This window comes from Aptenodytes patagonicus, chromosome Z, assembly GCF_965638725.1.
Source record: "Aptenodytes patagonicus chromosome Z, bAptPat1.pri.cur, whole genome shotgun sequence".
NCBI classification, from domain to species: domain Eukaryota; kingdom Metazoa; phylum Chordata; class Aves; order Sphenisciformes; family Spheniscidae; genus Aptenodytes; species Aptenodytes patagonicus.
The window spans coordinates 51,364,220-51,627,270 of NC_134982.1; the positions used below are offsets into that span (position 1 = coordinate 51,364,220).

The following is a 263,051-nucleotide window of genomic DNA, read 5'->3' on the forward strand; positions in this document are numbered from 1 at the left end:
TTTATGAGGCTTGAAGAAGGGAATCAGGAGTTTCCCAAACTGCACTCAAAGCACCCAAAGTTGTAATGCTCTTCGACTGTCAGAAATGGGCTGAACTTCAGACAGTGCTGTACAGAAGCTTCCATTGACTGCCACTCGTTCATTTATTATATCTCTTCTCTCACTGATGCATCTGTGGTGTAACTGGACCACTTACTTACTCTCCATTTTGCAGGCAGTAAGTTAGCAAAGGAAGCCAATATAGTTGATTAATGAAGTTCATTAATCTGAGAACATGAAACCTAGAAGCAACAAAGAACTTAAAGTAAATAAACTTCACATTTTTTTATTTATTTATCCTTTATTTAGTAATAGCACCCAAAGCTGCATTATATTAACACAAGTAATAAAGCTTTCATATTTTATTCCTACCAGTGCATTTCCAAATCCAGGTGAAATGCTGGAAATAAGTAATGCTGCCATACCATGAACACAGGGCACAGATCACAATGATACACGACTTACAAGTGAACCCCAATGTAATGAAATAAAAAGTTGTAGTTTAGGTATGAAACCTGTAACCTAAGGAACTGTGGCCATTTCTATTTCCACAAAGTACCATAACAAAACAGCGGCTGTAGGAACTATAAAGATAACATACTTAATCATACTTTTTGCATCACTTTATTGAATACTCCATGTTGGATGTACCACTTATAGCTATAGTGTGTGTTGGCTACAATGCTACAATGCGAATGCGTATTGCTTGTAATACAGAAAGGGTCATGAAATGTATGGACCTGTCTGCATGTTTAGCAAAATGAAACAGCAATACAATAAAACTGCACCACATGTGAATATTGTAAAAGGTTAAGTTATAAAGTCATTCATTCAAAAATCCAAATATTTCAATGAAAAAAGTATATAAAATGTAGTAAAACATAAATTACATTTAAAGGTCTGTACATGATTCATCCTGCAAATAGAAGCACAAAACCAGCACTTTGTACAGTATTGCTTATTTTGGTCTTCTAAAGTTCAAAGATTCATTTTCACTAAAGAGGCAGGAAAAAACATGGTTTCACATGCAATCCAGCAGTAATTGCGGTAAATCAAGTAAGTCTATAACCCCTCACAAAACCCAACACTTTTACAATGTAGGAACATAGATGTGGAGCCCTTTTCTATACTTGATAACCAATATGCAATTAAAGTTGGATTGTTAAGTTAGTGCACACCTACAATATCCCCTACAATATCCCCATTTTTGGTTAACAGTGTATTAAGGCTGCTTGCTGCTGAAAATACACAGCAGAGAAGGAATACTTTCATCCACAAATGCAGTCAGACGATCTCATTTGGAAGCTTCTGTCACAGTCATTCATTGGGAATGATGAAAGAAAGCCATCCTCTCTCCTCTCATGCTATTCCACAGGATGTTGTGGATGCTATAAGTTTATGTGGGTTCAAAATCATTTGGATAAATTCATGGTAGAAAATTCCATCGAGGGCTATTAAACAGAAAAAATTCCACTTCTGGCTTGGGAAGTCCCTAAGCCACAAATTGCTGGAGGCTGGGGAAATACCCTGGGGAAATTCTACAAGGGAAATTGACCTTGCAGTCTTCCCTGGGCAGACATTATCGATGGCCTTTCGAGACATGCTACTGGGCTGGACAGACACATGGTCTGACTCAGCACAGCCAATTTTATGTTGTTTCCCTACTTTTCTGGTTATCATAATACAAACACGGATCAGTATTCTCAACTTGTTATTTTTTCAGACTCAAAAAGCAAACAACAATCTCGTGTCCATTGTATCAAAGAGATAAATACTATAAACTAAGCTGTCCATCACATCCAGGGCACTTCTTTATGCTCAGAGCAATTCTGCAACCATAGTTGGATTCCTTTTTGTGTTATTGGTTTAAGCATAATTCACTAACATTACACTCACATATCATGATATACATGATGTGCAATGCTACTCTGCAATACGTTGCACAGCAACAGTACATAACTGAAAAGCAGCTTCCCTCAAGAACTGTAGGACAGTAAAAAAGATTAAACCCGGCAATTCTACACCATCATATTTGCAAAATCTGATGGTGGCAATGGTCAATAAACCCGGTATATCATTACTGCTGCGCTTTACATGGGTGTAGGTTTTTTGTTTCTTTTAGTCAGATCAAAACCACTGCTATTAAGCCTAAGGATCTACAGTCTCCATGCATGGAAGTGATGTGAAATTCTTAGAAATGAGGCCAAATTCCTTAGGCTTCTGATTGAATTTCTGCTTCGTCCATCTGAAGTGTGTCATTATCGCCCAGCAATTCTGTTTCAGGCACAGAGCCCTCCTCTTCCTCCTCCTCCTGGACGGGATTCTGGGTGATGTCTTCTGTTCCATTGTGCGTGTCATCCGTGCCCTCCGAGAGCAGAGCAGCCCTGTCGGCCACTGATGCGTTGGAAGGCGCCGTTGTTACGTAGCCTGTGCTGGTGGATCCGCTCCCACTGTGGTGGGAGCCCGGTTTGGGAATGATCTGGGGAGGCATTTGCTGAGGAGCCATTTGCATTGGAATTTGGACGGGGTAAAAATTTGGCAAGTAAGCACCATAGGCAGGCATTGGCTGGTAACCATTGACTGGAATGTAGAGCTGAGGAGGTGGGACCATGGGTCTCATCTGCCCTTTCATTTGTATGAACTGCGGTTGAGGGAAAGCTGGAGTTTTCTGCTTTGGTCCAATGTACCTAGCATTGCTGACGTTGCTAACAGGGCTTGTGCTGAGAGAACTTGTTTGCGTGGTGTTGCTTGCCCCAGAGGTTTGCGCTGAGCTGTTGTAATTAGAAAGGTTTCCCCATGTTCTTAGTCTGTTGTGTATATCTTTAAATCTTGGTCTTCTGTTGGGAAATTCATTCCAACACTCCAACATCAAAGTGTATATCCATGTGGGGCAGTCATCAGGACATGGCAAAACCTGTCGGTTCCTGATCATCTCGATGACATCCTGGTTAGAGTAACCACAGTAAGGCTGCAGGCCATAGCTGAAAACTTCCCACAACACAACTCCGTATGACCATATATCCGAATCAATAGAAAACTTGCCATACATAATAGCCTCAGGGGACATCCACCGGATAGGAAGAAGGGAATTTCCCATCAGTTTGTAGTAATCAGCAGCGTAAACTTCCCTGAAAAGGCCTAAATCAGATATTTTCACATTCAGTTTATCAAACACCAGTATATTTCTAGTGGCCAAGTCCTTGTGGACAACATGGTGGCTTGAAAGATACTCCATTCCTGCAGCTATCTGAGTCACGATGTGGAAAAAATCTGCTGGTTCCAGAGTAGATTTTACTGTCTTGTCATCATCAGTGCTGCCAACATCCGAATGGGGAGATCTCATCACCAAGAACTCATGGAGGTCACTGTGGGAACAGTAACTAAAAATCATGCTTATGGGTTGTTCCTTGGTCACTATACCCAGCAAACAAACAATGTTTGGGTGCTGTAATCGTGATCTCATCATTGCCTCATGTTTGAATTCTTCCCGAAGAGCCAGTTCTGCTTTGTCTTTAAGTGTCTTGATAGCAACAGCTTGTGTCTGTTCACCTGGTGCTGTACCAAAGAGATGCCCCTTGTAGACTTTGCCAAATCTCTCCTCTCCTAGTTCCTCCATAAACCGCACAGTGGACAGATTGATTTCTTTAAGTTTAGCCTGAAATGAAGTAAAGAAAGTAAGTCAGTAAAAAAATCACAATGTTTTCTAAATAACAGAATCTCTTATTAAAGAAAAGTTCCCAGTGGTTAGATGCTCCAAATGGAAGATAAGTTGGGCCAAAATCACTTTTCAGCTTTTTGCATATTCACATCAGTATATTGATTTTACAGTTAACCTTGAAAGGAGTTATACTATTATCAGAAGTGTAAATTGAATTATGCTGCAAGATGATGAGTATAATTATTTTTACAAAGGAGCGACCATATTTCCTGCAAGCTAAATGAATAAATGGTTCAGAGTAAATCTGGCAAACGACGACGTCTATTAACTGCAGCTGCACTTGCCCTACAGATCCGCCCAGAGGTGCCCACTGGAGATCTGTCAGAAAAGCTGTGGGCACTGGCTGAGGAGGTGGCAGCCTCGGGGTGAACTGAAACATCCCTTCCAGCAGAAGGAGGAACAAAACCTCTCTCTTTCGGTTCTGCAGTAGCAGATATGCCCTTTCTCCTCCGTTGCACTATAGGAACGGCCCCTGACTGTGGGTAGCAGTACACAGTACCCCTGCTGAGAAACCTCATGCTAGCTCTGATGAAGAGGGGAGTGGAAGAGGAGCGGAAGGAAGAAAGACATTCTCTCTGGTACATCAAGGAAAAGGTGGCAAAGCCAAGAGTGAGAAATCTCCAGAGCCTCCCTCCTGCAGCTGGTAGGGAAAGCAATGGAGTTTGTGATGGTGATCTAATGGGTCCATTCTGACCAGCATGGGCTGGAGGAGCCCCCAGCCGAGCCAGATGTGGCTGGCACAGCTTCACACACAGGGCACTGCTGCAGGAGGGAGCCAGGGCAGGCTGGAAAGAGGCTTTAACAGGTGATTTGGGAACAAGCTCTGATTTTAGTGGCCAACAGACTGTGGACTGGACCAGACAGTTTCCAGCAAAGCCCAGACTCAGCCATAAAACCTCTCCCTTATCACACAAAATCAATGCAATTTGTTACAATTGGTAATATCCCACAAATATTCTACCGTTTCCTGAACAGATGTTGCCAATTGTTCCAAATTGAGCATTGTCTTTTAGAGCTTGCATCTTGTAAATGCTGTGATTAAAAATTCAACATTAGCTCTGAACAGGATTTTAGCACAGAGATCAGTTAGTTGACCCAGAAAATCATATGCAGGAGCTGAGATCTGTAGACAGAAGTTCAAAGCCATTTTTGTTTCACCATCCTTTGTGATACACAGCCTTAGAAACATGTTGCACCCTGGCTCAGCTCACTGCTCGGTGGTGGTTTAGAATACCAGCAGACTGAGCTGACAGATTAGACAAGAAACCCCACCGTGCATCCTGCTTTAAACAAGCAAACCGGCCGCGTCATTACCAGGAGCGAAAATGAGCTGCAGGCTGAAGACTGGATCAGAAATAACAGCATTTCCAGTCACTGAGACAACAGGCAGAATGGGGATTGACAGGTAAGGGCAAATGTCATAAAATACGTTGTCCTGAAAGCTGTTGTCCGAGGCCAGGATTTCTAGATACAGCTAGCAAGCGCAAGACCTGGTTTTCACTGAAGCAGATGGCCAGTACAGTATGAAAATTAGGTCCCTTACAATATGGCTCAATTTGAACACCGACAACCTGAGACACTGAAAATCACGACACTTTGGAAATATGTGGCCTAAGCAAATTCTGGAAAAAATACCTGTTTGTGTTGATTAATGAGTGGCATTTCCATGTCCTGGCTAGGAGATGCCATCAGCTGGCGGCGCTGTGGTGTGGCAGCAGATGCCTTCTGCTTGTTTCTGCACATACAGACCAGGAAGAAAAGGCAGGCGATAACCAGAGGAATGGCTATGCTGGGAACTAGGATGTAGAGGATTCCCATTTTACTGTTGTCACGTGGACCTGTCAGGCACAGAAATGTTCATTGTTTACAGTAAGTGTTTTTAATGCATTAAAAATGCAGTAAAGAAAAAAAAAACCCTACGGTATGATTATTATTACTATATTTTAAACAAAAAGTAAACTCCTATAGCTTGAAAACAGAAGTCATATTACCCTCTCCCCCTTCTTCATAATTTTCCATTAAATATTTCAAAGAAGTTTGAATGGACATAGCAACTAGCAGTATGACAACAAACTAGGAGCCCCACATTTAATGTTTTGACTGTAACAGTATGTGGTTTATTTCACTTTATTTTTGAGGCTTCTGGTTGTGGAAACTGCAGAACATAGACCAGAGTTTCATTGCATTATCTTGTTCAGGGGATAAAAAAACAAGTGACTAGTCTTCGTCACAGTACATAAAGCAGTGAACTCAATGTGATAAACCACAGTACACCATTGCAGTCTGGCCTTCTCGCCCAACTTCAGCCATTTCATCAGCACTTTGCCGACTTTTTACCTCCACTAGTACTACTTCTGTCCAGAAGAAAATAAATCTCACTTCTCACTGACAGAGATATTATTTGTTCTTTACTTAATAGAATTAAAGTGCTTTTATGTTACAGCAAGACAGACATGAAAAAGCCATCAACACACTTAATAAGACTGTTTTGGAACCTTCCTAAAATGCTTTTTTCTTGATACTTAGAGACTCTAGGAAAGCATAGTGATGTCCAAAACACTCATTGGAACTGCCTGGGATTTTTTCTGCAATCCTTGGTTTTGCTATTTGTGGCTACTGCTTTCACCACAGCTACATCCCAGTGTTATCTTTACACCATGTTACATGCAACGTAGAAATTTATTATAAATGTCAAATCATGTTACTGTAAAAAAGTGAGGTAACTAAGAAATTTCGTATCAATTTTGAGTGCTCTTAAATATCCAGGCAATCTGTAACAAAACCATTTTTATGGCTTCCATGATACATCTGTTGCTGCAGGAAACATGCTTTTCTTCCTAATGAAGTACAGTGTTAAGTTGCTTTGTCGTGTCCAAAGACTGTTACCACTGTAACAGCTCTAGAGTGAAGGCTGTACCAATACAGGGAAGTGAGTGGGACAGTATTAAGCTGTGAGAGCTGTGCTTTTTATTTTTGCTATCAGTTGTGCAGTACAGAGCCACTAGCAGATAGTGTAGGACTTTTCTGGTAAGATCATCTGTTTTATGACATCTCTGCTTCTGCACTTCACACTGTTTCCTTCCAACCAAGCATGGTGCTCTATCTCCCTCTACAGGGTCTGAAAATTCTTGCTGCCTGCAAGATGCCATACAGAACAAAAGCAATATACCATTGAGTAGTGTGAGCAAACCAAACACATACAGGTGATAAGTATGTCAAGTCTGGCATTTGACAAGTTAGAATACAAACTGCAGCAGTATTGTTAATTATTATCTCAGCTTAAGTACCTAATACGTAATTAAAAAGTGTCACAATATCTCAGTTACAAGCTCTGATCTCCAGAAAATATTAAACGCCTACAACACAAAACAAGGGTGCTGCATTACAGCAAGTGAAACATTTGAAAGCATAACCCTCTTAAGTGAATTGTACCTGTAAAAATAAGGAACATTCAAAATTACACAGGATTCAGGACAGTAGTAGGGGAAAAAAGAAAGAGAATACATACTACAAGAAGGTATGTCACACAGTTCCATGCGTACGTTTTTATTCTTTGTAAAACACCAGGGCCCATCCATCTGACCTCCAGGATTTCGGCAATACGCATGTCCTCCACCTAGCTCTGGAAACTGTGTGCTTGTCAGATCATGGCTGTGAGGACTCTGGGAGTCCCAGAGTTGGCAAGTGTGGCCAGACTTGGTAATGCTGACCGTCCCTCTATAGTCTGCTCCAGAACCGTTGTAGCACTGATGATCTGCAACAAAGGGTTTGGCAAAACATTGCAAATAACAAAACAATCAAGGGCCAGCAAGACCAAAAGGGTTGAAGTGCATAGACCATGTATGCAAAAAGTACTTGAATTTAGGTACTTCAGCATTTAAATGAAAGCTTTGGGTTTTGAAATTTCAGTTCTGCAAGTATCTGTACTCTTACACCCAGTTATTTCTGGATTCTGTCCTGGGGCGTCTCAGCTCTATGGCTATACACACCAACATTTGGTAACCCTGAATGCAAGTTGATACTAAGGAGCATGTATGGACCTTTAGATACAGGACAAGATAAGCTAAACTAAATTAGAGATATGAGTTTCACTTCAGGAAAAGTCTTCAGATGCCAACAGTGTAAATTTCCCGCCACTTTTATTTCTCATAATCTTCCTGTCTTCCTCACACTGCTCACTTCCTAGAGAAATTAGTGCTGCACTTTCTAATGCCTCTTGCCAATTTTTCCTCCTTTTCTTCTTTAGAAAGAAGGGATTCAGGCTTTTCTTCTCTTTAGATACATCACCTCATATCTGCTGAACTCCTATATTTATTCTCTCTCTGTTTTGCTGCTATCCTCTCGTCATACTTTTTGAGTGTTTGTCTTCCATATCTATCACCTGAACTGAATCATGCATTTTTCTATATGTTTGCAACATTACCTTCCCCATTTTTCCAAGTCCCCCTCCCCAGCCCTCAGGAATCCAGCTCTCTCAAAGCCCTTCCTCCAAAACCCCCAGGGTACTCATGCCGCAGCTGTTCCACCAGAGGAGCACCGCTAGCTCTGAAGATCACGGATGACTTTTGCCAGACTTTTTGTTGTTTTTATTCTCATTCCTTTTCCTTGATACCTCTTCGCTGGCTGATTTCTCTCTGTCATCATTTTCTCAGTTATTTTTGCTTCTCAGCTACACTAGATTATTGCCTTACTAGCACACAGCCAGTCTTCCATGCCCACCATTATGCCATGACCCCTGCTCCTAACTGTGAGCTCAGACAATGGATATTCAGAATAATCTTATCACACTTTGAACTTTAAACATCTTTAGTCTCTTGGAGCTTCCTTGTTGAACATTGTAGGGGGTGGTGATTAATTGCTAGGAAACGGAGTAGGCAGAAAAATTGTCAGCACATAATTACTGACAATGGAACAGCCCTTCTACTCCTGGATGCAAATATAAATTCACAGAAGCAAGATCAATGTTTTCACCCGTACTGTGTGGGTGAAGAAAGACAATTACACTCCATGCTCGATTTACAGGATTAATATTCTTGTGGATTTCCACATAGAAAGAATGAACATTAAATGTTTAATTTTTTAACAGTTTTTTCCAGTGAAGCTTCCACAGCCTATTTCAGGTTTATTGATAGGTAAACAGAACTCACAAATAGCTGTGTGGGGGGACTCGTCCAGAAAGGCAAGGACTGAGCCAGAGGTGGGGCAGGCATGTGGGAAGGGAAGCCTGCAACGCACCGCTGCCCCTCACAAATCTGAGTCAAATCAGTTGTGTGAACGCAGAGTTTTATAGCCCATGGTGGCTGATATAACCCTTTTGAGCACTAAGCAGCATCCTTTAAACTTCCTCACCATCCTAACTATACCTTACAACAGTGCAAGATTATGGTCAGTATTAACATGATAAAAAGTAGTAGCATCCAGTATAGCAGTACTTTCTTTACAAAAAGAGTGACTTATAAAATATTGTCTCTCAGACCCAACCTGAGGAAGCAACAAACCCTGCTTTTACCCAGTGATGAAACACACAGACTTACATCGGCTGAGTCTCTCCACGGGGATCCCGATCCTTATGCAGTTGGCAGCTTCCAAGGTGTCAGGTCGTGGGAGATCCTCACACTTAGGCAACTGTAGCTGCATCAAGATGAGGGGGTTTGACCTAGCGATGTTGTACTCCTGCCTACAGAGATCATTCTCCAGAACTTCACATTCATCTCGGCATAGCTCCCGTGGCTTAGGGGTCCGAGAGCGCTCGTCACATAGGGGAAACACAAAGTGGCAGAAGGATGGTATAGCGAACTGTGAGCACTGATCAGACAAATGCGTGGAAGTGCCAATCATGGTAAATGCAGCTGGAAAGGAACAAAAATACTCTTTAAGTATTAATTCACGAAAAGCATGAGAAACAACATAATTTTCATGTCATTTGCCTTTTACAGCTTTCATCTTTTCTTGAGGGTCTGAAAGCCTCAGCAGGGGGGGAGCAGCTGAGGCTGCGGGGAAATGAGGTCATTTCTGCTGTAAAGGAGAGTTGACAAATGCAGAAAGCAAACCCAGCATCCCAGTGTCCCTCTGACGTCTGCACAGAGCTTGTAGAACCTCAGTTCTTAGGAAGGTACCCAAGTGACTAGCATTGAGCAAACTGTTGGCGCCTGACTAATTTTAACTTGAAAGGATAAAGAGCAAAGGCAAGATACACCTGCCAGGATGCTGACATGTATTTTCAAAGTTCTTAATTAGGTAAAATCTGAATGAGGATCACCTAGCTCCTGTAGACATTTTGATAAACAAACAAGACAAGTGTTTTTCAAGTCTTGACAGGCAAAAGGAAGTGTGCCATTGGTATTTGGGGAGATATTGCTATTAATAGACATGAGAAGCCTAACATGCAGCAGTTTTGGGAAAAATAAATGTAATCAATCTCAGCATACTGATCCCATTAACATGAATGTCATAATGAATTAGGAACTTAATCCTCCCCTTCAGCTCTCAGCATCTACACACTAACATTTATCTGAGAGTTTTCTTGTACATTGCAAAGAAAAGACAAATGTGCATGTGCAACATGTATCTGGGGATGAATCAAGCTCTAAATGTAGGAACATTCATTCCCACACTGGAAAGCATCATTTGTGAGTGAGGCTTGCTAGATTGCACGTTCCACCAACGCACACTGTAAAAAGAGAGGAAATGAGCAGTTCAAGTCATTCAGCAGTCTATTTACAACCTACAAATCAATTCTTTCCCTCTTGTCCAGCTCTCTCCTTTCAACCATCTACTTCCTGCTGCCACCTGCTACGAGTCTCCTGTCTCTTCCTGAACACCACACATGCAGCAAGCAGCCAACTCCAGCCTTTTGTACTGTTTATGCCTTTGCTTATTTTAATACGGGGATATTAACACAAGAATATAACCATTTATCAATCACGAAGGGAACACTGCATGCAAGCACGGTATCAGGCCTCAAACAACGGCTGTGACGTGCTAGTCCCGAAGACTAACAGGGAAAAAATAAACCTGGAGGAGTAAAGCGGTCACCATTGGCTATTTGAAACACCACACTAATTTTTGTGAAGGTGTTACAGAATTTACATCAGCATGAGCAAAGAGTGCACAATTCACAAGCATGTCCTTATTTTGATGGGAGGCGCAAAAGCCAGCAGGACTGTGTGGTGGCATCTAAGCGGTTTATTTTTTTAGTTATTAAACACATATTAAACAGCACAGCAAAGACATTGTTAGCCACATATATCCACAGGTCAGGGGTCAGGTCCATGAACTCTTTATTGTTGGCCTTCCAGTCTTTCAAGTCATGTCTCAAGTTTTTCTCCGGAAACATCCTTTTTTTAATAGAAGGCTGCAATTCTCATCTAACAGCATGGTTGGGACTGAACAGCACCAGGGGCCGTAGAGACAAAGGGAATGTATTTCACACATCAGCACAGCAGGGAAATGAAAAACCAGAATGAAAATTCCCCATAGATGTCGCCTGTAACCTTGTTAAATGTTCTCGGTGTCGGGCGGTAGGTGTCACCGTTTCCCATGCACAGCCTCCCCTGAACGCCCTACGGCTCGGAGTACAAAGACCTTCCACCAGAAACTGCACTCAGGAAGTATGGGCAAAAGTATAAGCAAAATCTCAGCAGCAGTTATACAGCAGATTTTTTTTTAATCTAACAAGTTACTGCAATTTCAAAAATACCGTCATTTGGACAGAGAACACCCAGTCTTGCAATACTTGTTTTACATATAAGAAGGCTCATTAAGAACCAAGTATGCTGTGAAATCCTCAGGGTTATTTTGCATAAGGCATTTGGTATGTCCTTCAGATGTATATAGTTTGAAAGTGCCATGTTATTAATGGATTATCATTACTGCCTAGCTAGGCACTGAGCAGCTCTACATGGTGGTTCACAGAGGTTTCCTAAAAAAGAACAGTTCCATCACAAATTCTCCTCAACTCCAGGACAGAGAATTCCAGTCCCCAGCCTCCAAAATCCAACCGATAATCAGTGGTATTAGTGATCCAGCAGCCAGGTCATGAATGTCCATGTTGTACTTTCCAGAAACAAGTATAACTTGATCAATAAACATTTTCTGGAAGATATCACAGTTTTTTGGTTGGGTTTTTTTTTAAAAGCACATTATGAACCTAATTCACGGAGTTACAAATTTAATCATTTCAGATAGCTGAACATTTCCATATTGCTGAAAAACATAAATGGGATAGAGATTATGTCGTAGAAAAAAATGGTATCAATAGTATGAATTAATGACATAATGGTAAAAGAGGCTGGAATTACAACAGAGTACAGGAGAAAGGAGGGAGGGGAATGAGTCAAGGAAAGGTCAGCACCTGGATTTTGCCCGTCCCAGAATCTGATCACCATCTCAAGAATAGAAAAAAACCTGACCTGGATTTCTGGTTTAACAGTGAGCCTTTAAGGTAATATCTTTAAGGAGATAGAGCTGACAAGTGAAGTCAAACTCTTTTTGGCAACTAGTTATGTTAAAATTGCAGATTCAATTAGTTAGCTATCTAGCCGGATGCAAATAAACTCCTGCTGGACTGAGCTAATGGGCCGTATATTATGATAAACAGTTTGCTCTATTCCACGGATTCATTTGCTTGCTCTACTTGTGTACATCAGAGTCACAGCTGCTAATGTCAGCTAACTGAGGTCCAGTGAAGAAAACCCATGTTGATGTACAGCCCATTAAAAGTCATTAAAGTTTTGGATGCATGTTTGTGACTCTGTACCAAAACGATGATCAGAGAAAGAATCCGCAGGGGCAGAGCACAGGAAGGTCAACTCTTGTTTTACATAAATCAATGTGAAATCCAGACTCCGCCGGGATTATGCAATAGGGGAAGAAAGCCAAGGGAAAAGCCACCATACATTTTTCAAGAAAATAAAAAACCAGTATTTTTTTATTACATCACAAATTGATTTTTTGAAAAGTCTTATATTTGAATCCATCATGCAAAAAGCTCCAGTATAAACTGCAAGCTGTTAAAAAGTCAATGCTCTGACATTGTACTTAAGGACATGGAAAAAGCTTCTGCACATGACAGCAGATATTCATCTTCCTAGATCCAAATTTTGCTAACTGCACAAGCGAGAAACCGGCTCACCTCCTCTAAACCTTGTTATAAGGATGTCTTAGTCATTGACCGATGAAACTGAAAAGGATGATAGCACTGTTTATACCTGAATTGGATACTTTCATGAATGTTTTTTGCCCTGCTACAGAGATGTATAAACTTACCAGTAATTCGGTTTTCAATTTCCCCTTGCATTTGGAGGGAGTCCACATAAATGGTCCTGTTTCCAATGATTCGTGCACACGCAATTCCCCTGTATGGCTGACAGAACCCATCTTCATGGTAATCTTCTCTGCAAAAGACAGGTTAGGATTTTTATAAGCAGAAGTCTAGCTGTCCCCAATGAATTTTTACAAAATACATTCTTATAAAAGGAGAAAAACCCAAAATACTGTAAATCTGAAAATGTTCCATTCCCCAGGTGCAGCTTTCTCCTCCAATTCTCTCTACACTACCTGTAAATAGCTCATTAGAGAAAGAAGTAAACCAAAACCCAAGATCAATTTAAAAATCATATGCTAATAGTAATGGGATTTGACAGATGAATCTATTAAAAAGCTGTTAGACTGAGACAGCAATATAGATCATGTTACAAGTCCCCATGCATTTTTGGCATCTAGCTGTACCCAGTACAATTAGGCAAACAGTTGGTTCTCTTCTCCCATCTCTCTCTTCCTTTCTTCATTTCCTGTAGTGAACAACAGAAGAGACCTTGCCAAGCTTTAACTAAAACACGGAATAATTTTGAACTCTGAATAAGGTAAACAGAATAAAAAGGAATCAAGGCTTTAACCTCTTTTCCTCTTCTCTCTAGTCAGAGTCAATGCCAAATTCCTCTTCTAACATGTATTTTACTACATTTTTCAATTCAATGAGGTTTGGGGCCAAATTTTACTCCTTTACATCAACATAAATATTTTGGCATAAAAGCACTAGCCTAAAGGCTCAGTGGTTCAACACATCATCCCCAAAGCCCCAGTAAATAATACTGAGCTGATCTGTAGATCATAACTGTCTGAGTGCTGAAAAGGGGCTTCAGAGTGAGGGCGCCCTCAGAGTTAATATCCAGTACGCCGTGTGTTTCCTCTGGCACAGCACAGCCTCTGTGCTAGGATTCACTAGCCTGATGGAGTCACATCACGTCATTCACTGCATGATGGACCAAAAAAGGCATAAAACGTAATCTAGAAAACCATGACTCTAGAGTAATCCTAGGACACCCAAAAGCTTAATCAGCTTTTGTAACAGTCAGTTCAAAGGTCTGAGGTACCTCTCCCATACCGGCGATTTTTGAAGTATTAATTCAATATTCTTCTGCATTTTTGTACTTTATTATCTTTGGTTATCAATACCTGTTTTGTCACCCATCTTTCCACTTCTCTTACAAATACCTTCACCCTTCCTTAGCGTGCCACATGAGCAGGACAAAACTGACAGTGAATACGTGTAAAAGCACGTAACTTCAGCTGGGCCAAATCAGCACGAAAACCTGCTGCCTGACAACAGCTAGCCATGATGAGCACATCACCCAACACCTACGCAGTGATGAGTGCAGCCCGTTATTCCCGATATCTTATTCTGTCTTAGGAACCTCTTTTCATTTTTCCTTAGCTGTGTCTCCCTGATAAAGCTCATCTCTTCAGGGAAATGTTACCACTATTTCTTGAAGTATAAACTCTTTGGCAGGGGAAGGTTGGGCAGGCCTGTCCATACAGTGTAGCCAAAAGCTGGAACCATTGATTGCCACAGAAAGACAATGACTTAACAGGACCCAATCCATCACACAGCTGCTAGATAAACCATGGTGATATGAAGTGTCTCATGCAGTTGTTGTCCAGATCTGGCCTTTATTTCCTACCACAGTAAGATTGTTAAATATTCATAAAGCAACATTTTGTCTACAAACTCTGAAACAAGTTCTGCTTCCACAAACATATGTAAGTTTTTGGTTATGGTGGATGAAGTAAAGGAGAAGTCTTTCAGGATCGATTAATTCCTGCAGTGAAATTCCTTCAATCTCGTAACAAAACCTCTAATTTTGCAACAATTTCATCATGCCTGAAGGGACAAAAATATCAAAGCATTTTGTCTGTGCCTGTTTTATGATCCTTGACCACCTCAGTAGGAAGTCAGCAATTCCCATAAGGAGATGAATGAATATGAAACCCCTATTTGACCTCCTTCTCAAGAGCAAATTCATACCCCTATCCTGCAGAACAGTCTGCAATGTATCTAACTGAAACTGTACCTCACACTTCAACGCTCGGGGCAGGGCAGGGCTCTCTTCCCAGCACAAAAAAAAAAAAAAAAAAAATCTATAAAAAATAGCACTCCAAACAGCATGGGTTTGGTGACAAAAGCAGTGTGATCTCTTACTTAGCTCAGTTTATTTATTTCTGTCAAGAACTTCTAAATACAGCTTAGATGCTATATATACACACATATGCTCCCCTCTCCCATGTTATAGTCAACTGCTGATTAAACTAAACTGGATATGACCATTACCATGGATGCAAGCAAAAGTAAACAGTAACCTGATGTCAGATACTATGACAGAAGCTGGGCTGTTATTCTACATGCATCTTTGTCAGGTCAGGCAACTCAGTGAATACAATTTGACTAGTCCTAGTGATCATGGGGACTTGACTAGTACTGGTGATCGAGGGGACAAAATTACATTAGTCTTCTTAGGAAAATAGTTGATTTCAACACAGCTGCAGAAGTAGCAGCACTTAAGAGTCTCCTTACAGATAACTCTTTCCCTTGGCTACATGAACACTCAGCACATGCCAAAATATCCGCCGCAAAAAGCAAGCTGGGGGGAATCTGATAGAACAGCGCAGGAGTGGCGTCATGCTCAGTTCAAACAGGAGTCTTTGGAACCACGTGTGGCTTTGATTCGTGCTCGGAACCATATGCCAGCAATTCAGTTGCTGATGAGAGCAAGAGTTAAAAGCTGCTGAAAGAGGCAGAAATACTGACTCTTCAATTTCCTGCTGCTTGAGCTGTAAAGTCTGCTCTGATCAAGAACCCTGGTAAAAGCAGAAATCTGACTCCACAAGAGGAATCCAGAAGAGTTCAATTTGTTCCACTTGCAGAAGTCGTACAAGCTAACCGCCATAGGTACTTTTCTACCTTTGTTCTTTATTGTTTCTTTCTGAATGTTTCAAGATGGCCTTACCTTTTCTCACTAGTGATTTTCTTCCATTTTTATGTAACTATTTTTTTTACAAAACAGAGTCAGGAACATCCTAAGTGTTGACCTTTTTTCACCTTTGCTGGAGGGCACCTGGAACATCAATTTTCTCAGCACTCAATTAGACTGGAGGTAAGGTGTATTCTCCTACTGAGAGAATGCTCCTCTCAACTACTTGTCAGATGTTTGACCAGAGTTTGGATTTAAAAATAAAATTGTAAAGAATCTGACTAAACAGACTGTCTATTCCTAAAACCCCAACTTCCATTTCTTAGGATGAATGCCATTAGTTTTCCAGGCCCATAAGGTGATCTTCTGCCAGAACAATAAAGTTAAGAACTAGCCTTTCTAATATAAAGCTAATGCAGGAGAACCTTTTATTTCGGGCACGCAAATAAAAACAAAACACTGATACTACTTTTATGTACAACATGGGGTGTCTCTAAGATTGACCACGCTTACCAGGTCTGGAAACAGCTTGAAGAACCAAGCACTGATAAGACATTTACAAATTCCTTATCACACACACACTGCACTGCCTGATTAAACACAGTCTGCCTTCAGGTTTCTGGGCAGAAGTCGTCTGTGTGAAATGGAGAATTAACCAAACAAACAATGTGGAAGAAAGATGCAGGTTCAGTGGTACAGTGCCAGTTGAATCTCCTCCCACTGACAGAAACCATAACTTCCAGGGACATCTGGGTCTATAAAGGAAGCACTGGAAGAACCAGGTGCCTCTGAATAGCAATAACATCCAGCATGCACGAATAGGAATCTCTCTAGATGGAGGTCATGGAAGACTTCCATAAGATAGGTATCTCCTCTAGAAGTATATGGAGAGATTTCTAGGCATACTGCATGTTCTGCAAAAACATACTGAACATCGCCACCCCCACCCTCGCATTAAGCATTACTTTAATTTTACACGTGACACAGAAAGAACACCAAACAAAAGACTACAAATGAAAATACCCAGGAAACAAAGAGGCTTTTCTTAACGGAAAATCTGAAATGCTGAAAGAATACATCTGGGCACAAGACACTATATGATATCTATGTAACACAATCTATTGTATGCAACTGTCACAGCTGAATGGCCCAGAGGGCATATGAAACAAAAAAGTTCCATTAAATAAAAGGCAACCATGGAAACTCTGTTCAATACTAAAATCACCTTGTGAAGCACATAAGTGTGATGAGAGCTTTCAGTATGTATTTGGGGCCCCTGAAAGCCCAGTGAGTGCAGACCTAGTGGTTTTGCTGAAAAATAGAGAAAACACATGAAGGCATAACAATCTTTAGCAAGGGTTCATGAAGGGAACTGTGAAAGCAGAGTTGAGAGGTACTAGATATTAATTTGCCAGTAAGATACCTTTTTTCTGATTGTATCCCACAAACTTAACTTACAAAGACAACAGAAACTTGTAAGTTAAATCTATTTTCCTGAAAATAGAAGAGACACAACACTGTGCATCAGCCATAAAAAGAAACTCAAAAATCCTCCAGGAAACTCAGAAAGAAAAATTTTTGGTTGAATACATTAAAAAACCCAACTAATTTAATAATACCCTACCAACCTACTCTTGTAATAAAATGAACAAAAATGTTATTTAAAATTATAATTTGAGCACATTTTACTATATTCAAATAATAAATTTAGAAGTTATTTGGAGGGATACATCCTCAGCTTACACTTTACCAAAGTAAACAATACTAAGCCAATTCATAGCATATAACAGGATATTCCAGAGGTTAGTTTTTCAAAAGATAGTAGAATCTTTGTTACACCAGTTCCCCACAAGCAAACTGAGTGCAATTAAAATTTCCTATAGATCTTCCCACAACAAATAATAAACTTGAAGTTTTGACCCTGTTTCATATTGTCCAGGGATTAAACAGCTTTCAATTAAAAACTGTTAAATACTAAGAGAGGATATTAGGACTCCCCCTCATATTCCATTACAAGTGGACTGGCAAAGCAAGGAAAAATGCACAGAAAACCACAGTTAGACAGTGACAGGTGAAGGAAAGGACAAATTATTTATGTCATCCTATTTGCTATGGGTAGAGAAATGCAACATTTGGTATATGGTCACTTGTCTTGTAAGAAAGTCTCAGAGTTTTTGATAGCTACAGCTTGAAAACTGATGGCAGAAGCCATGTAAAGAGGACAATTTTAATCAACAGTAAGATCAGAGGGAAAAGGTATCATATTTCAGATTATGAGTTTACTTAGCCCGGTGTGTGGCTACTTCATAAACATAAAGCACACAAGTTAAATGACCTGCAATACAAAGAACTAAAGGAATAAAGAGCTTATGTTTAATCAAAGAGAGGCAAATCACTCTGATTTGTGGGAAAGGCATTATACAGGGATGCAGGGAAAAAAATAAGGAATTTGTTTTTAATATACATATGTATTCATGGTTTGTTTATACTGCATCTCAAAGTCAGGACCTCTTATAATCTGGCACTACAGCCCTTGTAATTTGTTACCCTTACTCTTGACATGTATCATATCATAGTGCTGGGGAGCGAACTCAACTCACAAGGGGATCACTTTTCAATGGCTAAAATGAGTTCATGTCTCCAAATATTCACTCCCTCCCACTGAAACAGGTCACAGAGAAGATCTGAGAGAAGAGAAACATACTACCCTTGTCATATGCCATATCACATCTATAAAATTTGCCTCCTGTCAAAAACATAGTGAATTTATATTAATGTTACTATAGAAAAATACTTTGTACTTTCCGGTCAGGTTTCTGTATTTACCTTTCAGGGAAAATACCAAATAAAACACTCAATTTCTTGTTTCACCATGAATTAAAATTTGTCAAAGAGTGTTGTCTTTTAAAGTAATAGTTACAATAGACTATAAAATTCCTCCTTCTCATAGGCCTCCTGTGTGCACAGATCAATGGAAGTTTTACTACTGATATTCAAGGCAACAGGACTGGGGTATAAATATTTGATGGAGGAAAAGAATGGCATTTTTCAAAACCAGTATTGCCTGAACTATTAATATTCATCCATTGAGAAGGGCTGGGCTAATGCCAGGTGCTCCTGACATTGCCTGTAACTTCTGCCCATACAGGGCAGAATTTCAATAACACGCACAAATGGGTTGGAGGTTTTAGTGAAGTTTCCAAAACCCAGGTGTACAGGAAAACCTCAAAAAAACCCCCCAAAACCCAAACAACCAAACCACACACCACCACCCCCCAAACCATAAAACACCAAAAACCCCACACCTGCACATCTGTGTCCTGCCTGCTGAAGCCAAGAAGCGAAAGAATGGCAGGGACACCTTCACTGCTACATCGGGCCCCTGCCTGGATGGAGGCACCCTGCGCCCACGTCACAGGAAAGGGAGTAGGGCGTCCTGCCCTACCTGTTTCCATGCTCTGAACAAACAGTTTCATTCTCTGACCAAAGGTTTATTTGCAAATAACCCACCTTTCTGGCACATAAAATCATTTGTTTGCATATCTTCACCCACGTCTAAAGACCAGCGCTCCTGGGATATCAGAAAATACTCGTCAAAGTAGTTAACACCTCCAAGAGAGACTTCACTAGAATACAAGAGGGATGTAAAAACTTTTCCCATACACTAAATGTAATAAATAGTATCAGAAAAGAAGGGGAGTCTAGTGTTAAAAAGTCAAAAACTAACAGGCAGGGGAATTTGTATAAATAGTCATAGCTCAGTTGAAGTCAATGGACCTATGACAATTTACACTCACCAGGGATATGGCCCGTGAATTTTGCTACCAGATGCTCATTGAGTGTAACAACAGACCCCCAAAGCAAGATCCCCTTACATCTAGCATACAACTTAGATAAATATTACCAAATAGCATTTATTTTTGTGCTTTTTATCTGAAAAGTAGCACATAACAGAATCCCTAAAAAAATGTACTTGGTCACATTTACTGAATAGAACAATTGTGCTCCATTTGATTTGAATGTTTATCTGCTAGTTCCTAAAAAAGTACATTGTGAACTGAAACTCCAGATTCAATGTCTAAGATCAGTAAAAAATAACAGTTGATCTTTATTCTACTGATTCTACTAAATGATGAATTTTTTAATGTTAATCATAGGATTTGAGACACCATTTTAAGCTAGGTAATAGATAAAGCAATTTGTTGAAATGTCACTAGTAAACACACAGCTGCAAATGGACTTAGTGTTTGTGACAAACTAGAGACAAACAAGTTGTTTGTCAAACAGCAACTCGTAAACAACAACCTTATTTTTAGCCTATTGCAATTATTTCCACAATGGATTATAAAATCAGTATTTTTAAACACAAAATTCAGGTTCCAAAGTCTGTCGCTATAACACAGTCCAAATAATGTTTTAAACGTATATTCTGATGTTACCATAAAAGGAGGACGCTTTTAATGCAAGGTATTATAAAGCATTTGAACACAAGAAAGAAGGAGGACATCAATAGGGTTTAAGCATATGCCTTCATTGAATCATGAACCAAATTGTTCTCACTAGGCATTGCCTTAAGTGGGTGTCAGCACTCCTAGCTGAGCTGTATCCTTGCTAAAAGATACCATGTTCAATTATTTAAGTGGATAAAATCAACAGAAAATGGTATTGCCTTCCTTTCTTTCACAGAATCATCCTCCATCACGCCTATAACAAGAAAAACACACAGCCCTCACTAGCAAAGATGTAGAAAAGAACCGAACATGTAAAACTGTGGCAGGATGCTCATTAGTTAACACTACATGCTGCTGTGGTTTGACAGTATCACAGGCATTCACATATTTATTATTGCTTTACATATTTAGAAAAGGTTTCAGTGTACCAGAAACTGTTGCTGTTCCCAAGTACAGTAATCACATACATAAGTATAAACATGGGTGGCAGGATGGCTCTTACTACAGTAACCTGGGTAAAACAGTCAAAGAAGCAAAGCTTCAGGATTTATGTCCTGAATTTCTGCAAGGAACAGAGGATTGTCGCTGGAGGTATAACTAGCCATAATCCTCTGATTACCACATGTAAGTTCAAACAGATGATCTAATATTACTTCTACCTACAAACTCTCAATGTACTCAAATGACATTTTTGTAAATTCTCCCTCTGCTTTCATAGGCGTCAGCACGTTGGGATGAAATCTTGAAATCAGATGAGTCAGCTGGCAATCCAAGGAAGGCTGCAGTCTGTTTTGCTGAGTGTCAGATATTTTTAACAGAAACAACTCTGTTGCAACCAGGGTTACTGAAGAATTGGAAAAAAAAAACTTCAGAAAACCAATTTCAACATATGGGAACACAGACCTGGCCATGAAGCATTCCAACTTCTCACTCACCAAAGAAATCATTATGAGTCTCCCTCCTCACCCCTTATTTTTTAAGGCAAGTTATCCCTCTCAGTGTGTTACAACTGTCTAATAAATTGTCTCCCTCCGACATCCCCAAGGAAAAACAGCAGGGCCAACGAGCCCTCTGAAGAGCCTCTGACAAGCAGCTCCCTCTTCCCCGCACTGCCAGAGGAAAGCAAAATTCTTCTTAGCTTTTATCCTTCCTCCTCCTGCCATGCCACCCTGAGTAAGTACACACAGGTTAGCTCCAAAAAGGTCTTGGAAGAGTCCACCAGCTGAAAATGTCATTATAATTTCTGCCATATCCAGGTAGCAATAAAACTGGTAGGCTCCACCTGGGCTGCTGTGCTATGCCAAAGGAGGGATGCAACTGAGAGGGCAGAGCTAAGAGGCCATGTCAGCTGCCCAGGGGTATGGGAAAGCCATGGAAGGGAGGAAGAAGGAGCAAAGGGCAGCTTTCATGGCTGTGATGCCATAGGAGGGAGGGAGGGAGGGAGGTATATCGGGCCTCACCAAGTGGGCTGGTCTGAGGATAGGGGTCCCTTCTCACGCCTGGGAGCAGGTGAGAGAAGGGCGGCCCACCTCCCGCCAGGCTGCTCCGACCTTGCCTAGCGCAACCCTCACCCCACTCCATAAAAGCCACCAGGGATAAGCATGATATAAAAAATTCTTTTAAAAAAAAATCCTTAAAGTTTTCAGATAGATATTCATGCATTGTGATTTACCTACAAAATACAAGTTTTCTGCAAAGTGCTTCCTAGCTTTTTAGTAGAGGTTAAAAAGTTAAGACATTTTTGTAAAAAAATGGTTAAAAACTATTATTAATTAAAAATTGTTTCAGAATTAAATATGTTTTAACTGACCATGCCATTAAAAATGTGATCACTTATGAAAGTATCTAAGCAAAGGAAAAAAGGAAAATAACTGTACTGGTATAATTTTTTTCTTCTTTCTTCTTCCTCTTTTTTTTTTTTAACGTTACAAAGGTGGCTTTTCTATTTCAGCTAACACAGAGATTATACATCTGATAGCAGAAAGCCTTGTAAAACAGCCAGAAATTATCATAGCATCAGCTATAAACTGGTTACATAATTATATGTACATGCAAGTGTTCATATTGAAAGTCTTTCACAGAACATTTTTATTAAAACTACAGAAACATCAACTATGTATAACCATATCATACTGAACTGTCAGTAAGTAATTAGTTTCACAGTATTTTTTCCAGTCTTCAGGAAAAATTAGCATATTCCATTTATCAGAAAACCCCAGCATCAACTAAATTATTTTTTTAAAAACATTTAAGCAACAATATGAAATACTTGTTACCTTCTCTGTTAGTTTTTATGGATACAACATGAACTACTTATTCTAGGCAATGTTGCAGAAAGTTAAGAGTTTGTGAATATTACCCAATGTTAGAGGCTGTTTTCATAGCTGCTCTTAAGTTTGTAGAACTTACTTGAGCTGAAATTTTCCATAGTCCAAAGCTAATTTTTTTTTTTTTTTTACTTCAGAAGAAATGGTTCAGGTGTTTCAAAAAATGAGGCCAGAGAAAATTACTGTTCTTCTCTTTAGAAAAAAAAAAATTAGAACCCAAAACAAAACCAATACCAGGAAAAGGAGCAGCCATTTGGTTGTGATGCTACTGTGTTCCCTTGCTATTGAGAAGACACCTGAGACTTGCTGGAACATACCTTGAAACACTACCCAAATTTGTCCAGCCTTTACGTCATTTCCATCTTCATGCGCTCAGCCCAGCCTACGAGAATATAACTGATACATTCGCCAAATACCACATCTACAGCAAGCTTTGCAGACATGTGTGAGAAAATAAAACTGCTTGGCACCCTTGTCAGGGCTAGCGCCTAAGGTTAATTGAGGCAATGGTATAAGGAGTTTGCTGAGGGCCCAGGAGGACAGGGGCTATGGAAGTGGGAAGAAGAGGCAGGTCAGGGATCCATAAAGATGCTACCACCAGGAGAGCACAAGGTCCTCCAAAATCTGGAGCAAAACCTATTATTTTTTGTGTCTCACCATTTCCTTCTGTCAATGAGAGTATGTGTCCTGATGAGTATGTATGTGTCTCCTCTCCTGGGCTGGTCTGTACTGAAGACAGCAACCTACTATTAGCACTATCCACTTGTCAGCTGGCTCCAGCGACCAAGGTCTGGGTGGTATGCTTAAGGAATCCAGAACTCATGAAATAATTCTGGCGTGTCATCATAATTCCACATAATAGGACTGTTGATTTTTTCCAAATTAGGAAAATTAGCTTTTTCTGCACAAGAAATTCTATGTCAGATTCAATCAAAGCCTCTGGAGTTCTCAAGAATTAAAAATAAACAGACACTCTTCTACTTTAGCCACTGGAAGATGGTAGAAATGAACAGCCTCCTACACTTTGTTGGGGCTGGGGGCACAGCACCCTGAATCACCCAAAACTGCTGGGAGGCCTGGGTATCCATCCAGCCCTCATGTAATCCCAAATGATAATTTCCCCTTTTCTTCCTTTGGACTTAAAACCACTTACTGAATGTTTATCAGATCCCATTTCCAAAGACTCCTCTCTTCTTTTTTTCCTCCTATGTATAACCAATTAATGGCTGAATGTCACATTTTTTCATTTAAATCTTCCCACAATGTAATAGTGGATACTACATTGCATCTCAAGCAAAACAAAATAGCTCACATTCCAAAGTCAGAGTTATAATTTATTTTCAGATGCCACACACATGATGCTATGCAAACATTATTAGCTTGATAGGCTGTGAGTAGCAATTGTACCAGCACCACAGCTCCATAAATTAATCTAATCGGGCTTAACATTAATAAACTCTTCATGAATCAAAACGTGTAGAAAACTCTATTAGGGAAACAAATGCTTCTCCAAGTTTAACATTTCAGTATTTAGTTCTTAATGCTTGAAAACTAAAATCCTGTATATACTGATGTATTTGTCAGTCTGAATGACAGAATTTAAAAGTACAGTGATCATCCATTGCACATTCTTGCTGGAGTGCCCGAGTCTTGGAACTATTGATTTTGTAATACATTTTTGCTTTTCTCTCTTCTCCTCAATCTAATGCTGAAATAAAAAAATATACAGCTAAACTTCATTACCCACTGAGGTTGTCTTTTCCACATTAATTACTGAACACAGTATGAACACACTACCTTGCAGCTACCAACAGTAAATGGGGAATATCACCACAACAGCTCAGAGTCAAAAAGCAGCTACAGTTTTAGCTTTGTTTACACAGCACACTCACAAGCATGCCTTTGTTCTATGTTTCAGATTCCTGTGTAATTTAGCAGATCTTACAGTTAAGAATATCTTATGATGTAACATGTAACACTTTATGGTTGGACTCAATGATCTTAAGGGTCTTTTCCTACCTAAATGATTCTATGATTTTATGTAATAAACTGTAATCTGTTACAGAAGTAAGTAAAAAGACAGTCTGCACTCCTCCTGTTGAAAGCATATAAGATTTGTTCCTGTGTGAAACAATATTTTCTTATACTCCTTGCTGCTGAGGCACACTCTTCTTACTTTGCAGGAAAGACAGACTCTTTCCATTTTGGGGATTGCAGTAACATTGCATGTGTTCCTTGGGGAAGTATACTGTGCGCTGGGTGAAGAGCTGGCTGAACAGCAGGTTTCAAGGGGTTGTAGTGAATGGGGCTACATCTGGTTGGCAGCCAGTCACCAGCGGTGTTCCACAGGACTCAATTCCAGGGCCAGTTCTGTTCAATATTTTTATCAAAGATCTGGAGGCAGGATTTGAATGCACAGTTGGTAAGTTTGCTGATGATACTAAACGGGGAGGTGCTGTTGACTCTCTTGAAGGACAAAAGGCCTTGAAGAGGGATCTAGATAGATTAGAGCATTGGGCAACCATCAGTGGCATGAACTTCAACAAAAACAAATCACAGATTCTGCACCTGGGACAGAGGAACACCAGACACAAGTATAAATTGGGAGAGGAGTGGCTGGAGAGCAGCCCTGCAGAAAGAGATCTGGGGGTGCTGGTTGACGCTAAGCTCAGTATGAGTCAGCAGTGTGCCCTGGAAGCCATTAGGGCAAACGGCATTCTGGGGTGCATCAAACACAGTATAACCAGCCAGTCAAAAGAGGTGATTATCCCGCGGTATTCAGCGTTGGGGTGGCCTCACCTTGAGTACTGTGTGCAGTTCTGGGCCCCGCAGTTTAAAGAGGATGTTAAGGTACTTGAATACCTCCAGAGGAGGGCAACGAAGCTGGTGAAAGGGCTGGAAGGCATGTCCTGTGAGGAGAGTCTGAGGACACTGGGTTTGTCTAGTTTGGAGAAAAGGAGGCTGAGGGGCGACCTCATTGCTCTCTACAGCTTCCTGAGGAGGGGAAGGGGAGACGGAGGTGCTGATCTCTTCTCCCTGGGACCCAGCGACAGGACGCATGGAAAAGATTCAAAGCTGCATCAGGGGAGGTTCAGACGACATTAAGAAGCCTTTCTTTACCGAGAGGGTGGTCAAACACCAGAACAGGCGTCCTAGAGAGGTGGTCCATGCCCCCATGCCTGTCAGTGCCTTAAAAAGAGGCATTTGGGCAATGCCCTTCATAATGGGCTTTCACTTTTGGTCAGCTGTGGAGTGATCAGGCAGTTGGACTAGATGATCGTTCTAGGTACCTGCCAGCTAGAACTACCCTATCCTATGCTATGCTATGCTATGCTATGCTATGCTATGCTATGCTATCCTAAATAAATGTTTGTGAAAGGTGCTGAACCAACTGAAACCAGAAAGTCGAAACCTTCTGGAAGCTGTTGCAGCTTTGGAAACCCTTGCCGTGTTTCCCACTGGCAAAGCTTTCTCCTCCAGGACTTCAGCAAGCATCCCTTCCTGGGCGTGTGACAGTTGTGCTCTGGGTTGTGGCCACTCAGGTCTTGAAGACCTCCAGCCTCAGGGGTCCCACAACCTCTCTGGGCAACCCACTCCAGTGCTTCATGATCCTCGCAGGGATTTTGGTTTCTCTTCCTTATCTCCAGCCTGAACCTCTCTAGTGTCAGGAGGTGCCACCGTCTCTCACCCTCCCACCAGGCAGTGCTGGGAAGAGCCTGTCCCCACCCCCTTGATGCCTTCCCCATAGGCACCGGGGTGTGCTGTGAGGTGCCCCGACACCTCCTCTGCTCCGTGCTGAACCAGCCACAGCCCCACAGACCCTCCTTGCCTCCCCTGAGCCCCTCTGCTTTGTCGACCTGTCTCCGGGACCCCAAAGAGGACGTAGTGCCCAGATGAGGCCTGATGGGTGCTGAGCAGAGGGGATCACCCTTGTGCCCTCTGGCTAGGGGAGAAAGACGGGAGAAAACCCGCCAGAGCGAGCCAAGTGCTGCCTGTGACCCCCCGTGGGAGGAAGCCGGGGAGCCCAGAGGGCTGGCCGGCAGTGCTGGGGTGTGGGGAGAGCCTGTGGGACTTTGTCCTGCAGCCTCCCAGGGAGGCACGAGGTGTTACCGAGTGAACCCTTTTGCCATACGTGCCTGGAGACATCTGCCACGGCCGGAGCGACCTGACGGGGCCCTGGGAAGGCACGGCCGAGGCCTCGGGGACTGCCGTGAAACACCGATGCCGAGCACCAGACCAGAGATGGGGCATGCAGGGGCAGTGGCGCTGCGGTAACCCGCTAACACACGGTAACGTGTGCTGAGGCCACAGCGCTGCCAGGGCGAGCACCACGGGCGAGGATGGTCGTTGTGATGTCCCTGAGCAATGGATTGTGATGTCACCAAGCGATGGGTTCTGTTGTCACCGAGGGATGGACTGAGACGTCTCCAAGCGATGGACTGTGATGTCACCTAGCGATGGATTGTGACGTCCCCGAGCGATGGATTGTGACCAGGCATCCCTCGCTGCCTATATGCGGGCGCCGAGTCTCACCCAGCCGGCTCGTGCCAGAACTCCAGCTGAGCGAGTTTGCGAGGTTTGGAGTGTTGAGCGAGGCCTTGGTGCTGGTGTCGCGCTCGGGGAGTTGTTCCTTGCAGCTCTCTGTGCCTGACCCCAGAGCCGTCGAAGGATTTTCCCCGGCCCTGCCACGTTCAGGCAGCCGGGGCACCCAGGAGGCGCGCTCGCAGCAGCAGAGGTGAGCTGTGCGGGGAAACCTCACCCTGGGGAGCTGGGAGGGTTTCCTTCTTGAGGCACCTGGGCATTCCTTCCACCCTTCCCCGGGCCAGCCCATGACCGTGGCCCCTCTTCCTTTTCTAGCGTGACACCCGCTGCTGCAGCGCCGGTGAGAGGGAGCGGCTCGTCATCCCCAGCTCCCCCCAGCCCACCGCAGCGAGTGGAGAGCATGGCCACGGAGCTGGACAACCGCTGTCCAATATGCCTGGACAGCTGGGAGGAGGCCAGCTTTGCGATGCCATGCCTCCACCAGTTCTGCTACCCATGCATCCTGCGGTGGGCTGAAAGCAAGCCCGAGTGCCCCCTGTGCAAGAGGAGAATCCTCTCCATCTTGCACTCCGTGCGGGCAGACGATGACTATGTGGAGCATGTCATCACACCATCCCTGACACCATCAGTAAACGTCCGCCAGGCGGCAGGAGCTCCCAGACACCCAGCCGCCCAGGACCTCCGTCGCCCTGCAGCACCCCAACGGCGGGCTGCAGAAGGGGTGCCCAGGCGTCCTGTGGGCGGCTTCCAGCCCCCAAACTGGATGAACCTTTTCCGGAACCACGCAACGCTCCTCCCGATCCTGCAGTCTTGGGTCCACCAGGAGCTGGAGGACATCTTTGGCAACAGGGTGCTGGAGGCAGCCATGGTGGAGGACACCGCCATGGGCATCCTGCCCAACCACCGGATGGATGCAGAGCTGCCGGGCCGGATGCTGGGGGCCTCCCTCCAAAACCACACGACGACATTAGTGCAACAGCGTGCACGTGTCACTGTGCAACGGCACAGCAGAGACGCCCACCATCTGCTGGGCCGGCAGGACGCCCGTGCTGCCGGGGGGCGGGAGGGCAGCCCCGCGGGTGCCCCCGGCCCCTCTGCCTCCCGAGGAGGGTCTCTCACCCCTGGCTCAGCCCCTTCCGGCAGCCCTGCGAGAGCCAGCACGCATGAGCTCCCCGGCACCTCATCCGCTGCCACTGGTGGGGGTCCCCGCAGCCACCCCTCTGCTCCTGTTGCCATCCCTGCGGAGCACCAAGAGCCCCACGAGGAGCCAGGGGAGGCTGTGCCCGGGCCCTCCACTTCCAGCCGGGGCTGCGAGCGCTCCCCTGGGGGGCCACAGCGACCCCCAAAGAGGAGGACCGGCAGCCCCGAGGCCTCTCCAGCCAACAAGAGGCCAGCACCGCGTCGCTGACCCTGGAGGGTGCCTCGGGGGATGGCCAAACCAGGACCGGGCCATCAGCTGGGGCACACGCCAGCCCTCTAGGGCTCCCAGCCCCCCAAATCCAATTATCCAAATAAAACAAATGCATGAAAACTGCAGAAGAAGTCTCAGTGTTACTAACAGTGCAGGTGGCGTTGCCACCCTCGCCTGTTTTGCTTTTTTGCCGGGAGGGGTGGGATGTTAATGCTGACAGGTCCTTCGACACGTGCCAGCTACTATTTCGTTGTCCCCCGCGAAGGCAAGCGCTGCCCAGCTCCAGGCCTGCACCTCTGCCGCTGGTCCCGGGGCAGATGTTTCCAGCCGGGGGCTCTCCAGGGCCAGCCCGTGCCCCAGTCGCTCGTCACCCCAGGCCTGGCCTCCTCCTCACCGCACCCTCTGCCCCCACGTCCCGGGGCTCTGCTCTCCTACCAGCCTGCACTGCCCGGTGCAGCCTCGCTACGACGGCGCCCAAGTCCCTCCTCCTGTGCGGAGCCGTGACTTGGTGCTGCTCTCTGCATCACCCTCGGGTCGTACCCTGCCGAGGCAGGAGCCCCAAGAAGTTCAACAAGGGGAAGCGCCAAGTCCTGCACCTGGGGAGGGACAACCCCAGGCACCAGCACACGCGGCGGGCTGCCCGGCTGGAAAGCAGCCAGGGAAAGGGGACCCCATGCTGCTGCCCTCGAGCACAGGCTTTCTTCCCGCTCTTCCAGATCCTGCCTTGGCGCTGGCTTTTTTTCTCCTCTGCTTGGAAAGCACCCATCTCTGGCACATGCTCGGCAGATGGATGCCAAGCGGCTGAGGACTCTGGGTTTGTCTAGTTTGGAGAAAAGGAGGCTGAGGGGTGACCTCATTGCTCTCTACAGCTTCCTGAGGAGGGGAAGGGGAGAGGGAGGTGCTGATCTCTTCTCCCTGGGACCCAGCGACAGGACACATGGGAATGGTTCAAAGCTGCATCAGGGGAGGTTCAGACTTGACATTAAGAAGCCTTTCTTTACCAAGAGGGTGGTCAAACACCGGAACAGGCGTCCTAGAGAGGTGGTCCATGCCCCCATGCCTGTCAGTGCCTTAAAAAGAGGCATTTGGGCAATGCCCTTCATAATGGGCTTTCACTTTTGGTCAGCTGTGGAGTGATCGGGCAGTTGGACTAGATGATCGTTCTAGGTACCTGCCAACTGGAACTATCCTATCCTATCCTATCCTATCCTATCCTATCCTAATCTATTCTATTCATTTACCCTTCTACTCATTGTTTTGCAATCTGGAACTACTTTATTGGCATTAGGCAGGTGAAAAAATGTGGTTTTTTCAAGGGAATTTTGCAAAACTGAATCAGATGAAAGTATCAGGATTTCTACATGCAGGTCAGCCTGCTTAGAGTGTCCCACTGAACTGAAGAGACTGATTTTCCAACTTGAACGAAAGCATGGTAAGGCAGGGGTAAACATGATTTCTGGCCTGCAAACTGAACTGTTAGAAAAACTTGGGGGGGGAAGTATATGTATGTGTGTGCACACATATGTATAAAAACAAAGTTTCTGTGATATATCAAATATTGTTTGCATCCCACCTAAAGTAATCCTTTGCCTCTTCTGTGTTATTGTCAGATTGAAGAAAATGAGAAATGGGACGCTTATGATTGACCTTTTTGAGGAGCATGACAGAGACTGCTGATCAGATGTGCTTCTTGCAACTTTATTTTTAGACTAGTATTACTTCAAATGCTTCAAATTTTAGACGTAGCAGAGCACTACCAATTTAAATGAGCAGATTTCCTTAGTCTTTTTTTAAAACAATGCCTTCTATCACTTATTTAGTTTTGAATGGAAATGTTCAAATTTTATCAGTTTGTACCATCTGTTTCACCTTTTCCCAAGTATGTTAAATTAGTTTGTTTGGCTCTTTCAAACTGGAACAGAGAACAAAATAATGTAGAGAAAAATTAACTATAAAGCCATAAAAATGGAAAGGATGATTTACGGTGTGGTGTTACAACATTATCTCGTTCTGTTAAATTACCTACTTTTCATTAGAATAGTGTTCCTTTATCTTTGTGCCTAACTACAACATTCACTTTTTCCTTGTATGCACTTAGAGGCTATTCAGCACCCTAAGGAACTCTAATTAAACTCAACGTGGCATCAAATGCTGACAGGAAGTCTCAGGGACATATAACTGTCCTTTTGTAGGACATACAATAAATACTTTGAAAGCCATTTAAGCTACTGAACGAAGGAAAGAAGGGGAGGGAGAGAAGGAGGAAGTAAAATCAAAACAAACTAAAGATTGCTGGTTATATCAGGGATGTCCAACAGCTGCAGTAGCTACTTGCCAAAAGCCCAAGGGCCATTACTACTTTGAATATCAATTTACATATATCCTCAAACAGATTAACAAATGTCTTATTTCGCTTGCAACTTCTTTGGTAGTTTAATACAAATTGTTTCTCTGAGCTGCCCAAACCTAAGCACCTGCTGCTGATCTGGAATTTGCTGGAAGAGGGCATGTTGGGGTCACATATTTACAAAGTCAGAGCTGTATTTGGCTCTTCGCTGAACATTGCACATCTCAAGAGTTGCACCTTACAGCTTGCCTGATATGATAGCCTGCTGGCTATTAAAAACCTAACCACTGCTCTGCAGAGTAGGAAGCAGGCTCTCCCAGGACACAGGCTGTGGGTAAATTCTCCACTACAGAAGCCAGCAACTTCCTTTAATATCCACCAACAACCTAAATTTCTAAATTTTGGAAAGCAGAACTCTTAGGAAAGAAAGTGTTTGTGTGCTTTGGCATACTGCATTCTGTAGTCCCATACAGAAATGCAAAGTGGTAAGCATTACATTCATTACGCTGCTTAATCCAACCCATTTAAAAGTATCTTGACAGTACTGCTAATCAGAAGTACAAAGGTGCTTCCTCACATTGAACGTTAAGTTAGCTTAACTGTAAGAGTAGACAGATGGGTAACTAATCGCTTCTTCTTCCTAAGGTATTTGGAAACCTTGCTCAACAGCAGGCAAGTGCTATAGGGCTGCTTTCTTGTCTTTGCAACCAGGCTCTCTCATTAAAGCAGTGCAAGGTAGCTGCATTAGACTGTAAGTCTCAGGGGCATTTGATTTATACCGTAGCACAAAGAAAGTAAAGCTTTCCTGGAGGTCTATTTTTAATCACCTTTGCATATGCTTGGCTCCCCTTTGGTTTTGGGGGGTTTCTGAACAATGTAGATTAGTGAGCATAACAGATTGAAACAAACTAGTATCCTTTTTTCTACATTCCCTGTCAGCTTTTTTCCTTTGTTCTTCTCTTCCTTTGAAGGAAAGGAAAAAACTACTACTTGCAATAGTTTCCCCAGATAACAAGTTGCAGGAATACAGACACTTGTGTCTACTCCAAGATGCTATGCATATTTGTTTAAATACACATCTGGCTTTTAAAATTAGTCAATTTTGTAAGCATATATTGAATTTCTACTTCTATCACTAAATAGTATAAAATGCATTAGATCCTTCATCATTTATTTACTAGTGATTAGAAAAGATTTAAGTGGAAGATTAAAGTTGAAGAATTAACATAGCGTGGGAAGAAGCTGGGATCTGGTGTGGTGCAAAGCAACCCAAACCAGTACTTCCACCGCTCTTTAACTCTGCCTTGAATTACACATATTCTGAGTTTTTCCAGGAGAAAGAATGTATTTTTGAAACATGAAAGTAAGGTTAGGATAACAATTTCACTGTTTCCATTATAAGACATAGGGTCAGCTTCTTCTGAGTGTACTCTACAGCTCTGGACAGACCAGAGTGTAATTTTTAGTTACATATTATTTGTGACACAGTATACTTATGAGCCCTACTAGGCTCTATCCTACATAGCTAGAGTAAAAACAATCACTGTATGAAAAACTACACTCTAAAATAGATGAGAGAAAACTGTGTGTAAAATGGTTTAGTGCAGCCTTGGTTTCAGCTCCTTCCTTCCTCTACAAATTTCCTGTCTCAGCCTGAGCGACTGTCAAAGGACATTTAAACCGATGAACCCAGCAGCAGATCTGAGATTGTGGATCAAAATTCCCTGAAAGGAGCCCCAACCCCACACCAGGGTGAAATACAGCCTCCCCCCCAACCTTGAAAGAAAAAGGGAACCCGACACAGAGGGGCTAGGAGGGAATTGCAGCATGTTTCAGCCAGATCCCCAAATTGGATTGTCAGGGAGCCAGGAAATCTGCCAAGGCAAACACATGTTGTTTAATGTAGACCAGCCCAAGATAATCTGTGCCTCAGTTCCTCATTCGTAAAATAGGAATAACATTCCATGCTTTATGGGGAGAGAATGTACCCTAAACACTGTGAAGCTATCTGATCCCATAATAGAAGGCAAAAGATTCCCAAGATCGACCATCTCCATTTGATGTACGAAACACGGAGAGACAAAGGTTAAACAACTTGCTGCAATCACACATGGAGACAGGAGCACAGCCTGAAATTGAATCCAGACCTCTAAAATTACAGTCCAGTGTTTTAATCACAAAATCCTTCTTCTTTCTTGATTAAAACAGGAAACCAGCACACAAAGTATGCACTTATTCTGTAACTTCAACATGTTACCACAAATACCTTAGAAAAATATATATACTTCAAATATGGTCATCTCAGCTAAGTGTATATTTTGATGAAACAAAAGGCGGGCATATGTCATTCTGGAGGAGGCCCATCGTTGAACACCTGGTCCTCATGGGCCTGAATAAACACTGTAACGTCTGAGTTGCGACAACCTTATATTGGTTATAAAAACATCTGTTTATGTGAATTTTAAGGTAATCTTGTATAATTTGCAAGATTAAAAATGTTATCAGTGGCTGAACTGCACTGAGACTAAAGAGTATTTGCCACGCCACCCGAGGAAAGGAGGAAGATACCCGAGTGGTGCTGCTGTGTGACGGTAAGGAAAGTATTCTTCCTTTTTAACATGATATTGGGTACCTTTGGTTTGCCAGACAGATCCAGTTTACAAAACTATTTGTCCCAGCTACTGTCGTTTACCTGGAAGATGCCAGCCATGGGCAAGGAGGTGGCCTCAGGGTGAAATGCTCTGATGACCCACTCCTTTCCACCCTCTTTCCCAAGGCCCCATATTCCCTTTTCCACCTTATAATTATGTGGAGACTTATCACATGATGAAAATATACTTGCCCCCATCATAAAGCTGTATGAGTGCCCGTCACATCATGCAGAAGGTCCCCTTTGGGGTCACAGAGGAGATATGCTTTGGCTATATGAGAAAAGGCATGGGATATGCAGAGCCATATAGAATAAATTGCCAACCTCAGCCTCAGGGTTCCTCACCAGAGTTTTAACTCAGATGTGTTACTAGTTTTTAAAGACATTCTGTTTTCCATTGTTTGAAAGAACAGTTTTTTTCTCAACTACAATTGCTTCATTACTTTTCTTCAATGGACTGAATCTTAAAATTTTTACTGTTGTCCCAAACTACCTGAAGAAAATAAGGCATGAGAGCATGCAAATTTATTCTGAATGATTAATACTTCAAAAATTCCTCCCCAAAGTAATGATAATTTCTACTTGATGGCAGTGTTCCTTCCCACCTATTTCTCCTTCTAAGCGTCCAGCATACAGACATCAGTGATTGCAAACTCAGAACTGATCTTAGTCAGAGTTCGATAAAACAGGGACTTCTCAAAGTTTCTTAGAAAGCCTGGTTCCCCTGCACAGGGCTCTGGAAGGAGACGTTCACCTCCTGGCATTCTCAGCAGACTGCAGAAAGGTCATATGGGGAAAAGTGCAGCACTGGCAACAGAGCCAGTTCTGTTCACCTACACTTGGCAAGGGCTGAGTTTATAGATACTTCTTTCTGCCTGTACTCTGTTGTGCCTTCCTCACTTCTGCTCATCAGATTTTCCAGAAGCCCTCAGAGCCAACAAACTGCCACGTATCTTCCATCCCAGGTTCCCTTCAAGGTGGCACCACTACAGTCACAGCCTTAATGAGAAATCTAAAGAGCTTCAAAACAGGAATTTGCCCAATAGGTAAAATTCAATCTAACTGTTCAATTCAAGAGAAAAATACATTAGACTAGAGAACATGTAGTCTTTCAGAATAATGTTATCTTGTAAGAGCAACACCTCTAGAAGGGAAGGCAACTGTTTCTGCCCTCCTACTCTTAGACTCCAAGAGATTAACAACTGTTGCTTAGTTTTAAATCATGCTAAATAAACGTTCTCTGGTATTTGCTACCCATTTATTTTATTTCCACACACTGGTACCTTTCTGAACGGACAGGATGTCTCTCTTTAAAAGGGCAAAAGCTAATAATGTTAATGATACAAAAGGTAGTAGCATTATGCAGTGAGAGAAAGGATTCAACCTGTTGGCTTGTCCTCTAGTAGAACAGTCCTCTAGCAGCACAGCCCTTTGGACAGCAAAGGCTGGTCAGAGACTAATTTTCTGACTGTGTTTTGATTTTATTTCCTTTGTAAATTGATTTGTACTAGCTATTAATATTTTCAATAATTTTAATATTTTTGATAAATAAAGTAATTCGGATTGTATTTTTCCATTTCTACAGAAAATTCCCTATAAATTTTTACAGATACGGACCTTCACAGAAAATAAAGACCTCTCCACCCTTTCAGAAAAATCTACACCAGTTTAAGACTATGTATTTGGTTGAAAATTTTTACTTTTAGAATTTTATGGAAATGTCTCAACTTCACTACCTGAAGGTCAGGGCCCTTTTGTGCACTGGCAAATCTGACTGCATAATGCACATTTGATCTCTGGCAATCTTTAATTGCAGATAATTTCCAGAAATCCACAGCAGAACACATGGACTGCATAAAAATACCTTGCTAGATGGTATCTACATAGGTAATGTTTTTTATCCCTTAATAATTCAGTAGGTATAGTTTTAAGCCAAGTTACAATGGTTTTAGGTTTCAGTGCTTCCACTGAAGCGTGTCTTTTTGGAAGCATTAATGCCAGGAGAAACAGCTCTTGGGTGGCTCAACACGAGACTGTGCTGTGCAGCCAGCAAACAGAAAGAGCCTTTTGTTCCATGTGGGCTCCTTCCAAGCAGTTAGGTATTTGTTTCACCTTTTACCCCTTTCCTCTCTTCTGGCTTACAAATTGACCTGCACGATTTTATACAAAACATTCAGTAAAAAAAATCATAATCAGTTTCTGAAAAGAAAAAAAAAAACCTGCCAAATTATGGCATTTTATTTGAAGGACTAGGTAGGAGGCATAGAGCAGAGGAACATGGGAACAATTGTGAGGCATAAGAAGAGAAAAAAAAAGAAAGGCAGTATCAGAAGGAAGGATAGGAACTTTGGAAAGATGAGCAAAACCTGGTTAAGTAGGAAAGAGAAAAAAAACTGAAACAGGAGCAGGCATGCAATGAGGCAAAGATCCGTAATCCCTGAAAGCTCCTGGACCTCATATGATAAGTCCCTCACGACTTCTCACTAGACCTTTGACCTGAACATGTTTTTCATCAAGCTTTTCTCAGCTTTCTCTTCAATCTAGTGGATATTAAAAAAAAAAAAAATCAACCAGCGGCACACTCTTCACTTCACCTTTTAATAGCAGGTCCAAAACAATGATGGCACATTACTGTTTCCAGGTCCACCACCAATACTATTGGTACAAGACCAATTTAGAGGTGTCATAATCCAAATGACAGGATTTTTTTCTGTTTGTTATTCCTTTCTTTATTTTAACTTAGAGTACAAAACCAGCAAAGGTGGAATAGTCAAGCATTCAAAACCTAGGCAAAACCAGAATGAAAGATGGCTCAGGAACCTTAATTCTCTTCCACTTGCTGGGGGGCAGGGGCATGTAATTAAGAAATATGTGTCATATAGTAAATTTTTTTCACTTCATCAGTTGGAATTTTTTTATTTATGTTGATATTTGTAAAATATTAATAAGTTAATGCTCAGGAGAAGGAGAAGAGTTTGGGAAATACTAGGGAAACCAAAAGATATAAGATTAATTATTTGCTCAATAACAAAAAGTGAATCAATGTCAAACTTGGTTCCCAGCTTTTCACCTTGTGCTCAGAGCTTGCTATTCTTCAGTTGCATTTGAGAACTGTTCTTTGAACTTCAGTTCAGTGCTTCACTATGCATATTTCAGTGCTGTCTCTTGTACCAGTCTCTGTCTTCTGATCTCATAAAAGATCAGAGAGCTTCCTGGTATCTCACTATTTTTCTACTTTGTAGAACAGGTGCATAACAGTTTTCTGAAGTGCTGTAAGATCTGAAGTAGGATTTCAGTGGTTACAAAAATGATTACATTTTTTTGTACTCGTGTCATGAACAGCTGTTTTTAATCTTCAATAGTTAGCAATCAATTTTAAGAAAAATACGAAAACTTGTTAAATCCCCATAATGGTGAAATCCTGTAAATTCATTTACATTTCCTGTGCATATAAAATACAAGAATCTGTACCATGTGGTATTATTTTTATATATGTAAGATGACGGAGTGAGGTACCTGCAAGATGGATGGATTAGTGGTCAGCCCACTGCAGTTATTTAAAGTGTTTCCACTCAAGCCATTGGGAGTTCAGAGACCGCAAACACTGATCAATAATGTACTTCCAAAAAGCATCCACATCTTTACTTTTTCCTCTTTTTTTTAATTAGTCCATCACCAACACTAATTTTATGCCATTAACACATAAAAAGGCCTCAGACTGCATTCCACACTCCGTTAATTGATCAAGAGCAGAATCTATTTCAAGAAATTATACAATATGCAGTATTTAAACTAAAACTAATACATAAAGCAACAATGATGAAACAGAACTGATCTATTTTCATCCTTATGACTGGATCAGCAAGTGAGCCCAGTCAGCTAAAAAAAATCACCAAATCACCACCAAAGTCAAAATGACACTAACAAACAGAGGTTTTACCTAGCTACTCAAAGACTTTTCAAGGTATAATAATATAACATGGGTAAATTTACAACTGCAGCAACCTAAGCATTTTACCCATTCATTTTTAACCACTCTTCCAGCCCATACTTGCCCTGTAAAAAATTACTGTTCAAACATCATGACTTTGTGGTATTTTGCTTGTCCAAAATATGAAATAAGCAAGCAGAAGTTGCTCAAGAAAATTGTATCAAACCAAAACCCACTGTAACACAATGCTATCCCTGTCTGAAAAAGCTTCACCCATTCTGTGAGTTTTCGATCAAATTACGTATTTTTAGCAAGCACACTGTGGTTGCAGGCAGTGTTTACTGAGTTTATGAACTAAATTCTTACAGAACAAAATTGGTCAGAGTGCATTAAGTAATCTTCCAAAAAGTACTTACTGAAGATTGTGATTTGGGCTGTTTGTTGGACCTGTAAAGATAAAACAAACAAACATTGCTGGCAAGTTTGGCTTAAGGACAACAGCATAAAAAAAAGTCAATAGCAATCTAAAGAAAACTGTCTCTTTAAGGAAGGTTTGTCTCAAGATTCAAACAAAACCCTCTGCGTTCCTGCATATAATTATATATTGCTATTTTCAAAGCCACAAATAAAAATCACATTATTTTTCTGTCTGCTCAGGCAGCAACTTGAGTGGACTGAATTTTTGTTAGAAAATATATCCTGCCATAAAAACACAGGCTGTTAAAAAGACAATGTGTTATCTTGACACACCACTTACCTCTTAATAAGCCCCACCTGAGCCTTATTATCAGAGTTTATGGTATGACAAGGGTATGCTCTTAACCTTTGTCACAGCGGGAACAAGGTCCAATACCCAGGACTTAATGAATCACTACAAACTAAACTGTGGAGTTAACTATCTTCATTACAAAATTAGAAGAAGTTTTAGGAAAATATCCCTAGAATTTTTTTCCCCATTGCTTCAGAAGCAAACTAAATAAAAGCCTGCCTTCCAGGCTGTATGATTAAGTCTCCAAAATGCAATGTAAGTACTTCTTGAAAGGTATGGTGTACCTTCAGCTCTCAAAGGGCAGAATTTGAGGCCAGGCTTCACATAGCAGCACAGACGTGATATTTCACAAGGATGGGCCCAGCACTATGAACATCACGTAGAAAGCTGCTTCTCATTCTTCTCTTCAGTTTTTTTTACAGACTGAGTTCAGCACTAGAGTGAAAACTCCAGGCAATGAAATGTTACCTTTTTGAACTTTATACTGGCACTTTAAAATTTTTTCTTCACTACGTATTTACAGACCTTTCCATCTGTATTTACTTTCTTTTATTACCAGTAAACGGGTATCAAGTTCAACTGAGAAGTTCTGCGCTGGGGGAGAGGCCCCAGGCAACGGCTTTATTTATTTCCTTTCGTGTTGAGAATTCTTCTTAAAACATCAAATTCATTTCTCATTATGCTATTGTGAAAACTAATACCTAGTCTATAAAGCAGTCTGAGTAATTACAAAAGCCAGGAACTCACCGAGCCTTACAAACAACACTCCTGTTGCAGTTATTGTCTTCATCCCATTGGAAGCCACGCACTGGTAGTATCCTGTGTCCGTTGTATCCAGGTCCTGGATTCTCAGACGTGAACCATAATCTGTTTTTCTGATGATGATCCGTCTTGGCTCCTGAACTACTGGAGCATCATTTTTTAGCCACCTGACATTTGGAGATGGATTTCCTGCTACCTTGCAGTGGAGGATTGCTGTTTGCCCCTGGACTACAGTGATATTGTTTACTGGTTCCAAAAAGGTCAGGAAGTAACCTAAGAGTAAAAGGTCAGAAAAGATCAAACTTCACTTGGGTTGCAATAAAAGACTGCCCAAAGGCACATTTTTAAGAGAGGATCTTGGAAGCGTCTTCAGTTTTCTGTCAAGCATATACTCCAAAAAAAAGCCATTCACTGTCCTAGGGACACCATAGCATCACACTCCAATTTGTCTTTCATGATTGACTTCATGTTTATCTGCAGGTAGGTATGCAGATTAGAAGGTCAAGCTTGAATTAATGCCGTTACAACCCTAACTCTCTTTGTGGACACCTATACTGAAGCAATAATTACTTTTTCTGATTAGTTTTTACATCTCTTGGGAAACAGTGCTATAACAGAAAAATATACCCTTATTCCATAAAAGAGTAATCCCAGTTGCAACCATATTAGAATATCATTATCATTTTACCACTTAATCTTCTTACATGGTCATATATTTGTCTTAAAAATAACTAAAACTGGAAAAGTTACTTTTAGATATTAATTTGACTTACCAGATACGCAACTGACAAGAAAATCTTAATATGAGCCTGATTTGGATAGGTTTATCTTACAATTGAATTTTAAAGATGGTAAGTCTCACGTTCAATTTAAAGAAAGGATGTCTCAATTGCAGACTTAACCTGTGATACAGAGGGCACTTTTAAATTGGTTATAGACTGCCATTTTTTACAGCAAGTCCTAAAATAGTGCTAAATTGGACAAAGAAAGGTCTGCATGGATATTGAGTAATCAGGTTTCATGGGTTTAGTTTTATAAATGGAAACTAAAAGCACTAATTTGTGGTTTGTTGAAAGGAAAGGGCTTGTCAAGAAGCATGTATGCTGTATTGGTGATCTCAAGTGATAAAAAAAAAGAAATAATTGAGGGAAGAACACTATAAAAACTTGACAATCAAAACTTCTGTAGGTTTTTATTTTTAAATTTAATTTGGTGTTAGGAGTCCTGCAACTGACACACATCACACGTTGAAAGCTTGAAAGCATGTAATTCCACTGAAATAACAATGTGATTGTCAAAACAAGTAAGAAAAGTATCTAGCTGTCATGCTCATATGTTTGTTTTGGTGAATTTATACCATCTAGACATAGAGCATCAGGAACACTTCATATTACATTACATTTTCATGTCAGCTGGATCCAAATATCAAATAACATTGATGGATGTCCACATGTGCTATTTCCTATCAGTTAAAGTATTTTGCAGTTGTTTAATTAGGAAATAGCATATTACTGTGCAGGAATCTAACGCCAGTAATGCAATGGTCAACATTCACAGTCTAATTGCTGAAATACCTTAAGAAAATTGATGCTCTACTTTGATTTACGTTTGACATGACCATGAAAATCAGTTCCTCTATAATGGCTAGGTATAGCACTGGAGAGGGGAGCAGTAGAAACATCAGAATGTAATGAATTTGCAAAGCCAGATTTTGCTGGAAAACTGGGTTTTCCCAAGTATCACATTGTTCTCTGCCATTGGCCTTTCAAAAAAATTCCTGCTTTGATGAATAATATGAAACTACAATGTGGGCAAGTGTGAATTTAGTATGTCACGAAATAGAAAGTGAAGTAAATGCAAACATATATAATCTCCACATGACATTGCAAACTTACAGGAAAATTATTTTGTCATCCTCTTTCCTCATAAAATAATAAATTATTCTGTATGTAATTTTACATTAGTTTTCCTTATTGTTAGCCTACAAGTCTTTAGTGACCTTAAAACATTTTGACAAAACACAAAAAATATTTCTTTTCGAACGCCTGATAAAAAAGGGAGAAAAAGTACATGAATGCTTTCTGCAATGTCATGCCACAACAGTATCATTTGTTGTGGTTTCCAGTTACATTTCATAGCTGCAGAATTAGAATTACTGGGATGACACTCTGGCAGGGAACAGAAAAACAGCAAATTACCTTGTTGATATAGGGAATAGAAGCAATTGATTAAAACTATTACTTAAGCCAACATTTTACATATATAAGCATTTCTAGCAGCAAGAAAGAAAGCATGATCAATCCTACCACAAGTTAGAAAAGGAATTTCCATGGCTATTTCACTCTCAGCTCACTATTTCAGGAGTACCACTTTTTCATAATCTGTATGTAGTTTTTGCCACTTTTTCGTAACCTGTAGTTTATTCTCATCAGCACTGTTGAGGCAGAGTATACAGTCAGGAAGAGAAGAAGTAAGTTTGCATTTATTTGAAATATGTTCAAAAAAGAGTTGTCTTACTCAGTAATACTGCTCAAGTCAGAAGAATCCATTTATGAAAAGAAGTGGAAAAGTGGAAAGGCTGAAAAATTCTTCTAATTCTAGCAAAACAACTGGGGCCTTGAGGAAGTACAAGAACATCCGGTCACGGTAATGGTGTTGAGCTGTTGGGTGGAAGAGGAGTGGAGCCACAATGTGGAGCCATGAAAGCACCAACTCATGGAACAGTTCTGGCAAGACACAGATTGGATGTGTGGTCTGCAAGACGGGTAGGAAATTGGCTCACAGGCCACACTCAGAGGGTGGTGATCAATGGTTTTTACTCAGGCTGGCAGCCTGTTGCAAGTGGGGTCCTCCAGGGATCGATACTGGACCCCATACTGTTCAACATTTTCACAAAGGTATTGGAAGATGAGATTGAAAGCACCCTCACCAAGTTTGCTGATGAGACTAAACTGGGTGGTGATGTGGGCAAAAGGGAGAGCCATCTTAGAGAGAGACCTGGACAGGCTGAAAGAAGGGGCAAGCAAGAACTGTATGGAGTTTAACACAGACATGTCCAAAGTCCTGCACCTGGGTGAGAATAACCAAAGAGCCCAGTACAGGCTAGGATCCGTGTGGCTGAGGAGCAGCCTTGCTGAAAGGGAGCTGGGGGTCCTGGTGGACAACAAGCTGAACATGAGTCAGCAGAGTGCTGCTGTGGCAACAAAGGCAATTGGATCCTGGGCTGCATCCACAGGGGCATTACTAGCAGAGAGAGAGATGTGATCATCCCAGTCTACTCAGTGCTTGTCAGGCCACACCTGGTGTATTGTGTCCAGTTCTGGTCCCCAAAATTCAAAAATGACACAGAAAGACTGAAGAGTGTCCAAAGGAGGGCCACGAAGATGACCGAAAGGCTGGAGAGAGGCTCCCTAGAGAAGAGAAGGCTCAGGGGGGGCCTCATCACAGTTTTCCAGTACTTAAAAGGCATGTACAAAGAGGACAGAGACTCTCTCTTCACAAGGAGCCACATGGAGAAGACATGGAGCAATGGGTGCAAGTTGCACCAGGAGAGGTTTCATCTCAACAGAACAAAGCTTTTGCAATGAGAACAATCATTCACTGGAAAACGACCTCCCCAGAGTTGTGGTGGAGTCCCCATCACTGGAGGTTTTCAAGGTGCAATTGGGTAGGGTGCTAGATGATCTTGTCTAGGCTCCCTTTCCCAAAAAATGTTGGACCAGATGATCTTTTGAGGTGCCTCCCAACCTGGGCTGTTCTGTGGTTCTATGGATATATGATTCAGCGGTCATTGGGGTGGCCTGAATGTGCTCACACAAGGGAGGCAAAGGAGATGGTTTAAGGTCTTTTTTGAGCAGAAGTTGGGCCACTTCCAGCACGGAGCCAGCACAGAGGTACAATCATCTGGCTCAGAGATGCTCCTGATTCCTAAGAATTGAAAGAGGCGGAGAAGATGCTTTCTATAAATGTGTGGCCAATTCAAGCACTGTAAGTTGACAGCCAGGGAGTGTGGTTCTTCTACCTCTTCGATACACTTTTTGTTCTTAACACAGAAGTATATGAGAGGTGTGCATTGTTCTTGTGCCATTGGTCAGCTTTTGTGCCCTTGGCCAGCTTATAGGTTGCTCAAACATTTACCACTCTTTCACTTTTCCTGATTTAAAATGAGCTGGGTTGAGTCTTCGCTTCGAGTTAGTCATGGATATTACATTCAGATAAATTTGGATGAAAACAGGTACTAAATTTACTTATCAGGACCATCAAATGTTATTAACTCAAGATTAAATCCATGTTAGACCTTTCTGTTTTACCAATTAAACCAGAGTTACTGGTACCTACCAATTACTAGTAGGAAGTAATTTGGTCCATAGCTTTTAAGCAATCCAAAATATTTCATATGAATTTATGAATCAGATCCTATTAATAACTAGAACAAAACTATTACCACCGAAGGCAATGGTAATAAGACTTATGGATTAATTCAGACCCAGTATGATTAGATACACTTCCCCTGAAGTCAGTGTAACGGAATCCATTTCCTGCAGGTCAGAATTTGGCCTTATTTCATTATTTTTCCTGCCAATTTTACAGGCATTTTCTGCACTGTTTTATATTACCCTATTATTACAAATCAAGTAATAAATATTTTAACCTACTGAACTTTGAAGTACTTGTGTTTTCTTCAAAGTTCTGCAAAGCAGCTTAGGAGCAGTAGGGCAACTCACTGCCTATCCGCTGTCTCTGTCCGTACCCTGAAGTGCACACTCTCTATTTGCTAGTTTCATTTCCTCTTTGAGAAATGATGCTGAAGTCTGGTGTTTATATACTTACTGAATCTGAAGTAATTGTATGACAGAGTGGGCAGCCATTTGCTGTGCTGCTCTGTTATTTGGTGTCCACTTTAGATAACCTATAATTGCAAATCTTTCAAACAAAGTGGAAAATTTAACCAACCATGTTCTTAAGAATGTTTTCCTTATTTAATTTCTGTGGTGATAATCAGCAGTTACTTTTTGTGATGTACACCACACCACAAACACTGTGTGGATGCCAGTTCGATGCAATGGTTTGGGGAAAAAACAAACTGTTTCCCAGGATAAACTGGGACCTCAACAATGTGCAAAGCAAACTTTTTCCAATGTAGTTCTCTTTCTCTCTTAATAAATATTCATTCGGACAGGTATGGAGGAAAATGAAATATGAAGGCACTAGAACTTGTATTTAACTTGTGTCCTATATTTTGTGTTACGCATCAGTCAACTAGAATTTTTTAAAATTTGAACAGATTTGTTAATCTGTTTTAATACTGACATACCTTTGAAACAAATAATAAATACTCTCTATAAAATATTTTGGGCTTGATATGTATAAACAGCATTACTAGACTTGTAAATGTCATATTATAAACGATTATATTTAATTTGGGATATGGATATCAAATAGACTTTTTTTAAAATCTAAGTATAATGGCCGGCAAGTTTCTCTGTTACACAAATACTATTGTTATATATGATTTTCTATACTCTGGCTTGGTTCCAAGGGTCATTGAAATGAAGGAAAACGCTTCCTTTGCTTTCAGTGGTCTTTGGCTTGGCTTAAAGTACTTCAAAGGGAAAAGCTATCTGGTGGATATTTCTGCATTTGCTGTAGGCAAAGATGCTCTAAATTAAATTTCTCTTTCATTATGGTTTCTAACATAGTGTGCAACCAATGCTAATATTTGTTTTGCTTGAACAGAGTAAAAAATGTTCTGTCACGAAGCTATGAGAGGATAATGCAACTTAATCTATATATTGTGTTATACTATCATACTCTATGTATCCTATGAATAAAGTAGCTTAGGGAAATGACTGACATGAATTCTGGCGAAACTTTCATATTTTGAAATGCCTTTGTTAGGTTGCCAGTACTTCATATTTTTAAATAGAATAAATTCAATATAAATATATCAAACAGAATCTCACAGCAAATCAAAATTAAGATGACAGGTCTGTTTTGCGTGTTTTGGCAAGAATATAAAAATAAACTTTTCCTGCATGTGTCAAATCATTGTCAAGATATGCACAAGAATAGATACTAAGCTAAAAACATAAAGGGTGCAACTATCACTGAGGCCTCACATGCGTATTATTTTTCTTAGTTTTATTTATATTATTTTGGCACTTAGATGTCCACGTTATTGGCTCAACCTGTATATGCTATGCTTGGCATAAACACAATACAAAATGATTGCTCTGCTTCTGTTATTTTAAGATCTTAGCTGTGATTTTGAAGTTCATTCTAAAAAAAATATTTTAAACCTCTTCAGCTACTTTAGATCAAGTTAATTACGGCTTAGCTGTATTCAGTTCGAGTTTTGACTTCTACTCATTTTTGTTGTTGTTGCTCCTTTTTCCCTATATGATTTTAAAAATAATTATGGATTCATAATTTTCAAACCAGCTTCGTGATGGTCTCCATGAACAGCAATTATTAAAAATTTGCAACTCTTTTTATCTCAGAACTTCTAAATCATTTATGAATATTGAAGTCTCATGAGATGGAAAGATATCATCAAACTTATTTTCCAAATGCAGAAACTAAAGCAAGAGGAGTTTAAGTGACTTCCCAAATTCACACATGGACTAAGTGGTAATATGTATGATAGTATACTGAGTTTCACATCTTTCTGTGTTCCTGAGATAATGAGGATATGAGATAATGAGATAATCATCCATTTCTGTGGAACAGTTGATTCCCTTTTCTTTCTGCATTGCACAAGGGAAAGAAACACTGTATGTCCAATTTCTGAGAAGAAGAAAGGAAAATTTGAGTCATAAATTGCTAGATACCTGAAGATACAACAACTTTTTCAGAACAAGTAGTAATAATTACATATGTTTTATCACTTTTTAGAATACATATTTCTCGATAAGACATATATATTTATTTAAATAACTTTAGATCCAACAGTCAAAAAAGCCCATAAACCCATCTGTTCAGTATTACAGAACACATCACAACTTACAGCAGTGTTGGCTTTAGATACTCAAAATTTAAAATAATCTATTTTAAAAAAAAGCAAATACTTTTTGTCTTCATGACTGCATACAATTTAGAGCATTTTCAGATTCATGGCATAAAACTTTCCAATGTTCAAAAGCACTAAAAATATATATATTATGACTTGTTTAAAAAGCAATGTGGGAATTTTTTTCCCTCAGCCCCTTGCTTTTTCTTTTTTTCCCCCTCCACACCCTTTTTCATTCTTGTCTTCAAATAACTCTTTGTTCATTTTGTTAGATATAAATAAAAGAACATGGTCTCTCTCACCACAACTCTTTCAAATGACAACCTTCTGCGATGGTGTTTTAAGACTAATATAATCTTAAATCCAATACAAAAGATTTTTTGGGAAAACATTTTGAGTTTAGAAATTAGAAAACATTAGAAATATCTAATGATATTTCCATTAGAAGCAAATTCATAATTTCCTATAATAAGACATAATTTTCCACCTAGGAAGCATACTTTAGTTTATGGAATGACTGATTATTAACTAGGAATGACTTGAGGAAGACAACACTGTTCCCAAATTTACTGTGTTATGAATACAGTAATAAGTATAAAGTGTTCACAGAATTGACAGGTAATCTGTAAAGAATATCAAAGAGTTGCAGAGTGTTCTGGGCTTATAAAAGAACTGAACACTATCGTAAGAGAAAACAAACGTGAAAGTTGCTGAAATTCAAAGCATTTCTTTCTAAAGGTGTGTATAGCAACACTGCTGTAAGTACAAGAGTTTAGGGGACGTAGATCACACCATCACACCTTAGCAGGTAGTGGGAGTCCAGTAAAGTGTCTCCTTCCACAAGTAAATCAGGACTGGAAATAGACTGAGAAACACCATCCTAATAAGGAAGGGAGACAGAAGTCTAAGACTCATGATTTCTTGCACAGATCATTTTCCTGAATACAAAGCAGTCTTCCCAGTTCTTCACCCTTCTGTTTTATTTAACCACACTATGAAGATGAGCAATCTACAGCATATTGGAGCCAGGTTAGGAAATAGAAGGGATGTTGGCAGCTCTCCCAAAATACACATGAGCAGTTGAGGAAACTACACTGTTATATACTGCCACATAAAGTTTCCAGATGAATTGATACCTTTATAGCCTAATTTAATCCCATTATTTGCACCCCATCTTCCATACTATTTGTGATCTCAATGTACAAAAATGCAGCCAGAAGCATGTAAAATAAAGTGATTTGGATCACATGCACTTCAAATGTACTGTGGAACAAATTATAGCCAAATCAGGAATGAAGTGGAATTAGCACTGAAATACTGCCACAGTGTGCACATTGTCCCCCACACCAAAATCAGTGGGCTTAAGCTCTCTTATTAGCAGAAAGAAACCTATTTTTGAGCCGTATTTTTTCATACGTGAAGGACTGAAGATCTTACCTAGGCCAGGAATCCAATTCTAAGGGGTGGAATGGTTTTGTTTTCTTGTTTTCTGCTCTCCCAGATGAGACTGTGAAGAGGCAGATACCAGCTGTCCTAGGCTACTGCCCATTTAGGAGCACATCTTTGGGGGGCACAACAGTGCAGTTAGGATGTGGACTGTTCTTTGAGTCACCACTCGCGTAGATAAAAAGCCACCACTTTTAGAACACATACGAATGATTTCTGACAGGTTACCTATGTCAAGTCAAAGCAACCAGGATAGTCTGGTCATAACTTGGATTTATTATACAGGTACCTCTTGAACCAGAATAAATTCCCAGACAGACTTGTGCAGAAACCACAGTTAAGGTCAGAGGCTTGAGGCATCATGTCTTCTGGAGCAACCCAACTCACTCAGTATCTCAGCTACTGCAGGTTGCCCTTACTCATGCATTTCTTTAACTATTAAAGTGTATTGCTCTAAAATTCCCACCACCAGACATTATTTATGATGTAAGGTTTTACTGGCAGCTCATCTATGCATGAAGAGTTCATATTTTACCCTTTAATACCTTCCCCAGGCTTGTTTTAAGAGTACGAGACTGCGAGCAGTGAGCCCCTCCGTGATGATGCACCAACAGTGCTCATCACCGAAGAAAAACTTGTTTTCGGCTTGTGCCACAACTCTTGCATTTATTTGTGATTAACAGATATGTTCTTTTTCTCTTCTGGGCTTCAGAAAGGAAAGCTCCCTGTTGGTCTTGTCCTGGCTGACCCTCTGCTGCAGTGAGAGAGAGACGGAACTTCGCACCTTCCCCAGCATCACCTCCTTCCTCAGCATCACTGGCAGGAAAAGCTGGCCCAGTGTGAGAAAGTGGGCAGAGAGCAGTGCAAGACCCAGCAGGCAGTGAGCCTGGGTGTTTCCAGAGAGAAGCATGGAGCTGACACGGTTCTGCCTCTTGAGCAGGGGAAACAGACTTTTTAGGAACCAGGGACAGTTTGTTAAAGTGTTTGTTGCAAAACAGAAAGCCACGTGGAGACGCCCGATTGAAATCAAGATTGGGGAAAGGAACATCTTTGCAAAGACTCACTGGACTGGGAGGAGATTTATGTTCAAATCCTTTTATTTTTATTCCAAAGCAGACCTACGTTCTTCTACAGCAAATGCTCACTGTTCTGCTGTGGTTTTCAGGGAAACATTGCTCAGAGGCAGTGTTTTTCTGGTGGTTCAGGTGCTCACTTAAAGGAAATGGGAAGATAAATTATCCTCAAAGCCCTAGCCGAGTCATGGTCCTATCCCATCAACTCTCAGAAGGCTAGCTTCATTTGTAGGAAGCGACTTACAACTTTTTTAAAGTGCATATTATTAATAATACCTTGCTGAATCTGGTTACTTCTTGGAAACGGAACCATTTTCAGGACTTCTGGAGGATTTAGAGGAGACAGTGACCTATACGTTTAGTACTTCTAAAGTGGCTTTAACTTTGGGCATTATTAAAGCCAATTTACTATTATTTTCATGCCTGTTTTGGGTCTATTCTACAATCAGAAAAAAACAGAGGTCATCATAAACAGATCAGAATAACCAAACATTTCTCAAGGAAGGAAAGAAGGTCGATGTGATGGAAAAAGCTGAAGGACTCTGTCTAATGGTCTCAATGGTATGCACAAACTCTGAAGTAGAACTGTCCAATGATTTTTTTGAAACAAAAATTGCTACCTCACTACGATACAGAAACACATGGGTTAACATTCCAACCAAAGAAACAAAAAATTTCAACCAAGGGATTTTTGCTTATTTGGAGAATTCTGTAGCCTCAAAAATAAAGGGGAGCAAAATGAGGCCATTTCCAGACCAGGCATGCTGGAAACTAACAACTGATCCTATACCAATGAGTCATATAAGAACAAGGGTCTCTTTTTTTTCTGAAGGAAATACAAAATCCTTGTGATGTAGAAATGTTTGAGATGTGATTAATTACTTCCTTAGACAGGTATTGCCTGTGGCCCTGCAAAAAAAGGAAATAACTGCAACTCCTTTCTCAGCAAGAATTTAACCAAATAATGTCACATGAAAAAACAATTTCTTTTATGTCTGTACCCTTAAAAGCTCAGACATAACAAAAGAGTAAAGTGGGACCAACTTGCCAAGTAAACAAGACTGTCAGATGCAGTTAAAGATTAAACATAGAACTTTTCCCATCAAAAGTAGTGGGTATGCGAGTGCGGAGTGGATAAAACAACTGCAGCATACAGTGCTGCTGACAGGAATGACTGTTACTGAAACTTATTCCCATAATGGAGGACAAAGTTTAATCCTCTAAAAAAATCTGGGAGCTTCAGAAAATGGAAAAGGATTGAGGAGTACACCAAGTCTTCCTCCCAAATGGGAAGGACACAGTCCCACACTGATGATCAGTAGGAACATGGTTAGAAATACACAAACATAAACACGTCTTCTTTTATCCAATTAAGGATAGACATTAATAGAAGATTCTGAAAAAAAGCTTCTAATAAGCATAGTCAAGGTAAGAAATCTAACTAGCTTTCAGGTGAAGCACAGTAAGGATTACATGACATTGGATATCTATGAGAACAGAGACTATTTTCCAAGGTACCCTCAAAATTTATGTTCCTCTGAAAGAGAAGCTCCAAGAACATCTGACCAGCACCTCCGAGCTTCGTAGGCTTCAACATGTGCTCTTCTTGCTGAGCATGCTAATGATAAGGCAGAAAGCAGGCTGAGCTCTTCACGCTAACAAGATTATCTGACATTTTTTCTAAGCATAAGGGTTGACTTTACTACAGCAGTGCATCCATACAAAGAAAAAGTCTGTACTACAAATGAGAAAATGTTCAGGTAGAACACCAAAAATGTCCTGCTTTAGGAAGTTGCAAAAAATTGTAATTGGAATCACAATCTGCAGTAAATATGTGCATTTTCAGATCCAAGAACAGCATTTGAATCTATAGTTTAAGTGATAAAGTATCATAAAAATTTATGCTAACTAACAAGTTACTAGAAATTCTGCCATTACAGTCTGTTTAAAAAAAAAAAAAATCACTAATGCTCAGAGTACTTAAAAAGTAAGTATTCTTGTGCTGTCATGGGCCAGATTTAATTATCTCAAACCAAAGATATTTAGAGATACCAATACTTAAGATTTACCTATAGATGCCAAGTGTGGCACTGTACAAAATTAAATCATTTTCATGGCACCAGCGTGACAGAAAGTATGCTAGGAAGGTAATAATAGCCCTCTGTGTTTGGGTCAAACATCTAATCCCTCAGTGTGTAGGGACTGAATATGCTTAAAAATTAATTTTTATAGACTCCTGTAACCTTGCTATCCCTGCTTAGAATCAGAAGTATTAAGTCACACAAGGCTGCCTTTCTTACACACTTGTATTCACAGTTAAATCAAGTGAACATACAATAACGGGATTTTGCTGGTCCTTTCTAAAGTATGCTTATATTTGGGCAGGGAGAAGAAAAAGTAACTATAATTAATTTTACCTTTCGGTGTTGGAATTGGTCTCTCAAGTCCATCTGCATGACCTAAAGGGTCATTTGAATCTGGAATTTCCATTTCACCTAGGAAAAAAAAAAGATTTTGTTGAATTGAGGTTCTGAGTTAATCTTTCTCTTAAACAGCATTACAACAGTGGGTTCAGCAAACTCATTCAGTCCAGATCCTGGTTCCAGAGTAGCACACAGGAAACACCTACTAACAATCCATCTCAGATTAGAAAACTTCACAATAATTTACCTTGGGGACTTACCCTGTGCTTGGCAAACATGGGCAGCATTAAAAATCACTTTCCAGTTCTTACCAGAATAAAATTCACAGTTTTACACAGAACGCAAACATTTCCTGAAAGCAGTGCTGGTCCAGCAAATTAAGCAGCACCTGAGCTTTATTGACAATCTCAGTTACAAAATGGCATAAATCTGCTCTTGAAGTTACACTACAGTAATTCAGATTCTATTTCCGGAGGTCAGACTCATCACCTCTGCTAACTTTCTCATCCTATTCTCAGCCACACCCCTGAAAGTTATCTCCCAGAAATGAAAATATAATAACCATCAGCCAAGTATTTCAAAGGGTGATGAAATGGACGGACACCTTTCTGTGTGCCCTCCTTGTTTCTGTCTAACATGTATCAGAACAAGCTAGAAACAATGTCTAGCCAACAGCTGCTGCAGACAGCAGACAGTACTTCCATGTTCCTTTGCTTTTGCAGGTCTTACAAAACCCTGACCATTATAAAATGGGGGTTCACATGTCTGCTCTCCCTTTTGAAATTATGATGCTGTGAGGAACAGAGCTGAACTTATAAATCAGATAAAGCTACAGGGGTGGTTTTACTAAAACAACTTCTCAAATGACATCCCCTGTATTTTTGTATTTCCTAATTTACATTCAGTCATCCAAATTCCTTATCACCTAGGCATATCACCGGAAGAGCATGCAAATCTAAGGTCATCAGGATCCAAAGTGAAAGCTCTGGTTTTTGTTGTAGATTTGTTAGGGATGTACGTGGTAATGTTTTGGGTAAAATGAAACTAGGGAAAAGGCTCTCCCTCTTCCTTTTGTCCCCATTCCCTTTCCTTCAGACTAAACCCTACAACACCACTCTGACTGCAAGTCACAGTGATGAAACACAAGTAACCCCATCCCTATCTTCCACCACATTATGAAAGAAAAAAAGAATCAAGACTGTCATTATTTTTTATTTTTCCTTTATGCTTTTACACATTATTTGAGAGCAGAAGATTTAGCTAACTTGCCTTTAAGTTTACCAGGTGAAACACAGAAATCAGAGACATCCTCTACCTCTGGCTCGGTATGAAAGTATTTATTTTGTCACAGTTCTGCCACCTTGTTACTACATCTCTCCCTTCCTCTCCCACTGCTTGAGGTTCCTAGCCTGGCAGTACTACTGATTCCACTTGAGTTGTGTGCTCATTCCCAGACACCCCAATTAGAGTGATGGTGAAGTCAGCGCTGTACCCCTGGTAAGACACCCTCTTTCAAATTGGAACAGCTAAGGCTTGGGCGGACGTCATCTTCTGCCACTCCCAGCACTGGCCAAGGGAAATGATAGATAATCTTAATCTGCAGACTGGAGGGAGAAATGGAAATTGGTGGCCAAGGTGGTGGCATCTTAAATTGCCATTGTAAATCCTGCCCCAGTGTGTCTTCACACCCCTGAGGGCATGGTGCAGACTCAGTGCCTGACTTTTTACTGTACAGAAGTTTTGTTGATTTGTTTGACTCAGTTTGAACTGATGAATGCATGATAGAGATTTTCTGTCAAATTTCAGCAGAGATACGTCACGTCTCATTTTTACCAAGGGGCAGCAAGGCTAGTTCACCTCTATTCCCTTGCTTCTGTTCGACCTCCTCTGTGTCACACAAGTTTAGAACAGGACAGCAACATTTACTGGCTGCAAGGGAGGTAAATCCAAGATGAGACATTGGAGTAAAAAGAAGAGTAGGAAAAGCAACTGTTCTTTTAGTCCACAAGCACCTGCACTTGGCTTGTTCTGGTAATCATAATCCACCAGTATTCACAGGACGAAACATTATTTGTAAAAGCCCATTCTTGGGGACACTTGGTTGCTTAACGCTCAGACCTCCAGACTCCAAACTGCCCAAGATCTGATTTGGTTTAATACCACATGTTCAACTTTAAAATAGTTGTTTCCATTTCTTCAGTCATTTAGTGGGATTCACAAGAGGAAAAAACATTGGAAGCTCAGATAAATGAGCACAGAAATGTATGTCTTCCTCTCTCTTCCCTCCTTCCAAGACTCATATCTCTTTAAGTTTATAAAGCTTTTCAAAATAAAGACGGAAAGAAAGAAAGCATTTGCTGATTTGAAAATGTTTCAGTAATAGTTTTGTGTGATTCACTCTTGTGCTTGCTATGTTTGTGTCTGGAAAAAACATTAATCTCCAGATGTGCTTTACCAGAGAACAATTACAAACCATAGACACCACCTACCAGCAAAGTCTCCATAACTAAGCAAAGTTACAATTGAAAATCCTTTGTGTACTTTGTAAAATATAAATACAAAACAGATCTGGCACTTAAACTTGCTTTTATGAAAAAACGTATATTTTCTGTAATCTGCAAAATTCTACTTCAACCACATTTATTATGAATTCCAAGCTTTAACCCTAAATTTTCTATACCACAACTTAAAACACCAAAAAGTTATTATCAATATGAAATATTAAGGTTTTTACACCATAAATGCTTCCAGATCAGATGAGCAACAAGTCACTACAACCAAATAAAACCTTTTTCTCTTGAGTTAAACAGAATTAAAAAATCCTGCAGTCAAGAATTTCAAGGAAAAAGGTGTGTATTCCTGTTGAATATTATTCTCAGTGCTTTCCAGTTTTGCATTAGTAACTTAGTACATTTTTCCTGCTAGGAGTAAATCCATGGTGTTTTCCTCAACAGATAATAATCCTTGTTGTCATTTTTTCTTTAATTCCCCTCACTGTAGTACAGATGCAACCCTGATCAAGTGCCATGACCAACTCTTTGCAGTCTTATTCTTGTTTGAAGATTCCTACACAACTGTGCTCCTGTGCACATCCGATTTTTAACTTATGTCTCTTTTCCCACTTTGTTTATTCAATATTTCAGTAAGGGTATCCCATTTTACTTTTCTTCCTACTTTCTGTGTCTTTTCCTGGCAGCATGTGTTGTTCCACTGCCTGATGGGGAGAAAAATCTACAAAGTAATTTTAGGTGTCCAATTTTCACTGTCAGTCTCGACCAGTAAGCAGCTACTGCTAGAAAAGATATAATTGTTCATTAAACTGATTTTAGATGCAACAAAGATACTAGTCACATCTTTTTTCATAGCTGTTACAAATACAGCATTGTCATACAATGCTAAGAAAAAAGGTAGACTTGCAAAACACAAAACTGGCAGAACAGCAGCAACCCACAAAACAGTTGTTATTAAAAACTGGTAAGAAGATAAACACTCAATATTTGAACCTTACGTGTGATATTATCAACTCACACTGGCAAGAAGTATGCTAACTAGCATGCTACTACATAAATATGTAGCTAACATATTGATTTGAAGACTAATCAATCACCATGGTGTCTGGAAAGTGTCTCAATGAACATATCCACATTGGCGTATGAGGAACTCCTACAGCAGGCTGGACAACTGTGCAGGTATGTACAGAAAACAGCTGCACAGGCTTGTACAGTACAAGCCTGAAAGAGTTCCTGGCAGAGGGCTTTGGGTGGCCCAGATGCTCCTGGAATGGAGAAGACAAAAAAGAAATGGCTAAAGGGTACACAGGCTATCAAACTCTCTTATTCAAGGCTACTAAGAAAGCGAAGCAGACAGGGAATGGGAGTAAAGACAGACCTGACAGAGAATAATGGAGACAAATGGAACGAGGTGAATGTAGGGAAAGCTTATTATTAATACGAGACTTGTTCAGAACTGACTGTGACTACTGAGGACCAAGATCTTGGGCTCAGAATACTTAGTTCCATCAAAATTGAGCTCAGTTCTCAGAAGCAGTAAGAAAAGCAAATCCAGACAGTACTGGGTATTTCTAGGAAAGGAATAAAGAATAAAAATGAAAGCATCATTACGCTGCTGTGTAAATCTATGGCTTGCTCTCATACATTGAACATTGCGTGCTCTTGAGGTCCCCTCATCTCAAAAAGGGTACAGAAGAGTTGGAAGAGTTTCAGAGAAAAGCAGTGAGGATAATTAAAGTTATAAACCAGGTTTTGTATAGCTGCTAGGATTTGTCGCTGTGGGAAGGAGATGGCTGAGGTCAATGACAGTAAATGTCTATGGAGTCATGAGAGTCTCAGAGAAGATAGACCCATCTCTCCATAAAAGAAATGGCAGTATGAGGGAAAAACAGCAAAAAGCAATTTCAAAACAAAGCTAAAACAAGGTAAAGTTTTCTCTAACAAGATGTAGTTAGGCTGTAGGCAGAGTTCAGATGGGCTACAGGTGAGACTGGGCAAGTTCATGGAGAAAAATCCATTCATAGAAATCCTACTCAGGATTGAGCTCAGGAAGCCCCTGAGCTCAAAATGGCTGGAGGCTAGGTAAACACCCAGCATAAATTAGTACTATGTACACCAGACCTCTTCTTACATTTTTACTTCAGCATCTCCTTTTTGCCACCATCAGAGCCAAGACACAGGATTGCATAGATCTCTCACCTGCTCCAGTATGGTTACTCTCACATTTTTCACTTGCATATGTTCTCTGCTCAGACATAAAATGTATCATGGCTTATTTCTGAACACCCACTTCTTCAATTTACATTTGCAGTTATAGTGTCAGGTAGAAAAGACCACCAGTGTCTGTCCTCCTTGCACATTGCATGACGAGACAAGATCAACATAACCAGAACTCAGCCTGAATGCCAATTGCCAGTATGGGACAATATATGTGCCAGATGTGCCACGTGTCAGATCCCCAGGAATACCACTCTTTTCAGGGACCACACAGTCAAGTAAAATGCAGATGCTGTAAATAGTACCTCTTTTAAACTGCTCACCCACACAAAAAGGATTTCTTAACTTTTCAGGGCAATAAAGGAAGCTATTTTCATTTAAGGAAAATCCCAACTCCAAAAGAGAAACCATATTTGAAGTCAGTGTTCCATATTTCTGATGTACAAAATACATTCTGTTCCTTTGACTTACTACAGCAAACTGCACAGCAAGAAAACAAGCAGTTTAGAAAATCCTTTTCCAAACTGAATATAAATAATTATTGCTTCTTCTGCCAGTTCTCTTCTCCTGAAAATATGAGGAAGATTTGCTCACTGACAAGGTCCAGCGCAGGTAGCCCCACTGCTCCATTTTAGGCGCCAATGACCAGCAAAATACACAAGCAAACATCCTATATTATTGAGACAGGAATGCCCTTTCACACATTTGAAAACTAAATTGCCTAACAGATCACAATGCCAACTCACAGAGCATACACCATTCATTATAAAAGAGCTAAATTTTTCCCTCTGAAATGGTTATGAGTTCACAGATCATTCATTACTTGCGAGGTAAGTGCAATAAACAGATTTCAAAATGCTCATGGCCATAATCAGACATCAAAACAATACATTAATCTTCATCAAAAAGCCAGTCACAAGGAGGCAGTTATCATAATTGATACCAGGGACAAAACAAGGCCTCAGCCTCACACAGGAAGAGAATAACGAAGTCAGGTATTTTCAACCAGAGTGGGCCTGATTAACTTAGAGCAGTTAAGGGCTGGCTGATGCAATGCCATGCAATGTTAATAACTGTCTTTCAGTTCTTGCAGAGCACAGATGAGGTCTTAAAATAGGGGAAATTGCACAAATAGTTCCTATTATTTATTAAAAAGGGTAAAAAGGAGTGCCAGAGAATTAGAGACCCATGAGCTTAACTTCAATTCCTGGAAAAATAATGGAACAAAGAGGTTATTTTTAAGCATTTACAATAAAGCAGAGAGATGAGTAATAACCAACATAGAAGCCAACACTGAATTGGCTTACATGGATTAGAACTGAACGTAAGTCAACAATCTCAAGCTATTGCAAACAAGGCAAACATCATACTGGGACACATAAACAGCAGTAATCCTTCCAGTCTACTCAACGCTCGTAAGGCCCTGGAGTGCTTCCTCCAGTTTTTTGTATTTCATTTCAAGATGGATGTAGGTCAAACTGAAATACTACAACTAGAGCCAAGAGGATGGTCTACAAAACATGACCAACAAAAAGAAAAAATGAATGACTACTACACTTGCTTAGTCTGAAGGAGATTAGGCATGGACTGAGAGCTAGCATTCTTCAAACACACAGATCTCAGTGAATGAAATTTTCCAGGGTGGCAGATTAGGCAAGCATCTATTGCACACGATACTGCACAGATACAGCTAATGCTTCTTCTCCCAGGGTGAAACAGGACCCCTTAAGATCTCTTCCAGTCTCATGATTTTATGAGGAAAACAACCATCCTTCTACCACTGTATGTTAAATCCCAAAGCTTACAAATAAATCCTTCAACACTAGCAATTGCACATAGCTACAATTAGGGAAACTGCAGATTTTTGTTCAGCCATTCCTTCCACTCATCAATAATCCTGTTTCTGGAGCTGAAACTATTTTCAGATTTAAACAGCAATATGCAACCTTTGCTTCCTGCGGCTGTAACCTTTGACTCAAGTTCTAACTTTCTTCCAATAACATAAAACTCCCGAACTCCCTCTCTTCAGCCTAATACCCTCTAATATTCTGTTCTTTTCTTCATAAAACTTTGTTGACCTTCTGTCAATTACTAACCTCTGGAGCTCCCAAACAAAGGGCCCACTGTACCCTTTGATTCAGCTGCCAATCTGATTACTTTGGCTGGGGGAGGCAGGCCGCTTGGGCTGCTGAATCAGGGCCTTTCATTGAAATTTCTCTTTTCCAACATCTGCAGCCCCTGGCAACCAATTGCAGAGTGGGCTTGGCAGACCTGTAAAGGGTGGTGAATAGTCTACAAAAGATGCAGTTTGTAGCATAAAATCAGTGTGCTCCTTTCATAGTGATGGCAGAGTAGAACCTCCACAGCACACGTTGCTTAACTGCTGCAGCTTCACATAAAAATAGCTGAAGGTGGGGGAAATAACCTGCACTTCTTGTTGCAGTTGCTCTACTTGGGTAACTGTGAAGTCTGAAAAACAGGCACTTCTTAGCTTGCTATCAGCTCGCAAAGCATACTATTCACAGGATAGTATGTTAACTAGTTAATTTAAATTTATTCCTTAGCCATCCAAAATTCTTTAAAATTACTTTCAGCTAAATTCACAGTAATAAAAAGCTCTCACTGTGAGACCATTAGAAAGGGAGTAAACTTTTCTAAGCCTGCTCTGTTATAACATCAAAATAACATTAAATAAGTATATTTAAAGTAAAACCAACACCAGCCTGCAAGTCACAGAATCTTCAGAAAGCTGGTAGAAAACACAGACAAGAAACCTTTTACAAGAGCCAGGGTTGAGTTATACAGAATAAATTCCCACAATTTATAAGCATTCCTTATTGAAGCAAATCTCTTGTTTCATTAGTGTGAATTTTCCCCTCTTTAGATTTTTTTCTATTTTACCTAATAGCTATATTGAAATGGTTTCATTTCAGTAAGTATCAGGAAAAACACTCTGTTGCAAAATGTGGGACAGATCTGAGGTTTATGATCTGTAGCAATGAAAAGGGCTTCATTATTTGTTTGGACAGAAAATTTATCATTGATTTAAAATAAAATTCTAAACAAACACAAATGTTAAACCACCTTCATTCTGCACAGTGAGACCTCATTTCTCAAATACATCTTAACAGAGATTCAAAATCCTATACTTTGACATCCTTTTGTCAGTTAAATGCATGAAGAGGGAATCTGCATATTGCATTAATCTCTGTTACTGTGAATGTTTGTGTTCACAGACTGATCCAAGATAGACTAGTTGTCTGTTTTGGAAAACTAGTAGTCAAGTGCATGATGAAAAAGCTGCTTTACAAATTTCACAAGGTTCCTGCAAGAACTTCCTCATTTAATAAAACAATCCGTATTAACCTACCATCAAACCACTCTAAAACACAATAAAAGAAATCAGCTGGCCATCAGCACAAAACTGCAGAGAAGGAATGATTCTTGATTTCCACACAGAGCTGCAATGAACCTCCAAAACAGAAAACAGTATACTGAAGATGCAGTTTATCTAGTCATCAGCCAGGCACCTCACCAAGTACTATGAAGTCAGCGTGAAAAGAACAAAATCAGGTAAGTCATTTAAAATATTATTACCAGGGATTCAAACACAGACTTTGATTTATTTTAATGCCTGATACTGTTAATGAATATTTTACATTAACCACACAGCTGCATTTTCAATTGCACTGTCAATCTTTACCCTTTCATTATACAACCCTCATCACTGAGCTTAGCTATTAAATAACTTAGATTCTTCCTCCTGCAACTCATATTTGCCACATAAAATGAGAGTTCGGAAATTTTAGTGAGACAAACCAAAGATAAAGATTTATTCAGATTTCATTCACAGAGGAACCTTCATTAACAGCTGTCGCAACATTACAGTAAAACAAACAGCACCCATGGAAAAGAAGATACTCATTTTAAGTCACCATTTTCAGCGCACAACCAAGTTCTGAAGATGATAAGCTTTGGGTTACAAATTATTCTATTAATTCACAGCCAAAACACTCTTTTGATAAAGTTACAATAAAGTCCAGCTCCTCTTATTTTACAACACAGAGTGGAGATCATTAAACAGGAACCCAGCCTGCACAAAGGAATATCCAAATCCTAACTTCAATTCTTAGGGCTTCCTGCGAAGTCCTGGCTAAGTCACCTTAGGCCAGACTGCTAAAAGCATTTGATGCCAAAAGATGCAGACAGATGTCTACCAGGATTTCCAAAAGCATGTGGGCACCCAAATCTCATGTCTGCAGTAAATATCCCTTAATCTTTTGTACCTCAGTTGCCCAGGGGCTGAGAGGGGGAAAGGTTAGCTCCCTGATGTGGTTCCCAGTGCAGCTGCATGAGTGTTTGAGTCAGCACAAAGAAGGGAGCAGCATGGAAGCAAGAAGCTGGGACGGAGAAAAGGCATGAGGGAGTTTTTTGATGACTGTAGTGATTTATGCCACTTTCAACTGATCATGCAACTCCAGACTTAAACCTTATTCCTGCACACTGCTGCAGAGAAACCTTACAGTCACTGCACAGTGCTAGATTTGCTCCTAGTAAAGAAAGGCAAAAATTAAAGCACTATTAGGAAACAAACTGAGATGTAATTATGCCAATAAAACTTGTACTGAATGTGTAATAAATAAGAATGAACTCCACGGTATTTACAGCATAAAATACTCGAGGCTTTTTAAACCACAAATGCATTTCAATGTCATCTCTAATTTAGCAACAATGGAACTAAGTCTACTAGCTATCACAAACATTGCTATCCAATTATTATTGCAATCCAAGTTAATATACCGAGGAGCATATAAAAGCCTTGAACCATGGAAAAAACGCAAGTCATTCTGGATTTCATAACAAGTGGTCTTTGTTGGTAATGCATCACACTAAAAAGAAAAGTAAAAAAAAAAGTAAAGCAATTGTGGGTACATTCCAAAGCTCTTCACCACCTCAGCTGTAAAATCACAGTTTAAACACAACCAATAGAGGCTCTGAACACACCTGCAGTAGCTCAAAGAACACCAAGCAACATGATAATTATCCAAGGCATTATTACATGATTGATTATTTTACTGCTTCTGGCTGTGAAAACAAAAGTCTCAACCAAAAGATTGAAAATAATCATGATTTATGAGTATAACACTCCATCAACTGGGATAAACAACTATTTTCACAGTGCTCTTTTTTTCTGAAAAATTATTTAGAATCCAAAAATGCCAGTCCTGTTTGCAGCCTTAGGCTGAAATCTTTAAGACTCCAAGTCAGAAAAACACTCATAGTCAGACAGACACTTGAAAACGGGCTTATTTCTAAGCACACTTTTAAATGCTTTCCTATATTTGAAACAAAAAACAACATTAATCTCCCTCAGTCCAGGTGGTAATATAAAAACAGCACAGATCACAACTGAGTGTAACAGAATACAGTAGAAGCTGCTATTACCTATCCTAATGGTTATTCTGATTGGGTTGACAACTACAGGCAGTGGAACTTCTGTAAGTGTAAAAACCCTTCCTACAGTTTGTTTAGTTTTCACTCTCTAACTGTATTTCAAAAACAGGGATTGCAGCACCAGTCTTGGAAGGTAGGGTGGTTACAGCCAGCCACTCTGCTCTCTGGAAAACAGTGAAAGTAAATAGCACGTTCATATTAATCAGAGCATTTTTTGAATGATAAAAGTACTTAGGGGTAAGTATTATAATGGCCTTCCTGACAGAAAGGATACAGTGGAGACCAATGAATAGTTAATTCTCAAACCCCAGTTTGCCTGATACTAAATGCTAATTTGAGAAACCTGGGCACCCAGGCAGGAGGCCTGGGTTATCAATATTCTAAGAAACCAAGGCTGGCAAATGAGCCAATGATAGGGCAATAGTCATCCTTGAATAAAATCATTAAATTGATGCTCATGTTCTTTCCCATCACCAAGCATCACAGTTTTTATAAAGACCCAAGTAGATAGAAAAGTATGCTTCTGCCTATCTGGAGCTCTACCTACCCACTTGGGATTTGTCTCCACTAAGTCATATTAGAACATGATTTTACAAAGTTATGCTGCTGATATCTAACACCAAAGACTGTGTTCAAAGAGAAGCAGCTGCTCATTAGTCAAAATTATTTCTTACTACAGGTTTTGCTCATGACCAGTTGGCATAAAATTAAATACACCAGACTCAATTCTTAGACAGGGCAAATTTCTTTTTAATGCAAAGTATCTTGGTTTCTAGATCAAGTGCTTAAAATCCTTAATTTTCTACTGAAAGTCCTCTTTATAATGAGTAATTAGTTATGGTCTATATACACAAAAAAAAGAGTAATTCCTCTCCCTCACTAGCAGTTCAGCTTGTACTGATGGCCATGGAGCAAGTATGGAGGGAGCAAGTCAGTGTGCAGGTGGTGTGGCCAAGCAAGTCACAAGTGAGCACTCCCAGCACTTGTGACCAGATCAAATACTGTCGGTGGCTAAACATCATTGTATGAGTATGTGTGTGCGCATGCGCACACGCACATTTGCCTGTGTGTGTAGAAAATGGAGGACGAAGATAAGAAAGGATGCCAGGATGCAAAGGAAACTAACACCTGATCTATATTTTAGTCATTGAAAAATGCAAACCAGTTATTCTAACTGAAAGTTTAAAAGATATGTTATTGATTTTAGTAGGTTTTCCTACATTTTCACCGTTATTTATATGGAGTTATTTATTTAAATAACATTAATAATAAAGTTAAAATAATATTTAGATTTCTTCATTTGAGAGTAAATATCTAAACCATGCAATATTTCTGCAATAGCTGCTTGTCCAGTCTAGATAGGAAAAATCTTTTTCTTCCTACTGTAGAATCTGTTTGACTTCTTGGGTTACAACTGAATGCATACAGAGAAGTCATAATGGTTGTCTGCTCTGAAAGAAACTCCCATTTCTGTTTCTCCTGCTGTTTAAACTACCTTCACTGCTACGGGGGGGGGGGGGGGGGGGGGGGGGAATAGCGCAGATGCATAAGTGGACTTTGATACAGTTGCTCTTTGTTATCTGCCTTTAATTAACAGAGCCAAGCAACACTTTTCTGCATGAAAAGAGATGGGCTATTATTTGCTTGTACTCTTCTCAAAACCAATAATAATAAAAGAGTAGAACCCCGAGGTGGAAAACAGAGTAAGCAGAGTGCTTCCAGATGTGGATACATGCTGTTTTCAGTGGGTGGACAGTGGAAGAACTAAATGAAAACTTGCTCACAGTCCCACTGACACTTGGCCATTTCCAAATGATATAACGATGCATAGGAGACCCTTTCTGCCGTATCTGCCTGCATGCAAAGCAAGGAGTGGCTTCCCTAACCCAGCGGTGCAGAGGACAGCCAGGCATGCACTCACTAGCAGGCGGGCTCAAAGCACTTCACAGTTTCCACCCAACTGCTACATATTTCCCCAAGTCAGGCAGGGATTTCCTCAGCTCCCACTATCATTCCTCATTATCCAGTTTAATGATTGTAACTGATGCTAATCACAACATCAGCCTTAACCATTTTATTACAATTTGGTTTCAGCAGCAACATTCGAGGCTGACACACTGCCATTTTAATGATTCCTGAAAGCAACACTTGTGTAAAGTACAGTGCACTTTCAAAGGTGCATCTTCCCACCAAAGAGCTCTGAATCTTGCATGTATAAACTCCTACTTTGCAAACTACAAACTTTCCCACCTTTTTGTTACTGTGACTGCCATAGTTTTTTTGTTCATCACATGAGTCAGTTTTGCTTCTACATCATCAAAAATACTGTGGCTGTAGAACGCCTGTTTTCATGACATGTAAGTGAGAAACAACACACACAATCTAATTTTAGATTGCAAGGTTAACTCATGGCACTGAGCCATGACCTCAAATTATTACTTATACTTTGAACAAATCTTGTCTGAAAGTCGCACACAACCACAGCTGAGATTTCATAGACGTGTTTTCAGAAAAGCACTCAATTGAAGCGATAGCCTCTTATTTGTAACAAATGCAAGAAAAAGCTCCCATCTGTGAGTAAACTATCGCAGTCATAATCACAGATGGGAGTGGAACAAGCTGTGTGGAACCAGCAGCATTTACTGCTGAAAGATTGGTTGGTTCCACCCCTGAAGTGCAAAGCGCACAAAAGCCGACAGCTACTCCAAGCTACTGCCAAACATGCTGGTCTTCATTCCTAATACTTCTGAGCCATAATGCAGATCCCTCGGCTTTGGGTTTGAAAAAGATTGTGATTTAAGGAAGAAGAATGTTCTTCACACTGAGAATTAACATTGGGACATACTTGTATTCTGTTTTCATGCATTTTATTATGTTTCAAAATACACATAGCAGGTATTCTGCTCAAATCCAAATGTTACTTTTATATTTGATACATTCCCTTGCAACCACTGTTTACTTAATCAAAGTGGACAGCTGTGGTTTTCATTATCCTTAAGCAAATATTTTAACAGGTATTACTTACTTGTGTTATACATTACCATAAAATGTTGCAAGCAAAAGCCTACCATGCCAATCTAAATGTCATCCCATACGAATTTTGTAAGGAGTGTGAGCAATTGTCAAATAAATTGTTTCTAGTGTATAAGCAGTTGCCTTCCTTCATGTTAGTTATGGACAGCTTTAAAACTGCATTAGCTCCGAAGTATACAAAAAGACTAACTCTAATAAGCAGAAGAGGATGCTAGAACCAGAATGCATCTGTATACATAGCAACCAAAACAGCCATTATAGCAGAGAATAACATCAAGAAATTACCTGATTTTAGGTACTTGTAGGAATCTAAGACTTTTGTTGATAATGAAGCTTCAGTGGAAGTGTCCCATGTTGTGTGATGTACATGGAAGCAACATATGCATAGTTGGCACTTACTGCGCAATGGAAAGACAGAAAACTGCTGAGCTTAATGGGGAACTTTTTAACTGCAAATGCTCCTGTTTATTCTCAATACTGGGTATATTCTAAAATACTAAGTGTGTTTCCTCTGGTATTAAAATAGAAGTAGAATCAAATCTTTCCATCCTTGCTTGCACATGTAGTCAAACCACTTTCCCTGCACTATGTGAATTTCCCAGGTCTGGGTGATACAGAGCCCGTCAGATAATTACCAACTTGTTCTGCGCTGCTGCGCAGGCTGTGATCTGCGGTATTTGGCACAGCAGCTGATTCAGAGAGGGAACTGCCAGAAATGAGAAGACGGCAGTTTGAGCTCAGCATGCACAGATCAGGGGCTCAGTCAAGATCGTAAGGAGCCAAGCTGTAGGAGTGACAGTGGCATGCCCAGTCAAGCAGGGTGGAAGAGGGAAACTCACAACAGTACAAGACAGTTGGCTGGCAAGATGACTTCAAAGCAGAGTGCACTTCTCACTCGTCTGACCATTTTGCTGCACACACTAGTCAACATTAAAACGAGGCCAACAGTTTGTTTCCCATCAAAAGCATGGATTTCCTGTTATGCAATAAGCCCAGTTGCTTGAGTTTAACCTGACAAAGCTCCACAGCAATAGAAATAGTTATCTCATGGTTGCCTGCGAGCTCAGCTTCATTTGTAGTAAATAACATTTATGTGACAAAAGACTACCATAAAAATTAGCAACCACTAGCTATCTTTGCTAGCAGTCACAGAGATGCCATCATTAAAGCGGTCAGAGGTGATCTATCATGGTACTGAAGACTAGGAAAGTTTATTACATCTGCAACCAGTTTCATGAAAACAGAGCTTTTTCCTCTCTACTACTATCAGGCATTAATTTCTCAGCACTTAGCTTTTTAAAATGTTTGCTATTTACAACATTTTTTTTTTGGTGAGCGTCCAGCTGTTTCCTCCTCACTCTTTGGGGTTATGTGAGAATCTACATCTTCCTATAACAAAATTCAACTACAGCCAAATTTTTAAATCTTGGAAGAGTACCTGCATTAGGTAGCAGTTACTGTGTTATTAAACGTATGGGAGGTTATTTTTCCTGGTATGTATGCATGTTCCCATGCTTTGGGAAAATACTTAGGGAATTCTGTTCAAAGCATCAAGTGAGATGCTAACCACAACCTAACCATTAGCTGTCTGCTGTGGCACTGAAGAAATGCATCTTTGAAAAGACTGGAGTGGTTATTTGCATGCGCTGCACTTTCTATCACTAGACATGAAATTAAGAAAAAGCTTCTCTGGATCTTCCACTACGTCTACTACTTACTGCCTCTTAGGTTTTCTACAAAGCAGCCAACATGAAAGAGACTTGGTGATTTACAGTCCAGCTCTATGAATGTAGATAAGATCTGGTCAAAGATCTAAAACAAAACAAAGAACTCTGTTTTACTCTTGGAATGGCTTCTCAAATATTTAAAACTACTATGACCCAGAAAGCCAACCAATTGATATATTGCCCTCGACCTTGTCATTCTTGGCTAGTTTGTTTTTCTCTGCTCTGTCTCTGTATTCTGTCTTGTATATATTAATCTGAAATACCTAACTTCACTCATTTGATAAAGTAAGCACTGTGCAGATAACAGGTTATTAAGTGCTCTGCTCAGTTACTTGGCTGTCCATGAGTTTTTGCTAGTATGACTTTTCAGAAGAAAAAAATCATTAGAAAAGCCTATTAAGATGCCTCCTAGGATAATGGAAGTCATACCTGAAACATATTCTAAGAATATTTATTTTCATTTTATTTATTAAATTAAATTATATATTATTTGCATATTCTCCTACTTGGAAAAAAATGAACAGTAAATTATTTTATTCCTCAAAAAAGAAAATTCTCTGTATATTTGTAAACATATCTATCTCCAATAAAACTAAAAGCCAGTCAAACTGCTAATGCAAGAAATCTTAGTTATAACACAAGGTAAATGAACACCATTTTCTCCTTATACTTGCCTAACTAACACAACATATACCAGTCTTTGTAACAGAAAGAAGCAGTGGTAAACTTGAACATGCAAACATGACATGTCAATCTAAATATAATAAATGAACAGAAAAAAATTTATTGTGCATATAGAGGAAACGAAACAGGCTGAACTACATATACATATTTCTCCCTCCTATTTTTCTCCTCTTCTGCACAAAAATAAATACACAAAAAATCCAAGCCCTCCCTCCAAAACCTGTAAAAGAATCTGAATTTCACAGCTTATGCAGAAGTTGAAAGATAAGTCAGAACTGAGTATCTAGCACTGCAATTCTTGCATGCTTGCAACTGCTAATAGGAGTTTGAGAAAAGAACAATACAGACGAAGTCCTTAATTGGCATAAACCCCTTTCCAGGAAAAGTTCTACAAAATGGCAAAAGTAAAATTAAATGATAATGACAAAGAAGGAGATTCGTAGACTGCAAAAATCAGCTTTGAGCTGACACGGCACAGCAACTCAACTTCTAGTAGTCACAGAAGGACTGAATTCCCTTACCATAATCCACCCTTCTACCCATCACTTTCCATGAGACAAAGGCTACCGCAAACTTTCAGTCACTTGGTTTGGCAGGACTTTGTTAAACTACTTCATAAACAAAAAAGGCAACATATACACTGTATTATGTTACTGTAACAAGGCTTTTAAGCCGATTTGAAGTGACCTTATTGGCCTGAGTCATAAAATGGTAATTCTTAGTGGACTTACAATTTATGGTAAAATGTGACTTGAGCAACAGCCCCTTGCTGCTTTAGTTAGTACAAAAGGCTGTATCACAGTCTGATTTATTGCATTCTGATTGCTATAATTCTAATTTATTTTTTAAAAGAGATGTATAACAATGCTATTAATAGAACACCAGTACAATGACAACAAGTAAGTCAATAACCAAACACTTTTATATGCATTTCAAATAAATAAACAATCTAACACTCAACACCAACCTCGAAGTGCTAGCGTATCAACTACAACTATTGTATCAGCGAGGTTAGTATAAGATCCAGCTATGTCAGTTCAGTGCAAAAGTGTGCCTAATGAGATATATTGAGCAAAATCATTTATTCCAGGATACAAGTATGGTTGAATTTCTGCAGTTTCCCCACATTCCAGTGACTAAGCATTCAAAAGAAGCTGCTTAGGTGCAGTAATGCTTAACACAGAATAACAAAGTAAGGTGAAGCCTTTATGTTAAGTTGACATTTTCCTCTACAGACTTTGTAGCTGACGTTTGCAAGAGAAAGAGCTCAGGGAGACTGAGCACAGATTGGCAAACAGCAGCGGGAACAAAGGCTGTAATTACTACTCATCCCACTTCAGTCAACTAGAGTATAAAAAAGGCTGATAAAAATTTAGACATGCTTGGAGGATGCCTGGAGACTAAATTATAGTTCAATACCAATAAGAAAGAAATTATTCAATTCAGCATTACCTCTGCCTTTTTCATAGTATTAGACACTGCAATTTTCTGAGAGTTTCTAGTATTTTAGTTGCGGGAAATCTTTTCAAGAGTAAAAGTTATGCATAACTGATGTGAAGATGATTACAGGATTCAAGGATAGAAACAAATAGGCTTGTGTCAAAAATTCACTTTGCTACCCCCTTTGTAATGGGCCTATAGAAGCATGTGTTTAGGACGGGAGAATAAAGTGTTGTGTTAGTTGTACCAGTGAGAAGCCCTTTGAAATTCAAAGTAGTTTAAAAAATTCACATCCACCTAGAAGAAGATGTAATAGGAAAAAAAAGGCTCTTTCAGATTTCAAAGTTTTCAAAAATAAGACAATTTAAGAAAAGCATTTGTATATATATTGACTCTCAAATACTGTAGACCAAAAGTGATTAAGACATAAATGTTTACAAATCCCAAGCATTTCAAAATGTGGTTTTTATTAGATTAGCAGAAAGCAGTTGCTACACCTAAGAGAGTGTTCAGGTCTTTGTTAGTAAATGCTTTTTTCTTTTCTTCATGGGGAGAATAGGGGCATTAATCAGAGTCCATCCATTCACCTCAAGATGCAGCTTGCCAGGAAACCTGGTGTAGTAATTCTTGTCTCTGCCATTCTTTCACCTTTAAGTCTTGATTTCAATTCAGACAAGCAGGGACAAAAATGCTTTACTTCCTGTTTGTACCTGTGATCGCCTAGCTATGGTTGAGGTCATGAGACATTATTTTTATTATGCACAGAAATAATTAAGAAATTCTGGTAGTGAAAATAATTCCCAAGATCAGCTCCTTAGAAGGTGCCATACAAACACACACATTGGGTAACATTTTTGAGTAAGCTGGGGGAGTGTATGAGCCACAATGTACAATGCAAAAAACCACAGTCTTTGCAACCCAAGTTGTAAGTGCAGCCTGAATCCCAAAGGCAGTAAAAAAAGACTGAAGTGACAGAGCTGCTGCCTTTCCCTGCATGAACTGCAGCAGGGCAGCAACACCGCAGACATAGTTCTTGGCACCTTCCACCCCTGCTGCCTGGAGCTGCAATTCCCCCAGGTAACCTGCAGAAAGCTTCCCAGTGGCAGATGTAAGGGAGAGAAACTGTATCAGTCTCTTCTGTGTATACCATAAGGCTTGCTGCTGTTGGAAATGAAGAATCAAAGGGGGTATCACCATCACATTGACCTCTGCTTACGCAAAGGACCTCTGAAGTTGCTACTTACTGTTCAGAAGCACTTTCAAAATCCCTTATACTACTAGACTTAACAGTGCCATTTTCTTCCCACTTGCATTTCCCCACTTAGCTGTTCTTTTCCTAAAAGGGTGAATGCCTACATGGCAATCCTTACCCTGACAAACATGGGTGGACAGTCTATTCAGAAACAGCAGAGTTTCTTGCTGTGAGACATGTCACTGTTGTATTGCAATAAACAAAGTGAAGGTTCAGCAGTCTAATCAAAGTAGGTAGTTAAAAAAAAAAACAACTTGTGAACTAACAGAGATTCTCACTGTGAGTGTTTCAAAACAGGCAGCTAAGAGCAGTGCCCTGCTTTAATTCTGTACCTTCACTCAGTAACATAGCACAGCACCTGGGTAGTTTATGATTGCTTGTGTAGTCATACTCTCAGACTAACTGACAGTACAGTGTTTCTGCAAATATTCTGGACAAGAGCCATAAAATATGAACCATTCTCTGTTTATTTAAAAAATTCCCTGGACCAAGGATACATTTCACCTTGGTGTGCTCATGGTCAGTCTGCCCTCTCTCTCTTTCCATCCATCTTTCCCTCTTTTCCTGCCTCGCTCTCTCTACCCTTCTCTCCCACCCCAAGGAAAGCTCTTAACTTCCCTCATGTTTTCACTTTACTGATTTAAGCCAAAGGATTTGCACCAACCCTAGTGAAAATATTTAAATTTGCTGGCTTAAAGTTAGGTCTTAAAAAGTTACATTCTCACCAAAATTGTCCAAATTTCTGAGGTGTTGGTTAAGCCATTTTCCACTGTGGTTCACTGAAGTTACAGGTGTGTGGTTACTTTAAGGTAGAGGGGAGAACTGAGCTGCTTCCATTTACGTCCTTAGACATGGGGACTTAAAGGCTCAGATCCAAAGATCTTACATCTCTTCAACTAGCTAAGCATAAGCAAGAACAAACTTTTTAGATTATAATCTAATTAGAAGCACGCTTCTTATTCAACTAGCTTTTAGTATTAAATTAACGTTAAATCTTAACGTGAAGAAATAAACTTCCATTAGTATCTTTTGCTCTCTTCTTCTTCTTTCTTAGTTTTATCCAGGGAAGAGATGTTTATGACCAGACTTCTCTAAAATGTTGACTCATCACTCATCATGCAGTAAAGCACTGTGCTCCGTTTACAGCACTGCAAAGCTTAATGCATTTTGTGGAATTTTTTCTGCCAGATGTTGCCCTATTCAAAATTTGTACACAGCAGAAGAAACATAACAGTGAAGTCCTGCCTTTTGGCAAAATGACAAAATAGACATACATTAAATGTCGGCTTTCCAGAGTTTACATCACTCACACCCCTCAGTCTACAAGGACCTACAAATTACAGCTGTCGAAGTTTTTGCATAACCTAAACTTTCAGCTCTAGAGAACCCTTACTTGTCTACATTTATTTATATTCTTGGTAATGGAGTGGTTCATTATTTATACTAGCTGTTTAAACAGTAACTGGGTTGTTTTAGGAATTGTGCATTTGTGCAGAGATGGGCTATGCATTTTATGTATCTGAAGAAAATCAAGATTCATCGACCAAAGTAAGTTGACTTAAATTTGTACAATCATAAGAGTAAAATACTTTTCCGCAAAATCTTTTGCAATAGTTTTTGCAAGCAAACAATGTAAATTAAGTTACTTCTCACATCTACTAGTCATGTTGCTTGACTGTTAGGATTTAATGTTGTTAAATCTATAAACAGACATTGCTACATTTTCAACTCTCATTTTTAAAAATGTGTAACTTTGCTTATGTGTAAACAACAGCTCTGGAGATGTGTTATGGAAGAGTTATTACATACATACTAAACAATCTCCTAACTGAACTTAAAACCAAGACTGGCGCTCTGCAGACCTTCAAAAATAGAAATGGGTGAACCTTTTCAAATAGGGAGCCTTTTGATCTTGGAGACTCACAGTGTCCACAGAAGTAGCAGGAACACTTGTATCTCTTATCTCCAGCATTTTGAATGCATGTTTCTTTTCAAAATTGACTGCATCAACAGAATTGATCATTATTTGCAGGCCATTGGAAACCTGGACTGTGTATGAATGACAGCTAGTCTGTATTATACTGCAAGGAGAAGGTTAACATAGGTAGGAGTATGCTGTATGTGCATAAATATGCACACAGTAAATATTAATTTGGATTTTTTTCTCTCGCCAGTCCCATTCCTCTAGTATCTTTTAAGTATGTACCTTTTAAGAGATATTCAACAATGTATAAATTCAAGTAATTTTTTGAAAACTAGTTTAAAAAATTTAATAAAACAGCATTCTGGATCCCACATTTCAGAACTTTAAAGCCAGTTAAGAAGGAAGTTAAGGGTTTCATGCTAAAACACTGGTAGTGACCACGTATCCAGCACAAAGGTGAGTGTTTATGACTTTGGTGAGATGGGATTTCCATTTCCTTTAATGAGCCAAGACATCAGACCTGCACTCTTAACTAACGCTTACACAGAAGCTGCCCCTGGGACAATACGTCTGTTTCTGCGGAAGCAAAGCAAAGTAGGTGTGGAGAAGGGGTGGGGGGAGATGGGGACGGGGACTTGGAGAGAGACCTGTGTAACTAGACCAAGACAATGATGGTAACTGTGGTGTGGCTGATCTTTGGGCCAGAAAGGAGAGGAAGAAAGCACAACTGTGAAGTTTTGCATTGGGAGTCACTGGTGACTCCCGTATTCCCCAGCTCTGGGTAGGACTGTGTGCATTTTTGTTCCGAAGACTGAGCCCGCCAACAGCGCTGGTCACCGCAAAATACTGATTTCCAATTTGCTGTCTCTGGAACAATGGCTCTTGTCCACAGAACACAGTGTTTTTTTCAGAGCTCTTTGGATTTTGAGTTTGATGGGATTGTAGAAACGTGTTATTCCGGCTTCCCTATCATAACATTTAATACTGACAAAGACAGTAAAACCAAGGTGCCAACTATACCAGGAATGATACGCAGTATTTAAAGGCATCTTGTTTATTCCTATCATTCACTGTTTCTTCGTTAAGTAAACAGACATATCTCAGACCTACAACATGTGTGGGCCACAAAGTTAAAACTCTGCCTACCACAATGGAGAGGCAGGCTGTGGTGTTTAGCCCAAGGCTCTCAAAGCGTGAAAGTCTCCTGATTGGAGAGTGGAGATGGGCTGGTGAGTGAGGAAGCCAGCTGTAAGGTCCACATCTGGCTGATCAGCCACGCCCCTTGCCAAGCAGCATGTGCTGCAACTTCGCTCTGGCAAACCAAACAACAGAGGGGAGAACTTCCATATAGAGATGAATAAAAAGAAAGGCAGGAAGGCAAAGGGGAGGCAGGGGACCTGGGGAAGTCTGGAGAAGTCTTCAGAAGGGAATGAGGAGCTTGGATATGGAGGGACTGCAGGACTCCAGGGGAAAAGCTTAGACGTAGTGGTATATGTGTAGAGGAAAAAGAGGTCCCAGTGGGGAAAAACAGGAAGCCAGCTGGTAAATGAAGTTCTCGGCACAACACCTACCCACCTGTCTAGTATAAGCATAACCTCTTTTAACCATATCACCTAAGCATCCAGTTTTGGCCTGCGTAGCCTCAACTACTCTAACCTCACTCTCACAGATCAGAGAAGTGAAGGTTAAAAGTAAGCCAAGTCTTGGAAAGGTCTTTAGAAGATCTATGAAAAAAGAGTTAAAGAGGAAAATAATCCGTGGCATTTGAAATATGATTTCATGGTCCCAATTAGAAAGCCCTTGATGGGCAAGATATACAACATCAAGTGCACAACTACTTTGCTCAAGGATATTCATAATTTGAAGTGGTACATTGTTTTATTTTTAATCCCAGGCTGAAAAGATTGAGCCTGCACGAGCACTAGCATTGAGTTTATTTTTAGAAGAATACACTAATAGCTTAATTTACAGGCAAGAATGAGAGATGTTTGGGTAAAATACGTTTTAAATACAAGAATAATTAAATGTTGGATGGCTAATCCTCTTCCTGGAGCTTTTCAATTTCTTAGTATCTGGGAAAAGCTATTAGCTGCAGCTCATTTGTTGCAGCTGTAAAGTGCTGTAAAGTGCCAGACTGAGTCATTTCATTAACTACTGTTTTTGAAAGAACAGCTTGCTATCTAATTCTATAAAGCCATTCGACCTCCTGGTAGCACATATGAGGAAACATAAGCCAACCCAAAGCTTTCCCAGTCACTTTTTTTGAGAGCAGACCAACAGCAACAGAACCAAAGGCAGAGAAGGGGAAAAGTGCACATGGTTTATATCTGATCTCTTCGCCTTTGTCATTAGGAAGTGTAATCTGCATATACAACAAATTATGTTCTAGTCAAAATGCTTGTGTAGGTATCTGCCTCAGCTTCAAGCAGGGTTTTAGCTGTAATCTAAAAGTTCATAAGACCTACACAACCCGGTTGTTCCACAGTCAGAATAATGGAGCTTCTGCTATTATGGAAAATGAAAACATAACTTTGGATAAAACAGCCATACAGGTGGCCATGATTGTTTATCGTCTGTCTTATACCACGCGACCAAAGTGCCAGCAGAGAGCAAGGAGAGCCAAAAGGATTTTAAGGAAGCAGAAATTTTAAATATCTTTGATTCTTAGCAGCCTATACTTACCACTTAACATGCTGAGGTATCAAGTAGATGCAAGAGTTGTGACTGATGTAAGAAACAGAATATTAAATACAGGCATTTACTCTTCTTAAATCAACCAGTCCAGATCTCTAATGCTACACATACTAGTTTATGTGTGAAAAAGTACTACAGACCCTCATCATTCATTATAATAACCATACAGTCTAAACAGTTATTTTCTTTTGAAAAACAGCTTTATAATAAGTAAGCAGTACATTTTAACCTCATAGCAACATGCCTCAAAGCATCTTCTTTCATTAATATGGTTTGTCATTTTACAAAAATATATACTAAGGCTATTTGTATTCTACACAACGCTAGAATGTAGGACTTGAAACAGAACACTCAACATTTAAGGTAAAATATGTACATTTCAATTCCGAATGAGGCACTAAATCAGCCAAAACTTGCTTCTGACAGACTAGTGATGAATTATAGGATTTTCAGTAATCCTCCAATAAACAAAGTGAACACTGTTCTTCATGCAGAAACCGCTGGTTAAATCACACACGACATAGATCTGGTATTCTTGCTGGAAAATATGACATTACCTTGATTGTCAGGCAGCCTTCTAGAAACACTCAATTTTCCAGCTTGCCTCTATGTAAGCACACAGTTTAAAAGAAAAATTATGTGATAGAAGTCATAAACATACAAAAATCCTACCTAGCAATGTAGATCTTGAAAGAGTTTTCTATGCTCCGGATCAAGGGAGAAAAATACTTTCAAAAATACACTGTGAAGGAAGGAAGAAGGATTACATGAAGCTGGAATTATTTTGCAAAAGAAAATGAAGCCTGTCATCCCTCTCCAACAGGCTGTCAAGATGCCTAACATTAAAGTCGGTTTGTCACCTGTAAGAGGTAGAGTTCTGCATGGTATTTGGAACAAGACCTGCCTTGCGATGGTAAGCTCCCTATATGTTTGGCAGGGAAACAGTACCACCTGCACTATATGGCAAAACTTCTTTATTTGTCTACAAGGCCAAGATCACATACTCCTTGATGAAACATGTCTGTTTCAAACAAGCTTGTGGGGCAAAAATGTGGTGTATGTACTGCTCTGTGCTTTAAAGTGAAAGTTTGCCATGGCAGAAATTGTTCACAGAGCAATTTCAACTAAAAAGTTTTTTCTAACTCTTGGACAAAACAATTAACTTGGATAAATGGCAGATTAACAGTATGAAATTACATCACCCCCCATATGTCTGCTTTTGAAGTGACGAGCAAAATTATGTTTAGTGAAGCGGGAAAACCTATCAACCCTTTCTATCACATTTCCTTTCTTCAGAGAGCCAGCTTCTCAGATCTCCATAGGGATCTAGGCAGGGTGGATAGATATAAAGAATTTTTTAAATAGCTGGCTTTCAGATCTTGCGTTATTTAAAGACATTTTTCTGTTCAAATTCCCCATTTATATTTAAATATGAAATTATTATATCCTGTGCAAAGTAGTAATCTAGTAAACAATTAATTTAAGCTAAAAGAATATTCAATAGTATTTAAAGTGTTTAAGAAAAATCAAATCTCTGAAAAAGTTGAAGCCAAAGACAAAGCAACTGGAGCTAGAAAAAGCTGAAATGTTAAACCAGCTTTTGACAGAAACAGACTATTCCGCAGGTGCATAGTGAATATTTGCTTCATTCCAAATTTCAACTACTTCATTCAAAGCTGAAAAACCAACTGGGATTTTAAAAGCCAGGAAACCTTATTTTCCTCTTACAATCCATGAATAAAAATTAGGTGAGAGGCTCAGATCCAGTTTTAAAACCTTGAAGCCCACGGTAACAAGAAACAATCAGTTCAATTCACTACTACAGATAAAATTGTATTTACTATGTCAATATGTTTCAAATTAAAAACATATTTTTGGAAAGTTATTTTCTCTTCCATACGCATGTTAAAGAGATTTTATTTTACTATTTTTTTCCAAGGCTTGTTTTATGCACAAACAGCACAACCATGGGTAATAAATGCTTACACTAACATTGTTTAAATTTTGTGAAAATGAGAAAACAGAATAAATGTATATTAAACTACACTACTGCTAAAGTGCATTGCCCCGTTAGGAAGAAGAGATGCCAGTAACATACTTATGAACCTTTAAACTGTATTAATTATCAAAGACAACCAACCTTTCCCTAAAAAAAAAAAAAAAGATTGAAAGCCACAGTTTTCCCATTTTCCAATTTAAATTCTAGTCAGAAGCACTTCAGTTACTTTAAATTTTTCTACCCTGCTCTTCTTTGCCTAGAACCTGAAAGAAAATGGAGATCAGTTACAGTCCTTGGAAACAACTTAGCCCCTCTGCTAAACACATTCCAGGTTTCTTTCATAGCAGCAGGAAAGAGTTCTTATGCAGAGCTGAGGTTAATTCTGTCGAGCACAAAATTTCGTTTTCTTCTTTTGATAAAATCAAAGTGCTGAAAATATAAACTCTAAAAATACGGTGTTATGGAGCTGACAGTGGGATTTGCTGATTGGCACCACCTTTCCCCATTATCTGAACTTTAAAAAAATTAGAAAGAGCCCATTTCTGTTTTAAGACAAACTTCCTCCCTTTCTCATGGCACAGGATCAGTATTTTCCCTTTGCCTTTAAACAGCAAGGCATGACCTCTGTGGGGGACGATAGAGGGAACTCCCCCAAAATTAAAATATATCAGTAAAAAGGACAAGGGAGGCACTAGCCTACCCCATCTGAGGCCACAAAATGCCATTGCTTTAAAGTCTCAGGGTGGGAGCATAATAACCGCTTTGATATATAACAACACCTCCATAATTACTGAGATTGTACAGTGAAAAGACTTCATCAAGTTGCTTTCAATTAAGTCATTTAATGCTATAAATTTATCTTCAGTTTCCTGTCAGAGAGAAATGAGCAGGGAGTTGAAAGGGCCCGTCTAGGCTACAAGGAGGTATTTTCTGCAGTAGTCAAGTTGCACAGATGAAGTCAGACCACTTCAAATCCCTAGTATGGGCTAGGTGCCTAGTACAGCTGGCACTCGGATTTAAAGAGATTGATATTAAACAATGTTAATAAACACATTGACGACAATTTTGTGCAAAATAAAGACATAAACCAATGTTATCTTTTTTTTTCCCTGCCATTTGAACACCTAGCAAACTGCTACAGTTGCATTTACCAACAGAAGCAGAACTAGCTTAGCCAGCTTCATAATTACCTAAAAACTCGTACCACTGGCTCAGTCAATTTGATGCATCCCTGATCCAGCCTGAAGGTCTGTATTTTAAACACGCAGTTCCATCACTTACGCAAAACAGAAATTGTTTAAGAATGGAAACGGAGGTTGTGATACAACTTAGGTGTCCTAGAGCAAAACCATAGTACTGAGGTACTACTTTTTTCCCCATTGCTTTGCCAATTTAGTCAAGCTTGCTTTCCCCAAGACCAATTTCCTTGCTAATATTGCTTGGAATTAAATTCAAATGTATTTTTCTGTTGTACTGTTTATTGGCATATATTTAATAAGAGGTTTTCCTCACACTTTTGATCTTAGTGCTGCAAATAGCGTGTGATATTATATAGTTTATTTAAAGTCTCACCAGTTCCACTGAACACCTTCAATATCTTTTTAAGATAAAGTTATTGCTATTCAAATGAAGAAAATCCATTCAGACAGCTACCTGGTAATGCAGAAGAACAAACACTAAGTTTTTTATTGCAGATGTACCATACAGATATATTGTTGAGCGATACCTATAGATATATATCATATATAATTGCTTATGACAATCATCTATGCCTAAATTTTAACAACTCTTCTATTTATCAGAGAAAAGCAAACCATTTATCTTATAAAACTTAATTTGCTTGCAAACCAGAATGAGTTACCTGAAAGGTATGAAGCTGATCCAGTTTAGCTGTGCTGATATAACTCTTGAGTTGCCTGAGCTCTGATACCAGTTTAGGCAGTAAAAATGCTACAAAATGGATAAAACTGTACTGTTATAAAGATGTTTGTATCCCTGACCTCCTCAGGTACGGGTGGCCCAATAGGCATTCTGGTTGTCAGTGGGCAGTCACCCCTGTCCTCCAGCTGCTTGCCCATAGGATCAGCAAAAGAGGAAACTGAGGACATAGGAGCCTGTATTGAAGACAAATGCAGGATGACAGCCGTAAAAATTCATTCTTTTGAGCAGCATTTCAGCTTTCCAAGCTATTTCCTCCCAGCACCACCACGAGGCCCAAGCACACACTCAAAGCAGCTCTGACTGCTCCCAGCATCAGGCGTTTTGCAGACACTGCACAACATCACGCATTAACCTCCACTATGGCAGGAGATGGGTCAGTGATAGAACTTGCACTTGCAGCATAGGGTGGAGGAATGGAAGAACACAGGAAAGACCTGAGTGGTGCTCTCTGTGGACTCTGCCTGCTCACCTGTCCCCCTGAGCTTGCTTTCCACTCAGAACCATCTTTCCCTTCACCTTCCTCTACAGGGCCCTGATGGTCTATGCATTGGCCCTCCACAGGCTCAAGGCTGAGCGGATGGAACATATAAGTCAGAAAACTCTGGCTTACTAGAGTTCATACAGCAAGAACTTTAGGCAATGTGAGAGCCTCACTCTCCCATTCACCTTCAGTACCTTGCAAGGTGGCTACCTGCACCATGGGGTTTCAGAGGTTGGCAGGAATGTGTTAAGAGTGAGTTGGAAACCTAGTCAGCTTGCTGAAGAAGTAGGTTGTCCAGTCTTTCCTGGGAACACCTCAATGATCATAGCACTGAAGAGTCAGTGGTAGGTGGAATTACATCTGACCTGAAACTGTATGACCGAACATGGCTACAACTGGTTGGAGTACTGGCAGGTGCAAGTGAACAAACAACAGAATTTTTCCTTCCTGGTACCCAGAAAGAGATTAGTTTTCTCCAGTATCCAGCAGAGAACAACAGAAATGGTTTTCAGTTAGACCATAAAAATGAGACAAGGAGCAGAAGCACCTGGGAACATGGATCCTGCAACATCTGAAAGCAGATGGGAAGGACAAAGTCATCTCCAGCTGGGTACAAATGAAATGAGCCCTACACAGTCAGTTCAGAAATACAGCTAAATGTTTGTTAAACACAAACCAGAAGTAATAGCAATATTGGCTTTATCCCAGAACCTATACAGCTCAGATATAGCAGCTAAAGCCAGCTTATGGTTGTTACATTTGAGGCAATAAGCATTCTTCCACTGTCCCCAGATAAAACAGATCAGGCCACTCCTGAGCTGAAATAAAAATGTCTGTGATACATTCTACCAATTAATGTGTTTAATCATATATTTTTTAAAATGTGTTACTTTCTTGCACAGTCATTACTACACATCACTTAAACTGACAGTTGTGGACAGTGTCCACACCTGATGTCACGCTGGTCTAACAGCCAGTGAACCATCACAATGCATTTTTCAATGTTTTCCCAAGCATGTAAGTACTAAGCATATATACCCTGCAGCATTGTAATTATGCAGTAGCAACAATATAATTACAATTGTATTGACCAAACAGGGACAGTTCTGGGGAAGAAAAGGAATGGCAAAGAAACATCAGTAAGTAACAAAATAGTAAATACAGGATTCAGCAACTTAAGTGCACACACAGTATCTATCTTCTTCTGTCATTCAAGCAGAACATGCAATAGCAATCCAGAAGACCTCACTAGAACTGATTTTAAATACCCTCAGTTCAACATATTTAGTATGTATTTCAGAGTATCTGGTTAAGCAGAAATATCTTCTCTTAGTCTATATAAAAAAGAATAATCTTAAGAGACGAAAAAGAAAACCTGACCCTTGGTAAATACTGCAAAAGCTAAAGACTGGATTTTCAAAAGAAGCCAACACCCCTAAACTCTCTTTCACAGAACATTCTTTTCACAGCTGCTGAGCATTGGGTATATGGGAATCTTACCACAAGGCCTTTATTTCCAATTGTAAAATTGTGTGTGTGTGTGCGTGTAATGCAACAATTATAAAAGCAAAGCAAAAACTTTAGGGAAGTAGTTCAATCAAACTCTTATAAGATACTATTTCTAAGGGTACAATTTAAGTTCATATTGCCTACATGTAATATAGCTACTGTGAAATAATTAATTTTCTAAAACAAATATGAATTTTATACTGCCTATGTCTGAGATCCACTGGAGAGACAGAGGTTAGATAGTCCAGGTTAAAAACTCATGCACTGCTTCTGCTTCTGCATTCATAGATGAGGGCTGGAGGATCTAATGATGCTGCATAATACGGATTTATTGGCTCAGACTGATGCTAGACCAAGTTTCTTAGAGGTTTTATAGTCAGCAGTGCCACTGGTCTCTCTCTCATCTATACTTTCAATTTATGTTTCTATAATTTGAACAAAACTTTGTCCAAATTATTGAACCCTCTCTTTAGCATAGGTATCTGGTAGTTACAACCTTTGTAACCTCAAGCACTTACCACCTCAAGAAATCTCCACCAACAGAGAAAAGAGTCTTGGTGGTTAAAATGTGTTTTCACTGATATTCAACAATTTTAGAAGATTTATTAGACATCTTTTGAAAAGATCTCATAGTTTAATAGATAAATATATTCTAAAAAGTATCAATCTAGCTAAACAAGAACATCATTATTGTTTATTCTGTTATTTTATATTTTTAATGAGTTTTCAGCACATTTTTGCTCATCTGTTTTCTAAAGACCTACCAAAACATTATGAATCTTGCGCTACACTACCTCTGTGAGCTGAAGGCAAACAAATCAGCTAACTCTCATGCTCCTAAGCAAACATTTCCAGAGAACCCCTCTCAAACATACATTAGAAACGTTCTTCAGAAGCCAAAGGCAGGTCCCTAGAGTCACATGAGGAAAGACAGACTTGTCATGTCATTAATCCAGCTCTTTCTCCTTACCTCATTAGTTATGTCTCAGAAACAGTAATTTAATTAAATTTGCACTGCCCATCAACAATAGTTATGGACTTGGTTGGAAAAGGGACCTTGAGTTAAAGAAAAATTAATGGAAAGCATGTATCTTCATATGGAGGACTTTTGGTTCTCTTCCACGACTCCATTAGCAGAATTACCTGAAACAAACAAAACCTAGGGCACTATGCAGCGAGTAGGTGAGGACTTTAACTGAGCCAAGTGAATAAAGAGACAGTGCTTTAAGAAAAGCCTTCTGGGAGAGAGGAGTTTTTAGCTCAGCTGGTGACCCAGGCACCCCAGAGGCACCAGGTTCCCCTGCATTCAGATGGGGGATATTTGATAAGAGGAGCTCAGTTCCTGCAGTGGAGAGAAGAGCAGCATTCAGTTGCTAGCATTTGTAGGGACTAAAAAAGAAATCTTCTGGATGAACCAGGTGAGGCCATGGCCAGCTCAGGCATACCTCCTTCTTAGCAGCAGCAGGAGACATAGTATGGACTCCTGGCAAAAGGTAGCAGGTCCCAGGCATCAGAAATAAGAGATACTGGAGCCAGTTCTTGGACAAAGAACTGTGGTTAAAGACCATGGTGTAACTGGAAATATTTGTGCAAGGGATGGGAAGACACTGGGCTTAGGAAAACAGAGGCAGAGACTGCAGATCCAGAAGATCACCCCTCTTATTTGTGAATCCCCAGCTGGCAGGTGGCAGAGATGCCTCATGCTTATCCACTGCATGTGCTCTGCTCTTAAAAATATGTCTATATACAAAGTTGCAGCCTCATTTTTCAGTCCCCTGTCAAGTGTCTCTGCCCTTACGTAATTACTGAAATCTGGAACATGTTTGTAATGCAGGCACGAGGCACCTCTTCACAAAATGTCACTTGGAGATGCAGAAAAGTTCTTTTAGACCTTTACACCCAAAATGAAGACAGTAAGGGAGAGGTTAGCTATCTAATGCATCTATTTCTCACTAGCTTATGGTCTGTTCTGTTTTCCCTCAAGCAGTGAAAAACTGCAAATGTATGCTTTTCTCCTCCATTTCTCTTGTTCCTATATTAAATAAAAATAAAAAATAAATAAAGGTGGTGAGAGAAAGGCAGAAAAAGGTAAAAGTAGTAAAAGGTAGCTAAAACACAGCAGTCCCCCAAGAAAACAACCATCTCAATAAACCTGGACATCTACCAGCTGAAGGGTTAACAAATTTGTTTCTAGCCTTACTTTTCTTAAACAGATGTTCCACACAACATTAAATAGGGGCTAGAAAGAGGGGGGAGGCAGAGAATGAACTTTGGTGCAATATGGAATTTTTAAAGGCATTTCCTTCTCCCTAAGAGCCAAAAGCTGTGACCACTTAAGTCTTTGCTTTTTTAAATACATATTCATTTTGTAGCTTTTGCCAAACTAAACAAATCCAGTCTTTGAAAACCTTTTTAAAAAAAAATCATAATTTTCCCAGTCATACTTGACGTCTGACTTTTTTCCATCAGCGTCAACAAAAATGTATATGAATTTCTCCCTTTACAATGAGTTCTTCTTAACTGTTCAGATGTGTGCGACAACAGTAAGTTAGTGTTACAGTGTTGCAGATCTTAAACTTTCAGATCTAAATAAATTCATTTTATTCAATAATTAGGAAAACAAGCACTCATTTCTTCTGGAATGATGTTTCTGTTTTCTTTATTCTGTAGGGATTTTTTGTTGTTTGTTTTTTTTTAATTTGCCAAAGATAATATCAAGTAATGATAATACAGCTGTTGACCCTGAAATTCAAATACTGCTTAGCAGTATAGAATAATATTATCAAATTTTATAAAACACTTTCTAAAACTGCACTTGGGAATGTTTTTCTTAATGAATAACTTAGAGTTGATCATGTTTCCAAAGAATGTTCCAATTTTCTGACTACACAGATGTTTGATATACCTTACTCTTCCTTTATGTGAAGTCCTGAATGGAAGCATAAATGATTCAGGAACATGGCCGTTCAAATAAAATATTTCTTTCACTCCTAAAGAGCTATAAAATATTTTAAAAAATCAGAATGTGTTAAAAATGTTTTAAAAAAACCAAATATGTTAAAAATGTTAAAAAATCAGAATGTTGTTACTTCCCAAATGACAGCATATCTCAGAAGGCCTTGCTATAAAGAAAGGGAGAAATTTCTCATCCATTGCAATAGAGTTATACATCTGCTGAACTAGATGAACTAAAAAAGTTAGAAGGAAAAAGGAAAATTAATTTCACAAAAATTGTGAAAGCTGTTTTTGTTTCTAAAGGTCCAAACTAATCTATTTCTGATTTTTCTATACTCTACATATGTATATTACACATTGATAGCACTTTTCCTGCTCTGCTTTCTCGTCTCCAACTTCATGCCTCTTACCTTTAAGAAAAACAATCTTGAAAAACATGAGCCAGTTTTAACAGCCATAAAGGAAGGCAGGTGGGAAAAGAGAGCAACAGAAGAATACTGATAAATTATGGATGATGTGATAAAAAATTCTTGCCGGGTAGGGCCCCACGTTTATGTGTGTGTTGACAGTGTTCACTGTAGAAACGACCTTTAGTAAACCATCAATAGTAGTCAACTGGACTGCAATGTGGAAAAAAACAGCTAAATCAGTTAAATACGCTGAAGAAAAAGACAACCTTAGATGTTCAAAACAAGCAAAATTAAAGTAGCGTTAGATGATTCCCATTCAGTATTGCTGAGAATCCTCACGTAGGTGAGGATTCCCAGTGCAGGCACCACTTATAAGAAGAGGAGGAAACCAGCGCATCACTTTGTGGTTCTAACACAGGAAAGGTATCCACCCTGGAGGACAAATGGGAATTTCTCTTTTGCAATGTTGTAATGCAATGCCCAATCTTTTTCAGTTAGTTTTTTTCATTCACTTCAATTCCAAAACATTAATGGAATGAAAATTATTGTTTATTATTTTCTCTTACTCGTTTGTCTAGAAATTATGCTTCCATCTGCTTTAACCAATGTTTGCTGCGCGTTGAGAAATTCAGTTATGTTCCAAGCTTCTGTTCCAACAAATGCAGTCTCTTTTACAAGCTCAAACAGTAAAGATCATTTATTTCTCTTTCTCTGCTATACACCTGATTTGTATGTCCAATAGAAAAAGTCAAAATAAACCAAGAAGAAAATCTATCAGATTCTCAGTAAATTGAGAGTAAATCTGTCTTTTTGAAGGTTACATAGTCCAGCATACCAGTAAAAGCTCTGAAGGTCTGTTATGCTACAACAACTTCCAGCATTCTTTTAATGCAAACTTTTATCAGAAACAAAGGCATTGAAGTCAGTGAGGAACTTCCTGGTAATAAATAGTAAATAATTATAATAACAAATAATATCGATAATTAACAACAACAATAATAAAATAAAATAACCACTACTGACTTGGCAATATATGGGACACTAGAGTTCCTGCTACTATAATGCTACTTCAAACACTACAAGAAAAATAAGTACAACACACAGATTAGACATAGTGAATAAATTAAGTTCTCAATCTCAGATATTTACATGCATTAAAAAGATGTGTTTTCCAGAGCTTTTGAAACGTAAGCCATAATTCAGAGCATACTCTGCAAACAGATGCCATTTGACTATAGTAGAAGTACCAAGCCTGAACTCATGACAGAACTTAACCCATACACACAACAGGGAAACTTTAACGTCCAGCTTTTCCGAGCTGGCAGTACAAAGCCAGAACTTCTGGGAGCTATTGTAAGAGCTACAGAGACAGTTGTGTTCTCTTCTTTTCAAGCTCTTGCATGACATTTTTCTTTCAGTACCTCAGACCTGCAGGAAATGTGGCCTCCGCTGCATCATGTGCATCACACAAGTCATGAAAAATAACAGCAAGAAGAGAAAGAAGCAGCAAAACACAAGCTGATTCATAGACCACTCATATTTCTGACTGAAAGCATACACTCACATCTTCAGCAAAACAGGAGACATACTACTTCCCTTTTAACTGTAAGGAAATTCAGTAATAGCCCAAATAGTCAGGATTTTTCAGCAGGGATAAAATAAAATGGCCCTCACTAAAACAACAGCTTGAATCTCTCTCTCAAAAACTTTCTTTCTGTTAAGCATGTGAAAATAACTTTGTACTTTCTGGTGATGACAGAGGTAGCTGAACAAATGCCAAATGCCATTAAGAGTCGTTTCAAAACCCCCAATCCTCCTGAGATTTCAGAAGTAGCTCTGTAGACACCAAAAGACTTTATGAAGCTGGAGTGTTGCTCATGACAGCACCCTAAATTCTGGGCACTTGGTTAAAAAAACCTCATTGGTAATAATCTGTGATATTTGCCCCAAAATGAATGAGAATAGTCCTCAGAACGTATTGAGCATCACTAAAAATGGAAGTCGCATTCACTTTTCAACAGTGATGTTGCAAAGGAATTGTAATTATACATCTTTATTATACTCACCACTTTACATTAAAAAAAAAAAAACAACCCCAGCCCTTGCACAGTGAATAAACTACTATTTACATGAAAATAACTAGAAACTTGACAGTCTTTTTTTATTCCTCTTCTTTCCATGTTCTGTTTATACTAAACATGACCCTTCTGGAGGAGATCGGTTCACAGGGGAAGAGAAAATGATCTGTGTGTTCATGCTTTAAGGCTATGATGTCAGGGCCTTGCTGTGCAGAGGCCAACATTTGTATTACAACCACTACTTATTCTTGCTAAGCATCAAGTAACACTGGAAAGATAACAGAAATACAGAAGATTTTCAAATTCTCCTCAAGTTTCCAAATGCAGACAGTGCACTGATAGATGATAGAGACGAAAAGTAAACTGTCCTTTTTAATTCTTAGCAAGGTAAGTGCTTTTTCAAAAGCTGTTCCCCTTGGCATAAGCTATTTTCATTGAAATATTTTGGGGTGCTCACTGACCGCAGAGCAGCTGTACTTTGTCACAGTTTGATGAAGCAGACCTGCTTTGACAGGGAACAGGGTTACTAAGGGCTGTCATTCATATATGCTGAACCAGAGCAGGAGATCAGTCACTTTCTAAGCCCATGCCCTGCTCTTTATAAATATTCCCATGTGTTTGCAATTAGTTAGTGGGCTAACTATTCTGGCAGCAAAGGTTATTGAAGGCTGTTTTCCAGACATGGTTTGTTTTTTTTTTTTTTCCTCTACACAGCTAAGACTCAATCTTAGCATGTTTAATAACAACACAGCCAAACAGTAGGCTCCCGTACACATATATCAAAAAACACCTTAAATGAAAGAGTTTCTGCCTTCCTTTGCAAAAATTGGATGTGCTTTAAATCTAGAGGGCTGCAGAATGCAATTGTGTAGCTTTTAGCAATCTATGACAAGCAACAGAAGCCTTGCAAAACACAGAAGATTTCTGAAATCTGTAGTGTTTAGAGTGCACTGAACATGGGGAAGGATTCAACCCCTGCTGATCTGAAATTTCATTGCACTAATTGTTTAATTAAGAAATCAAGTTAGTTAAGTATTCCCCTCCAAGATCTGTAAGTATTTGCCCAGTTAATGCACTATCAATTGTATCTCAAGAAATACATTCATTTGTGCATGACAGAGGTGCAACCTACATCTTACTGGAGTAAATCATCACGGCCTTCAGGAGCATGTGGTGTGACATACCACATGCACATCAAAATACCACATTTCTGTTTGTTCTTTTACATCAGATGGTAACTTACATATCAACGTAACTGCCTATATCTCATAATTACAAGTAGCTGGTTTTATGAACAATAGTGGAATAATCATACATAGCAAATATCCTCAACCAGATACAGCATTAAGGACTATTCATAATATACCGCTACAACACTAAGGAATATGCTGGATTCAGGACTAGCACTGGATAAAGAAATATAACATGATTAAGTAACTTTGTAAACAATGCTTGCATTTCAGTAGGCTGTCTCTATTGCTTAGTGAAACTAAAATTATAGTGCTTACTTTAAAATCCTTGGATACAAAAGGTAAAAATAAACAAGGTGCAGAGTAAAGTGCTAGAGTGTGAGAGTAAGGTCTTATGTGATTACTAATTTACCAACCAAACCACCCTTTATGGTTTATGTGGCTCATGAACTTAAAGTAAAGTAAGCATTGAAGTTGTAGCGTAAAACATGTCTTCTGCAATCTAATCTGACCAGGTGACTCTGATATCCTCATAGTACTGTCCTGCGATGGCCAAGAGCATCTGAAGAGAACAAGACTAAACCTAACTTCTACTGCTAACATAAGCCACTGTTTCTTGTTCAAGTCGTCCTATTGTTACGGTCTGCCTGTTCACTGCATTACAGAGAAAGGCAACTCAGTCAATACTAAGCATCAGGTGCACAGTCAATAGTTGCAGCAGTTAACTCATGCGATTTTGTTACAAGAACAATTTAAATACACAATAAAACCTGCCATTTTAGTTTGTTACAGAAATTGGAGGGAATTTAAAATATATCAAACTAGGAAAACCTGTGCTTGTGGAGCTACCAAAGTCAGGACAAGTCATTTCACCTTTCATCCTTCTACACACAAGCTAGACCAGCAACATGTAATCATAAAGAGAATCAAATGGATTGTTCTTGTACAGCACCACTGTACATGCACATATGCATTTTAAAGAAGAAGATCAGGAGAGAATACAGGCAAAAGAGTTGACTCTGCAAAGGGCTTTCACATTGAGTTACAATCAGTAGGATTATTCACGTGACTAAATGCAACTCGTTATGAATTAGGCTTTAAATTAAGAAAATGTCAGGATTAGCTAACACACAAGAAGGATGAGAAAAAGGCTGGATGAAAGTGAGGAATCTAAAATTATGCAGCCTTCAAGGAAGGCAGCATACCATGTTGGTACTTTAAAAAGTCTGTTTAAAGGGAAAATTATTAGATGATTCTCAAATTCCATAGCTACACATAAACCATAACCAATTACATTCAAACCATATCTCCATATTATGTATTTAATACAGATGGGTTCAAAAGCAAGCCTAACATCTAGTCCTCTTCAGTGCCTGGAAGGAAGAGTTTGATCCAAAAACCAAATGCAATGTAATTTTTCCAGTACTGAGTCAAATACAGACATAACCTTACAAGATAATTTGATTTCATGATACTTTTACTATTTGGGAATGAAACAGTCTGATAGCAGCTTCCAGGAATTCAGCATAATTAAAGCCAGGCACAATCAGAACCAGGAACCGGGCATGAGCTCAAATTATAGGTGAAATTTCATTCAGATTTGCCCTTCAAGTTCATCTCCAATATTTGTACTATTAAATACATGAGAGGAACAGACCTGAATAGAAACATAAGGACATTAAATGAAATTGTACTTTTTAACAGTATTTACTGTTGCAAATTAAAAACAAAATAAATGCTTTGATTACATAATGAAGGAAAACAAAAGAGAACCAAAATGAGATCCTCATGCACACTGCTTGAAAAGATCAGTCAAAGTCTACCTGTTATTTACAGTCCTAGAGTACCATGACTGATAAATATCTATACTCTACAGAGGGGTGAAAATCTATATTGCTGGTTCAGTACAGGATTATAATTTCCTGTGTCCACTCTATTACAACAACAGCAAGGCTACAAATCATTTCACCATTGTCCAGGAAACTAGCTGAAAATTCCTGTTTCAAAATTTTCCGATCACCAGCATCTCTGTTTACACAAGGAGGTTCCCTTTATAAGCAGATAGTGTAGCTTAACTTTGTTATAACACACTGACCTCCGATGTCAGTTGCTTTCCAGAGTTTACAAGCCTCAAGCCTCACTGGAATCCAGCACAGTATCTCATTCACAGTTGACTGCAGTGAAGAAATGCTTGCAGTATGAAGGAACAAGCAAGCAGATAAAAAGTAGTAGGCATGGCCAATCAGATGATCGCACAGCATACTCTGCATTTATTTTGAATTTCCCATCCAAAATTCAGCTGTGGTCTTCAACAGCATTTGTCACCTACAATTCACAGTTGCTAAGAGATGTAAGTATATAACAAATCAGTCATTCATCTCTCTGCCAATGGAGAATTACTGCATGTATACAGTATGTTTTCTAGTATTTATCCAGCTCAGTTTTATGATTTCCAAGAAATGGAAACTCCCTTGAGAAACTATTCCTGACAGTGACAGGCTGGTACAATGTATTACATTGACAGTAAAAAAAAAAAAAATAAGCTTGCCTAAGTTTACTGTTGTTCTTCAGTATTTTACCATACCCCTTACTATTAGTGGTACTTACACCATGTAAGTATTTCTGTGCTTGTGCCTTCCTATGCCATCATCACTTCCTCAAAAAGCTCACATCTAGGCAATCCTTGTCATGCATCTGTACAGAGATACACAAGGTCTGGTTATTTTTGTTGCTTTTCTCCAAGCTCCTTTCAATTCATTAATGTCTACTAATGGCAAATTCACATCCACAGCAAGCTAGCAAAGTATTTTCCTACCTCACAGGAAAGATCATGTTTCACACAAAACTGTTTCTATGCAGCCTGCTTGCCAGCCCAGCCCTTCCCAAGCACATTCAGAGACCTTTTCTTCAGAAGCCGCACTGTCTTAAACAGTCTTTATGTTCCCTGTCCTGACCCCTTTTTCTCAGTATGTCTATGGTAGCAGTGTATCTGTTTATCCAGCCATGCCGTGATTTGGATCAAGCAACTAACCAGGCTAAAAATAACCCAGCAAAAGAGAAAAAGAAAAGGTTATTTTTAACGCAAATCAGTTTTCCAATCCAGTTCACTACACAGCTGTACACCCTGTTGTACCAGTAGATTGACAGGATCTCTGGAGGTTGGAATAAGCAGCAGAAAGCAATGGCTGCAGTGCAGAATAGCACTGCCAGAAAAGGGTATGGCCATGAAAACACACGGTCTTCCCGTGAAGAACATCTTGCCAGAGAATGCCTGGAACCGCACTTCATCGCCTGCCCAGAGAGCCCTGCGCTGTGATGAAGTGCAAAGAAACACTCATTGGTGTGAGATAGAGGAGAAATCAAGTGAGAGGGTCTATTTTTATTCTGTATTCCAAATAAAGCAATGTATATCTTTAAAAGTAGAACAAGGCAGTATATTTTCACCACCGGTGAAGTTAGCGTAAGGATTTCTACCCATCCTCTCCACAGAGCATTTTTCTATCACTTCAGCTATGCTCATGCAAGCAGGATCACTGATACGATGGCTTAGAAAAGAGGTTCTTCATTTAAAATCTCATCTTTTAATAGCTATGATCTTCAAAATAAAACAAAAACCTTGAGAGAAAAGAAAGAAAATATTTCCCATGGATTCATTAAAATAGTTATACATTTACGTTAATTGGGATCCAGTTGTCTATGGATTGTGTTGGATACAGCAAACCTCTGACAGAGATTATCTTTTCCAGTGACAAGACACCACTGCTTTTATTAAATTTTTGTTAATAAAAATTACTATTTTTTTGGGCTGAGAAAGGCCTGAGAACCTACAGCTCTTCACTTTTCTCTCATCACTGTAAGGTTAAAAATGTAACCTGAAGAAACACAAAATGCAAATTTACTGTCAGAAGGAAACATCACTTACATATGTTCTCCTTTGGGACATGACCGGTTGCCATCACCCTACCTACCTCATGCCCTTGTCCGATGGGAAGACAGCGACCCCATTCACACTGCCTGCCCCAGCTTCTCGTTCTGTATGCTGGACTTCTCTCTTCCCTTTCACAGCTCTCTAGCCACTATATTCTCCCTTTATGTCGCCCTTTTTTGGTCTCTTTCTGCTTTGCTGTCACTCTTTGCAATACATTGTTCTGGATTCTCATAGACTCTCAGCTACAGTGCCTTAATGCAAATTCCTTCTCACCATCTGTGGCCCTTTCTCCACAGCCTTCCAAATGAAGGTCAATGCTCAAAGGCTACTTAACCACCCTAATTCACATGGTAATTGAACACAGACTGTCCTTCACACTTCTCCCCAGAAAACAGAACCAAAATATTAAGTATCATCTTGATGTAGAAAGCTGAATATTTTTTACTCCATAATATGCAAGTTAGCAATTTTATTGGTAAGAGAATTTTCTTGGTGAGCATTCTTTCACTTAGACAGTGACAACTTCCTCTCTCCACTTCAGATCCTCAAAAGGTAGTGACTGATTTTTGGTTTTGTTGCCATAAGTATTTATATTAATTCCATTGCTGTGACACCTCATTTCACTTTCTGCAGATGAGAACGGTACCAAACTTCCACTGTAATTCAGGGAACTTTATTACATACTCTCATGAGAAGACCTAACTTCCTTAACAGGATCTGTGAAAATATATACTCAGGAAAAGAATTTCAAGCAATTCCAAAGTAGGCAATTAAAAGTAAATTTAAACAAATACTGATTTTAAATCTTGTAGTGGGATCAAAAGCCTTGCTTTGGTCAGACATCCAATCCAGTGATATCCAAAGCAGAGATACAATAAACGTTCAGAGATAAATGCTGCTACATGAACTGGCAGCCTGTAGAAAAAATAGATTATTAACTTGATGAAATACATACGAAAGATTGATGAAAAGTCCATGAACTAAAGAACTGCATTTTGCACAACTGAAACAATCTTCAGTTTTGATCCAAGCACAGCACATAGCAATAGCTTATCCTCCAGGTAATAAAGGCATGAAATACATCCTCACCCACCCAAAGATGAAAGAACATTATGGAAAGAGCTTTGTGATTATTCAGTACAAAGTAGATTATGTCATAAAAATATGCCTGTGCTTGTTGCAAAACCTTTTCTGTATTATATGGAAGGCAAACACTATGAACCTAATGCTGTGCAGGTGAATCATCCAGTAAGAGCTAGTATATCATACTGCTGACAATTTTGGATAAAAAAGGCTGCAAAAGCTTCATTGCTGGTCCTGCAGAGGTAGCTTCACCATTTTCTTTTGTGCTCCTTGTTCCTTGTTTTGACAATGCTCTCAAGAAAACCTTAAAGATCTCATTGTGTGTGGCTCCTTACCTGTGCATCACACTTCTGCCTCCTCTAGGATAACATTTGCTTTAACACAGTAAGTGAAAATTCACTTTGCAGTATTGGCAGGGTTACCTACACTCCAGGCAACTTCCTTCCTTTCTCTAAAGGACAGGGGGATAGGAAAACAGCAGTTCAAGAAACAGCAGATTGAGTCATCAAAGCGCTATCTCAAAAGACAAAACAAAGGCAGTGCCATAGAGCAACAAAACCCTTACTATGATCAAATTTATTTTGGCAATCATTACTGCTCTCCTTCCTTTTCTGAACGGGAGGAATGACAGAGAGGCCTTGCAATTACCCTTGCTATATAGACTTGAATAGTATAGGAAGGGAGGTTGCATTTTTTCTATGATTTGGATTTACCTTTGTGTTTACAGGAAGCCAGCCATGAAAAGCTAAGTGCAATGGAAAGATAAGCAGAACAAGAGGCACAGCTCCACTTTAAAGTCTGGGGAAACAGTCTTCACTGAATAAGGCTGGCATGACTGACGAGCAGTCTTACACTGAGCAATGGGGAAAAGGTTGAGATACATCTGTAATTTCTATACCTAATACACAAGAGAAGGTAAATCAGGCAGATAAGAGTACAGCAACAAGTAAATAACAATCAGTGAGCAAAGGATGGAAAGCTAGTATGAATGAGAAAAGCAATCAGGTGTGCAAAAGAAGTAATTGATAGGACTGTGCCTTATACAGCTAGGATTTAGCGTGTAAACAATCAGAAGCAACAAAAATGTGATCCAGGCATTTCCAGGCTAGGATTTCATTAATGGGCAAGACTTCAGAACAGATTTTTAAGGAAAGACTAATGAATATGCAGATAAATTGCAAACAAAACAAATTATAACATAGGATCTATAATAATTCTACCAGTTTTACCCAATATCCTTCTCTAATAACAGCACTGATTTCATAGACAATGTCTTCTAGCTTACCTTAAGTAAAGCATTTGATATATGGAAATTTATACACAGTGTCAGATGAATGATGAGGTACTACAAGAGCAAGCCGAAAAAGAGACGGTAGTAAGTGACAAAATGAGTTTGACTGGCAGGAGATCATTAGGGAGGTCCCACACAGACTGGTGCTTGGACCAATCTTGCTTAATATTTTTACTGATAATGCTGGAACAAATACCAGAAGTTTGATGCTGAAATCACTTAATCACAATGCACAGTGATGGCACTGTAAAATGTCTAAGAAGAATGACCATGTGGTCTGGATCAGAAAAATGGAATGAATCAATATCAATATAATGAGATCATGGAGTTAGGAACTAACATAAAATTCCATAGTATACTGGGAGCTCATCATTTAATTGAGGTGAAGATGGGTCTGAATGCACTAGCAGAACACAGATGTGAAACAGGAAAGTAAAATCCTTAAACATATCAGGTGAGACATTGCAACACTGCAGAACAACTAGCGCTGTTGTATGTCTTATATAGAACCTTGAATTAATATCACATACATTAAAGAATGAAACAAAAAATAGAATTGATGCAGAAAAAGGAACTGAGAGACAGTACTTATAGAATACACGGAAACAAGATTTGCTTGTTTCCCATAGCAAAATGGAATCAAAGAAAATTCATGTCTGCTCTCCATGGAAAGTTCAAGGAAAGTAAGCCCAAGATGAAAAATAACTGTTTGCACAAAAATAAATAGATATAAACGAGCAGTGAATAAACTTATGCTCAAAACTGAGGATTCCTACCTGTTAAAGCAATCAAGTCCTGGAACAGCCTTTCCAATGGGAGTAGCAGAGGCAAGAAAACATTAGCTGTTTTTCATACAGACTTTGATAAGTTTAAGAAAGGGGCTATATGGCACAGTGCCTTCAACAGCAGAAAACTGCTCAGTGATGCAGGAGGTTCCTTATAGTCCTAGGAAACCTGCTTTTTTCCCCTTGGGTTCAACAGCTCATAAAGAATTTGGACTTCCACTCTTTCCCTTCCAGCTGATCCCTGTTACAACTTACTGGCTGTGAAAAAGGAGTCCCTGAGACAGTACAGAGTATGACCGCCAAGAGCCACAGTGATTAACGCCAGAATGAGGAGGAAATAAGAAGCCAGCAATGTGCTTCGCACTTCATCCTGCAGATGTGGACTGACCCAAGCAGGATATACCCCAGATGGGTCTTGCCTGACCAAGAAGGTGACAGGCATGTCACCCCAGCCACAGGGTTCTGGTTTGACTAAGTTTCACATGAGACTCTGGAAAAAAAGCTGGTCCAAAAACAGCACCAGAGGAAAACAGCTGAGGACAGAAGGGGAATGTGATTGCCCCTTTTAGCAGCAGGAACGTTACATCAGTTTAACTGCAACATCAAATCTAAACATGTCCTGAATGTGAGCTAATTCAGTGCAAGACCAGCTTGGGTGGCTCTGCTCGGTGCTTATAGCACTGGAGCTCTGGGGAGTGTTTTCTGGAGACATCCAAACACTGCTCTGAAACATCACAGCTCAGTCCAGCTGAGTTTATCAGCTGATCCCAGCACTCCTGGTGCAGATCTAGCTGCAGTGAAGACACACCCAAAGACGAAAATCCTTGGCTGGGTGTGACGACTTTTGGGCATGGGGGTGAAGAGGCAAAAGATGAAGAGCTAGACCCTGTGAATCTCAAACACCACTTTTTTTCTCAGCTAGGCCACAGCAACATAAAACCACTGCTCTAGAGCACACAGGTCATAGCTTTCAATGTTGTAATAAAAGCTGTATACAGCCCCTTTTTCTTTCTAGAAGTGTGCAGCTTACCTTTCAGATACACGCATCACGTAATTCTTAAGCCCCTCTACCAAAGCAGCAGTGGACTTCTGAAATGGAATTACTCTTCTTTTTTTCTACTTTTTTAACACATTGTTTTGACAAGAGGCAATTTCTGAATTGAAAAGAAAGTGATTTCAAAATTAAATAAAACATTTCTCCCCAGTCCCATACTTCATAAAGGCACAAACCTTTAGATGCAGCACAAGGGTTTACCTAAAATTTCCATTTCTCTTTACTCCCACAAGGCCCAAGATAAACAGTACCCTAATAAAAGTTGATAGCATGGGCTCTGTTCAAGTGAAACCACTTTATAACTTGACCAAGTGTGTTCTCTGCCAGGAAATGATTGCTTTTCCAGTTCAACCCAAGAATGTTGCTCTGCCTTATGTCTGCTGGCAACAACTTCTCTGTTTATGGTTGGGCTAAAAAAGGAGGATTCAAAGGCTAAGTTTAGGCCTCAGATAATGGTGCTAGGATTAAGATTTGGTCCTAGATTTTACCATACCTATCATACTGGTTTGTGAGGATGAGCAGACAAACAAGGAAGGTACTGTAACATATTACATAGTTTACTAAGCTTCTGGTTTTCTTCCCCTTATACTTATTCACTACATCTCCCTTCAAATCAAAATCAGGTCTACAATAACGAAACCACAAGCAGGTATGATTTATTTAACTTCCTATAGTGTGTTAACACTATCAAATACTCTCCTGTCAAAGTCACTGTATCCTGAGAGATTTCTTGTAAGAAAAATCTTTGTACCTTACTGAAGATCCTTCCTGATCAATGCAATGCAGAAGCAGCACTGTAACTGGTAAATGTCTTGCAGTGTACAACAGCACTACCCTTTAATGAAGAGAAGGAAATTGGTTCCTCCCAAAAGAGAGAGACATTCAAACTACTTAAGAGGTATTGCTGCAGGACACCACGCAGCACTCTCGCCAGGGAGACTTGTGGTGGAACATGCTGCCAGTAATCCCTGTATCTCTAACACAGAGAGTGAAAACTAAAATTAAACTATCCCCTTATCCTGCACCCAAAAGCAAAGCGCCTCAATATTAAGCTACATACTGTAAATGCTTTCATGGGACCTTCCCAGGCTTGAGGAATTATGAAAAAAATCTACTATAGGTCAGAGTGTTAAAGATAAACAATTACACTTCACTGCCTGAAACTTTCCATAATCATCAAACAGCCTAGAATATAAAGTGAATTGTGCTAGACAGTCACACTCCATTTATTGTTCTATCTGTACATTGACTTCTTCACTTGGAGAAAAAAATGTATTTTTTTTCAGAATAAAATCCTGTTGCAGGCAAAACTGTCTGGAGTTGGGGACTTTTACTTCAGTTAATTTATTGCCATGAAACACAAACCTCTGATAACTGATTTGAGCATTGAGAAAAAGAACATAAACTATTAAGCAAATATCCTCTTCCTCCCCCAGTCTCAATTTACCTAATTTTTGCCACAGATTAAACTCAAACCTGGTGAAGTGACAGGCAATATAGGAGGTTGAAGGGATACACTTAACGGATTTTCCTTGCTACCCTGTGCTTAGGATTTCTGCTGCCATACGCTTAATAGTTTGTTGCAGTTTCATATGGTGGTTTCTATCCTTCTGTTCCTTGGTGTCTCTGCCCCAGCATGGGCCACCTGTGGGCTGCAGTCCCTCAGGGGTGTTCCTGGCTTGGTCTAGGTTGCCCGTGGGCTGGGGACTTTTGGGGGTATCCCGCTCCAGTGTGGTCCACCCACGGGCCCCCCAGGAGTGGTCCTGCACCACTGCTGCCCCCTCCTACTTACAGCCTATATCATATGTGTGTTCAGCCTACTACCCCCACCCCTGCAAAGCACATCTTTAACACGAGGTTACAGGAGTTAACACCATAACAGTCTGGATGTATTTTCATTAGAGACCTTTCAGAGCAGAATCATTTCAGGAGGAAATGACAGAACAGTTGCAAGAACAGAGATGAATGAAAGAAATAGCCATCAGCAATGCAGCTATAGAAAATTTAGATGGATATGTCTAAGCAAGAAGGACAGAGGAGGGGAAAACAACTTAAATTAACTTCTACAAAGAAAAGCAAGATGTGAACATCTAAATTGAAATGTGCCTATTACTAGGCTATCAGAAAAAAAAAAAATTATCACTGAGCCTTTTATATACGAGGCTCAGTTGTTAGAATAATTCCGTGGTAGCAAGGCTTACCTTCACAGCCTCAGCAAAAAAGCCAAGCATAATTACAGACCTTTCAACAGTTTCCAATAGCTTCAGTGGGGAAAGCAGAACAGAGTGAGTTTCCATCCCCACAGCTCTTCAGGTCACACTTTTGACTACTCACAGATGAAGCAGTTGTGCAAGTCTATCCCTGGAAAGAAACTCTTCCTACAATTTAATACAGCTGCAGAAAGACATGTGAAACCATGCCTCATTAACAATTTATCCGGAACTGAGAACACTATTAGAAGTAGTCCAGAGTTGTATTAAACCAAAAAGGACCAGAATACCATTATGCCAAATCTGTATCAAGTTATAGAATTGACCTGGTTTATAACAACTGTGTTTACAACAACATAGTACCAGGAAAAAAAATAGATTCTTGGAGTATTAACATGAAGAACATAACAGACATTTGGGAGATGAATGTCTAACACGCAACTCAAACGAACACCAGCCTTCTTAAATTGATACTTGGAGACCTTCATTTAGCTTAAACAGTTTACTTCCATGTCCTTCTGCATTACTCAACTTGGTAATGCAGACTACCCCTGGGAAGCCACCCTCATATAGGCTTAGGAGAAGGACTTTTTAAAATCAAGCTCTTCTTGGACACACTTCTGCCAGTATCTTGTCTCAGTTGTCACTAGAATTTTTTAATTGTTTGCAACATAAAGCTTTTTATTGCAAATGAAGAACAGGGAAAAATTAACTTTGGGTAAAAAGACTACTTGTAGAATGAAGAAATATTACAGTCTTAACCTAAAGGAGCTCAGGATTTAATACCAGACAATAGACAGACTACACAAATATCTTCAGAGAAAGGAAGATTTAGAGACCTAAAGGAAGCACAACTGTCAGAGGAGTTAATACATCAGCTGTATTTTTCTAGAGGGCTTTACATACAGAATAAGTGGGCAAAATGAAATGAGACTCTCTCAAGCACAGGGACAAAAATACAGCAAAAAGCATACTTGTGGGGGAAAGAAAAACAGCAGAATAGTAATATAATACTGACATTTTAGAGACATGAAGATAAAGGCAGAAGAAATAATATCTCTGGTGTATGAAGGGCTTTTAAGGTAAACAGAATATTCAATCTAGTTTTTTTTAAAAAGCCACGTAATGGACTCAGGAAAAGGTGGAAACTATATAATCTTAAAATTCAACATCTTATAAAGAGAGAATGTAGCAATATCTCTGGAATGTGATGCAGAGGAGGACCAGGAAAGATTTAAAGTCAAAACTAAAGAGGGGGGGGAAGAGAATGGGGAAGACAAAGAGGGCTGTGAAGAGAAATTACAAGGATTTAAGAAGGAAAAATGAAGCCTTATTTTAGAGAGTTGAAAAGGGCAGCAGGTTAGCTCTAAGAGATGTCAGAAACTCTGTTCTGGAAACAGAAGTGATCTGATCTGATGCCCATACTAACAATACTAGCAAATAGAAATATTTAGAAAACATGCACATTTCTTAACCAGAAAAATAAGTGAAAGTTTCAAGAGTATTTAAACAGAGCCTTGGGAGACATGAGGATTTTTAGTTTAATTTTTTTTAAAAGCTATTAACATTAATGTGACTAGGTTAGTTGTTGAAAAAGTGGACATCATTGCTCCAGATCTACTGACACTTGAGTCACAGGCAACTCCAGTAAAGTCAGAGTCAGTACAAAAACCTGTGGTTACAGACATCCTACATTTTTAATCTCAGCTTCTTACTGATACATCGTTAGAGCCTGCTGGTTGTTGCAGTCAAGCACCGCACGTCCATCTACACAGGCCTGATTTCTGCAGCTAGCAACCATATAAGGATTTTCCTGCCTATACAGCTAAAAGACTTCTCAAAAGTGGATGGAACAATAATTTCTGTAAGAAAATGAACTCCTGTAACAGCATATATATACTGTATTAATGCCTATATAGCACATGGGAGTCATCGCATTCACATATTCCTCCCAGTTGAAGGATGCTCAGCCTTCTCAGGTGTATCATTCTATGAAAGCGGATTATTACTTCTCTGGTTAACGGGTATAGAAATATTCCCAAAGTAAGAATTTGTGCTCAGTGCGAGCAATATCCTGATGATGCTCAGGTCTGTATTTCAGCCATCAACACAGTATCTGCTATAAACAAACAGTCTATGTTACAGAGGCCATAAACATTGCCTAAGAGCAGCTACTTAAAGCCCAGGAAGGAAAGCAGAAAAAACTGCTTGGAAGAAGAAAACATCCAATACATTTGCTAAGGTATTGCTTGTGCATTTTAGAGGTGCTGGAACATGTCCAAAGAAGAGCAACAAAGCTGGTGAAAGGTCTAGAGAACAAGTCACGTGAGGAGCGGCTGAGGGAACTGGGGTTGTTTAGCCTGGAGAAAAGGAGGCTCAGGGGAGACCTTATCACTCTCTACAACTACCTGAAAGGAGGTTGTAGTAAGGTGGGTGTCGGTCTCTTCTCCCAAGTAACAAGCGATAGGACGAGAGGAAATGGCCTCAAGTTGCGCCAGGGGAGGTTTAGATTGGCAACCCCGAAAGGGTTGTCAAGCATTGGAACAGGCTGCCCAGGGAAGTGGTTGAGTCACCATCCCTGGAGGTATTGAAAAGATGTGTAGATGTGGCGCTTAGGGACATGGTTTAGTGGCAGACTTGGTAGTGTTAGGTTTATGGTGGGACTCGATCTTAAAGGTCTTTTCCAACCTAAATGATTCTATGACTAAGCTCTTGTTAAGTCTTGCTATACAACACACACACACTTCACAAAGGACAAAGGTACATTTTCTATTCCTTTTCTGCTAGAAAATAAAAAATATCCTTTCTTCTGAAATGAAGAAACTGTCCCTGAAATCAATGTATTTTTCATTTCTAGAATGGATTATTTAATTCTGCTTATCTGAGGATAAATGCCAGTTCCACCAGGGATCTGAAACTCATGAGCCACATTCACAAACCAGCAAAGACGGTTATGAACACCAATGTTCCTTGAGCTTCATTTGCTGCTTATTCATTTCAGGATGAATTTAAAGTTCTAACTTACACTGCTCTCAATAGTTGAGTGCGAGTTTAACGCAAAGAAAAATCATAAGCCCATTTATCAAATATTAAATACTAGTTCTAAAACTCCACGTCACAGGAGATCATGCAGTTATAACGTATTCAGATCTAAATACAAGAGCCATCTCTTTGATAAACCCTTCCCTTATAATGGCATCTTACCATAAGCAAGAAAAGTCAAGTGAAAACAGTGAGGAAGAAGGAGACAGCAAAGAAATATGAAGGAAGGACCATACACACCGTTTGACATGATTCACAGTAACTCCACCTGTGGGACTATGGTTAGATACAAAGACGCTGGGTCCCTTTTGGGCATATAATACATTGACGATGCCAGTTGACTCTTTTGTAGGGTGAAGTGCATTTCCATCAGTGAACTTATTTGGGAAGCATAAGAAACAGAGATGCATTCATGTTTTCCAGTTATTGTATATTGATGCGTGCCTATTGACTTCAGCAAGGCTTTATGCCAAACTCACACAACCTGAAGATCTCTTCAGGATACAGATCTTCCCCAATAATCTCTCCAGTTGTAGAGAGTCACTGTTAAGCTGTGACACTGGGAGATGTCCAAGACAAGTTCATAGCAGACAGAATCACAAATGAAGCTTCTGAAGACACACCATAAAGCAGCACTGAAGGAAAAGATGACCTTTGCTTTTCTTACAGAACCAGATTTCTTAACTCCTGGGTAACATAACAGATGAGCAACATCTTCATGTAAGAGAGCACAGAACAAAAACAGACAAGGATTCACATCCCACCAAGCCCTCTGCACTTTATCTTCCTACACAAGAGTACTGTTTGTACCACAGTAGCTGAATTCTTTCTGCAGAGTTTTGCGGTAATGCTAACTCTTTGCATGCTGATGCCTAGAAAAGGAAACATAAAACTCTCCATGGGACTGATGTTTGTATTGGATATCATTTCAGAAATTTAAAATGAGAACCAGTGCAAGACTAGTTCATAACAATGTTAAATCATTTAACAACAGTGAATTTATATGTCTTTAAACAGAATTTTAACTATTTCAAGATACACGATCTCACAGGAAGAATATAAGACAGAAATACTTTTTTTTTTTTTCCTTCATTTAAATTACTTAACTTTCCCCCAGTGTCTGTTCTTCTGTATTTCCTGGTCCCTGAGACAGATATTCCATATATAATCATGTCTCCAAAAAACAAACCCAAAAATTTAGCAAGAAGTCCCTGTAAATCTGTATTCTTAGCTTCAAACAAACTAGAATGGAAAGAATACAACTTCTTTTTCCTAATCTCACTTATTATTTTTTTGTTTCTTTCCAAAAACATCAAAAACGTCATAATCTGGGACCAAGAAAATTATTTTTTGAAAGAAAAGCACGGGACTCAGATAAAAATTTCAGTCACACTATAGTTTCAGAAAAAAACCATATTCATAAGACTTTTTATTGTGGTGACATGACAGGAACTGAGGTGAGAACAATTTTTAAAACTTGACTTACTATAAATAGCTTATTATAACTTCCAGTGCATCCTCCATAATGAGGCCTTTCTCCTGCAATATCTGTTCACAATGCAAAGCTAATAAAAGCAATTGTTTGCAGGATTGGGACCTAAATTCTTCCAATAATTTTTTCTACTGTTAGTTACATTCATGTTTACATCCTTGTATCATAAAGGTGTTCAGAACCTAGTAGTAAGAGAAAAGCAACAGCAAAAGAGAAAGAACGCACACAAAATGGTCGTTTATGCATACCATAACAATAGCTGCTAAATTTAACTGTATATTGATAACTTCCATCTGTACCAGTGAAAATTAAAACCACAAGCAATCCAGAACAAAGTAGTTGTGTCTCTGGCAAAAGTGTTCAAGCCACCCATAACAGAGCAGAAAGTATTCAAGAAGGGTTGCGTTTTGAATTAAATCTATTTTTTAAAAAAAACCAGCTTTTTGCTTGAAGAAAAATGTAGAATTCTTAATAGAAAATCCCCTTCATCCTCCTCCCATGGATGCTCATTACGTGAGCACACCTTGGATATTTTTAAAGCGCCTCTTCATTCCACCTCTTCTCTCTAACTAAAGTAGGCAAACACAATACCTAAAACTAAGATGGAAGCTGCTACCTCATTTCTGTCGTCTTCTTGTTATAAGTCTGTGACTCCCAGGTTTTGCACAGGTTCAGCAATGGTGCAGAGCTGTACAGTATGAACAGCAGACTCACCACATATTGTGGCACGCTTGATGCACAGCCTACAGTGAGCTATGGGCTTCTCTCCTTTGAGAGGCAATTATCATCTGTAAATCACCACAAAGAACTGGAGAAACATTCTAATTCTCTTTCTCATCTGAAATAGATTGCTGCACTACACAGAACTGGGGGAACGAAGCAACAGCATTCAGGATCTTCAGGATACAGGGACTTACTCTTCTGCTTAGCTTGCAAAGAAAGCAAGAAAAGGTAAGGCTCACTGCTCTCCACTCTTCATTTGCACCTGTGAAGGAGCAGGAAACATTTTTGGACTTGCATTCAAGATATAAACATTTAACTTTTGAATTGCACAGTCCTCTTGAAAGGTAAAATATATTTTTCTGTAACACAAGAAAAATGAAGTTATTTAATTGTAACTGTTAAAATTTTACAGTGGAATCCCTTGGCTGACACAGCTAATTTCACCGTACTCTCTTCTTTTTGTTTTTCAGTATAAATTGTAAAACTGTTTTCTGAATCTTTCTATATGGTGATGAACACTCTTGATTACAGTCTGCCATCAGCAAGGATTTAAGTATGGCTCTATTCTAAACTTTAACAGAAAAGTGCTTGTGATTTTCCCCACAGCTCAGGGGACATTTTAATTGAATGGTTTAGTTCTTAGGGTGATCAAAGACACGCCTATGAAACAACACAGCACAGTGACCAGTATAAAAGTCACACAGGCCAGCACGGCATCGCTGACACTGGTGGTGGGGGAAAGCAGCTGGAAGACTTCCACTGCCCACGGCCATCAGGGCTGCCTGGGGTGTTTCTGTATGGCACCACGTGAGGTTGTGCTTGTCCCCTCACACTGGTGAAGAACATAAAAACTCTTGTTCTGAGCTCAAGCCATCCCTGAAAGCCAAGCCGGAAGATGGATTTTGTTCCTTAATGCCCACCAAATATTTATTGACTACCTGGTAATAAGTAAAAGCTGGATCAAACATTAAAGGCAGTGGGGTTATACAGATGTAGTTGTAGTGTAATACACCATTCTCAATTGCACATGAAATGTAAAGCCTATGCTTCAATCTAAATCCAGGCCTAACTTACAGACCTGGTAGATGTCTCTGTGCGTGTGTGTGTGTGTGTGTGTGTACATGCATGTATGGTGGAGTGTGCACATGTTTTTTGGGGGGGCGTTTCTGAGTGGATGTAGGTGTGCACGTAGGGTGGGTTTGTGTGTAGGAGTGTATGTGCCCAGGGGTATAGATGAGTGGGTCTTTGCAGACATGTGTGCAAGTATGTGTGGGTATAGGGGCACATGGGTACAGGGGTGTACATGTCTAACTGTGTGCAGGTGCATGTGTGTGTGGAGGGATGTATAGGTGCATGTGTGTGTAGCTGCATATGTGTGAAAGTGTATGTGGGTTTGTACGAGAGCGTGATGGGGTTTGTGTACAGTTGTGCACGTGTGCATAGGAGTATGTGTAGGTGCATGTGTGTGGTGTGTGTAGGGGGGGTGGGCAGAGGTCTGTGTTTCTGTGTCTGACTAGGGGTGTGTAGTGCAGTATGTAGGAAGTATGTGTGTGTGTATAGGTGTGGGGTGTCATAGGGAGGTGTAAAGATGTGTGTGCAGGTGGGGAAGTATAGGGTGTTTACGGAGGGCTTTGTGCCGATTGGTGTCTGTAGGTAAGAGTGCAGGGGGCGGGGGGGTGTGCAGGCGCACATAACATAATCCAAGCATATGTAACATAGTATTTAATAGAATACAGATTTTCAATACAGAAGTCCACTTTCAAATCAGCACTTTTGACAGAACTTAATACTGACTTATACTTAAAGCTAATTTAGAGTTTCGTGTAATTTCTGTGACATTTACTTTACCACAATCTGAAGAATTAAATATGCATTTGGAGAAGCAATAAGTATACAGGCTGAGTATTCACAGATTATCCATTGACATTGATTTATTTAATTTCACAAGGCAACTGTGAGCAGCCAATTTCTTTGAAGGACTTCATAGCCCTGGTGTCTCTAGTTTAGTGTCCTGCATTAGCCTTGGATTTATCCAGAAAGGGGATCTTCTACATTTTCCAGCACCGATGTAATTTTACAATTCAGCATTTTATAATATATTACCAAGTCCAAGGGAGAACTGTCTTCTGAGCAGCTATTATGTTGTGTCTTCTAGTTCAATTTATTAGACTGCCATCTGTCATGTAACTGAGACCTTACTATAAAATACGTTAAACTAAGCCAAAGCTTTCGTAAGTATTTTCTTTAATATACAGTAAAAGAAATATCTAGATTTCAATTCACTTGATGTTACAATTAAACCTCATATCTAGGCTTTAAACATATCATATTTAAAAAAAAAAAAATCACCCATCCAAAGCCTTCTCTGTTCAGGAAGAAGCTGCAATATTTCAGTACAAAAGGGAAACAAGGGTATGGAAGCAGGACTTTTAGCAAAAAAGGTTATCTGTGTACTCAAGAAAAAGAGACAGTCAACATTGAAGGCAGCACTGCTCCCAAGGCCAGTATTTTTCAAGGGGAAGAAAATCAGAGCATCTGAAACTGGAGATGCGTTTCTAAAAATACGGCTGTAAGACCCTCAGCGTGGTACGAGAGGTGAGTATATGAACTATGCTGTAACTCTCAGCAGCTAGTTCTACTTGCATTGCTTTGGGAGCTATCAAAACATATATATATATCTTAACCAAATAGTGCAAGGAATTATTGACCTGAGTGACAAGGCAGAAAATTTACCCTATCTTGCTTTCTCCCCTAAATGTTTTCAGTTGTCAGGCAGTTCCTGTTAAGTAATAAGGACAAGGACAGGATGTTTACCACAGAGCACCTGTAGCCACTTCAGCTAGGGTTACTTCATAGCATTACCTCAAGGAGCTCCAGGTGCAAAAAGATCTACCCTGCCAGAAGTACGATGCTGTGAAACTTCCACGCTATACAAGCTCCAACAGCTCTCTAATAAAGACAGAGGAATGGGACACTCTTTTATATGTGTCCCATCTAGACCCAAGAGATACTAACTAGCCAGTCTTATCTTCCCACGTTGCTGATTTTCTCACTACTGAGCCGTGGCAAGTATTGCAAAGTAAATACTGCTCACATATTGTATTTTGCCTTATATTGAGGATCATGGATCTGGTATCCTGACTTTGAGCAAAAGCTTACTCAAGATTATTTTTCTTAATTGGCACCCAACATTCATAAGGGTTTGTTTGATGATGAACAAGGAAACGAAGCAACGAAATAGCCATAATGCCATTTTGGTGAAGAAAAAAAAAGAGAGATGGATAAGAAGCTAAGAACATTCCAGACCTTCTTAATCCATAATAAAGAAGGAAAGGGCAGATAAGCATCACTTCTCCCTTTCACAAATGTGTGTTTCCATAGACAAGCATTGTTTGTGAGGTGGGTCCCCAAGTTTGAGGGGAAAGAAGTGGTAACTTCAACAGGAATACAGAGAACCGCTCTTTCTTCTTGCCAGAATGCTCTTTTCCCTCAGCCCATGAATGAACAGTTATGATCGGTGTTAATAGATGAATTATTTACAGTGAAGAGTAACACATTTACCATGACAAAAAGAGTATCACTAGATAACGCTGCAGCTTCTTTCACAGGGAAGGCAGGTAGTAATTGCATACCCACAGAATGTTTTTCATCAGAAAGTGAAATTAAGGGTCAAGTTAGACATGTAAGACATAAATTTTTAAATTACAACATAAAATGCTACCTTTCTGAAAGATAAATTATTATTCCATCAAATTTTACATCCATTGTTGAGAATGTCTTTTTTTTTCCTCATCACTCTGGTACACACCATGCAGCTCCTGACACGCTCTATCTTTTTTGTGGAAGAACCTAAAACATGTTAAACGCTTTTCAGTCAAAGGCAAACTACAAATTCTTGTGCTGAGGACTGTAACTAAGACTTGTTGCTGAACCCACCTGAAACCCATGCAATTATCACCACTGAGGCACTGGTCAGGTACACTCTAATAGGAAAAGCTCGGCTGTGTCAAACCAAGGATCCACCTCCTCCAGTACCCAGTCTCCCATAGTGGTCTATGGCAGTCATCTTGAAAAGAGTATTGAAAAATAAAGAGGAGTTTATAATGGTGTCTCCAGTATATTCTTACACCGTTTAGCTGGCTGCAGCTGAAGGGCTTCCTGAGCTAAAGGTGGTTTCTTGGTGTTTAATAGCTTCTGGAAATTCTAATGACCCCTTAATGTGCAGACCTGGAACAAGATGTACAACTTATTCCACTTAACATCTTTTGAGAGAAAATTGATAACAAAGACATGAAAACGTACAGCTGGCCACACTGCATCAGATAAAAGGCCCAGTGCCCTGTCTCTAAGAATAGCCAAAACCAGACTCATATATGACACTTCCCCTTAATAGTCTTCTAGCTTCAAACTGTTTTCAGGCTCAGGAAGTTCCCGAGGTGGATGTATGCCCAGTAACCCTCAACAGATTTCTCTTCCATGACCTTGACCAAAGCCTCCCTTGAAACTACATTTTGGCAACCAACATCCCCAAACATCCGTTGCAACTGGTTCCACACCTCTATTGACAGATGCATGAAGACTCATCTCCTGCTTGGTAGGAGGTCATTCCTAACAGCTTTTTATCTGATGCCTCTTAGATATTCTGAGCCTGGAATGAACTACACTACTTCATATGTTTCTTTAAAAAGTGAAATGTAGACACGAAGAATATCTTTCAGGCAGAAAAATGAAAATTAACGAAGTGGATATGTGGTCAATGCTATTTTGATACTGTAATTACAGAAACCATACCTGTAAGTTGTTTTTGCAAATGAAATATTCACAAATAATATGTTCTCAAACAAAAGAGGTATGTAAAAGAACAAGACCATGCCACTTTTGCTATATGCTTTACAACAGCACTTCACTAAAACTAGAGAGAAGGTGAGGTATCTTTGTGTGCTCTGAAGTGAAAACTAGATTAACTTCTGTTTCAGCAGAGAGGAAAACCTAATAACTAAATCCTGGGCAGAGAGTCAAAAAATACATTAAAATACAGATACAGAAAACACACACTGTACAGGATCCTGAGGGTATCCATACTTCTCAAGAGCAAGGCATACCTCAAAGCCCATAATGATTCAAATATGGAACAATAGCACTTAAAACTTTAATGTAATAAAATATCAAGTAGTTTTTAGGAAAAAAAAAAAGAAACAAAACTCCCCCCCACATTGGACTGATTCCTGGCGCCACTGGTTGAGCAAGGAACCACAAGCATAGCATATTTACAGCAAGCTTTCCAGATTGCACTGCAAGAGCCAAGAACCTTTTCTGTAAACCGAGGCCTCAATCCACCCCATACACTTCACATTGCAGCTATGTGCATTTAATAAAGCTTCACATTCACTTTTTTATTTTTCTCGTTACATTATGTTACTCTGCATTAATTTCCTCTTTGTAAAATCCCCTAAACTGCTCATAAAACTGCCTTAAAAAGAAGTAAAATGATCCAGCTTGGAGATTAAGGAAGAGAAATGGGGCCATTTTTCACTAGAGATGTAAAGAACAGAAAAGAAAAATAATGTATCACTGATTGCTGTACAAGGCCTGCCAGCAGATACAATTCTGGACTCTTGCATCCCAGGATTTGTCCCAAAACTGCACAGGATGGTGTTTGAGAGAAGGTACCTATAGTCATATTTTAAAAGCTATTTCCAAGCATAGAAATACAGGTATGCATGATCCTCCTGAAAAGTTAGCAGGAACAGGGAAACCATATATAACCAACTATCAATAAACCTCATAGGTTTGAAAATCAAGTCAGACATTCTGAGTTGCCTTGGTAGCTATGACGATGTATCCCTATGCAACCTGACACGAAGACAGAATCACTCACATGAAAAAGGAGGTAAGGTGTAAATAAGTAACATGTTGAAAAATAACTGCCACACTCCAAAAATGGAGAGAAAATATCTTAAAACTTAGATTTATCATAAAGGAATATACAGGCAACAGAGATGACTGTGTTCAAACAGCTATTCCATATAGAGATTTATCCTTAAATCCCTGTTTTCATAAACCTTCTCTAGTTTAAAAAAAAAAAAAAAGAAAAAAAGAAAAAAATCTTAGGCTGATGACAAGCCCACTTGGCATAAGCTACTATAAATATTGCAAAGTTTCCATTTCTTTCTCTTTAAAAAAAGGCACAAATATAGTCCTTTTATGTTCCCATTTAAGTAATCACTTCCACGTTCCATACAGACCCATCCCCATGAGTAAGACTTAAAGTCTGGTATTACAAGCAGAAAGAATAAAACTGCCCTTTGGCAGAAGTATTTTTGTGTAGTTAGACTTTTGGATTTCTACCACTTCCCTTGTTGGCTTCCATTCTTCCACCCATCCCTACTTGCATACATACCAGACCTTTAACTTGCGCTACCAAACAACCTCCCTCCAAAGAGTACATCAGGGGAGACAAAAAAGAGTGGTAAAAAAACAAAAAATCAATTTTGCTTTCCAGTGTTGTGTAACAAACAAGCCACAAAAGGACTTAGAGTCAGCAGAAGACAGTAGGTTAGTTACTGTTTATCCCCTAGAAACATTCTATCTTCTGCCCCGAAGGGAAGCTAGGACACCCACTGGAGTTCTACCTATGCTGCTCTGGCTTTGCTGATTCTTGTTGGTTGGCAAGTCACCATATGCATTTGATGGGAACATTTAAAATCATACCCCAGAAAGCTGTTAATCAGAATATGGTTACTGAAAACTTGTCATAGAACACAAATCTGAACCACGGCAGATATTCAAAAGCTAATAATCACAGGAAACTAAGATAACATTAAAAAAAAATTGACAGAAGTTCACTCTAGATTTGTAGCTGGCAATTTCAAAACTAGTGATGTTGCACACCTCCACTTTTGAATAATCAACGGGACACATTCTAAGGAGGCCCGAGTTTTGGCAGAGAGCACTCAGCAACTTCATGAAACTGGGTTCCTTTGAAGTGCCCCTAGCTGAGTATCGAAAATAACTAGATTTTTCAGTCAAAAAATTTTCTGAGGGTTGTAGGAGAGACAACAGGGAGAATAACAGGGCAACATGCCAAACATCTGAGATGTCTATACAGAAATGTCAGAAGTAAGGAGAATAAACAGGAAGAACTTTCAAGTCTTTAGAATCAACCAAAATTACCACTGAATCCACATCACAAAGGCTGGGGATAAATCACAGGGCTGGAATCGGGGTGGAGAGGTGCAAAGACCTTGCTGATGAAATAGAGCAGAGTGAAAAAAAGACAGACGGTCTTACTTTGTAAATCAAGAACACATACATTTGCTCCGAAGTTCAGGAAGAGTTGAGGGGCAGACTTTTAAATACCTCTGAGCAAATATAAAATGTAAAAAGAGCAAAGACAATCACATCTTATTGCAGACCTGCTATAGATCACTAGATCAGAGGGAGAAATGCATGATGCTTTTCCCTTAAGTAACTAGTAGAAGCATCCAAAATAAAAGAGTTGACAGTAATGCGGACTTCACTGAGAAATCCACGGGGGAGGAGGAGAAAAGACAAAAAGGAATATACAGACAGTCCAACAAGATTTTTGAGAAGATTTCTTAGGTGAGGTTGATTTATATTTAACTCTAAGTAAAGGAGAGATGAGTCAAGAAACAGAAGCCAAATTAGTGGTCACAAAATGACAAATTCTTTATTCTGTGGAAAAAAAGAAACAAGATTGACAGATCAGAAAAAACCCTGATACAATAAGGAATGTTTTATTCAGAAAGAGATGCAGTAACATGCTAAGGATACTGGTAAGCAGAGTGCCTGGGTGTGACAATCTTGAGTAAAAAGAATTGAAGAGAGAATTTGTCCCAACACAGAAGAAACAAGAAGCACAGCAAGGGACAAACGAAGCTGTGTAAGGGCCTTTTTATAATCAGAAAATATAAAAGGAATTTTTAAAAAAATCTAGAAATAAGGACCTGTGATGAATGATTAGTCATAGTATAGAGGAATTACAGAAACACGTATGGGTAAAATCAGAAAGGCCAAAGCATGCAATGAGTTATAGTCAGCACGGATACAAAAGACAGTAAAAATGTGTTCTTCTCTATAAACCGTATGTTTAAAGAAAATATCAAAAGTAAGGTCTGTATTTAACTGGGAAAGAAAACAAACAAAAGAAGAAAGAGGCAGAAGTTATCTTCTCAAACTTGCTTTTAAAAACTGATCAATTGTGATGCGTTTTTAACAAAGGAATATGATCATAAGCTTGAACAGAGGTAAAACAAACAAACGCTATATAAATTGGAGTTGTTATTCAGGTCATCGTCAGGGTCTGATCTGTCATCCTCTGTCCCACCAAATTCCTCCCAACAGACACTTTCTCAAGGACTCATCAGATGTGGGCAGCGTCCCTAAGTTCCCACCTCATACGACGGATATATCATCTCAAGGCAGGACCATGTGTGTACCTGCAAGGTTAGATGACCAGCAGTTGTGTGTCTGCAGGGTTATGTGACTGTCAGAATTGGGGAGGCATGTCTCGATGGCAGTCATGCAATACATCTTGACTAGCTACAGCTTCTGACCTTCTCTTCAAAATAGGGAACTGGAACATAGGCAAAAAGATCAGCTAGGTGGACTAACTGAAAAACTGTCTGGCTGCAGAGTAATTCTCCATTGTCAAACCAGAAGAGGAGCTCCAGTAGGATTTCACAGGTCTACTGTCTTGGATTTTATTCTATAAAATATTTTAATTAGTAACCTGAATGGTAGACTAGAGTCTTGAGTATCAAACCTGTGAGTAACTCCCATGTAGGAGGTATCATAAGCATCCTGAGGAATGGGCTCAGAGTCCAAAATGACACTCACAAACAGGAGGAAGGGTCTAACATCAAAAAAGATTAACTTTAAAAAGGTCTGACATATGCAAAATTTAGTAATGTTTAAAAACTACACAGTACAAAATGAGAAAAAACTACTCAGGTTGCAATACTGCAGAAAAACTTCTGGCTGCTGCAGACAACAAAAAAGTAGACTGTGGATGCTTAAGACTTAAAACCCAAGGAAATCTTACTGGAGCTATCATACTGAGATACCAGAGAGGATTATTTTGCTCTACTAGATGTTGATGAGGACTGGAAATAATTATTCTGCTGATTAAGTGCAAAGGTCCTTGTCCAACCTTAGGCACCACTGAAAAAACTATGAACAACAGACAGCTCCAAAAGCAACAGGAAACATGAGTCATAAAGAGAAATTGCACAACCAGGTTTAAGCATAAAAAGACATAGGTGAGCATTTGTCCAATGTATAAAAGGTTGTTATAAAGAGGACAGAGAGCATCTGTTTTAATTTCTACTATGTAAAGAAGAAGGATAAATCAGCTTCACTTGCAGCCCAGAGGATTTGGGTTAGAAACCGGGAGAGCATATCTTATTTTGAGGATAGGTAAGCAAAGGAACACACAATATATTCACTGGAGATTTTAAGGAGCAGGATAAACATCTGTCAGGGCTGGTTTGAAGTACACATAGACTGCTTTAGAGCATGAGCTTGAACAGCATCACCTCTTGTTTGTTTTAAACTTAAATTTTTCCCTAAACCTTTAATTACTTTATTGTGGTTTTTATCCTACAACTGAAATATCTGCAAGGAACTGACACCTTTTTTCATTTTAAAAGAAGGTGCTTAAGCTCCTATTTTAAAAGTTTCTTCCTAGAAAATTCCTAGGTAATTATTATACCAACCTCCTCTTCCCAGGTACAAGCTTAATAGAAATGAAACAGCTACCACATTTGCCTTGAAACTGGTGGAAGAGGAAGGAGAAAAGACATAGGTAAAACTTGCTGGACACAAAGTCGCCATCTCATGGGCAAAGGAAAAGGCAAAATGAAGATAACAGACAGAGCAGGGGTGAGCTATGGCTAATCCGAGGGACCCATGGTACTGGTAGGTCTGAGGTACCATTCCCCAGGTCGCAGAGGAAAGCACTCACACAGATTAAGCTTTCATTCAAAGGACACAAGCAAAGCAAAGAGTAAAAGCTTTTTTGTGCAGCCTAAGCAGACAATGAAGCACTTTAAAACAACAGAACAAGTAAGAAGAACCTGGAATTCATCCTTTTCATGTTTGAAGCCAATAACCTTCTTCTAAAGCCCTTCCTGATTTAACATGCTTGAATTTGGCTTTAATAGCTGTTAAAGAGGCGCTGTCAAGAGGTGTCTTTTCCAATAAGCAATACTCTGTTGTCTCTTCCACTCGCTCTCCCTACCTAAAAGAGCAAAACTAATATGCAATTGTCTCCTCCAGACACCCACTGAACCTAGATTAGGCCTGAAGTCATACTGGCAGGAGATGAAAGTAAATTCTGATCACAGTCCAGAGGCTGATTTAATCTGGGAGAAGGAAGAGGAGATAAGTGGGCGTGTTAATTCCTGAACTTAAGTTTTTTCCATTCATCCTTGCACTGGAAAAAAGGTGAAGCTGGAAATCTTTTAAAGATGGGTGAATATACTAAAAAACAGGCTTAAGCACGTTAGCCAACTTTCAGGGAAAGCACTCAGTCTTAAACTGCATGCTTTCATACATTGGAGAAAAGTGAAAATACCACTAAGTCTCTTCTTATCAGAAAACGTAGAAGTGGAAGACTAGTGTCTCTAATATTTTGCACAAAAATTTTTCCACTAACAAACACAAATGATTGACTAAGATAATGCAACTAACAGTAGTAAACCAGAAATATAATAAGCATGTTTTCCTTCTATATAAGTGGTTATAAATTTGCAACATTAAATGAGTTATATAATTAAATAGCCAAATATTAACATCTAAAGATACTTAACCTGCACTTACATTAATTAGTGTTTTGGTTCCCTCCCCCAAAAATGTTAAATAACTTGAATACATTAACTTTTACTATAGCAAAAATTCCATGGTCATTACACAGGCATTATCCTCAAAAAAAGTTAGACCCGAGTCTGTTTCAATTCTGTCCTATCATCCTGTTAACAGAAGTGTTCTTTCGCCAGTACTATTCTATCAAAACTATCTGTTTTGTAGATCAGATTCCTCCACAATCTAGTTTAATACTTCGATATTTTCCATACTAAACACAAAATACATCACCAATTGCCAAAAAAAAGCCCCAGAAGGTAAATCAATTCATTTCAGTGTTTCTGCACTGAAACTAGCTTTAGGTGATTTTCAGCTAAAATTAATCCCATCTAAACCTCCACTAAAAATTTGCTATGCTGCTACTTAACCTTAGGAAGCTTCTTCTAAGTGATCCAAACATAAAGAAATCCATACACTCTCTGTGCTCCCACAGCACGCTTTCTGCACATCTAATTGATTGTTGGGTGGTCCAGCTACACGATAGCATATTCCACAACTGTCCGGAAGGTGGACAGCCAGAACAGGGAGGATGTGACCTGACCCCTACCATTCACTATTTTTTATACAATTTATTTCTCTTGGTTGCTGACATACCTTTTGTAATGTTTTCCAATAGTTTTCTTTGGAAACAATTGAGATTTCTAAAGAGGGCATAGATCTCAATCTGAAAACACTTCATGGAAGCATATCGATTTCTAAGAAATGCAGATTGAAACACAGACCTTGCATGAATCTGAGGATAAGAAACTTTGCCCCCCTCCCAAAAACTTTTTATTATTCTCATAGGATGAGCTACCCACCCTTCATCCACTTTAAATTTAATGCCAGTAGGAGAATTTCGGTACAGATCTCATATATCATGAAGAAAAAGTTCAGTAGGAAAATGATACTATTTACTGGGGGGAGGGGTGTGTGTGTGAGTTAGTTAGTTAGTTAGTTACATGGAAATAATCATTATGTTTTGCTTTGTTTCAAGTTACTGGCTTTTAGCCCAAATTTTCTCCCCACCTCATTTGTCAAAGTGGGTAACCATCTCACTGCCATGAACACTTAAAACATTAGAATAGTTACTTTCTGCAGTGTGGGTAACCCTGAAATGATGACACACTCTTTTCCCTCTCCCAAGATGAATCCATTACTTATCTGATCATTTTGTCTGCTTACAGCTGATAGCGTCATGTAGTTCCAGTTCCAAACCACAGAGTCCCTGCTAGACAGTGTGTAAGCGTAATCCCCTTCTTAATAAAGAAATTAACTCTGCAAACTGGCTATGCATTGCAAAAAAGCAGAACAAGTTGGGTTTTTTTAAAGTTGTCTCTACATGTACTACCCATACATTTTTAGCTTTCTCGTATTCTAATGTTATGAAGGTGAAAGGGTTACTAAGCATTTCCACTACAGTAGTTATGCTATAAAAGAATGATGCCAATCTAAGAACATAAAGAAGCAATCCGATCTTAAAAACCCACATTCTTCAGACAAACTCTATCTAATCCTAAAACCGTGTACAGTCACGTTACCGCTGTTGTTAGGCGGCAGTGCTGCTGCGCACTGTCATCAGTGCTAAAGTTGTGCCTCACCTCTACCACTCAGGCTTGTCTTGCCTTATATTCTGTAGCCCCTCCAAGATGGGTAGGGGCTGAAGCCACCTATGTCTCAGCAGAAGTGATCCCTCTCTCTGCAGCAGAGCCAGAGAAGTGAAGAAGACGTAGGACAGGTTTTCCACTCGTGGTGGTAAACAGCTGAAACATGGGTTTATGCTGAACTGTGGAATCCCACAGCCCATGGGAGAGAAAGCACATCCCAAAGACCCTAGCAGAACATCTGGGGGAAGAAGACAACTCTTTCCCCTTCGTTCACAAGGGAATCAGTCTACTCGAGAATGGGAGCCAGTGAACAAGGGAGACGGGAGGAGGAAAAGAGGGAGTAAGACTTATTTTCCTATCCACCTCCTTCCAGAAACTCATTCAGCTCTGGGCAAAGGGTTTAATAGGATAGCAATTTTTTTCATTCATACTATGAAAAGTCAAAACGGTATTTCCAATTACTAATTTTGACCTCATTTCCATGTCAAGTAATCCTGAACTGTAGGGGAAAGAAGGAGGTATCTTCCTACCCACCCCAGAACAGAACCAAGCTCCCTATTTTTCTTTTTTTCTTTTTTTTAAGAGATTTCTGTGTTTACACAGATAGATGAGCCAAAGATAAGCCAGAAGAGGTTTTTTCTCCCTGAATTGACTTATTTTATTGTATCAGATCACGACAGTGACTCAGAAAACACATTCAAAAAGAAACCCCGAACCCTTAATTCGAACATGTAAAGATAAACATCACCAGCAGGATATTATCTTTCATTGCTGAAGAACTACTACCAGTTATATCCCAATATGACCAGAGTAGCCCTCTACGGGTCAGAGTTCCTTTGATGTTGACGGAAACCTGTTTTTCAATTAATTCATAAGAAGGGAAGCATATGTATTTCCATTGCAACTCCCAAGCTCAAATCTCACGATAGTACATAAACTCTCTGCTAAATGCAGAACAGATGAGCTTTAAAAGAAAGTTATTTGTATCATGGAATCTTTCAGTCGAATTGGGAACTAATGCTGACCTATGACCTGTCACCCTCCATTAATGATACTTGAGTATAGATATTAAAATTGTGCATATGCTGGGAAGAAAAAAAACAAACAGCAAAAAGAAAGTATTCTTTAATGACAGAACTCTTACAAAAATCTAGTGACACTTCTGATCTGTAAATTTTGAAAGAGCAAGTTGACAAGAACAACAACAAATCAATGGACCAACTTTAAGAAAAAAAAGTTGGAACTTAAGAACAGGTTTGCTTAAGTCTTCCCATTTTTATACTAATATGGTTCCACTCTGAGCAGCTTTGTAAGAGGCATCACTGCATTCCAGGGTTATTGCCTCAATGATTTCCAAAGCAATGTGCTTAGTTTACATTCCAGCTCTGCAAATTTGACCTGGAACCCAATCATCAAGCTAAGATACTTCCTCCTTATATAAAAATCAAGAATAAAGATGAGTGAAATTCTGCCACGTGACACTTCAGAAAATCTATCATCTCCATCAGCATAGCAAAGATTGCACTGCTGCCTTGTCAGTAAACCAGCTGAAAGATGAACCCTAAGGAAGGAAGATAAACTCAGCTCAGATGGATGACAGAATTACAAGTTTAGCATGTTATCGCTGTAATTGTGTATGTTTTAGTGTGGTAGAAGCCTTCTATCTTTAGCCGAAACATTACCATCTCCATCCAGCTCTTCACTGAAGCTCACCGGTGTAAGTCTCGTATTTCATAGCTCAACGGGAGCCACTGACACGATTACAGATTGCTTGTAGGACACTGTGCAAAGCCAGACAGGTTTGCTCAAACTGATTTCACTAGCAATATATGCTAAACTGGCTGAGTTCAGACAAAACAGGTAGGCAATGTTGACATGTTCATTTCCCTGAATTTCCCTGGCAGAAGGCAGCTGCAGATACAGTATATGGTGCAGATAACATAAATTCTTTCTTCATGTGAAATATATAGCAAACACTGTGCTTAGTAAAGAAAATTTCCACCTCCCTTGCTGCCATATACAATTAAAAAAAAAAAAAAGTCTCAACACCTGTGAAATTTCTGTATTTTATACTATTCCAGGTTGATGGCTTGGAAATTGATGTGCAACATCTGCTTGGCAATCAGCACAAATACCAAATAAACTGGGCCAACTGGAAAAAAAAACTGCTGCTTTCCAGTTGCCATTTTCCTGCCCTGATAACATGTCTATATTAGTGAGAACAAGAAGAAATACTAAATAAAATATAGCACTTTTTTTTATTATTAGCCAGCAGATTTTTCCCAATCTAAAACCAGTGTGCTAGCACTGGTCAATACTGCGCTTTGTTTCTCTAGCTACCTAGCTGACCAGGTGGCTAAACAGAGAGTTCTCTGCCTAAGCGGAAACACAGTTAAAGAGCTTTCCTAACACATGAAAGACAGGAAGATAAGACTGTCCCCTTCCATGGTCAGAAGAGATGGTTGTCTCTCCCTCGAGCATCTCTGATGTTAGATTTCTGGGAGATGAGATGGCAGCTGAGCAACAGCAGTTAAATCCTTGCATGTACAACCAGATCAGTCTAGCTTACCTCCAAATAAGACTCAGTCATATAACTTCTCAGGAACAATCTGAATTTAAAATAGTAATAATTTGCTACTGTTGTTACATGAAGAAAAGACCAGATGTATCAAGAGTCTTTCCTCTGAAGCTCAAGATGCAGCTTCAGAAATATTATGTAATGTGTCTCACCCACGCTTTTCAGACAAACTTTTCTGATCTGGTCATGAATTATGAACCAGAATGTCCCTCTGTTACAGGTGTACCAAACACCTATGACAGAGCACAAGGGGAAACAACCAAGAGAAAAGTATCAACAGTGGTCCTCACAATTGGACTTGTACTACTTGCACTTCAAACGCTTAAAAATGAAAGCCCACATCACAATCCAGACTGGCACATGCATGAGTAGAAAAATAGCTTATTATTTCTTAAAGTAATTTTAAGGTAATGTTTACATTATGCTCTCGGACTCAATCTGTAATTTCTGACGATAAATTAGCTCATATTATGTTGAGAAACATTGTATAATTCTCATCACAGCATTAGGAATTGATAAAGCCCTGATACAGACTAACAATCCTCTATGGCCTGGGACAGAATGCTTCTCTCTCTAACACTAGATGTAAATATATATAAAGAGAGAAAATGTGTATCAGATGTATTTATCTGTATTTATATTTCCGTGTACTATAAGTACAAAGAATGTAGCCAAAGCTGCATACAAGAAGACTTTAGAATCTGTAATTTATTCAAATAGTCTCTGATTTGATACTTGGAAACAGTTTTTCTTGGGTAGAACTAGAAAGTTATTTCAAACTTTAAAGAACAGCAGGACACAAAATTTTTTTAAGTTACCATAAGAAATTATGATCAACCACAAAGTTCTATTATAGTTTGTCAGATTAAAAGTGAATATACTGTTTTGCCAGAAAGACTGAATAATCCAACAGTGACTGGCTTACATTTTCTTTTCACTTTTTAATGTTCTTTTATAAATTTCTATCCGGTGTGTTACTGCCTGAAAGTAACTTCAAATAGGTGAAAGCTGACAGCAACAGTGGAGTTTTCTCTGCCAGAAGTATACATAAAAAAAAAAAAAATTTTGCAAGCACGTTATGCTATTTAAAATGAGACTCTAAGGCACCACAAGAAGAAACCCTTTATAAATCAAGGGCATACTGTATACAGTAATTCCCTTACAGTACTGAAGAGAGATGCTGTTAAAATCTACTAATCCATTTTTGGCACAAACTGCAAACAGGCAAGATAGTTTACAAATACAGGTTATAAGCACTGCTGCTAGAGCTGCCATTCCTGTGATCTCAGGCAAACTCTGAAGCATGTTGCTTCCTTTCTGAAAAGCTTAAATATGTGGCCTCCCCCCACACACCCTTAGCTCTGGACAGTTGAATCATTCTCACAGCAGATAAATCTTTCTGACTGCTGATTATTCTGACAGGGGGAAAAAAGGCACTGTGTGTGACAGGGTCCCTTTTGTTTCATTACAGGCACAACAATCTGTTTTCCATTGAACAGAGTTTTTAGTTCTCCCTCCACAACATTTTTCTTTAATTATGATAAAAGACAGTAACCTAATCAGGCATAAATCCTGTTCAAGCGAACATAAGAAAATAAAGGGGTTAACTTTGGAGGCAAAAAGTTAGACATGCGACCTCTCAATTACAACTCTAGATAATATACCACTAAATTACTGACAAGTGAAAAATTGTTCATTCCTCGGATTTGCACTAGTAGCACTAGAAAAATTAATTAAACCAACCCACAATCATGTTTATTTTAACATGCTTTGCCTAGAATGTGACTATTCAGTTATAAAATGGTCTTGACTTCTACTCCAATAGCATAGCCATACGCACAGCTGCTCCCAGAGAAAAACATTTTCTTTGTAATATGCTATTTCTTTCAGAAACTCTGGAGACCAGCACCTCAATTTGCCAAATAAGCTCGGAAAAAATTAAGAGGTTGGGACTGATACCAGGAGGGAAAGATACTGCCTTCATAGTTAGACTAGCTGACACATGTAATACTGGCAAGACATATATGAAGACTAGGATCAGCATCCTCAGAGTACAATCAGTATTCTCACCCATTGCCAAGTCCGAGAACTGGCACAGCAAATTGCAGTTTTAACTCGGTTTAGCTGTTGGAACCAAAACTTACCTTGACCAGCTAAACAGCAGCAGAACTGGTCACTATTAACACAGAAACAGCCATCAGTTACTTTTTAAGCTGCCTGTATTTTAACAATGAAGTACGTTCAAGCAGGACACCACCTCCACCCATCTTCTCAAGGAGCTGAATATGCCACTATCCCAAATGACTCACCTCTTAGAAAACTGGAAATGGTGGGAGAAGAGGGAGAACGTGGTCTCAGCAGAGCAAAGTGAGACCAGCAGACTTGCAGGCAAGGGAGTCTAGAAGTGGGGACAGGTGAGCAGGAGTTATGAGAAAGACATGGAGAGATCCCAGTATGACAGACCAGGGAGTTAAGATATCTTTGGGATGGAGGCATGAGGTGTTGTTAGACATGGGGAGGAGACAGCAAGGGAAAGAAATTTGAGGGCTGAAATTTGGGAGTCACTGGAAACATGGATGGGGCATGCAGAATGTATTCTAACTGAACAGGCATTGAATCTTACAGAACACAAAAGGCCAGGGGCAGTTCATTGGCCCTGAGGACAAGTGAAACAGCATGGGTCATGCCCACGTACCTGTAATCTCTCCTCTCATCCCCAAAGAGGCTGGCCATATCAAAGCTAACTCTGGGAACCCACCTTGCCACATGCTCCCCCTCCCCCCCCCCCATTATACTCCTGCACTGCTGGAGTTAGACCTACAGGCTAAAACTATGGCAAAAAGCATGCTCCTCAATAAACCACAGCCAACTGCAGGCTGACGTCTAAGCTTCAACCTAGATCCTGTTTTGTTTAGGGTAAGGACGTAGCCCAAGCTGCTGGAATGAAAAGATGATGGACACTGGGGAAAGACAACAGGGACAAAAATTCACCATTAAAGACAACCTAGGGGAGTCACAGGGAGTCCCCTAAATATGGAGGAATGGGAGGGTCACACACAAAGACCTTGGCAGGCAGAATAGGTGGATTGCACAGGTTTATGCAACAAGGACAGTGTGCAGACCCTGTAAAGTACACAAGTGCTCCATTCCTCCCGTAAGTAGAAGTAGCTGCCACTATCAATGACAAGGTCCATCAATCATCACACTGAGGTTCCCCACTGAGTCTCTCCAGTCGTGTCTGGTTTGCAGTTAATACCTTCTTTGCATAACTAGCATGAAGATAGTAGTTTTTAAGACTATGATGTCACTATATGAAAAAGATAGGTTTGGTTAATTGGTTAAAGACATTTCTTTGGTTGCTTAGTTAAAGACATTTCTTAAAGCTGAATAAAAAGTTGAATGTTCAAACTACAGATGTCAAAAGGAAGAAAAATCCCTTGGGGTTTTGGGGTTTTTTTGGCCAGTCTGGAGTGCATTATTTCAGGCAGCATGGAACTGCCTCTGGCTATAGTTAGAGAGTAGATTTTAAATGAAAACTGGTGCTGGTCTGCATAATATTTTGTGCACCTGGGGAAAATATTTATCCAAGCAACAAGCAGATCTGTGGCCACCAAACATGTTGAGGACTCACTTGCATTATGTTCAACGGAATCTTCGAAAGTACCAGCAGACACTTATTGTATTTAAGGTAGCTTCCTCTCTTTAAATTTATGAACAAAACTTAGTAAAAAAGATATATTGCATTAGCAACTAGGATATTCACACAATGTGGTCAAATTTGCTACACAGTTATTCTCATAGTATGTATTTTCAGTATGATTTTTACAATGACAATTTAGGTTTATACACATCACACTTGGAATTAGTTTTTCCCCATTAGGCATTTAGTAACTTTAAAATGTAAACATATACTTAGGGTTTTAATACCTTTAATATAAATCTACCCTTTTAAAAAGTCATACACAGACTTACTCATGCACACCAGTGTTTTTTCCAAAACAAGCATTCATGATATGCCATACCAGCTTTGCAGTAATTCAACATCCAAGTGCTGGACTTTTAGGGTGTGTGATGCTGTACAGAATCAAGAGTGGAACCAGCAATGCTTCCTTATCAGGAAAGCAGACATTTTAAAGTACCAACATTCTTTGTTTATATGGAAAACTTATTATATAAACAAACATACATTCCTATGCTGCCACGCAGTTCCAACATCTCCCTGTTCATATTAGTGTGCTCCTGCATCTAACTACTAGATTATTTGAGACACTGGGGAAGTTTTAGTTAATGCAAACTAAACCTGAGCCATTTAAAGTACAGATCACTGTCTATTTTTCTTTCCTGGAATAAAATAAAATATGACAGCCACTTCAAATACATCCAGAGCTAAATTACAGTTTACGCTGTCCCTTCCCCCACATGTTGTCGTGGTTTAATCTCAGTCGGCAACTAAGCACCACGCAGCCGCTCGCTCACTCCCCCCGACCCGGTGGGATGGGGGAGAGAATTGGAAGAGCACAAGTGAGGAAAAACTCGTGGGTTGAGATAAAAAAGTTTAATAATTGAAATAAAATAATAATAATAATGATAATAATATATGATAATACTACACAAAGCAAGTGATGCACAGTACAGTTGCTCACCACCCGCCGACCGATGCCCAGCCAGTCCCCGAGCAGCAGCCCCCCCAGCCAGCTTTCCCCAGTTTATGTACTGAGCATGACGTCACATGGTATGGAATGTCCCTTTGGCCAGTTTGGCTGTGCCCCCTCCCAGCTTCTTGTGCACCCCCAGCCTTCTCAGTCGATAGAGCATGGAAAACTAAAAAGTCCTTGGCTAGTGTAAGCATTACCTAGCAACAACTAAAACATCGGTGCGTTATCAACTTTGTTCTCATCCTAAATCCAAAACACTGTACCAGCTACTAGAAAAGAAATTAACTCTATCCCTACTGAAACCAGGACACATGTTAAAAGAGTTTTCTTTGCAAAAGAAGTCTACTAAAGAACGTCTTGTTACAGAAGTGCACTTAGGTTCTTTCCTAATCCTGAGATAATTAAAATCTGCTACGGTAGTAAGGTACTACGTCTGTAAAGTTTACTGAAGTTTACTGAAGAAATGTTCTCTGCACAAATGGCATCTACAAAGTTTCCACTGACATACACAGGCATTTCTCCTAACCAAGTAAAAGTATTCCTTCTCAACAAGAGTAAATGCGGAATTGTTGATGGAACCGCAATTTACGCACTTGAGCACAGCTGCCTCAAGCCATGTCAAAAAGCATCCTCAGCACATCATCAGCGCTGCCCTGCTCTTTAGCCACATGCTCCTTGGAGTAATTGCTTTTTGAAAGAGCTCAGACTATAAATTACCTGTGACAAATTGACTTTTATTTTGTCTTCTAATGTAAGAAGACCAGAGATGCCACTTAAAGTTACATTAAAGAGATTATTTCCTGTCCTCTAGTGACCACATTGCCTGGACTATGCCAAATTCAGTATACAAGCCATCCTTTACCACTTCTGACCTGCAATTTATTTTACATCCATAGGTAACCCAAGCTGAGGCAGAGGAAAATTACAATGGCCACCTGGAAAGGTGGGCTAACAATGACTCTGCTGCAAAAATCATCACAAAAGCCCACGAAAAACATGCTAAAGTTGCACAGGACAAATTTGAAAATAAAAATCTTAATTATTTCTGAGGAAACGTGATGCAGAAGCAGGCCTATTCTTACATCATCTTAATGGGAATATAATTTTCCAGAACATGTAATGTTAGGAATGAAAAAACTTTTTAACTTTACTACCTAAAATCTTTTTACGGCCTTATACACTGTTAACTGAAACACATCTTTAGTCCCAGAAATTACACTGTGTAATGAGAATATAAAATTCTAAGCATTTCTTGCAAATTTCAGTTCTAATTTACAAAAATTTGTAAGCACTATTAAATTTATAAAAATCCTTTCAGACCAATGCATCTCGAAGTATTTTATCCAATTTATATATAACCACAGCTGGTTTTAGAAACCCAAACTAAGCCAAGTGAGAAACACGAAATCTTGGTTTATTTTTTTAAGGTGACTTTGTTTGACAATGCTTCACCAATTAGTATTTTTCAAGATGAGCAAGGTGCAGGGCTAGACATCACAGTGGAAATAAAACTGGTTTTTACACCTCCATTCAGTGAATTTGCATTACTGGAGCACAAGCATAGCAGATTAAGTAAAATCTGATAGACAAAAGAAGTATTAGTGGTTGTCCCCACACCTGATTTTCCAAATAACGGGATGAAGATCACATAATTACTTTTACTGCTGAACAGGTTTCCTTGGGTCGCCTTCTTCGTTTATTATGTGATAGAACACACTGTATTCAGGACATGCTCTGTCCAAAATACAAAGCACCAACTTTTAGAGATAACTCCTGCTTTTTAATCTCGCTTTAATTTCAGAGCCTGTCAGTAGAAAAAAAAAAAATTAGTATGTTGGCTACATACATAAAAGTGATATTACACAGTCCCAAAGTGCAAAGTTAAAAGAAGTGAGAAGGAGATGACAGTGAACAATCTTTTATAACTCACTAGGCTAAAAAAGTATCAGCAGACTAACACAGCAGAGACATGGAAAACTCAGACTCCACCCCCTCTTACTGCCACCCATGGAGCAGAAGCTATTGCATCCATATGATATGATTATGCCTTTTATGGGAATGCTGTGGAAAACATTTAGCAGAAACACCGCAGAAAGAACAAGAACTGCAAAGTAAGAGTAACCAGGATCTTCACTTCTTCACCAGTTTACCTTACCTCTCAATTTTGCTTAAAGGCTAAGATAGGCAGCTAAGTCGGTGGCATAAGAGCCAACAAGTTTATTCAGCCACTTTCTGAGACTTATCAGCAATCAGATATATCAGGTATTGGGTGTTTGTACCTGAAATATCACTACACCAGAGCCAGATGCATAAAAAGTATTGTTTATGACAGACAGATTAAATACTGGATTTAAAGCAAAAAGGAGCAATGGTTAAAACTGGCAAGTCTGAACCAATAGTTGCTGAGGATTCATTCTCAAGAATAGTCAGGAAGGAAATGCTCTTGGACATCCCTAATGTTTTTAATTATCCCAACCTACTTCCTACATATTACTGTAACTGTTTCTGAAAGATCAGCTAAGAACCGTCCAATATTAACAGACTGTTTAGTTACTTCTTAATATAAATTCCTGTCTGCCGCCTTTTCAATTCCTTGCTTAATTGGGGAAGCAATAATGAAGATTACAATAACATTTAAATCTGGTTCTACCCTTGCTTGTTGAGAAATTATTGGATTAGAAGCAAGCAAAGCTTTTTTTTTTTTTACAGCCTTAACAACCCATTTGGCAGAAGAAAGACGCCTTGATTGTTGGCAGTCAGGAATACGCTCAGAAATCTGTGGTTGGACAAAAAAAGTCACTTCTAGTGCAATAATGGAAAACATAAACCCATCATTCAAAAAAGCAGTGAAAAAAGAAAAACAGGCCCTGCCTTCTTAAAACAGTGAATCACATATATCTCCTGCCCTGGAAGTTCTTTACATCAATTAAAAACTGAAGACTTACCAATATCCCATCCAAGCCTGGAAAATGTGGTGGGTTTGATTTTTTTTTTTCCCCTTAAAGTTATATGTCTTAATTTTAAAGTGCATTGCCTGTTCCTTCTCCCTCCATCTTCTGCTTGCAAAATGACACCCTTACAGTTGCAAAGATAATATTCCAAAAAACAAATGCAATGTTTTCATCCCAAATTCATTACTGGGATAATACAGTATTAGGACTCTAAGTTTACAGCTGCTGTCTGCAACCCCACAGGCAGTAAAACTACCATGAACCAAGTCAGTTTCCCATAGAAACTTATAGAAGTTGCAAAGAAATGTGAAATTAGGAGCTCAAGCTATTATCTAAGGAGAAACACCCAAAAGATACAGGCTGGGAGTAGTTTTTGTCTGTGCTATCTCATCAGTATCCTCCATGAGCCAGCTACATGCGGGGAGACGTACAACTTCCTGCTCACCCAGATGGATACACAGTTTCTCCCCCAAAACCTGCAGCCAGAAGTAGTGTTTACAATTCTGCGAGGAAACCAACATCCAACAGAGGTGCCCACACTCACGGAATAGAAAGTGACGAGGCTGATGGGAGAGAGAAGGAGGACGGCACCACCCCTCACAACCAGCCTCCAAAAATGTTTTCTACACCTTCAGACACATAGGGGTAATTCCTGATCAAACTCAACCCATTCAGCTTTTCACAACTGCAATTCAAGGTTTCTCTTGAACTGCATATAAAGAAAATGGGTTTGAAGTATATGCTGTATGTTCCAGCTCTTTGGAGCCCTTAGCACTTCAAGACTGAGCTGCTCTTCGGGGAGGGGGAGGGCGGGGGCGCAAAAACAAGCATTTGGTATTTATAGTTCATAGTCCACAGATGTTCAGAAAGAAAGGTTCATATAAAAAAGAAGGGGGGAGTGGAAGGGTGGGGAATGAAAGAAATAGACACCCCAGTGTAAGAACTGGAAGCCAACTAATCTGACCTAGTGTTGTTTTTGAAAAGTCACTAATTCATATTGGGGTGTCAATTTATTAATTCTTCAATAAGAAAAGCATCACATACACATCTTCACACATGAATATACTCCCAGTTTCATCCTCTGTTATGAAAGCACACCCCATGTACCATAAATTCAGCAGGCTTAAACAGAATGTACATCAGGTGAACAAAATAAAAAACTGAAAAGACTCATAGAATCATAGAACAGTTTGGGTTGGAAGGGACTTCTAAAGGTCATCTAGTCCAACCTCCCTGCCGTGGGCAGGGACATCTTCAACTAGGTCAGGTTGCTCAGAGCCCTGTCCAACCTGACCTTGAATGTTTCTAGGGGTGGGGCATCCACCACCTCTCTGGGCAACCTCTTCCAGTGTTTCACCACCCTCAGCATAAAAAACTTCTTCCTTATATCTAGTCTAAATCTACCCCCCTTTAGTTTAAAGCCATTCCCCCTTGTCCTGTCCCAACAGGCCCTGCTAAAAAGTTTGCCGCCATCTTTTTGATAAGCCCCCTTTTAGTACTGATAGGCTGCAATAAGGTCTCCCCAAAGCCTTCTCTTCTCCAGGCTGAACAACCCCCACTCTCTCAGCCTTTCTTCATAGGGGAGGTGTTGCATCCCTGTGATCATTTTTGTGACCCTCTTCTGGACCCGCTCCAACAGGTCTGTGTCTTTGCTGTGCTGAGGGCTCCAGAGCTGGACGCAGTACTCCAGGTGGGGTCTCACCAGAGCAGAGTAGAGGAGCTTTATAAGAAAGGTTCATTATAAAGCATTCTTTCAAACACATGTTCACGGTGTTATTTAAAAGCAACAGAATCACAAGGGCCTCATTGTTCCTTCCACTGACTTCATGCAACCATTTCTAAAACATTGTTGTGTTGATTTCTTTTGTGCTGCTTCTGCTTGGCTTCCCAACTTCAGACGTCAGACTGACTTAGGAAGGCAGTATGAGTATATGTATATTCAGAGTTAAGGCTAGTGTTAGAATCTTTATTAACGTTTTGAGTTTCTCTGTGGGTAGGTGTGTCACTAAGTGAGTTTAACTTTTCTTTTTTTTTGAATGGCATTGTATTTTTCTACTATACCCATGTGATGACTTTTTTTTTTTCCACTTCTCTGTGTATTTTCTTTTCCCTGAAAGTTTTGTAATATCTGTCTTTACCATGTGATGTTTTGGTCTTGTAATCTTTTAAAATCTTTTTTTCAATCTTCCAATCAATTTTTTTATGGTCAGTTCAATATGATTAGAAGTATTTTATTATATACTGCACTATATTTGTATCATGTTGGCATGTCTTCCTAAATACGAACACTGTGGAGGTGAAAATGTGCTTATGATCTTCCATGTGTACATGGAAAAATGTGGTAGGTACACACATGGTTAGAAGAAAAGTTTGATATTTTGAAAACTAGAATCTGCAAAATGAAAGAAAAAAAAAAATATTCCAGAACTGCAAATACCCTTTCTGTGCAAAACCTTGTTGAAGCTTTTACAATGACAGAATTTCTACTTTAAAAAAAAAAGTTAGAACTTCATGAAAATAAGCAATTTTTGTCAAGTACTTAAAACCAACACATCTAACTAGTCTCACACCACCAAAAATAAAATTTTTGTGCAAGCAAAGACTGTATGAAAAAAACCAACACACATTGCTTTCCTAAAACATGTTCAAAATCAGGTTGGTAGTTTCATTTTAGAAAAGATCTTAATATATCATGATTTTTATATCATGACTTCTGTGAGTTCATAGGATCTCAGTTTAAAGAAATGTTTTCAAAACCTTTTAAAAATATTGTACACATGGAAGATCGTAAGTACATTTTTACCTCCACCTCAGACAGCATTTAAAATGAAGACACAACATTACAAACACTTGTATACTATCAAGTCTCCAGATCAGACTTCAACTCCTATATCCCAAGAATACTGAGTTGTTCACTTTTCAGTTGATACTGTTAATTGCATGCAAGCTGGAGGTTTACAAATCCATTTTCCCAGGCGCAGTTAACTTTCTGAAATAGCCTGCGAACTGTAAGAGTTTTCCAGGAATGCACCTTCTAACCCCATTTCCTGTTGTATTTAAAATCCTGCCAAAGGAACATTTCAAAGCAGAATGCAGGATGTAAGCATGATGGAAAGTTCATTGAAGGCTTCCAAAATCACAAAAGTAGACATGCTAATTTAAAAATGAGATGTGAAATTGTTTATTGAAGAAATATGGATTATGACATTCAAGTGGGTCTAAGAAATAATGCTAACAGTGTTGCAGCCCCTGCAGACTTGCTTTTAATTTTACAGAAAAGGCTGTTATTGAAATAAAGCACAACTGCTCCTGGAATTGTTTGCTTTCCCATCACTTTGCTCCCTCTAATATTTGGAGTAAAGCAGGTTTTGAAGAAAACTCCTTTAAATACTGCTTGTTGCAGGCTTCAGACGGAGGGAGATTTTGAGCCCTCCCCACAAAGAGGGACCTGACCCAGTCCTCAGTGGAGCCAACAGGGAGCTCTGCCATTGACCTGAGCACGAGCAGAGTCCTGAGCTGGCCTCCTCCAGGTCCAGCACCCAGCATACAGCGACCTCACAAGCTGTATTTTTTGGCTGGCCCTGTAACTTGCTTCCCACGGTGAACTGCGGCAACAGCACCGCAGTGCGTCAGTCTGCCTTGTTCGTTTGGTCCGTTAAATAAGCGACTCAGAGAACAACTAAAAACTCTGTATTTCAGTGGCATTGCTTGACAAATAATCTGAAGAAGGTATCTGAGGAGCCTACAAAGTATTTGCAGGGAGAATGTGCTAGCAGTTCTTCTCCAACAGCAGTTGCCATTCTTGGAAATGCCGTAATCGCTACACATGAAAAGAGAACAAAAGCTTTTGGCCACACAGCACCAGTGAGCACTGTGCCTGATGCACAGATGTCAGCCACAGCTTCTGAAACTGACAGCATCTTCTCTCAACGTGGCAATGTAGGTGCAGAGCTCAAAATGATTGACACTGTAACCCTGCGAAGCGCCAGAGACTCCCTCCCTTATAAAATGAATAAACGTGCATTTATACAGCTAGGAAAGTAAAATCCTGTCTTATCCCTTGCTTTACCAATACCATTTCCTTCTGAAACCTGCAAACTTGCAGGGAGAAGCAACATAAAAGGGTTGTATTTGGAAAACTTTGTTTTCCACGTGATTGTGAGCAGAAAGTTGCACTGGGATCTTGGATTCACTGAGCAACTTCTGGAAGGAAAAACCAGTATGCAGCAAACGAGCGAATGCAAGAAGCTGTTCTGCTACAGAGGCACAGACACAGAGCAAACAGTCTTCAAAGTACACAAAAATAGAAGGAAAAATGACATGGGCTGACATGAACATATGACTAACTTCTGCAAGCACCAAACTTGAACAGAACTGAGTACATTGGCTATCTTAGCCACCAAGATAACGTTCAAAATGCATTTAAGAGGTACTGATCTTTTTTTTTCTGTTTTGCTGTTTTCCACAGTATTTTTATTTACTCAAATACATGCTTTTCCTAGGACTTTTAACTATGCTTCCCTATTTGGCAAAAAAGACCTGTAGAGACTTAAAGATCTGATTCTGGACTTAGGGTAGAGTTTTGCTGCAACCCTTCTGAATGACTGCCACCAAATGTGGCCTTTTTTTATAGTGAATAAAAAAGCCTTAATTTTTGTGGGTTTTTTGTGTTGGGTTTTTTTGGGTTTTGGTTTTTTGAAGTTATCTGTTACCTGTATTTAAGGAACAAATTTTAAGAGACAGACAAATTTCCCGGAAAAAAATCTCCAGGATGATTAAGGAATTGAATGCAGATGTCAAATCAGAGGTAACACCTCTATTGTAATCACAGGTCAGTGCTAGTTCTCCTAATTTTCCTAGGAAAAGTATGTTTTGAATAATACTACTCATGACTCCTTTTAAAGAGAGATTTATTTCTGACAGCTGCTTTCATTTTACGTATAGAAATAGTAAAGTCTGTGATTATTACTGAGAACGTATAATTACAAAAAATGTAACACTTACTTTCAGATGGTCCCCAGATTTCCCCCACCCATCGCCATCATCTCCACTACCATGTTATTTTCATGTAAGAGGCAAAGAAATACTACACCGTATTATTTTAAGATAGTTTGAGTTTATATTATACTAGCTTGAAAGCATATCTTTTTTTTAAAAAATGTTATTTTAATCCCTCTGCAATTCTATTTTTCTTTAGACTTAAAATTTATTAAAACAAAACAATGCTCTGTCCAAACCTGCATTCTTTTCACGATTTTCCCATCCTTCCATTATCAACCTAAAATACTGTACTGTTACAATATGGAATTCTTTAATCAGTCCTGACATGCATCTACTTTTTACTTGGCCCAGCCCCAGCAAACACAGTCGTGCTCTACTACACATCATTTCTCTCCATAACCTCTCTTTTCCTTTGGGTAACATACTTCATTTCAAAACATACCTTCCGCTACAAAGCAGAACTCCAGGCTTTAAGGGTTAAATTAGAGGTTGAATAATTGATGCACAAGCAGAATTCTGGTTTAGTTCACAAATACTGCTCTCATTCAATCTGAATTTTGGCCAAACCAGCTGCAAAACTAAGCTTCAGTCTACTTAATCAATTGCCATAGCCTGTTACTGAAATCTTTGTTGTTTTTTAAAAGACCTAAACTTGAGAGTATGTTCCAGGATCAATGATTCTTCAGGTTCATCAACTCTTACGTGGTATTTAACAAAAATGATTACAATAAACAGGTAAAACATCGTCTAAATATTACTTCTGCTACGACCACCACCATTTGGGAACTCAGCCCAACGCTACCAGCATGATAGTAAAGAACAGAGAGATAATTTTCCAGTACCACACCACTGGCAAAGTAAAAGATACACATATATTTTTCTAATAATGCTAATAACAATGTGCAGAGGCACATCCTTTCAGAGAGCAAGCCTTCTGCCACCAAAAAAAAATCCCCTCCATTTCAGAGAATAGGAATACTTAAAACTATATATAGCTTTCCTAGGCCAATGGGTTTGATCCAAAATCCATTAAAGAGTTACTCTGCCTCTTACTTTAGATGAAGTGCCAGTAGCCTTAGCAACATATTAAATTATGTGCAATTTTGGGGCTCTGTTTTTCATCCACCATGCTGAAACCCTAAAGATGAAACTTTAACTTCATGTTACAGTTCTCTTTTCTTGAGGATAATATTGACTATACATCTGTTTTGTATACAGAGTTCTCATAAGTAACAGAAATGTCTCCTTCAGCCATCTCCCCCTCTCTTTCCAGAAAGCTGTTCCACTGCAGGAGACACAACATCCACTAATTCTAATTTAATCATACTGTGCTGTTTCATACTCAGTTTAGACACAGTCATGTTGGTAAACATACATCACGGTAGCTAGAAAAATCAGAAGAAGACTTGAAGGAAGAGATTTTGAAAATATCTGATCAAAGTCAGAACAGCCTGAGACAACTGCTTTGGTGGCAGGACCACCAGGGAAAAAAAAAAAAAAGAACAAAACCAACCACAAAGGAATTACGCTTATGACTTCTTTATGAACTTGTATAAGAACAGAATACGATGTGATCCTGGGTGTTATTCCACAAAAGCACTCCAGTTTGGAGCACATAAACAACTCATTCCTTCAGCAGGTCACATGCTGGCAGCTCAAGAAGAAAAGAACGGGTTGCAGGGTTGCTTGGGACTGAAGAGTTTACAGAGCATTGTAAAATGCAATGGACAGTCCCAGACATGAATACAAAATGTGTTATTGATCCTTTCTTTCTCTACACCAGAATGTCTTTATGGTTATACTGGGTACCAAATTTACACAGGAGTTCTGATTTTTACAAACAATGCATCCATAACTCTATTTCTGCATAACAATAATTTATATATATATATTTTTGAAATACTCATAAGGTCTTAATCCACCTGGGAAGCGATGCTCATGAAGTAGTTTTGTGTTTACAAAAAAAAGTGGCATCATAGAGTCTACTCATGCTAACACTTATACAACACTTTCCTCCTGTGATGAAGAGCTGGGGGAAGAAATTCAATAATTCCCTTAATAAATTAGATGTCTCTTATACAACTGTATTTTGAGTTGTGTTTTTTAAAAAAAAAAAAAAAGTGAATCACGAGAGAAAACTAAATCCTTTTTAGGATTTAGTCGCCTCCAGAGTCTCGAGTCCTTAAACCATGTGGCTAATATGCTTAAGGCTGTATGTTGTTACTGCAGCAAAAGATAATGTGTATTAGCCACAGGAACGAGCATGCACATTTTATGAATAATGCAACAAAGAAAGATAAAACTGACACCACAAGCTGTTGACAGGCGAGGCAGAAACCCCCTCCAGGCAACAGGGACTGAAACGAGGAACTCCTGTTTTTGAGCCGCACAGTATCCTTTCCACAGTGTCCTTTCCGTAGGACTTCATTCTCCTGGAGACAGGCTGGCAGCCATACACGCCTTGTAAAGCTGGTACTTCCTTTGCACATTAGACACAGTAGCTAGCTGAACAAACAAAGCAATGTTGAGTCAGCATGTCAGACAGCCTGGTCAGACTACGACACTTTCATTACCTCGGGCCTGTTTTTTTAACCAAGTAAGATTTGCACAAGAATAGAAGACAGGGCTGGCCATTCTTCGCAAGGGCAGCATTACTTGTAATGTTTTCCAAGATAAAGTAACTTCGATATTTGTCAAGCCAAACTTTAGTCTGCTGCCTAATGGAAATCTCTTTTGATCACAGCCTTTGCACCAGTAACTGACACATTATGGGTTTTGTTAAGAAAATTAAAAGAATGATAAGTGCTTTTTGCCTTGAGAAGTCAATAAAAACAATCTTATCATCAATATTGTTAAACAACTGTAAATACTTAGGAACTTAAGAAAAAAGGGATTCATTTTTTTTCATTCAATTATATAAACAGATCAAGGCACACTTCAGTTCTTTTGTTTAGGAAAATCTTTAATACTTTGTTTGCTTTGTTGTCAGAGATAACATTTTTTCACTCAGGTTAAAGATAAAACTTATGGCTCTTGTTCAGATAAATTATCAAAATTCCAAGCCTGATGTTTGACCTTAATCAACAGGACCAGCCAAAGGACTTAGACGTATAATTTTCTTGTGCCAGTTTATGTTAACTTTTGCTACAGGATTCATATGAAAGCAAATGTCAATAAAGGCAAGAATAAAAGCTCCATTATATTTGCTCTGAACTACATGAAACTCGCTAAAAATTCTGATTAAAACACTCTCAAAGCAGAACAAGAAAACTTTTAATGCATCAAAATGTAAAATATAAAAGAAACCTGAGTTTACAATATTGTAGATTGTTATCATGGATAAAAACACAGAAAAGCTACCTACATTAAGTAAAAAAAAGTTTTGCTGTTCTGTTAAACACCTTTCGTACAACAGTAATGCAATAAGCAGGTTACGCACCTAAGCAGGTCTTCCCTGTAACATATTTAAATCCCAGGAGGAGAGCCTGGCCTCTGGCAGCCAGTGTGAATCATCACCGACTCCAAACATCTCTCTTGAAGATAGAACTTCCATATTTTGGCAGCAAGCTTTTTCCTTGTTTTGTAGCCACCACAACTGAAATAAAAAGAGGACTGAAACAAGCTCATACTGTGCTTAAATGAGTATGCACCTGATAAATTAATGACAACACTAGTTATTCTAGATGGAATGGTGCAATGACTGTCACAAAGATTTTGCACAGTTCAAGACTTCCTTTCCTCTTAAGAGGGAAAATACATTAATATTGCAGTATTATTTTCAAACTCTGCCAAGTAACACTGTGAGGACTGGGTTTTTTTAAAAAAACATTCTGGAATACGAAGTGTCAAATCTATCATTAAAATGTCAGCAAAATGTATTGGGCTGTGTTTGAAAATGGAAATGGCTAGCAAGCTCGCAAACTGTCAGTAGTCCATCACACAAATACACACACGTTGTCAGAAGAGACATATCAACTTTTCTATGTTTTGACCCTAAGCCCATTTATACTTCTATCGCAGAATGGCGAAGGCTGAATATACCTTTCAAACAGCTCCCATGGGCCACGTGTTATCATCGACTTCAGCGTTATCTGGTAACACAGGAAATCCTCACGTGGCTGTTGCCACACACACCCTTTGGGCAAGAGATTTCCCTCCTAGTTGGGCACAGACACTGCGGTCAGACACTCAGACACTGTGGTACATAATGCGGTACACAACTGCATCACAGTACACAACTGCAGGGGCAATCCATGAGGCGCTCAGCTTCAAGTGTGAACGTTTTGAAAGCAAGGTGATGCTCATCATCTGAAGGTTTAGGTAGACCTTCAGAAGATCCCAGACGAGTCCCATGACACATCCATGCATTAAGTTTACTTGACAAATGGCCATCTACATGCTTTTTTTCCATTTCCTAGTGATCCTCAGGAAAAAAACAGGCTTCATTTAGACCTGATCTTAGAGAAACACTAACCCATTTCATTCCTTCATGACCATATCAGCACGTGTGCTGCCTCATTAACCTCATCAACAACATTCTAACCAAGAGATGATGGGGGAATCTGATGCTTCAAAAGCATTTAGCTCAGTGTATGCACTACTCAAACCAAAACAATACTCACGGAAACAGTAAAAGAAAAGTCTGATAAACTTCTGGCAGCTGAGCTCCCAGAAGGCAAGCAGTGCTAAATGTTTTCCTCTGAGGCTTTCTTTAGAAGATAAGATACTGAGCTGTCACATCTACACCTAAACACTCCCATGTTCCCAAAACAAAACTAGTAACTGATCAGTAACAACTAAAAAAAAAAAAAAATCAGTCTCCAGATCACAGGTGATCTCTCAGCAGAGCAAGCAATACAACTAGTTCAATCCAAGTAAAAGTTAGCCTGAAAAACCAATCAGATGGTGTCACAGTAATTCGAGAACCCCAGGAAATGCCAGAGTTGTCAGGCCACCACCACCTTCTCAATAACGTTTCCCCCAAATTAGAAACTGGATACACTAGGTCACTAGTTGGCAAAACTCCCAGCCTCAAATGATGGCCTGTCAAACAGGAGAGAAGGGCACTCTTCCATCTCCTGCACTACTAACAGGAGGGCCTGACAGTCTCTGGAGAGCAGAATCAGTGCTTCACCACTGAAAAATGTCAGGGACATACTTTTATTTTCTGAGAGTACTGCATTCCCCAGCAAACCAATTTCTTCAGAATTCACAGAATGAGTCTTCTCTTCAAAATGCTCCACTTTAAGATGGTGGGTAACTTGATCTATTGCTATGTAATGTACTTCACTGAAATTATAAATTGCAACTGGGAGTTCATTAAGAGTGGAGCAATCTGATTATCAAAGTGATAAAAACCTCACAGTAATTCTGTTGCTAAAAGTGTTGATCCCTTCACAATAATTGGGATGGGGGAAGGTGATGGAAGATGGAGCATTAATAAATGGTCAGTAAAGCTTTTTCCAATAGACTTTCATGGAACAAGAAAAACAGCTGTTTCTAATCAGGTCAAGAATTCCTTTGCTCACTTACTTCCCTTTCCTTCCCAACCTTTAAGATGGCCCACTGCTACAAGAGCTCCATCCACACATATGATAAACATAGTGCCACAGTCAAACATGGACATCCTATATGCCCTTATTTTAACCAGTCCTTTATTTTAGCCAGATCCTAATATGTTTATGTGGCTCCCAGTGGCAATGTAAATGCCCCAACCCCTGTAAGGAAGCTGATTCACAGGAGGGAGATGTGATCTCCCCTCTGCTCATGGGGAACAAATGCTCTGCAGAACACCTTGTTGCTGTGAGCACCCCGAGTCTCCAGAGCACAGAACTTGATGTCCATCTTCATTTCTTCCCTGCCCAAGAGCCTAAGTATCTTTCCAAAAGGAAACAAAGCATGCAGGACCAGTGCATACCCAGTCTCACCCCAACACGGAAGCAAAACACCCTGGGATGCACATCGGGAAACCAGAATGAGCAGGCACCTCCTGAAATGCATTTGTCTGCAATGTACCAGGTCATCATCAAAGACATCAATACAAAAGAAAAAGGCATCAAAGTAATCGACACTGCTGAAAATTCAGATAACCTTTACTAGGCTATGGTCCATTTTTACTTATGGAAACTGGGATGTCAAATTTAACTTGAGGTGAGGCTATAAAGCCTTTTGCAACAGAGATTCTCCTGAAATGCAATTTTACAGAGCCACACTGTGCCAGTATACTTCAAGTCAAACGTTTACTAGACACTTGGGAGAAACAAAACACTAATATAACTAGGAGAAAAGAATCTCTTAGAATCTCTACAAAGGTCACATTTATGGAATAAAAGTCAATCAAACCACTGTTCTGAAAAGCAGAAGTATAAAAATCACCAGAAGAAAAAAAGAGAGAAAAGAGCAAGATCCTAACTCACTTCTCAAAATGGAAAAAACCCCAAACCAAAACAAAACAAAAAAACCCCCCACTCCCATTCTTAAAGAAGGACTGGTTGTTGAAATCTGTCAGGATGAATCAAGTTGAAAATCTCGTTTTGGAAAGATCTACTAGGAATTTTTTCCCAACCAAGCTGAAATTATCACCCTCAGTACAGCAGAAAATGGTAGGAAATAAAGTGTAGCACAAATAGCATTTTAAAAATTCCATTAGCTATGTAGCAGTTTTCTTGCTTTTGGATAAAAGCATGGCAGCTACTAGAGACTGCACATAAAACAGAATTCAGAAAATTACAGGACAGATTTATGTGAAAGCACGCATGGTTAATTTTTTTTAATATTACTAACATGCCAAAAACTCATGACATATAAAAAGTAAAGTAAAATACTTACTTATTCAAATGGCAAAATATTATTGTACTAAGTCCCAGTGAAATTTACAGGAATGGAACACGCTCAGGTGTAGTTTTTGGCATCTATAGATCTGTGTTTTGGGAGAAACTAACTTCACTGAAGCAGAACTGGAAGTCAAACCTTTATCTTACACAAGCTGATTGAGGAGACAGGAACACTAGTCTGGCAAACTTAAAAGTTGGCTTTTGGTGAGGGAAACCAGGCTGCTGGGGGGGGGGGGGGGGGGGAGTCAATGGGACTACATAAAAATGTCACCAGACTGACCAATTCTGCTAGGCAAAGTGGAGACTGTACATATACAGTGACTTTCTGCCTTAAGACCACCTATCTGTCATCACAGTGACAGCAGTGGGGCAAGGAAATACATCTTCCTATCTAAATCTGAAACATGTACAGCACCAAGAATTGTTATCAGGGAAGAAAATATTAAGCCACGCTTGAGAATTTAGGTCATGAATATCAGCATATCCGACAAGGGGGTGGGGGGCGTCTTACTGCAAAACAGCCAGCTCCTCCTCCGAGAGGAGAGGATGAAGGATTGCAAGTACAAAATAAGAGTTTGTGTCACAGTGTTGAAACATGGACCTGAAGATGAGGTAAGGGGGTGCCCAGAAGGCATCTGCTAGGACGACCAGGCCAACAGGTTGGTGAAATCCTTGAGGCAGCAGGAGCCAGTGCCTCACATGCCACCTGGACCCACCACGGCTCACTTACCCCACCAGGGGAACTAGCCGCTCGTACAGGCACGGACCAAGCAGGCACAGTCAGCCGCGGGACTGTGCACACCACCCACACCCCGCACCACATGGGAGCCAGACACGGCCATCACCTTTTCAAGGAAGGATACAATTTGGAGTGAAGGTGTCAAGGAATTGCTGTAAGGATAGCAGGCCAAACACAGCAAAACCGGGATGGACACCTTCAGCTCTCCCTTCTCTCTTCACATGGCAGCTTGCTAGTGTCGATGCAGGGCCACCTACTACCACAGTAGGTGCAATTCACCTGCTGCTTCCCCAGCAGCTACTCCTGGGCAACACCCACAGCATGGGACAGAACAAAATCATCTCACAACCTACCTCTTCAACCTTTCCAGTTTACATAACACAGGCATCAGTCCAGCAAAACCCAGGCATGAATCAGAAATAACCTGAACACCAGCTAAAGCAAAGTATTTAAAACACACAGAAAGACTAAAGGACAAGTATCCAGGTTATGCAGGCAAACAATCCTCCAAAATTTAAAAACAACATTGTCAAGAACTTGCAGCTTCACACAACATGACAAACTTTTCACCCGGTATTTTCCAAACATCGTGACAAGCAAAGCTAAACTCAAGCAGCATCACTCTAGGTTATCATCACTAAATCAAGTATAAATAAGGCCAGTTAATAGACCACAAGCTTCATCTCAGCACTTAACTTCCATCTCAGCAAAGGCTGAGCAAATTTGGATTTCTAAAACATCTCTTGCCACTCTCCAATAATTGAATGTGTTGTGGAGGCCAGCAGAGAAACACAGAGAGCAATCCAGGAGACCTCAGAGTCATGAAGTAATTTTACTTTTGAAATGTGCTTAAATAATATTTCAGTGTGAAGAAACAGACATCTTTACTGTGCACTACATTCCTGCCATTCCAACCTGTCCACAGGTTCCTGTTCATGTTCTTTTTCCTCTGTATACAGAAAGCCTTCTTTCTCGAAAGACACATTGCACAGGGGAAATTTCAGAGCAAGCTACATTTTCAGATGACATGCTTGAAAGTTTGAATTATTGAAAAAATACTATCCTTTAAGAAAGCAAAAAAAGAGCAGGAGAGAGATGTAGTCCAGATGGTATGGGAGGCAAATTAAAACCACACAAGGGTTATTAAATTGCATCCACTTGGAACTCTTAACTGGCCAAGAATCAGCAAGACAGGTTTCCAAGTGAGTCTGAATATTCAGGGCTAAAATCCTGGGCCCAAAACTAGCTGCAAAAATCAGTATCAAAAGAGTGACACTGTAAATATACCGGGGGGGGGGGAAATTTAGTGTTTAATTTATATGCTTGCCACAGTTACAACAGTATATCGGAACGGAACCATCTTTCTGATCTTTCTGATGGGAGAATATGAATGCTGACTTCTATGCAGAGTAGACTCCTCTACCAAAAATATTCTTCTTGTACATGATGTGTCACGATGAGATAAAAAGTCAGAAAGAATACTTACAGATTTCAAAAGCATATGCTTTTTCCAATGAAAGCTGCAGACACTCTGTAATTCTGAAAATGGAGTCACTTAAATTTAACAAGCAACTTTAAACATCCAAGTTAGAAAATTCTGGCCAAACTGCACACCATACAGGTGTAAACTTCTGTTCAAAATTTTCAATGTTTTCAAAATTTTTCAAAAAAATTCAGTTTCCTAAATTTGCAAACTGCAACATGAGTTACAAAGGCTCGTATTTACTGAACGCAAAGAACTAGTTTTTCCCTTTTGTTCTTACACTCTGAACTGCATGACTTTAAACACTGTCTGCTGATAACAGAAAAGGGAGAGAAAAAACCTCTTCTGAAAGGTTGAGGACTAGAGTAATACACCTGAAACCATTATCAAATTTGTCAGCTTTTCGAAGGAAACAGATGGGCTAGGAGGACATTTGCCTAAATTGTATTAGGCAAATATAATGGCAGCTCAGATCCTGTAGGTCTAAGGCAATTAGGAAGAAGAGTGGTTTAAACAGAACAAGAGTTGTTGAGGCTAGACAACACTTTTAACAACTCTTTCTGAAATGTAGTTAAAATATACAATGCAAATAAAGTAAATCACAAAAGGATACGTTGCCTGTTAAAGGGAAAGGGCTTAGGTCAGTTATTATCAGTAATTACAGCTATATAGCCTCATCTTCAAAGCATTAAACAACTAGGATGCTCAACTCCCCACTAACTCAGAGTATTGTTCCTATTATGCATAGAGAGAAATTAAAGTGTTGATGGCAACCTATGACTGTCAAATCAGTCCACATGAAATCAAGCATTACAGACAGACGTTTGACCCATACTTTTTTGAATTCAAAATTATGATTCTTGAAAGGTCAGAAAAAAGTAAAGATTAAAGACACTGTAAAGCAGAACTGCCGAAAGAAACGAACAATGCTTTAGTGAAATCTATTTTTTCTTCGGGTGTTTAACTTAAAAGGCAGAGTAGTCATAGCGGAAGATCTCCAAGGCTGAGAGGAAAGCTGTAATATCCCAGGGCCCTAAAAACAAAACACGGGTGAGAAACAATGTAAATTTTCAGTATTTCAGTTATTTTCTTCAAACAATCCAAGAAGCTGCAGGAAAAGGCAAGGTTAAGAGACTGTCTTAGAATTCAGGCTTTCTTTGAGCCTCCAGAAATCAGAAGCTATTTCTGCTGTCAGTCATAACTGTTGATGAGTACTTGGTAAGAAAGGGTATCTCTGAAATAAAGCTCAAAAAGAATATTTAACATTTAATAGTCAGCCCTGCTCTAAGCGGGGCATGGACCCCATGACGAACTGAGGTCCCTTCCAACCCTCACTATCCCAGATTGCGCATATTTCCACTTCATTCGTCTGTTCACTGTCTAGCCTAACTAATGCTCTATCGTTTCAACTTTTTGTCATTCCTTTCACTATTAGATTTTGTCATCAGTTCATCTTGCAACTGAACATCTGCCTCTTCAGGTTGACCACAGCTGTAAATCCAGCCCATCAAGAACCATCCCACATGTGGCCGTTTGCCGGGCTCCACATTCGAGTGCTCCAGAGCTCTCAGAAAGACTTCCCGCAGTAAAAATGCGGAGATAAACCTGAACATAAGCAAACTGCTGTAAGTTAAAGCATACTCAAGACAGAAATTTACTCTGATACTCACTTCAGTAAGATAGAAAGCAAAACCAAGATCTAGCTTTAAATTCTGTCTGCACAAGCCTCATACTGATTAGTGAACCTGAGAGCAACAGGTATAGGACAATAAATACACTACTAAACTAAGCCAGAAAAATAGCCATTTAAGCAAATGAAAACTATCAAACTTCAGAGCAGCCTGCAATTCATTCTACGCATGTGAAGATCTACACATTCATCAGCATATCTACCAAGACAGCACGAATTAGAGGCACAAAGCCAAATTTTAAAATTATCTTTCATTTTAACTGATTTGCCTTTAGTGTCAAAATGAATCTCTATCCTGTTAGCAATCTAAAATACCCCACCTTTCTGATTTACACTTAGGAAAATAATAAAGCAAATAATGAATGGTTATAAACTGTAATCAAGTAGTCTAAACAATAGCATTCAGGCATCTAACTAAATTTTAATAGAAAGACAAAACCAGGTATTTTGAAATCCAATAGTAATTGCAAAGACATACTGTACTGGTTTCGGCTGGGATAGTTAATTTTCTTCATAGTAGCTAGTATGGGGCTATGTTTTGGATTTGTGCTGGAAACACTGCTGATAATACAGGGATGTTTTGGTTACTGCTGAGCAGTGCTGACACAGAGTCAAGTCCTTTTCTGCTTCTCACACCACCCCACCAGCGAAAAGGCTGGGAGTGCACAAAAAGCTGGGAGGGGACACAGCCGGGACAGCTGACCCCAACTGGCCAAAGGGATATTCTGTACCGTATGACGTCATGTTCAGCATATAAAGCTGGGGGAAGAAGGAGGAAGGGGGGGGACGTTCGGAGTGATGCCATTTGTCTTCCCAAGTAACCATTACGCGTGATGGAGCCCTGCTGTCCTGGAGATGGCTGAACACCTGCCTGCTGATGGGAAGTAGGGAATGAATTCTTTGTTCTGCTTTGCTTGCATGCACGGCTTTTGCTTTCCCTATTAAACTGTCTTTATCTCAACCCACGAGTTTTCTCATTTTTACTCTTCTGATTCTCTCCCCCATCCCACTGGGGGAGAGTGAGCGAGCGGCTGTGTGGTGCTTAGTTGCTGGCTGGAGTTAAACCACGACACATACAAAAGTCCAAGATTAAATCAGTTCCTGTATCTTGATCCCTGGCCAGAGGAATGTTGTTATTTACAACATCTATATTGCTTCAAGGGGAGGCCAGTTGGCTTGAACACAGACTTTCTAATCTAAAACATCTTCAGGAACTAGAAAGATCATCTGTCAAGTCTAAGAGACCCTAAATTTAATCTTTGTTTGAATGTTTATTAACATCCTCAGTGTGACTTCATTGACTATAACAGAATCATGCCAACTTACAACAGCTGAAGACAGGCATTACACTTTTTGTAGTACTAGCCTGTAGCCAGCATCAGCCTCTACAGTCTGCAATCATATAAACAGAATAAAGGATGAGAGGAAAAAAAGAATTGCAGACAAGATGCCCTGGTAGTGTATGGCACTCTTTCCGTAGTCAGCAGTATGCAAAATCCCACTTGGAGAAAAGGAACTGTCCTGCCACATCCTTTAAAGATGTGCATGTATCTTGGTATGCACTTCCTCCTGTAAATTAAAAAAAAATTACATGCACTTATTGTGAGCAAGCTCTTTTTTCAAGGCAAGCCAATGTCTTCACGGCCACCCTACACATCTATGAAAGCTACTTCTCTGAACTCCTGGTGCAGGTGCTGCTTCCTTTCGACAGCAGCAGGATGAGTGCCTGGCTGACATTTTAGCTTTCTGGTCCCAACAAAGCTCTCCACCACTCAGTCTCTTCTTTCAGACCAAATCCCTGCTCCTATGCCCATAAAAATTTCAACTTCTTCCCAAGCCTGAAAGTCTGTCCTCCACAGAAGGACTTTAAAAGCTTGCTATTTACTGAGTGAATGATGGCATACAGAAATAATGACCAATGGGAACCAATTAGGTCAAGTACTTTTAACTTCATCTTTGTGAGGATGGAAGCTGGAATTGCTTTTAAAACAAAACAAAACAAAACAAAACAAAAAAAGTCTTGCCAAATTTGCTTTTTCCTGTTCCCCAAATTATTTCAAGCAACTATCTCAGGAACTTTCTAATCACTAGAAATATTGATTTGAAAAATACTTATTTTCTCCAAACATACTACAACTGTAAGTTATAATGGTTCCATGATTCAATTTTTCTCCAACTGTACATGTACATTTTCTTATTTTCTAATAAATCCATTTTAACAAGAGAAGATCTTAGACTTGGCCATTTTAGAACAATTGTTAAGTTTCCTTCCAGTTATGACATGCCTATTTTTCTCCTACGCTCTCTGTTTTAACCTGCAAACAGACTTTTACATGTCTCTCTACAATTCTGGTTGGTATTAACTTGTTCATGACACTGTTCTAGAAATGCTGTAAGTTTTTGCCATTTATGCTGCACCCTTTTTTAACCAGTAATCATTAGTAATGAACCATGGCAGTAGGCCAAAGCTGCTTAAATGCAGTAGGGTATATATGTCAAGATATTTAAATGCAGTAAGAAGAGCTTAAATTTCATATTTCCTTGAATAAAAATGTAAGCAAGCTAGTTGCTTTACTTCTAGTTGAATCCAAATCAACAATAGGAATTTCTGATACAGGGTTTTTATTTTAGCATTTTGATCTGTTATTTTTTCTTCTCAGAATTTTACCAAGTTCTCCATTAAACAGCATGTTATGTATATGCACAATCATGCCTGGTGACACATGTTCATGGACACACCATACAGAAATGCTTGCTCACACAAAAACCTCTCTGCTCTCAGCACACTTCACATATCTTCTTTCTGCCTCATTTTCGTCATTTGTAAGATAAACAAGACCATCTCACTTTCTCGTGCAATTTGAAAATTAATTAGCATTTATAAAGTTCTTTCACTTTGCAACAGGAGTTTCAGGAGGTGTTACTGACTCCACAAAACAAGATATCACTAACACCTACAACTGTGTCAGTGAATTACAACTCCCTGCTCTGTTTTAGATGTTGAACACTAACGGTTGCAGAAGTAACACAGAAATTCATATCTGGCAGGTGAAATGCCTTTCAGTTCCAATTTTACAAAGTTATACTACAATCATGTAGGTCTGACTTTTTTTTTTATGCATCTTCTATTCAGGTAAAAAAAAATATTGTATGTTCACTGAGAGAATCTGGTTTCTTACAAAGTTAAAAACACATTATTACCTTCGAAGAGGTATAAATCCTAACTTAATTAATAAACTTTCACTGTCTATCTTACGCAAGAGTTAAAAACTGCCTCCAGAACAGCACTGCTCCTCATGCGATTCAGAGTGACATTACATGGGAGACAGATGAATGTCTGTCCCCACCTCTTCCAGTCTTACACAGCATTGTTTTTTTAATTGCTAGACTCCTATACAGAGGCCTCTAATTTCTCATATAATCTGCATGTGTGCATGAACTTTGCAAGCCACCGGCAAAACTGTTCTATTTGTGGCACTAATTATGAGAGATACATTTAGAGGAGTTTTAACCGTGTAAGGTAACTGCTTTACAAGCAAAATAAAATGCAAAATGTGTTTATGAAACCAAGTCTTTTGAAGTTCATGTCAGCAGATGGTTGCTGGGGGGGGAAATGGCAGAACAGCCTACAGATTTTTACAAAAATAGTTTTGTAGGGTCTTAGTTCTGAACAACTCATGGTTCACATACCTCCTTCACTGTCCAGTCTCATGGAGACACAGGCAAGCCTGGCTTTAGATGGTTAGGGTTCACTCATACTGTTTGCCAGATCAATAAAACAGTACAGTGAACTAGAAACCATCTTAATGCAAAAACACACATTACAGTCAGGAAAACAAATCTTCCTGAAGACTTCTTTTCAGTCAGAGCTATAATCATACGAGTGAAAATATAAAATAAGAATGGAGACCAAAGCAACTATTCTACACTACAAAAAGGTCTGCCTGCCTAGACCAAGACAGAAATGGATGTTCAGGTAACTGAAGTTCAAGTAAAATGAAGCCTCTGAGAATCCAGTAAAAATTATTTCTGCAAAGCTGAGCTGGCACTCTAGAGTTAATTAAACATGGCCAATGAATTAGTGACGTAGTTCAGTAATTACTTGCTTATCATGTAAGTGCTAGTCTATTATTTGTCGCAAAATTCAATACATCACAAACCATGCCTGATAAAGTCTGCTGATACACAACTGGGGAGAGAAAGGGCTCACATACAATCTTTTTTAGTACATGTGAGAGACACAGAGACAAACCACTACTGGTTCATAGATGCAACTGAAATCCCAAACAATGCCATTTCCAGAATTTTTGACGGTGAAGCAGTGGCTCATACAGAATTCCTTTAAAAATAACTCTAGTAGCATTGCATGTCTGGGGAACACCTAGAACATGAAGGCTGCTACTGCTTGGGTCTTAACTGCTATGGCTGTAATCATGTTAAACACCAATAAAAACTATGCAAAAATGAGGGAAACGTCTGCTGATAACACTATTGTTACGTAACAGACATCACACTCCCAAACTAATATCACAAATGCCAGCTTCAAATACTTACAAGGATTTAGCACAGTATTTGGTAAGTCAGTCAACTGGGTCTTGAGTACTGAAAAAATGAACTCAGGAATAGGTTCTTAGCTTTCAGCTATATTTTACAGTTTGCATGTAGAATAAAAGTATGAATTTAACTTGGCTTCTAAATCCAAAATTTTCCTCCCTTGGACAGCTACTTGCAATATTAATCTATCTGAAATGCTTTTCCTATAACAGAGGTCAAATTACATAAGTTTTGAGCAGTTCCAGATACTCTGCTTATTTAGGGAGTTACTAAAAGATTAAAATTATTGCATTTAACTTCGACATATAATTTGAAGCTGCACTACTTTATTTGCTAGTTAAATAGCGTTTTGCCCCACTCTAGAGACTAAATTCACCACAGAGCAGAGAATTCTTACCACTTCATAAATATCCTGTTAACAGCTAAACTATGACCTAGGTAAGACACCAAATCACAAAACAGAACATTAAATCAACTAAACTCGTTTTTGTTAAAGCAGCAAAACAAACTGTGGCCTTTTCAGAAGGGAGGGGAACCCTGATGGTGGAGAGAATGACGACTAATAGTCTAAATGAAAGTATTGGCTTTTTTCTCTTGGGACTCAGGAAGGATCCTTTCCAAATCATGGTTTTAAAATAAAGACATTTGGAGGTCTCAAGTCTTGGTCCCTTTTGGACACTCATCAAAATCCCTAAACCACCACATATTTTAGAAAAACTTGGCAGTCTCTGCACAGAAAAGCCCAGGACTGACCTAACTGACTCAGAATTACCAAAGAGAGTGGTTTCATCAGTTCAAAGGAGGAGAAAAAAAAGAAAAAAAGGAAAAAGAAGAAAAAAAACCAAACACACTAGGAAAAACAGCACAAAGAAAAAAAAACCACAAAGGGCTTCCATACATCAGACATGCGCAAAGATAAAGGAGGTCATAATTTTCAGTATTTTATAACTATAGTTTTGAGCTGAAGAAAAAAAAGCACGCGTATTTTCCTAAATAAGCAGAGTCCACTATTGTTTCTACACTATTATGGCTCTCAAAGTAACAGGACCTGTAGATGGTAAAATCGGCAATGACTTCCTTCATGTCTCTATCCACCTTTCAAACTGGGCAAGGTATTTGAAATATCCAACCACCGTAGCAGACAAAACTTCACCTCCCTTCTTTTTCTTAAATAAAACTTGCTGTACAACCCATGGTGAAAGACACGGCCATTGCTTGCATTATATGTCCTGAAGAAGAAAAAAGTAGCCACAGTATAAGGCAGGACTTTCCCAAGCACAGCAGGGTGCTATGTTCAATACCCATACTGCCAGCCACATTGGCAGGGCAGCAGCAGAAGTTTCTAATTCTCTGCCAGTCCGCGCTCATGAGCACGTTAGCCTCCCCTATACTTGCTATCACACATTCTCACAACCCTCGCCCCACTTCCACACTCCACAGACATTTAGTTTCTTCATAAACTGGATCACAGTCCAGCTCCTCTGCTCAGACAAGCCCATCCACCCCAGCCTGCTCCCACCTCGTTGGAGCTGTGCTCCCCATCTCACCCTTTCCTGGCCTTACTCTTCCATCCCATGCAAAAAAAGTACAGATGCTGATAGCAGCAGTTTCTCAGACAATATCGGTTATGAAAGAGCACGCTAATGGCTCAGTTAGTCACAGAAAACCATCTGTTTGGAAGTATTTTTCCTACCTGCTGTTCAGGCATTTTTTTTCCAGACAGCTAGAAAGAGCCACTGTAGATCACTGTGAAGTACTTCTTACCATTGGTAGGCAACCACAGCATATTTGTGCATTCCTAAGGTCTAAAGTGCTAGGTAATGGGCAAAGAATTAGTCAGAAAGAAAAAAAAAAAAAAAGAAAGAAAAAAACCCCAAGTGTCAGAACAAAATACGCTGTAGGGAAAAAAATAAAATCATAAGAACAGAAAAGTAAAATGAAGGAAGAAGACAGGATGATGGGAGTTACAGGAACTGAGGACAACCCTGTAGAGACAATGACAAGTGCACATATTTATTCTTACATTACTTCTACAATTCTAAACCCTATTATTTCAGATAAATATTAATGCTTAAAATTGAAATTATATCATATGCTCCCAAATGTATAGTAGTTTTAGTTAATTGCCTTGGTCTTGCAACATGCAACTACTTACACAATATGGGATTTTAAAGAGCAAAAGAAGCAGGAAAACATTAACCAGTATGAGATTAAAGAATGCAATTTTAATCCATTAAATTGACACAGACATGGTATTAAGACAGAAAGAGAAACTATCATTTGCAAAAAGTTTTCTGTGAACTTTGTCTGAACTCAGAAAAAAACCAAAACAACTGAATCTTTGAAAATACTCAGATCTGAATTCTGCCTTTCAAATTTATGAATCTCATTCTCTGGTACAGTATGACAACATACCTTACCAGAGTTACAGAAAGTTAAGTTACAGAAAGGCAAGTTCTTTAAGAAGAAACCACAGAAGCAGAGATTTAGACATGTCACAAGAGTTTCTGCTGAGAAAGTTTAGCTCCCAAGGACCATAATATGACAGCTCCTATCCTGCACTGAATGATAGCAAGAAGGTGAGGCACAAACAGGAAAGGAAGGTGATGATTAGTTTTGGGGGGAACTGTCCCACATGACATTCTCATAGGTGAAATACGAAAAAATTATACAGAGGCAAATGCCAACTCATTAGAAAACCATAATGAGAGTTAACTCTCAGTAATTAACTGATATGATGGAGTTTCACAAGTTTCAGTGCTATGGATACCTACCTTACTGAACTCCACAGACAACACCAAGGTGTTAGGTGTTGCCAATATTCTGATCTTGGCAAATGAAATAAAATGTCAGCAAAAAATGGTATGGAGAGGGTGGCAATAAAGATGCATAACCGAGTGAAGACAGGCAAAAGGTTTTGCGCTTAAACCATTGCACTGGTACCAAACGGGGACTTGGCAACAATTCTGCGTGAGAGATCTGGAGTAGATCAGAATTTGAGCAATGCCATCCTGCCACAGAACAGTCAGACATCACTCTGGGAAATAAAAACAACGTCATCTGGTAAATATAGGAAATAATCATCTTCCTTTAGCCAGTGCTGGTGCAGCCCGAGCTGGAATATGCCAGTTTTGGTTAGCACACTTCAAGAAAGATGTTTTGGAGCAAGTCCAGTGGGGAGGAATGAGCATGACCATGAGATTCAGAAAACATGATGTAAGAGGAAAGGCTGAGAAAACAGGAGGGGGAAGGGGGTGTCCCAAGGAGAGATGTCTACAAGGAAACAAGATAATTTTTGAAAAGTGTTTGTTTCAAAGTTTGAGGAACTATTTCAGAAGTCACCAAAAAAAAAAAAAAAAAAGTACAGCTACAAGGGGTAGAGGAATAAACTGTAAGAGGAAGTAATGCACTTAAACTACAACCAAGTGTACGTAAGCACTAAACCTGCATGCTTGCCTGTGGAAGTCACTGAACTTCCGTTCCTGTCACCTCTTGAGAATAGGTTATGCCAGCTACAGGTGATTCTACCTTGAAGAACAGATAATCTGACCTCTCAAGGTCTTTTCCGACCATTTTTTCCCCAGTCATACTGTGGTTACAGAAGATCTTCAGCTTCCTAGAAAATGTAACAGATGTAAAGACACTTGAAGAATTTCTACAGAGCCTAACACCACAGTACTGAGGTTTGGTATTTCTCTGTTTATTTCTAGAAACAATAAATCACATGCCAATGGCCAGCACAAACAAAGATGACGTTTCAGGTATTTCACCGATCACTAAAGACTTGTCTGCAGGAAAAAGTTACTACATCTAGTTTACTCTGTGGTTTCACACTGAACTAGTACTTTCTAATAACCACCTCCGCGGGCACAGTAAGTGTTCAGTACATGTGAGGTAACACTTTCCACTTTTTGTAATTCTGAAAATGCACTGTAAATTGACACCTTTGCTTTTTGCAGTCCTTTCCTGTGTAAACACATCCTCCCCAGGTTCCAGAATCAAAACTGCTCCTAGCTTTAAATTTGGCCTTTGGATTACAAACCAGGATAACTTCAGGAATCTGCCTTTCCTAACTCTACATGCTCGTCTTTGACTGGCATGATCCTCTTCAAAGCATTTTCTACACTTGATATGTTCTTAAATAACACATTGACAAAAATATGCGTATTTTTCTCAAGAGCAACATTATCCAAAAGCTCTCTAGACATAAAATCTGAAAGAAATGCGGGGGTTTTTTTCTTGTTGCTTTGAAAACCACAGTATCATGAACTTTGTCACAGATTCTCAGTTACCACTGTTAGGGAACAGATTTCTGAATCCTATTTCTACATTGACACAGAGAGAACAAGATAAATGTGAGATCAGCTTTAGAAAAACAGGTTGAATTACTATCTACAATTTCAGATATTAATATCCAAATTCACTGAGTTTGCAAAACCAAGCATAAAGAACAGACTCACCCCCTCAAGATATTTATTAACTACTGCTTCTGGTCTGGCTGGAAATACTTTAAAAAAAAAAAATCAATTTGTTGCATTAAATTGCTTCCAGGCAGAGCTAGGAAGCACAGTTATTTTTAAAATTAAAACAACAGCAGATATATTTTCCTCATGTAGGTTTGGTTCAGATCCTGTTCAAGCTTGTAATTTTATCTACATAATACCACTTTCCCGTTTGTAAGGGATTCTGGTCTATCATGAAAGAAGCCATCATTAACCACCACTATAACTACAATTTTTAAAATAGTTTTTTATGTTTAAGCTCACCCTTCAGCTATTGAGTTCCTAAGGTACCACAAATGATTTTTATTTCCCATTCCCCAGTAAAGGAATTTCTTACATTAACATAATTCACTGGTTTCTCTGTCATAGACTCCTCCCCTTTTTTTCTTTTCAACTTTATGAGAAAAATGTTTCACGTCTGTTCTAAAGAAGCATGATTTGTGTTTCTCAACAGAAAGTTGTAAGATTTAAAAGAGTAATTACGGCTAGATGCTACAAGACCCTTGTTATTTTCAACTTAGAATATTCAAATATTCAAATAGCACACTGAAAGCTTTGATAGATCTTTAGAACCTTCGCAAAATTCTCCTTTTGTCCATTTCATTGTTTGTTGTACCAAAAAGTCTCCCTTGTTTTATTAACACATTTCATTTCAAAAGATCATTCATTCTTACATAGTACAATGCAACACAAAATTCACTGTAATCCTAAAATTCAGCTTAAACAACTGCTGGAGATTCAACTGCTCAAACACAAAGAGAAATGACAAAGAGTATTTGTGGTGAGAATAACTACCTCACAACTAATTAAACACTTGTTTGCAGACTAGACTTTCGAGGCAGGTGAGATTTTTCTTACTTAAACTGCACAGGTTCGGCTCAGCCCTGCAGAATCCAAATCTCAGACAGCCATCAGTTATAACGATACTGTGAAAGTGTCTCTAAAATTTCTAGCCCACACAATTATGTTAATATTTCTGCATATCACATTTTCTATCTCCGAGAGTATAGTCCCACGGCAATTTAAGCTACTCTGTGCTAGGGCGGCCATGTGCTCCCCTTCCCAGCCCTCCAGCCACCCAGTCTGGCCCCTTCCCCGCGCCAGCACTGGTGCTCCTGGGGACAGGAGTTAAGCCTAGCCAGCACCGAGTTGGATTTTGCAGGGTTAGTTTTTGTCCAGTCAGCTCTCGGATATACAGTCCGGGTAGTTTTGCATTACTTGGTAATTACACCTCAGGGTAGGCACACCACAACTTTTTATAAAGAAATATGCTTCTCTCATATATCAGCAAAATGTGAAAACAAACACACATTTAGAATCAGAACAGAATTGTTACTGCCTGAAATAAAAGAGTATACAATATTATATTTGGGTTATCTATCTAAAATCTGTTGGCATAGCCTTCATTTGCCTTTTTATGCTTTTGGTTTTTCAAGAGAGAGAAAGTTTACTATATACAGAAACATCACTGCCACATTATTAGCTCTAGTATTGTTGAGTTTTTTCTGTAACATAATTCTGCCATGTCACTTTTCTAAACTAGAAACGACCACAGTAAAACCATTTGTTAACTTATCTCCCAGAATATGCACTCTCTCATTTTAAACACTGCAAAATCTCGGCATTCTCTTTACGTTGTGTAACTTCTTGCTAAAACTTTACTATTATCAAGTATGCAGAAGATTTTATACATTGTAGGGGCCTCTTAAGATTTCAAAAAGTTTTGTTTATTATTGGTTTATACAAGAGATTCACAGAATTTGTTTTAAAGTAACTCAGCTGTTATAGTCCTGGGCTGTCAAGTAATACAATTCCCCCCCCCTCATTTTCTGATCTTTCTCTGTTCAGCAAAACGTTTGATACACTCCTAAGAGTAATTTCTCATGCAAATCCAGACAAATCTGACTAATGTTTCTAGAACTGTCCTTCTTGGCTTTTTCCTTTCAGAGATGTCTTATTCTTCTAGTGTCAGACCTTTGTTCGTTCTACATCCAAAGGAACAAACCAGTGAGGTCCCACAACAGCTTCATCTGATCTAAGGTGGCACTGCTGTAACTCAGACCTCCTGTCCGTCGGTGTGCAGCCCTTTCTGCCAGCACTGGTGATCCCACAGACAACTAATTTTATCATAGTACTCTCACATGGACTTACTGTACCAGTAACAGATTATTATTTATTTATCTACCTGTACCTTACTGGAAATCCAGGCATTGACCAGGATTTAGTCAATGATGTATTAAACTGTATTAAACAGCTTGCAACATGAGACAAATTTAAGACAGAGTATAGAGAGACACAGACAATAGTGACCAGCATGATAGCACACAATTAGCCTAACCTTTAAACGAGGGATTTCTAGAGACAGGTTTTTTCAGATTTGCAGTTATTTATGGGAAGCTCCTACGAAGCATGAAGGAAGAAACTAGAAAAGTGTGTAACACAGACTGACACTGTGAGCAAAATGGAGATTCATTAATTCTGCTCTTGGAAGATGCTACTACTGCTACCAGTCCCATCCTCCTCCCACCTGCTCAGCAAAACTCTCTTGCCAAAGGCTACCAGCTGTAAGTGAGCTAGTGAAAGAGGTGACTTCCCTGCTAAATCCCAGCTTGGTAACAGTACTGCAGAAGTTACAGCCTCCCCTGGCCTATTGGCAGAGCTGCTCATGTGAGGGACCTCTGATCCACCAAACTCAGTATCAAGTGGGTTAGCTTAGACCAAGTGAACTGCAGGATTTTGCTGATGTGGCCTGAAACAGGTTGCTGACTGTCCACCCACTGCTCTGACAGGAAAGTTGGAAGGTGGTAACATCCCGTAGGAAGGAAATGATGAAGAGCTGGGGAGGGGGAAGGAGGTAACTTCTAACAGTACTTTTAGATATGGATGATGCCTGGCCATGTGCAAGAAAAAAGTACAACAGTTAGAGCTTGTTAAGGGCCTCAGAAATGAAAGATTAATGTCTCAAAAATAGAAATGTACATACAGAGTAATTTTAAGATCTTGCAGTGAAACACAGCTCAAATGCCTGAGCTGTGCTCTGACTTAATCTGCTCCTAAGATTTTTCTGTGCTGGTTATCTCTGCCCCAAACTTTGGTCTTCAAAAAAATCTTTTTTGTCTCCTTTACATCCAAGTTAGAGGCATGAGATCTAGCTATTCGGTTGTAGACAGGGAGGAAAGAAAGCTCCTCCGCTTGTGCAGGAGCCTACCAGTCTCATTAGTTTGCTTTGGGTAGAGTTCTGCGATTCCTCTTTTAGACTTACATACGATGAACTTATTTTTTGTTTACAGTTCATATGATATAGAAGAAGAGTGTTTCTGCCTAGTAGAAATCAGTTTTATTACTTACAACCATAGTTTTTATACTTTTTTCTTCCCTAAAGAAACAGGGATAAAATTCTTCCTGCCCTTTTGCTGTATGTTATCTGTGCCCTATCTACTCTATAATTGAATATGTGACTGCATTATTACTTTGGTAAGGAATTAGTCCTTTGATAGTTTGATTTATGATTCTACTAGACAGTTGTGTATGTTGTTTTGAAAAGTAAGACTTCACAATTTTAGGAGAACTCTAACAGAATTTACCCTCTCTTTATACAACCAGTCAAGTCATTCTACTTACATACACAATACCATGGAAAAAATAATGTTAAGGCATCAAACTACCAACAGCAAGGAAAATCATTTATAGAAGCCACTTCATCTTGAAATAATACTTACCAGATGAACTGTTAAATGAACAGTCTAGAGCAGTGTTGATGAGGACAAGGGGCAATAACCTGGAGTTACAGAATGTTTATGCTGCTCATATAAAAGGAAGTGTCCAACAGAGCAATTAGAAGACAGAAATCTAAGTTCAGTAGAGGTTTCATAGATACGACAATATACACATGGGGATTTTTCTTTCAAGAAAGAATATCAAACGTATGTTTGTTGTTTCTCTTTAAAGTTCACGTCACCTGAAGTGGAAGTATCAAATCTAAAAGGTACTTAGATGCATGTCTCCCATGTGAAATCAATGGAAAGTGCAGTGGGGACCCAATCTAATTTCGTGATTGGACTTACTCACACTTTAAAACTAGACACTAGCCAAAGTGGGGTCCCAAACAGTTCCCCACTGATTTCACTTTGCTGTTCCTGCAAGAAGTACCCTCACAAAACACCTTCCTGTTGCTCCAGAAAAATCAATATAGTGGAAAAAGGAAAGGTCTTATCTCTTTTCATCGTGCTAATTCTCTGTTCACCTCTGCCCACGTAGTCTTTCACTCCTGCAGAATCCTTTTTCCCTGTGATTACTTTCCAGCAGTCAGCTTGCTGATTTAGCTAAATAAACAAAGAGCTTCAGGTGCCCATGAAACTGCACCCTCGCAACCACACAACCTTTAGAGGATGTCAGTTGTCTCTGCTCTGGACTCAGAGGAAACAAGTACATAGGACCACACTCATTCTTCAAATGCCTTCTACTGAATCAGTAATTTGTGATATCCTTCTTCTTCCATCAGCTGTTGTATACCACACTTCTTCACCATCACAGACAGGCATGCATTGGGACAGCATATATAGCAAAACCAGAAAGCATCAATATAAATGAAGACTAACTCAATCAGCAGACAGCAGTACAGCCCCTTTGTTTCATGAAGCAGTGCGCACTATCGATACATGTGCACAACAGCTCATGCAGATACACACAAGCTAATTTTAAACCAGCTCACAAGCATGGAACTGTCTGTAGGATACCCACACTGCTTCTTCAACAGGCTTTGCAAACTGCTCAAGACCAGTGCTACCACCCTGTGAGCTAGCTAAGCCTAAGGTAGGTGGAATACACCTACTTACCACCACCACAGTAACAGTGTACCATTAGTGAAATGCATTTCTACGGTGATTTCTTGTTTTCACTGAAATTACAATGCAGATTTGTTTGTGTTCTTAAACGAAAGCTTTTGTCCACTGCCAGTTAAAAGACAAAGTCATACTCTATAGCTAAGGGATCACCCTGACTTTTTGAAAAGCGTCCTTTGCCGCCATCAGAAAAGTCACATACAGCCATTTTTAGTTTCAAAAAAGATCACCGGCCGGCATCACTTGGAAAAGAAAGTGGAAATCCTTTCCCAGACTAGCTGAGGAGGACAAAGACATGTAAAAAGAAAAAGGTTGGTTGTGAGTCAAGTCTGTGGAGAACATCAGAAAAACTATCTAGCAGGCTGTTTGCAAATGAATATTGGTGCATGGCAAAGGCTTGGAAAAAGTAAATGCAAAAAGCTGGTAAGGGACATTTCACTTCAAACTACTTACACTACTTGGTTTAGACAAAACCAAGAGGAAAGACAAATCATTTAAGTTAAATTGTTGTTTGTCCCGAATGTTTACTAGCAATGCTGCAGCAGTCTGCAGTATGAGTAACAATTAAGAGCAGGATTAACAAACAATGCATCTTCTTTCAGTGCAGCAAAACCCTGCCGTTCTTTTTCTTTGAAGCTTTAACTACTTTGCAGTCACTGGATTAGAAGACTTGAGGACTTGCATACTTTCCAGACATGCTGAGCCTAATGACAACTTCCTTTACAAAGCAACAGCCTCACAATGAATAAACAAACTTAAATAGCAAGCCGTCCTTTGCACAGAGAACATAGCGGCAGATGCTATAAATTAGCTGGAATACTGTAAGTAGCATTTCTTCCCTCCGAGCAACTGCACAACGCAACACAGAACATCTATAGAAAGATTTATCTATAAAAACCAAAGGAAGTTTGCAGGCAAAAGAAAAAATATTAAGCAATGTTCAAAATGATACAAAGAGGCTCTTTCAAATAAATTCTATCAAAAGTATGATTAAAACCTTCAGATTCTGACAGCTTCTAGCTGACATTTTTATTGAATATAAAATGTGAATTTAAGACTCTGAAGATAAGCCATGAAGAGGACTCTACAAGTCTTCTATATAGAAGATTCTCGTAGTTATCAAACAAAACTCAGTATTTATTACTGTTCTTTCCTTTTACATTTCATTCTCATTGGCTAGTGGGCTAAGACTGTCAGTTTTCTAATTAGTGGTCAAATATATTTCCATGTCAATGACAGTTCTGAAAGCTATTCACACCTTACACAAAGTGCAGTGAGTTTAGAAAAAAGATCAGCTTTCCTGCAAACAACTGGAAGCTCACTAAACAGGATTAATTTGCCTCGTCTGTCAACTGGTCCTTTTCTTCCTGCATCTTGCATTTCTATGCTGTTTACAGCAGAAAAGAGATTAAGGAGAAAACTGCAACTCCATTACAAATGCTTAACATAATCAAGACACTCAAGGGGAAAAAAACATTTAGTGGCAACCCTTGACCCAAGGATAAACTTTGCCACTAAACCACGTAACGATTTAATTAACGCTAGAAAAGATTTGATTAAGGTTTGACCTAAAAATAGTTAATGTAGTCAATGTCATTTATTAGAAGCTGTGTGAAGACTTCTTGTATTCAAAGCTGTTATCGACTTTTACCAGGTGACCTATGTACAATTTCCAGAGCTGAACCTCATTTGTTAAAGTCCGGAGGGAGCTATAGCTAAATGTCATGCAACTTTAAAGATTCAAGCATTTTACAACTTTTTGTAGTTAGGCATTTGAAGGCATTCAGAAGTAATCTGTACTTGTATTCATTTCTCCACTAACATTGTGCTCTAAGAAATTAGGGGTTTTTCTTTATAAAACTAGGCAGAAGTTTACAAACTTGAGGGCTTGCAAAATCATAGCACAGAGTTACCATTATGTTTTCATTCCCAGACATTCTGTTGACAGAATTTTTATTTTTTTTTAAACAAAATGTTCTGCATACTTCACAAGTCATGTGAGTATTAACTTCAGGTTGATTAAGCGTCCTTTCCTATTTAATGGGAAGGGGGCAAAAGTCTGTAAGCCGAGTACATTGTGCATCACCAGTTTCAACAAACGACCATCCTAGTTTCTATTGCCTCTCACTTGGTTATATTGTAAAGGGAACACCGAAAAGGCTGAAATAGCATTTTCAAAAATAACCGTTTAAATGAAACGTAGATTAACAAAGACTCTGTTTGCCATCAAGCAAATCTAATTAAACAGATGAATACCGCTTAACAATAGAAGTACACAAGTATTTATTGCTGTGATTACGGGCTCTCGAGCACTGTGCTGCACATTCAGTGAAGAAAATGGAGTCTCAAACTTCATGCCTATCGAAGTATACCGAATCCGCACTTCCCACAGGTGGTTCAGACGATTATCACAAGCCCGTTTACGGGGTAGCAATAAAAAAAAAAATAAAATAAAAATCCCCAAATCCGCTTTTAATGGTTGTTTGTGATTTTATACTGCCTCCGAGAAGGCTGAAATGCTCTCACCAAATTTGAAATGTCTCCTGATGACATATGCAGGCAGAGAGCGCAGCAGTACCATCGCCCACAAAAGACGACGGAGATGCGCTGCCATGCTCGCAACCCGAGCCGCCCGAGCGCTTTTTTGGCCCATTTTGCCCCGTTCCCGCCGCGCTGCCCCCGCGGGAGCTCCGCGCTTGGCCAGGCGCTGCCCGGGAGCCCGCATCCCCCCCCGGGAAGCCGCGGGGGGAGCTCTGGGAGGGCAGAAAGAGGCTGGCAGTCGCAGTGGCAGATGCGGGAAGGGAAGGGAAGGGAAGGGAAGGGAAGGGAAGGGAAGGGAAGGGAAGGGAAGGGAAGGGAAGGGAAGGGAAGGGAAGGGAAGGGAAGGGAAGGGAAGGGAAGGCTAGGCTCCAGACACCCTGCACGCCTCCCTCCCGCTGCATCCAAAAAATCAGATTCAGCTGCTCGGGGAAGAAAGTGGGGACGGGGACAGAAAGCCCGGCATCTCCTTTTACATCCCGGAGGGGACGACGGTCACCCTCCCCCCGGCCCCGGGAGGAGGCGCTGCCTTCGACCACAGCCCCCCCAGCCTCCCCCCGCTCGGCCAGCAGATCCCCGGAGCCCGGGACCCCGCAGGAGGGGCAGGGCGGCGGGGCAGGCCGCGCAATTTGTTAGCGGGCCCCCCTTCAAAGGGAGCAATAAAGGCACTAGGAAAAATAAACGCGGCGGGAACCGACCCCAAATCCGCGAGCTGTGACATGCTCGCCTCCCGCTCTCCCCCCGGAAAACCCCCAGACCTCTAGCTTTCTGCTGACCCTCTCCCTTCATGGTAATGCAACAAATGGCAAGATCCAGCACCCCGGAGCTGAATAACAGGAAATATAGGCATCTGTCACCTCCCGGGGAGAGGTAAATGGATTAGCGAAAGCAACAAAGGGAAGAAAAGCCCTTTCAAACGTGCAATTGATTAACAAGTCCCCTCTAATCTGCAGCATCACTGTTTTTCCTTAAAGACATCATCGGTCTCCTCCTGCACTTCGGTGCAATTAAGTTAAAGCCAGGCAAGGCGGGGGGGGGGAAGGCGCTGCTTGCCCGCCGAGCTCCCGCACTGCCCGGTGGGGACAGCACGGGAAAGGTTACAAACCCGGCATGGCAATGGTACCGCCTGTCATCTCCGCCCGCAGTCCCTGGGCAAAGCGCCCCGGGAAGGAGTTTGTGAGCAAGGTTTATCTGCTGCGGAAGGGGAGAGGGCAATTTTCCAGAGAATGGTTTCACGAAAGATCAAAGAGCTGAATCCGGCAGCTCCTACCTCCCCGGTGCTTTTCACATCCCAGGGAAAACGAAAACGTTAAGCCTCCACTTTTCTGCTCTGAAAGCACCACACATCTTAGGCGTACGTAGAGGGGGGAAAAAGGGGAGGGGGAACTTTATGCGGCTTCTTTTACAGGAACTGTAACTCTTACACCATCGCGGCTCTCCAACCCCACACTAAGGTGCCTATAAATCACGGCGCTCGGCTCGGAGATGCCGGACAAGCTAGCAACTGTTCAGCAGCCGCACTGCCGCTGCCACGGCGCAAGGTCAGATGTTAATAAGGGCAGTTTATTCAGCCCTAAAAACAGTCGCGGAGCTCGCTGAACCGCGTCCTAGTGTTTCCCGAGTCCAAAGGCTGACCTCCTCAGTCCCCGAGGGTCGGCCAGGTACACAGAGGAAATGGGACCCTCTAAAGCTCAAAAACACACGGAAAGAGACCCCGCCGAGACTCCATCAGCTGCAAGCGCAGCGGCTGCCCCCTCGTCCACTCAACTTTAATCCCCCCCCCCCCCCCCTTGCTCCTGGTTCCCGCTGAGATTCTGGCAACACTCAACGGCCCAAATAATAACACATTATTATAACCACTCCGAGGGGAGGGCTGGAGGGCGGGCGGAGTGAAGGAGGAGGCTCCACTCATTGCTATCCACTCTCGGCAACAACAAAACCCCGAACTTTTCCTTTGTTTTCTCCTTCTTTCCCCCTCCCCCCAGTCGCCACCAGCCAGCCTCGGTGCGCTGAACCGGCCGAGGAGAGGCACGAAGCGCCCGCCGCCCGAGCCGGGCAGGGGCGCCGGGGTGCGCTCGGGGAAAATGTTTTAGCGAGCCCCCTTTAGCGCAGCCACCGCTGCCCTCGTCTCCTGCCAACCCCCGCCCCCTCGTAAAAAAACGCAACATCAGGTTTCCATTTTGCCAAGAACAAAAAAAAAAAAAGAGAGAATGCAAGGAGGGAAGAAAGAAATAAAAAGTAACCAACATCAGCCACCAGTGGGGATGCTGGCGGCTCCGCCGATCCCAAACGGATGCGCGCAACTCCCCCAGAACCCCGTGCAGCTCCCCCTGCCTCCCCTCTCCCCGCACACCCCTTCCCGAAAAGCAGCAGCCATCCTCCGGGCGTCCCGCTCCTTACCTGCCGCGCGGAGGCGGAGGAGCGAAGCGGCCGCCAGCAGGGCCAGGAGGCGGCCCGCCGCCCCCCGCCGCCCCGCCGCCGCCGCGGGGACCATGCTGCCCGGCCGGCCGCCGCGGCAGAGAGCCCGCGGGGTAGCAGCGCCTGCGGGCGGAGCGGGGTGCCGCTGCCGCGGGGCTGGGTGCTGCCGCAAACTTCTCCTCGGCGCCGCCGCTCCGGCCCTGCGCTCCCGCTAACGGACTGTCCCCGACTGGGGGCGGAGGAAGCCGCGCTCCTTTCCCCTCCCCCCCACCCCCCCCCTCCTCCTCCTCCTCCTCCTCCTCCTCCTCCAGCATCCCAACGTCACCCGGGACAAACCCGGCACAGGGGAGGGGAGAGGCGCGGAGGGGCGGACGGGACAAGGACAGTCCCTGCGCTCCGGCACCCTCTGCCGGGGGCGGCCCCCGCCTCCGGCCCCGGCGCGGGGTAGCCCGCGCCGGCCTTTCCCTCCGCACAGGGGCGGGGGGGGGGCCTGTGGACCCCCAGGAGCCAGCAGGGCGTAGGCCCCCTCTGAAGGGCGAGTCCTGCCCCCAGAAGCCTCGGGAGCCGTCAAGCTTCCTCGGAAAAATCCCCGATAAAAATAAGCGGGCGGGGGGGCACATCGGCCAAAAACACTGCTGCTTCTCTCCTTTGCCTCCTTACTCCTCGCTGCACAATTGACGCCTTTTTGCACCCAGACAGCATTAAGTTACTGAAAACAGTTACTCCTGCCCCCAAAACGTCCAGGGGCGTCTGCCCCGCAGCACGTACTCCAAGAGGCAAGGACCACCACGACTGGCATCTTCCTCTACGCGCTCTACCGGTTCTCTCTTGTTAGGGTGTCAAAAGTAAATTTTACTTTCTATCTTTAACGGGCAGAAAATTATCCTGCTCCCAATAAAGCTTCAAAGCATTTAAAAGTTATTTACTACCAGAAATAAGGGCATTCTGAGCAGAATTTAAAGACGCTCTTCAAAATCCTTTTTAGTTTCTGGTTTTTGCAGTTCAAAGAAATCAGTACGATAATGCCGAACTGTGAGCAGGCATCTGTTAACTGTGTCATATAAACTCCAAGAACACAGTAACACCTGAATATTTGCCATATTTTTGAAGTTATAATTTAACAGCAAATTTAATCAGATGTCTTCTCTATAAATACAACATTCCTATTGTTTTAGACCTAATTTCTAAGGATTTGATGCTGAGTAGTGCTGAATACATACAAATGCCTTTAAGTTATTCCCCAAATCAAGCTCAAAATTCACAATTGTTTCAGTGACATTCATTTTGCATTAAATTTACTTCTTATTGCAAACAAAGGCAAACGCTACAACATATTCTTTCCTCTCAGGTCTCCAGTTCCATCTTGAAAATTCTTCTGGCACCTAAGGATGACAAAGGGAGGTCCTGATCCCTACTTTGGAAGGAATGTAGGACTGACTGAATTCAGTCCCTTGCCATCACAACAACACATTTTATAATCCCTTTCATAGACATATGAAACCTGATGTAAAAGTAGTGAGGATCTTTTTTATAAGCTCCACTCTTTAGATTAAAGGCTGCCCCAGACCCTGCCTCTTTGATGGTTAGAAACCTCCTGCTAATTTCCAGCCTATAGGTACTCATGACCAGTTTATACTCCTTATCTCGTGCCACTATTATCCTTTCAGATAAATAGCTTCCCACTTCCCCTATGGTATAAAATGACCAGAATCACACCTCAACCTTTATTTTGTTACACTAAAAAAGCCTAAATTTTTAAATTTCCTCTGAAATGATCAGTTCTGCGTTCCCTGATCACCCTAATCCTTTTTTCTGCCACTCTGCCTACCCCCCCATCCTCCTGTATTTTTGGCAGTCTGATTTAATCTTTCTGAAGAGGGGTGGCTCGAGCTCGGCATAGTATTAGAGGTGCTTTCTCTACCAGAGCACTTCTAATTTCCTTTCTGTGCTGAAAAGACTGATACATCTTGATGATTGCAGCACCTTTCCAGTTACAGATATTCTATGATGTGTTAGAAAATCTACATCCTTTCTTTATAATTTCCAGTGCATACCTAACAGCAGAGAACTGCATCAAAATTCTACGTGTCTGGCCTCGCAAATCCCCCCCTTTTTTTGTATCTCAGGTCATCAAGACCAGTTCTTTCTGTAAGATATCCTGCTCCATCTTTTATCAAGAATATCTCTCGGCTCTGCATCAGCAAAAAATTTTGGCTGCACATTGATAATGTATCCTAAGGCTTTTATGAATACATTAAATATATATTAAATATCAGAGATCAATAGTGAAGAGCATCCCTCCACCTAATAGTTTGCAGTTCAAAATTTCTCATTTTCCTCTCTTCTGCCAGCTCATGATCCACCTTACAGTCTATCGAGGAATCCCCATAAGCTCCATCTTAACCCATAACTTCCCGTATGGAGGTGTATCAAATGTTCAACTCAAGTCCAGATGAATGATATCTAGTATGTCCTTTTTTTGAAAATCACTGCAAGGAAGCTATTAAGGTCACCTGACTCGATATCTCTTTAGTAAATAAGTTTTATTCTATTAACTTCCATGATGTTATTTTTTCTTCCAAACTCTGTTCTAGAGCTTTGTAAATTCCCAAGGCCAAACTAATAGATTTGTAGGTATCTGGATGACTTTTTCTCACTCTTCATAAATATCACCTACAGAGCTGAACAAAGCCTTGATCTCTGGGGAAATGGGCAAGATCACATAGCCACATAACGTGATACAGGAAGCATATGAAGCACGAGCTGAGGATAACAAAAAGACTATATACTCTTCTGCTCTTCTCCAGAATAAAGCTGTTACTTGCCACTGGCTGTAAGTAGCCAGTGTGTTTGTTACTTCCCAGTTACACGATACTGCACCTCCTTCAGTAGATTACATGAGAGGGGTGGAGAAGGGAAAGAAAAATACATGTGACTAGGCCTGCAGTTGAATGTATTCCCTCTCCTTTCCCCCATTTTTATCCATTTTCATTTTATTCTACAATTCTGGCAATATCTACTGTTTGGTTTTGATAAGCATGCTTCTTACTAGGTGATGGGACTCATTTTCTAATGCAGGGCAATAGATGAACTCAGTGCCAAGAAGTGTGGCCAAGAAACTAAAGCAGAGACAGTGCTGTGACTTTTACAACAAAGTTTAATTAGTTAAAACCTATAGCAGTTACCTGCCTAAAACCTTACAAGCTCTGACCCTATGTTCCTCTGAAGCTTATGATTGTTCAGCTGAGTTTCTTACCTTCCAAACATAATGGGGGATAAAACTGCTTGCATAAATTAGTCTACATTTTGCATAATCTTCCCAAGAAATAATATTTTGCTTTTTTCCTCTGATGCACTCAAAAAAGCCCACTAAATAACTAGGATATGGATCCGAATAATTTTTGCATTTGGGAATAAATTAGCATTTGATAGAAACTTCAGTTGTGAATTATTTTTCTGACTTAGCAGGGGAAACCGGTTAAGTTATGAAAGCTAAATGACTAGACCAAGTTAGCTATTGAGAATTTAAGTCTCCATAGCCACAAATTATTTTGTCACTGACCACAAAAACTGCCATTTCATATTTCATATTTGCAGAGAGAATCACTTGGCAGGACCAAGGTGAAGTCACTACAGTGAAGAAACCACAGTACAAATTCTTGCTCTGTGTTGTAGAAAAATATGCACAGCAGGCAAAGAAGCATGGACAACTGCACATTTCTTCTGAGCTGGTTCACCCTACTTGTGTAAGCCATTAGAGTGCTCACTTGTGTTCTGCAGCATATGGTCCCAAACTGTTTTGTCACTATTTGACAAAGAAAAAGCTGTGCGTGTATTTGTTTGCATGACCATATGGTATGTGCCTGACAGGAGTAGTTGAGAGCAACGGGCAAAGCTGGAAGTCAGCCTGAACTTGCTTGGAAAACCCTGACAGAATTTGGATGGATTCCCTTTGCCATGTGTGTCTGCTTTCATAACAAAAGTAACTTTAAAGAAAATGTAAGATCAGATGTGGTTCAAATTTCAAGGTCTTAGTGTTCCTATGATCATTCTGCAAGCTTAGATAAGTTTTAATTGGTGCACTACCTTTATTAAAAAAATTCATGCTACACCTGATCTTTCTATTCCTATGATGAAAGCAGCGCAGCAAACATTACTGCAAACATTACCTACATGCTTCACATTTGCAGGATCAGCTCTTGGGCTTTCTTGCACAATGGTGAAGCATGTCCCACAGAATTCTGCTATGGGCCAAAACTGGGGGAAAAAAAAAAAAAGGATGTAGGCATCTAAAATAGGATTCAGACAGGCTTCAGACACCCAAGTCCAAAGTTGTAATCCAAAAACATGCCTGTTTAATGTTGAACATCTCATTAGCTGTCTCCTATTTGGTGTAATCATTCCTTGCATACCTGGACATTTATATATCACCAGAACTGCCCCAGCTATAGCAACCAAATGCCCAGTTCCGCTGAAGTCCAGAAACTTTCCTGGCACAACGCTTGAGGCTCTTGACAACCCGTGCCTGATTCTGACCACCCAAACATTTTTACTTGCTGTCTTCTGAAAAATACAGCTTGGAAGGAGACTGTGGTGATGGCACTCAGTGTTAGCATGGGTCCAGCAAATACCAGCTTAATGTATGAAGAGCTGGGCTCTTGACCCTTCTCAACATCTAGGCCCTCAGGGAGTGACTTGGCCACAAGACGCTATGCAGAAGAGCAGGACACACTCTATCTCTCTTACTGAAGCTGTGCCATTGTATGTAAACAAATGTGAGAGTCTTGGGATGGAAGTGAGAAGGCCCAAGGTAAAGCCCAGCTGTGTGTCTCGGGCACTGAGCAAGGTGTAGGAAATCTATGAGACTGGTCACCCTGATAAATGTTATAGTTAGCGAATCACTGAATAAAACCAAAAATAGTTTTGGAACAGCCACACTGCATGTTCACAGTCTATCTGCACACTTCTGATTTTTTTTTAATGAAACTTGTAACTATCAAAATAAAAAACAAGTTAAAAACACTCATCAGAAAACCTTTTTCCTCTGGAAGCAAAATAATATCAGGTTTTGATGCACACTTTTAGACCGTTATTTATTATGCTTTAAGTATACATGACATTGAGATACATATATATATATATATATATTAAAATAGCCACAATAAATATTTTGAAGGAAATAGTTTACCTCCGGAAGGTAAAGCCCATTTCTAAATGGGCTCATGAGTCATCTCCCTTCTTGCTTTTGTTTCCAGCTCTACCCATACAAACATATCTTAAAGGTCTTTTCCAACCTAAATGATTCTATGATTCTATATCAAACAGTATTGCCACAGAAGCCATCCCACCACAGAATAAAGAGATCTGACAAGTATTCACATCATCAACATTTTTTAAAAAAGATCACAGGGTATTTCTCATGCCTAGAACCACAGGAAAAAATAAACACAGCTTTTCATTTATCTCTCAAGTCAGGATGTAGACAACACTCACAAAAGTAGAGCTGATTCCCCTAACCTGTGAAATCATACTCGCCTGATGGTCTGAACAACATGCAGTGTCTTCAGACCGATGCTTTCTCAATCCTCTCAGCCATAAAAACTGGAAGGGGAAGAAAGCTGCATCTCTCTTCTCTATCCATTATTCCTACAGGTAAAACAATTAGAGAATGACTTATTGAAGATTAGAATCTGAATAGAGAATGGGATTTAGACTTCCATTATACAAACAAACAAGAACATGAATGTCTGAATTATTTTAATTTAGAGCTCAACTAATCCTTGAAATTGTTATGATTACACTAAAGAGTGATCTTGGCATTTAGTCTCTCATACTCCAAAAAATAAAACTGAGGTTCTTCTTTCATGCAATTTTCATTATCGTTTGTTGTTAGTTGCACTGAAATACTTGTGTATTTATTTTAGTTGTTTATGTCAGCCATTGCCATGGCACTAGAATGCTACAGTTTTGTAAATAACATGTGAACAATTAAAATGGCAACTATTTAAGTTATGTAAACTCCAAAACAAGTTCTAGCTGTCAAGCTGGAGCACCAACATTCAGACATTTGACGGATTTCAAAGTTAAAAAAAGGGTGTCTGTGTGCCCCTAACACCCTAAGTTACTTGCTGAGTTCATACAGAACTATAAATCCATTACCCAGGCTCTCAGTACTAGGATACTATGTTAAGTACTGCAGTTTACAAGGCAACACCAAAAAGACAACATTCTCTCAGTGAGGCAGACACAATGTCAGTGGATCTAGACACCAGAGAATGGTACACTACGCAGGATAAAAATACAGTTCAGTTTCAAAATGCATCAGATCTTTGCAAGTCACCACAAAACTATATATTGTTTTATTTTGAAAGGTCATCATCTGGACATGAAGGTGTCAGACAAACGCTGGGCTGAACCAAGAGTTTAAAAGTCAGCACCCAAGGGGTATTGACTAGAGAGAATGCTCTTTTGAGAGCCTTGATGTGCATGTCAGCATCTAAAGGACAGTTGTGGGGGAAGTTGAGAGGGAGGAAAGAAGAGAAGGTGAGGATTTTTTTGTTTTGGTTTGGTGTGGTTTGGGTTTTTTGGTTTTGTTTTGGACTGGGTTTTTGGTGGGTTTTGTTGTTGTTTTGTTTTTTAAAGCTAGCCTTAGCTAGAGAACAGGCAGTCTTCAACATTGACACGCAGCGGTTCAGGGCCACAAACAGGAAGCAGAAATTGTGTGCTCTGTTCCCAAGAGCGCTTAGGAGAACTCCAGATGTGAGACATCTCATTACAAGCTTGTCAAAAGTGCACCAAAGAATGGCTTGGATTTGAAAAAAAAAAAAGAAAAAAAAATAGATGGATATACTTGAGAAAGAGGTAAAATCTGAGAGAAAACTAGAAGCAGTCAGCACAAGCTATTATTTCTTATGCCACAGACGTGAAGTTTCTTGCAACTCCTCTGCCTTTGCAGGTACAAAGCAGCCCCCAAATGGACAACAAACTCAGTCTAGCAGAGGCAGGCTGAACACATTGCAAACCTGCGCTACGGATCAGTCACGTGGTACAATGACATTCCTCTCCTTCCCTCCTCTCCCCCCAAACTCAGTGGTACATATGGCATACACACATAAGGGAGCAAGAGCAACCATGGGAAGAACTTCAAAGACAGCACACAAACAGTAATGGGAACATGAATACAACTGAAATCCATTGGGTGCTGCTGTGTTCTGTGGCATGGAGCAGATGAGTGCTGTTGGCTCTCAGTATACGTTCCCCAGTGTTTTCCCTTTGGTCAACAACACTGAGGAAGACAGTCTGCCACATTTTTCCCTTCTCTCACCCACAGTCTGAACTTTAAGACTTATGAAAAGAAAATTCAGCTTATTGATTAATATTAAAATATTCGGGATACCATAAGCTAATAATGCGTTCTACAGCATTCACAGACCATTGTGCTTAAAGAATGGGAACCTGAGAGAGAGACATGGATTCGGATAGATGTACAAGCATGAATGAAACTGTTTCACACACACACAAACCTAGTCAACAGTATGGATAACAGAGACTCGACACTGAAGTACACTAAAAAAGATGCGATTACATTGGATTCTACTTTTGAAACATTTTAAAGACTGCACAAAACCCTTCCTCCCCAGAGAGATCTGTGAAGCCAATCAGCTGGAAAGAAAACAACAACTGGGTCCCCAACTCCCACATGGATCGTTGAGGTTCTCATCTATTAAAAGCAGCATAGTGCTAACAAGTAAAATTATTTTAAAATAGATTTTTTTTGTTATATACAATTACAAGGTTGCACTGTGTCTGAATTGGCTATCAAATGGTTTTGATCTTGCAGTGCTATCTACCTGTTATATAGTGTTTTTTCCGTCTTCGTTTCATGTTCTCTTTGCCTGTGCACCAGTCCCATACTTAACAAAAAATAGAAAAGTGAGATACTTCTGTTCACTTAAAAGATGCTCTCTACCTCTTCTCATTCCCTTTACTGGAATTGGAACAATCTGAACAGTTATTCACTACCCAACTACGAAAAGGAGTCTGCGCCTTTTTTGTCCCTCTTTTAGAACGTCTTTGTTTTTATTAAAGTGGATTTTTAAATATCTAATTATCACATCTCTTCTATGCAGTTACATTCATTAAATTCTACAAGTAGAAAAACCTTATCTAAACGTATTTTTCCCTTCAAGATCTTATTATCATCCCTTTTACATTCTAGGTCTTTCATTCACGAAAGAGACACAACAAGATTGGAGACTAGCAATAATTAGAAAAATGATTCATGTTTTGTCTTAGATATAAATTGCAAGCTCAGTCTGATCTGCCAAGGGAGATAGGTAATTGCCTCAACCTAGGGGCAGATTAGATAACTCTCCTGAATGAAAAGGTCTTATCTCCATACACAACACAGGGAGAAGAAAAGGGACAGAAGGTAAGTTGTTTCACCTTTTACTAGGGAATCAACATTTTTGTACCTGGTCAGCTACTTTGGTGGCACCATGGCCTGTTTCACTTCAGGAATTGTAATAATATACTTCCTGGTTTGAGTCCGATTTATGCAATTGAATTTCTGTCTAATCTGAGGCTCTGCTTACAGGGATCAGTATCCCTCATCTGGCATCAGCCAGCATTCCCCACTTTGAGCAAACAGGCAAGGATGGATTGCCAGATCAGTCACTGCTCTTGTCCCCTAACAGCTGTAATTTGACCAAGATCAAACAGGAGAGAAAACTTACTTTGGTTCCTATGTTGTTTATAAATTGCTGAACCACAGGTTTTGATGGAGGTTTATCTCACTTGCATAACATCAGCTGCTGCGCTACACAAGTGTCTACCTGCCTTTACGTGAAAGGCTTTTAAATGAACACTTCTTGGTATCTTTCTTTCCCATCCAACCATAGCAGCAGCAGTCAACTTCTTACAACAAATCTGTAATTAAATTAAATAGCGCAGTTAAATTAGACTCAGATGCTCTGAGCTTTTGCATAGACTTGATGATATCTCTGAGACACCAGTGTCATTTTTGTGGAGAAGAGTTCATCTAAAAGGCCCCAGCATGTGCCAGTTGCTGCCTTGTGCAACAGCTAACGTTACGCAACGCTGGCCCGGCGAAACTCGGACCCTGAGCACAACTGCCCTCTGCCAGGTTCTCAGCAACTACCGAGCAGCATGGGAATCAACTCAGCTAAGAAAAATAGGAAGTGGAGAAATGGGACAGCTCGTTTCTGACTCCAAGCTGAAGCCCTCTGGGAACGTCAAGGATAAATGGGGAAAGTCTGAACAGCACTTCTTCTCTTGCCTGTAAGTTGTGGATAATAGGGAAAGCAAAGACAACGGAAGATAATATTATTTCTCTGTGTGGTTGGTTCTGAAGTACTCAATATTTAACAGCAGTTAAGTCAGACAAGAAGGCATAGACTGCTTTGGCAGAAAAGCTGCTGTTTAGTCTGTAACATAAAACATACGAAGGGGGTCTATTTAAACATTGCATTTCTACACTTGCATAGCTTTTAATTCAACAGGAAGGGGGAAAAGACAGCATAGATAATTGTACTTTTGAAAGGGTGGGAAAGGAATCAGGAGACTTTTGTTATATAGTGACTTACAGTGTACAGGGCTGCTCACACTGAAATGAACCTGAATGGAGCAGACTGAGCCACACATGGCACTAGAAATAAAAACAACTAAATAAATACATCTGGGTGGAAGGAACCATGAGAAATCATTTTTTCCACTGTAAAAGGGGGGGAAAAAAATGGAATATTTTTTAGCAGAACTGTTGCCAGTGGGGCTGAATGTGAAACCTACAGCTTGCCATGGATGCTAACCTCATTGAGGAAGTTTCTTTGTGAACAAGAGTTTAGGTTCCTAGAACACGGAGATTGTAAATGCATATTTTATTAATTATGTACCACAGACGTGGTTTTATACTGATGTGTGTATACTATTGAAATAAAGAACCTTACAAGATCTTCTAATGCAACCAATCACCAGTATCCCAAACCCACATTTTTGTTTTCTTTTTGTTTAAATTCTTTGGAAACATTGTAATGTCATTAAACTAAAATGAAGAAGACAGAATTAACAGTGCAATAAGGAGAAGATAACTTAAAACAGAGTTCTGCATATATTCGTTCTACTTCCAGTTTCTGTTTACATTTGCCATTTCATAAAATTATGTGTTATTGTATTCTCAGGCAATAAAATTCCAACAAAAATTTAGCCAAAACACAAATATATTCCTCATATACAACATGACTGAGTTAATGCTAACGCTACTCTTGGAAATTTAACTTTTGCCGTCTACTTTTAGTTTACACCTTCAACATTTTAAATAGCAGAAAAGAAGCAACTGCTGCTAAGGATTCGAGGCGAAAGCCTAATCAAAAAAATCTTGTCTTTAGCATTGATAACACCACCAAAGGACTGTGATGTTTAAGACCTTAAAGTTAGCCTTCCTATTACCTACCATAAACTCCATGGGGTTCATTTTGTTTATTTAGTGGTATATAAGGTCGAGGTGACTTCTAGGACTATTTGAAGCCATAGCTTTTTCAACTTTCATTAGAAATCACATATATGCGTCAGTGGCAGGATAAACTCTAAAAGAATCCATTTTTAAATCAAAAAGCAGATTTAAAGACAGATTTCTATCAGTGCATTTTACATGACTATCCAAGGATTTTGATTTGATCCACCCTCAGCAGGGGTGCCTGTTATTTAAACCATGTGGTATCCACTTGGTATGCAGGGTATAATACTGCTGCTGTCAGCATTTGCTTTAAAATCTGATGCAATATATTACAAAGAAGATTTGAACAATCATAACTAAAATTTGTTGGGAAGACTTGAAACAAAGGATTGAATGAAGTTGAAAACTTATGGAAACAATAAAATCTGAAATGTTATAAAAAGAAACTTAGTATCCACATGGGAACTACTCTACAACCTTCTTGGCAAATTTTAATCAGACATGCTTAACAAAAGTAATATAACTAACTTCTATATAAACAAAAACATGCATACCTTCCAACAAAGGGATTAAACATTACAGTTAACATTTTTTAGGACTACCATATATAGGAATACTTGGTGCAATCTCATGGCACTAAACTTAGAGAAAAATGCATAGCCAATTAGCAAAATAATTTCCAGTACATATCTGTTTATCAGGTCATCTTTTGCTATTTTCCACTGTGAAGACTATATTTACATTAACATTTATACAATGTAATTCTACCAGTTTTATTCCATCTAGCTTTATTTGGTCTTACTAAACCTCAGGAGAGACTTTTCTGTCCAACACACATACACTGATAACCATAACCTTCACAACCTGCCATATTTAAACTTATTTAAAGCTTTACTATCAATGTTGCTATAATTTGATATTTAGACAGGTCTGTCAGAAGTTATGAAGGACTTCAGATGAAACAGTTGTTTCCCAAAGAGATCTAAAGCTTTACTGTAAATTACACACAGAGAGGCGGAAGACACAAGACTTGAAAATAGAGATTTACCTCATAATAAATACTTTGTACAATACAACTTACTGATTGAGAGGTTTTCAAAATCTTATGGAAACATGAATATATGCAACCTGAAGTTAAAGAAGCTGTGTTAACAACTTTTTAGAGGTGAAGAATCTAAAACCATGGCGAGATGGACCAAAATTTTATAGCAATTGGAGAAATAAAACCTGCATCTTAGATCAGGATATGAAAACTCGTATCACTTTGACTTTCAGTCTGTGCTTCAGAAGACTGGCCTTCATCTACATGAAAAAATCCTTCCTTCTCTACTAAGCAGCAAAGTCTTCTCTGCCAAACTTTACTTGCATTACTTCTAACATCTTGAGAGCTAAAAAGCGATGTCGAAGCGTAAGAGCACCCCTTAATATACAACATACAATGTTTGCAAACATGGAAAGAACTACAAGAAGGATATTTCGGATAGTAAAATGTACTTTGCATTATTTATAGTGACATTAAGTAAAGGAAATGAGACCAGCACTACAGGATTTGACTATTAAAGTTGTCTGGTGTTGAGTCCTTTTGCACGTTTAAGATCATCAAGATCTTAAGAAACAGAAAGGATACTCTTAACGGAGGTAAAGCCGTCTTTCTTACAGGTGTTCTCTAGTCTGCTGTAGACAGCAATCTGATAACAAGGTCCTGGGCAGACAGACCTTGATTCAGTATGGTTAGTCTTTTATTAAGTGTGTTCAGTGGAAGTTTTCTAGTACCAGCAAGACTAGACTCTACCACCAACTATTGATACGTACTCGATTCTGCTTCAGAACAGATTACAGGGCCTTTTGAGATCCTTCCCAAAATATTTTTTTTAAAAACAGCAAGACAGGTATTATTGTTAATACATAAGGTATTAAAAAAAAAAAAACCTGTGACCACAATGAAATGTTAAATTCTACCACGACAGAGAAGTGTTTTTCACTGACATGAACAAACACTGAAGTATCCAAATTTGTTTATGAAGATGAATACAACAAAGTTGAGACTGAACTGAGGACTTAAAAAAAGTGATTTTCACGATTAGTGATAGAATCTATACTCTGAAAAATAATACTGACTATAACTTATAACAGCAAAAAATTATGTCTGTATTTTCTAAGGGACATGTTAGTATTAACCAAGGATAAAGGTTCTGGTGACAGTATGCTCAACTGTTCTGCTGGCAGAAGAAAAATGTATCTGAATTGTGCTGTTGTCACTTTATCTATCCTACTGATTAGCATGCACTTACTTATTTATTCTTCTTTTTGGCTTCAACATAAGACACTTGTACTTGCCAAATCTGTGGTATAACCCTATGGAGATGTACACAAAAGGAATACATTGAAACAGAAAACTCAATTCCTCAGTTTAACCAATGACAAAGATTCTACAGAAAATTTTCAATTTCAGTTTTCAACTCTTTCCCTTCCATTTGTATGGATTATTTATTATTTTTAAGAAAGAAAAAGATGGCTTATTAAAAAGTAATGATGGAGCAACAATAAGAAAACAACAATGTATTAACAGTAAACTCAACTGTGCTTTATTCAATGCTTCGTTCTCAGCTTAGGAAGCCAGCTTCCAAAGCACAAAAGCACCAGCAAGACATGAGGATTTTGGAATTTCTCTTAATAAATATTTCCCCCACCTACGGTATATCTAGACCACTTATGTAATATAGCAGACATTCATTTTTGTGTTAGACAGATAAATGGCAGTATTAGAGCACAAGGTTTCTCAAAAAGCAATGTTGTAGGGACTTTATTGATCATGAAGCACAGAACCAACCATCAGACATGGTACCAGAATGCACAGGTCACACGTGTTTCTGGCAGTAACTTTGCTGACTACTGATCAACATACCATACGGTAAGAAAGGTATCCAAATTGTTCTTGCTGTAAGACAGTATGTGCAAAAGCAGTCACTGAATTTAATTATATAGCCTCCATAAGCAGCCATTACTATCTAGAACTACAATCCAGTCAAACACTACAGACAAAGAAAATTTTTATTATATGAACAGAATATTCCTAGAAACTGTAAAACTTACCTCATCTCAGTTATCCATTCGGCACCAGTAACACACTTTCTCTCACTTCCTTGCTTTGACAGACCTATGCCATCAGTTTTATCCCTAATACATGACACCTCATATTTCAGTACATCATTCCTTACATCCCATCCCTCAGTATTCCATTGTAATTTCTGATGACCACAATAAATCGCCTAGGGATAACTATTGTACTCATAGGAGGACAAAATTTGAGATCCAATTTCAAAGTCTATTAAGTATTTCAGAATACCAGTTTGATGAGCACGAGCAAGGAGTTCAGACAGAAGACACCTATATCCAGTGGGATTCTGAGGGTATGTGCAGTGGACTTGTTGAATGTCCAGCGTAACAATACTCCACACTCAGATAGGTACTGTACATTTCCAAACACTACCACCAAACACAAATCCCTAAACAAGTGTAAAAGTTAGTATTAGGCACACATTGTCTACTAATGTGTTCTGTGTATACCTCAATGCAGCCATAATTTCATTTTTACCGTTACAGATCTTCTTTCAATTCAGGGCCCTCAGAAGCTGGGGTGGTGGTGGTAGAAGTTGTTCTTTAGGTTTTTTTTAATCACAAGCACTGGGAAAAAACTACAATTGAAGCCATAGTTTGGGTATAAATAATGACTCAGACAACTGTTTTTTATTTTCATTTTTGTTTTCACTGACTGAGAATGTAAATTGAACTTTAGTGCTATTGTGCTTTGTTCTCCCTCTCTGTGAAAATGTGTTCTGCATTAAATTGCATGGATAAACTAGAACAGCTCCAAATATCACCCTTCACCTTTTGTATAACACAAGAGCCAAGAAAAGATAGAGAATGTGGTTTTATGACCAACAGATGGTGTAATTGGTATCATAGATGTTTTTATGTCAGGGGGTCGTAGGTTCAGCCTCCATCTGGAGCCTTCTCAGATCTGCTGTGCAGCTAAATGATTAAAGAAGCTATATTGGGTCAAAAACACAACCACCTGCCTGAGGGTAAAAGTACTGCTTCCTTGATCTAGCTGTTATACTACAGTTGCCTCCCATATTACAGTTCTCAAGCCAACCAATGCAGCAGTTAATACCAACAGGATTCAACAAAATATTCAACACCAATTTGCTTATATCCTTCAAGATTCTCAGTAACTTTTGACGAATCTCATAAAAGTAAGTCTAGTTTTGCTTACTTGAGTGAAAAGCTATTCTAACTCAGGCTGACAAATAATTGCAACAGGCCAAAACCCAAGGAAAAGGAAACAAGTATGCTGGGTAGACCTTTAGAGATTCAGCATTGGTCAGTTGGCCAAGATGGCTCACATCTCCCAATCAGAATTAGACACATTTGTATTCTGATGGTAAAAAGCAACATTAATACTCAACACAATTGGTCTTAGTTGCAGTTTCTGGATTAGGGTCAGAACATCAACAAAAATGCCCTAATCCTACAGTAATAGGGTTATATATGGTTTACCTGGCTAAAAGGGTATACAGACAGATCAAAACCAGCAATTTATGCACGAGGTCATCAGTTTACTTCCCTTATGGGGCGAGTATTAGCAGTAATAAATGCACAAAGTCAGTGAAACCATGACTTCAGTGGAAATCAATACTCTTCACTTCCATGAGGTAGGGATTCTGCATACTTTTAGTATTATCGTTATGTGGTGCACCAAACTTGCCTGGGATACCTCATGATTTAAGTGTTCTTTATAGTACTGATGCCAGAGAGCTTACCTGGCTAACACTGGAAATAAGTAAAATGTTTCTGTCTAATAAAAAACCCCATGCAAATTACCATAGTTTTATGCAGTTCTGCCACAAAGCATCCTATTACTCTTCGCAAACTCTGGATAGCAGTACTCCTATGCCAGACAAAAACAACGGTCCAGGATCTGAATTTTAAAGATAACGACACAGGTATGAGTCAAATGCTTTCTATTATTGCATTTTGTGTGCCCGTACGTAAAAGAATAGTAAAGTGAAACTCTCTTTCAAAATCTCAAAATGCTCCCTTATATTGTATTTTAAGGATTCTCCCATACTAATGAAAAACTTGGTATTTATTAGTACTTTAAAATAAGCTTTAACACAAATTAAAACCTAATGTTAAATATACTGGTTTATTTTCAAAACTTAAACACAAACCCTATAATTTTAAGTGAACAGAAATACGAAGAAAACAACATGTGATCTCATTACTAGCTTTAAAAGTTTCTCTTTCCCTATACAACTGAACTGACAGCCTACTAGATCTCTGCAGTCACTTGCTGAAGATTTCTCTGGCAAACCTACATACCTGAGGCCGAGCTTCAAAATCAGAAATTTCAGCTGTTGATAACATGCAAGATTATGTGCTTCTTTTTGCAGATCCCTAAACAAAATATATATGTACATATGTCTTCAGAAAGCAGTTGCTTATGAATTGCAGGTGAAGTTTTAACTGCACTTTCTTTAACGCTAAACATGTTTTTACATAGGGCATCATTCACATTGTGTGTGTTTACTGGTATAGGAAAAACTTGAGATACAGATGAGGGGAAAAAAAAGGCGTATTTTCTCTCTCATATACACAAAAAAAATGCGTTTCTATTTATTTTTACTTACCAGAAGCAGTGAAATATCTTCCTTTAACAAAGGAAACATATTCTCTCTGCTGAAGAGCACTTTTCCTGATCGCCTGTACTATGGGAAGGATAACAAACACCACATCAATGTAATAACATATATTTCCATTCCAGTCATCTCTGAATAGTTGACACATTTCAAGTGGACACAGGATTTATGAAAATGACTAATTTTAGCCGACCACACAAAAATATTTACACTAGCTGCCCAGCATATTGCCTAGACATTTCAGTGCCTCTAAGTGGGAAACATCATTGACATAATTATTCAGCAGCCAAGAAAACAAGTCTGTGAAGTTAAGTACTTCTATGTGAATTCACGTAGCCTGTCTTCGTGGGTATATTATGTCCCTTGATTACTGCTCAGGAACATCCCACAGTTCCATGTAGTTCTTGGGAGAAAACCATAATGAAAACACTTTACAAAAATAAATAGGCAGAGAACTGCAAGTAATAAGGAGGTCACACATCCTGAGACTGTTGTGAAACACAGCACGATGCTCCTATGCTATCTGAGAAACCTACCTTGCTCTTGCGTGAATTTCAGGAATTATTTCATAATGTCAAGGCAGCGGATAATTTCACAGGAGAAGTGATAATGAGAAGACAGGACCCACACCTGGGTCTTCCCAGAAAACCTGAAAATAACCCCCTTTCACCTCTAGGTTCTTTGGTAAACACATGAGCATTTAAAGTTATCCATTGGTCTAGAAGTTGCTGTTCCAGTGTCATCTGTAACACAGACGTTTCAAACTTCTCTTTGCCATTAATGCCTGGCAAAAGCAATACTGTGATGTCTGTGAAGAGTAAGAGAGCAGGATTAATCAACGGCCTTTTGGGCTCTGTTCTATTGAATAGAGACACAGCAGCTAGAACAGAGTCTGCTTCCACAGCGAGATGCTCTTCCTCCATTTGTCTCCTCAAATCCATCAATACTATCTTAAGGGACGATAAACACACAAAGGTGCGTACTAGCAGCCTAAGACTCTTCTGAGGCTACTCCTGTTTTCTGGAAGTAAAAGGCTGTGTCAGTCCCTTCAGTCACCAAATAAGATACTCAAATGCTAAACAGATTGGGCATTGTGCAAGTTTCACGATGCCCATCAACAGTTCCACAGTAAACTACCCCAAAGGCAAATGTTGCTGCCATTTCTCCATCTGGACAAGAACCCCTTCACCCATGAGTCAGCTTACTACACCTTTCTTCTGCCCTGCTGGCTGCACAAAGAATCTCTGTGGCCAACGCAGTACACATATGCTGAATTTTTTTTTTTTTAAATTTAAGGGTTGAAGTAGCCAAAACTTGTTCAAACCTTGCCATTTGATACCATCTCTTAGCTCTGCTTAAAACTGTTAAGGTTATTTTTTTTTTTAACCTAGCTGGTTTCAACTCTTTCCTTAGCCCAGCATAACGAATGTATTTATAGAAAGATGTGTGGATACGTAATAAATTCCCTTTGTTATCACACATCGAAGTCTTCTTCCAGGTTGCAAAGGGTATATATAACTTAATTCATTTGCTAGTTTCTACATGATCTCGCAGCTGCATCTAATTTTGCTGTAAGGTGAGTCACTATCACTGTTTTTTCTTGCAAACACAGTTTCTGATGTGCAACAATTTCCAGTACTTTGAACCTAGCTCACCATTCTCCAATGAGCATTGTTACTCCCTAGACTTGGGTGGACCAACAATGGGTGAGCAACAATTCTGGTGACAATGAACTTCTGTAACCTAGCCTCATTACTACTGATAGCTAGGATCCTGCTGTTCATTTTCTCCACTGCAGCTCCACTGCAGCACTTTGCATTCTTCTCTCTTATTACTCTTAACCAGCACTTAATGAGCACTTTATGTTTCATGCTCAAACTGAGGGCCCCTCAAATACCACCAAATTCCACCTTTGTAAAACACATCACTATCTTACTGTCTTCACCTCACAGCATTCAAAAAAATGTTTCAATTTTTGACCTGTAACTGCAGTATGTCTGATACTGCAGCTGTGATATCTTACCCACACTTCATTCTATGGTTTCAAATAGTAAAAAGTTACTAAAACGGCAAAACCGGCCTTCTGTACTTAGAGGTGATCATTGACACTTGAGTCATTATGCGTTTCTACAGATTTCAACTTATGCTTCAAACCTCAAATATGCAGATATTGTAAATTGCATAGCATTCACCAGCACTATGCACCAAGGAACAGATGAGCACTGGAACTAGATTGAAACTGAGTCATTACATTTTCACTGGAATCATCACCTAATAAATCCAATTCGTTTGTACCATCATATTAAACCCCCAATTTAATGCAACTTTCTGCACATCCCACCAGTCAGACAACAGCAACATGTTTCTGCATTTAAGAAATGTGGACATAATCACTAAAACAAGGTCTACTGTATACTAAACACTTTCACTGCTTAAGTAATTTTTAAGCAACTAACAATGCATTTATTTTTGGCTGCTATACTGGAAAATGAAGGAAAAAAAGCAGGAAGATGACTGGAAAAAAAAGGCGCAGGAAATAGCAAAAGCTTCAAGAAATGAGAGCGCAACTTATTTAAAAGTTCTGATCTTTTAAAGTCCTTAAACATTTTAAAATTCTTATTCTCAAGACAGCAACTTAGGTATAAGCAATTATTTAAAATTTGCTTATTAACAAAGTTTGAAAATCAGCACATTTCAGTAAAACAATCTGCATATGATCATGCCTATGGCTTAACTTCTTCCATGTAATTCTTTTATTCATTAAAAAGTCAGGAAATTTATTATTGCAAATGCTGATTACTGTTTGCTAGCAATTCTTTGTGTGTAGCTTGACCATGGAAATCTAAGGATGGATCAAAATAGATCTATAGTCTTTCACCAAAAAAAAAATTCTATCTGAACAGTCATAAATAGGAATTTTGTTACCATCAAGTATTCCATAATATCAGCTACTTTAAAGGCTGCTTAAATACTCCCAGATTTTAAACCTAACGGCTGCATACAAAGGTAAGGGGTATCATATTCTGTTTGGATTCTGTAACTGAAGTTCACATTCACCATTGACACCAAGGCAAAACTTTACTCAGTACAAACATGATAAACACAACTGAAGCTAGCTTATAAAAAAAATATTATCCTGGACAAAGTTAAAACAAAAAAGTTAATATTTGATCTTTCAGCAATTAACTGTATAGAACAGCCATTTCATTATCTTGTTATGTGAAAGAACAGAAAAAGTCCAAACCACTGAAAAATGATGATAGGAAGTCAAAACCACCTTTCAGATTATCACGAAGTGCTGGTGTTACATCACATTTTTTATCCTCTCTCTTTAGCATCAGTCTAACATTTACTTACTGTAACGCACTGCGTTTAAATTCTCTCTCTTGCATTCCCCCCAACACCTACTGTGACATTCTTTGGTAATCAGCAAAGGGCTTACTCCAAAAGAAACCCAATTTTGAATAGTGCAAGTGTCAAAAATTATTGCCACTTCCTGAGTTATAATCACAGAACTACAGAATCACAGAACAGCCCAGGTTGGAACGGACCTCGAAAGATCGCCTGGTCCAACCTTTCATGGGAAAGGGAGCCTAGATGCGATTACCCACCAATCTCTCCAGTCGTGTCTTAAAAACTCCAGCGATGGGGACTCTACCACATCCCCGGGGAGGTTGTTTTCCAGTGACTGACTGTTCTTCTCACTGTAAAAAATTTCTTTATGTCAAGATGTAACCTTTCCTGGTGCAACTTGCACTTATTGCCCCTTCTCTTCTCCATGTGGCTTCTTGTGAAGAGAGAGCCTCTGCCCTCTTTGTAGATGCCCTTTAAGTACTGGAAAACTGTGATGAGGTTCCCCCGAGCCTTCTCTTCTCTAGGGAGAAGAGACTTGAATCCTTCAGTCTTTCCTCACAGGGCAGTGTGTCCATTTCCACTAAAATCTGAAAAATCCATCAACAGCAAGACAAAACCCCAAACTAGTCTATGATTCTATGAAAGTAAGTCCATTATCTTACTAGCAAAAAAACTGCCACAGAACATAAAACCACAAGAAATGTTATCCAGACACTTCCTTTTATTAGGACACTGAAACAATTTAATGTACAAATGCTTTGTGTTAGTTGTAAATATTTCCTCTGTTTAAGCAGCATTTACAGCTCGTGTACATTTCTCGAGTCATCTTAAGATGCAAGACACTTTTGCGGTAGCAACTTCATAGATCAGTGAATGCTAACACTCCACAACCCTGTTTAAAATAATAAAGTCCAGATGGAGTGACAGAAAGGAGACAGTACACCATTCTGTGCAGTGACTGGGATCATATTTCAAAAGTGGGGGAAAAAAAAAAAATCAAAGTTATTCAGCCATACTTCTCTTTCTTAATACTCTCCTTATGCATTTCACCTCCTATCCAAAAATGATTACTATAATAAACAGAAAAGGCATCTGTAGGTTCTCCTATAAAAACAATGAACCTACACAAATAACAATCAATTATTTTTAAATATTCAAGGAAAACAGATCTGTTTAAAAAAAGAATATATGTATAATGTAGACATGTTTCTTCAAGCCAAAATACCTTCGAAGTATAAATTCTTTCCAGTCCATCCCAGTCCCCACATATTGCAAACAATTGCCTTCATCAGGACAATTTCAATAAATGGCCACCGTATTACAGTTAAAATGCATTTCTTCTCAACTACCAGATACTGATCTTCAGTAAGAAAAAAATTTACAACATCTATTTTTGATCACTATTTATTATCCTGGTGCTTCCACTTAGCTGAAACTTTGTTCCAAATACTTGGCAGGGCAAAATACATAAATTAGTTGAATTAAAATTAAGAATCCAGTTATTTATTTTCAATAGAAACTTTGAAGTTTGAGATAAGGCCCTTATGTGTTTGATTCACCTCACAGTATCCTCCTGAATAGCCTTCCATTTATTTACTAAGACCCCAGCCTCACTCCCACACCTGAAGAAATTGATGAAAAAATCCAGCTTCATCCAAACATAACCACAAAGCAACTAAAACAGGCTTGTTCATAAATTTATCAGCCTAGAGTACTTAGAGCTTAAGCACCTTAACAGGCTTCCGATTTTTTAATGTCAAAAGTTTAACCAGAATCACCTGCTGCCTCCCTAACCCCAACCAACTTTTTTCCCCAGAGCCGTCCTTCCCTTCATCTGCTTGCCATGTCAGAGACATTTATCAAAAAAGTCAAAATGAAGAGGGCTAGACACACTTAAACTGACCAGGGATCTCTCTCTCCACCAGCTACATCTCATAAGCGCCTTCATTTCTCACAGAGACCACGTATATATCCTGACAGTAAAACACCCATTGTACTTCAAGTGCTATCAACCATAAGGTATTCACTTTAGTGTGATCTAAATGCTTCTTTTCTATACATTGGTAAACAACAAAAATGGACAAAGGCAGTTTTACCAATGTTTTAATGCTGGGTATGTGTTTGCCAAATGAATCAGATGATAGTATCTCTTAGCAACATACTTGAACTTTTGTTTCATCAGAACCACTTAGTCACAGCTTTGAAATTGCCAGAAATTCCACTCTACTTCCTGCCAATTTAGGTGTTATCACTTCATTTTAAAGCAAGAACAAAAATAAAAACCAAACCCATGTATCTAAAGATTGTTGCTAGTTCTCAAAAGTGCAACCAAAAAAAATCCCCCACTTGCAGACAACCTAAAACAAAAAGCAAGAAGTGAATATAGATTCTGCAACCTAGTATTTCAATGCTAATTGGTGATTTGCTTACCTTTACAAGTTTATCTTGAACTCCAAAATCATTTATTATGCTACACTGGAACCCAAGTACCTCATTTGTTCCCAGCTTATACATCAAAGGCTTAATCAAACCAAAAATGACTCACAAGCTCCACGTATAGTAATGAGTTTTAATTTCCATTTCTCGCAATCTCTGAGGGTCTTGAGAAAGTTGATTGTTCCGCACTTCGGTTCCAGTCTGTAAAATGGCAATCAGCTTCCTTCCGCACATTTTTTCTCTTTTAAATTGTTGGCTTCTCACAGGCTTTTACTCACAGTTAATAGAGAAAAACATAAATGTCAGTGAAAAGGGAATACTCCTTCACATTGGGATGAAGGTTTCTCCACATTGCACAGATAATTATTTCACCATTTCAAATAGTCAAGCAACAATCACAAAAGTGCCCCAACACAGCTTTAGCTGGTTTATCTGAATGTATGCAGGTGAGAAGTTTTGAAAGCCAGCACAGAGACAGTCCCTACGAACTGAAGGAGGCAATAGACTATGCTCATCTGATGCAGAATATTCAACAAAATATGGTTGATCATGCTACAAAATCTAATTATATGATAAGTAAAAATCTGAATCAAACATGATTAAGTTTTTATTTAAACAATGACATTTCTCAAAAATAGTCCTGTAGTCCTTGTAGCAGCAACCAAAAAGGCACGTAAGTACAAAACAACCCAGAATACAGATCAGGCAGAATATAAAATTTTTAAATGGGCATTCTTAAAACAAAATCCTGAAATACATAGCTATAGTTTTTATTTTATAAAAAGGTACAGCTTACTGTCATCCTTCCTTACCAAGTTCCTCTGATTGGTGTAATGTGTCCATCCATCTGTGTAATGTTCATCTGTGCTTACTGAAAATCCTGACAGCATAACCTCCAGATATTACTATCCAATTATGTGGGGATTTTATGTGCACATATTGAGTCGTATTTCAGTAGTATTTGTACCACCTAAACTCTTATTAGCTATCTGTGAGTCCTCCCTTCTAAGGTATAGCTGTTTAGAGATAAAACTTAGCACACACCATTTTAGTGCTTCAAAGTAGTTTGACTAAGCTAGTATTTAGTTGCTGTTTCAAAACCTTGGTTCATTCTTCATGTTGCTTAAGACTCCCCTTCAAGACTGGTGCAAAGGCCCCCTGACTGAACATACTATAATGGAATTACACCAGTTTCACAATTCAGAGGTTTCAGCTTAGAGGTTTTAAAGTTAATAATATGAAAAACCTCACCCATAATATCAAATATGCATATAATTACATATGAAATGCAGGAAGCAAATAGTATGAATAGTATGAATTTACTATTTAGGTAATTATATTCTCTGGCCAGGCATTCTTAAAAACTGGCTTCCAAAAATGGTTACAGAAAGATAGAAACAAAAAAGAACTGAAGTTCCTCCTATAGTTCAATAATAAATGACATAATATAGCACAAAATTATCTCTTAACATGTTATTTTCTCCCTTTTGGCAGTATTAGGAACAGCCTATCTTCATTCTGGGGGGAGAATAATTCCTTGAAATTTATTTAAGTTCCTACATTCTGAGAATATGCAGAGAAAACAATACATTTTAGATGTTTTTGGAGAAAACTGAATGTTCATATACATTTTTGAAAACATTTAAGTGTTTGAAGAAATAAATTTAAAACTTTTTAAAATGCAACTTATGAAAGAGTCCTGTATGCAACAGTGATATCCCATTTTAAGGAACGCTAGTAAATGGTAGAGTTTGAATTGCAGGTATACTGTGTCATTCACCAGTTCCAAAATTCAGCATTCTTCCCCTCACTGCATTTGTACCATTCTGGAACAATCTTGTTACTCAGTCAGGTTTCAATGCCATCAGTGGAAGAACTTGAATATCTGAAGTGAAGTCACTATACAGTGTAAAACACTTATCCTGATAATTTGGGGAAAGAGGAATCCAAAACAGCAGTTTAATTCAATACAGACTGTGCAGCTTCCTTAAGAAGTGATGCAGCTTTGTCCAGTTCTTGTTCTGTTTGTTCCACTGTTATCACTACTCGAATACTAGAAAAAGAAAACCAGAACGTGCACAGTAAACTCTACTCCTTGCCTTCAGCTTTAGACTTTTCTTGTACTAATTTTAACACATTAAGATCACTATCTCTAGGGAAATTATTATGAATTCAAATTCAACCAGAAACAAGACATATGACTAAACAGAAATGGTCAAACTACTTTTTTTCCCCCCATACACACCACAGAAATTTGATTATCATTTTTACCTGCAGATGTGCAGCTCATGGAAATGTGCCTGGTAACAGGCAACATGCTGATCACTGAGATTCAGGTAGTTTTGATACAGTTATTTCAGGGTATTAACTTCCTGTAACAGTCACTGAAAATATACCTCAAAATGGAGCCTTTCCCATTTTTTACAGGACCAACTATTCAATCCAGTCTACTGAACAAAACCCCATCATTGTATGAAAAGAGACAGAGAGGCATATCGAATAAAATGAAATAATGTATTGACTTTCTACTAACCTGGGTGGAGGAAGACATTTTTCTTCTTTCTCCAGATAGCGGGCCTGAGTTAATGCAATACCACTATTCATGCACTACAAATAAAGAAAATACAGCAGTCGTCAATCTGGGAACTTCTGGTATATCACCAAATACGTATAACTAACTTTTATGAGTTTGGGGTCAGGATAACTTTAAGTTCTTTCCCAAATGGAGGTTTTGAAGGTTGTGCAAAATGATCTCTGATTTTAATACAGCATAAACACATAAAACAGGTTAGGGTCTAGCTTCTTCAGCTGTCACCTCTAAGTAATCAGACAAAAATGCTGTATTAAGTAGGCTACTAAATCATATTTTCAAGGAAATCAACTTCAGAGTTTCTTTTTGTTGTGTAATCTTGTTTACCTGCCACCTGAAATATAAAACTTCCCTATCAACCTTCATCTCCTTCATGTGGGAGAAAGAGAACCACTACATATTGAAGATGGAAAAAATACTACATACAAAACATGAGATTCTTCACACAAAAAAGCAAGTTCATGGACTCAAACAAGCAAAATTACAGAAAGCTAGACCTCAAATGGTTAAAATACACCACCAGAAGTCTGTTCAAATGATACCCTTTATTCTTATGAACATCATAAAAGTTTTCTAAGCAACAGTTTTATATGCAAATTTAACTTGAATTTTGAAGTACATAACAGGAAATAATTTTCTGAAGTAAAAGGTCTAATATACATTTTTATCCAGTGCTACAGACCTAAACATCTGCAGCAAGAAATAGCTAGAAGGTGGTCTTTAATATAGCCCTATAGTCAGCAAAGAAACTGAGTTTCTTGCAGCATTCCTGCAAGACATTCCAACAAGTTACCCAACAAGCCTCCCTACCCATATGCACTTCATTCATTATTCACATTCAAAGGCAATTATGTATTTTAATTGCTATGGGGCCACTTACATAATCAACAACTCTTTTGAGTAACTTCACATCATTTTCTCGAGATCCACAGCTCTCTTCCAACTGTAGGTGCAATGCTGGAGAAAAACATTCTCCCACTACTTTTAAGCCAGATATTCTAAAACAAATAAAAAGCCTTTAATACACATCCTACTTGAACACTAGATAGTAAGTGTTTCCCCTTTCTAGGTGGTGAGAGAGAAGAGAGAGATATTTCACTTTACTAATACTAATGCAGACAAAACATATGTGCATTTCAGCTTGCAATAGGTAAAGATAACAAAACTTATCAAGTGAATGTCTTTTCCTAAGGAGTTTACTAAATGTAGTTTCAGCAAGTTTCTGTAACAATAGTGATTCCTCCTTTTGCAAAAAGGATTAATGATTCCGAAAGTTTGAAAGGATCCTTATGAAGTTGTAGGAGAAATGTTAGTGTTAGGCCTGTATGCTGCTGATAAAAACACAGCTCGCTAAGTCAAGTCTTTGGAGTCTACATTAAAGAAAATAAATAATAATAAATCATTTTACCCACTTACGTGAGAAGAAGAAACAAGGTTTATTTTTTTGGAAAGACTTCTGATTTTAAATTATTTCCTGTGGAAAATCTTTACAACATCATCTGTCACTTAGTCAGAAGCTCCTCTAAAACTAGTTGTATTACTAGAATTGCTCCCACATCTGTACGTAGGGACAGTTGTTAATCGAGTTCCTAGAATCTGATTGAACGATTGACATTTGATTGTCAAAAAATGATTGACATTTGGTTGTCATTGTCCTGACACATCATATAATCATATTCAGGACTGAGTTATTCCCCTCCAAAAAACTGTATCCAATACCCAAGCAAGACCTCTGGTGTCCAAAATTAACAGGTCCCATAAACACATGTCTACCATCAGCCGTAATTTTGACTTCCTGACTTTGATGAGCTTGCCTCACACACATTGTAAGCTTATACCCTCATTTGCAAATAAGTTTTCTATTTTTACAAAGTTCAAGACCCAGTCAGAGCAGAAGAGATGTTAAATCCATAAACACCAGAACTGGAGCCTGTAAGAGAGAGAATTGACACTACAAACACACTGAATCAATTATAACCTTGAAAAAATAAAATTATACTCTAGCATGGAAAGTATCTTGCATTATTTCTACAATGCTATTTCAATTCACAGTCCATTCCAGAAAGGCAAATCAAACTGATATTCTTCTTCAGCCACAAAACTGCAAACATTCTGGTGCCATTCACCCACACTTGCAAAGTAACCAAACACAAGCGATTTCTTCAATACACAAGCACACACACTGCATTTGTCTCACTAATGCACACATACCTAGGAATCGGGGATAAGACATTTGGTAACATAAAGGACAAGGAAAAGCAGTCCAAGGTCCAGCTACAAGGTAGAAAGACAATACACAGTATAGCTGTATAACATATCCATTCTTAGTTACACTCCCTAGGACCGACCTGACCTCTAAGTAGCGTTCTACAAGTAGGGAGATGAGAGGAGAAGTCAGACAAAGTTTCACCGTAACTTAAATCTATTTGCTGGAGAACAGAGTTTAAGACAAGCTACTAAAACAATTAGGTTTTGTTTAGAGAGATACAGTATTAGCTTCTAGTTATAAAATAGACATTCTTTAATTGAAATAGATAAACTGCCCCCCTCCAAAGAGTAAATGAGAAAAGATGAGTAGGAAGCAAGCTTTGTATCACTTCCACTCAAACTGAGTCTTTGCCTGAAAAACATGCTTTGTATTTGCTATACACTTACTCATAGAGGTTGCTTATAAGTTTCAAACTTAATTTTAAAACTTTTTCTGTCAGTCACAGCTGTAGTAAACTGAACTACATAATTCATCATACCCAACTATTTGAAGAAACCCAGGAGTTTAACATGAGGTCTTCCGATGGCAATACTTCAACTTTCATGTAAAGTATTAACCATGTTTTTCTGAGCCTCTGCCAAATTAAGATTCAACAAGTATTTGAGAATCCAGTGCATGCACACTGTAATTTTCCTGAAATCAGAATTCACTTTCCTAAGAAATGCTGGGAAAGTCTCATTTTCAAACAAAAATGTACAACTCCCACACAAAAAAGAGAGAAGTCTGAAAGATCTGATTTTGAAGTAACAAAGGAACAAAACTAGCCTCCTGAACTCCAACGCTCCTTTTAAGGCCAGTTCTATATTAGTAAATTAAATATGCCTTGGACTGTTTTCTGGCCCTGTGGTGAATGGGTATGGAATGACTCACATCCATACTTCTAAAATCTGAGTCTCCACGGCAGGGTGGCCACATCCAAACTGACTACTGGGAACAGCTCCTGGCTCACGCCAACTCTTGGACTATATCCAGGAGTCCTTCCAAAGAACACTGCTTGGCCTGGGCCAAACCCATGCCACAGGTCACTCCAACAATTTGACAGAGTAGACAATCGAGATCCAGTGCCCAGGAATGCTTCCTGACATTAACGTACCAGTATGGATGTAGCCTCAGGGAGCTCCCTCCTCACAACCCTCCGCACCCCAGCTACAAGGCTGGGCTGCAGAACTGAGTGGCAGGACCAGGCTCTCGGCGGTAGGGAACCCTGTGTAGCCAGGCTGCCCTGAACACCATAAACATTTCCATCAGTTTTGCTAACAGAAAACTAGAATGAGGTCTCATTGAAAAAATGTCAAGTTTCTCTGGAATCTTTAAAAATAAATCTGCTTTTCCCAATGAAAACTTGCTTTATTGGAAAATTCTCAGCCAGGTGTATGATATGCAATAAGTAATGAACTATTTAAGGGATACTACCTACTACTGTCGTGCTTTTTAAAAGAACACAAAATTCTGTCCTGTCCATCCTGTCTCCCTGCAACAGAGCTTCTTCTTTTCCATTTACTAAGATACTAGATATTTTTAAATACAAGACAGAAATCTACTTTATCTAAGACTGTTAAGAACGTTAAGAATATTCCTGATTTGTGTTAATCGTCCCATCTCTTACTGCATTTTCTTATGCTCTATAAGCTGCCATAGACAATAAGAAAGTAGTTCTATGCAGGTTTCAGAAGAATTCTTCCATTTCTTCCACAAACCAGCACTTGGCTTGTACCCAGAACAGGAATAAACACCAGTCATTCCTCTAGCTTACAACACTATGGTTTCTTCCCCTACCATAGTCTGTATAAGGACCAACATTTTTTTGGAACGCTAATCATGCACTGGTTCTTATATATCAAGTCCTAAATTTCATGGGTTAGTTACACTTTGGCTAAAAGAAAGATTTCCTTTACTTTTAATATGTCCCTCTCACTGTATTTATTCTGAGAAAGGAGAAAAGCTGTGTATTCTTTCCCATTTTCTTTTTGTACAGTTCTACCACCATTTTACGCTCTCTTTTTAAACCAATAGTTAGTTCCACTCTATCCTAGTGAGAGCACCATAAAGAATTGGAGTCAAGCAGCAGCCATGGTTAGGCAGGGAAGATGAGTGCATCTAATATCACAACATTAAAAAAAAGCTTTTTCTGAAAACTTTGCCTCCTCTTCAAACCATCACACACTTTTTCTAGTGTGGTTATTAATTAAAAAGAAAGAAAAACACACTGGACCCTGCAAATGTTGGTTCAAATCTTCTCTCCGATATTGCTTTATGCAATTGTTAGAATAGTGTTCCTGCTACAGGGCTGCCCAATTCCCTGGTGGTGTTAAATCTTTCAAGTTCTTTTCCAGTACAACCTAGAAGAATTATTTCCTTTGCAATTTTTTTGGACTTCTATATTACCACACTGTTTTCCATAAGGCAAAAATACAAAAGTCCTATTAGAGACACTCAGGCATTTTGTCTCCTTGTTGATTTGTGACTATACTAATCACTGGATTTAAGTGAAAAAGTAGGATCAGTCACAGGACAGAAAAGTATCAGCCATGGCTTATTCGCTTCTGTTTTGCAGTGAGTATTAACAAGTAAAAGATTGATAATTTTTCCTTACATTTTTTTCCCTGTATTTTAAACATATTTATAATTACCACCTAAAAATCACAGGTAGAGAAGAATATTACAATTATTCTCCTTTTCACTCAATCATAACATTCTATTACTAGCAAAGAAAAGACACTAACACTTTTCAAGTTACTCTAAAATTATAATTTCAAGCATAGAAGCATCTGGGTATCTTTGACCTGAAAGCCTATGCATTTTAAACCTGTGTTGAAACAGAACACAGACAAAGGAGACAAGGATTATTTGATGGTAGGATTATTCCAAAGAAGTTGAATGTACCTAAAGTTCTAACATAAAACATTCCCTGAGCAGGAAACTGCTTATTTGAAATAACAAGCAACTCACACTGAAAATCTAAGTGACTACTACTACAGAAAAATCAGCTAGTATAATCAATCATGCATTACTGATTTTGTGTGTGTTTAAATGTTATCCATTTCTGTAATACGTAACAGAAAACTGTTGAAGAAAATGAATTGTAAAATACCAGCTAACATATCTGTTCTGCACATTAAACACTCATTAAATAGTCACAGTAATTTCTGTATTTTTTAGTAGCAAAACCTGTCAGGAAAAAAAGCAATTACTCAGTATAGCCATCTTTTAAAACAGTATAGTGTTAGGAAATTTTAAACAGAATTCTTATTTTTCAGATAAATTCTAGCAATTTTCTACATGTCCAGAATAATGAATACTTCTATTACTATTTAACATTCAAGTCTCATATGTAAGAATAATATTGTACTAAAGGTGATTGCAAGGTGCACTGAGTTGTCTGAAAGCGTATCTGCTAAGCTACACCCCAAACGCTTTTACTTAGACATTTTGTTCAAAATGCTTACCAAAACTTCGTACCATTGAAAGCTATCACACTCTCCTAAAGACTTAAATGTGTAAGGGCTTGCAAACATCCTCACTAGCATTAAGGTATAATCTCCCTTCAATACCTGTAAAGGGATTTTAAAAACTTGGAACTCTTTTTAGTAGCATAACGGAGACAGTTGGAAAAGGATGACTTTCTTCCTTTAATACATACATAATTTAGCGTACATATCCCAGTCTAAGCATCTGTAAAACCAGAAATAGATTTGGGCAAGGAGAGTTCTTTAAAGTTGGCATGATAAAGGCATGGTCAAATCAACAACAGCCAAAAAACCCCCCAAAAACACACTTACCCCTGTAAAGCTTTGTGAATACGTTCGCATTTAGCCCGGAGAGTCTGAAAAATGTCTACACACAAAAAAAAAAAAAAAAAAAGGAAAAAAAAGAAAAAGGAAAAGGTTTAGATGTCCTGTTTCTACATTACATTTCTGTAAGTCTAAGATTTCAAAAAAAGCATTTGAAAGGAAAACTAAGATATACATATCTGTTGAAGTACTAAGTCTGTTCACTACTCTCCATAATGTTCCTGATTCCCATTTGTTCCAGGAAATGACAGGCTTTTAAGATCTGACAAATGCATTACTTCCCTTTATCTCGTTACTCCAGCTGCGTTAGTTCATGATCATATGGAAAGGATGATACAAACACTTGCTAACTGGATTGAAATGGCAGGTCCAACTTATTTATATCTAAAATATCTACAGCCATGCAGACTCTGCTCCTTGATCCTTTCAACAACTCACTGCAGATTCTTAAACAGGAAACTTTGACTCCTGGACCTGCAAACCTTGGTTCTTTTCCTCAGTAAAGGTTGACCCTCCACTACAGCTAACAGTCCCACAACTTACTCTTAATTTTTTCTTGCTTTTATTTAACTTCTGAGGACTAGCCATGGGCTACCCAGTAGTTTTTAATCATTTGTGACAAAAATAAACACTGCACCTCTCTGCAGATGTCCTCCAATCTGTTGATGCTAATGAAATACACACAGATTTGGCCTATTTTGTCCTTCTCATATGCCTCTCGCCCCCTCCACCCCCCCACAAAAAAAAAAAAAAAAAAAAATCTTTCTTAGGTTCTAGCAACAAGGGCAATTCTCTGTCTCCTAGAGCAGAAACTCCTGCCTGCCAACTTTATCCAGATGTCCTGTACTTGGTCCTGTCAAAATTGCAGGTGTTTGTTTGCATCATGATCATTCCTGAGACTCTTGCCTGGATGCTTACTTTGAGAAGAAAAAGAAAATTAGGTAGTGCAAGTAGAAAGGAAAGGGTTGTTCAGTCCTGAGGAAATATATTCCCATTTGTTTCTCTACAACCTTCCCTTACTCCATTTGTCTTGAAGGAATTTGTTTTCAAGGAAGCAGCATATCACTAGTCTATAAAGCAGAATAATAATTTCTAATTTGCTTAGTGATAACCATCTCCATCCCTCCTAGCCTCAACTAACTCGCTCATTTTCAGCTGGAAATGAAGGAAAGGGGAGGAAACACTGAAAAAGAAAAGCAGGATGGGAAATTACATGAAGAAAAAATCATGCATGTAAAATTAATTAGCTGAAAAAGAGAGACGACTTAGAAGAGTAAAAGGGTGAGGAATCAAAGCAGGGAGAAGTCCTGGTTTCGGCAGGGACAGAGTTAATTTCCTTCCTAGTAGCTGGTACAGTGCTGTGTTTTGGATTTAGGAGGAGAACAATGTTGGTAACACACCGATGTTTTAGTTGTTGCTAGGTACTGCTTACACTAGTCAAGGACTTTTCAGCTTCCCGTGCTCTACCGACTGAGAAGGCTGGGGGTGCACAAGAAGCTGGGAGGGGGCACAGCCAGGACAGCTGACCCAAACTGGCCAGAGGGACATTCCATACCATGTGACGTCATGCTCAGTACATAAACTGGGGAAAGCTGGCCAGGGGGGCCGCTGCTCAGGCTCTGGCTGGGCATTGGTCAGCGAGTGGTGAGCAACTGCATTGTGCATCACTTGCTTTGTGTATTCTTTTATTAGTATTAGTATTAGTATTATTCTATTTTATTTCAATTATTAAAAACTGTTCTTATCTCAACCCACGCATTTTCTCACTTTTACTCCTCCAATTCTCTCCCCCATCCCACCAGGAGGGGAGAGTGAGCGAACGGCTGTGTGGTGCTCAGTTGCCGACTGAGGTTAAACCACGACACCTTCCCTTACTCCATTTGTCTTGAAGGAATTTGTTTTCAAGGAAGCAGCATATCACTAGTCTATAAAGCAGAATAATAATTTCTAATTTGCTTAGTGATAACCATCTCCATCCCTCCTAGCCTCAACTAACTCGCTCATTTTCAGCTGGAAATGAAGGAAAGGGGAGGAAACACTGAAAAAGAAAAGCAGAATGGGAAATTATATGAAGAAAAAATCATGCATGTAAAATTAATTAGCTGAAAAAGAGAGATGACTTAGAAGAGTAAAAGGGTGAGGAATCAAAGTAGGGAGAAGTATGCGTTATTAGTTTTGGGTGAAGAAAGACTGAAGAATAAGATTTTCCTGAATTAAGTACCTGGATTATCTTCCATAATATTCAGAGCCTCAATAGCAGCAGCAGCTAACAAAGGAGGCAGGGATGCAGAAAAGCAGTAGCCTTGGCCAGACAATCGCTGGGGGGGGCGCAGGGGGAGGGAAGAAAAAAAAATAACTTTTTTGTTTATAGCAGTACAGACGATGTTTTAAAAGTTAATTCACATACATTTAAACAACTTCTGCTGTACACTTATAGGTTCATGGAAGGATTTAAAAGTAGGTTTCCAATTCATCTACAATATTTCATAGAACCAGACAGTTTCTGTATGGAATCAAATGTTGCATAATAATTTATATCTTAACACTCCTGGCAAATTGGTATTAGTAACTAACTCTAAGTAACTATTCCTGCCACACCATATGAAAATGAGACCTGGCTTACCTGATGGTCAATAATAAAAGATCTTCCACAGCAAAATCCTCCAATAGAAGCCAGTGAATTTTCCATGTTTGCACTAATAAGATCAATATCATCAATCTGCCAGTTAAATTAAAAAGTTATTAAGAGATGCTTTGGATTACATCAAGACTATTTATAAGATAAATCTACTGAAGATGTATCTTGTTTCATATAATCATGAATACTAGAGAAGATCCACCAAACCATCACATATTAAAATGAAGCTACAATTGAAATAACAATTTCAAGCAATATAAAAGGACTTTAGAAATTGAGATTTATGGATCTGTAGATAATATACATAAGATCATTCTTTTCCAAGCATTGCAACGTGAAGAACACAAACAGAAAAAAACAAATTATATAGATACTGGTGACAATTCCTCAAAGCACTCAGTGTGACAGTGTCCTTTAAGAATGTAAGTAGTCCCACTGCAGGCAGTAGGAGTCAGAACGTGATTAAAATTGAGCATAAGCCTAGTTAAATCAGAGTTTGAACCTTAGAGACACAATTGTCTTATTTCATTTGTTAGTTGCAGACATATTTTTTGCCAGATTCTGTAATGCACACTAATGACCACTGCTACAAATTCCCATTCTGAGCAGACAAAATGGAAAAATTATGTTTGTAAATGAATTTAACATAGAAGCCACTTAATTAGATGGTACTGGGCAAACATCAAAGTAGCACTGTTTGTTTCCTTTCCTAAAGCTGTTTAACATTCATTTTCTCTTTTCCACATTTGGTATTAAGACACTTAAAGAGAAAACAATAGGAAATAGGGGAAGACAGAATAAATTCTCAGAATTTGGTATTTCACTTCCAAGCTGAACACAGACACTGTCAGAATGTAGTGAGAGATGCTCCACACTAAGACACGGGCAACCAAAAGAGCACTTCTTCCTTTCCCAGCTCAAGTGACTGTGGTAGCAAACAACCTCAAGGATACCGTTTTGGATTTCCAAAGTACTCCTCAGCTGAAAAAACACCACAAAAGGTAGGCTCTTGGAAAAATAATTTGGCTTAATCTGCCAGTAAAGTAGTAAGACAACATCTTTGAAAGGACTATCAAAAGCTTTATCCTATTTTTCCCTACTGGAATAAAAGGCAATAGAGCAAAGTAGGCTGGCTATACGCTGAGAAGATTTTTCTGACTTAACCCTAGCCCCCAAATATTTCTGTGTAAGCATGACACTTTTACGTGTATGCAGCTGGAAAATACTGCAATCATCATCTCACTCAGTGACCAAAAAAATGATAAAATTATGCATTGTAAAAATTCTTTTATCCTCCACACTAAAGATAAGTAAAATTATTTCAAGTAAGCACATGAAAGAAAAGTGCCAAGACCTGAATGCTTTAAGACTGATAAAGAAAAGTATGTTTAAATTTCTATCGTACACTACTAAACATTGTTAATGCCATAGGTATAAGAAATCAATTGCACAATTTTCTTCTGTACAAGTCTCTTGTTCACAACAAAACTAACAAAAAAGGCACTTACATTTATTCCAAAGTGTTCAGTAATTCCTCTTCCATGTTCTCCAAGGACTCCAAAGGAAAGGCTCTCCTCCAAAAATATTCTAACTTTGTATTTATACTTCAATTTTATCTAAAACAGAGCAAATGATATAAAATACAAGTCAAGCCCACCAGAATTCGGTGATAAAATGGGTGGGGGAGATAAGGTAAAGACAAAGTACAGTACCCTGAATACTGCAAAAATGTCAGTTCTAGAGTTGAGTTCTGTCATTAAGACATTTTAAAAGCCTTCAAAATTCTTCTACCATATAAGAGTAGAGTAAATTTCATAAATGTTCATGTACCAAATTTTTTTTTTTTTTTTAAATAGGCTATCAAGTACTTTCAAGATGATGCATTTTCACAGCATTTCTTCCATTATCTGCTAGAATATAGCCTGCACAAAAAGCCAATTTATGCTGAATAGCAAATGTTTTCCTTGGAGTCAGTGTTTATGACAGCTGTGTGAGGGTTTCTTTGAACCTTTGTCTTTTTTGTTTAGATATAACTGAGTTTAACAATTTAGTATCATACAGCATAGCTGAAAAGACAGTATATTTTACAGGTTAAAACCTAAGACCATAACCAGATACTCATTTGCAAGTCTCATTACATATAGCTTCACAATCCTAATCCTGATCAGAAGTTTCAAAACAATGTAAGATTTGGGATCACCATTTCATGAACATTTGAGAAAGCAAGAAGGTAAACAAAAAAACTGCATGCAGAGCTTTTCTAGGTAGGTTTAACGTTATGATACTACTATTTCATGAGCCACATGTTTTCATATGCAGAGTTTAAAAGGCAAACTGAAACGACTTACCAATTCTGGAAGAGGGCAAACGTCTCCTGTGTTCATATACAATCCTTCCACTACAATAAACCTTCGAGTTACACGGGCCTTGCGAGGATTCTTCAGAGAAAGATATGGTTTCAGTTCATATCAATTGTTACTAACAAGTGAAGCTCTGAAGATTTTTTGATAGGGAAGGACAGCAATGGGAAGGGAAGGAAGACAATGTCTCTTTTTCAAGTAAGCTTTTATTTTAGTTTAAACTTAGTATTTCTCATTTGTGACAAAAGTTGAAATGCCTCATTGGACTAGTTTTTCTTTATTTTGTAATAATTTTAAAGCTTTTAACTTTTACACAAGACTTAAGATGCCTTGTTTTGCAACAAATCATAATTAATCCATTTGAACTTTATGAATAAAATACAAACAATACAACTACAGAACAAATACTACAAATCTTGGTCTCTATTATATTCATCATTAGTCTGAGCATTTAGAAAGCTTTTCAACAAGTGGTTTGTGCACCAGGATTCTCAATGCAGCACAAACCTCTCACAAATAGTGTCTTCATAAAACACAATCCAAAAGTATTCATAACATTCACATTACAATCTCCTTGTCTGATCTCTGGGCAATACAGGCCATAAGAATATCCTGCACTGGTTTCTGTTTAAACTTCAATGGTATGATTTGAATTTTGTTGTTTTAAAATGCCATCCCCCTGGTATTTACTTTAAACCTTACTGCTATCTTCTGATCAAGGATATTAAGTCATGCTTCTTACCTTTTTCAGTTCTTGTAAAAAGATTCAGAGAACATCTATTTGACTTTTCTGAGTGGTAGGCACCAAAACTAGGCACAGTTCACTCCACAAATTGGATCAACTCTAGTGGTAAGATCTACCCCATCCTAGTCAGTACATCTTAGTTATACACACATGGTCTATTTTAAGCTCTTGGCCACCAACTTTATGTTCACATTCAGCTAATTACATTAAGAAACTTTAACCGTGTAGCTAAACCAAAGCACTCTGCTCTAACAAACCAAATGTGTTACACAAATTGCATCACTAGTCTGTCAACCACATCTAAAAACTCATGTAAAGATAACCTGACAAAATGTATTTTCCATGCAGGTATGTTAACTAGTATGCTGTCTATAAATTTGCTATTAATCAGATCCATTACTAATTTAGACTAATGTTAAGCTGACTTGCTTCTAATTATGCAGTTTATCTACTTTACTTCTTCTATGTGTTAGCACAAAATCAGCTTTCTTCCAACTGTCTCTAACTTTCCAGCATTCTGTGAACGAGGCACATAATGATGATAGCTCTTCAGCTAATTCTTTTAAAATTCATTTAACCAAGTCATCTGTACTTGCTGATCCTGATTCAGTAGCTGCTTTTGGATCACCCTTTTGTATTACTGTCAGAATGAGAAGCAAGCCATCAAACTGACCCAAATTTTTCAAGAGAGAGAATATCTTAAGAGTTGAGTGCAAGATAGGGGAAGAGTCTAAGGGGGGGAAAAAAAACCATGTTGATTCTATAAATTAAAGGGTTAGGACTAGCTGCTTTTCTGTTGATTTTACAGTGTGACATTCAAACTGATAATTAACTTGCATGATTTATTAGGTAAATGCAGTTATACAAATTTCTAAAAGACTAAAAAAAGCTCTGTAATAGTATTTTTAAAAAATAAAATAATCTCACACTTCAGTCATCTGCCCATAAAGATATTCCCCCACTACCAATGCCTGTGAGCTCGCTTCCAGTGGTTATACAGACAAATGCAAATAAATAATTTTAAAAAAAAAAAATCTATCTTAATTACATAAGCAACATTAACTGCTCAATAGAGATTTATGAAAACCAAGTAACTGCCTATAAGCACTGCATCCATTCAATTACACAACCCAAAAATAAAAAATGTGTGGGAGGTGGCACAAAAGAGTACAAATATTTCTTCAAAGGAATGGTACCTTTTGATCTTCAGTCTCTTGTTCTTTCAACAGTCGTTCAAGGTCAGCCATATCATTATGCTTAAATAACTTGATGTTACTACGAGATGCTTGTAATCCCTTCTGAATAGCAAAGCAGGCAGCTTCATCTCTGTAAATACAGCAAGCCCTTCTAAGTTTGCACTCGGTTTAACAATTATTCAAAGAAAGCTGGCTATTAGGACTGTCCTGCTTTTGAGCAGATATCTGTGCTTAGGTGTAGTTAAAACCAGATTCATTAAAGCATCATGTATTTTATTTACATTTTGAAAATTCATTTCCAAAGCTTCTCAACTTTTCTATACAATATAGCCACTAAAAGCAAGCCAACAGGTTTTTTCTTGAAGTGTACACTTGTCCTTTTGTTTGTATGTGACAGCAGTTTATTTGAGCACACCATTCCATGGCCCGGGTACAATACCATAGTAATCATCCCAGAAACCTCCCACTCCATTTGCTTTGGGTCTTAGAAAAAAGGCGCAAAGATGTGCCTGTAACATTTACAGTGGTTCTCCAAGTATTCAAAACCTGCTTTTTAATATTCTTTGGGAATTACTCTCTCAGTGTTCAAAGAACTATCTGCCATTTTTAAGTGTTCGAAAAGCAAATCTCTGAGCATGATGGGGTATGCAATTTCACAGCTGCTTAGGTCGAGTAATTTTTAAAAGTGGCAACTAAATCAAACCTTCTGCAAGTGCTAAATACAGTAATTTCAACCAAGTTGCTTTTAAATATGGTGAGATCTTTCATCAGTGAGAAGCTGAAACAGTACAAGACAGCTAAATCCAGGACACACTGGCATCTTGAATAGTGTGCACTATCCTGGTCATTCGCCTCAAAAAAGCTGATCCAGAAAATGTTTAAAGATGACCAAAAAACATGATCAAAGTTATGAAGGAACTTCTGTAAAAGAAGTCAAATAGGCTGCAAGCCTTACACTTAGAAAAGAGAGCACTGAAGAAAGATTTTGGCAGACAAATGCAAAAGTATCAGTGTGTTGCGGCTTAAGCCCAGCAGGCAGCTAAGCCCCACACAGCCACTCGCTCACTCCCCCCATGGAGAAGATGCATCAGTTCACTGTCTAAAAATCAAATGCATCAACTGAAATTAGTAGGTGTTATATATAAAACAACTATTCCTTCATATTGTTTCATAAAATGTTCAAGTTAAACTGTGAAATTACATGTCGTAGAAGCATTGTGGATATTAAAGATTTACAAAGGCACTAAAAGAATAGGAAGGCTTAAGAAAAATCCATCAACTACTACTAAACCCAAACCCTCCTCTTTGGCTCAGAAAGTTTTGACTATTACTACATTGTTTCTCCTGGTTTTTTACTCTTCCCTAGACAAATTATGACTGGCTACTCTCAGGGACCAGATACTGGGCTTGCTGAATCCTTAGTTTGACCCTGCATAGCTGTTCTTGTGTTACTTTAATATGTACCAATATTTATCCAACTAATCCTTTGCAAATATGCATGAGGGAAACAACTGTCCTGCAAGAAAGGTGAAAAGCCAGCAGTAAACAGGAGAAAAGCAAATATGACTGTACAGTTTCTTAAGAAGAAAACTAGGTATTAAACTTCTGTCAGTTCTTGCTCACATAGTTTGATTTTTTCTTTTCCATCTCTTCCATGATAAAAGCAGTAACTGATTTGATTTGGAGTATTCGGTAAAGAAAAGATACCTGAGCTTTGTACAACAAAATACTCGATCAAAACCAGCATTATTTTCTAACTGGTTAACCTAATATGATTAACAATAATGAAAAATTGAAAGGAAAACTCATTAATCTGGAATTTCCCAAGTAGAAAATGATACTTACACAAACACAATGTCCCCTCTTTTCGAATATGCAGGAATAGCACTGGCAATTGTTGCAAATCCATATGAGTATATAATAGCTTCCTCTGTCCTCATGAATTTTGCTAGTCGTTCTTCTAATTCTAAGTGCACATCTATTGGAGAGAAAATTTGAAAAGATCTTAGATAGTTTACTTGTTTTCATATCAGAAAGACTATCATTGCTTTTAGCATCATCTAATTGAAGCAAACAGAATGCTTATTTGTAGGAAGATTGTTACAACAAGTAACTTCCCAAAAAACAGCTGCAACCAATCCAGCCTTACTTAAACTGCTAAGTAACCCAATGTTAATCAGAAGCTTTGATAGATCTGGAAATATTTATGTAATGTGGTTCTCTCATGTTCTTATGCAATGGTAATTAAAATCTACTTGTGATTAGATGCAGCGTTCCTGGACTGTGACTAGGGAGCACAGCCACTACAGTCAGGCAACAAACAGCTATGTAATTTATAGCAATTAATGAGGTCCTGTTGGCAGACTGTCAGTTCTTCCAAGCTGATGCTTCCACTGCATACAGGACAGCTATCATTATAACAGAAAACTGCTCTTGTCAGGCTGCAATCACATACCATCTCCTGAATGCACTTCAGGCAATTGAAAAGGTCACCATCTCCATGCCAGAGATTACTCACCCTTAAGATAAACTGACACTATTACATGCACAAGCATTTCCCAAACCAACTTGGTCAAAGTGACCCATGTTAGAAACAAAACACCAATAAATCAAAAGATTAAGAAGGTTAATACCACATGGTGAGTGGATTGTTGCTGCAGAAAGGTGATCACAGCGTTAAGTATTCTGCCTAAGCAAAATAACCTGTATCAGACAAGCTATTATTTTGTGTAAGTCTCTTGCCATGACCTGCTTCTGCCAGCAAATGTTAGTCAGAGAATTATGCCTTTTATCAACTGGAAATAAATAAGATTAAAGGGCAAATAGAGGTCCTTAGTGTGTGATTTAAAAGATCACCATTGGCCAAATGTTACCTTTTTGCAACTATTGAAAGTTCATTGAAACTAAATTCAAATAAGGTAACACCAGTTAAAAATACAAATTCTTCAATAGCCTATGAGGCACTGTTATGTCAGTGTTGCTATTTCTAGCCAGGTACCAACAGCAAGGGTGTAGGAAGAAAAAAAACTGGCTGGACGGCCGGGCCCAGAGAGTTGTGGTGAATGGAGTTAAATCCAGTTGGCGGACGGTCACGAGCGGTGTTCCCAGGGCTCAGTTTTGGGGCCGGTCTTGTTCAATATCTTTATCGATGATCTGGATGAGGGGATTGAGTGCTCCCTCAGTAAGTCTGCAGACGACACCAAGTTGGGCGGGAGTGTTGATCTGCTCGAGGGTAGGAAGGCTCTGCAGAGGGACCTGGACAGGCTGGATCAATGGGCCCAGGCCAACTGTATGAGGTTCAACAAGGCCAAGTGCCGGGTCCTGCACTTCGGCCACAACAACCCCATGCAGCGCTACAGGCTTGGGGAAGAGTGGCTGGAAAGCTGCCTGGTGGAAAAGGACCTGGGGGTGTTGGTTGACAGCCAGCTAAATATGAGCCGGCAGTGTGCCCAGGCGGCCAAGAAGGCCAATGGCATCCTGGCCTGTATCAGAAATAGCGTGGCCAGCAGGAGTAGGGAAGTGATCGTGCCCCTGGACTCGGCACTGGTGAGGCCGCACCTCGAATACTGTGTTCAGTTTTGGGCCCCTCACTACAAGAAGGACGTTGAGGTGCTGGAGCGTGTCCAGAGAAGGGCAACGAGGCTGGTGAGGGGTCTGGAGAACAAGTCTTATGAGGAGCGGCTGAGGGAACTGGGACTGTTTAGCCTGGAGAAAAGGAGGCTGAGGGGAGACCTCATCGCTCTCTACAACTACCTGAAAGGAGGTTGTAGCGAGGTGGGTGTTGGTCTCTTCTCCCAAGTAACTAGCGATAGGACGAGAGGAAATGGCCTCAAGTTGCACCAGGGGAGGTTTAGATTGGACCTGAGGAAAAATTTCTTTACTGAAAGAATGGTGAAACATTGGAAGAGGCTGCCCAGGGAAGTGGTTGAGTCCCCATCTCTGGAGGTATTTAAAAGACGAGTAGATGAGGCACTTAGGGACATGGTTTAGTGGGCATGGTAGTGTTGGGTCGACAGTTGGACTCGATGATCTTAGAGGTCTTTTCCAACCTCAATGATTCTATGATTCTAAGAAAGGGCTTTGTAAAAATCTTTACTTTGCTATACTAAACAAATATCTAGCATAACCTTTCCCCAAAAGGGCACATCCACCTGATTCCTATATTTATACAATAAAAGCAAAAGGTACGTCTTCAAACAGCAGCCTCCCAATCGCAGTCAAGAGCAATTTTATCCATTGACTGCAAACTATGAATCTTCAACAATCCTTTCCTAATGTTTACCTGAGCATCAAAAAATTGAATGGAAAGGAATTATTTTATTTGGTTTTCCACTGGTTTTAAATGGAAACAAAAAGTTTAATCACTTATTATTTGAAAGTTTTCTTTTGCTGGATCACTTTGATCCAGCTGTATTAGATATACCAAACATTCAGAGAAACCTAGAACAGCCTTTCTTCTCCAAAGTCTTTGGAAGGAAGGATACTGATTGGAGTTATCTAATCTACTTTCTGATAGCGATTTTAAGTAGTCCTTTTTCAGAATCTTTGTATCTTTTTCTTTATTGTTACACGGACTTCAGGACCAATGAAACAATCTCCAGTCAGGCTTCAATACAGGATGGATGAACTTTGATTCGATTATTGAACAAAAAGCCCAAGAAAGATCTTTTTCTGGCAGCAAGCATCAAAAAAGAGGCTGGCCACATGGCTTTTAAAACATGCAATATAAACAGCATTCAGCCAAAAATGTTCCTTCTTGAAGTCCTGCCAGTAGAGAATAACAAATTAAGGGAAACAAGGACTGAACTACTACTTTGAGTGCCCAGCTATTGATACCCTAATGGGGAAAAATGTTTCGTTTGCGTGTAAAAGACCAGCTACATCCTTTAACTAAAAAACTGGAAAAGACAATGAGACCATCACAGTTAAAAATGAAAACTTGCATGCTTCTCACTGAGCTTTACGCAGCAACAACCACCACTACACTGAGCAAGGGCTAGGTGAAAACAGTGGGCGAAAGAAATACTGTCAGCAATAATGAGCTAACTAATATGATCAGATTTATTTTAAGGAAAAAAATTTTACAAGCCTAGTAAATTTTGCCAAAGGCAAGAACACTGAAGTTGAGAATAACATACAGCATACACAAATTTGATACATCATTACATAAGGGAATGAATGCTTTGTATAACTGTGAGGTTGAAAAGCTTAAGACAGTATTAATTAAGGCTTCACCACCATTCCACTGTGATAAAAAGAGAATACTATCTGACTTTCCTATTCTTTATTGCAATGATTTGCTTTAGCCTGGTTACATCACTTGGATTAGCCTAGTTTAAGTGAAATCTACAAACACTACCTAGAGTACATTTGCACAGAGGAAAATACAATTGGAACAACTTTCTACATAATTATGAAACCTTAATAAAGCTATTATTGTCAACAGCTGCTATGAAGTGCCAGTTTATTGCCTAGCACGTGCTTGCATGCAAGTCAAAAGCAGAAGAAGCAGAAACCAAATCCCACATCATCTTTTATGTATTTTATCGGGTAGCCAGTCCTGATCTTCACAGTAGTACTGAAATTGTGCCTTCTAGGCAATCAACAATAGCCTTAAAAAAAAACCACCACCAAAAAAGTGATTCACCCCTCAGCTGTCATTATGGTGAAAATAAACATAAAGATTCAGTTATGTGTGAATATACTAGTATTTCAAGATTCACATAGGATAAAGGCATGGATGCAGTTTTCAGGGATACAGCACAAAACAAAAATGTCTTAATAGGGACTCACTAAATCTACGAAATCCCTTCAAACAGGCAGAGATATGGAGAATCAAGCCTTCATTCAAAACAAATTATAACGATATCTATGTTTCCAAATAAAGTGATCTCTAATACTGATATGAAATATCAGCCCCTAAGAGGGGATAATTCTGAGTGACAACAATTGGCAATCATCAATTAAATCCTACATAGTTAAGAGGAAACTACGCAGTTCTGGACACAACATGACTCATTTACCAAAGTCACAGCACATGAAAAATTGTGTGAAAAGTTTGAGTTATACAACATCACTGATGTAAGAAGCGTTTCTTATCAGAGATTCATAATCCTGCAATACTCAAATGTTTAACATCAAGGGAAAATGGGAACACAGTTTGGGATCCAACAAGAACAGCAGGTGTTTTTCTCAAATTTTAAACCAATTCTCTGTTACTTTATCTGTAAAAGATATCTCAAATAGGTGAGTGTAACCATTTCTTCACTAGTGCTGTCATGTAGCAATACCACCGATATATCCCCTGCTTTGTGAAATGGAGCATTTACCCCAAAAATTCAAAGCCAATGAACAGCAACCAAACTAAACGCAAAAGCTATACAGTTTGGATCTTAGGATAAGACCTCCAAAGAGGGCAGGAAACAACTCAAAGAATCTCTCACTTACCAGAGAAAATCAACTTTTAACCAGTCTGTTTCGAGTAATTAGTAGAAAGAAGCAAAGTGAAAGATTTCACGAAACTTAAAATCAGCCTGGACTCAAAAGGCAAGAGGCATTAGTCCACAAGTTTCCTTGAGCTTTTCAGTGTTCTTGGAAAAAAAAAAAGCCTGTATGAATTCCAACACATCACTGCTGAACTGTGATCAGTGAGGGAATCTAGCTTCCTAAAAGCTCTCTACTAATCAATGGGCTACCATCACCTTCTTTAGAAATGAATTATGGTTCTAGGCTAATGAACTATTTATAAGATTGATATCAAAGACTCAATTTCGTTCTGATATATAGCCTTCTAACAAATCAAGATAGGTACAGCACTTGGTTGATCACTTAAAGGACTAGCTTGATTAACTGAGAAAAGTTCAAGTTAGTCTTGAATTCAAGTCAAGGCTATAGGAAGCTAACTCTATGAAATCATTTGAGTAACAAACATGCTGTGAATTCCATCACCTCTGAGAAGAGACTGGGAAGTTCACAAGACGATGAGATGATGGTTTTAGCGTGCAACTGTGCAGCTATTCACGTATTGCTCTTTGGTTTCCATGCAGTATTTCAAAATAACAATGCCTGTAAAGAACTATTTCCAGAGGCTGATATTTAACAACTGACTACTTCTGAAAAAGAATGAAAAAACCCTTAGTAACACCTGCTTGCGTCATAAAATCTCTTAATTACAACATTAAAGTCATCAGTAAAGGAAAACTTCATTTTGACTACAGCATTAGATAAACTTAACTAATAATCTTTATCATAGAAATCAGACTGCCCTCTTGTGGTCTACTTTGAAGCTTATTATTAATTTACACTTAAATTCACCATGCATGATTAAATTCTAATATGTTTATTTCCTCTTTCTATTATGGTGACCAGAACTAAAACAGATTATATTTAGCTTCACAACTCTCCTCCCAGACCAGCATTAGAAAGAGTAAGAAAACACATAAAATGAGTAAGAAACAAAGCTACGAACAATAAATGCTACCAATCCTTAACAATTACAGTAAAAAGCGTGTTAGAGGGTAACTGTTCTTCACAGCAATAGAAATAATTTGCTGCTTATACATAGGACTATTTTGGCTGACTTACCAAACCAGTCTGAACACCTGTAAAGGCAGATCAAAGAAAGTTACTCACCAAAAGTACCATAGAATCCTCTAGGTCCACAAGTGCCAACACCATATTTCTTCAGAGATGCCTGGGCTGCACTCTTTAACAGAAAAGAATTACATGAAATATTTATTCCTACACTAGATCTCTAACTCTTCTATATACTTCACATAGACAATTTGTCCTGGTTTCGGCAGGGATAGAGTTAATTTTCTTCCTAGTAGCTGGTACAGTGCTGTGTTTTGGATTTAGGAGGAGAAAAATGTTGGTAATGCACCGATGATTTAGTTGTTGCTAGGTAGTGCTTACACTAGCCAAGGACTTTTCAGCTTCCCATGCTCTACCGACTGAGAAGGCTGGGGGTGCACAAGAAGCTGGGAGGGGGCACAGCCAGGACAGCTGACCCAAACTGGCCAGAGGGACATTCCATACCATGTGACGTCATGCTCAGTACATAAACTGGGGAAAGCTGGCCAGGGGAGCCGCTGCTCGGGGACTGGCTGGGCATCGGTCAGCGGGTGGTGAGCAACTGCACTATGCATCACTTGCTTTGTGTAGTATTATTATTATTTCAATTATTAAACTGTTTTTTCTCTCAACCCACGAGTTTTCTTTTACTTTCCCAATTCTCTCCCCCATCCCACTGGGGGGGGGGGGGGGGGGGGGGGGGGCAGGGGGGGGCAATGAGCGAGCAGCTGTTTGGTACTCAGTTGCCGACTGAGGTTAAACCACAACACAATTTTATACCAATGTACACAGGCCAGTTCTTGCATCACGTAACATGACCTGCTTTACAATAAGTATAATAATGTACTGAATTCTATAAATTAATTTCACATCAAAACTATTTTAGACAAGTGTTTAAGCATCGTTCATTGTATTCTAATGATTAAGGACATTAGATACTAATCTAAATTGATAATCAGCTAGTATGCAGTAAGTACACCAGATTAAACTTTAGTAAAAAGACAAACTTAAACAGCACAAAATTACAAGGTTTATAAATCTTCCTTGCTGTTTTAGAACTATACTTCCTTGACAAAGTTTGTGCTTTCTGAAGTCATTCTTAATTTCAATATAACATACAAAGTAAAAGAGGAATAATCACACAAATACAGGAACTGGAAAAACTCACCTTAACCTTTTCATTATCCAAAAGTCCAAGAAAGTTAAACGATGCAAAGTTTATACATTCCCTGCCATTAACAGTGATTATATGGGTGGGAGGACTGAAAAAAAATTACAGACCTATTGTTATGAATGAACAGTTGCCATTTTCATAAACGGTCAAACAGTACAGGAGTTTTGTTTTTCAACAGTAAAAAATACACTTCAATACTACAAAATCAAAAGTTTTAATTAATCACTTAAGAGGGTTCAGAAGTCTCAAAGCTAAGCCAAATACAAAACCTTATGTCCACCCATTTTTGTATGCGTTGTCAAGTATTACAGTTGAGATCCTATACTATTCCTCAAACACAATAGTTTTCAACAGGCTTTTCCCATGTGGAAACTAGCACTGAGCAATTTTCACAATCAAAATTAAACACGGCTGCTCAAATGTCAAATGCCTGTGCACAGCTGCTCCAAATCTGGTTGCTGACAATATTTCAATGGCTACATTTGGCATGCAAAGCAAATAAACTTTAAGCCCAAGCTATTCACTACAAGTTAAGAAAAACACTGAACTGCCTGAATTTCACTTAAAAAAACTCCAGGATTTTGTTTTATGTCTCTTCACTTTAAAAATTAAGCACGTGTTGCTTCAACCAAGCAATTACAAAACTTACAAAACAGCTCTGAAAAGCTTTCAGCTAACACAGTGGATGTGCCCTGCATCTTCATCACTGTCATTCCATGACATTAAAGTGACACAAGCTGAACCTGACCCCACGAAGGAGCAGTCCTGCATTCCTGCAGTGCATCTTCTGCACAGTAGTAGCATTATACAAATGCACAGCAAACTGTTTTGGGGAACTGACTGCCATTAAAAATACACCTGGATCTGCTCCTCTGTCTTGCTCATAAACGAGTTGTACCAAATGTTGGAATTCCTATTAAGTGAAACAACTACTTAGGTTCGCAGATATTCACAAGAGCAGACCTATACCTATGCATTTTGGCACTAACACAAGGTTCAGTATATTCCCACCATACTATTAGACCTGGTAAATTTACAATTTGCCCCCACAGCTCCACCTCTCAAACCTAGAAAATACACTAATATTCACTAACTACTTGCCCTGACAAAGCTGCAGCCCTCATGAAAAGATGGCCACACTTTGCTATCAGAATTTTACCCCACCTTCTAAATGAACACACATGGTTAGGCAGAAAACACTCATAGAAAAGCTTATTCCAGTGAATAATTATATACAAACAACGGATGCTAACAGTATCATAGAATCATAGAATGGTTTGGGTTGGAAAGGACCTTAAAGGTCATCTAGTTCCAACCCCCCTGCCATGGTCAGGGACACCTTCCACTAGACCAGGTTGCTCAAAGCCCCATCCAAGCTGGCCTTGAACTCTTCCAGGGAGGGGGCATCCACAACTTCTCTGGGCAATCTGTTCCAGTGCCTCAGCACCCTCATAGTGAAGAATTTCTTCTTTATATCTAATCTAAATCTACCCTCTTTCAGTTTAAAGCCATTACCCCTTGTCCTATCACTACATGCCCTTGTAAAAAGTCCCTCTCCAGCTTTCCTGTAGGCCCCCTTCAGGTACTGGAAGGCTGCTATAAGGTGTCCCTGCAGCCTTCTCTTCTCCAGGCTGAACAACCACAACTCTCTCAGCCTGTCTTCACAGGAGAGGTGCTCCAGCCCTCTGATCATCTTCGTAGCCCTACTCTGGACTCACTCCAACAGGTCCATGTCTTTCTTATGTTGGGGGCCCCAGAGCTGAACACAGTACTCCAGGTGGGGTCTCATGGGAGCAGAGTAGAGGGAGAGAACCACCTCCCTCGACCTGCTGGCCACGCTTCTTTTTATGCAGCCCGGGATACAGTTGGCTTTCTGGGCTGCAAGCACACATTGCCAGGTCATGTTGAGCTTCTCATCAACCAACACCCCAAGTCCTTCTCCTCAGGGTTGCTCTCAATTCATTCATCCCCCAGCCTGTATTGATACTGAGGATTGCCCTGACCCAGGTGCAGGACCTTGCACTTGGCCTTGTTGAACTTCATGAGGTTCACACAGGCCAACCTCTCTAGCCTGTCATGGTCCCTCTGAATGGCATCCCTTCCCTGCAGCATGTCGACCGCACCACACAGCTTGGTGTCATTGGCAAACTTGCTGAGGGTGACTCAATCCCACTGTCCATGTCGCTGACAAAGATGTTAAACAGCACTGGTCCCAATACTGACCCCTGAGGAATGCCACTCGTCCCTGGTCTCCATTTGGACATTGAGCCGTTGACTGCAGCTCTTTGAGTGCAACCATCCAGCCAATTCCTTATCCACCAAGTGGTCCATCCATCAAATCCGTGTCTCTCCAATTTAGAGACAAGGATGTTGTGCGGGACAGTATCAAATGCTTTGCACAAGTCCAGGTAGATTATGTCAGTTGCTCCTCCCTTATTCACCAACGCTGTAACCCCATTGTAGAAGGCCACCAAATTTGTCAGGCACAATTTGCCCTTAGTGAAGCCATGTTGGCTGTCACCAATCACCTCCTTATTTTCCATGTGCCTTAGTATAGTCTCCAGGAGGATCTGCTCCATGATCTTGCTGGGCACAGAGGTGAGACGGACTGGCCTGTAGTTCCCCAGGTCTTCCTTTTTTCCCTTTTTAAAAATAGAGGTTGTGTTTCCCCTTTTCCAGTCACTGGAAACTTCACCAGACAGCCACAACTTCTCAGATATGATGGATAGTGCTTAGCAACTTCATGTGCCAGTTCCCTCAGCAACTCAAGGGAAGGTAGTTAGCTGGCATTTTAAATCTTACAAGACAAATGCCAAGTTTTCCCCATAGCCACTATTAAGTTTAACAGCCACTACACATTAACATTCTGTCACAATACCTTCCCTAGCTGTAAGCACTGCAAAGGTCTAAATAATTCAAACAATTTATGAATCAATCTGAAAGATATATTTGTTCAGATTTTTTTTAAACATCCAACACTTCCTTTAACTCCACAGTACTGCTTGTTTCAAAATTCTGAACAATAACATTAGGATTATTCACATCACAGTTGATTAAAATAAGCATCCCTTTTCTAAGGCAGACTTTTCTGTGGTGGCAGAACAATCAAAAATGCATCTCCCTGTGACAGTAAATAATTGTGTTCTGTCACTACATTATTTTAAATTATTAGTGTCACTAGAAGGATATTAAGAATGCTTATATTGTAAAAGTTACTGACATAAACAAATCTGAAGTTTGTGAAAGAAATTTCAAAGCAATTTCTGAAATACTGTGATTCTTGCTTAAGTCAGCACACATTTTAAAAGCCTCGTAACATTACAAGAAAGTAATGCTGAGCCATAATTTCCTCACAAAACAACTTCACCATCAAGCATCTCCACTTCTGATTGTCCAAAGAGGAACAACTTTTCATAAAGTGCCAAGTGGCTAGCCACAAAATCAGTTTCTTCTGAAGTGATTTGTCATGACATGGTTTCCCCCAACCCCTACACAGAAGGTGGTAACCACTTTTGGAGGTCTAAGTCTACATATTCAGAAAAATGAAACAAATTACTATCAAACAATACAGACCCACAATGAAGGCAAAGATAAAGTGTCCCTCCCCCTACCCCCAATATTTAAAAAAAAATAATAATAATTACAACATTTAAATTAATAAAGATTTTCTTAATAAGATATTCTTGATAATGTTGAAAAACCAAGACCATCTCTTCAGTGGCAAATTCAGTTCTGCTATCTAAAAATGCAATTCATTTATAAAAGGTTTTAAGGATGTGGAAATGCTTAGTTGGACATCAAGTATTTGAGTTGAAATAAAAACCAGAATTTGTCTTGTTTACATTTACCCTGAAACAATGTTGTAGTTAAGAGCTGGGTGATCTTTTGGTACAGGAGGTACAAGAGGCTCTGGCTGCCATTCTTCAATCAACTCTTCTTTTTCCTGAACAGGAGAAAAGAAATACTGCTCAAAAAGGATTTCCATTAGAAAAGATATTATGCACTAATAAACAGCTGGTAATAGTTGTACGAGAAATGATGTATGCTAATATGTGTCAGCTTTCTGAGACACTTAGAATTGATATTACCTCATTATGTTCAACTGAGGGGTTCTGAATTCTTCAAAGGGAAGGAGATGTTAAGAAAGACAGCCCAGTTGTGCCTGTGCATTAAAGATGTCATGATATGATAATCAAGAGAAGAGATACTAACTTGGTGTCCCTGACAAATTTTAATCAATATTGTTTCATTCAATCTATTAATTATGAAAATCCTCCTCTACAGTTTGTGTAATTGAATACAAATTACATAATAATTGAATATTAATTGCCTCACTTTACATTCTCAAGTCTTCAACAGTGCTGTTCAAACAACTGTGGCATTAAAATACTTACAAAAAACACGTAAGTGAGCAGGACACAATGGAGAAAAACTGCCAAATGCTCAAGAAATGGTAACAGCAACTACTAAACCTTGTATCCCCCACCTAACCATAGAGGAATACTGAACGCACATTCATTTTCAAAGTGGTTTGGAAAACGTTAGTTAGCTGATTTTCCAAAGGACATGCAGTGGACCAGCATAACAGGTGCATTAGACTAGTTCCACATAAATTAGCAACCACTCAGGCAAATATTCCAAAAATCATCCAAAATCATCAACCAAAATCATCCTTCATACCATGAAGGCAGAACTTTCCTGGAGGATTATTTACTAGTACAGCAAGACACACCTGATAACATATTTGTTAACACACTAACTTCGAATGGTATGACTACAATCGGTTTCTATTTCTCTATTATTTCAAAAAGCAGTAGAATATTTAAGGCTACTTATTTCAATACCAAAATATAAATTCTGCAATCGATTTTTGAAAACACCACAGCAATATCTTTTTCCATTTTTATTTTTTCCAAATACACCTTTCAAAGCCTTCGAAGTACAAAAACAAATTAAGATATGAAAAAATCAAAAGGAAACTACATGCAACAATACAATTAGTCTCCTATACTTTCATCACTTTCCTTTTACTAAGCTAATGAATAACTTTGTTTCTAGGTATTTCCAGAGTATTAATTAATATCCCAGGAGCTCCACAAAGGTCTATTTCAAAACATAAATGGAAATTTCAATAGGCCTGTATTTCAGAAAAGATCCTTTTTATGTGAGTATACTCACTTGTGTTTCTAATATTTTGCAGATGTACTTTAAATACCTTTTTATTTAACTTTTTTGTGTTAGATTTCTTAGTGAAATTTAACCCATGGGGCATATATTTTAAAGGAAATAAAATGCCATTAATATGTGCAACAGAATCGAATATATTCAATATTTTGAAGTGGCTACACTTATGTCAGAAAAAGTGCTTAGTTTCTTTAGCCACCATAGGACAGACCCCAGCTGGAGCCTTGCACGCAGTTGTGTATGCGTTGAAATGCTGTTCCACATATTAAGGAAAGCATTAAAATAGGGGGTTTTATTAATTTACCCTGTACTAGTGCCATTCATAGCATGTCAAATAGCAGATTTTAATGCTTCAATTAAAAAAATCCAAACAGATAACTGAGCACCAGAGAACAGAACAATAATAAATTAAGCTGTGTGTAAATACTATTGACTACTATTCATTACTGCATTCTATTATCAAACCTCATGTTTGACATGACTCAGCAAATACCTCAAGAACCGTATGGGAGAAGATTACCATATACTACACTCTTTAAAGATTAACAGGCAACACAGTAACAAAACGGTGGAAAAGTAGTACCCAAACTCAGGTTAACCTCAGATTGGAACCACAACCATAACCTTGTATGCTAAACTCCATTGATCCAAGACAGAGAGTGGCAATTCCATCCTCGTCTCAGAACAGGTACTAGTGCACATCCCTATATTGCTATTTGGGGGGGGGGGGGGGGAATCGAAGATGGAATTTAACACTAAGTGTGCTGACCCACAGCACTGCAAGCCAGCCGCTGCTACAGCACAGCCCTCTCCCAGCCACAAATCCATTCCTGTTCCTTGTGTTGGCATAGGCAGTTCCAAAACCAGACAATAACCTTGTTCAGAAAAATGATCCAGATGAAAACTAACTTGGCAAAAGCAGGATGGATATATAGCTAAACTAGATCCCACAACAAAGTAGTCCCAACCTAGATTGGCTGGTGCTACTGGGAAACCATAACTTGAGTTACAGTTGCCCAGCAGTATCTTATACCTTTTCACAAGAGTTCAAAAAGACTCCTGAAAACCAGGAAGCAGGATGTATGCTCATGCAGCCTTCACTCTGCTCCTACAACAGTTGGTGTCGAAAGACTCCAAATCCCTGATGTACAGTGTAGCTTGCATCAACAGTTCTACGTTCATTTTAGAGCACAGGGTCGCGGGTTTTTTTGTTTTGGTGGTTGTTGTTTTTTGCTTTAATTAAGAAGCAGAATAAATCAGGTGAGAAGTGGTGCAGCCCGTCAGTTATGGAAGGATAACTAAGAAAAGCATTAGATGATATCAAATGCCTAAAGGGGAATGACTTAGGAAGGATGGTGTTTCTTCTGTTTAAGACCTGAACGCAAAGAACATTTGAACAGCTTTCATACAACATAGTTCAAAGGCAGAGCAGGCAACATAACATACCTTTTCTTCAAAGAGGGCAGAATTAAAGCTGTACAAGCATGTACTTAGCTTCTTCATTTAAGTCTAATTCTTTGAACTAAAGGTACAAAATGTCACCAAGCAGCGTAGCAACTGATACACAAATTCAATTAAAATCTTTTTGCCGTGGAGTCTATTAGAAAGAAAAATAGTATTTATAGAAGGACACTGTAACTACAATAAATTAGCATAGTACAATTGCAGTTGAGATCTGTGAACATAAAGATAATGAGCAATTCCTAATTGTAGTTCTCTCCCCCATTCATACTAAGTTGTAAGAAGTTTCCATTCTTCCCTTTGAAATATTTGCAGCACACAAACTAACAGCATAGGTGACAAGCCACAGGTGAGATGTGGCAATACCCTGATTTTTTTCTTAATACAAAATAAAATACACAGAAGACTAATCCTCATTTCAAACAACACTGTTTCACTAATTCTAGCTCACATTCATTCTCCTCATCCGTTACATGACGTTTGCTTTTTGATGGACATAAGGAACATAAACAACAAACAATTGCATCTTCACGTCTTATGTCTTCTGTTTCCACATGTACTTAGCGCAGGTAGTAGTCTACCAAAAGCTTCTGTGATAGAAGTTCCTTTATTATGGTGGGGGATTGGAGATACTGGTGAGTAAAGTGAGTAACAATCTCAATCTAAAATGGTCATCCACACTGCAGATGGGACAGTCCATACCCCTCCCTCCTTCCATTCACCAAATACCTCAGTACGCTGGCCTGGCCTGCTGACGTTTCAGGGTAAACATGACCATCTCCCTCTGACCAAAAAGAGCAGAAGCAGGCTTTCATGCAGTGACCCCACATTCAGAACAGCACTTTTATCTTCTACCTCCTAAGTAGGCACCAAATTTCAGACCAATATCAAGAATAAAAATGTTAATTTTCAAACATATAGAGAAACCAGATTTTAATTCACTATGTAACATCCTTAATATATAGTTGATTCACTTATTTCTCCTCAGTTCACTGTACTGAAAATATCCACTTGATGAAAAGATGAACTCAAAACTTTCAATTTCCACTCTCTCGGGCTGTAATGTAAGTGAACTCATCTCTTTCCCTTTTAGAATTCTTTTTAATTTATAATGTTAAATAAAATATAAATATAAAATGTATATTCTATTTTTATGACTAATATACAATACACACAAAAATATAACCTATAAAATGTTTATAAGTATATTTTATAAATTATAATATACACATTTATACATTTGTGTGTATATATAAACATTTTAAATATATTTATCTAAATATACACACACATATATAAATGAAATGGGTTTGGGTGGTTGTATTTTGTTGGTTGTGGGTTCTACTTTGTAAATGCCAGATACCTTGGGTAAGAGAAATACTTGAGTGTAAACACATCCAATGCAAATTATTTAAATCAGTTGCCTTGTTGACACTGGTTTTTAAGAAAAGGTAGCGATTACGTTCATGAAGACGGTTCTTAGCTAGCACTAGTGTTTTGAAACAGTGTCATACATGCATCTGTGTCAATATCCAAAGATTAGTAATATTTTTTTATTTGCTGGTCCTCAATAACAGATCTTTAATTTCACAGCATGTACAGAATCATGTATCAGCATGGCATAAATTGGCACAAACAACAGGCATGCTAGTTAGAAACTTCTCTCTTTCAAACTATGCTAATACTTTAGAGAATCTTTACCTACATAGGGAGTCTTGGCTCACAATGACTGAAAACCTTTACAAGAACAGACTACATCTGCTCTTCCCTGTAGAATAACATCTGATCAATCTCTGAATGCTGTTCCTGCAAGAGAGAGCTCTTGTGGCCTACAGTATTTCTCAGCCATGCATTAAACATTTGTCGCTGACAGGAACTTTCCAGCCTCCTGACTAGTATCACTCTAATAAAACTGTTCCCGTGCTACTACTGCAGTGAAAATTCTAAAACCAAAGAAAAGAACTATTCCTCCCATCCACAAATGGTAAGGTGTGGCTCCTAATAGGACTTCAGAGATTTTGAGAGAAAAGCTCAGTATCATTTACTGCAGAGTGAAAGACACATACACCTGGAGGGCACCTTCCTTTCACACAAATGGTCAAATGGTTGTTCGCTGGAGAGCTTGTAGATAAATGATGCCATGCAATCTCCCACAGCCCACTCCAGTCCTCAGTGGCACTTTGCCACTTTTCTATAGATTTTATTCTGGGTGAAAAGCCAACAAGAATGTCTATGTCTAGCACCCTGTCTGGCAACAGACTTTATTTGTACTTCTGAAAATTCCAAACTATCAGGAACTTATAGTCACAGAGAAGTACTCCACCTTTTTAATGATTTGGGAGATTTCATTATGTTGGAAGAGAACCAATAGGCATACCTACAAACACTGTTATTAAAGGCTGACAGACAGTCAGTTGAAAGCTGATTCCTGCACTGGATTTTGTAGTACTCTTGCTACACATTTGACTAAACCCAGAAGCCACCTTCGCGGTGGATTTCTTCACTGTTCTAGAAGCGCGACTCCTAAGTGGACTAGGTTGCCCTGGTTCGCCAGGGCAGACTGGTCCTGACAGATCACATTAAGATGGCCGTGCAACAGTGGTATTCTTCAGTAATATTTATTACACGGAGCCAGCTCTGCTCTGGCAGCATCCCCAACAATAATTCACAGAGAAACTCCAAGTATCATTACATGAGTGGCTGACATAAAGGTAGTCTGAGCTCCACCACCTGAGCTGGCCTATCTCCAGCACCTGTACCTGAGCAACCTAATATTTCTTCCTGGTATGTGAAAGACCGGACACCACAGCATGAATCAAACCAGAACAAATCAGAAGGCAAATCAGCAGTCTCCTTGCTGAACAGCTAGCATGTTGCTACACGCAGCTCAACACACACACAGAAGCACCTGGCTGTGTGGGATCCCATATTGTATGAAACAGACTGTACTGGGTCTGGCTGGGATGGCGTTAATTTTCTTCATAGCAGCTCGTATAGCGCTGTGTTTTGATACTACATATAGTGATCTGTGACCAAAACAATGCTGATAACACACTAATGGAGCTCTTGCTGAACAGTGTTTGCACAGTGTCAAGGCCTTCTGTTTCTCACTCTGCCCCCACAGTGAATAGATTGAGGGGTGCACAAGAAGTTGGGAGGGGACGCAACCAGGCAGATGACCCAAACTAACCAGATATTCCATACCATATAACGTCATGCTCAGCAATAAAAGGGAAAAGAGGGGGTTTAGGGAAATTAGCCATCTTTTGCTCGGGAGCTGGCTGGGTATTGGTCCACCCATGGGAGGTGGTGAGCGATTGCCTTCGCATCACTTGTCTTGTTTGTCTCTTCTTCCACTTCTCCTTTGCTTATTAAACAATTTTATCTTCACTCACAGGTTTTCTTGCTTTTCTTCTTCCTTTCCTCTTCTCCTGTCCCACTGGGGGTGGGGGAGAAAGTGAGCCAGCAGCTGTGCAGTGCTTAGCTGCCTCCTGGGGTTAACCCATAACACAGAACAGTGTCAACTATCTGTGGATTTTTAGTGAAGATTAAGGGGGAGGTTTTTTTCCCCTCACAGCTATTCCCCCACACAAAATAAATGAGCTCTTTTCACAGCAATTACCTACACTGTAGAAAAAGAGGCGAAATCACTCCACCCCCCTGATGTATCAGTCTGCTTAAGTCCTCCAACTGTAGTAGACTTATTCACACTTTCACTATACTGTTGTCTACCTGTAGACAAGATATTCCCTTCCAAATACAGTTCTTCCTAAGGAAAACACTGCTTCCATCTTCAGAGGTCAATGGTAAAGCCAACTAGACTAACTTAAATCTCCTTCATCATCAGCCAACCTGAACATACCATCAGACCAAAGAGCATTCCGCCGTACTATTCTTTTTGCCATCAAGATACGGGTAACAGAAAGCTAGAGGTGTTGATGTCTTTAACATTTCAAGTCAATCCCTTTGCTGTAAAACAGCTCTTAGCACTCTGTCAATTTTTTTCTTCTGTGCCTTGCAACTGTGAATCAATGTATCCAGTATCTATAAAATGCAATTCTTGATCACTTTGGATTTTTGCTAGTATTCACATTTTTTTCCAACCCTCAAGCTCAGTAAAGTTTGTATAAATGTCATCAAAAGTATCACAGCAATAACATATTTGCCTGCTTCTATTCTTCAGAAAGCCTGTTACTGCTGTCCTGCCAGTGAACTTTACTATTGTCATCCTGCAAAAGTAGGATTGTTACTAAGCATGAGCCATTTCCAAATGTTTTTCACCCTTTTGACACCCTTCTAAAACCCTGCTTCCACTGAGCTGCAGCAGACCAGCCACACATGCAACCTCCCAGTTGCTCATTGCCCCCAGAGAGACAGAACAATTTTCTTCCCCGCATACCACTGTTCCAGATTTGTCTGAGCACTTTCTTAAACACCTCAGCTTCAGCAAAATGGCCTGTCAGTGAATGAAGGAGATCACCTGCAACTGGATGTTAACATTCAAGATGCACATAGAAATATCTGAGTGTAATCCTTACTCTATAAGGAAGAGATAGGTTTCAGCTTTTTGAGGTCACCAGTTAATGCAAGAGTAGGAAAGAGCCTTTTCCCACCATCTACTGCAGAGAGAATGAATCTTTCAAAAGAAAAAAAGTTATCCTCCAAAATACCAGAGATCAAAACCATCTGATACAGGAAAACTCTACTAAATGAACTATCACAGTTCTGAATGGACAATCAGGGGCTACTTTAAAGCTGCAGCATGTCTTCCTAGATGATCTAAACATTCAGTGCTTCACCACACTGGACTTCACTTGGCGTTCACCCCCTCCTCTGTATACTTATTAAAGGTGGCAAACTTCAAGAATCCCAGGATCAACTCAAACCCTTCCAAGCACAAAACTGAACTGGCCTTTCTTGATTCTTGCTCAGTTCACTTCTTGCCTCCAATAAATACATGCTAAAGTTTTCCCTAGAATACTCCACGCTCGTTTAGTAAGTACTCCCCAAAAGAGGACACTGCCTGCAGATTTGCTCACATTTACAGCCTTGAGCCTATAGTCCCTGCATCCTGTTCACTGATGCATTACACCGAGCCCACATGCATCACATGCATCCTTAGCAAGAACAAGATCAAAAAGCATGCAAGCGCATTATATAGATGGGAATGACAAGGTAAAATACCCATAAATCTGTTTCACAAACCTTTCTTAATACCACGAAGAAATTCCAGTGTTTTATCCCATTCATAAAGGATACCATTCCTCTGAAGCTCTAGCAAACGAAGCTTTTTTGTTATACGGGACTTCAGACCGTTCAGATCAACCCCTCACATACACATGTTGGTTGTCACATTGCAACACATCGCTATAGTTCATCTTTGACTGAGAAAGATGAGTGCATCCTTGTTCACCTCACTATTTTCACATTCAGAGAGTGCATCCAATCATCCTTTGAATATATCCAATGGCATCCTCTGACATTATGCAGCAAGCCCAATTACAGACCATGTCTCAGACAAACTAGTCCAGGGAGATCTCCAAAAGAAACTCTACTCATTCCTGATAGTCTCCAGCCCAAAGTCAGGAAGAAATTCCAGACTTCACAAACAATTACAGCTTGGGGGGTTTTTTTGAGACAACTACTTTGCAAAAGAAGAAAATTGCCGCTAAACTACAGTTTTCTGGAACCCACTTAACACTGTAAACTCTCAAGAGTTATTACTCACAGATATCACATGTACAGACTGATCATTTTCCTACTCTCTACACTCTTATAGTTCATTTTGTTTGGTGGGTTTTTTTAGTATAGCTTCCATTTTTAAAAAAAAGCCATCCATTGAGTAGAGCTAATGCCAGCTTTTCATAGCATAGCAGTCACAGTCACATCAGTTCTTTTACATTTCCCACTCTCAAACACAGTGCTACTTTAAAAGCACGAACTGAAGCATCTAAGCAATAAGCAGTTTCTTAGTCCAAAGTAAGCTTACCCTTTGAAATCCTAAGAAAAACCAGCACAATTTGTGATGCAGCAGTGGTTCAACAGCCAAATATATCAATAGCTATAAACTGTTTCTCTAAAGAAAAATATTTTTCCACCATACCTTAGGTGTTAGATCAGATCGCTCTTGAAGCTTATATGTCTTGGAGAAAAGAAGTCTGATTATCCATAGAATTAGAATTCCTTCCAAAATGAGATGGTAAGCAGGAGCCTGAAAATAAAAGCACAAGTCTACACAGAATTCTATTTGAATCAGTGTGACACTATGCAACAGTTTTGTCTCTACTAGTACAATCAGAAAAAAACCACAAAGCTCATCATCAGCTGATATGTATTTCTATATCAGTAAAAATTATAGTTATATGAAAGTAGATTGCTTTGCAACTACTACTTGTAGCTGTTAACCTGAGTTTGAATGGATTTATTCTGTTGTTAATAAACAAGGCACACTCTAAATTGATAAGTGGTTTCAGTTCCACACATGCATGTAAGTTGAATATTGAGAGCAAAGGCAGATAAGGCGTACCGGTTGCACCAGTATCTGTGAAGGCAGAAAGCTTTCACAACAAGCAGAAGTATCCTGAGAGCTTGAAGGTCTATGTCATCTATACACACCCACTTCAACCCTGCATTCTTATAACTTACAGTCCACCAGCAGCGACAGCTACTACTATTTACAAAGAAACCTAATCCTGTACTTACAGCCCATTTTTGTTAGTTTCACAGGCACTTTGAGCAGGTATAACCCAACACAGTCACCAGAAGCAGTTTTGTCCCTGTGCCGTTTGCTCTCTTGTGTGGACACAATATTTAGGAATATATACAGCAAACCAGAACAGAGAGTTGATCCAAGTTGAAGTTAGCCTCTTTGGGTGCTTGGAGGGAGGAAAGTCAGTTTCCTCTGGCAGCAGAGCTAGTTTAAAGTAGATGCGGAGTTATGCAATCAAGCATTTGACACCTAGTTTTAATGATGGGATTTAGTTATTCCATTTCAGAAAGGTTCCTGTCTACACTGTGGATGTCTACCATTTTTAAAAGACTCAAAGTGCACACACACTAGTGCACTGCTTCTTGAACTCAGTGGAAGAGCTCCCACACATCAACATTTTCTGGTGGGATCTGACCTGCCAACAAAGGAAGCAGAATGCACCACACAACCAGAAACTAAAGGAAATTGAACACAACTTTTTAAAACCAGTAAGGAGTCCTATGGCATATCAGACTGCAAATAATGAATTTATAATTTGCAGAGTACTTTTCAGTTCACCAAACATATTAAGAATACATATGTACACCATGACATCTAAAGAACACATAATATAGTAGCAGTAGAGGTCCACACAAACTACTTCCCCATGCTTTTCAGTGCCTACAGTGTCCTGGTTTCGGTTGGAATAGAGTTAACTTCCTTCCTAGTAGCTGGTACAGTGCTGTGTTTTGGATTTAGGAGGAGAACAATGTTGGTAACACACCGATGTTTTAGTTGTTGCTAGGTAGTGCTTACACTAGTCAAGGACTTTTCAGCTTCCCATGCTCTACCGACTGAGAAGGCTGGGCTGCACAAGAAGCTGGGAGGGGGCACAGCCAGGACAGCTGACCCAAACTGGCCAAAGGGACATTCCATACCATGTGACGTCATGCTCAGTACCTAAACTGGGGAAAGCTGGCCGGGGGGGCCGCTGCTCAGGGACTGGCTGGGCATCGGTCGGCGGGTGGTGAGCAACTGCATTGTGCATCACTTGCTTTGTATATTATTATTATTTTATTCTATTTCAATTATTAAATTGTTTTTCTCTCAACCCACGAGTTTTCTCACTTTTACTGTTCTGATTGTCTCCCCCATCCCACCGCGGGGGGGGGAGAGTGAGCGAGCGGCTGCATGGTGCTCAGTTGCTGACTGAGGTTAAACCACGACATACAGTTATCCTGAATTCAGTGTACTAGACTGTGCTACCATCTTCAGTAGCTAAGCACTTCTATATTTGTACTGCAAACCCTAGCATAGATTCTTAAAACGTTACCAACCTTTGCCAAAGGAAGGGAGGGAAACAGACTGTTGATACAAGAACACCACCTATCATCAGGACATCCTTTTTAATATCATGAAACAAAGCCTGGATACAAACATGCCATGCTGATCCCCTCCAGGAGAGAACTCAAGCATAAACATTTAAAAGTTGTTTCTTCCTTTGTAAAATAACACTTGTAAGCTACAAACCGTGACCTTATACTCAAAGAACACGGTGAATCTTATTACGGTTTAATGCTCTGGTATACACCTTAAATGTAGCTTTATAAACTTAAATAGAGAAAAACATTAAGTGCGTGCATCTATTTTTTCAATATATAAATACGGTGCACATACATATATTCACAACTTTGCGAGCGCAGTCTTACACAGGCGGCACCGATCCACAGCCAGCTCCCGATGCGACGCAGGTAAGACACAGCACCACCCTGCGAGCCACCACCCTCCCCCCGCCACCGAGCTAGGCTCACCGGCTACCAGCACCGGGGCAGGCCCGGCTTTACCTTCCCGCTCCCTCCACCCGAAATCAGCGGCCCAGGGACAGGGCGCCCTCACAACCATCACCCAAGCTCCGACAGACACGGGGCGCCCGGGGGCCCCGTCCGCCTTGACGCGGCTCGGCTCGGCTCGGCCCGGCGGCGGCGGGATCCCTTCGGCACACCCACCCCCCCAGTGCCGGCGGCGGGTGCCAGCCGCCCGGCCCTCCCCCAGCCGCCCCGCGCTGGCGGTCGGACAGCACCCCGGACCCGCGCCTCAGACCGCACCTCGTAGAAGGCCTGCACCATCTCCACCAACACCCACTGCTGCCCCATTCCCGCCGCCGCCGCCATCGCCGCGCCTGACCGCTTCCGCCTCCGCGGCCCGCCCGGGCGTCGCCGCCGCCGTACGCCGGCGTCAGGGACGGAGGGGCGGGCCCCGGCCGCGAAAGAGCGCCCATTCCGGCCCGGCGGGGGCAGGGCAGGCGGCGGCGGGGCCCGTTGACGGTCGGGGTCGGGCTGGGCCGTCCCGTGCAGTCCCGTGCCCCTAGCAGCGGCCGGGGGTGCTGGGTGGCGGCCTGGCGTTGCCAAGGAGGGCACGGGCTTGGAGCCGCTTTTCTTAAATTCTGTAGTGGTGGTTTATAAATAAACGCTTTTTCTGGCGGTGCGTGTGGCTGCCCCCTGCTCCTCCGTGGATAACTTTATGGTTGCTGCTCCCTGTCGTCGCCATCACAAACCACTGTTTTCTCTGGCGGCCCTGATCAGGGAGAGAGGCAGGACTGGGAAGATGCGCTCTTCAGTGTTAAATAAATGAAATCAGCTATAAGATGAACTTGCATAAGAAGAACTTGGATGCCTTGGTGTGTAGTTCTTCACTGCGTTTCAAACCCGGTCCTGTTTTTGAACATGCTGGCGTAATCTTGGTGCCGCATTCTCCACACTCAGAGGCTTCTTCAGCCCCACGCCGTCCCAGGCTGGAATCGGCCGAGGGGCAGATCCTGTGCTTTGGTACCTCATCAATGCATGTGAGGCTTGCTGCCTCTGTACCTGTAACTGGTGACTTTGTTGTTGTAAGAAACAGTTGTTCAGATGCTTGGCTAATGAATTGAACGGCAAAAGCAAAACCAGAGTTTAGTGGAAATAATAAGTAAATTCAAATAAGAAGAGAAATGACAGCTTTAAGAGTCTTGCCAAAGTGAGCAGCCATAAAAGCTGAACATTGTTGAGGAGAGAGAAACCCTGTGAAGAAAAAGACTAATGGTGAAGACCTTGCACAGATGCACCTGAGTGTGGGGAGGTGACTGTGTCCCTGTGCACAGCTGCGCAGGACTAGATTGACTGCCTAAAAGGCAGTGGAGAGGAGGGGGAGCTGGCAAGAAGTTTGCTTAGGAAGTGAGGTAGCACTTGATGGAAAGGGAACAAAGGACATTCCTGCTAAAGGAGATGTTTGGGAGCTGCTTCACTGGAGCTAAACAGCTGTGGAAGGCTTCTAATGGTCTTCTGGGAGCACTGTGGAACTGCACCCCTTGGGGCTTCACTGACTAGTCTTCACCAGGGTTAGAAGAGAGGAACCTGGGGCAGCAGTTGATTAAACAGATGACAGCAAAAACCTTGGGTGCTGTTGCTAACTACAAGCAAACAGTAACTTACAGTTTTACAGTAGCGGATGGTTAAAATTGGTGAACTTCACTTTGCCGCTGACTGAAATGCGTAATAGTTAAATATTCTCCCCGAGTTTCTGAACTTAATGATACACTTGTCAAATTCCAGGCTCTACACAGTAAAGAGGAAAAAATGTGGTTTGAGGCTGTCTGAAAAGTCAAGACAGAAACAATAAATGTTCCTTTTGTTTTTTAGCTGCATGAAAATTGTTCTGTTCACAGTTAAGTACTTCTGTAGCCATTGCATCGTGCGGGAGAGGAGTCTTGGACTCTTGGGAGATGGCTGCTACTACCAGCCTCAAAGAATGTGTTTGGTATGCATCCCAGTCCCAAACTGCCCCCAGAAGAGTGGGCCACATTAGTTGTCTTGGTGGGCTGCAGATTAAGTTACACCCCTGCTCTCAACATCGGATTCTGACTTTCAATGCTTGACATACATGTGTATGATTGGGAGACTAAGAAATTGATTTTGTGAAACACTGGATGAATTGTTCCCAGCTTGAAATGCAGTGAAGTTAATAACGTACTAACTACTAATTCTTCTGGCAGTGAATTTGGAGTTCCTGGTCTGGATTATCATAGGGCTGGGTCTCTCACAATAATGAGCCTATCCCTATTGTTCAGCAGTTTCATTGTTCCAACACAAGGCAACTGCTGCTAATTGCTTGAGGCTGCTACACTTCTGACAGCAAAAAAGAGGGGGAGGTGAAGGGAGAAGTCCTTTGCGATGGCAGTTTGCGGCTGGGAAGAAAGGGGAGAGGAAAAACATCTCGAGCCTATCTCTGAACTTGAAGTCCTGACAAAAGCTATTGACATAGCGCCCTATGGAAATTCCTGCTCTGGAAGTGTCAAATTTTGTCTTCCCCCCCATATCCTCCAGTTGCACAGTATTCCTAAACTGCTTTTATTCTGGACCTTCCTCACCAACCCACTCGTTTCCCACACCCTGCTTTGAATTCCCAGTTCAACTCCCCTGGGTCAGCGCTGGCATGCCAGTTATCTGCAGTTGTTCTCTGGTCACTCCAGAAGCAGAAAAATGGGATTTGGTATGGCTATCAGGAATTTTATTTTTCCTAAATGTCACAGAGGTAGCCAGTGCCAGTTATCTTTGGTCCTCTTTGCTCTATTAGCTCTTCCTCTGGCTTCTTCATTCTTACTCTGTCAGGCACGAGACAGATAGTAGGAGCTGGAAGTGGAAGTGAGGGAATGATGTCCACCCTCTTTCTGCACTCTTGGGTCTCACCACGGCTCCTTTCGACCTGGTACTTTTATCAGCTAGGAAGGGGGAAGAATGGCAGTAGGAAGTGACACATAACTGTGAGGGGATGGCGGTGGTTGCTGCCAGCCTACTTGTATTGCTGCTTTGGAGAGATGCACATAGAGGGGATGGTGGGAAGAGAAATGGGGGAACTGGTGGGAATAGGTCCTGAGAGTCATTCACTTCCCCCCTGCCTCTTCCAACCACACACACAGAAGGGGGGCGATGGCCGAGGAGATTAGGGACATAAGGGAGTCTTTGCAACCATTCTTACACGTTCTGGGTGATGAAAGCTTAGCTTATATATTATTGTGTTTTCAGTGTGCCTAGTTGTAACTTGTTGGCTCTGTGGCTACCCTCAAAAAATAATAAAAAAAAATAAAGCATTGGGAAAGCAATCTTGTACTGGCAAGAATAGCAGGATAGTACTAGTGTTGTGGTTTAACCCCAGCTGGCAACTAAGCACCACACAGCTGCTCGCTCGCTCCCCCCCAGCGGGATGGGGGAGAGAATCGAACGAGTAAAAGTGAGAAAACTCATGGGTTCAGATAAAGACAGTTTAATAGGTAAAGCAAAAGCTGCGCACACAAGCAAAGCAGAACAAGGAATTAATTCCCTACTTCCCATCAGCAGGCAGGTGTTCAGCCATCTCCAGGACAGCAGGGCTCCATCACATGTAACGGTTACTTAGGAAGACAAACACCACCACTCTGAATGTCCCCCCCTTCCTTCTTCTTCCCCCAGCTTTATATGCTGAGCATGACATCATATGCTATGGAATATCCCTTTGGTCAGTTGTGGTCAGCTGTCCCGGCTGTGTCCCCTCCCAGCTTCTTGTGCACCCCCAGCCTACTCGCTGGTGGGGTGGGGTGAGAAGCAGAAGAGGCCTTGACTCTGTGTAAGCACTGCTCAGCAGTAACGAAAACATCCCTGTATTATCAGCAGTGTTTCCAGCACAAATCCAAAACATAGCCCCATACCAGCTACTATGAAGAAAATTAACTTCATCCCAGCCAAAACCAGCACGACTAGTTAGCCTTTTTTAGTTTTTGTTGTCTTGAAACCTGATGCTCAACCAAGATGATGCTGGCAGCAAGCACAGAAAATGTCCAAAGTCAGTTGGCATCTTAGTATTAAGTCCAAAAATCGTGTCCCAACTCCTAGTGGGAAGCAGAAAGATGTTGCAAGAGTACTGTGCAAGTGCCAAGAAGAACTTGAATATCAAGTTCTGTAATTTACCTGATATGTGGAGGAGTAATTATTCACAAGGCAAGCGGAGCACAGGATAAATTTAGTGTTATCTCAAGCCGTGCACCACTGCATCTTGGAAATGTGCTTAATCCTAGTTCTGTAGTGAATTAGCTCTGGATTAACTTCACCAGCAGAAACCTGTCTTAGATCTGCCTGGGAAACATCTGGAGATCGCAACCTTTGACCCAAGCTTTGTGTAGGAATAAGGGTACCTACTGGTCAGAGCACTGGTGCATTCTAGCTATCCCAAACTGTACCATGGCACCATGAACAACTGTAGTGACAAAGTGGCATGAAGTGGAAATGACATGATGTTTTCCTGGCATAAAATGGGGACCAAATTTGACCTCAACTGTTTGGAGTTAATGACTGTTGTAACTGTGTAAGAGTGGCCAGAGTCCTCTTTTTAAAGCATATTCAGCCGAAGGTGGATCTTTGGAACAAAAAGCTAACTTACCACAGAGATGGATGTAGGCACAGCAGTCTGTCTCCTGCTTACACTTCTTTTCAGTCCCAGTTCCCCAGGCAGGCTTGGCAGCAGTGGGCTAAGCACCACAGTTTCCAATATGTGGCAGAACTAAGCATCTTAAAATGGAATTGACAACAGATAGGCCCAGTTCTGTGATGACTGAAGAAAACTTGTATTAGAAACTTGTAAGAGCTGCTTTGCCAGGCTGCTGGGACCACTAACAGAACAGACACTGTTCAAATGAGAAGGTTTGCCGTGCAGAGAGCCAGTTACCTGTATGCAGTGTTGCAATATTGCTGTTGCAGAGCTAGATTTTGTATCCTGTGTGGTTAAATCCCACATATCTCCGATTCAAGACTTCAGACATATTCAGGTTGGGGATTTGCAGCCCAGAACTTTCTGCTGGGCTGGTTGCCCGTACTGCAGAAGGAAATAAATGGGTGGCTCACCTGTTTCTTTCCCCCACCTCAACATGCAGCTGAACCAATGTCCATCTTTTACTTCAAAACCTTAGTCCAAACAGCACACAACCAAATTGTATCAGTTTAGATCTCATTTCTTTTAGAAACACAAGCACTGTATTAAACAGGACAGCTTGGAATTTGTGTTCTTCACTTCTTCTTGTCCCACTTTTTGCACACACTGAATTGACTAATTGCTGTTTCCCACAGCATATTTGGATTAGAAACATGGCAGACACGATGGGCAGACTTGTATGCAAAGTCATTCTGATGGAGTTAAAGCAGGTTGACCACAGTGACATTGAGATCACTTCAGGAAGAGAGTAATTCAGTCAAAATAAATAATGGAGTATATTGTGAAATACTATCAGCTCTTCACATGCAAATTGTCCAAGCTGACTAGATTCAAGTGTGTGTGCAGAGTGACATGTCATAAAGGTATATGTCTGCATCGGACTGACTTTTTCTAGGCTGAAAAGTAAGTTTCATATGCTTTTAAAAAGTGGTGTAATGGGCTAATCTGACATGAATTTTAGGTAACACAACATAACATGCACCATATGCAAGGCAGAGCTCGTGACCTGCGAGATGAGAAAGAAAAACACAATTGGCATAAATTCTAGCCATTGGTAACACAACCAACAGAAGCTCATGAGGTTTGGCTCCAAAGGTTCACATTCCATACCTCCTTAACTACCACCATGCAGGCCTCCTCTCTTGAGAATGAAACTAGAAGAGAAGCAAAGGGATATTAACCCTGAGTCAATTCAGCTTATTTACCTGAAGATTTGGACTCTAGTCTAAAACAAAGTGTCTAAGAAGCTTTCTTGTCAGCAGTGTTTTCCATACTTACTATTTTGTCGTAGAAGTTTTAAAGGAGGACTTCATCTTCTGATGCTCTGATGAGGTAAAAGGCTGTCTCCTAATGCAGCCCAAATAGCCCTTTAACCTGTGTGGTTACGTAAAGATGACACTGCTTTGTACAAACCCCTCTACTTTTACAGTACTGTTATCCACTGGCTGTCTCACATAAAAACAGGGTCTCTAATGAGTGCTTTTACAACAACAAGCAGTGGAACCATCATTTGCACGTTATTCTGATGTACAGAGCCTTAGACATTGCAGTACTGAGAAGCACAGAAGTGTGATGTATGCAGCCTTCACTTCACATTGTTGCAACTAGATGACTCAAAAAAGGATCCATTAAAAAAAGTAAATGAGCATGAAGCTGCCCATTTAAAGTTGTGAGGGTACCAGTATGCTTTGAGTCCTAGATGGAGGTGAGAATTTGGTTGTTCTATTGAATTCAGAAGATATTGGAATCTTCTGAAGTAAGATAATTCACTCCATTTTTTGAAAATGGAGCAGTGTGTACTGTAGATTTCATTTGTCTGCAAAGACTAGGCAGATGAATAGGCAATTACACAGTCATGATGTTACAGGTAGGTGGCTACCTCCTACTTCAGTTTCAAAAGAGATCTTGCACAGAGCCTGTGAAAGATTGTGTCCATGTCAGAGCTAAGCTCTTTCCTGCACAGGACTGTGACTGTAAGTGTTCCCCAAAATTGCAGGTTTAGAGTGTGGTCCAGATGCAGTGATCCTTATGGGAACAGTGTGTACTGGATTTAAAGCTGCATTTTTAAGATTAAAATGGCAATTTTGTCCTCTTGATACAAAGAAATGCAATAGATACCTATCTTCCAGCACCAGCCTTAATGAATTGGCTTTGGATCAAGTACCACAAACCCAGTTCCTAGTCTTAAATTTGAATGCATGTTAAATCCATTCAGGTAGCAGATCTTATTTAAAGATTAAGAACAGATTTATCCTCCTCATTCTTCCACAGTTAATTGCCAACAAATCTTCCTGATGAAAAGTAGAAAAGAACTGTTGAACTTTTTCAGGCCTGCAATATTGCAGAACTCAGATCAAAACTGGGATGACATTGTAGTTTGTGCAGTCGCTATTTTTGTTGCCCTTAGGAAGAATGGAATGGTGACAAATAGTTGCAGATTTTGGTGAAAGCAAAAGCATCTCTTGATCATAACTTCACTGTGGTGTGCATGACTCAATTTCTGGTAGCTTCTTACAGCCAGGTAACACCATGGGGCATTAAAGTATTTTAGTATCCCATGCTGTCTTAACATCCTCAGGCTGAATGTTTATTTCAAGTTTTAAGCAAGCTGTAAATCTTCACAAACCATTTCCAGGAGCTTTGAGAGCAGGTTGAGCTGTCTATGAGAACATAGTCTTTGTTTTTCTCCTTAATGACTGGGTTTTTTCACTAGGGTCTGCAGAATATTCAGTGGTCTCAGTAACTCCATTGTGCTGACTGTAGCAAGCACTGATTACTAATGCACTGATTGACTCTCTGACACCTTCTACAGATGTTGGTGGGGCTTTTTCTGTTTGTTTGTTTTTTCTTCAGTTCAGCTCCTTTGCTGTTTAGGTCGTTCTGCATTTTAAGGTAACAGTGTTGTCTGCAGCATGTGATTGTAAAACTCTTACTAGCATACTCGAGTTTAGAAACAAGAGACTTCAGATGGCCTTATCAGAGTAGAGAGAAGTTTCAAAAGTTATGGTAACTTCAGCATTTTAATGCATGGTTTTCACCATGGAGTTTGCTCCCTTGAAGATATATTTGTAAAATTGCATGTAAAAGAAGCAACTAAATTTCAGCCAGAAAAACACAAAGTAGTCCTTTGCCAACTCATCATTCTTGCCGATCTACTGAAGCACAGAAAGGCACTGTATTGTTTACAGATCCATGTAACACATACCAGAACACAAACTAAAATTCTTTGTGGTTATAGGTAAAACGTGTGTGCATGTGTTGGCTGAGCTAGTCAAGTCTGACAGGCAACACCTTGCATATGTTTGCTACCCAGAGAGTTGCAACATAACTGCTATGAATTCAGAACAGATGTGGTTGAAAACATTTTTGAATTGATAGAACAATACTCTTTCAAACTCTGAAATTCTTACCTGGCTTTTAAACTGTATGATTTTACCCAAGTAAGGCCTGAGTAAAAACGTAGTTCCCTATTCAGCTGCTGTTTCATAGCCAATTAGTGGAATACGAACGGTGTTCCCCAATATTAAGCATCCATAGTCACCCCAGATGTTTCACAAAACTAAGTAATTGTAAGCAGTTGATATCTAAAAGATAAAATAAATGGGATAAAATGATAATGCCAGGAAATAAAGTGACTGAGAACGCCTCCACACGCTTTTCCCGCACAAAGTAATTGTTGAAATGTATCTTCCAGAAGGACCAGAACAGTAGGGTTGAACAGGGAACTGAGACAACAACGCAGTCCTGTTAATGGGTGAATGTTGGTGGCTTTATAAGACAGATTCTGATCTTTCTGACACCTCTGAAAATCTAAGTGAAAGTCTGCTGGAATCAAAGAGTAATTTGGTTTTTGAAGCTTTTCAGAATTTCCCAGTGCACTCTTCAGCATCGTGAAACACTTACTGGTTTTGTAGCTTTGTAAGACATTTGCACTGAAAGACAAGTCTGCTGCGCGCAATTGTTTATGTTAGCTGCTGAAGCTGGTGCGCAGTTTCAAGTGAAAAAACTGGCACAACTTAGCTTGTGCTCCGTCTGAATATTCTCCTAATTATTTCTGATTATCCTAATAGTTTTTTCCCTTCTCTTGAAGGAAATGGCTGCAATTTTGCAGCTATAATGGTAGGATATTTTAAATATAAATTCCCATTTATACCATTGTTTCACTTAAGGATTCATATTAAAAATAGGACAGCTGATGTCTTAGAACAGTCTTCTGAGAAATGCAGTGTACTGGAGCTTGCCTAGCTTGTGCCTTTTTGGTTTGGAAAACAGGCAAGCCAGTTTTCAGTTGCTATTTCTTCTTTGTGGCTTTTATTTCTGTACTCCTGGGTTATATTCTGACCGGTTATTTAAAAAGATGACACTAGTCTTAATTAACATGTAAGATGATAAAGCAGCTTAAAATCAGTTGGTCTTTGCTTAAACATAGTAACAAAACAGAACAACTCTCCAAAGATTCTGATTTATTTTTCCAGGAGACAGGAAAGGACAAAAATGTTCACTATCTGGGCAGTTATCAAATAGAGAAGAATGTGAGATGAGCTTACTTTCTTTGACTAGTATCAGTAACAGAGACCACTGATTGATGCAAATGCAAATACTTGATTCTTTGGGGAAGGGGAAGAAATCTGGAGAAAAGTCTGATAAATGCTTCATTCTTGAAAAAGATATTTTTTGCTAAATTTCTGTGCAAAGAAGCTGATCGACTTTATCAGCTCTTATGGTTGCTATCAAAACCAGGAAGTAAAGTAATCCAATCACTTTCTATCCTGGTAGGTTTGCGGTGTTTTTCAATTACAACACATTTACTTTTCGTCAAAAAGAGAAAACCATTGAGAACATTTAGAGGTACTTCGAAGCAAATCTTAGTTCCTTCTGTATCTGGGAGGTAAAAAGTCTTGGTCTGATTCTTTGATCATGTCTGTATTTATGTAGAAAGAAAAGGAAACCATTAGGTAAGATTCTGCGGCATTTTTCCTTCAGTAGTTCCTTGGATTTCTGTGTTGCGTTTTGTGATGCTGTGACACTACCTGCGTTTCCTTCTGCTCCAAGCACAGCTGATGAAATGAGAATCATACATTGTTAAATTGCCCAACAGTCTTATCGTGAAATGGGTGGCTTGTTCAACAGGAGTTTTTACAGTCAATTCATATTTCAAGGCTTTTTGTGTATGGATCTCATCAGGAAGTGAGCGAGACAGCAAGAATTTGGAGTTGTGGTACCAGCATTCCCAGACGCATTTCTTTATTCCATATGGAGAAACAAATGTGTAAAACCCATTTGCAAAATTACAGTACATTTTCCAAGTTATTTTTCTGTTAAATATTTTAACCAAAATTGGACATGTGTGGCTAGCTACAGAAGCAAGGCCTTTTTTCCCCCCTTAACCACACTTGTATTGCCTCATAGAGAAACTTGTGCAAAACTTCTACAGCAGATTGTTGTCCCTAAGACTGCAAAAGTGCATTGCAGGGTTTGAGAGAACACAATTATTGGCTAGATCCTGAGACCCCACCACCAAAGCAATCCTTGGTGAGTGACGTAAATTTCTGTAACTCCACTGAAGTAGCTCTGACAGCTAACAGTGGCTGTCTGCTGTAACTGACTCAAGGGGATTACTCCCACTCCCACTGACTTAGAAAAGCTGTGGTGTTCTAGTATCCAAAGCTGTGAACTTAAGCTTATTTAAAGTAGTGCACACTCAGAAATGAATTCTGCTACCCTCAGAAATGCAGGGTCAAGTACAAGCCATCAAATAAAAAATTTTCCAATTATTTTACTTGTTTTCTGATTTAGATCTCTAACCTGCCAAAACCAGGATCTGAGAATGGATATTTAGGTGCCCATTACAAAAAACAAGTTCTATGTTAGAGAAGAAATTTATTTAAATCCCAGCCAAGAAATCCCAGTGGAGTGTCTTTTATGGATTGACTCATAATTTTTGTGGTAAATTGGCAAAGTTAACTGAGAATAATCATCCTAATTTTCTTTGTTTGAAAGCATAAAGTAAAAACTGAATTAAAATTCACAGAATTTTGATATTTTCTTTTGATCCTTCAGTTTTGCACTTACGAAAACATAGAAGCAACATGTTTTGCATATTCCCAGACCTTTGCGGAAACAAGTGAAGTCAAAAAATTATACTGTTCAGCAGATGAAAACTGTTCAGGTAATTTTGCAACTGCTAGCCTTTTTTACAAATGCAAAGTGATGGGCACAAGGGGACATCTGCTGCCAGCAAGAGGCAATGCACTGAAGCCACTTGACGCTAGAGTTCATGCAATAGTGTTGTAGGAAAGTAAAAATAACAGAGGTCATTATGCTTACCTTACACATCTATGCCAGACTCCAGGAAAGATCTGAGGATTTTTGTGTGTGTGCTCTTGTTTTTGTGTGTCTGTTAGGAAAGATCAGCAAGAAGGCAAGATGGGGTAGCTGGAAAACCAGATCTTATTTCTTGATTCGTTCACTTCAGAGCTGTAAGAAGGGCCCACTCATCCAGATGCTTCAGCAAGTGTTTGAAGTGATGGTTATGTTCTTTGGTATAGCTGTTGCAGTCCGTAAAAATCCTGAAAGCCCTTTCATTCAGCCAAGCAAGGTGCTAGCCTAACCCTAGAAGGCTCCTACATAGAACTGTTGTGTGCTGCGAGTGAACAGTAGGACCAGGAGGTTATCAGTTTGGGTCTGACCTGGCAGTGGTCCCATTGCAACTAAATTATTTTTAAAGTATATGCGACTTGCATAGGATTGGTTAGCAGCCTTGAGCCAGTCCCCAGCAAATACATCAATGGGTAAAAGGCAACAGTAATACTGACAAGCTTTTCTTAAATCTATTCAGTGTGGAAAGGGCATTGTCAGAACGATTGTCCGAGGGATTTTAGATCGGGGCACACTGATATTTCACTGGAAAAACGATATACTGTTTATTCCTGGCACCTCATCTATTTATAGTTATATAACTTTCAGATGACACAGTTATGTAGTTTTCCATTTGGAAAATCTGTACCACAGTGTCTATCATTAGACAGCTGCTGAATCTTCTTTCAGACATACATTTCTCTTTTTTTACGGTGTTTACTCTTTGGGGGGGCTAAGAAAATGCATTTCCTATCAGTAAGAGTATTCCTATTAATAAGGGCATTTGACCTAAAAGTCAAGAGAAGAACAAGTTACCGTAAAGACAAAACTAAGATGTTAAAAAGAATTGTATTGCTTACATCTGCCATAGGGATTTTTCAAATTTCTTTTGACTTCCCAGTGTAACACATTGTCAGTGTATTCACTATCACAACCGTAACAGCATTTCATGTGCTTTACCAATGAAAATATCATGGCAGTCAGGCACTGTTTAAGCTTAGCTAGCTAAAGCAATTTCAGAGAAGGCTAAGCAAAATAATCACAGGGATCAGAAAAAATGTGAAAATGATACCAGTGCTCTGAACTATATGGGCTGGCTCTGTTTATTTAAAAAACCCACCAACCACAAAACACAAAACAATGTAGGAGAATGTTCAGGACACTGCACACCCCCTCTTTGCTAGATGTTGATCTTAGATTGCAGCTGTGATTAAGTGTATTTCCTGTGTAAGTAAGATGAGTCATTAATAACAGAAAGAGGTTGCATACACCACAAAATCAGGCTACCATAAACACTATACATAGATCTTAACCTTAATACTGCTCAGAAATTGAACATGTCACTGCTTGGTGCCTTGCACCAAGTACCTATAATACTGAGGTAATTGTGTGTCTCTGGATTTCCACATGAAACTCAGGGTACTGGGGTTTGATCTGTGACACTCCTATGGGTGGGGATAAGACCATCTCCCACCCACAAGTTAATATTGCAGTTGCAGTTGCACTCAGGAGGCTCTTGAGGTGTGCTCTGCCACCCACAAAGGGAACATTGCTGACTCGGTGATGTTTGTCAGGCTGTCTGAAAGAATTTCCCTTTTTGGGGGGCCAAAGCTCTGATAAGTTAGTTTTCCACATGTGCTACAAAAAAAACCCCAACAACAAAAGTAAATCCTCTTGAAAACAGAACTATTTATGGCATGTTTCCTCCCTGGGGGGAGGATGAGAGTACAAACAACATATGGCAGATGTTAGCCACGCTGTTTTAAGTGCTAGCAGGAGCTCAGACACTGTGGGGATAGGTGCTGAGTGAGAACACACAAGCAACAGAAAGGTGGTCTTTTCCGGGTGATTTCTGAGGGGTGTTGCAAGGTGCTGAAATGCAAAGATGCACCAATGTTGCAGAAAGCTTTTATACTGGGGTTGTAGGGAAATAGGCTGATGAAGGGGGAGCTTAACACGTGAAGAATAATTCATTCATTACCTGTTTTTTATTATTCCAGTCATAGCAGTTGGCCCACAAACACTTCTTGTCTGTTTAATACATTTAAATTTAATATAAACTAAAGATTTTTCATGGTTTTCATTGCTGGGTTTTTTTTGGGGGGGGTGTTGGTTTGTTGGGGGGGGGGGGGTCAGGAGCAGGAGAGTTGGCATATTTTTCCTTTTAGCACTATTGATCCAGAATCTAGTCAAGGAATTAGTAAAAATTTTATTTGGGTGAGGAAAAGTGAGGGAAAAAACCCTGCAGTTGCCAAATTTCAGTTTTGGTGATGAGTGGGGATCAGAACGAAAACCAAGCTATTACCTAATTCCAGGCCCAGTTTTTGGGGTTAGATGGTCAAGACAGTTTTCCATTCCTACAAAACATGCTTTATATTTTCTTATAAGACAGTAAACATGAATGTCCTAAAGCAATGAATGCCCCCAAACCATCATCTTTTATCCTTGATCAAACTGTCAATTATATTATACTGTCAAGAGCAATTTTTTTATAATAGTTTACAAATTAAAAAGAACTAATTGATGGAGGAAGATCAAGCCAGAAAGGATTAAATGCTGACACCATTTCATTGGAAAAATATCGTTCCTGTATCTGACATACTGCCCTACATTCTTGCTGTGGCTAGTAATTCATTCCTGACTGTCCTGCTGCGAGGCATGTTATCTTAACCACAAGGCCTTCCCTCCCTTCTCCAGTATTCAGTGTTTCTGCTTTTTGATGATCACCCCTCACCCTCCCAGGTTTAACACAAATGTCTTATGACAGCTTGCTCCCCAGATAAAAGCTTAGTTTGTATCTATATATCTTCCAGCACACTAATTACTTTTCTCTTTGACCTCCTGCAAAACATTAGCCAAGGATGTTTTGAGCAATTTGTGCAGTTAGTCATGTTGTGAGCAACACTGCTTTGCCTCTGTTTTCTCAATTCTTTTAGTGCAAGTATGTCTGACCCAATGCTTCCTAAAAGCATCAGGGTGTATCAGTACTAATCTCATAATTATTGGAAACTACAGCTGTGAAGCAGTGACTTAAAAATGTGTCAACTTTGGACTGTTTTAGCTAGGGACAGTCTTTTATGGTTATACAAATCTTTTATGGTTGTGCAAGTGCTTTTAAACAACATTGTGCAAAAGGAACAATGTAAAGTAGTAATATCCCATTATCAGAGTGTGAGCAGATGTGGCAATCCTTGCTTAAAAAAAAGTGATGTGGTGTAATTTGGAACTGAGCTAGATTGTTACCTTATGAAGGCCAAGTATGAGATTTCCTTGTACACTTACTATGTGTATGTACACAGATCAGCCAGGGAACAGCAGGTGCATCTGCTTCCTTACCACCTTAACTGTCGTGGGTAGTCCAATTGGACAATTCAGGTAAGTTATCTGAACTGCTTCTTTTGTAGTGCTGACTCCATATGAAATAATCTTCAGTTTTTCTTAAAAACTCGTGTCTCAAGTTTTCTTAAAAACTTGTGTCTTCAAATTTAACATCAGTCCTGATGTAAATATTTCTGGATTTAAGTTGAATTAAGTTGAATTAGTATCCCTTGACATTGTAGCATAATCTTGAGCCAAGCTAGGTTTGAATTTAGTACTGCAGATATTTTTTTCACATTGTAGAATAATTCTGTGGGTAGAAATACCAACAGAAGCTTGTAGAGTGCCCACATAAGGTATGTTTGGGACAGAACAACAAGGTGTCCTGTTCTTACAGAATTGAACAGCTTGCTTCCCCAGGCACTAGTTTCCCATAACTACTTTTTTTCTGTACACAAAACAAAATACCTGTGTCTACTTCACACAGAACTTTGACTGACTTTGTATAGCAACCTGGTCATAACAGGAATCTGCATGTACTGCAAAATGCAAGGAGCAAGGAGCTTTGTACAAACACAAAGCAACCTTGTTGCGCCCTCTAAATGCCTCAGCAGATCATCCGCTGCACGGTGCCAGCATAGAGCATTTTTGCTAGTTCGGCAGCTGCTGCACTGTGATGGCTTCTGTTATGCAGACCAGTCTGTCTGTCTCCCACATTCTGTTAATTGTATTCAGCTGTTGTCACATTGGTCCCATAGATTGTTAGCTGTTTGGGGTAAAGATTTTAGATAGGGCTGTTGCCTAGTTACAGTACAAGAAGTGTTGGTGCACCACGAGGAACTGTTGTGTGCTACTGCAGTGCAAAAACATAGCAAGGGGAAAGTGCTAAAGGGTTAGCTATTTATAGGTGTTCTTGACCAGCAGTGCACAGGTTGTGCACAGCAATGCTGCTGTGTGCATTTGCACATCTGAATCAGTTCCTGTCTTGAAAATCCAGAGTTGGGACTTCAACTGATACAAACTTTTTGCTGCAGTGTCTAAGAAGAGAGTTTCCAAAAGCTGGTGGTCTGCCTTATCTTCCCAGGTTTGAGGGCTGGCAATTAAGAAAGTCAGTGTACTCTAAGAAGGCTCTGTTTGTTATGAAATGCAACCTCATTTTGTGTGTTAACCCACTCTTTTTTCCACTCCTCTTAATCTTTCTTTTTCTGAACATCTAAGAAATCCACCAAATACCATACAAATACATTGGTATAAGGAGAACTCAAAATATTTCTTAAGTCACTTAAGACTCAAGTGTCCTCTTAAGTCCTCATAAAAGTCAGTTTTATCCTGCCAATATGCTCTCAAGTATCAGGTATGTTAGAGGCTATAGCAGAACTGGGCATCACCCTCCTCTTTGTGCCCTCAGTTGAAAATGCACATCTAGCTGCTGCTGAACTTCTGCATATTAAAATGGCCAGTTTTGGGCAGCCTTTACTTCCTGGACTGGAAATTGGCAGTTCATTCGTCAACCCATGTAGGTATTTCAGCCAAGTACTGACAGGTGGGAGTCATGGCCAATTTACCTGTTCTGCTGTAGTTTAATCTCCCAGTGTTCATAAGTGAACATCCATTTATGTGTGCATTACTAAAATGAAGTAGCTGAAAAGCTAGAAAGGGTTGTGCTACTCAGCCTAATCTAAACACAATCATCATTTCAGGAGCTAATAATAAGGTTTAAAAGTCTCCAAAGTGAAATGAGTAGACTGTAAATTCAGTTGTGCAATATTTCTTCCCGGTCTTTTTTGAAGTCTCTCTTGAAAACTTATGCAAGGAAAGATGTAACTGAGAAATTATTAAAATGATCTAATGACATTGCTATCTCTTATTTCTATGGTTACTTCCTAGCTTAAAGGGAAAGAAGTGTTACTGACAAGTAATAATGTGCATGTGCATTGGGACTTGACATTCCAGTCTTACAAGCTTTCAAGCTTGCTGATTCGAACCTGATAAAACCCTGCACAGTTCACACCAGCAGTAAATTAGCTTTTTTGTTAAATTTCTTCTTATTATTACCCAGCCTACCTCAAATATATTTTAAGTCTATATTACAAAAGATTGATCCCATACAGCCAATGAGCTAGAATTATGAGAGCTAAACAGAGCTACATACTCTTAGTTTTAGTTGCTCAATTTTTTATTGCATTAATTATTTTTTTTCTTATTACCCACTCTTGCAAAACAACAATGAATGAACTTCATTACATCAGGATTAACTAAGGATTTTTCTGTAAAATTGGTGTGGTAATTTTTTGCCACTAGAGAGCAGACTTGCACTATAAAGTGTACTGTATCCTCACCAGACATGTCAAAGGGCTGGGAATAGCATCCTGTAAGTAAAACTTTCAAATACAATCACCTGGTAATATGCATGTATGACTGTCTTCTTCTCAAATGGATTTTAGACTGTTCCCTGATTAATATAAATTGCTTCTTTCAGAAACTGTAATGGTTAAAAATTGTGTGTGTTTGAGGACTTCAGTGGGACTCTACAATTCTCTTCATGTTAACTTGAAATTCAGGAAAGAACAGAACATTGATTCATACTGTTTTAAGTATACTACCCTGGTACATGTTGCATGAACTGATGGAAACTGATCAGCTCAAATTAGTTTATATCTACTTCTTAAATGTAAATCAACCTTCCTTTACTTGGACATTCCAAGCAACCTGGAAACACCTCTTGGCTATTGAGGTATTGAAAAATATGTATAGTGGGGGAGGGCTTTCACAGTATGTTTTCAAGCTTTCTATCTAGAAGGAACAAAGACTTTGCAAAGCCAGAAAAGGGAAGCTCAGAAACCTTGTTTGTCGTCCAAATACACCACAAAACTGTAATATTTGGGCTATAATCCTGAGTCCATTAAAATCAGTAGTTGTGCTAATTCTTTGATAAAATAGGTGTAAGCCCAGATTTTACTGTGGGGCAAATATTCTTACACCTATTGCATCCCTTAATTGAGGACAGTTAGTAGATATCAAAAGTGGCATTAGAAGCTGCAAGGTAGTTTTCTTGTTTTCTTGTTTCACTAAGCACAGCATGTGTCATTTCCATGACTAGGAAAAAGAATTCAAATGCACGTCCTTGGAAAACTTCAACAATAAAAGCTTATGTAACTCAGATACTCTAACATGCTGCTGCACCACATCCACATTCCCAACCGTACTCTCACTATTCTTGCCTTTGGGATATCCACTTGCTGTTGGAGAACAAGATGACTGGCAACAAAAGGCATATCCCTCTACTGCCCAGGAAGATACAGCTTGTTGGCTGCTGTACAATAAATAGCAATTACATCAATGCTGTTTAAATATCATGGTTTACGTGATATCCTAATAGCATTTTAAGCAGGATTGAAGGTTACCATAAGTAACAGAGCAGACTGGTGAGATCCAGTTCTCTTTAGCAGTTCAGAAAGGAGGCAAGAAAGAATCGTTGAATATGGCTCAGTCTTGTCATATGAGGTGCAATGAGATGATGTCTTATTTGCTTTCTTCCTAAACTGTCAAACAATATGTCCACTTTGTCATTCCATGTGGTTTGTTTCCCTAGCTGTCCTTTGTAAAACACTTTAGAGGTTTAAATAGACTAGCTGATGTCACTGTCCTTATCTAGTGATTTCTCCACCTGTGACTGGGATCTGATTATTCTATAACCAGCACTGGCCTCTCACAACAGTAACCCTTGTTGATGTCAGCTAGGGTTCACTAAGGAGAGAACTGGCCTCCTCAACAGCTGCTGGCAGAACTCATGGAGGAGCTCAGGTGCTAGCTCCTCTTACTCCTGTAAGGCAACTATATCATTATAAACATTAAGGAAGGAGACAAGCGTCAGCAAAATTTATGCCCATTATGTCTAACTTAACCATATGAGGACTCTCAACTGGATGTAGATGGTATGGTTTAAGTATTATCACTTTGGTTACTTGCCATGCATACAGCCCTTACTACAAGGATGGCAGAAGGACCTGTAGTTTGCATTAATCTTGTGCCATAGCTGATCAGGCTGGTCCTAAGTGTAGCCAACTCATCAGAAACCAACTGTTGCCCTGAAAAACAGTAGAAAGTGTGTTTGGTATAAGTCAAAAGGGTTCTTCAACAAATTAATGTTTGTTTCTGCACCAATAAAATCAGATCTACGGTGCTGAGTAAGCAGCATATTACTGGGCTTAATTATAGTTACAGTATGTGCAACTACCATTTCTTCCCCAGTTTAACATTACTCACAAGAAAGTGGGACCAAGAGGGACAGTGTTCTCTGATTAGAGGCTTTATAATTGTAATTCTATTTATGGCCATCAACACAGTGGGAAATTCTGATTTCTCATATTACAACAGAAAAAAGGAAGCAAAACACAACTTCCTCCTGTCTTACACTATCCAGCTGAGTTTTCCAATGTTTGCTAATATGCTAAGCCTTATGATTTACTTCTGGTGACATAATACAGCAATTTTTTTAAGGCTGCTAGAAGTCAGAATACATCTTCTACCATTTGATAAAGCAATGTCAGCCTGGATTACTTGACTATTTAGATATTCACGTTTACAACTTAGTCAAAGGTAGGTTGTTACGCAGAGTGACGCTGAAATGCAGTGGTTCAGGGAAACTGAACCAGCACGTGCAGTAAGTTTTCAAGCAAGCTGGAGTTCTTGCTGCTCTTCCTTCTACTCCATTTACCACTTCTGTCTGTCCTCAGTGCAGTTTTCATCCTGAGATGAGCTTAGAATGGAAATGCCGAGCTCAGACACCTACAGATTTTTGAAAAATAGATCTGTAACTAGTCAGAAGCTTCTGCTCATTGCAGGAAAGTGTGATTTCTTCCTGTAGTGTCAACTTTTGCTATTCCAGAATGATCTTTGAGATTCAGGGAAAAACAGTAGGGGCTATTTTAAACTTTTGAATGTTAATCAAGAGCTATCATCCAGTGACCTAGTTCCAACTGAGTACAGTCTTGAAGGATTTCTGATTCTTTCTAATATCCCTGCTTTTGCTATGTGCAAGAAATTTCTAGGAATATGTCATAGCATTGACTTTGTGCTTCTGTCTTAGGACGTATGGTTACACGATATGAAGCAGTATGTTATGAGCCTCCTAATAACAGCAATTAAAAATTATAACCCTGGCTTTCTTCATGGAGTAGTGGTCTTCAAGAGTATCTTCAGACAGTAACTAATATTAAGATAATGAAACCAAGGCATCTTGAGGTATTTCTACTGTTAAAATGCCAAACTGCGAAGATACACTGGCAATGCAATATATTAATGTATAATCTATTGGAATATGTTAACTAGGGAAAATGTGTTGGAGATGTTCAAATTTAATCAGAATAGATAACCTTAGTTGATACGATTTATGCAGATTTTTTTGGCTGGTTGAAGGTTGTCATCTGTGTTTATTTCTTAAACCAGGGAGGACTCCAGTAGAAACTTAAGTAAGGATCCTAGCCTTTTTTGCTGGCCCTCCTCTGAGGGCCTTCAGTCCTCAAGCATAGTGAATATTGATATGCATATTGATATAGTGCAATACTTTTTTATAGTACTGATGATTTTTTTTTTTTTAACTTTATGTTGATGTTAGATAGAAGAAGGTCTGTCATGTATGCGATACTGCTTTTAATTGCTGTGCAGCAATTAACGCATTAGCCTGGAATTCAGGAGACTGAGGTTCATTCTCAGCACAGCTGCTTACTTGCAAGTGTCTCAATCTCATTTCCCTCTCAGAGAAGTGCAAATAATTTTACTTCTCTGGGGAGATACATCATATGACTTTGAGGAACTCACATGCTAAAGAAGCAGCAAAGATATTTAACATCAACTACACAATTTAAATATCTGCACAGAAGAGCTAGCAGAGGAAAGATCATTACTCTCTCTTTACCTCGTAGACGCTCAAGTACATTGAAATAAGCCTCCTACATTAAGTGTGAGAAGAAAAATCCCCACAGTTGATATATTTTCTACAAACTTTCTTAGTATTCATAGCATACAAAAAGAAAATTGTAATTTTGTTTATCTGACATAACAGTATATTTTTACAGTGTTTTTCAAAAATTAATGGCAGGTTTTCTAGGCAATATTTCTAAAATATTTCCATCCCAGAACAATTTCAAATAAACTTAAGTAAGTAGCGTTATCAGCCATTACCAGCAGTCACATTCGTAGCACACTTTCATTCATTTCACCATTTACTTGTTTATGTGAGCTTAATATGATTTTTTTTTTTTGCTGAAAACAGAATCTAGGCTGTTGTTTTGTTCTGTACCTTAGACTTAAACAATTGTGTAGTATCGAAGCTATTTGGTACTTTGTGTAGAGCTGATGAACTTCTCAGATGTCATGGTCTTTTTCCTTTGAAGCTAATGGAAGAGTTATTTTTAAACCAGTAAGATATTTTAAAAGTTCTGTGAACTTCCTTTCAAACAGTTTTTCTAGATAACCTCTCTGTATTTTTTATCACTTGTTAAACACACATTATTTACAGTATTTAGTGTTGTGTAGTGGTGCTTTTGAAGAAATGCATTCGACTTCTAAAAGTGTAGTAAAAGAGTAATTGCATGAAATAAAAAGCCTTCTGCCTACTGGGGTTCACTCATAACTTTAGAAGTTGAAAGCTTTTTTTTCTTCTTCTAGACACGTCTCTTACCTCCACATGTCACAGGGCCAATTCTGCTTTGTCTTGCCTAGGTCACTTGTTCCAGAAGAGACCTTGGGGGAAGGGCAAGTCTCTACACAGATAGTTCTGGAAAAGTCACTATAAACTTGTGCTTAGGCCTCCAAATAAAGGTTAAAAAAAAAAATGCTCTTATGGGTGTTAACGTCCTTTACTAATGAAATGGTTTACACTTATGCAGTGTTAATGTTTCATGATCATGATTCAATTACACAAACCTGGGAAAAAGGAGAGAAATCCTTGTTCTCTTAGCATTGAGTTCACTTGAACCAGAGATCTGAAAAGTTTTAGTTTTTTGGAGAACCCATGGCTATATGCTTTAGCCCTTTATTGCATTTAAAATAAGACTTAAACATAATTAGCACTAAAATCCAGAGCCACCTCCATCTGAATGCTGTGTAAGTGAGAAGGTGACCTCACTTGGATGCTTTCACAATTAAGCACTTTAAAACTAGAACATGCATTCAAGAAATGCACTGGTCCCAATGGTTCAGGTGGTGTGTCAAAGTGAACTGGGAAGCCTGGCATGGTATACCTGCACCAAGATTATTTAATGTGTAGCATTGGGGATTTATGGCAAACTGCAGATTCAGCCCAGCTGAAAGCAGGGGTGGCTTCTACCTTGGTGATAGTGAGGTCCACCCTCCCCCCCCGAACTTTATAACTGTAAAAAAAAAAATCTTCCTAGTGTTATTTACCTCCTGTGCTAAGCACAGACAGCAACTGCATGAAGCCCAGCACAGCTACACACCCTGAAGTATACACCAAACTGGGATGTACATTGTAGCCATCAGTGGGGAAGAGGATTCTGCCAACTCAAAAGCAGTGAAGCTGCTATGGGTTGCTGGTGCTGCTTGGCCCTACTGGAATGGGGCGTTGGTGAAAGCTGTCATCAAGAGATTCAGGACCAGGTCCATCTCTGTAGTTCCTGGAAGATCAAAATAACCAGGACAAGCTGAATGCAGAACATTCTTCTTGCACCTTGTCTGGTGCTGCCACTAAGCAAGGGGAAAAATTGTTTTATTGCCAAAAGAAAGCACAAGAAGGCTCATGACTGTTGTCTAATACTGGTTGTGAGATGCCCTGGCTTACGGTTCTTGTTTCCAGGCTCTGGTTTTGGTTTGTTGTTGGTTTCTTTTTGTTTTTAGAAAAGTCTGGTCCAAAATCAAGTTTTAGCGTTAAATTGAGCTGTGAAGGACAGAGTGAGCTTGAAGACATGCTAGAGCCTTGATGTGTATCAGAGAAACTAAGAAGTGATTAGCGTTTTGGTTGTCATCCTGCTTTTTAGTAGCTTGTCAGCTGAAAAAACAATAGGATCATCCTTGCGTCCTCTAGCTTATTCGTCTGAGAAACTATCAAAAGTATGGTTTTACTGCATTGTTAACCTGGAGGACCTCCTGCTTTCTTGGGTGCCAAATGGATGTGTTTTGTTTGGCAGCCTTCCATCCTATGCTGGTTTTGAAAGGATACTTGGCTGAAATTGAATCTTGTCTTGCAGCAGCATTTAATTAGCCTTTGTCCCTCTGAAATTAAGATTAAAAACTGTTGGTAAATCTGTTATCTATCTTAGTTTTCACAAGCAATTGCTATATGGAGCTGACAAAATACTCCATCAGAATACTGTGAATTTTGGTAGAAATCTGTGAGAAACTCATCATTCCTAGTAAGTCTGCAGGGGCAGTAACTAGTAAAACAAACATAACCATCTCACTCTTGAACATCTTGTGTTCAGCTTGTACTGATGAGTCAAGCTCTTTTCCTACACAGAATGAAGTCAGCATTATTAGCTAAACCGCACATGTCCTTTCCCACCAGGCAATGCATAATATTGTAAGTACTGTTTAACATACAATCCACAGCTTAAAATACTGCAAAGAACAAGGCTGTCTGTCTATCCCTTCTTTATCCTAGCCAAACCACATGAAATGCTGGGTTAAATGCTACATCAAGTTATTCCCAAATTGTGACACTATTATGTTATAGCCCTCCCTCAGCAAAGATGACTCAGCATTTTTAATGGTGAGATAATTCCCTAAATTGTAACTTAGCTATAGAAAGTGACATAGATTGACCAGAAATTACAGTGGGAGGCAGAAGGAAAGAGGAGTGATGAAAGTACTCATCTTCCCCAGGTTTCTCCCTCTTTTTTTGTTTGGTTGGTTTTGCCAGTCTCCCAAGATGTTGCTGTTAGGCAAAACGCTAGGTATTTCAGTTGCCAGTGTGCAAACCTGAGTCCGGTGACTTCAAGCTTCATCTTCTCAAAAACTCTGAGGCCAACAGCCAGCTGCTGATCTTGGTGACAAGTCTGTGAACCCAGAAGGTTTCTGTCAGCCACAATGGAGCCATTCCAGATAAACCATGTTTTAACAGATGGGAATCTGGCCTGCTTACCGTTTCTTTTTACTGTAGTATTTGTGGGGAGTGAAAACAGAAAGTGAGAGAATTCTTGTCCGAGCAGAATAGTTCCCTTAGTCGGTGGTACAAATATATACAGGAGGTAAGTAGCAGGACCCATTTTTTGCCTCAGTTACGGCATCTCAATAATGCTGACTGATGCAGGAGAAGGACGGAATTAATCACAGAATATATAGAAGTTTTACTTAAGGACTTCATTGGGTCAGATGAAAATGCTTGATCCTTAAATTAATATATTTCTTCCTTTCCCTGCAAAAACAATCTCAACACACACATGTTCACATAGACTTTTAGGCATTTGGCTGTCTCAAGAAGTTGTAGCAATGTTAACAATAAGATTGTGTGTCTTCTTTTTTAAGAATAGTATGTTAAACTATCTAGTATACAGAACGTAATGCATGGGAGCTTTATGGCTTGTGTTTATGCAGGCTGTCAGATTACATATCTACAAAGGTCTTTTCTGAGACTGAATCAGTCATCATTACAAAGTTAGCTAATTCTCTGTTTAAGGGCAATGGAGAACTGCTCACTAAATGTACTGATCTGGCAGCATGATAGTTGCGTGATTTATGCAGGCAGTGGTTTAAAAGTGCTTCTCCCCCAGGTCCATTCACTTAAATTGCATAGAACTGGAGCTATTGCTGAAATATGGTATAAGAAACTGCAGGTGCTCAACCTTAGTGCTTAGTTTTTATGTACATTCTGTGCATGCATTAAGTTTCTATGTAGGATCACAGTATAATTTTGCATACAAATGACAAATACGATGTTTTCAATGTGACTCCACCATTGAGGTACAAACTGTGCAATTATACAGGTGTTTTGTAAAACAAAACAAAACAAGAAAAACAAAAGAAACCCACAAACCAAACAAACCCCCCCCCATTTAATTACTTTGCAATACTACACAGCAATTAAAAACCTCTACTGGAATTTGAAGGACATTATCCTATCCTTTCTTCCATCCATGCATCATTTACTTGCTAGGTTTTGGTGATTTTCTTCTCTGCCCCTCTGTTATACATGGAATTGTTGTATTTATAATGAATTTTGATCTTTCAGATTGGTTTGCTCCTTTTTAAAATCTTAATATTCACAGGATTTTAGGGATTTAATGTTTTCATTGTTACTTTTTCAACTTTCACCAAGAAATAGCACTTAAAGCAACATTCTGTTTTCACACTGCTCTTTGATTTCTTTTGTCCAATTTTCGCATAAGAATATAGAAAGCCTAGCTGACCGTTATCTGGCAGTTGCAAATTTTAAAATAAAATCTGTAGAACTTTGATTGAAAACTGTATCTAGTTTATAAGAACCACGTGTCCTGTAGCTCCCCAAAATCCTAGATGCTAAACTCTTTCCACTGGTGAACTTTGCAGAAGATGTAGTCCAATTATGTAAAAGGCTTTTGTTTTCCTCTTTAATAATATGCTAAGAAATAGCTTAAGAAAACAATTTCTGTAGTGATGTCTCATACTCAGTCTTTAACACCAACAAAGAAAGTATGTGTGGTGTGCCTCTACTCCCCTGTATTTATAGTTCTTGACATTTTTAAGTATACATTTCAGGACAGAACTATAATATGCAGGAAATAATGCATAAACATTGTAGAATGTCAAGTCTTTGAACCTATCTCTATAATATGGTGTGAAAGTGCTCCAGCCATTTTGCAAGATTCTTACAGAGTATTTTCTCCTCTAGGTTAGTAGTTTGAATAGTGAAAGGGGAGAGTCTGTCTTCCAACCATATTTTAAGGGGTTTTTTACCCCCCAGTAAAATTGTTAATAAGCTATTTACTTTCAATGGAATGTAATATTTTAATGTGGGGTCACTAATTTCACAATAGAGTAGTGTTGATTTGGGTTGTCCTACCTGAAATTTTTAAATGGTTCTTTCAGAAACTAGTTGTATTTCCTGAAAATCATCTCAAGTAATCTCTAAAATCACCAGTTAATTTAAATGATATTAGCCAACAGGCTACATGGATTCCCAATGCCCTTCATTAGTCTTCTCAGGATGACTGCAAAAGATGTGACTAGAGTTACACTGCAGTTTCTCTTATGCAAAACTTTTAATTAACTGAGGAGCTTTGTGTATGCTGGAACTATGAGAATGGAATCTATTTCCTTGTTATATAGCTATGCTAATTAAAAGCTCTGTTTAAATGAACTTTAGCACTTATTTTGACTGTCACACAAAAATATGTGCAGTGTTAAAAGTTGCAATCTACCTGGCTAGAAGTAAACTTTTCTTGACGTACAATTTGCTACTCCTGACTTGGAATCATATATCATGCCTACTTACTGTTTCTAGAAAGATTTTTTTTTCCTCAACTAAATAATGAATTAAAACTAACTAACTAAATAAAGCCAATTTTTAAAAATTTAAATAGTAAAAATAATAATTGATATTAAGGTGGGAAGATAAAAAATTAAAAAACCCCAAAACTAGTGTCCCTGAAGGTCCTATTACAGGCAGAAATTATAAGACAAGATCTTACAGCAACTTGTGGTAACTGTTTCACTATTTAGATGCTTATCTAAACTCAGTTCTACTAGACCTGCTCATCTGCAACCAATACTAGATTCCATCTCTGCAATGCATCTCTTAGAAGTTCAGATCAGACACTAAGAAAAGGTTCTCCATGGAGAGGGTGGTCGGTCACTGGAACAGGCTCCCCAGGGAAGTGGTCACGGCATGAAGCCTGTCAGAGTTCAAGGAGCGTCTCGACGACGCTCTTAGTCATATAGTTTAGTGTTAGGTAGTCCTGTGAGGAGCAGGGAGTTGGACTTTTATCGGTCCCTTCCAACTCGAGATACTTTATGAGTCTATGATTCTATAAGTAACATTGGTCCAAGATAAAGGTGCTGTGTTTATCAAGTGACTTGAATAAAAAACAGTCTTTAACCTACTTGTAAACTATGAGATCTTTGCAATGGGATATGAACTCACTGTTCAGCTATGAACTTTTTTTTCTTTCTGCAATTTAGGGCAGCAAAATACTTAACTGCACACCTAGTTCTAAGCATAAATCCATTTCTGCATCTCTTAATACCTTGAAAAATCAATGCCTGGTGAAATGAATCTTTTGCCACCTTACGGCATAAAATCTGTCAATCTCCCAAGAAATAGTTGCTTCTGACCTAACCCTGTTTAGAGGTAAGCTTTACAGGGCAAAGCAAAATCCATTCTTCAACTCACTACTGCTAGCTGAAGGAAAAACATACAAGCTCTTAACTAGTATATTAAATTTTTTGCATATTAAATATTTTTCCTTATGTCTGTAAATTGCAGTTGACAGTGGTCAAATTTCAAATGTTTTATAAAGGCTGATATTGGCATTTTTTTACTTAAAATTACATGGGTTACCAGAGAGACTTTTAAAAGCAAACATTGCAAAAAAATTTCTTGAATTAGAAAAGCCTTCTTGATTACTAATCTTTGCTATAATTATGTACTTAGCTTTCGACCAAAAGAAAACACCGCTCTTTTAAAAAATAATTGGTTAAGGGAATACTTTGTATGCTCAGTGTTCTGTAGAGACAGAAACTGTAGTTTGGATATAGGTCTCCTGTTACTTTAGAGAAGTTGAGAGTTTCTTTTGCTTTGTATATGTGCCAGTGAGATGGAAGTTTTACCGCAGTTTCATCGTTAATTGTTTAAGATATGTACACCCAAATGTGGTTACCTGTTTTTCAAGAGCTACTACTGAGATGCTGCTTCCGATGGATGTTAACTCCCAGGTGTCCTGAAGGGTAGGACTGACTCATAACCCACCCAGGATCAGGGTGGTTTTGTCCTGAAGCTGCATTTTACACTAAATTTGCTGTACTTGGAGCATCGTGGCAATCCCGATCACCACACCATTCCCCTCAAAGGGCACTATGCCACACATGAGCTTGGGAGTCCTGCAACTTTTCACCCTCAGCACTTCAGTCTTCACTATTTTGCAGCAGGTTTAAGTGGGCTGATTTTACTTAGACTTACTTAGAGTTTCCTTTTACCTCACTTCACTTTTTCTACAAGTGTCTCGGCCTCCCAAGAATAAATCAAGGCAATTGCTATCATCTTCTCTAGCTATGTAACACAGAACATGGAGAAAAAGGGCAATTTTAATTGCCGCTTTCATATCCTGCTTCCTTATTCATAGCACGCAGTGTTTCTCCCTACTAGTCACACAGTCCAGGAACAGGTGTCTGTTAAAATCTGCAAATGTCCTTTCTCAATGAAAACTAAGGGAGTAGCACCTGTTCAGGTACAATTGTGCATTCCTTACCACCAGTACTTCTTAGTACAAGCTATATATTTTTATGCAGTCCTGTACTTGTCTCCTTCACCTTTCCTTTACTTGACACTAAGCCTCTGCAAACTGGTATTGCCCAGTTTGGAAACCACTTTAATACTTTGGATTCAAAAGGTAGATGATTTCTTTAGTGGTTTCACACTGAGCTTAAGGAATAGAAAAGGGAAAGAGTAAATAGGAAGCTGTTGAACCAAAACCACTTTAAAGTTACTAAATAGTGAAACTAGTAGGTAAGAAATGCCTCTTTCCTGAATCCGTTTGTGGCAAGACAATCCCTGGCTGGAACGTGGGTCTCCTCTGCTTGTGCCCCGTGCCATTCTCAGTGCTGCTCAGAAAACAACTTTGTTGCTCTTAAGAAGTGTCAGCCTAAAAGCCTCAAAGAGTGTCCGTGCAGCACTACTGATGTTCTACATACTGCTGCATGTGATGGGGAGTACCAACCTTATGCTGAACCTGATGTATGCCCTACAGGCAGGAAAATTGTAAATTTCAGATGCACACTCAAAAAAAACCCACAAACCCCACACCTCAACCCCCTCACTTCTCTCTCAACAAATTCAGTTTCCATCAAATACCAGGCCATCCTGATGTGTTAGCATCTGTGTTTACACACTGTTCTGTGTGTAAAGCACTTTTACTGGCAAGTATGATCTGGTGATTTACATTGATGTGTCTCACTTTTTAATAAATATAATAAATTTCCTGTCTGATGCCAGCGAATTGGACTACCATCTAGTTTTCAGATAATGAATCAGAAAAAGAAAATATTCAAACATAACGCTGAATTTTTATAGTCCTTGCCAAACGTTCTTATTTTGGATTTAGTTCTCAGGATTATACAGGGTGGTGTTCTACTACAGGAGAAAATCAGTTAGCATTGTATGGGCAAAAAAAATTCTTTGCACCTTCCTCAGTCTGATCAGGAGAAAAAAGATTCTTTACAAAGAGCAATTTGTTACTACAAACTCTCATAAGCAATTGTTTAGAAATTAGGCAGTCTCACATGAATGATGCAACAGTAGAGGTTGTTGCTTTGTATGTACATTTTGAAAGGGGAAAAAATAGGTTTTCCCTAAATAAAAAACTGTGCACCTTGTGCCTCTATTGACATTTAAGCAACATGGGTGGGAATCAGACCAGGGATTTTGTTTCTCACACTGTATATGGTATACGATGACAAAAATGTAGAACATTTCCATTCTTGGCAAAGCACATCCACTTAGTGTGATGGAGCACAGAGCTTCAGATTCCCCTTGAATGAGCTTGGGCCTTACAACCAGAAATTAATTGCCTACTGCTGGAATATGGATTACTTTCAATAAACACTTCAACACAATTTGAAAGAAATTCTGTTGAACTATAGTAAGCCTTTGTCTGCAGAGAGTGAGTTTTTGGGAAACAGGGAATATATTTTTCAGACTGTCTGAGTACAGAATTGTGAATCAGGAAAGAAATCCCCAGCTGTCAAAAGGCTGGGCTCTTGAGTCTGATATGTGAACACTCTGTTAGAGTGGCTGCTGTAACAGACAAATTGGTAGAAATCAGACCAAGCACGTGGTCTGTGAACTGTCTGTCCTAAAAGATGTTATAAAGAAAAGGGGAGAAATACTGGAAAAGAGGTGCAGAAGAGAAGACCCATCGTATCCTGCCTGGAGTGGTGAGAAGAATACTATTGACTTGAAAATATTCCTGAGCAACTTGGCTTAAATTTGAGACTGCTTGCTAGGAAAGACCATACCACCCAAGAAAATAGACTTTCAGCATGTACAAATACATTTTGCTATGGTTCATCCACTCCTATTTAAGTGAAGCGTATGTTAATTTAACTCGAGCAAATGTACACATCCTCAGTTAGTCTGCTCAAACAACAGCTGCAGCTATAGCATGGTTAAATCTCCTAGTCAAGTATCTTTGACATCTCTCCTCTGTTCCAGAGTAGGGTGTTAGTCCAACTTGTGAATCAGTAAGGGTACTGATGACTGAATTTGATTTCATTTTAAAATAGGTGCTGGATATTTTTAAACACCAAAAAACATTGCAAAATATCTGAACAGTGCTGGAATTGCATTCCTAACCCAAAGGAATCCAAAGTTACCTTCTTTGTAACTGCTTCCGCAACACAAAGGGCTGATGAATTTAACTTTTTTTGGGGGGTGAGGGGAAGGTAAAGGAGGAGCATCTTTTATAGGCATACGTCCTTCACATAGGCCCAATACTGTAACTTCACTGTTCCCACGTAGACTCCTTGTGGGGAGAAGAGCAGCATGTGACCAGCCTAAGTCCTGGGCAGATGAAGAGCAGCCTGGTTTAGTCTCCTTTTGGGCTGCCACGGGGCAACAGATACAGGGAACTGCTGTAGCCTTCAGCATTGTGAGAGACAAAACACATAGCTTTCAGCTTCCTCATAATGAAAAATCTCGGACGTGCTTTCCTTGTCTTGTTGACTTGGTCTTGAGAGTAATATATCTCTGCTTACTTTGGCGCCGAGTTGTGTTACACAGTAACCTATGGACACTAAATGAATTCTATCATAAAGGCAGGTAAACACTTGACAGTAAAAAGGCAAAGCAGTTTTTTAACATACGCTTGCCTTCTCAGAAGATTTCTCAAGTCTTAAAATGCAGTTATTTAAAAATATGTTGTTGTCTAACATGAGTGTCAGAAAAGTTGGAAAGCCAGTTCTAGAGCTAGGTTTTGTCTTAGTCATTAGCTAAGCAATAAAAAAGCCAAGTGTACTTCATGATAGTTATTTCAAGAAATTCATTTCTGAAACAAGGCATAAGACTAATAACTTGAACCACCTCAGAAGTTAAGAAGCTGTGAGAGTTCAGCTGTCTGGAGTGTTTTGCTGCCTCTTTTGGACAAATGAGCTTTTACTAGAAAGTTAACTTCTACTCTTACTGACTGCGGTAGATGGAAAGTTTACTTGGACCTTGCTCTGCACTGCTGATACTTGTCTTTGAAGCCCAGAAGGCAGCAGAAGTGTTAGGTAAGCTGTTTCTGCTTCCCTTCCCCATACAGAAGTTTTGATCAAAGTCTATGTTTTTGTGTGTGAGAGATAGGGTTGAATTTGTTTTCAAGTCTTTGCCATCCTAAATGGTCATACCAGCTTTCTTTTCACAGCTGCATCTTACCCTGTAGTAACATGCAGCATCCTCAGTTTTCCAGCAGTTAACTGTTTGTTGTGGTTTAACCCGGCAGGCAGCTAAACACCACACAGCTGTTCGTGCACTCCCTGCCCCCAGTGGGATGGGGGAAAGAATCGGGGAAAAGAAATTAAAATTCATGGGTTGAGATAAAGACAGTTTAATAAGACAGAAAAGGAAAGGAATAATAATAATAATATAATAATAATACAATAATAATAATATAACAACAACAACAATAATAATAAAAGAATATACAAAATAAGTGATGCACAATGCAATTGCCCACCACCTGCCAACCAATGCCCAACCAGTCCCTGAGCAGGGGTCACTGCCCCCCAGCCATCTCCCCCCAGTTTATATACTGAGCATGACGTCACATGGTATGGAATATCCCTTTGGCCAGTTTGGGTCAGCTGTCCTGGCTGTGCCCCCTCCCAGCTTCTCGCTGGCAGGGCATGAGAAGCTGAAGAGTCCTTGACTAGTGTAAGCACTGCTTAGCCACAACTAAAACATCGGTGTGTTATCATCAACATTGTTCTCCTCCTAAATCCAAAACACAGCACTGTACCAGCTACTGGGAAGAAAATTAACTCTATCCCAACTGAAACTAGGACACTGTTTTTGTCGTCTTTGCTCATCCACAATAACAGTTTTACTGCCAATTACTATTATCTGTTGCTGCCTGAATTCTTGCTGTGTGGTACACTGCTGCTATGCATTTGTTACTTCCTAATGGAAGTGCTGTAAAAGTCACCAGCAGCTGGACTGAAGCAGTAACAATTGACTGCCAGGATGGAAACTGGCAGGTGGCTGTACATATGGAAAGCAATTCCAAAATACATAATGGGCATAAAGTTCCTATTTGAAGGGGTTTGTTTGTTCGTTTGTTTGTTCGTTCACAATTTTTTTTTCTTAACTTCTATCGTGAATAGTTAGTGTTGGAGAAAATACATTTGTTTCGTCAAGATCATTCACTGTTAATGGTTACATTTTCTCCAGTCTGTTGGCTTTCAACAAAGCCCTGTCTTACCCTTTCTGTCTAATCTCGGGCAACAGAGGTCCTGAATGAGGCAGAATGTGAGTACAAGCAGCACAATGAGGCTGTGATGTTTCCTGAAGATTTGACTACGACTTTATGGTACCTAAAGAGCTGTAGTTGTCTCTTTGGTTCAGATAAGTCACTTAGCCAGACATCCAGATTTCTGAAGCCATTTAACAACTACGTATCAAATGCACTTGAATTTAAATTGTTCGTGTTTAGTAATATGAACATGACTTATGTTGTTCATCGCCTTTAGAAAAAGTGGCAGTTGTCAGCCAAATGGAAAACGTCAACTAGTCAAACTTTTAGAGGTAGCTTTAATCTACTAAAATGCCAGCCTATAACTAACTTTAAAAAAAAAAAATCTATTTGGAAGCTACTTTCTCCAAGCACATGGTTTGTGTTAGGTTAGGGAGTTCACCCTGGCTGCCAAGTTTAATAAAAGTCAGTGGTAATATTTTTTTAACCAATGGAGTTGAAACCCCCAAATTATGTCTGTTGGAAACCCATATTGGAAAAAAGCCTTACTTGCCATGGGGTTTAGATAAGCATGAAGGAGCTGAAAATCAACAGTATCCTTGAATTTATATCTGAGTTGTAAAGTGGTTCTTTTTTTTTTTCCAAATTATTACTGAAAACATCTAAACTTTAAAAGCTTCAGCTGGCTCAGATTTTGAGCCTCAGCCAATTGTACTTTTTAAGTCTTGGTTTATTACTGGTGAACTTTCATTGCAGCTAGTAGTTGGCTGTTTACCCGTGGGCTCAGTAATGAAAGTTGGCTTGCATTTACCTACAGAGTTCTGACTTCCTTTCTCAGCTGAGTCTTTTCTAAGCTCTGCTTGGGGAAACTCTGTCACTCTCTCATTGATAATGTCCAGCATTTGAATTTTTCAATCCAAACCTGTAGCAGTTTCAATATCACTTACTTTCTAAAGAAAAAAAGTAGAAAGAAACTTCTCTGCATTACTTAATAGAACTTTTTAAATTCAAAGGTTATTTTAACATTGAAATGCAGCTCTCCCTAGCATCCTGTTCAATTCATTCAGCTTGAGAAATTCAACACTTACACAGAGAAACATTCTTTTCTAGATTATTTTTGTTAGGTAAACTACCATTATTAGAATATTAGTAATGCATTTAACTCCATCATAATTTGGAAGAGATGAGAAAATTAGTACGAATTTGCCTTGATTTTCCCACCACCATCACAGGCATTTTGTGGTATCTTGTAATTTAAAAAAAAAAAAAGTGATCAATTTTTGTGCTCAGTTACTGGCCTTATGCCTGCTTGTTCTTACAAATTGAAGACTTCAGCCTGTATGCTTAACTGCAGTTTAGAAACCAAAGAACTGACACAGTTTTGGTAGCTTGGTTTGGTTAGAAAGCTAGAGTGTAGCCAATTTAAAATTAATCTAATTTTTCATCCTTAGATGAGGCTAAGCATCTCTCCAAATGGAAAGCAAAGCTTCCTTTCCACTGTCTGAGGAGAGAATAGAGTGGGACTACCGCTAGTCTTACAAATTTTAAAAATCTAGCTTTAGAAGGTCTAAAAACCACACCATGTAGCATTACTCTAAATCAAGAGATCTGCCCAAAACAGTAAAATGGGATTGTTACTAAGTGTCATGCTCAACTGGGATTCTAATATATAAATCCTAGACTATAACATCTCTTCATATATGTTTTCAGCTTTGCCTTTTCTATATTGGTTTCATTAAAAGTACTTTGAAATAGTTTCAGAGGGATAAATACTACATAGTAAAACAACTTTTCTTAAATAGTATTGAAAAGTATAGAATGACATTAGTTTGCTAGATTGCTTGGCTTGGTATTTTTTTCAGAAAGTTGTCTTATACATTTCCAATTGTACATACAACTTATCTATTTATATGCTGCTTTCATCACCATCATCATCATCATCATTATTATTATTATTAACTATTGGATTAAATCTAAAAAAATAGGTCTAAAATTTGGGGGAGACAAAATTCTAAGTTGTAGCTAGTCTTATGGAGGTAAGTTTGACCTGAGACATATTTGTTTGGAGGAAACTACTCTTTTTTTATATGTCTGAAAAGATTTGGTGTGCTAGTTCAAGCCCATGTATTTTTAAGAACGAAATAAAACAATGTTTTAAGCAAGTGCACTAAAATATGTCCTTCTTTCTGAATAATTTATAAGAATAACTAAAGAAAATCCAAGGCATTTATCTTCCCACCTAGTTGTACCTGAAGAGAATTTTGAGTGTGATCTTTTCTTGGAAGCCTATTTGGAGGAGGCCAGAGAGGGAAAGGAATGGTACTGACAGGTGTCTGTAGGTATCGATAGTGAGATATCTCCCAGTAGCTTTGCCCTTAAATGCAAACACAATGCAGGAATCCTTGTGGAAGCAAAACCAGAGGAGTAACCCTTGTAACCCTTTTCTTTCACTCCTCCCAGCACTGTACCGTTCAATTCAGTATTCCTTGTGCCAGCCGGAACGCCCTCTCTCCCTCCCCGCCCTCCCCCCCCCCCGCCTTCCTTGTCTCCCTCCCTCCCTCCCTCCCTCTCTCACATACACAGATGGGCTTTACAGCATGCCCAGGATGCTTTGGACTCAAATTGCTTTGGCTGGGGTTGTGCCTGCCAAAGTAAATAAAAAAGGGAGGCAGGGGGAGTGATGCCCTTCAGGTATTTTCTTTTTATAACCAGCTGGGGTATGGCTTGACCTTAGCTCAGCTGTGTAGCAGCATAGTAAGGAGAGGTGGTCTGTAAGGAAGGATGATGCCTAACTGTTTAGACTTGATTTTAATGACAGTTAAGGGGCTGTGAATTTTTTGAGGATATAGATTCTGGAGCTTTGTAGAACAAAATTCTAGCTCCCTACAAAAGAGATGCTTGGTAGGCAGTATTACTTTGGGGATGGTAGGCAGTGTTACTTTGGGGTAGATACCGCATCATGCTTAAAAGTTATGGAGTTCTATTACAATTCATCTAACGTGGCTGTAGACTTGCTGAGGAAAGAAAGGTGGGCAATGTCTATTTGTTTCTTCAGTGACAGTGGGTACTCTCTACATCACTGCAAATGGTTTATATGACTGTCATAGGTGCATTGTTCACTGCTTTTCAGTTAACTAATAAGCCATGTTGTTGTTTCTCATCCCTGGATGGATAAAACCCTTATAGCAAGTCCATTTCATAGCATGAAATTGATATTATAAAATTATATTATTTGAAATTGTTTCCCAAATTTTGTCCTCTAAACTTCATGATTTGTACCTTCAGCATCAGCCAGCAATGCAGAAAATATGAATGTGGCTGAGACAAAACTTAATTAAGCATCACAGATATGCTCAGGTTTATTCTGCCTTATAGATCCACATGTAGGAAGAATGATTTTCTCCTTTCCAAATGGCAGAGTGCTTTCTAGAACATGAGGCAACAATAAAACAATGTCCTATTCAGTAGTTTTAAATACGAGTCCAAATGGGACCTGGTTTTCTGATGTATACGAGAGCAGACACTGGGACGCAAGCACAAACCACGCTCTTCTAGATCGCCACACTTCACCCTAACTGCTAATGGTGTACCACAGTGTGCCGGGGCAGGAAGCAGCTCTGTGGATTACAGTCCGCTAGTGGAAACATTCTGGGACCTAATTGTTTTATAGCAAACATCTTAAAAATGACAGAATGTAGACTTTAAGGGTACATGCGGGGCAGAAAAAAAATCTATCTGGAGTTTTACGCATGGTGTCAATTAAAAGCTTAATTAAATGTTAATGTTAGTTAATGTTAGTAAATGTTAATGTTAGTTAAATGTTGCTACAGAAAACCCAACCGAAGACATGTGAATGTTCTTCAGCCTTTAATTGTAGAATGAGAACAAATAATCTCTGAATACATGCCATAGCATTTGATCATGCATTCGATTCCCTGCTTTCCTGAGTCAGTTCCTTTAACAGTAAAATTACCATGCTAGCTCTTTTCAGGCTGCCATTGTATATATGTATATGCCATGTATACTGTGATTTTGACAATGGACTGTAAAATCCACCTGTAAGACAGATACAAGTAAATGTACCTGTAAATATTTAGCAATAATATTTCAACTCAAGGAGCAGCCCTAGATAAGATGACCAGGTCATACCCAGAGCAAACTACATAGTGCCAATTCTGAGGATTTTGTGGGTGTGTCTGGCTCCTTTATCAGAAACTGCTATGAACTGAGCTGAGATGGGTAGGTGTTGATGTTGGGTATTACTCTGTAACCAATGTGATTGAATAGGTTGAGCAAACTCAGTTCTCCTGAGCAAGATGTCTGAGCTGTAAAACCCACAAACAGGTGGCTTTACCTCCCAAATGATTTGAGCAGAATGATGAAAGATTGAATAAGCCGTGAAAGTTAATGTAACCTCAATACTAGGAATAAATTTGCTTTTGAACAGCTGTGGTGGGTTGACCTTGGCTGGCTGCCAGGTGCCCAGCAAGTTGTTCTATCACTCCCCTCCTCAGCAGGACAGCAGGAGAGAAAAGATGAAAAAAAACCTCGTGGGTCAGGATAAAGGCAGTTTAATAAAGAAAAAGAAAAGGCTGCATGTGGAAGCAAAGGAAAACAAAAGATTTATTCTCTACTTCCCATCAGCAGGTGATATCCAGTGAAGTAGGGCCTCAGAACGCATAGCGGTTGCTCCAGAAGACAAGTGCCTTAATAACGGATGCCCCCCACCCCTTTCTCTTAGCTTTTATTACTGAGCAGACATCATATGGTATGGAATATCCCTTTGGTCAGTTTGCATCACCTGTCCTGGTTATGTCCCCTCCCAAGCTCTTGCCCACCCCCAGCCTACTGGCCTTTGGAGGAGGGGGTTGGAAGACAGCCTTGATGCTGTAGGAGCACTGTAGCCAAAACACTGGTGTGTTATCATCAACACCGTTCTAGCTACAAATACAAAGCACAGCACTACCAGGGCTGCTATGGGGAAAGTTAACTCCATCCCCGCCAGACCCAATACACCAGCTGTGCATGATACAGTAATGAGTCAGTGGTGGGAGTTTTGTTTGAACTAGTTTTGTTTTAGTTTTCACCCTCCTTGTGAAACATTAATTCTCCCAGGCAGTTGAGACAAATCGGATTCCTAGACAATCAAAAAATTAATGTAAGCCTATAAAATTCATACACCTTTAGAGGAGGGGTAGAGGAGGTAGTATGGGAGCTAATGGAAAGTATTAGCTGAAAATAATGTTTTCTACGTACATTACTTGGAGTAGTATATTTCTGCAACAGGCTGCAGTATAGGGAAGAATGAGTAGATCCATATCCTGGAGTCAAACATACCACGCGGTAACTGAGCAAGCTCTGTTATTTGTCCAAGAGTAACTGCAGGAGCATACGAAAATTATAGCGGTAAGTAACTAAAGAAATGTTATGTAATGTGATGATATCTGAACCAAATTGGTATCTAGTTGTACGAACATAACGCTGTCCATAGGCATGAATACTGAAATAATCCCCAAACAGTGCAAATGCCGTCTGCATTCAGCAGAGCAGGATCCCGGTGTGCGCCGGGTTCTAGAGCTGTAGAGGAACCTTCCAGCTGGTGGGAGTGCAGGGTCAAGCCAAAAATGCTGACCTCTTTGGAATAAGAGTAACGTCAGTGATCTGCATGTTTTTCTATAGAAAATGCAAAAGTAGGGGGAAAAAAGAGTATCTGAAAGAGACTGCAAAGTAAGGGGAAGCAAAATATTATCTAACATGAAAAACATATGTAGAGCACCTAATTTAATATTTAACACAGCAGCTTCCCAACTTATGTCCAGAGCAAAGCTATTTTGGTCTCTCATGCAGGCACAAAGGGTTTTGACAGTTTTTCTCACTGGGAGCTGTCAAACTGGCCTTAATAAACTCTGTTAGCTACTCCTGCCCCACATAGAGTTATAACATGTGAACCTCTACAATCATGTTGAGCCAAACAATTTGGAAAATTCACTGGCCTGAATTCACTAACTACCCTGTTCTCCAAGAGAGCAAGCAAATGCATATTGCAAAGATGAACACTATGCCTTTTTACCCTGCTCTCTTTAGCTCCAGTGAGCAGAACAGGACCTAGCCTGTTAATTTTTTTTTTCAGATCAATCAGTCTTTTCATGTGTAATGTTACCTTCTTCTATCAGTAGTGAATTGCTTTAATAAGAATGAAAGCCAGAGCTGCTGATGCCAGTTCTGCTGGCATGAACGTGAATGAATAAGGGGCCTTCAGAGCAAGTACTTACCCAACGGAGATCAGGAAATAGGGAAGACTGGATGCTATGGTCATGACAGCAAGGGATTAGCGTTGTTCTGGGCAGCAGCTAATGCTACACCTGTATGAAAACATAAAGGTAAAATTCCCAGAGATTGCAGCATTGAGATGTATGTCTTAGCACCTCCTCTGCTCCGTCTGCTCTCAAGCCCTAAACAGCCAGGTACATCCTGGAAGACTGAAATGACTGAAGCAATCTAAGCTGTCATCAGAAACAAGACTGTAGTACCTGATCAGCCTGATTATTTGCAGTTCTCTGCACATGCATAAGGAAAGTTGTACTGTCTTCCTACATTTATAAACTTAAAAACAGTGTTCCCTACAAAACTATCGCAAACAGATTGCAGTGGTTTATTTCTGGTGAGCAATGTTGCCATTATCCCAGCAGAGGGAAATCTGGAGACATTGTCAAAGCAGATTTAGTTTTACAGAAGTAAAACCAGCTTGTTGTCATAAATATACTGAAATTACCTAGTGAAGGCCTTTCTTTTTAATTATATGACTGCAGACAATGATTAATTGATGTTATTGCTTAGTATGCATTAGGAGATACTTGTTTTTAAGCTGTACTCCCAAGAATAAGATCTGGGACATTAAATACATCAGTGGTGTCACTTGTTTTTCTATAAAAATTAAGTTAGTTTTTGTAAGTTATTTAAACTTTTAAGTTCTGGATAGAAGCAAGATATGTTATTTAGGATTTTTTTTCTTCTTTTTTAGTTATTTTATGTGTGCCAAAAGTAGTTAACAGATCTTCACAAAAAAAACCCTGAAGGTGGTATGCTTTAGTATATTAAAAGCATCAGGCTTTACTGAAAGGGATACATGCTATTTAATAAAAACTCTTCTGGTGCTTAACAGAAAGTTCTGTCCTTTATAGTAACAAGTGGAACAGTGCCAGGAAAATGATGATAGCATAGACATAGCTACACTGACAAAACTATACATGGTAATGGTAATGTAAAAGCTTTTTTTTTCCATTGCTTATCTGCAGAAACAAGAGAGACCAATGTAACGGTACCTCCGTAAGGGAATTCTGCTGACCTACCTATGTTGGCCAGTGACAAGAACTTCAGATGCCTGAGCAATGTTTAAGTGACAGAAGTCTGTAATGTAAAACTAATCATGTGAAAACCAGAGATTCCTGATTAGTCATGAGAGTGAGGAACAATATTTACTTGATTATTATTATTATTATTGAATGTACAGGAACTGGAACAGAAATCACCACTACTGAGTGGCTAAAGATTAATTTGGTCTCATGTTCTAAAGGGATGAAAAGTATGGTAAAAGCTACCCAGCACCAAGCCGGAATTATTCTAAAGTGATAGGAAGTAAAACATTTGCAGAAGCAAACAACCACAGACTCCTACCTAATTTACTGAACAAGTCTCCTTGGCTTTCTGCACAAGCCCTTGCCACAGGATTCCACTCCAGAATTTGAAATTTCATTTTAATACCGCTATTTCTGAAAAGGAAAAATAAATATGTGAGAAATTGAACCAGATGCATACTGCTACTTAAAGCCCAAGAGCGCTGACTCACCATCACAAGGAACTTCAGCTCCAGTGGTTGATTTCTCTTCCTCCCTCCAGCCTTCGCCAGAGGCTATTGTCCCCAGCACTGCAGGAGCAGCCAACAAGAACATGTATCTCCTCCTTATTCTCCTCAATTCATAATATAAGCTAAGGTCATCAGCAATTTATATGTGTCAAGTTGGAAGCAATGTAAAGAATATGCCATCCTCACTATAGAAGCTGTGGGTCTGTGGACATCTGACCCCAAAGCAAAGCTGCTGCTTTTTGTTTGCTTATTTAATAGTTATTTTTAACCTTAGTCAGTTCCTTGGTTTGGTTAACTTGTGGCTTTAGAAGCAGTCTCACAAACGTTACAACTACCAAAACTGGGGGAGAACATGGCAGGGGGAAGAGGCCAGAGGACAGGGAGGCAGGAACTGCTTGCATTGGTTTTGCCAGGAAATGTCCGTATTGCCATAGCCAGCAGCAGGGCAGGGGACTGTGTGGATTGTGGGGGACGGGAGCTGCTTCTGTGGCTGCAGCTGAGCCTACTGCAAGTATAGTTAAATGATGTCTGTCTAGCCAGCATGTGAACTCCATCATTTGTCTCAAGGATGAACTGACTCAGCAGTCCATAGCAATTTGTGTCTCTAGTCAGCTGTTCTGCAGAATACGCTGTTAAATCTTCCTAGCCCCATTCACAAGTGCCGCCTTAGGTGTTAAACTGCTTCAATTTATATTGAACTCAGAAGTGGGGTGTTTTTGAGCACCATCTTTAGGATTTCTGTGTTAAAGTCCCCATCATCAGAACATAAATCTGCACTGAGCTAAAAATATAGATGAAAAAAGACCACTGAAACAAATCGCATCATTGTATGCTTCATTTTAAAAAATAAGCAACTCCATTTTTAAAAGTGTCTACATTTCTATCCTGTAATGCTGGGGTGACTTTTAATCTTCTTAAGCAATTTGACTTTACTCCTGAGACCTTGAGCCCTGGTTAACACAGCAAAACTTTGTTACAGAGTCCTCTGCCAACCCAGATTCCTATTACCTGTGTATCTGGGAAGTTAGTCTGTCATCTAAATGCTGAGGTGCTCTTATACAGGGATGCCCTTTTCCCAGGGCCTGTTATCTGGCCTCCATAGCAGGGCATACTACATTATGCTTATATAAACACAAACAACTCCTGGCTTTGCATATATGTCAAGTAGATGTATTGCCCTTTTAATTGCTGCTCCACACTCTATAGGTGATGAAGATGCCAAGTTCTATGCAACTACTCATGAGAAAATGTTCTGTTTCTGCATCACCTGGAAAGACCTAACTATGAAATTATCCAAAAATGGGCTACAGGTGAGTCAGGGGATGAGGAGGATTTTATACCTGCCGAGAAAACCATTGCCAGGCTAAGTCAGTATAGTGTCAATTCCTTTTGCTGGTGTCTGAATCTTTTGGGTATAATAGTGCGTACTCCACATTCGTTGGCAGGAAACAAGCTATCTTGCTGTGTGACAGTACCACAAAAATTATCCAGAATGTGCACTTTAAGATACAGAAGCTAGATAACAAGCGTTGCTAACTCACAGTGCTGCCCAGAGCTTTGATTTATCTGTACAAGGAATGAGTGCAGTGTTAGCACTAACACTTATATGTGGTTCCACAAGATAACTCTTTGCTGTCCTGGACAAAGCCTTTATCTGATCAGCTATTCAATCCTATCTGCAAGTGCTAGGTCAGCAGGTTAATTGGAAATTTGTGACTGGTTTGACGATCCAGGAAAACTAGTGATGTCTCACAGGTTTGTATTTGTAGGACAGAAGTATGTTGAGGTCAGTAAGTCAAAGGGCTCAGAGAAGCATCCCCAAATTGTTTCAATTCCTGTGTCAGCAGAGTGCTGTTACTATTTAGTATTTTGAGATTTACTGCCAACAGGAAACTTCTAAAGCAAAGACCCCTGGGGCTTGTGATTGTATAATTCTAAACAGCATAACAATACTTTTTGTAGCTTTTATCACTCTTCTGCCTGGAGCCAGCAAATTGCAGTTCTGGGAGGTTCGCTTCCTCAGAATTATTTAGGACAGGGCATTTGAGTTACAGAGGTGCTCAGAAGCCATTAAGAGAGTGATCTGTATCAAAAGAGAGAACCAAAAGGAAAGGGGTTTGCTTGGGCAGACATCTCATTCTGTTGCTTTCCTCCTCCTCCTGCTACTGTTATCCCATGCAAACCAACAGGTTCCTTCTGCGCAGTGATTTGCTGCTCCCGTAGCTGTGGCAGCACGTAATTCATTGTTTCTGGCACATCTTCTCCAGCTGTTCCTTGGCAAGAATCT

General features: G+C 39.5%; 2 protein-coding genes across 2 annotated transcripts; both read right to left on the reverse strand.

The window, feature by feature from the left end:
- Nucleotides 1–333: 333 nt before the first annotated feature.
- Nucleotides 334–159,819, reverse strand: ROR2 (receptor tyrosine kinase like orphan receptor 2). The gene is given in 10 exon segments (XM_076362418.1): nucleotides 334–3,694; nucleotides 5,393–5,595; nucleotides 7,266–7,511; nucleotides 9,292–9,606; nucleotides 13,025–13,152; nucleotides 38,081–38,111; nucleotides 39,181–39,468; nucleotides 51,141–51,218; nucleotides 159,488–159,636; nucleotides 159,638–159,819. Coding segments are annotated over 10 exon segments (3,063 nt in total). The 3' UTR covers nucleotides 334–2,251.
- A 21,768-nt stretch (nucleotides 159,820–181,587) lies between these two features.
- SPTLC1 (serine palmitoyltransferase long chain base subunit 1) lies at nucleotides 181,588–221,315 on the reverse strand. The gene is made up of 15 exons (XM_076362068.1): nucleotides 221,242–221,315; nucleotides 218,552–218,659; nucleotides 209,652–209,746; nucleotides 205,798–205,891; nucleotides 204,690–204,762; nucleotides 198,903–199,035; nucleotides 197,058–197,187; nucleotides 195,105–195,194; nucleotides 194,265–194,372; nucleotides 192,742–192,837; nucleotides 192,340–192,436; nucleotides 190,107–190,161; nucleotides 184,939–185,056; nucleotides 184,002–184,075; nucleotides 181,588–183,521 (listed from the first exon to the last, which is right to left on the reverse strand). Exons 1-15 carry the CDS (start codon nucleotides 221,305–221,307, stop codon nucleotides 183,428–183,430), a joined length of 1,431 nt encoding a protein of 476 aa, XP_076218183.1. The 5' UTR covers nucleotides 221,308–221,315; the 3' UTR covers nucleotides 181,588–183,427.
- Between the last annotated feature and the right edge of the window lie 41,736 nt (nucleotides 221,316–263,051).

Excerpts from the sequence above, each read along its gene's own strand:
- SPTLC1 (XM_076362068.1), bottom strand. The coding sequence starts at position 221,307 with ATGGCGGCGGCGGCGGGAATGGGGCAGCAGTGGGTGTTGGTGGAGATG. Across the intron at positions 199,036-204,689 it reads AGGATTCTATGGTACTTTTG|ATGTGCACTTAGAATTAGAA; the intron begins GTGAGTAACTTT and ends TCTCTCCAATAG. Across the intron at positions 192,437-192,741 it reads CTTTTATTATTGACCATCAG|CGATTGTCTGGCCAAGGCTA; the intron begins GTAAGCCAGGTC and ends CGCCCCCCCCAG.